The following is a 239873-nucleotide window of genomic DNA, read 5'->3' as shown; positions in this document are numbered from 1 at the left end:
TGAGTGGACGCTCGAAGGGGAGCGTTCGGCGGGGCGTGCAGCGTGGCGTCGGGCTCACAAGTGATTTGAGCAGCGTGCACTAAGGCCGCTCCTATACGCTTGCATTTGTTTAATATAGCTGGTCAACCAAATCTTGTCAGTAAAAAAAGGCGCGAAATTCAAATTTTCTATGGGACGATATCCCTTCGCGCCTACATTTTTCAAATTTGCCGCCTTTTTCTACTGTAAAGATCTGGTTGACCAAGTATATGCACGCCGCACGCCCCGCCCCGCTGCACGCCCAACTTGAGCGTCCACTCAGGCCTTACACTTAGTGTACACTTACGCGGACGTGTGGACTCCAGCGGCGCTTAACCAAATACTTTTCTGTTATTCCATTTTACAATTAATTAAATAATAAGACGCCGAGTTTACAAACACTTGGTGACATGTTAATCTTTTAAACGCCAATTCAAACAAAAAAATATTTGTATCTTAACTTCCGCTAAGAATCTACGAATACAGATTGTTATACGTTATTTGACTTGATAATTACTATTTAACGTGTGATAAAACATGTATTTTTTCTTTCCGATACCTTTAACATACGATATGAGGTTATTTTTGTATTCAGTTTCACTTTATCACGAGACATCAGTTACATCTGGAGATTAATTATCTGTGTTTGGCGTTAAAAATCTTAAATGCCAACGTATTAATCTAGTCATAAATTAGTAACACATTCAATAATACTTGCAAAACAAGTGAGGATGACCGCAAGCTGGCCGCGACGCTGCGACCGACTTCGCGGTACTAAATAAATATCTAATTTAATAACTACCTACTGCCATCATACTAATTAAATATTGATACAAGACTAAAATAGATTGTTGATATAGGTACATTATTATTGCTGTTGATATAAGTCGTTAAAACACATCAACTACAGTTTATACAATGATTTCTAAAAATATCTGTTGGTACATTTTGAACTTGGCCATCTCGTTCTACTGTTGTATTAAGCCACGCCATGACGCCATACATTTATACATATTTATGAAAAAAAAAAATCCAACCAATCAATAGACCATCCATGTTTTGAATCCACCGGCATCGGCACAACGCTCGGTTAGGTGTGGTCTACACGGTGTGGATATTTAATATGTACAGACAATGTGTATATTAACAGAAATTTCGTAAAGAAATACACTTTTATGTGCAAGTTTAATAGTGCGTGCAATGCACCACATTCACATGTCTTCAAGTCGTGATTTATTTACCAAATCTAATCTAAGTGATCTATTTGTAGGGTTCTGTAGTCAACTAGGAACTAGTGTCCGACCGAAACATGTTTTTTTGCCGAAACCGAAACCGAAACCGAATGTTCGGCTTTGGCTCTAGTTTCGGCCGAAACCGAAACCGAAACCGAAACTTTTGTAGACTTGTTAAAATCGTTGAAAAAATGTCATAAAACCGCTTTTACACACATATTATGGGGCTGTCAACACCAAATGTCCTTGAAATTGATATTACTTAAGCAGTTTTTTATGAAAATTACTAGAGTTAGACCAAGATAATTCTGCAACGATTTTGATAAGTTGATAACACACGCAGTGCAAGTGTTATTTTAAACGTCAAAACTTCTATGAAATTATGACGTATAAATAACATTTGCACTAGTTGCACTGCGTATGCTATCAAAATCATTGCAGAATTTTCTTGGTCTAACTCTATTCATTCACCAGTCAAGCTAACACGTAGAGACAGGGTCAACCAAAAACGCGAGCGCAGCGAGCGCGAAATTTTTTGTTAACAATATCGCAAGGCCGGGTACCGATCTTCACCTGGGCCAAAAAGTCCGAAGTGCCCCATTGAGGCGAACTTTCATGCGAAGTCAAAGCCGTGCTTAAGGCTTCAGGATAAGTAGTTGAGCACAGACTCCAACCAATGTCCATTGTATTCAAAAGCGAGACCGCAGGCCGAGCATGGCGCAGAGAGGCCAAAGGCTAAGCTGAAGTAGAGGACATGTGGAACACAAACCAATGGTAAATTGAGGTAAAAAGTGAGGCTAGTTTTCTTATTATAGGGCCCAGTAACATGCGACACTATCTCATTCACTTATAGGTATTGACAGCCTCTTAAGACTGCGTCAACCGTCCAGTGGCGCCCTCATTAGTGGAATTGTGTTTTATAATAAACCAATTAATGTCTGTACCTAATATACATGAATCAGTATATGTAGGTATTAATATTGTTGTCCTACTTATTCCCCAACTTTTGGTCTTTGTCCGAAGTACCATTTCGTAAGTTTCGGCCCGGCCGAAAGGTTCGGCCGTTTTTTGGCCGAAACCGAAACTACAGCCGAAACATGATTTTTTGGCCGAAACTGGCCGAAACCGAAACCGAAACCGAACCTTCGGTCGGACACTACTAGGAACCCTTATAGTTTGGCATGCCAGTCTCTCTGTCCGTCAGTCCATCCGCGGCATTGCTCCGTGATGTTTAGTGCTAGAAAGCTGCAATTTGGCATGGATATATAAATCACTCATGCCAAAAAACTTGACTTTTTGCTATTTTTGTTTACTTTTCCATATAAGTGCGACAGAGACATTAAGCGTTTCGTTCGCTACAGCGCAAACGATTGGCATCTTGGCTAGGCCCCCTGCACGGTTTGTAATAGCGACAGCATTCATTTACAGCTGAGTTTGGCCTTATCACGACAGTTATTAATATTTTGCTCGGAAGACGATTTACACAACACAAAAAAAATGTGGAAAACTGCACATTTAATAAAGGACTTCATTCTTATGCAAAAAGTTATTCAATATTAATATAACCTTGTATTCAACAACATGGATTAGGTAATTACAGGGTTAATTTAGTACCGTCAACCGGGTTGAATATGGATACCGAGATTACGGAATAAAAACCGGGAATGAAATTTACCTGATAACTTCTTTAAAACATCCCACCCAAATTGTATCATGTAATATGTACCTAGATATTATTTGCAATCGCATGATACAATTTGCACGAATATGTCACATTGGCTTCCTTTACTTCGTTTATCGATATTTTTTAACACATTCAGCCAACGTTTTCGTAGCGCTACGCTCCTAGCCGGTCTCAACGTTTTCCCGCTTTGTAGAGGAAAGAAATATATAATTTCGCCCGGATCTCTTCTCATTCGTGCATAGTCAGAGAGAATCATACTGTCTTTATCTTAGGCTATTTTTCTTTACCCAAAAAGGGATAGATATAGTTATTTTTCTATATCGGGCGCTAGTCACTGGAGAGAAGCATGTTGTCTTTATATTACACTAGTATTTTTATCCCAGGCCCAGTAGGCGCTTTTGGCTACAAATGGGTTTTCCCGTGTTATCGGCTACGAACGTAGCGCGTCGCTCGCGCTGGCAGTGGAAGCGTTAATTCTACTCAGCTTTCTAACTGGTTCAAATATATATAAAACTTAAGTATAGGTTTGTATTTGGCTTCAGTAAGTAGTGTGAACTGAAATTAATGAACTACATAAACAACTTCTCCGATTGTATCACACGCACACAATACGAACATTCTAACAAATAGTTATGTCTTTGAATGTAGGTAAATAATATAACCTAATTGACGTTAGTTTTCTTACATTTAAATTCAATATAAAGAAATTAAAGTTTATATTTATACATTTAGTGAACTTCATATGGAAACCATTTATGACCTCCTCCTGGCCTAACAACGCTATGCAATTTCAAAATAAAGACATTCGTAGATCCCTACTACAGAAACCAAAAGACGTGACTGGCTAGCAGGCCGAAAAGTAGAGCAAAACATATCATCGCACTGCCCATTATTGGCATCTAAAACTAACGAATTTATTTTGTCAAAATGTAAACGTGTAAGCGTACAAAACTCAGTTTGATTTCGAAGAGATTATTTGAACAAACTTTATACCTACAACATTGAAATGTTATTGTCATGCAACATGTACAAAGTGCTATAGTAGTGTCGCGCGAGCACTCTCCCGACAGCCAGCGCTGGAGGCGATAAAGCCAACTGAACAACATTAAAACTAAAGAAAAAGGAGACACACCAGCTGTGCCATCTAAGCAGAAATGAAATGGAATATACATAAATACCACCCTACGTACTAAAAATAAAATCTAACAAAAAATATAATATGCAGCTACAAAATATGTATATCTATTCAAAAAGAGATGCGACCTGGGCCTTATTCAATAAACGTTACAATCTACAAATACTATTCACAGTTACAATTCTATAGGTGTTCTAATCAATAATCAAATATGTCGCTGCTGAAACAATATACATTAATTAATTATTGACACAGTCACGATGACTATTATCTTTTCAAAGGGAAAAAGAAAATGACTATTTTGTAAAAATGAATTAAACCTTGTAGGTACGGATTTTGTCACTGTTGTTTACAATAACGTTATGTACCTAGTGGTGCATTTAGGTTTTAACTACCTGCAAGCTACAATGCCTAAACAATATACCTCTAGGTTTTTATAAATAAGTATGCAAAGTTTTTAATATACCTGTTCGCTACATCTCTACATAGTCGTGTTTACTCATATTTTTTTGGATTGTAAAGTTGATTAAACGAGGCGCTCATTGTTAAATTTATATATTCTTCGTATACACATACATTGTTTATTAGTAAACGGTAAACCATTCGTATCAAAAAGTAATGAAGATGAGCGACGATCATAAGCAACTGTCAAATAGAAACAATCGATAATAATTTGACATCAAATCACAACCGTTTTGTAAACAGTTATCACCGCTCGACAATCGCAGCCAGAAGCGCTGCCTCTAACCGTACCAAACTTAAGCTAACTACATGAAAATAAATCACATTGGCTTTACTGATGCTGGCGTTCAATGCTGCTGGGTCCGGTGTCGCTTTCGACCGGGCCCGGGTGGCGGTCGAGGTCGGCGTCGGCGTCGGCATCGGCATCGGCGTCGGCGTCGGCGTCGGCGTCGGCGTCGGCGTCGGCGTCAGCCTCCACCTCCTCCGCTTCCACGGCTGTGTGAGTGGGCTTATTGCAGTTTGCCTCCCGACCGTTAATTTCGTCTTGTTCTTCGATAGAGTGTTCATTGCGCAGGCTAGTACCACTGCCGCCGCACTCGCCCGTCGGCCTCAGGACGAGATACATTAGCAAATCCGAAAGAGATATAATGCCAACTACTTTGTCCTCCTCATTTACGACTACTAAACGATGCACCTGAAATGAAAATATAAAAAAATCTAAATTTAATTCAATCATAACGGACAAAAAAGGCTTTTTGTTAATCATGAATTTATAAACCTCTCAACCGATGTAGTTTATTTGTGTGGTTGCGGGCGGTTTCTTAACCTAGTTTAAGATTTAAAATCAGTCTATGTCTATCATTAATAACCTTTTATTTTTTATGGGTGTTAATTATACCTACTATACTATTAGCAATACTTTCATCATCGTTGCAATGACGATAAGATTGTGATGTCATGGTATGGTTTGACCACGACATCGTGAATACATGAATGTTTTCCTTGTTTCCTGGATTAATTATTTTTTTATAGTATACATTTTATTTGAACTGTAGTCTAAATATTTGGCTTGGCTAGGTGTCCAGCGGCAGATTTCCGATTGTATGTAGATTAGCTTGGCTTGGCTTATATGGAAATTTAACACGGATGAAGTCGCAAGCAGTTCTTTACTAAATAATTTACACGTATTCCAAAACTTCGCATTAAGTACTTGACAGAGAACATACCTCGGCCCGCACTATCCTTTCCATGACCTCGTATAGCGTTTCGTCCAGCGTACATTTCTGAACACCTTCGAACCACTCGTTTCGATGTTCGTTTGCCGTCTTGAGGGACACATCTAAATTATTGTAAGTTTTTTCTGCAGCTAAATTCTGTAACAAGTAAATTAAAAGGTAAAGTTTATTTTATATGAAGAGACCTTTCTACAGACAAGCAGTTGCAATACACCCGTAATTCCATTCTTTACGCACTATTTTATATTGTTACATTAAATCAATAATTAAATGTAAGAATTTGACTCTCATTTGGTCCCATACAAACAGTTGATCGTCACAACAAACCGGATCGATTGATATCACGAATGAAAACTAGTGTATAGTCTGTGGGCTGTACTATGTAGTTTGTATACTTACAACATAGACTAGGAATCCTCTAGACTGAGCATAGTAACGCTACCCCCTCTGCCACTTATACGGTAGTTTTACTCCATCTTCAAGTCAATCCCGTGCCGTGATTGGTCCGTGTCTTTGAACGGACCAATCACGGCACGGGATTCGCTCACCTCGTCCCCCCGCACCCCCGTATTTTTGGCAGCGTCGGTTTCATAAAATAATTGCTCTAAACTCAGTCCAGAGGATTCCTAGTCTATGACTTACAATGACATCGAACTTGGCGTAGATGTCCTTGAGGCGGCCGTCGGCGTCGACGAGCGGCAGCGCGGACACGCGCCGGTTGACGAACTTGCTGAGCGCGTCGATGATGGACGTGTCCTCGGTGGCGGTCTCGATGTCGCGCAGCGTGCCGATCTGCAGCTCGCGCACCTTGCACTGCAGGTACGACGGCTTCGGCAACTCATTTATCTGCACACAATGATTTATAACTCAAGATAGGCGTTCCAAAATTGAAGCGCTTACCTTGTGACAAATTGGACAAGTTGCCTTTAGTCGCGGCTGGACAAGCGAGAAATGTGCACGTGCTAACGAGCTCCCGCACACCGAATGAGAAACAGACGAGCTTATGTTTAACAACGAGTGTGACAAAGATGGATGGAATGAGAAAATTAATCAAAAATAACAGATTTCTTCGTAGGCACAGAAATAAATATGGAAGTATTTTTTGTGCTCCTCAAGTATGAGTTTATACTCTATCTATGGTTATATAATATCATTGTCTGCACATACAATAACTAACTAAACATATTGCACCACAAAATAAAACAAATTCAACATATTTACCTACAATGTAAATAAAGGTAGCAACAGGCGGTCTTGTCGCTGTAAGCTAACCTTAGGGCGGCAGGATATAAAGAACAAAAAGCTTTAAAAACAGTACGTGCACTGATAAATTACAGGTATAAGATGTGTCACATACTTATATAGGTACAATAAGATAAGCTGCATTTTTTTTCCATGTCTACTCAAAGCATTTATGGGCCGAGTGAGGTAAAAGCGCGAGCGAAGCGTTTCTGTTTCCAGTTGGGAAAAAATGATTTCGTATACATATTTGTCTGGCTGTTCTCCTTTACAGATCGCATTTTTGTGAGCTGGTTCCATAACAATGTTTTTTTTTCTGGATTTATTTAAAAAAGCACAAATATACGAGTAGACGAGGTCTACAACAAACAGAGCCACTAGCTCTTAACGCATAAACGTAACTATCAAGATTATCTCAGCGCTGATGGTAATGGCATTAAGGTAGTGTAGGTTTTAATGAGTTTTGAGCTAAATGGACACCTCCTTTAAGACTATTTCAGGTCATCAGTTCGAAGATAACGATTGTCATCTTTATATATTTCATCATACATTCTCAAGCGCGTTTTTTTTAAATCAACCCGTTTAATTTATATGCTCGATAACGAGCTGGCGGAGCTGGATATATTTTTCACCTGTGACTAATATTCGTGATATATATTAAAATACCACTGTGTAGTTAACTCAAATAAACCCAAAAGACGTTGCTCACTCACAAAGCAATGCACCAAGATAAAAAATAGCTGACCTTTAGGAGTTCATAACATGATCCGTTATTGTGACGGTAACAATAGAAACTAAAAATACATTCGATGAACAATTATCACACTGGAAACTTATTGGTTTAGATTTTACTGTAAGCTAGACCGATGAATAAAATCTTACATTCTATTATTTTTATTTTCTAAGGCATATCCACACTTCGTGCTCGACATATTAAACGTCATAACAATTAAAATTAGTAAGATACAAAGCATGTTATGATTTAAACATAGTTGAAGTATGACGTCACCGTTTTTCATTTTCTTGATAATAGATAATTTCATGATTCCTGCGAAACAGGTTAATAATCTATGCCTACTACCTATTGCTTCAGTGCCGTGGCGTCATGTCATATTTGACTAACTTTTTTATCGCGATCTCTAACTGCTCAGTTATTTTAATTTGGGATATGGGAATAGAGTTTTTCTCAAACATGCAATGAAATGTCGTTGCTACGAGCGTTATAACAGGCTTCGAAGTAGGTATCACGTTTCGGGCGGAGCAACTCGAGAAAACTGTAAAGGAATTTCATACAAAATTGAAGGCCGGGAAGTAATTATTTTAATTTCCATTTCACAGATATTTGTGACACAGCATCGTGGCAAAAAAACTATAGGCAGTATTTGCTTTATGGTGTGATTTCTTTTTTTTTCATCTTTATAGGGCTGTATGTCCTAAACCGTGCGTCGTAGCGCAAAAATAATCAAATTTTCGTTCCCCTTTAAGGAGCCCCTGAGTTATATTTAAAAAACACGAAAAAGAAAAGAAAAAAGAAAGAAAAATATTTGTAGGGCTGTATCTCCTAAACCGTGCGTCGTAGCGCAAAAATAATAAAATGTTCGTTCCCCTTACGAACCTCACGCACTGAACAACCTATCACATTAACAACCTATCACATTAGGACATGAAACAATCATCATCATCCTCCTCCATTTTAATTATTATTTCATTGCATGTTTGAGAAAAGCACTATACATGCCTAGCCGTGAAAAGGTCTTACCGGCTTCGTATCACTATCCGGCCACCCTATGGTCGGCCGTCTATACCTACTCACCCGGCAAGCCCTTCTGTCTGCAGTAATGTACGGTCGACTACAAAGAGATGTATCCACTTTTTCACCTTATTACAAGGCAGTAAGGTGAAAAAGTGGATACATCTCTTTGTAGTCGACTGTACTATTACGGACACTGCTGTGTCGTATAGGTATCGGTATAGCTAGGTTACTTACGTAAAGGAACAGGAATCTCAATATCCTCTTATGTGTCAGGATATAGAGCACGTTTCCGGTTTCGGGGTCGATGACCGGCAGCCTGTGGATGCGGTTGGAGATGAGGATGCGGATGGCGTCGTACAGCGACGAGTCGGGCCCGATCGACACCAGAGACGAGCCTTTTAGAACCTCTGCAGACAAACAATTCACGTGACATCATTTGGGGAACTTGAACCTAAATGTGGCCGCAGGGAGTTATTCGCTGTTCTTTTATTTAGAGACAGTTAAAAAAAAAGCGACCAAGTGCGAGTCGGACTCGCCCATGAAGGGTTCCGTATTTAGGGGATTTATGACGTATTCAAACCAATTTTCGGTGGAAGTTTGCATGGTAATGTACATCATAGGGCGCCGTGGTGGAATGTCATCGGTCCCAGTGCGCCCTCACGAACGGCAGAGAAACGCCGGAGATAGTAATGTACATCATATATTTTCTTTAGTTTTATCATTCTCTTATTTTAGAAGTTACAGGGGGGGGGGACACATTTTACCACTTTGGAAGCGTCTCTCCCGCAAACTATTCAGTTTAGAAAAAAATGATATTAGAAACCTCAATATCATTTTTGAAGACCTATCCATAGATACACCACACGTATGGGTTTGATGAAAAATTTTTTTTTTTGAGTTTGGGGGTTCCTATGGGGAACCCCCAAAATTTTTTGTTTTTTTTTTCTATTTTTGTATGAAAATCTTAATGCGGTTCACAGAATACATCTACTTACCAAGTTTCAACAGTATAGTTCTTATAGTTTCGGAGAAAAGTGGCTGTGACATACGGACGGACGGACAGACAGACATGACGAATCCATCCTAAAAATCGGAAACTTCGTACTTTCGGGACGTTAAATCTTCCCTTATTTATTGTGAAAATGTAACTGAAATTTCCGTTCGCTGCTTTAATATGAATTTTTGGAACAATACTCCTCCAAGCCCTAGACATATAAAATGATGCATTCTGGATCGTTTTACTATCCCTATATAGATACTGCGATCTCATATCATACACTCGAGCTACTTTGTGTATCAAGGTTTAAAAGCGAGGTGGAATTCGTTTCCCAGAGCGTGGCGCGGGATTTAGTGACACATACCAGGATAATATTGCTGTTATTACAAACAAACACGACTTTCATAAAATGATACTTTAGCCGATGTTTTTCATCTACAAATATTATGCATAGGCTAATTATGGTCGAGTGCAGATAAGTGACGTACTTAATATGAATCATTCCATTTTTGCGGCAGTGTGATGAAAAATAACATCTCTCAGTAACCCGTATCTTTCGCACGTCCAATGTCCAATTCCACACCTTTTAGATGCATGATAATTATATTGTCAGTAGAATTAATTATTCTTGACTTATCATATGGCATCATAGACTAGGAATCCTCTAGACTGAGTTTAGAGCAATTATTTCATGAAACCGATGCTGCCAAAAAGACGGGGGTGCGGGGGGAGAGGTGAGCGAATCCCGTGCCGTGATTGGTCCGTTCAAAGTCACGGACCAATCACGGCACGGGATTCTGACACTTTGACTCGAAGATGGAGTAAAACTACCGTATATAGTGGCAGAGGGGGTAGCGTTACTATGCTCAGTCTAGAGGATGTCTTGTCTGTGTATGGCATACGCGTGTTAGAGCATGGCGCCGTAGCGCGAAGCACGCCCGCCGCAACCTACCGCACAGTTCGCATAGTTAGCACGCTGTCAAGCTTGAAACTAAGCAAGCGCGTGCAAGACTGGCGGCTGTATAGGGGTACTGCCCGCACACACCCTGGTTTAGCTTGTATAGCCATTTAATTTAAAGGTCATGAAGCACGTTTTAACGTTGCTGAGTGCCAGACAGGTGCCAGACCATTCAACCGAAGCCACTTGTGCAGCTGTTCCGTCACGTGCTGGGCCAATAGGGATTGTAATTGCTGGACGTTGGGTATTATCTGTCGCTGCAGATATTAGTGTAAAAACTTAAACTCCGCACAAGTAAGCATGCTAAATAAAATAGTTTATGGTAAAATGTGAAAGCGCTTACGTCTCCAGGTCTCGAGGCGGTGCTCCTCGAGCTCCTCCATGGCCACGTCGGGGCTGGTGTAGTACATCTGCAGGATTTTGATGAAGTCTGTGATGGTCAGCATGCCGATGAATTTCTGCTTCTGCGAGTCCCACAGCGGCGCCGCGCGGACGCCTACAATACAAACAATGTTTTATTCAAATTACTCACTAATTTATATCAATACGTCTACTAAACAATTATTGTATGAAGATAAAAAGTTGGTGCGGTACACTAAAAAACATCATTTTAGGTAGCATTGTTAATGTACGAAGATTAATTATTGTGTTATCACAAGTCATGATGTGACGAATTTTGATATCGATCATAGTTATCATAGTTAAGCCCGTCTAGTGTAGGTACAGGTAAGCAAACAACATCCCAGCCAGCGTCTATAGGATTCTGAAACCGCTTACCCAGGTGTCATGTATGCATAACGTGTATTTGCCACAGATATGGTTTATCAATGAAATCTGACTAACGCATAGCTGAACCAGGAACTCGGGTTTAAAGCATACGTCTTTACAATCTCCACTTTAATTTTATTCTGCTAAGTAATGTATACTCGTATACAAAGCCGACACAAAATAACGTTAAGACATACCACCTCAGTAAGAAACAATACGAAGGCAATTTGGAAAAGTGGAGAATGTATTTAGTACTTAAAATATTCTTATGCCTACCGATATAGGCACGTTGATAGTATACAGTTCTTAATATCAGAACAGAACCTCATTTTAAGACGTGCATATATTATGCTATGAGAAGTATCAACGTATAAAACAGCTGACGTGGAACGATAAACACCTTTATCCAAGTTAATACGTATTGTTTCTTATGGAGGTTCGCAGTCCGTGGAGGCTCAACAACTGTATCAACATAAAAGAACAACAATTACATAACTGTTATGGGTTTCGCAACCATTCGCTTTGCATTTACGCAAATGCTTCGACCTTGGGCCGATTCCTATCTAATATACCTACTTAAATGGTGATAATTGTAATATAATACTGATTGCAGTGACACTCACTTGCCAATCGAACAGGTAAACTAGCGCGGAATCGCCGAATCACATTCGCAGTAGCAGCAGGCTTATACAATTTAAAAAAATATGATATTATACTTTGTGCACCCAGCTCTTACTTAAATATACACGCTTGTAGTCAAACCGATATAAACAAATACCGGGTCTATAAAAGTGGTATGTGTCTCCGGGAGGATTCGCAAAGCATATTGAGTATGATTCAATTACCTATGTCAAACATTTCTCATAGAGTTTGTAAGGCCACGGACTGGACGCAAGCAGCGCATCCTGCCCGGAGCACAGGGCAGACACGCCATACATCTAAAATGATTTGCGTTTATATGTGTGCGCGGCACGTCTGTACACGCGTCATTGTGTATCTGACGGACTTCTGGCATGCTCTCAGTAGAGCGACTTACGCACACATTCATGTCGCGGCCAGTCGCGGGGCGAGGTAATCCGAGTCGGGGCGGGGCGGTGCGTGTCCGTTCTGTATGATAATACTATTACTTATTCTGTGCCCGGGGCCTAATACCTACGAATAGGTACTGTACGAGTATGTAGCCACGCATTTTTAGCATGACATGTTATACTTACATCGTTAAATTGTGTATAGGGCATTTATTTGTGTGTTTATCACAAACAGTTGTTCCCGAGTCGTGGATGTTTTCTATGTATATAAGTACCTATTTATGTAACTATATCTATAATTATATTAGTCTAGTCTAGTACCCACAACACAAACCTTATTGAGCTTACTGTGAGACTAGGTCGATATGTGTAAAATTGTCCTATAATATTTGTTTATTCCTGTAAGTTTGTATTCTTAGCACGTGTGTTCTACTGTGAAATTGAATCTATTGAAACCGATTTTGATAAATAACGTATGTATGTCTCAGTCTAGGGGGACCGGTACGAATAATACCCGTAGTAGTGTTAGAGTTATATTAATTATTTACTTAATAGATACCTTCATGTAAGCAAGACATTTTGTAAAGAAATATTTTCTTCAGACACGAAGTGCCTCGTGCCTGCATTATAAAATGCGTAGGCGTATGTGACAAAGTTAATGGCATGCAAGTTTATTCAGCGCAAATAATTAATGGAGTTGGTAGTTAGGTATAGGGGTTTCTTTACACTTTTTTTATAGGCCATGAATTGTTGCTAATTGTTTTATTAGACTTTTCAAGGACGTACGATAAAAACTGCTGTCTGTCTTGTAGTTAGTGTACCTATAGGTACAAGATAGAAGAGTCTTTACACGCGCAAGGAAGAATATTCGAGATGATGGTTAATAAAGCGTTAAAGGATGCAGTCATCAATAAATATAGGTACGTACCTACACAGAGACACGATTCACTACGTAGGTAGAGAACCGCGTCTAAAAATACATAAACTTAACGTATTTTTTAACCGACATCAAAATTCTAAAAGAACAAGGTTTTCAGTTCGTATGTATGTTATTATAATTATTTGTAATGTTTGTTACCCCGGAACTCCGTAGGTTCTCAACCGATTTATATATTTATTTTGTTTGAATATATAATTATACAAACAGATTGATCCCATTATTGTCGTGAATCCGTGAGAAATCCAGGGAGCTATTCTAATGTTATAGGCATACATGTAGTGATTTTCAATTTTTAGATTTTCATCATCAAATCAAGCATTTACATACAAAAAAAAAGTAACGTTTGATGTAGTGGAACAGCTGATGAAGACCATAGCGGATCATTTATTGGTAGGTACTCATGTAGTTATTAAGAGATGCACTAAGTAAGATAATTGTAATGGAATTTAAAACTATTGTATGAAGATTATTTTATTATTTGTCTTTGCCAAGATACAATAATTTTCCCTACCACCACTTTGACTCGGTGACCTAGGATTCACTACTCTGAGGTAAAGCTTAATAATAGTTAAATAGTTCAATATTATTTCCTAATTCATATATAGGAAAACTCAATTTTTTTACCCGTTTGGTCTGGTAACGAATGTTTGGTTAACACCTAAAATAAATTATAATTACTCGCAATATGACAATAAAGATTTCAATTTCAATTTCAATATTGAGCCGTTTCAGTATGCATTACGTACTAATACTAACATAATTACTTTCGCCGAATTGCAGTTTAACTGGTGAGCGGTAGGTCAATTCAAAGAGTAGGTAATTTATCATTAATAGGCAATCATTATTCCAGCGTAGTTCGAAACAGTGTAACATGCTCTTATATCAGACGCTTTTCATCTCTATAGTTTTAATTGTAACTGTGAAATATGGGACTACTTACGGGAATAACGGGATAACATTGAAATACGTGCTACTAAAACTATACGTAGGTATTTAAGGACTGAACATCGAACATATTAGACACGTGTCAACAGAAGACTTAATCATCCTGACATGCAGAATACATACAACACAGTTACCGAAATTAAGGAGGCAAATGATGTTACTCTACGATAAGTACAGTTGTCAGTAAAAATTTACAAGCGTTTAGTGTTAAAAAAATTCTGCACAACCAAAATAATAAATAAATATACAGATTATTCAGAATAGTTCTTCTGCTGACTGTAGATGCGTAAATATTTACTTAATAATGATCGTGCGCACACATACCGTTGTAGACGAGCGCAAAGAATGCCTTTTTGACAAGCAACTGAGTGTCGAAAACCACGAGCTTGGCGGATGTGGGGATGAGGTCGTAGCATTTATGAAACTTGAAGAACTTCACGAAGATCTGAGACTCGTCCTCTTCTGAAAATCACAATATAGATAGTTTAGTGAATATCTTTATTGATAAAGTGCGTCCAGATCTGGCTAAATCGCACCCTGTTCACTCGACTACACGCTCCCTTCACATAGTACCTACTTAGGTAAGTACTACCATATGCACGGAGCAGTTAACGATGCTACCGCGGCGCAGTCGCCAAATATGGACGCACCTATAAGTAAACCTTGGGGATTATATTATTTGATTGCATATGTATAGCTTGACAAGGAAAAAACTCATCTATTCAAGAATACTTATATGGGACATTTATGAATCCATTCGATCGTAAAACGTGACAGGAACATCGACACAATAATTTACAATCGATATTAAATACTATGTATGTATACTTTTGGTACTCGTACCTACAGATAACACCAAAGGCAGCAGATCTCTAGTAATTTAACAAAGAGAGATACAACAACAAAGAGAGGTAGAACAATAGATTGTGACAGATACTTTTCAACGCGAATTGTAGAGATATATTTATATTTGGATAAGTATTCCAAAATGGCAGCTACTTTTGATTGATGCTGACTGTACTACGAGTATGGTTGTATCTGTAGCGCATCAGGGATTATTGCTGAAACGCGCATAAATAGATTGCTTCTATACGACTATGCGCAAACGATGTACATCCTTGGTGGGCCTGGTGCGGGCCAGCCCCAACCCTATCCTGCATTCGATAGCCGAGAGTTCGACTGCCCTTCTGGCAGTTTTTTGCAGTCCGACCAAATTTATATAAAAAAGATGGCCAGACTGTAAAAACTGCCACGCTAAGGTGAGGCCGACCAAGACATACGTCAACGGGTTTAATTTAGCTACAATAATCCGTTTTTTGTTGTAATTATATTCTTCGATGAAGTAAATTGTAGCTAACACGTGGTACCACAAATTTGGTCGGACACAGGAACCTGCCAACATAGGATTTAGGCGACTTCTTTTTTTTTACTGCCTTATGAGATTTTTTTGATGAATTTTTGTACCACTTTTTGCCATTTGCGCGAATAAGAGCAGTTGAAGCTACTAAAAGTCAGCTACCCCTGTCCCCTACAGAGTAGGGAGTAGGTAATTTAAATTTTTATCAGGTAGGATTTCATGCAGTCGGCCACCGGACTAACTCCAGTTACCCACCAGTTTTTAGACAGAATTCTATCGTTAGTTTACATACTGAAGATATATAGGTACCTACCCTATTAAAACAGGTTCATTTACCTATACTCATAAGGCAACTAATCCCGAGAATTGGCGCGTAGGCACTAGTTTTTACGAAAGCGCCTGCCATCTAACCTTCCAACTCAGAGGCAAACTAGGCCTTGTTGGAATTAGTCCGGTTTCCTCACGATGTTTTCCTTCACCGAAAAGCGACTGGTAAATAACAAAAGATATTTCGTACATAAATTCTTGTTCTTCCGAAAACTCATTGGTACGAGCCGGGGTTAGAACCCGCGACCTCCAGATTGAAAGTTGCACGCTCTTACCGCTAGGGTACCAGCGCTATCTAGAATCATAAACTAGATTCTAATGGCATTTTTAAAGACGTCAAACGATTCCAGTGTGAGTTATAGGTAATGCAAAGGTTAGTGAAACGGGGCCATAACTCCAGCTAGCTAGGATTTATTTTCGATGTATTCATGTTTTTATAGGCATTAAGCCAAATAGGAGTGATTTGAGAATGTTGGTAATCAATAAATTAAGAAAGTGATATACACAAGTGGTCAATCAATGACGTTGCCAAAAGATAGAGTGCTATATATAGTGTAATAACCATAATAAGTTATAAACGTTTTTCTATTTTTTTACAGGTCAACCGATATTCGTTTATACACTGGAACATTTTACGAATGACGCACATGATCTAAATACATATAGGCCATTGGACACGGCGAGTTTCTTGCCTTGAGCGCGGACGCGCCGCGCCGTGATGTCAAACAAAACATAACCGCACAAACGCACTCAAATCGTCGTTGCTGCATTTAGCATATAGTGGGACATCAACATTTAAATGTAGGCAAGTGGGTAGATACTATCTCATATTATTTTAGTACAGAAAAAGTTACAATTAGCTACAAAAAGAAGCATAAGACGCAAACTAAAAATTTCATCACAACAAGATACAAACGAGGGAAATACGTCAAAATCGAGCGGAGCAACACTAGACGTGCGGCGTGGGCGCCATAAACAAGCCGGCACCTTTCAGAAGCCAATCGGCTAGGAACGCCTTCCACGCGCGGCTGACTTCTTCGAACTCCTTGATGAGATCGATAGAGTAGACGGACTCTTCGCCGTCGCCGGCGGCGAGAGCGGGGTTGTCCGAGAAGTAGTGTAGACGCAGCATGCACGGGGCCGCGCATCGCCCGGTGCGGCCCGCCGCGCCTCCCACGGCTCACTGCTAATTATAAGCACAGAGGCGCGCCATGCCGCGGGTGCCGGGAGACGCGCGACGAACTTGACACCGCTGGCGCTGCCACCGCACCGTCACTGCCTCGCCACCGCCACGCCGCCGCACCAAGGTGTACGCCTGCGGTGTACGGTGTACGACCCTCACGCGTCGCTTGATTTTACTACGCCGGTGACACGTTACATGTGGTGCAACTAATTAATATATTCACCAAAATAAGTAATAATTTAGCCTTACGACAGGCGGAGGAAATCGCAAGACACTTAGGCAACTATTAGGAGTGTGCTTAGACACCCCCCACGCCGTAGGTAGGTAGGTCGGTAAGTCATTTCCATAGGGAGATATATCAATGGTTTTGTAATTTGTTGAGAAAATACAATCAATAGTATAGTTGTAAACACGAATAATTCAAGTAAAAATAGTGTTCATCATGTTTACTTATGCCTACAGAAATAAAAGCGACTGCAAGATTGTTTAGTTAATAAATTTCCTCGCAGTAGTAGACTCGGCCGAAAGCGCAATAGATAAACTCGTATCTTCGAGGGGCTCCCCTGAGAGATGCTCAGCGCACTTTTTAGCCGCTTCAACAATATTCTATATTTATTCATTTATATATTTCCTCGGGCTAATCATCAGCTCACTAACATTTAGAGACCATCTATTCATTGAGAAGCATGTATTTCATTCCTCCCTCATTGTCATGACATAAAACAGGGCGTCCGGTAGCTGGCGTGGGCGCAAGGAGCGGACGCGCGCACGCGGGTTCCATGCCATTGTCGGTAAAATATGACACGCGTCCGCGCCAGTCAGCGGTGCCAGGGTTGCCAGATGGTCGGGATTTGGCGGGATTCTCCCGATTTTTAACATGTGTTCCCGATTCCCGACAAAGTGGAAATTGTCCCGAAAAACAACTTCACGTTATAAAACAATAATTTCAAGTTCCGTCCCGTTAGCGCGCGCGTGGCGACTTGGCGAGATTGGTCAGAGCAGCTGACGTAGTGCTAACAATGTAAAATATCGTTGTTTTTAATACAATTACTTTAATTTGAGTGATTTTTTTCCCGACTTAAGTCCCATAATCCCGAAAAATTTATATTTTGTCCCTATAATAGCGCCTTTCGATCTGGCAACCCTAAGCGGTGCCCATAAAGTAAGGACACTAAACACGTAAAATTTCGTACACTGATCCGCCTGTTCCTATCGCGTAATTATAGTGCTATCCCGCTAATGACACTTTGCGAATGGGACAGCAATATAATTATGCGCGTGCGGCAGAGATAGGAACAGGTGGCTCAATGTACAAAATTTTTGTGAGCTGCTGTCGTGTTTAGTCTCCTTAATTTACAATTTTTCATTGAACCGTTCACCCGTTCCGTGCAAACGGACAGCTGCGGACGCCCTGATTGCGAATAAGTACTTACCTAAGTCTGATAGACTGACTTTTTCCAAAAACGGATCTGCGACTGGTAACTGTAACAAAAAAAGTGTTCTTGTTAAGCAAATAAATATCAACGCGCCCAGAATTAAGGTATAGCTACTCGGCTTGATTTGTAGTTTGTATGTAGTCATGTCATGTTGTTCTGTTGTTTTAGAACCGTACGGAGAGATTCGTAACTATAAACTTACATACCAAACATTAGATCACATCCTACCTAAACATAGAGAATTATGTACCCAAATTTACAACATCATTTAAATAAGGCATCATGTTTGGCATTATGCATAATATAACATTGATATATGTTTTATAACAATAGCAACATATAACCCTGGCCCATAGCCCTGGGTTTCACGATCATTATAAATGTTAGTTTAATTACAGTTTAGTCTTGTGATCTTTTAAATATTATAATAATTTATTAGTTTCTGGTCTTTAAAAGTTGTAGTGAGCTAGTCAATTTCAGGTGGTGATTTATGCCTTGGCGGACTGTGGTGTTTGTATTTCAGTGAACTTGGTGTAATCGTGAAGCCGATTCTGATTTTACAATTTATTAAGAGTTTGATCATGTTATGGTCGGATGATAGTACATATTACAAAATCATAATTTCGTGAAACGGGACATCACTTAAACTGTGATGCTCCTTGGGGGTAAAATCCCACATTAACGTGTTGACTAATCACACAAATATACGTTTTTGTCGTCCCCGTTCGTTGTTTATCAACGCTTTTTTTATTAATTAGTGTAGTTTTATGTACATTATTCCACACATTGCATTAAATATATGCAATTCAACCCAATTAGGAATGGTCAGGTATTCAGGGTTTAGTACAAACGAATCACAATTGAAACCGGTGTGAACCTGACGCGGTGTTACACAGATAGTAATGGATATACCTAGTGCTGTGCCTAAGTGCCTAAACAATTTGACACCTTTCAACAGGGTCAAGTGGTGATTCACTTAGTCGGCGGGAGTCGAGCGGTTGAGACGACTTTCAATTCGGAAGTGGGTTCGATGGATACGAAACGAAACTTAGGTATTTATGAAATGTCATTATCTATAAAAGTTGGTTATTTGTACTATAATGTCACCCGCTTTCAGTTTCTTGATAGCATTAGCAAATCCTAACCAAGAGGGAATTGTTTCAAAATACGACCAGGAAAACTGAATGAAAATGGAATGGATGAAGGATAACCTCATGAGAAAAAATATGTCTTATAATTTTTAAACCGAAACGACGGGCTGCCGTGACTTTTGTGAGGCTGTTAGCAAGATATAAAGCGTTTATTTGAGCAATCTACTAATAAGAATGGAACATCGTAGGTATAACCCCGCGAAGTGTAAGTTAATGACATCCGTGGCGCGGTGGCGAGTGGTTACATTGCCGAGCGACGCTCTTCGCTTTTCGGCCTCCTGCGATACTACACGTCCCAATGTTGTCCTGTAGGAGAAGGAGGTAAAGACTCACCCCTCTGGAGTCTCGGAACAGTATAGCCGCGTGGTGCGGGTCGAGGAAGGCGTCCGAGGCGCGGTGGCGAGTGGTTACATTGCCGAGCGACGCTCTTCGCTTCTCGGCCTCCTGCGATGCCGCGCGTCGCAAATGTCCTGTTACAACGAAATTCATTACTTAAGTACAATGTGTCACACCTTCAGTTAGCAATCACAAGTGATGGGTATTAAATAATAAAATAACATGTTCCTTAGTTAACGGTTCTTTAAATAGTGTTATGGTCTTGGGTCATACAGAAACAAATCCTCCCGGGGGTCACACTAGATGGGCAGGGCAGGCAATATAATACGTACGTTTACTTGGGCCAGATAGCATCCTTCGGAAACGGACAATCCGCGGCAATCGATGGACGTATCGAAAACGCCTGGAAGAGCTTCTGGTCCATGAAGGCGCTTTGAACCTGACCTTCCCCGGTGTCTCAAGCGCAAATTCATCGACACGTGTATCCTGCCTATCCTAACCTATGACGCTCAAACATGGTCGTTAACTGAGGCTTTAAGTCCAATGTCCAAACTCAAAGTTTGCCAGTGAGCGATGGAGCGCGCAGAAACACGAAACTGCGCTCCAGAACTCGAATTGTATATGTAGATGTATCTACACCTATGTCAAGATCGCTGAGATAAAGTGGGGCTGGAAAAAAATAACGTATATATACCTACGTTTCAAAAACTCATAAGTACGAGCTGAGGTTTGAACCCGTGACCTCCGGGTTGAAACTAAATTTATTCACTGTTGACAAAATTTAGAATCAAGTCAAGCCGTCTCAGATTTAGCTTTGAAAAATCTACCGAAATAGTGGACGATTAATAATAATATGGACAATCAATCCTAAAAAAGAACCTTAGGTACTCTGTATGACCCATTTACATACATAATTATCTATACGAATTGGAACTCCGGTGATAATTCATATTGACGAAGTTTTTTTAGATACGGTAATTACTATGTGCTAATGTAAATGTAATATGCGTATCGTTGTAGCTCTCTCTTGACACTGGTGTGCCCTTGTCGGATTCTGGCCTGGACATTATTAGTTTGTTTTAGAACGCAATAAAACGCTGAAAGTGCAAACATCAACTTTATTCATATCTTATACTTTAAACGAGCAATTCTTGTACATATATATATTTATATATTTCGGGGATCTCGGAAACGACTCTACGGATTTCGGTGAAATTTGCTATATATATGTGGTTTTTGGGGGTCGAAAAATCGATCTAGCTAGGTCTTATCTCTCGAGTTTTTACATGTTTTTCTCCCAGATATGAAAGTTATATTTCGACAAACAGTACTTATGATTTTCTTTTTAAACCCTCGCGAAATGCTGTCGCTTCTTTAAACCTTGGGCTCCATTAAAATTAAATAGGTACCTTTGAAAAATACTATAGATGGGTTTGATATTGATAGTCGTTTACTCCAGGCTAACCAAGATAGCGCTAAAGGGACCCACTGATTAACAGTCCGCCGGACAGTATCGGCCTGTCAGTTAGAACAAAATTTTGACAGTTCCGAACAACTGACAGGCCGATTCCGTCCTGCGGACTGTTAATCAGTGGGCCCCTTAAGATTGTTTAAATGGAAGCTTAATTCACCAAATATACTGCTAGTTGTTATTGCAGTCAAAACACGAGAAACGGTAAGTACTACCAAAAACGTCACTTTTGACACTGACAAATCTGATTCATAACTAATCCAGATCTAATTCATAATACGCCTCATACGCCTGTCAGTTGCATTGTTGTTATTCGAAGGATACTAGACCACTACTAGACCGCGATGCTCAGAACTAACCCAAAACTGAGGTAAGTATTTTGTATTCTCCCTCCTCCCTGAGCTGTTGAGCTGGAGGTTCCCACAGTTAACATTAAAGCTTTGCAAAGATTTTTTGTAACAGTCGCTCACGCCATTAATACACTCATGTTCAATTTTTAATATACCTACATAGCAGTAAACAGGAACTTATCTTGCATAGCTAATCTAGTAATCTACCTACCTACCTAGTTTAGATATTTAACTTCGTAACTCGAATACCTACATAATTTCGTCTATTATTGGTTAACTAAGTAAAATAAATGTTTTTAAATATATGTCTTTTTTTTAAATAGTTGATTGCCTTCTATGGTAAGTATGATACCTACTATAAGGAAATAACATAAATCGATCTAATTTAATGGTGATATGAAATATTGGGGTAATTTTTAAGTTATGCTATCCCCGCGTTAATGACATAATCCGCGTATGCCTCACGGGTGCACGCGTATGTCAGCTCTATAGTTATGTATCGTTCCTCGACTCAAGACTCAAGGCTGTACTTGTTGTTGTGAGAATGGCCTCTTTCTACGTTGCGGGCTTGATTATATTTTCAGGTAAAGATTAAACTGCTTATCACTGATAAATAATACTAATCTACTTACTACCTCCTAGCCTAAGCGTACACTCTATAAAATAAAGACCATCAACTAAGTGCAGTTTTCTTTTAGTTGACTTTTAATGATTCTGACACTTGGAGACCTTTACATCCCTAAGTATTTATTCATTTTATTATTTTTATTTTATTGTACATACTTATATTTTTAATGATTCGGACACTTAGAGACCTTTACATCTCTAAGTCAATTTAGGCTAGTAATTATGTGAAGCTATACCGTCTTTTATGTAACATACGAGCACAAAATGCTGTGTCTCACAGCTAAGTGTTATCACTATTTTAATATTAATATAGGCCGGTAGCTTGAACATGTCATGCTCGCTTAAAAGTCTTTGCTTACGGTGGCGTCGTTGATCGGGTCGCCACTTTCCCGAATGAAGGTTGATGGAGGCGATGGCTGAGATACGCGTCGTACTCGTGAACGGGTGCTGTTTGTGGAGACGGGTCTGTTTAAGCTAACACGAATATATTTAGTAACTCTATTTTTTAATTTAATTGCAGTGAGACGCCTCATTCGGTTCTCGTATTGTTTTTTTTTTTTCTCGTAATGTGTTAATCATACAGGATTGTGACTCTTGGAGACCCTATACATCTCTAAGGATAATTTGATAAACTATGTTATTTTTTAGTTCTGACACTTAGAGACATTTACACCTCTAAATACGTTTAGATTTTGTTCCATGTATCTGTTTTGTTTTTATTTTAATATTATTATTATAGTTTTTTTATGTAATTCGACATTAAGAGACCTTATACATCTCTAAGTAATTGTATTACGTTAGTTTGATTTGGTAGTTGTAGTTGTATTTAATAATTGTTGATGTAAAAATTATTTTGCTTGTATGTAAATTCAATGTTGACGTGTAAAAGTGCCCTTGTGGCCTATTTGCTGAATAAATGTTGAAGAAGTTGACGCAAAGATAATCAGATAGTATAGAGGGTTATCGACATCGTAATCACAGTAAATTTTGTAGTCACAGTAAATTTACTGCCATCTATCGACACACGATTAAAACTAAAAATGAAAATATCAAAAAATGTATACATGGACAAATGCTTTTTTATTTTTTTTAGAACGCCGTACGACTTTGACCCATGTTATTTGACTGATATGTGTTAAAATTGTTAAATATCAAACGGTGTCGTCAACGCCATCTAGCCGAGTATAGGCCAAAGGTGTGGCGCCATCTATTCGAGAATGACTTTTTAGGGTTCCGTAGCCAAATGGCAAAAAACGGAACCCTTATAGATTCGTCATGTCTGTCTGTCTGTCTGTCCGTCTGTCCGTGTATGTCACAGTTTCTCAGTCACACTTTTCTCCGAAACTATAAGAACTATACTGTTGAAACTTGGTAAGTAGATGTATTCTGTGAACCGCATTAAGATTTTCACACAAATATAGAAAAAAAAAACAATTAATTTTTGGGGTACCCTATACTTAGAACTGAAACTCAAAATTTTTAACCTATACGTGTGGGGTATCTATGGATAGGTCTTCAAAAATGATATTGAGGTTTCTAATATCATTTTTTTCTAAACTGAATAGTTTGCGCGAGAGACACTTCCAAAGTGGTAAAATGTGTCCCCCCCCCCTGTAACTTCTAAAATAAGAGAATGATAAAACTAAAAAAAATATATGATGTACATTACCATGTAAACTTCCACGGAAAATTGGTTTGAACGAGATCTAGTAAGTAGTTTTTTTTTATACGTCATAAATCGCCTAAATACGGAACCCTTCATGGGCGAGTCCGACTCGCACTTGGCCGCTTTTTTTTTCCGAGGCACGCTTTTTCCTTTAAACTTTATTTATCTTATACGGAGTTACATATATCTTTGGTTGACGTTAATTAGAACAATTACCTACGATTATATTATTATATAAATCAAAGTAAGCTGATTACTTAAAGCAATAAGTGTATCTGTGATTGAAATAATAAAGTAGGTATTGTTATTACTTATTAATCCTAACAATTGTATACTTTGCATCTATAAGCAACTTGTTGGCATATTTATGTAACCTAGGTTGATTCAGTCATTAAAAAATTCATTAAAACAGATAAGTATGTTAATTACTCGTAGCATAATTATTTTTCATGTAAATATTGAATAAGGTCTTAATTGGCTCAGTTACATAACAATTAAGAGCAATCAGAATTACCTCATTTGATGTTATTTATTTGTATCTAGGATGCAATCAAGATATTGATAGGGCCAATCAATCTTTTTTAGATTGTAATACTTACATTATAAACTCATACCACATTCTAATATAGCGTTAATCAATGGCACCGGAATAGTCAAATCACGTGACGTGATAAGCTCGATAAGAGCGGCGTGACGTGATAAATAAAATATTGCCGTTATTATCTGGGCTATAACCGCAAAAATCGAAGTTCGTCAATTGCGGGCATTTTTCTCTGTCACTCTAATTACGTCTTAGTGAGAGTAAAAGAGAAAGATCCCCGCAATTTGCAAAAATCGGTTTTCGCGAAAGGCCCCCTGGGCTTCCTAATTCTTTATCAATAAGATAGAGAAGGAAGGATGCTTTGTCCATGAAGATATAATATTCGACAATTGAAATGCTAAATATATTTTTTGTAGATTAATATTCATGTTGCAACCTGTAACGAGGATAAATAATTAAATAATATTAAACGATATCGTCTTCATTGATCTCGATAGTTATTCGTCAAATAAAACGAATTTTACAAACTTTCCCAACAATCAAACATCTTGTCAATCAAACATGGATTCAACATGTCTCATCATGTTTTTAACGACAACGGGAAAACATAACCTGATAGAGGATTGAAAAGATCTAAAGAAGCTTACTTTATACAGTGTTGCAACAAAACAAACATTAAGAAATGTTTTCCGAATAATATCGAATCCGAATACGAACATTGGAAAAATGGCCGAAAAAGCTTAATACCGAATATTCGGCCCATGTCTACTACATACATTATTAGTGGGGCCAACCATCAATATTACATAAAAATCTTCCGACTTTAATTTAAGACCGTATCGTTAAGTATAGGGACAGATAAAACCTGGTCTAACTATTGGCATGTGTATTATTTAAATTATTTTGTATTACTATGTTGTTAGAGTATGATCTGAGGGTATTTTTAAGCCATATCTGATTTAAGAAGGTTTGACATTTTTTATTTTATTTTAGGGACTTTATGATGCCTTTAATACCGTATAGCAAATATAATCCGGGCAAGCCTATCGAGCTGAATTTGAGACTATTTCACCGACTCTTTGGTAACATTTTAGATTTAAAGTAACAAAAGGTTAATTGGCTGCCAAAACATGTTATCTAAGTGTCCTCTTCTTGACTGCTCAATTGAGCAAATGTGGAATAAATGTGGTGAATTTTTTACATATAAACGATTTTTCACCCGACGTTTTGGAATCCCTTCGATTTCTGATACATGCGAAATGACGGAGACAGCTAGAAGAATAAGCTAAAAACCAAAGCCTAACGGACATTCACGGCGTTGATCCATCGCTAGAGCGGGTCGATAGAAACGCTCCATGATAGTTATATTAGATGTCAAAGTCAGAGTTGTCGTAAGTAACATGCCATATTCTCTAAAAGGCCGCCATGCACAGATCCAAAACTATTTTTTAACGAAAATATTTTTTTTCGTGTGTTATTGTCTTGTTCGCAAACCGCAAATTTTCTTGTAGTATTTGTCCACAGTCGTTATTGTTACTCGAGAGGATTGGGTAAATTTCGTCCAAACCATATATATGCTTTACGTCGAGCTCCCAGGGCGAAATGTGTACCTTATTAAAGCACTAATTAAACACATGCGTAATTTTGAAATAAAAATATAATACCAAAAAAAAACGGCTAAGTAAAGTTGTCCCCATACTTAATTACTTTAATCAAAGAAAACTGTATAGAGATAGAACAGAGAAACAGAGAAGCAGAGGGCCTCAGGGTTATCTGGGTCATTATAAGAATAAGAACCTATACATAAATGTAAATCGGTACAGCGGGTATGTACAGTACAAGTTGGTAAGCATTCTTCATAATAATAGTACATTATTGCAGAGGCCGGGAAAGGGCAATTCGTGGATGAGTTTCGATTTTGTCGGACGACGCGTAGCGGAGTCCGACAAAGAAGACGAATCCACGAATTGCTATTCCTGCCGAGGCATATATAGTGCTTTTCTCCAAATCATGCGAGGAAATAAAGTAAAATAATAATTATTTAAGCATCGAGCATCACTCAAATCGAAACTTCACATCAAAAACGTCAAAAACAATTTCCCTCTTTAATTTATTTTTAAAAGTTAAAGGCACATACTTATTCTGCCATTCAGTACCATTCAATATTCGTTCATTGAAAATATAGTTGGTCAAACCAAATTGTCAGTAAATAAGAACAAAAAAAACTATACTCATCCTTTTCTTTCGGGTTCTAGTACTGGTGTAAGACAAAGATAGAAACTATAATTGTGCAATATAAGCTTTATGAACACGGATGAGATCCTTAAAAAAAATATAAAAATAATCTTTGATTTTATTAAGCAGTATTCGCACGATCATACACGAGCACAATGGTCTTGTAAGAACGAGACATGTAAGGTCGTTTATATTACTATCTCACTCTATCCTATAGCTTGAAATGATAGCTGATCGCGGGTCGTGTAGACGCGGCCCGTGGCTATAATACTTGGCTGTTTGCGTTTTTTATTTAAAAAAAGTAAAAAACACTACAGTAATAAGTTATTACTGTAGTGTTTTTTTACTTCCCGTCCGCTAGAACAGGACAGCGATAGTTTTATTTTTTTAAATTAGATTTTGTCAATAAAGAAGTACTTCCGGTAGGTACTATTTTTGCTACAATAAGGTGAACATTTCCGAGCATATTGGAGAAAAAGTATATTTCGACACTCTCAGGGGAATCAAAATTTATAGGGTACTTTCCGTTGACCTAGAAATATGATATTTGGTAAGTGATATCGTCCTACACTAAACATACAGGGAAAAATCTGAAAAATTAGTAAAAATTAAAAAAAAATAAGTAATTTTTTTACGGAACCCAACCTTTAGTTTTTAAGGTTCCCAACCTGCAAATTATAAACCTGCTATCGAATGTGCCCCAGAAACTTCCGAATTACGAAAACAACTGTGGCGCAAAATAAAAATCATTTTATCCATTATAACGCCCAGCTTATAGACAAGCTTCGAGAGCATAACAGGTGTAAACAAACGTTTACAAGTAATAAGTAGCAAGGCGCTTTTTTGCGCTTTACAAATAAATAGATCCAATATCTCTAAACTTAATCATTTCCCAACAGCTGAATTCATTCAATTTTATTTTATTTAAAATGTTTTCGCTAACGTTTCCGTATTATAAATAAACGAAAAATTGTTACTTCACGAAAAAGACCCTGGTGGTGATGTCTAACAGCATTTCATTTGGATAACAGCGTAATATTTTAAACGAATGGACTTCAAAGGAAATGCAGATGTTCACAAGTGTATTCATATACTTACCTACTATGCCATATACGTTAGACGTAAAGTAAATTAAAAGTCTAATCAAATACGAATTTATGAAATGTATTATTTTTCCATTCGTGCGGATAAATACGTATATCTACTACAGTCGAAGAAAGCAAGAAACCTTACCTTTATACTTCGAACGAATAGAAAGAACTAAAAAATCGTTTTAGCAAACTACCTATAGTAGCTTATGTTTTATTTATGGACTGTGAAAGATTTATCCAGTACTAGCTGTTGCCCGCGACTTCGTACGCGTGGATTTGTATATTGGTGGTTATACATTCTACATTAGTTTAGAACAGCGGTCGGCAACCTTTTAGCAGCCAAGGGCCACATAGTAGTTAACGAAGTTGACGCGGGCCGCACTTTGTTAATATTATATTTATGACTTTATCAGACATTGTCGTTTGTCAATATTACATACAAAATAGCCAGGGAGGCTCGCGGGCCGCAAGTGACAGGCTCACGGGCTGCATGCGGCCCGCGGGCCGTGGGTTGCCGACCGCTGGTTTAGAACATTATGCAGCAAAAGATAGCAGTAGGGACGGTTAATCATTTGTTAATTATTATACAACGCATGAGATTTGTCTTTCACAACCTGGCTACGAAGTTTCAAGCCCCTAACTGAATAAAATTGTTCTCGATATAATCTCTCTCAACCCCCAGAAGATTTTCAAGTCCACTATTTAATAAAACCTACTACCTTACTACCTATTTACGAAGTTTGAAGTTCCTAGCTTTAAATAAAATTTGAACCCTCTACCAACTCTCAACCCCTGTTTAAACTTTTAGGGGATGAATTTTTAAAAACTCTGAAATTACTTTTCTTGTATTGTAATAATATGCCTTTATACAACGATTCAAGTCCCGCACTCTAATAAATATTTGGGTTCCATACAAATTTTTGACCCCCTTCACCACCTTGGGGGATGAATTATCAAAGACTCTGAAATTAGTTTTCTTTACCTTTACCTTTTTACAAAGCTTCAAGTTCCTAGCTTTAAATAAAATTATAACCTATACAATCTTTCTACCCCTTTTTAACCCTGTTATGGGATGAATTGTTAAAAACGCTGAAATTAGTTTTCTTGTGTTCTAATAATATGGCTTTATACAAAGATTTAAGTCCCGCACTCTCAAAAATATTTGATCTCCATACAAACTTTCAACCCCTTTTTCACATCCTCGGGGGATGAATTTTTAAAATCGCTGAATAGGGTTTTTTGTTTTTTAATAAAATTCCTTTTTACGAAGTTTCAAGTTCCTAGCTTTAAATAAAATTTGAACCCTATACAGACTTTCAACCCCTTTTGGACCCTTATAGGGGATGAATTTTTAAAAACTTCTCTTTTAATTAAATAACTTTTTACGAAGTTACAAATCCGTTGCTTAAAAAAAATGTAAACCCTATACAATCTTTCAACCCCTTTTTAACCCTTTTAAGGGATGAATTTTTGAGAACGCTGAAATAACTTTTCTTGAGATCTAATAATATGGCTTTATACAAAGATCCAAAGTTTCATCCCCTTTTTTACCCCCGTAGGGGTTGAATTTCCTAAAACGTCGCAATTCCTTTTTTTTGCAATCGGCTATTATGCCTTTCTAAAAAGTTTCAAAGCATTTGTAATGGATTGAAACTTTCAACCCCTTTTTAACCCTGTTAGGGGATGAATTTTCAAAAACGCTGAAATTACTTTCCTGTCTTATAATAATATACCCATATACAAAGTTTCAAGTCCCACATTCACAAAAATATTTGATATCCATACAAACTTTCAACCCCTTTTTCACCACCTTGGGGGATGAATTTTCGAAAACGCTGAAATTAGTTTTCTTGTTTTTTAATATAATACATTTTCACAAAGTTTCAAATTCCTAGGTTAAACTAAAACTTGAACCCCATACAACCTTTCATCCCCTTTTTAACCCCTTAGGGGTTGAATTTTTCAAAATCGCTTCTTATCTCTTGTACACTTTACAAATGCAACCTAGTGTGCAAATTTCAACTTTCTAGCTTTTGTAGTTTCGGCTCTGCGTTGATGAATCAGTCAGTCAGTCAGTCAGTCAGGACACTTGCATTTATATATATAGATAATATTTAGTTACGTACCTTCTCTCAAAATAGTATCGTAGATATCATAAGTTGCGCCACAATCTTCTAATACTGGTTTATTAAGGATTCGGTGTAAATGGTCGGCATCAAGAGATTTGGAGCGGGAGCGAAACTTTTCAGGGTCGACCGCCGAGGCATCCTTCGTGCCAGAAGGAACCGCGCAAGAGCCCCGCCGACCCTCACCTGCAGACTCATGCCGCCAGTGCCCAACCCTTTTTCCGAACGTCCGGATTAGCTCTTGTATGGAGTGGTGCTTGTGTCGATTGCCACTAGCACTAGAGCCCGACCCTCGTCGTTCATGATGGTGCTCTTTAGAAACACTCGCACTTTCACTCAGCTTTTGCGCAAAGCTTTTATTGTCAAATTTATTTTTATAAGCGTGGATCAGTTTCGTGTTACTGATTTCTCCGTAACGCTCACATTTGCTGTACACGTTTTCCTGTATGTCGTCCATGACATCGTTATATAGCGGTGAAACATAATGCCGGTAGTCTTGACGAGGCCATTGATAAGTGTTCACACCGATTTGACACCTGTCACCGTCGCTCCGCTGCCTCGAGTATTCGCCATGGTGAGTGTGGTAATGGTTGTGCGAGTCAACTCGACCTGAAGTGCGAGATTCCATGACTTCACGAAAGTAACTAGCGAAATTAGGGTATCTGTCTCGAGGACTGGACGCGAACTCGAAAGGTGCTCCCGATGGTCCCCGCAGACTCCGTTGAGCATAGGAGCCCCTTGCGTTGATTGGGATGGATCTAGTGTGGTTGTCATTTTGTATATTAGAGCGAGAGTCTTGAGAGCTCAAACTCGAATACCAGCTTTCTGTGCTATCTTCTTTCTCTAGCGGAGGAGTAGACTCCCGAGAATGATGTTTGTGCAGAAAATGTGTAATTCCATGCATTGTAACTTCAATGTGCATTCAGTCTATAAGGGAATGTCGTACCAGATTCACCCATACATCTTTAGTAGTTTCTAAGGATAAGTTTTAATGTAACGATTTAAAACAATCGTGCGATACTAATGATTCTAACGGAGGTCAAAATCGCAAGATCGCTGGTCCACAGTATTCAACTATAAATATCCTTGGCACATCTAATTAAGGAGTTGCTCTAAAACCAGTTAACTATTAAAGCCTCAAAAGCAGATACGATCGACTTTAATCGGCGAATGATATGAGAGGTCAAAATTAATCAAACAAATCGCTTACAATGACACGAGCCTAAATAAGTTGTGAATTGTGAGTGTCATCACAAATCCAGAATCGAACGGGGCTGTCGCCGCAACGCAAGCTTAAAAATTCAAGAACATTGACCCCTCGTTACTGGACTATGTCGTCAGGCGCAGTCGGTATTGAAACTTCTTCGGCTTCAAGGTCGCGGTCGCGATGTCGGGATGCTCGATTGTATACGCTTGGATTTTATTGAATAGTACAGTCGCATTCAACAACACTAGGGTTTGAGATCCGGATATCCGGATATCCGAAATATCCGGATATCCGGATATCCGAAATATCCGGATATCCGTCAAATCTAAGATCCGGATCCAACATCTTATAGGGTCCGGATATTTCTGACCTCACGGATCCGTTAAATATTGCATTGGTCGCGTTATTGGTACGCGATAACGTCATAAAATAAATACAAATATAGCTTAAACTAAACAGTAGTAACAGTAACAGTATTAAAACGAGCTACCTGCATGCCTCCTGACTGGAATAAGGGTAATTATTTGTATGTTTTAAAGTAATTGTTATCAGGTTTTCGCTCAGACGCCTTTGGGTCGTCTACCTGGAACATCATTAGTGCTTGTGCGTGTTGTTATCAGTGACTTTTTTGTGTTATCGTGTCGGTTCCCAGTCTTCTGTTAACATAAATAACATGTATGTACTTGATGTGCTGCTAACTGAGTAAGTAATATTGAATTTTTTTTCTCGTTGTTAAGAAGCTGTAGCCCAAATTTCTTAATTTCGCGAAACTTCTGTAATAATTTTACATTATTTTGCAGTAATTAACTGGATTTATATAAGTTTTATATATACCTATAATGGAAGATTGTTGTAATGGGGACTGAATAAATGAGTTAGATACTTTTTCTAAGCCATTTTTCTCAATCTAACGACTGAAGGTATAGCTATTTTACCAAGGTAAAGTAAGTACGTTTTTTAATAGTATAATTATATCACACCACACCGGTATAAAATAATAAAAGTACATAAGTAAATGTAACTTCTTCTCCATTTTCTATTTTGTGAGCTTATAATGGCAAATTTAAGAAAAAACGCCGAAGTTAAAGCGGTGTTTTTAGGCACCTTTAGAATTAATAATTCTGAGCAGATATATAGAAATAAATTTGCTTTAATTACTTCATTTTTGGCGTTTTCGGTTACAAATCGACTACGGCCTTCTAAAAGAAAAGTGCATTAATATTATTAATAGGAATACCTAATTAAGACTACACTGAATATCTTATTATACTTATGTATATTGTTTTGAGATAATAATAATTATTGTAATTAACTAAAATATGAACATTTTACATTTTACTAGCTGTTCGTTGTATGTAAGTTGTAAATTTCGTCACCTTTCTTTACACAGATCCGTATTATCCGAATTATCCGTATATCCGGATCCGTCAAATTTTAATATCCGAAATATCCGGATCCGAAAAATTGACGGATCTTGCAAACCCTAAACAACACTAAATAGTAAAGAAAATAAAGTTCTTATGTCAATTTTTTAGGGTCACAAAACACCAGTAACAAACAATGATGTGATGGAAACTAGATACTAAATGAAAATGTTGATGGTTCACAATATCATAATCATAATAAAGCATCAAGCAATTTTGAAGTATTTTCGTAAAAGGCTAATTCGAGAGATAATACAAATTCGAGTTACTGAGATGAATATTATAAAATATAATATGTTTTTTTAATATTTAAATATATTTACTATCACATGAAAATGGCAATTGAATCCTTTTTATTATAGAAAATAGCATCGCAGCAGTGGCACACAATAGATTCACAATAAATGAAGTGTGATTGATATTACTGTAAAAACCGTATAAAAAATAGGCAGGCATGTTAATTTCTTTTTATAGGAATATATGAAGTGGCGTGTATCAAGAAAGGGCGATCGCGGGGCGCGGGTTACGTAACGTTTAAACCATCCGAAGGCCACGCCTAACCCGTAGCCCTTCTCCCAGCTGGTTCGGTTTCGAGATTCAAGGTCAGCGATTATTTGGGGAGTGCGTAATGTGGCAGACAGGGAAGTGCGGCGGAAGAGGGTCGACTTTTGTGTGAGCCGCATGCGCACGTGGGGTCACCTTGAATTCTCGAGTTGTAGCTCCCCCGATCAACGTGATCACATTGCAATTTTATGAAGAACCCGAGCATAAGTAACATTCGTAATATTAAAACTGCGTTTCGGCAATGGTTGTTTTGTTTCCCAAATCTTTATACATATATTTAGTGACATCTATTTAATTAATAGAGAACGCTATCTCTATTCAGTTTCATCCAAATATATTATTGATTTGTAATGGGATCCAGCAATACTTAGATCTAATCTGAAATCTCATCTGGCAATTTCATTGGCGAGGCCGTAAGAAAGTTTATCACGTTACTGAAGTTCACAAGAAAAACCTATCAAATTACCAAACAAATGCTGCTTCACTGTACTAGTTTTATTACAATTATTATTAACTAAGTTCAGAAGTGAACTGAAATTTAACCTCATTTTAAAGTAGGCTTACCTAGTTTAGCAACTATGAATTAAAAGTTATTGAATTCATTTTTCATATTAAATAGAGAAACTTATTACGAATGTAAAATGTCTATAGATTATTCGATGTTGTCATCCCTTGCCTTAATACGTGTTTTTAGGGTTCCGTACCCAAAGGGTAAAAACGGGACCCTATTACTAAGACTCCGCTGTCCGTCCGTCTGTCCGTCCGTCCGTCCGTCCGTCCGTCTGTCACCAGGCTGTATCTCACGAACCGTGATAGCTAGACAGTTGAAATTTTCACAGATGATGTATTTCTGTTGCCGCTATAACAACAAATACTAAAAACAGAATAAAATAAAGATTTAAGTGGGGCTCCCATACAACAAACGTGATTTTTGACCGAAGTTAAGCAACGTCGGGCAGGGTCAGTACTTGGATGGGTGACCGTTTTTTTGCATGTTTATTTTTGCTTGTTTTGCTCTATTTTTTGTTGATGGTGCGGAACCCTCCGTGCGCGAGTCCGACTCGCACTTGGCCGGTTTTTTTTTAATGAACGCGCGGATCGGCTCAAAAATACGCACCACCTTGCAAATTTTTCTGTAATAAACTATTTTTTCTCAAACTATATGCTCCTTATAATAGACTGGCGAAGTGTTTCAGGCGCATTAAATATTTTAAATAAACATTTAAAATATAGCTGGTCAACCAAATCTTGACAGTAAAAAAAGGCGCGAAATTCAAATTTTCTATGGGACGATATAGCTTCGCGCGTACATTTTTCAAATTTTCTACTGTCAAGATCTGATTGACCAAGTATATTTCATCTAAATGTTAGCCGTAAAATGTCTACTCAAACACGCGTACGTATTTTTTTTATCGTTATGGAGGCAAAGATGACCACAACAATTCGTATTTTAACCCGTTATAAAGTCGGCGCCTCCTTGTCACACAAAATACATTTTTAGAAAAGAAAAAGTTGTGTCATATAAATCAGAGCTAATTATGCTTTGTTTATCCAGGAATATAAAAAGAAGAAAAAGTATTTTTTGTAGTTTTCGTGAAATTAAGTTAATATTTCCAACCCCTATTAAATACCTTATTCTGAAACTACTTCGCCTTAAGCTTTTGTTATTGAAATTACAATTTACCAATTATACAATGATGAATAAATTATTAAAAAAATATATTTGTCACAACTATGGCAATAAAACATGTACATATTAAATAATCGCGGACAAATATACATACTTACATACAAACATACGGGTCAAACTGAGAACCTCCTTTTTTTTGAAAGCGGTTAAAAAAGAGAAAATTCTAAATATTCCGAATATTGGTGCGGGTCTTTAAATAATAATTTGGAACGACAACAGTTTACGCTATGTAGGTAACATTTAATCGTTAATTTGTCATTAGAGCGAACCCATTAAGTAAGATTGACAGGACATCTAGAATATCTTGCCTAATAATTCAAAAAGGGCTTTTCTTCCCTGCTAAGAGGGCCGGATACATACCACTTTTATTCTAAGACACTATTTTAGTTATTCATTTGCATAATGAAAAAGATTTCCTCATAGGTGATGTGAAAAGCAGTATGTGTCACATCACATGGTAGCAAAATTATATAAATCTAAAATACCCTAATAGGTTCCATTCCAACATTAACTGAGACGTCCCCGTACATCCGTGGATGTCCAAACATAATTTTTTAGTATCGGCACACACTACTAGTGCTACCAAAGTAATATGCAGGAATTAATTATATTTTACAAGCCAGAGAAAACTACGGGTCTAAAGTTAAATGTACTTCCACGGAGATATTTCATTTGATACGAACTGGATTCAGCGTTGCAAGAAAGATGTCTAGGGACTACTAATAGAGAGACGGATTTAGGAACGAAATAAAACCCTAAAATAGTCCTTGACCTGATGATAGTGATGATACAGCACATCAGATCAAGGACCAACTCCGGCCTGGACCAACCACAGGAATAGTGTTAGGGAATATTGAAATGTTACCAATGGACACGTTTCTCATAGACAGTGTCTTATAATGAAGCGTGACAGTTCCTTATGTGGACAATTTTTAGTTAATTTAGTATTTCGTGCGAGAAAGTATTTCCTATCGTCAGATAGACGGGTCTTGGATAGATAATATTGGATTACTATATGTTTTTTTTTTACTTTATTACCTACTACAGAAACTCATTGCAAATTGTATCATAGTCTGTATTACTGAACTAGGTAAGCGTATTTTTTAGGTCAGCTTAGAATAGGTACAATTTCAAATATATAATAGGCATAACGATAACTCTTTCTTACTTTATAGGCAATTAGGCTAGCAGGTATGACACGTCATGTTTACAACGAGTTCAAGATAATGGAATGGATACAGCGTGATAGTAACGATATGTTATGGCTACCACTTTGTTCTGACACGGACAAAACTTTGTTCGCTATGATCGACGTACATTTATTAGAACCAGACATTAAAAATGTATATATTAGACCTGGAAAATATATTGGTCAATTACGTATAGCAAATATTTAGTCCACAATAATAGGCAAGCCGGGGAAATAATGGCACAACTTTGAGGAAGACTTATCAAGGTTCCTATTCAAGGTTATCTAGTAGATTAGTAAATATGACATTTGGAATAAGATTCATAATACAAAGGACCAACTGGGTGTTATCATTATACTGATGTAGAAGATTCTGATGTAAAGGGTATATGGTATAGTACCGGTTGGGTTCCATGGTTTGATGGTGCCAGGCTTGCTAGGAAGAAGTAACGGTACTGTGTGCACTACGTCTGCGTTCGGGACATATTCCGTGCCTTTATACGCATAATGCTAAAAACGCAAAACGCCATTTTGTCGTTTCGCGTAATTAAAAAAAAATACGCATACGCAAATACGCTTTATGACATAAACGCAGAATGCCAAAAAACGCATAATGCCAAAAACGCAGAAAGAAAAAAACGCTTACATATAATTATATGCTAACAGGAACTATATATAGTAATTAGGGCAGTATGGGTAATGGGCTTGTATGTTGCGGTAGGTATATGAAAAAAACATTCGTTATTTATTTTTTAATCGAGGAAGGTGTGATGTACAATACCCTGATAATGTGGAAATAATAGAATAACAAAAGTACAAAGTCCTGTATTCGCCTTAGGTAGGTAAACTAGGTAACTATAGTTTGTCAAAGGACTGTCTCATTTCAAACATAGACAGAGAGAATCATACTATCTTGTACTAGCACCCAAAAGAAAAGGATGAGTATAGTTTTTTTTGTTCTTAATTACTGACAATTTTGTTTGACCAACTATAGCAGGTAATTATATAACACATTACATTTATGTATGGAAGGTTTTGGATGATATCAAATAATTTGTTGGGTGTCATTAGCTTTTGGCATTATGCGTATTTGGTTTTTATACAGCTTTGGCATTCGACGTGTTTGGCATTAACAGAATTTGGCAATACACGTCTTTGACGTTTCGCGTATGAATGGCGTTTTGCGTTTTTGGCATTATGCGTCTAAAGGATTCCGTGCAATAAATTCTATCAAACCGATACAAACCTTTGTGAGCAGTGTAACAGAATATAGTCCAAATATTTATAGAATGCACTAGAGGCAAAGTGAAGCGGAAAAACATTTTAGGAAATATTTTGGACAGTGCTTTATTCTTAGATATCTTACTTTCGCAACCGCTATCAAAAGGAGACGAGAAAATATTTACATATTTAAAAATATATCTTACACTTAGGTCTGAAGGTTAGGTTACACACGTAAACTCTCCTAAGAGGCTGTCATCGTCACAACGTGTGTACAGAAGAAAAACAGAATAAAAATCTATGAACCTACCTAGGGGCTAAATTAATATTTATAATATAACCGGTGACTTTTATTTTTGGACAAGATTTTAGTATATTTAATTAAGCTTAGTTTAACAATATTTGCAGCTTTCAATTGCTCTACTAAAGGTTGTTGACCTTTGATAGGTCTGACGTGGACCTGACCGTAAACCGTTTTAGTAGAGTTTAATTGATACATGTTGAAACAAATGAAAACTATTACTACAAAGTTTTTCCCATCTAGGCTAGGTTCATCTACACTACACGTAGCAACAGTATCTCGCGCGCGAGATAGACAATCCGTCATTTTCTAACTGTATTCGGTAATTAGAGAGGGACAGGTCATCTATCTAGCGAGCGAGATACTGTCGCGGGGCTCCTGTGCTAATCCTACAGATCACCTAGGTGGCCTACGTTGTTTGAAACAATTTGGTACTCAGTACGGTTTAATCTTTTGAACATTAGGTATTGATAAACTGAAAAAATAAAAAAACACTTTAAATTTGTCTGGGTTAGCGTTGTTCATGACTATTCTAAATTTCATATCTATGCTTAAGTACCATAAGTAGTTCTGGACGGACAGAGTCACACCATAAGGTTCCTTTTGTACCTTTTTGGTACGGAACCCTAACAATTTAAAGCTCTTTTTGATAGTAAAACTAAGCTTTTGATGTATATATCCAACTGTCAAAATATCAGAGGGTGATGAATGCCTATTATTATTTGTTCAGTTTGCAAGGCACGCAGGAGTGCCCTCGGTTAGTCATGAAAACAATAGTTGTGATGATATCATAACAATATTACCACCAAAACATTGTTATGATTGGTTACGCAACAGGAAAACAAATATTAAAATGACCTTATCGGTATTAATAATAATTTGCCAGGTAATTAGTTAAGTTACAAAATATTTTATTTTCCGTTTATCGGATGCTGCCTCCTCTCGCAAGTTGAGATAAAACTGCGTCCTAAAATAGCAACATAAATAATGGTATCGCTCAAAGTTAGAACACGGCGGTACGCGATGACCGGCGTGGCCAGTCAATGGGCTACGTGAACAACGACTAATAAAGTTTATTTACTACAAGTGACGCAGTGCGCAAGGAGGGACCAGCGGACGTGCACCGCTCACCATGTGCTATATGCTACATTGTAAACACTCCGACGATCGCTAGTATCATACGAATTTCCTTAAAACGAGGATTATCATGTCACACATCGTCACATAATTAATTAACACTTTATCGTTTCACTCGCGTAGCAGGCAAATAAACAATCACAATTCATTGTTAGTATTATCGTAGTTTACGATACGACCACGAGCGGCGCGTCTCGCACTCGCAGCTATCGTGGGAGTACTAAGTTAGTGAAATAAATAAGCAAAGCGAGTGGGAACGAGAGGGCACTAGCGAGAAGTGACGACGCGCGGCACCGCATGGCGGGCACGCGACGCGGCTCCACGTCAATCCGAACCATTTTTCATCGCAGTCTCCTAATTTATTCTATTTTTGTCATTTATAAATTATATCAAGTTGAGTCACACTGGTTAAAATAACAAAAACTAATTCAGTTTTATTTTAAGCGATAAATATTTATGCCGAATTTTGTTTTTAGATATCGTTCGGCTAAATGGCTAAACATCTTCTGATCGTTATGAGGCCTAACCTCCCAGCCAAATGCACAACGAAAATAAGACGAGGCAGTTAAAAATAGGACGCCTTTGATCCCTCTCCTCTGGTTGAGACGAACATTGGTCAGATATAGCTGGTCAACCAAATCTCGTCAGTAAAAAAAGGCGCGAAATTCAAATTTTCTATGGGACGACACCCCTTCGCGCCTACATTTTTCAAATTTGCCGCCTTTTTCTACTAACAAGATCTGCTTGACCATCTATACTTATTCAACTAGTAAGAGGTCTGAATACAACTTGGGAGTAATTATTTGTAAAACATTAGCTACGTATTAAGTGTTATAAGTTTCCGCAAACGAAAACTTACAACTCTTACAAATAAACGTTATAAGAAAATAATTATCTCGTTAGAACTAGGAAATGTTAAATGCTCATCAAGATAATTCTAACAACCCCAAACACAATTAGTTTGCGATGTTTTATCACAGAGTTCCCATGGCCACCTCCTGTCTCCATGATCAGATCAGCCCCATGTCATCATAATATTGCATTGTCATCCGATTTACATAATTATGTATGCATAATTTCAGCTCAATCGGAAATCGGGAAGTGGGTCAAATTTAGCTTCCACGATTTTACCCACCAACACACGTACATACATACATACTAACATTACTAACAGGACAAGTTAAATAAAAGCGTGTCGGATATAAATAAATTTATATTTTATTATTTATTCATATAGAATTACTAAGATTCTGAGTAAAGATCCTGTGACACACGGCAGACGGACAAACGAATATATCGAGAATATACATAATAGTCCCGTTTTTTTCCCACTTTACCTACAAAACGCTAACTACTTTTGATAGTAGAATTCATCAGGTACTTACCTTTTATTAGAGACAATTGAATGCAGGTCGAGAAGGAAACATCAATCCGGCGGATACCTATTGTGTCCCACTTCTCGATCGGGACACACTTCTTGTAACGCGGGTCATATTCAAAAACAATATAAACAGTATAAATCCAATTTCAATTCAATATAAATGTCAAAACGTAACACTCGCCCGTTAAGTGCTTATCAGTGCACATTTGAGTACCTATGCTTCCACAATAACATACATTCAGTGGCAGAAGTTGCTAATCGGGGGATATTTTGAAAATGATGTGATACGACATTTTTAAATCGAAATAGTAATGAAATTATCTGTGTGGTCTTGGACTTTTTTGCTTTTTTGGCTAATTTAAAATATCAGTTCTGAATAACATGCTGTTCTTTACGACCTCAATTAAGCAGTTTTTGCGATGTTAGAAGTGCTCTAGCGCAAATAAGTGTTCTCGCGGACTGTTTTGCGCGAAAAAAAGCAAAACAGTCCGACACAAATATCATTGCTTTTGGATCAAAAACTACGGAGGAAAGTGTCAAGTAGGTACGTTTGTATGGAAAAATGGTCACTCAGTGAAAAGTACTGACAATTTTTTTTCGAGCCCCCGCATGCGGAAGTGCAATAGAAGACGACAATATACTCGTAAATTGGACATTAATTTCTAAACATCCATTTTTTTGCAACAATAACAACTTCGTTATGCAATTTGATTATACGATCAAAATAAACTAGATTTAACGTACTAATATGGGTCCCATTGCTGACTTTCGTTTGAATCTATAGACCTCGTTTGCAAAATTTTTCACTTAACCTCCTCGTTGCACAATGTACTAAATCTTATGTAGATTGTGCAACGTACATATGAGCATGAACGAAATTCTTATGAATAAAAACTGACAGTCACAGTAGCTAAACCAAAGACGTAGTTTTGGCTCTCACTCAAGTTTAATTATAATTGCAATGTACATACCTATATAGTTGCGTACATAAACAAACTAATATGATCCAAATGTACGATGACCAACTAGTTTTATATACATATTCGGTATTAAAGTTTTTTATTTGATCTATATAGTTATTTAATTTGAATCTATGAATGTACTAGTATTTAAGTATAAATTGGATAATTATCATTGTATTGTATCAATCAAATTAGCATAAGTTTTAAATTAATAAATATTATCTTAATCCCGATTTATAGATTACGTTTAATCCTGTTATGTTATATTTGCGTCAACTCTTGAAAAAAAGATTAATAAAAATTTGTTAGTTACAATTCGTGATCTCTCCCTGCATATAGACATGACGCGTGATAAAAAGATTACAGGCGATACGATAATCGAAATCAGTGCTGCATAATGTCTGAAGTCGAAATGTCGGAATAAATTATCAATGCAACGGCAACGGGGATATCTAAAACAAACTACATTCGACAACTTGACTAACGTACAAGTTCAAATTTTCTAATTCTGGCTACTAGATCGTCCCTCGTATCCCCCAAAGAGGCGTCTCCTCCCCTTAAAGGCAAACCAATAATCAGGCTTCAATTTCGTTGTCTGTCTCCTCACTCGGCTCATTTAGACAGATCGAGAACTCGCATGCTGCTAGTTTCGTTAGATTACGATATTAGATCGATCGTTGGAATCAGGGATGTTGCGAATATCCGCATCCGCATCCGCAACCGCGGAACTTCCGCATTATTTTCAACATACCCATCTGCATCCGCATCCGCATCCGCATAAAATCGATGCGGAGTTTAATGCGGATGCGGATGTGGAACAGGTCGGTACAGGAACGTCTTAGCATCGGCGTAAGTCCTAGACTGCTAGGTAATTTAGTCATTAGTCAAAAAACCTACCTCTTAGAAATGAGCAGTCAAGCGTGAGTGGGACTTAATGTACGGAACCCTTGGAACGCGAGTCCTACTCGCACTTGGCCGGTTTTTTGAAATAATAATTACTATAATTACTAAAATATATGACGTTTTTTTATGTACCTATCTTGACATCCGCATCCGCATCCGCGGATGTGAGCCTTTAAAAATCCGTATCCGCATCCGCATCCGCTTCCGCGGATGTCAAAAAATCGGCATCCGCAACATCCCTGGTTGGAATTAGTACACGCAGTAGTCGGCAATGTAATAAAACTGTCGACATGTTTTCCAGCTTATTAAATTCGATGGTTAGAAAAGGTTAATTATTAGTTATCTAGAGCATTCTGGGCACATGTTTCAATAATGAACTCACCGGCAAAATGCTGCTGCTGTTGTAGCGTCCTCTGAAACAAAACGATAACAATTAATAAATGCAACATATTTCAAGAATTATCAAATCATACACCTTTACAAACGTTAAGTAGGTATATGTACTCGTAACATCAAGATAAATATTAATGTGTGTTTTCTCTTCTTCCTCGCGTTATCCCGGCATTTTGCCACGGCTCATGGGAGCCTGGGGTTCGCTTAACAACTAATCCCAAGAATTGACGTAGGCTCTAGTTTTTACGAAAGCAACTGCCATCTGCCTTTCCAAACCCGAGGAGAAACTAGGCCTTATTGGGATTAGTCCGGTTTCCTCACGATGTTTTCCTTCACCGAAAAGCAACTGGTAAATATGAAATGATATGTCGTACATTCGTTCCGAAAAACTAATTGATACGAGCCGGGGTTTGAGCCCGCGACCTACGGATTGAAAGTCGCACGCTCTTACCGCTAGGCCACCAGCGCTTCAGATATTAATGTGTCTACGAGTAGAAAAGTTTAACTTTAAAGTGTCATATGGAACTTGCTCACTACGTAAATAAACCGCCATATTGAAATTGTATGATTAATTTACTAGCGACTTTTGTTTACATAGTTAGCAAGTTCTATAGAATGACACTTTAAAGATGCATGAGTTATGGTTTGCGCTTTAAATATAAGTGGCAACTTGAATGCATCAACAAAATTGACAACATGTTTGAACTTCGTGGACGCTAGAAATCTGGGTGGCAGCGATTACTATGGCAGTCACATTAATCATATAATGGCAGTTATAATGGTCCTTCAATTATACTTAAAGATACATATGGTAGATTTCATGTACTTCGTCATCGTATAAGCAGGACGATAATCATAACACCATAAACAAATAAATAATTACTAATGTCAAAATTGAAATAAACAAAATTACTTCTGACCCTTTCAGAAGTACAATACTTGGTGTTTGTTTCTGTAAGCTATATTTAAATATTAATGTACACTTAGAAAAAACCCGCTAAGTTCATGTTCGACCATGCAAAGTGGAGCGTCCCGTACCTTCACCCACACAAAAGACCGAAACCCGAGTGTCCAACACCTGCTTCGCGAAAAAAAAATGTGCTCCAAAAGTTGTTTAAGTATATGTAAAAGTTAGCGGAATATTTTTTTAACTAACCATGTTAAATTATTCTGTATTAATGTTTACTTAAGTTTACTTTTCACATTTTAGGATTCCGCACCTCCTAAAAGCAAAAATGGTAACCTTGGATCAATCGTATGGCTCTATGTTAATCATTGATCGGTCCGTCAATTGTGGTTGTTGCAACTGGCCCAAAATATATAAGTCAGTGACCCAGAAACAGAAGTGTTACGTCATCACGAGGTCACTTTTGGGGCAACATAAACATGGGTATGCTCAATAATAAGGATATGCCTGGACGATTTCATCGATATAATAATTGAGATCCTATATACCTACGCAGTGCCGGCCCGAGCCCTCGGTAGAGCGAAATCGGGTTTTGGCACCCTTCGTTGAAGTTTTCAAGCGTATTCCCCCCCCCCCCCCACCCCTCGCCTAAAATTTTCTCATTTGCCATTTTAGCGCCCCCTTGCCATCCGGCGCCTAGAGCGGCCGCTCCACTCGCTCTATACCCTAGATCCGGCCCTGTACCTACGTTCTAAGTTCTGTAGAGAATCAGATTAATACAATACTTGGAAATTAGGATAAATTGAAGCTCCCGGAAATAATTTAACTTATTTATATGTCATTGGCTAATCAAGTTGTCTTGTTATAGTTTACGCAAGTTGCTGTTTTTATAATGTACCTAAGCTTAATTTATCTTTATCTTCTAAATATGTTCTTGGTTTACTGGGATAAACCAGCCAAGCCTCATGTGAATATTTAGACGGTTGTTAGCTAAATTTTACACGCCAAATGAAGCTAGCATGATAAACTGTTCTGATAGTAAACAGCAGACAGACGTTTGTGGGCTCGATTTACATTTACATGTGCTCGGGTGACAATTCGGCGACGGCCTTGAACTAAACACTTATGTATGTTGAAAGACCAACAACATGAATTATTACCGATGGTTAATGTTTTACGGGTGCATTATGTATAAGATAAGATAAATATTTACGGTTTAGTACGTAAAGGATTACAATACAATACAATCCCATCAAAAACATTAATGTAAAAAGGCGCAAGTCTCGCAACGCTTTTACTACAAAAAAGTTTTGAGATGTAATGTGAAACCAAGTCGGTTATTTTAATCAGTGCCAGGGGGTGTTAAAACCGTATCAATAAGATATCTTTAATTTGTAATACGTATAATGACTTGGCCATCGCACGGCTGCATAATGACAAAAGGATCATCGTCACCTATTAAAAATAATTCTAATTGAACATAACGCTAGCGCTAATTGCAGTTTGAGCATTACACATATTTACGAGTACGGTATGAGTAAAGCATTATGTGCGATTGCCAAGTCATTATATGTATTACAAATTAAAGATATCTTATTGATACGGTTTTAACACCCCCTGGCACTGATTAAAATAACCGACTTGGTTTCACATTACATCTCAAAACTTTTTTGTAGTAAAAGCGTTGCGAGACTTGCGCCTTTTTAGGGTTCCGTAGCCAAATGGCAAAAAACGGAACCCTTATAGATTCGTCATGTCTGTCTGTCTGTCTGTCCGTCTGTCTGTCCGTCCGTATGTCACAGCCACTTTTCCCCGAAACTATAAGAACTATACTGTTGAAACTTGGTAAGTAGATGTATTCTGTGAACCGCATTAAGATTTTCACACAAAAATAGAAAAAAAACAATAAATTTTTGGGGTTCCCCATACTTCGAACTGAAACTCAAAAAAATTTTTTTTTCATCAAACCCATACGTGTGGGGTATCTATGGATAGGTCTTCAAAAATGATATTGAGGTTTCTAATATCATTTTTTTCTAAACTGAATAGTTTGCGCGAGAGACACTTCCAAAGTGGTAAAATGTGTGTCCCCCCCCCCCCCCCCCTGTAACTTCTAAAATAAGAGAATGATAAAACTAAAAAAATATATGATGTACATTACCATGTAAACTTCCACCGAAAATTGGTTTGAACGAGATCTAGTAAGTAGTTTTTTTTTTATACGTCATAAATCGCCTAAATACGGAACCCTTCATGGGCGAGTCCGACTCGCACTTGGCCGCTTTTTACATTAATGTTTTTGATGGGATCTCATCTCTTTTTGTAGGCAGTCCTTCTTTTCGGGTACTCATACCCATACTATGTATACACATATCATAACTAAACATATCTTCATTCATACTCACATCGTACATCGTAGTGTACCTTTACTTTACCTACTATTTGTAGGAACTGCAACAGTAACTTTGTAATATCATATATTTATATGGGATTACAAACTTACTTAGGCAGTTCTTAGATCTTTAAAACGTGACTGATATTGCAATATATTTAGGTTTTCCCTTTATGTGGCCATTAAACCCTAACTCTGTACCAATTTTCAGCTCTCTGAGTTTATGGGAAGTACTAGTTCTATTCAGATGATCATGAGTGAGTGAGTGTCATAAATGCGAAACTTTGCTTTCGCTTAACTTCGGAACTAAATGACCTACAGACATGAAATTTTGGATTTTAAGTATGTGATTATAGCTTACTGGATGACGAAAATTTCTGCGTTCTGGTCTTATCCAGAGGTTCTCAAATAGGGGCCTGAAAATGCGGCGAAATGGTTCCAGTAAAGGATGGTACAGCAGTGTTTGCTTCGCGCTCGACTTGGCGGGGGCACTGCCGTGCCCCCAGATACTCTTTACTGCAGGCCTCACCATACTCGTAGTTTACAATAAATGTACAGTAACATAAACAAAGATAATAGAGGTAACAACAAGCGGTCTTATCGCTTAAGAGCAATCTCTTCCAGACAACCCGGATTCCAATGAGAACGGGACCCAACTGAACTGTTGAAATTGGAATGTTATATACCAGGGATGCTATTGTATGCAAGCGCAGTTATTGTAGGTACAAAAAACAATTGTGCAAATTGAATTTCGTTTCTCAATAATAAGTACTAATATACTAATAAGTATGTTTGAATTTAACAGTTTTATTAAATACAAACTTACATATTATTATATGGCTATCTATAATACATTTTAGTAATACTGTAGTATAAGAAATAAATAGAGAATTCGATTTTTTAAATGTTTTATAAGGCCCTGGGTTTTCTGACCACCCGTCGCCGGCGGCCGGCGACCGACGCGTGTCCGCCGCCGACGACGTTCGGATGTTTTGTTCGGGAATGTTTGAGGGTGGTTTCTCTGAAACGCCGCCGGCGGCGGGTAGGTCGACGGGCGAAGGTCACACGCTGCACGCGTCGGTCGCTATCATTTTTGTAGAATAGCGACGGACGGCGGGTGGCGTCTTGATATTGAAAATGTCTCATTTCAATAAAGACAACGATGAATTATTAATAAATCTAATACGTTGTAATCCTATATTGTTCGATACTTTTGCAAACTGTTCTCGAGTTAGTCAAAAATAAGATGTAAATTTTTCTTCATTGCACATCAAGTGTTTGAGAACCAGGTTAAAAAATGCACCTTCATTTTCCCGATTTTTAAATATATCGGTTGGCTCTCTTTTATTTTTTGATAATATTAATATTTCATCGTCTTCTTCTTCTTCTAACAATAAAAATGTTAGTATTTTTCTATTCATTTCATTTAAAGCACAGCACACCAATTCTCAAAGCGGGCACAATGCGACTGAGCTCCTTCCCCGACGACGGGTGGCCGCGGGCCAGAAAACCCACGCACCCGCGACCGACGGCGTGTGGCACAGCGTGCGACGCACGTCCAGACGCCGCCGGTCGCGTGTGACGGGCCAGAAAAACCACGGCCTAAGGTTGTAAGTAGACCCCGTTATCTTGTCGCACTGACATTGCTTTTCCGTAGAGCGTGAATGTTTTTTTTTATCGACCATTTCGATATCGATGTTTATATTAATGATTATAATGCAATAATGAAATTGAATTTTCGCATTTTAAGTCTATGCTCAATCTCAATGAAAACTTCTTGATTAAAAATAAGTGATAACCTCGTCTTACGTGAAGCGATAACCTTAGATAAATGATTTAAGTACCTTACTTGCAACTGCATGTCACATTGACAGTCGCAATCTCTTGCAAACCGAATGTAAGCCGGCGGTTTCAAATAATCAGTAACATATAACTTTAAGTTCTACGCTATCGACATTTAGATAGTCGATAAAAAAAACATTACGCTCTACAGAAAAGCAATGTCAGTGCGACAAGATAACGGGGTCTAGTTTTAAGTAACAATATTTTGTAAATGTAATATAAGGCCAAGTTATTCATATATTGCTAATGTTTGTTCAAATTAAATCCATATTTTCTTACGTCGGTATACGTATCACAAAAAATAGGTACCTAGTCAAATAGTTAATTTTAAGAAGTAGGTACATTATATTCAATGGTTTGTATTTCAAATTCGTTTTATCCCATACCTATTCACTTATTGATTTCAGCCTACATGTTATATTCTGGCGGTCCACGATTGAACGATTGATGACACTTGGAACGGAACAAAGGAATAACAACAGGTAATCTTTTTACTGAGTTTAAATACTAGTCCGCATTAGAATGGAATTTTGTATTCCGCTGTCATAATTGTGATAGAACACGTTCAGCCACTTGGGATTCAAAATGGGTAAACAATTAGTTATGAGTCGTGCCGTGATATTCACGAAGTAGATCACAACGTAGGTACTGCGCCGTATTTTTTTTTTGCCCTGATAAGGCTAACATGACACCCCGGCTGACTTACGAGTATAATGCAACATCTTGTTAAAACGAGATCGGTATTACGATGATGGATCCCCGGTGTACTACTACAATGACAACGTTGCCCTTTATATATATTACCTATATGCCCTATAAACATTTATATTAGACACCATTGACACTCATTATCTCAGAGAAAAATAAAAACCGGCCAAGTGCGAGTCGGACTCGCGCACGGAGGGTTCCGCACCATCAACAAAAAATAGAGTAAAACAAGCAAAAAAACGGTCACCTATCCAAGTACTGACCCCGCCCGACGTTGCTTAACTTCAGTCAAAAATCACGTTTGTTGTATGGGAGCCCCACTTAAATCTTTATTTTATTCTGCTTTTAGTATTTGTTGTTATAGCGGCAACAGAAATACATCATCTGTGAAAATTTCAACTGTCTCTATCACGGTTCGTGAGATACAGCCTGGTGACAGACGGACGGACGGACGGACGGACGGACGGACAGCGGAGTATTAGTAATAGGGTCCCGTTTTTACCCTTTGGGTACGGAACCCAAAAAATTAAGTGCCGTTTGTCACACATGATGTAAAGTAAAATACATCATAGATTCGTAGGGTAGGGAGGGCATAGAATTAATACAGTAGTACTGGCTCCAACTACAGATGTAGTGAATAATAATTTTCCCTTGTGTTTTTACGGAAACTTACGAACGTGTCTTGCTGGTTGATTGAAGTAGCATGACAAATACGAACGTTTCCAAGAAAATACGAAGAAAATAAGTATTTGAGCGTAATGCGATATACATATTGTAAAGGTACCTTGTACCTTGCAATTACTTATTTAGACTTCAGCTGATGGCCAGAGATCAACAAGTTAGCGACGCGATGCGAAGATGAGTTCCTATCTTATCGCCGATTCAATCGAGGCGAGGCGGATTTTATCGCTAATCGATGGTAGATGATCATAATCACTTTAACTCCATGCAAACTAAATTACACAGCGAATTAGCGAATATTCTTTGTTCGTGTACAAACAGTGAAAGCATATAACTGGAAACCGCCTTTGGGAACATTACCGTTCAAATTCTCGGGCCAAATTAGCACACACAATTACGCCTACATTTAAAAAGACGATACGTTTACAAAGCCTTTCTCTATTACACTAACGTACACAGCTAAGTGTAGATGAAATGCATATAATGTCAATAACTACCAATCAGCGACATTAATCCGCTAATAACCTTCTTGCTGTACGTACTGGCCGCTGAGAGTTAGCGGTTCATATTTGATTAGAATATGACTTGGACAGGGATAGGTTTATGCCATACATTGAAGAACCAGTCAAATAATTCACGTATAATAATTTAATGCAGATTAAAAGATAACTAGTTAAAATGTTGTTATGAAATTAAATGACAGACTAACTCAACATAATTAAATATTCATTGTTGTAGGTATAAATGTATTCCGCTATAATAAGTATGTTGTATATTTTATGATCAATCTGTATGGCAGTGCGAAGTCACGTTCAGAGCCCGTACCATGAGTCACTGACAGTGTCAAAACTGACATTTACGCTATCGAGTACGTAATTTACTTTCTATACATCTCGTTTGCACTAATATGCGAGTACGAGCGAGATGTATAGAAAGTAAATTACGTTCTCGACGGCGTTTATGTCAGTGCCAAACTGATGGTAGCCGTACTGGTATAGTCTGTCCGTTTTTTCTAAGATCAAGTACGCCATAGTAAATGTATGGCGAACTTGATCTTAGAAATCGGACAGGCTATACAGCCTGCAAAATTTACATGGGTACACGAATCGGGTCAAAAACATTTGAACAGGCGGAGTCACAATAAATCCCCACTTTCAGTTTCAATGGAAATATTTTATATGTATATAGCCGGTCAAGCACGTTTGTCAGTAGAAAAAGGCGTATAATTACAATTTTGTATGGGACCATAACCGTTCGTGCGCTTACATTTTCTAAATTCGCCGCTCTTTTCTACTGACGGAAATGGCTTGAGAGAGAACCTACATATATGTGACAGTAGAGGGTGGATTCAAATGATCAACATTTTGAGATAATGTGTGTATTTGTTAAATTAATTCAGTGAAAGCGTGATAGAAAAAAATGTATCTACATATAGGAGACCGGGTATGATTATCTCACGGGTTATCTCATGAATTGTCTGTGGCGTTTAAATTGTTTTAGTTTTTACTCTCGGTGAAAGTTGATAATTGGTATAAGGTTAATAAAACTCATCTCTCACAAAATAGTTTGATTACAATCCTTAAATTCTGCCTTTTTGTACCTAAATTGACATACGCCATTCGCTGTAGCCCTATCTGGAAATTCGGAAACATTATTTTACCTTTAGACGACCTTATCAAGTCAACCCTGGAATCCATTCTCAACATCCAGCTCAGCGACCATTCCTGGACCCAAGCATCCCTACCCATCCGTCATGGTGGTCTAGGGATCAGAAAAATTTCTAGTGTAGCCTTGCCAGCTTTTTTGTCTTCAGTCCACAGCTCCGCAAGTCTCATAGGTAAAATCCTAAAGGGTCTTCCCTCAAACTATGAGACTGCGGGCTTGGACGAAGCCAAGAAAGCTTGGTCAACTGCTTGCCCGAGCAAGGATTTCCCAACTCATCCAAATTGTCAAAGGAGCTGGGACGACATCATGTGCCAAATTTCAGTGGATTCCCTCCTAAACCGTAGTACAGGCCGTGAACGGGCTCGACTACTGGCTTCGGCGTCCAAGGAGTCCGGGGAGTGGCTCCGGGCATATCCTTCTCCAAACACCGGAACCTTCCTCACGCCGGACACCCTCCGCATCGCGACCTGTCTTCGGCTTGGAGTTCGCGTCTGTGCTCCACACAGGTGCCCCTGCGGCAGTGAGGTCGACGAATTAGGACACCACGGGTTATCCTGCCAAAAAAGTGCTGGCCGCTTTTCAAGACACGCTGCCCTGAATGACATAATCCGCCGGTCTCTTGCATCCGTCAACGTGCCAGCTCTACTGGAACCAACTGGCATAGCCAGAGACGACGGCAAGAGGCCGGACGGTATGTCCTTGGTTCCTTGGGGTTTGGGAAGGGTGCTAGTGTGGGACGCTACCTGTGTAGACACACTGGCCCCTTCCCACCTCACCGGAACCAGTAACCAAGCTGGTGCGGCGGCTAAAGCGGCCGAAAAGCTTAAAATGCATAAGTACAGGGGTCTCGGCCCCGAGTATATTTTTATGCCATTTGGGGTTGAGACCCTTGGCCCGTGGGGTCCTAGTGCCCTACAACTTTTTAAAGAGCTGGCAAAAAGATTGATCGACCTCACTGGTGACCGAAGAGCTGGCAGCTTTCTCGCGCAGCGTATTAGCCTCGCTATACAGCGGGGAAATGCTGCCAGCGTCTTCGGCACCATGCCAAAGGGGTCCAACTTTTTAGATTTATTTTAATTTTATATAGTATTAGTTTTTAGTTTTAATTTAGTTTTATTTAGTTAAGTTAGTTTATTTATTGATGAATGTACATTTACCTGTTAAAAATTAAAAAATATTAAATGTTTTGTTTGAGATTAATTTGGAAAATTATAAAATAAAAAGTTTATTAACTATGCTTTATATGACATCCGCTTAGTATGACATGTTTGTTACTTCCCTTCAATGTCATTATAAGCGGATTCTACTGTATATAGAAAATACCTAAACCAAACATAAGTTAATAAAATAGTCTACTTCATTTGGCATAAAACCATCCCTATTATCCTCGCAATTTAAAAAGTCGTATGTTGTTATGAAAGTCGTATGCAGTTGTTACGTTTTAGCTTAGCACGGTAGTATTGAAAAAATGTCGTCATGTTTATTCCAAATTTTACTGAAGTTATCCGTTTACTACAAGTGAAAAGTGATTCCACTGTCCTTGATATGAACTAAAACAACTTCTGCACCACTTCACGACACATAAAGACATTTTTAATTACAAAAAAACGTAGTTTTTATAAACCAATTTAGCCATCCGTCACTGACTGTCATCTCGGCCGCACTGAAGTTGCCAATCGAACACTCTGTAAGCACCGCCTACAATCGAATACTTTACGTTGGGTCATAATTGAGCGGACAGAATACTTCCATGGTTTATATGCGTTCACTGTGTACAAAGCTCAAAATATAAATGTAATAAAAAGTCAAGTTAACTTTAAACTTCGTCAAAATAGTCTGTTGTTAAGAAATGCATTGACATTCTAACATAGTTACTTACTGTTTAAAAAGACAAAGCATAGGCTGGTATGGTTGGTGTTATCAATATCACCCTCGGTCATTGTGTCACCTTTTTTTTGAGAACTCGGCTGACAGACTACCGTGTGTCTAGTAATCTAGTTGTTGTTTTGCTATAACGGAGTCGTTTATTTTTAGTTCACTTAATATACCTCTACCTACCTATTTGTGAAAAATTTATAATGTTTTCTTGACAAAATAAAATCTCAGAGCCTTGAAAGTCCTCTGTTAGTTTACGTGATATTTTTCCCGTCGTCAATGGTATTTCTAAATAGTACATATTTAGATACGTACTTGAAATACCAGCAGGCAGAAACATAAACATTGTTTTCATAGGTCTTCTAACGTTGACTTGTATTTTCGGATTTTATTCTTACAGATCTTGAAGATAATTCTATTAACATTCTAAAACTACTTAAATCACGCAGATCATTGTTTGATTTTTTACTAGGAGCGGTCATAACAAAACATATGGTGATTAGCTAAGGGGTCATCCACGTCACGTCACACGTTTAGAGGGAGGGAGGGGGTCAAGAAAATGTGACATGTTGTGACATGGGGGAGGGGGGAGTAACAAACATTGTGATGTTACTTTAACTTCATCAGTAACCGAAAATTAATTTATATTTTTTTATTCGCTGTACAGTTAAATAATGAGATTTTGGATGTAACTTTCGTTGTATTATAAAATTACTAATATTTATATATCAAAAATATTTTTTTATTAAAAAAATAATGCCGAGTTAATATTGTCGATTTCGTTGAAAACTAAATTGCCTAAAATGTGACGTCACACCAGGGGGGGAGGGGTTTGCAAAATGTGACCAAGTGTGACAAGGGGGGGAGGGGTAAAAAACCTAGAAATTCGTGTGGCGTAATTAATGAATGATCCCTAATTGAAATGCACGAATCCATAGTTTGTAATAGGAAGGTACTTATATTATAACATGTCCGGTTAAACAGCTAAGTAGGTATACGGTAAACGCATGATCATTTTGACATTAACTCTTCTAGTTATTATTGCCATGGCCTCGGTACTGCGCCGCGTCGCAACTTTAAACTAAACGTGTACGCGTAGGTAGTTCACAAGGAACCATATCATCATCGTATACAATGAGCTAACAAGTGCTGTACATAAACTTGTTAACTAACAACACATCAAAAATAAAATGTCATCGGTACATGTTTTATCAACTCTCGGTCATTGCATGATCACACAGGGGACCCACTCCACTACTGGAATCATTGCCGCATAGGAGATAACGATGCATTATCCGTGCGAACAACTGTTCTATGATCTTATTTTGATTCAGACCACACCACAATATTAAGTTTTTAGGGCATAACTGTCATGCATTAAGAGAATTCACTCATTGCAGAGTATTTGTATTTTTTGGTGTACCTTTTGCTCATAGTTTTGAGCCACTATTCTGATGCCGCTGAGCTCCAAAGATCGAGGATCCAGCGACCTACTGCGGGGTTTCTCCGAATAGAATTCATCTCTTTTTCCTTTCTTCCACCTGAAGTAGTTAGCCATCGCGGCACACTTTCAGTCACACCTGCCACTAGCACATGTTTACATGCCGACGACAGATCGTCGCACTAGCCGCGAGGTTATAACGCGCAGACATCTCTGTAAGTACTGAGCGATAACGTCGGTGTCACGAGACGACTATCGTTATGCAACAATACCATGCGTGTACGTACATTTCCAAACTTTGCCTGGTTCCGATACGGAACCGGGAAGTGAACGCGGGAGATGAGTTGACGGCGCCGCGGCTTTACCTACAACTACATGAACCTGTCGAAAGGTCAACTTCCTCCCGTTTCCTCTACACATTCAATATAACATCAGCCACTTAATAACTCAAACAAACAAGTAGATAACGCACCAAAACAAAAACATTTTTAAGGATCTATGCCTATAAATGACAAACTTTTATTACTTAGTTTTATTACTTGAATTAAAGGCTTATAATATTAGCTACCAAGTTATATACGCTTTCAAGGTTGGCACTTCAAATGCAAGTACCTATACGATTGTTGACGTCAGGCAGGCATAGGTAACAATTCATTTGTTTATCAAATAAATGACATACCCATTTAAGTTGAATCGAATCACATAGGCGTGATTTTATCACGCACGGCACGGTCGATATCGCAAATATTTATGGAGGCAAACTAACGTTACTAATGTTTTAGTATCATTCTTTAATTAAATTATGCCCCTAATAGACTACGTTATTAAAAGGAATTGTTTTATACTATGTATTCAACGAACCAGATAACTGTTTAAAAACAGAAAAATACGTACACATATGTACATACATCGAATAAAGACGTACTTGGTTTAACTAATTGATTTCATCGACTTCAAATAGCACCTGAGCATAAACTACGTAGGTACCGTCATCATAGATTTATTCCAGGGGTTCCCAATCTTTTTCAGTCCGCGGCGCACTTGCGCGTCCAAAATTAAATCTCGGCGCCCTAACCTAGCTAGGCTATTCGAAATACAAAAGTACAAACCAACAGTGTACAGCCAAGTAATTAAGGAAACTGAAACTGACTGGAGGAAACTGAATAAAAGATACCTAATTTGAATAAAATATGAGCTCACTACGCTCGTAACAAATAAATCCCCTCATGCTCAGTTAGGGGTTGTTTTTATTTAAAAAGATTTCCGATGAAAATATTGCTTTAAATTGCTTCGTCACCAGTTACGCTGCGTTGTCCGTCAGTATAAGTAACGGAACTGGGGGCCGATTTTTGAATTTCGATCGCTCGATTTCGTCACTCGAAAATCGGTGGAAAACGGCGAAATGATGTCTTTTGAAATACGAGTGATTGAAATTGGGAATCTAGTGGTATTGACCACTCGTTTTCAATTCTATTAGTAGAATTTACATGCCTAGTAGTGGAGATATTACTGAACGAAATAAACGAAATCGAGCGGTCGAATTTCAAAAATCGGCCCCCTGTTCTATAAATTTATATGTAAAATATAGCTTTTAACATTTCACTGACACTCAAAAGACAAGCCTAGTACAACTATAGTTTAAGAATTGATCATTTGGGGTTCATTTAATATTAACGTTATTAACTTTGATCAATCATTTCAATTGAATTTGTTATACCGATTCATTTAACACATCTCCGCTGCGATTGCGATGCAAATCACGATATATAAAGTTTACGATTTATTAAGTTAATATATCTCATTAGGGTTTTAAGAAAATCTAATCAAAACGTGATGAGAGAAATCCTTAAATAGGCTACATGACTAATTTTCATTTATGGTATCAATCGATCGTGTTTGTTTTTAGGATTAAATGTCTATATGGGACCCATTGCATTAAAGTAACACAAAAGTCAGCAATTGTAGTCAAAGGCCGACAGTCGCACTTCACTCGCGAAACGCCCTATACAAAACGGCAAGGGAACGTGACGTCAAGGTCTCTGGGAGCCCATCTTGTAGTATGGACAAAACAAGAAAATTGCGTTTTTGCCGGTGAAATATTGCGTTTATGTATATAGTTGCTATACAATATTTTTTTGGATGAAATGTAAGGAATCGAATGGTACCCTTACTTTTATCGTTTTTGGAAGTTAAAAAAAACTTACATTTTGAAACTTTCAGGTCCTGTATTTTTGTAATTTTTCAATATTTTATTTTAATATACACATTATTGTGATAAATTGCTCGTTTGCTATCTATTTTTGTTATAAAATTCAACATGTGTCATCATCCCTATTGAACACGTTTGTATAACCTAGGAGCCCGTGGAGGCAGCGACTGCCACCTCCCGATCAATACGTAGCCGACCCGAACATTTCAAACAATGCACATCATTAGCGTTCCGTACCCAAAGCGTAAAAACGGGACCCTATTACTAAGACTCCTCTGTCCGTCTGTCTGTCCGTCTGTCTGTCCAGAGCATAAATACATCATCTGTGAAAATTTTAACTGTCTAGTTATCACGGTTCATGAGATACAACCTGTTGACAGACAGACAGACGGACAGTGGAGTTTTAGTAATAGGGTCCCGTTTTTATCCTTTGGGTACGGAACCCTAACAAGAAACTGATTTGACTAGTAATCAAATAAATACTTATCCTATTTTTGCGTCAATCGTAAAACTCTAGCCCCTTTACGAGCATGGAACAATTGAAGGGATGTTTACAAAAACAACATAACTGACTACAGTGGTTGACACCTGAAACGATTAACAATGTTCTTAAAAAAGTGTCAACCGCTCTAAGCAGTTATGTTGTTTTTGTAAACATCCCTTCAATTATTCATTGATATTATTACTTAGGCAAAACTTGCTACGTAATAGTTTACCACTCTTCCTACGGACCGAAATTAAAATAAGCCAGGCTTATTATTATTATTATTGATCGATGTGCCTACCAATCGAGCGAATCGTAATGGAAACATTTGTTCAATTGATTATTAATTCGCATTTGAATTATGTTCCCATATTACATTAATGGCGGGCCTGTTTATTAAACGTATATCCATTCCTCATTGGTGCATGGGGTCATCGAAATATGTTTTATTACTAGACCAGTTTGCCTGGCAAAATCGAGTGCTTGGCAATATATGTACATACTTATTAGGATATTTTACTTAGGGTGTATTTATATCTTTTGGGGTTGCCTAATGTAAGTTTTGGTTACCAATATACAATAATAAGTAATAATAACAAAACCATGAGATATTAAAGAAAACATCGTTGTTTCCCTACTCGTACGTTTGGCCTGCAGTGTAGTGTAGGCATATTAATGGACTACCAGAATTAAGTACTTATACCAATATTAGGTCATGTATGTACATGTATGGTATACACTTCGATTAGCAAATAATGCATTTGAATCGAACACAAGTACCCGTGGTTTAACCGATTCGCTATGACCACAACTGTAAGAAATATAGTAAATAGGTTATAGCGAGTTAAGTGTAACTAGTTACGAAGCATCGAAAACAAGCCTAAATCACACTTTAACCCTTAGTGTAGCCAGGAAACGGTTGATTAAGTCAATTGAATTTGAAATTTAATACATTGAAAGAAAGTTATCGTTTCAACAATATTACTAAACTAAACAAGTCTGCGCTGTCATATTCAACGAATGTAAGATGTAATTCAAATACAACACAGAAATTCAATCCCAAATGTAAACTTTTGTACAATTTCCATACATTGACGACGTCACTCAAAATTCTTCTTCGAGTCAGATGCCCGCTGGGCTTGCATCTAAGCAGACGTGTCATCGTAGCTCGTTTTTGACATTATTATAGACATTTCATCATATACGCATACGAAAATGTATACCTGTAGATAAATTGTATTTCAAAAAATAGGGTAAAGAAATATAATTAAAATTTGATTTGTTGTTATTTACAGGTCGTAACGATCGAAAACTGCAGTAAACTATCCTAAAACAATACGATTACAATCGAATTTAAGTAACTTGTTCCTTCAAAACCCGCCTAAAATGAACCCTTAGTGTAGCCGGGAAACGGTTGATTGAGTCAATTGAATTTGAAATTTAATACATTGAAAGAAAGTTATCGTTTCAACAACTCAAAAATTACGTATGCTACCTGAAGGGTTATCGGGGAAACTATTACTAAACAAGTCTGCGCTGTCATATTCAACGAATGTAAGATGTAATTCCCAATATCACTCGACGCGGCCTCGGGACCTACGCAGTTCTCGACCCGCCAGGATGAGATCGAGTAAGTGATTTGATTAACGTAAGAAATAACTGCAGGAAGGTCTCATTTAGCATATTATCAGTGCAGAATGCAAGCCCGTCTCCCCCGTAACAGTTTAATAGTACAAACTAGTGATACAAGCTTTTATCGCCGCCTGTAGATTGGATATTAACCACCTCAAGATCGTCCTTATTCAGTTCGTTTTATAACAGAATTCATATAGGACTTCGGTCTCAGGTAAGTAAGTCATCATCATTATCATCATATCAGCCGAAAGACGACCACTACTGGACATAGGCCTCCCACCGGCATTTCGAAGAAAATTGGTTTGCAGATTTTGAAGACAACTTACACATAATATATACGAAGTAAATTACAATTTTAAGAATAAAAATACGTCATAAAAATTAAAAACGGCATATATTTAGAATTATCATTGAACGTTCCTAATAATAACAACCACGCAAAAATTCCTTCTTTTCAAACTGACGTGAAAATGTGATCGTAATTTTATTTATGCTCTGAGCGTGGACTCTAACGTGTCAGGTCTCGACACAGTCCCAACCGGAAGAAAGCACGAAAAGTGGCAGACATGTATCTCTTGTACTTAGTTAAAATTTTGTAAGAGGACGGAGGCGTACAGTTAGCAGCAGAAGTTGCTAAGCGGGCGAGGTGTTCAAAATTACCTTGACACGCTCTTATTCTCTTAACAATAAAGTCGCGTCAAGATCATTTTGATCACCTCGCCCGCTTAGTAAGTATTGCTGCTGACTGTACTTATACCGATATTTGAGCGTTTTCCGAAAAAAGAGTACATTTCATTCATGTCTTCAAAATATTGACTTCTTGGGCTCATTTTACTCAGAATCATTTGTACATTCACGCCTCATACATAAAAAAATGTGTCCAAAAAATTCCTTTCCAGATCGTCACATTCTTGTATGAAATTATTTTTTATTTGTATGAGCGTGACGCACTGGAAAAATTTTTTTTCATACAAAATTTTGGGACACATTTTTTCATGTATGAGGCATGAATGTACAAATGATTCTGAGTAAAATGAGCCCAAGAAGTCAATATTTTGAAGACATGAATGAAATGTACACTTTTTTTGGAAAACGCTCATTTACGAGTAGGTTATAAAGTTTATAGAATCCGTCGATTAGCGATGATGACATAATAAGTAAGTAAACATCGTGGACAAATGTATCTGTCCGTTGGTTTGAAATGACTGCTTGTTAATGGATTATGGCAACAAAATATGCTGCAATAAGTAAGTAATTCATTGTCAATACACAAGGGAATATTTATTTATCAGGCATGTCTTAAATATGTGACTGTTTGTTTGGGTACTAATAATAACCGCAACACACTTAATGGACCATGGGTAGAATTTATCTCATTGCAATAAAGTACAAATTGTCAGTTAACGATTACACTGGATATTTATAATTAAAAGGTCACGCCTTTAAATAGTTTTGTTTTTTAAATAATCGAGTACGAGTTTGGTGAAGTGTGCAATTAAGAGTATTGTATTGTATAAACATCAGAAACAATTCTTGAACATGCAAAATAATTCGTGTTAATAGGAAATATTACGCGAAACTCTGCGTAGGGGGCGCCACTTCCACGATCCGTCACAATCTAAGGGTCTATTGCAAAACGAGAGAGGCGAATTTGTTATCTAACCTCTCTATCGCTCTTGCATATTCGAGCGATAAAGAGGCAGATAGCCGAGTTTCGATTTCGCGTTTCCCGGTAGACTCTTTGTAAACTAACCGCCTTGATGTATCAATGTCATATTTTATTGTCTGTGAAACCTTGTCAAAAAACAGTTTAAGGCACAGTATGTATAAATTACTCTATGGTTTACGAAAGGTGCTAGGGCTTTGGAGAACATGCAGTGATACTCCCTATTGTTGGACAAGTATTTATAAACTACAAAAGCTAATTGAGTTCGCATAGTACTGTAACAACAAACACTACTATAACAACAACAAACAATCGGTGATCGAATCCGACTTGCCCGAAATATTTTAACCCTTTGACCGCCAAAGACGTCAACTGACGCCCTCGGTTACAGTGTGATATCAACTTTCGTAAGGTTTACAATGGTGCGTTTTATATATAATAGGCGCGGCGTTCAAAGGGTACTCCAGCCATCTGTAAACCTAAATCTACCATACCAAATGAAAATTTTATTTATCTGTAAATATAAAGGGTTGAAATTACTCTCTGTACCAGGCCTTTGTTAACGTAGTAAGCGCGAAGCGTCTCCGTTTCAGCTTCGGCTTGTTTGCGAGGTTTACATCTCACAATAGTTACGGCAACTGGGCGGTTAGTAGGCGGTTAAGATCGGTTTTCCTAGGATAGCGGTGCCGTTATATAGCGGCCGTCTCCATACTAAATAATATGGCTAAATATGGAGGTCGTAGTATTTATATGGAGACGGCCGCTATATGACGGCACCGCTTTCGGAGGAAACCAAACCTTTAGAGACACAATATGACTTACCGCTTTTTTCTTTTCAGCGCCATCTAGCGGCACCGACTGGCCGGGCACGGACGCTCGCCCGCGGAAGATGTCCATCATCTTGGTCATCGCGCTCGGCCGCCTCGTGGCTGACGCAGTCACGGTGTGGTAGTACTGGCAGAGAAAAAAACGGTTACAAACAGAGGTTTATGCGTCGTTTGACTAAAAGTAAATATGGCGATGTATAAAAATGTCTAGATATAAAATAAAAATTGGTCCGAGTATTAGAAAGCCAATACTTCAAAATGTTTAAGTCTTATCAAGTCGGAATATAAAAATGACTACTTTCAAAGTATACAAATGTCTAAGTCTTATCAAGTCGGAATATAAAAATGACTACTTTCAAAGTATACAAATGTCTAAGTCTTATCAAGTCGGAATATTAAAATGACTACTTTCTTTACATAGGTCCAGGATTATAATAATACATATACGGAACAAATTCATCCCCTCGTAACATCTAGTTCTTAAATTAAAACGAATAATATTCAATAAATATGAACAAGCTAATAGATAAGCGATCAACAAACAAGCTGAATTCTAAACAGACAAACTTTTATCTATATATTTGGTCTAATATACAGATGCACATTTTTATACTTCGTCGAAATTATATACGCACGAACTTATGCAAGTAGACATTTTTATACATCGCCATATTTACTTTTAGTCTAGTGCCGCAACATATTTGTATTTGGTCTAATATACAGATGCACATTTTTATACTTCGTCGAAATTATATACGCACGAACTTATGCAAGTAGACATTTTTATACATCGCCATATTTACTTTTAGTCCAACGACGCATAAACCCAAACAGATTTAGGTTATTTGAATAAGAAAACTTTTAGAAGACTGAGACATAATGAATAGTTGCATTTGCATGGCATTTGCTACGAAAATTATATGGAATGGCCTCATAAACATCATAATATTTGATTGATTCCACACGTTGATCTGTCAAAGTCGGTGCTGGTTCTAAATTGTCTGATTTCTGAGGTTCTAAATCTTCAATTATAAGATAGGATACCATCGGGGTTCCTTGATAGAAGGTACAAAAATATTTTTCTGTGTGTCCCCAACGGCCGGCGCCACCGGGCCTGCCTCCGTCTTTGCCTCCTATAATTTACTTGCGTCTGTGCTCGGGACAGTCTATGCGTACAACAGAGTTGGTAAAGTAGTGCTGTAATCAGTAATCAGTGTATAAATTGCTTTCATAGGTTATACAAAATGATTTTTTATTTGTTCAGCTATGAAAGTCCGTAGCCGTGTAGGACCCTGAAATCTAACTTAATTAATTTAAATTATTCTCAGAAAATATTTTAATTTGTTTTTATTTCAAGTAGACACACTACTACTATATAAATTATAAACTTAGCGCAGGGGGCGCCTTAAGCCTTCAGTAAGAAGTGCATATACTTGGAAAAATTCGACCTATGCCGCTGTGGCCCAGTGGCCGAATGGCACAGGCACCTGCCGCGATAGCAGAGGACGCTGGTTCGATTCCAGCCTGGGGCACTGGAGGCCTTGGTCACTTTTTCTTAGTACATATATGACATTTATTTAAAGTTTATAATTTAATTATTATGGCTACAGGCTACTATAGAAGAGTAGCTACCCTAGTATCGCTGTCGGGGTACAGGCGCGCGAGCCGAGGGGCCCGCCTTCGTCTTTGCCTCCTCAAATTTACTCGCGTCTGTACTCGGGGCAGTCTGCACTGAGGTGGTAGGGTAGGTAGGTAGGGTAGAAGAGTAGTTACTCGGGTTTATTAGCGGGGCAGTCTACTAGTAGATAAAGCCTGACCAGAAATATATGATCACGCGCCATGTTGCGGAATTTCACTGGAACTAATATTTTCATACTATACTGAACTGTCACCCTATACGTGAGAATAACAGCGCTCTCTTGACAATGATAATATATTCCTGGTCAGGCTTTACAACCGTGTGGTGGTAGTGTAGTACAGGCACAAAATAGATACAGTACAGAAATCAATCTACATACAAAGTGCGCTCGAGCAACGCACACATAGACACTGCTCACGGACACGATATCTCGGACCGGTTGGGACCAATGCGAGCGCGAGTGCCATCCGCTTGAGACACGCGTCTGTGAACTTTTTTGTGCAATAATGGAGAAACAAAAAAAAGTTATTATAACTGTTCAGTGGACGGTTGTTTGAATTCAACATAAAACGATGAATTGTCGTTTTTTAAGCTACCAGTGGTTTCAGAGAGGTAAGTAAGTATCTGCTTGTATTTCGATGGTGCGTTTTAACGTTAAACAGAACAGTTAGGCAGGTAGGTACCTATGCACCCCGCCCCGGCCACTACTAGATACGAGTGCCACTATCACGTTACTCCGATAGTTTTTTGTGCATAAATCATAGTTGACAACCCTAGAGCGACCGCCGAGCGTAGGTATGAAAAGTGAAGTACATACATGTGATTGACTTCTGTACTGTATCTATTTTGTGGTACAGGTGAGTAGTTACCCTGGTGTCGCTGCCGGGGTGCGGGTGCGCGGAGCCGTCGCGCGCCTTCACCGCGGGCGTGCCGGGCGCCGACGGGCCTGTCTCGGGCTTCGCCTCTTCGGCTTTACTCGCGTCCTTGCTCGGGGTAGTCTTCGTCATGATCTGAGAATGTTGTGTTGATTTTATGTTTGGGTATACTTAAGTTGTCAGATAATGAGAACACAATCTAATAAATAGTAGACGAATTAAAAGCCCGTTTGTAAAAGGGTAAATCAACTTTTAGAACACTGATGTCGTGTCCCTAGATGCCCTAGCAAAAAAAAACGATTTTTGAAAAACCATGTTGATTTTTATACTTTTTTGTTTACGCGGGCGTTATTAGATACGTACATATATTTAATTAACACGATAAATTAACAATTTGATCAGATAAAAGTTACATTTTGTACGGTAACGCAGTAGAAAAAGGCAAAAATGGTGTGTCCCTGATTTTTGTATAGGAGATTTTTTTTTCTCCTGCGTTACTGTACAAAATGTAACTTATCTGATCAAGTTGTTAATTTTAATGTGTTAAATACTTATGGATCTAATAACGCCCGTGTAAACAAAAAGTAAAAAATATCGACATGGTTATTGAAAAATCAATTTTTCTTTGGTATCCAGTCTAGGGACACGAAATTAAGTGTTCTAAAAGTTGACTCACCCAAAAACAAATATATAAAAACTATAAAAAACCAATAATTGATATAATCTCACCTGCACAGCAGCCTTCACCTGCTTTATGATGGAAGGCTGCTTCTTGTTGTCGCCGCGAGGCTTCGTCTTGAAGATGTCGAACAATGCCGGCCTGCGGCTCACCCCGGTTGTACCTTTGACAAAAAACAATTGAATCTTCCTAATACTGGAACTATAAAAAACATACGATATAGTTCAACTCCAAAAGAATGCACAGGTAACCCTAAAATGATAACAACTCAAATGTAGAAGTTAAATTATTAAATTCATTTCGAATACACTGTTATTTTCATCTGTAAATATTGTCTGCACAAGCCTGAATTACCCTCAAGTTCCACAAAATAAATGTTTAACTCGCAAAATTACACACCTGTGGTCCGGTCCGATTTAGTACAAATTTGGTGAGTATAGTGCTCATATACGTATCTATCTAATACCTTTAAACGAGCAATTCTTGTTTATTTATTTATTTATTTCTATATATATATATTTCGGGGATCTCGGAAACGGTTCTAACGATTTCGATGAAATTTGGTATATAGGGGTTTTCGGGGGCGAAAAATCGATCTAGCTAGGTCTTATGTCTGGGAAAACGCGCATTTCCGAGTTATTATATGTTTTCCGAGCGAAGCTCGGTCACCCAGATATTAAATACTTTAAACGCTTGAGATCTAGCCCTAAGTCGTGCGATTTCGTAACTTATGGTCGTAGGTACGAGTCCTGGCTCGTACGCGTGACATTCTTGGCATCCATATGCGAAATATCATTTTCATTTAACATTAACCAGCTGCTTTTTGGTGAAGCAAAATATGGTGCAGAAATCGGACTAATTTCGATGTGGCATAGTTTCCCCTAAGAAGGGGAGTGGCTATACAAAATAATAATAATATATGTACCTATGTAATTGGCGCTATTGAATCTATTGATGCAACAATTAAAATAATATCAATCGAAACAAGTTTCCTTTATATGTAAATACCCTTGCACTGGTTCTAAAGATGGAGCCCTTTAAACGTCGAACAAACAAAGGACCTCGTACTGAGTCGCAATATAGAGAAAAGGATTAATAAGGGAATAAAGCTGTATGAGTATGATACATGTATTTTTGACAGCTGAACTAGAACATGCGGCCTAGTACATCACTTAAGCAGTAGCTAAAGTGCTTAAGTTTGAGTGTAATTACCGCAAAACGTATAGCGCCGTATCTAATTTAGGTGTCAGCTACGCACCTACAAGTTTGTATATTCGGCGGTTTTCGGAACTTATGTAGGTATTACAGATATACCTAATTTGAACTAGTCGCTTCTCGGTGAAGGGAAAACATGATGAAAAAACCGGACAAATCCCTATAAGGCCAAGTCCAAGCGTCTTCCGTAGTTTCCCCTTTAGGTTGGAAGTTGGTTATTAGCTCAAAATAGCCGGCACAACGCTAGACAGATGATGTTACCGTGTATGGTCTGCTGGTACATGGGGTGGGGCTGGCCTTCGTCCTGGGAGCCGCGCCGCTTGCGCTCCCCCACCGACTGCGTGCTGCGCGTGATCGCCGCATCCAGCCGTTGCTCTGAAAATGGGGAAACATCTGTCAAGTACCAGTGTGACAAGAGAATACTCTCGGGAATGTTTTTGTGTGACGACTCCCGGACATTCTTGGTTTCAATACTGCATTTGTATAGAAAACCAGTACCGGGAGCACATCCTTAGTGTGACTTTTACACATCGGGGTTCTTTTTAACATATTTTTATTTACTTCTGTAACGTGAGTAACAATATAATCAATTCTAGCAATTATTTAAAACAACTATAAATAGTCGTATCGATATATTAAAACTTTGCAAGAATTCAGGTGACAATACAATAAATTTGTACTATTATCGAGCTGATTTGTTTAAACCAGGAAATACGAGTACCTAAGGTAGCGGAACTCTTCGCCGAAGAGTCTTCGGTAGCCACTAGTACACCTCGAATTTGGGCACATAGGTATTAATTCGATTTAACGAGGCGTATACTTTGGAGGCATAAAGTACAGTCGACAATAAAAACGTGTTTACATGCCAATATTGAAAAGTCATTCACAGGTTTTCTTTTCTTCTTGACTTCGGTAATGGCCAAACTAAACTGTTACGAGTATATTCCTGCACTTCTTTTCCCTAAACGAAAAGACAAGGATAAACCCGTCGACCGTAACTAATAGCAAAGCTACGGTCACACTATGTTACTCACGAAAACAATAAGCGGCATTAATTACAAGGAAAGCTACATTTTCAACGTGGAATCTGGGTCAGAATCTACATAGTGGGACGCAGCTGAGCGCCGGTGCGACATACCTTCTTGCCATAGTTGCACGAGATGCGTTACATCACGGTAAGGAATAGGTATGTTTATTCATCAGAAAAAAATAAAACATTGTAACCCTTAAGATTTCGTCGAGTAGTTAGCGTGAACACCAGTGGCGTAGCTAGAGGATATGGCGCCCGGGGCAGGTACCAAATTTGCGCCCCCCCCCCAAACGAAATGAACTAACGAAAGGGTTACTTTTTACTTATTAAAGTTTACTTTTGATTTAGACAAAAAAGTGTTTTTTTAGTCCATCGGTGGCTAACAAGCATACGACACACCTGATGGTAAGCCGTCACCGCATCCTATGGACGTCTACACTCCAGGGGCGTTACATGATGCGCGTTGCCGACCTTTTTAAAACTTATGCACTTCTTTTTTTAAGGGGTGGGGCAGAAGTAGCGGAGGCTGGGGACGTTGTAACAGGGTACGGTTGAAACAGAGTTTCTTAGCTTATGGTCAGAGACCAGGGTGGGACGACTGCCCCACCTTGCCCCACCGTGGGTACGCCTATGGATCTGTCTGCCCCAGAGTAAAGTATCGCCTCCCTTTTGAGCACACCGCGTATTGAGCACACCGAGTTTTTTGGATACGAGCGCAGCCTACCCAGAAAGGTGGCTACGAAATTATCGGACGTCACTGATGGAGATGTCAACACCGAGGCTCCCAATACTCCCTGACATGGGAAGGGTTGTGCCTTGAAAAATGAGGTTTTCTTAGCGGTAAACGCGCAAAATTGAGCCTTGGTGGGATTGAATTGGACTAAATTCTCCCGATCCCACACCGAAACTCTGGATAGAATGCTCTCAATACCTGACACAGGTTTTTCACGGCATTCTAGTATCACAGAACGAGCGATGTTGGCACGGCATGTGTTATACAGGTTGGTCCAAACCTTGCCGTCCAACATTTTTTTTTAGATTCCTCATGCTGTGGGCTATCAGAATATGTATGTTAGCCGACTTTTCGTCGTTTTCGAATTATGATTTTTATTACTTTTAACTTTTGTTCTGAAATTCCGGGGTGAAGCAATTATTTATTAAAAAAAAAACTATTGAACTTTTTTGAATATTTCTTTTTGTAACATAATACTTTACAAACGGCGCAGTTGCTAAAAAAAATCAGCATCCTCACTTGGCTGAGTTGGGAAAAAAAAGCGGCCAAGTGCGAGTCGGACTCGCCCATGAAGGGTTCCGTATTTAGGCGATTTATGACGTATAAAAAAAAACTACTTACTAGATCTCGTTCAAACCAATTTTCGGTGGAAGTTTACATGGTAATGTACCTCATATATTTTTTTTAGTTTTATCATTCTCTTATTTTAGAAGTTACAGGGGGGGGGGACACACATTTTACCACTTTGGAAGTGTCTCTCGCGCAAACTATTCAGTTTAGAAAAAAATGATATTAGAAACCTCAATATCATTTTTGAAGACCTATCCATAGATACCCCACACGTATGGGTTTGATGAAAAAAAAATTTTGAGTTTCAGTTCGAAGTATGGGGAACCCCAAAAATTTATCGTTTTTTTTCTATTTTTGTGTGAAAATCTTAATGCGGTTCACAGAATACATCTACTTACCAAGTTTCAACAGTATAGTTCTTATAGTTTCGGAGAAAAGTGGCTGTGACATACGGACGGACAGACAGACGGACAGACGGACAGACAGACAGACAGACAGACAGACAGACATGACGAATCTATAAGGGTTCCGTTTTTTGCCATTTGGCTACGGAACCCTAAAAAGACAAACTTTTACGTTCAAGCATGTCAAGCTTAGATGTTGCCCTTACCTAAATAAATAAAAAATACAAGCGATTTCAAGGACTTTTGGTTATTTTAGAAACTGCTAGACCCTACGTTTTTTTAAAAGGTCAAAAAAGTGATACTTACTAGTCATAATTTGTCAGAGTCGCCGGTTAAAGGAACTGAGGTGGAAAGCTTCCAAATTAGTAATTCATTACAAAAATCCTCTTTTGTTATTTCTACTATTATTTTATGGGGTCACTTCCCTAACGCTATTTCATGTTATCAGTGCAAATACCACGAACAATTATTAGAAGGCATAAAAGCAACGCAAAGCTTCACCCCGGAATTTCTTAACAAGAAAACTACGAAAAATCGGCTAACATACATGGGGTATATTCTGATAACCAACGACGAGGACTCTAAAAAAATTTTTTGGAGGTCAAGGTTTGGACCACACTGTATACAGGGCACAGGGTGGCTAAAAAATAACTGCATTTCCGTTGCCAGGGAGGTTTTGGGATTATACTGAGCAATTTTTACTATGAGACCAACCCCTAAGTCGCGAAAAAAAAAATTGACTGTTTCCTACATTTTGGCTGGTCCATTTTCTATGGGAGGTCTTTTGCCCATTTTGGCGCCCCCCCTTGGACGGCGCCCGGGGCACGTGCCCCCCCCAGCCCCCCCCTAGTTACGCCACTGGTGAACACTATTTGTTAAAATTTCAAGTTTGAGATTTAAAGCCTGGCATTTAAAGGGTAAAATGTGTTTGCGATCTTTTGTTTCATGTTTTTTTTTATACTTCGACTTGTACGAAACTGAGGCCAACTCGGTCAATGAAATTAAAAGGAATACCAGCAGGTGTGCATGTGATGCGTAGAAACGGTACGCGCTATGCATCAGGTACCGTTACAACGGCTCAGTTTGTGCTAAACACAACACCCACTTACAGTACAAAAGAACGCAAGCGCCGATATAGTGTTCGTTCCATTGCAGTCACGTGTGCAAGTAACTACTGCTGTCTATTATGGTGCATATTATGTGAATTACGTCCGCGCGCAAACATGGCTCTGCATTTCTCTTGCTTCTTATAGCTACTGAAGAAAGAGATGTAAAACAAATATTTGAGCAAACACAGTGAACTGAATCAACATAAATACCTAAGGGGAAGAGGATAATCTCCTTTATTTGGGAAAGAATAGTACCTACCTACATTCTGGTCTGGTTGTTTCTGCTTAGTATATTGCATTTTTGGCTGGTGGTGGGCAGCTTTAAGATTATTAGTAGGCGTGTGTCGTGTCAACCCGCATTTTACCCCACTATCTAAAAGTCCTAGCAAGTGTAGGTAGATCTAAAACGAGACAGTTAAATATATGACTAATTGATTATGATCAATTTTTGTTATTTACTATAACTATATGATTACTTCGTTTCATGCATGACGTCAGTTTACTAGTTCATGTCACCAGCCAGCACCAAGTAACCGAGCCCTGCTCATAAATGCCAAAACCCTACCACTAGTAGTAGGTATCTTAATGAACCTACTTACATACGTAATTTAGTTCTAGTCAACAACGTCAACATCAACTCGTGATGTAAAGAGTAACTAACGGAGTGTCTAAGTATGCGTAGGTATGACAATTAATTTACATGTTATCGATTAGTATATTATTACGATACATATATCTTATACTATAGTTAAATATAAATACCTACATAACTACATAAGTGCATGCATAACTGAGGAACAAATATTTATGATAAACAGGATTCGAACCCGATACAATTCAATACAATACAATACAAATCATCTTTATTGCACAACCTCAGAATAACACAAAACACACTCTGTTCTGCCTAACGGACAACGTATAGGTATGTGTTTGTGTAGATATAATTTATATTATACCAAATGTGTCATGACGTCCGTCAATGCTACTGTAAAACATATTTATCACGGTTCCAGTTTACTAAAAGCATAAAAATAGAAATGTCACTAAAACTATAATAAACCTATTAGTAGCTGGCATGACCAAGTTCGATTGTTGAACATTCGAATTGTCCTCTTAGGTAACCAAACGACTAATATTGACAAGCTGGCTGATGATGTAGTCATTTCTATAAATACAATTTCCTACCCATACGTGACGTAATGATAACACGATTTATTACGTACTAGATGGACGCTGAAACCGTTCACTAGACAACATTCGAGTTTTACCGGCATTAAGTACTCGAAGAGAGAAGTGTTAAACATATTGATTATTGTTGAAAATATTGTTTATTAAAATACCGTTAAAACAACGCTGTGTTGGAACTGCGCCAAAACATGCGGGCGGTACCGTGTGGCTTAAATGTGTAAAATAGAATCGCGTTTCTCTGCCAAACATCGGCAATCCACAACGGGTACCTCAACACAATAAATAATACATTTACCACACATTTGGGACCCTTATAGACAGTGGTAAGCCATTTTATAGGCCGGAATAGATAAGATGTTTATCTAAATTCCATTAGCATTTCTTATCTACACGAATTGTTGCCTATTTTTAGGGTTCCGTAGCCAAATGGCAAAAAACGGAACCCTTATAGATTCGTCATGTCTGTCTGTCTGTCTGTCCGTCTGTCTGTCCGTCCGTATGTCACAGCCACTTTTCTCCGAAACTATAAGAACTATACTGTTGAAACTTGGTAAGTAGATGTATTCTGTGAACCGCATTAAGATTTTCACACAAAAATAGAAAAAAAACAATAAATTTTTGGGGTTCCCCATACTTCGAACTGAAACTCAAAAAATTTTTTTTCATCAAACCCATACGTGTGGGGTATCTATGGATAGGTCTTCAAAAATGATATTGAGGTTTCTAATATCATTTTTTTCTAAACTGAATAGTTTGCGCGAGAGACACTTCCAAAGTGGTAAAATGTGTGTCCCCCCCCTGTAACTTCTAAAATAAGAGAATGATAAAACTAAAAAAAATATATGATGTACATTACCATGTAAACTTCCACCGAAAATTGGTTTGAACGAGATCTAGTAAGTAGTTTTTTTTATACGTCATAAATCGCCTAAATACGGAACCCTTCATGGGCGAGTCCGACTCGCACTTGGCCGCTTTTTTAATTAAAAGACATGTCAAGATCGCTTACCTTCTTTCTAAAAACCTCCAAAAAATTTTTTTAGAGTCCTCGTCGTTGGTTATCAGAATATACCCCATGTATGTTAGCCGATTTTTCGTAGTTTTCTTGTTAAGAAATTCCGGGGTGAAGCTTTGCGTTGCTTTTATGCCTTCTAATAATTGTTCGTGGTATTTGCACTGATAACATGAAATAGCGTTAGGGAAGTGACCCCATAAAATAATAGTAGAAATAACAAAAGAGGATTTTTGTAATGAATTACTAATTTGGAAGCTTTCCACCTCAGTTCCTTTAACCGGCGACTCTGACAAATTATGACTAGTAAGTATCACTTTTTTGACCTTTTAAAAAAACGTAGGGTCTAGCAGTTTCTAAAATAACCAAAAGTCCTTGAAATCGCTTGTATTTTTTATTTATTTAGGTAAGGGCAACATCTAAGCTTGACATGCTTGAACGTAAAAGTTTGTCTTTTTAGGGTTCCGTAGCCAAATGGCAAAAAACGGAACCCTTATAGATTCGTCATGTCTGTCTGTCTGTCTGTCTGTCTGTCTGTCCGTCTGTCCGTCTGTCTGTCCGTCCGTATGTCACAGCCACTTTTCTCCGAAACTATAAGAACTATACTGTTGAAACTTGGTAAGTAGATGTATTCTGTGAACCGTATTAAGATTTTCACACAAAAATAGAAAAAAAACGATAAATTTTTGGGGTTCCCCATACTTCGAACTGAAACTCAAAATTTTTTTTTCATCAAACCCATACGTGTGGGGTATCTATGGATAGGTCTTCAAAAATGATATTGAGGTTTCTAATATCATTTTTTTCTAAACTGAATAGTTTGCGCGAGAGACACTTCCAAAGTGGTAAAATGTGTGTCCCCCCCCCCCTGTAACTTCTAAAATAAGAGAATGATAAAACTAAAAAAAATATATGATGTACATTACCATGTAAACTTCCACCGAAAATTGGTTTGAACGAGATCTAGTAAGTAGTTTTTTTTTTATACGTCATAAATCGCCTAAATACGGAACCCTTCATGGGCGAGTCCGACTCGCACTTGGCCGCTTTTTAATGCTCTAAAGTTGGCCGATACAGCGTTGCACTTGAGATATATTATAGATTAAGCATATACAGTCATTTACAGGCTGTGAAATCTCAGCGGGCCAGTGAATTTGTTCTGAGGAAACACAAGGTCATTTCTATTTCACATAGCCAGGAAGTGCTCTGTCAAATCTATAAGATAAAATAGATTTTGTTCTATTTTAGAAACTGATAGATTAAGCTGTAACTAGTGGCTCTGTAGACCTCACGAGCATAGTTTAAAGTTGAATAAATGTATGGCTCCGCCGTTAAGAAAATTCAAATTACAAAAAAAATAGCATTTTTTTTAGGGCTTAACTAGTTAAATAAAAGCTTGTAATTTCACGAGAATCGGTAAATAGCTCACCTCGTTTTTGCCGCCTGTCGTCACTACTGCGCCGGACGTCCTTGTCTTTACGAAATTGTGTTTTCTTCGCGGGTTCTTTCTCAAATCGGGTTTCCTGGGAGCCCCACGTACCGGAGCGATCTCGTATTTGTGATTTTCTTCTGATAGAGGAAGGCGAAACGATATTGCCATCTTTCACTGATTCTCCCGTGTTACTCGTCGATTCATTCTTCTGTAAGAAACAACACTATTTTATAAACAAAACAAGCGAAACAAACAGACTAAAACTAGTACGCAAATAACATCAGAATAGACCACCTTTAACTTTGTATAATTAGAATTTCCTATTGTTTGCTTTGCTCTCGGTTAGGCTTTAGGTGTGCTGGGCTGGGATGTATTGCTTAAATCGTAATTACAAACAGAACATTCTATTATAAATCTAATGAAATCTTAAATTTCCGATGATATACTTACTTCTTTTTCTTCACTTCTCTTAACCCATATATCTTCAGAACTCGTTGGTGATTCATCTACCGTAGATCTAATTTCTATGAGACTGCTATCGAAATATTTCTTATCATGATGGAGATTCTGGCCAGCAAAGATAGAACGCACACTAGGCCTTATCTCTTCCGCTCCCTTGGTGCCAAAATGTACGGTATGCGCATTGTGGACTTGTGATCGGAGCGCTTTTTCTACGAGGGCAGAAGGCGGTGGAGGTTCCGCAGTCGTTACTAAAAATTTGTGACGAGCACCCATTACTGTCCGTTTAGGTGGACCAACTGCTTCTCCCGAGGTGTCTCGACTCTCAGATGAAATTTCAATCGAATTTACTTTATCATTGTGATGTGTATTGTCAACTAAATCTCTAGATTTGTGATTTTTTGATGTATTTCTTATACTACTATGTGAAGCGCTATCGGAGGATATTGAAGAAAGTGCTAATTCAGGTTCTTTCCTCTCATCATCTTCATCTTCCTCTCGACACTGGGATAGGCGGCGGCGTTCCGTAAAAGGGAAGGTGGAGCTAGAATTCGGATTTAAACTGGAAAGATTATTACAATGGTTCATAAAGTAATGCTGGAAAAAGCTATCAGTTTCGGGCGTGTCGTTGTTATCGCCCTGGATGATGTCCTTGAGCGCCGCCAGCGACGTGATGGTGTTGTAGTTGATGGCGTGGACGAGCTCGTCGCTGTCGGTGGAGCTGGCCGAGCTGTCCTCGTCCGCCGGCGGCGGCGCGCTCATCTCTCCACACACTACATCAGGCTTCACCTCTTTGCATTTATCAACTTTCTTTTTCTTTTCATTTTTGCGCTCTCGTTTGTTTACTTTTACGTTACTGGTTGTTGCAATTTCGGAATCCATTGGACAGCATGCGTATAAAATTCAATATCAAGTATAAAAAGTCTAAGGCACTGATTACTTTGAGGTGTGTAAACCGTCACATCACAGTAAAAGTCACATGTTAATGTCTAATCAAGTAATATCTTGTGTTAGGTAATGTCGGAACTGAGTTGGCTGCACTCGTCACCGTACACACACCATGGTTGTGATGCGGGTGTGCAAACTGATTTCAATGCACATTTTACAATCCTGAAACGAGAAATCATCATTAACTTTCTTCACCTTTATTGTACAATTGGAATTTGATTAACGAGTATATAAGCTATTTCAAGTCAAATTAAGTACCCTTTTTGGTCGAAGTGCATTAGTGCAGTGCCCATGGATCCGATTTTCGATGTATTTCCTTAATTAAAGAGGCCATAGAGAATAAACGCCCTGTACCGGTCGTATATTACACCTACTAGAAACAACTAAACGATTTAACTGGCGGCCTATGTTTTAATAGACGATGATGAATGACCATGTACGTGAATAAAACCGCTTCTCGATCGACCATGCCGGCAAACATAAGCTACAGATGTTGGACATAACACATCATTGAATTAGGTTGTTTTTATTGGACTTGACCTACCTAAACTGTGAAACATCTGTCTATGGTAAATGCCTCCCTAGCGGATTGTAACAAGTACAAACTAATTAAGATATTATTGTTGAGAGATTTTTGAAGTGAAAACTTCTTTAGCGGCGCTGGGCACTTTTTGAGGTGGGGAAAAAATGAAAACTCGAGACAGCGTAAGGCGATCACGTGACCGTAAGGGGCGTAAGGCGATCACGTGACCGTAAGCCCCGTAAGGTGGCCACTCATAATTTAAATGGCATTTAAATCAATAAAGAAAAACTCAATGTTATTTGACATTTATGTTGCGGATTCCTTTTCAAGACTCTTTACCTATGTTCAAATAATTTGACGTTTTCATGGCAGTATGTAAATAAACATGTCAATGAAAAAGTGTGATCTTATATAATAAATAAATAGAATAACTCCGCTAAACGTATGTATCGTGTTACCGGGCGTCGGTAACATAGTGAGGTGAGTTTTCACTTCTATCGGCACTCCCGGAGTGCAACCGTTGTTGCTTGTTTTAGTCTTACACTTGCAGTTAGTTATTACAAAAAAAAATACCAATATATCAACATAATTCGTGTCGTTGCCGCTTTACTAAACAACAACCAGTAAACTCCCAAACTAAGATATCATATTTCTTTTTTCTATATTATTCAGGTATACCTACATCTTACAAAAGACACGACGCGTAAAGCGGGCGAGTTGAAGGATCAGGCATACCAGTACATAAGCGCTTTTCGTTTGTTACGCGAAATTATTATAAATCTCAAGTTCGAGATGAATAATGGTTGCAAAAAGTCGACTCGCCCGCCTAATCACAAAAAGCGGCCATACGTCAGTCAACTAAGACGATATAGTTAGTAGGTATAACTGCGTACTCAAGATCCTTAATAATATTAATTATGCATAATCGAAGATCAGATTTACACTGGTTTCGCTTTAAGTTAGATGATAATAATCCAGTATGGCTTAGATGGCTGCCGACTCTTTATCATTTGTCACCATGGCTGTCACGTTCTAACAAATATGTAAGTGCGAAAGTGACGCATGGCATGACAGGTGATAAAAATGTGACCACGTTAGCTGTTCGACCGCTACCGGTTCAACCATTATAATTATAACTATAATACTTATATTCTATTAGTCATGGACGGACCAGTCGTTCAGCAGCGGTATCATGGTCGCGTATTTGTGACTTGTCATGTCATGCGTCACTTTCACACTTACATACTTGTTAGAGCGTGACAGGTATCACCATACCTGTTACAAATGATAGACAGCAGTCCATCGTAACCCTGCAGCATTTTGTAGAAATGGAAAAGAGGACTATTAATCCAATTTAAAAGATACCCTGCCTGCCATAACCGTCAAAGTCAACATTTATCTGTCCTTTTATCCATTAGCTATATTTAAGTGTAAAATTAACCGCCATCATAGCGGAGTGTCGGCCATATAGACAGCTATCACACTGTCAATATTTGAGTAGAGATAACTGCATGAGCTTATTCTTATTATTACATAATTATGTCATTTATGTCACACCTCAAATAGTACGTATTTGTACCATGAGCGGTAGAAGAGGAAACCGTTTCTTTAAACGTAGTAGGGCGTTTTCTAAAATAAATATTGAAAACCCGATTCTCCCAGATCCTGGTGTTTTTGGATTCTTTCAACTCAGAATCACTAGCATATTCAATCCTGATGATAAAAAAATTGTCCCAAAATTTTGTATGAAAATTGTACATTCCACTACGTCACGTTACATACAAGCAAATACAAGTGAAAAATTTTCTCATACTAAAAACGTGACGTAATGGAATGGACATTTTGGGACTTCTTTTTTTAATGGTAGGATGGAGAGTGCTGTCGATTCTGAGTAGAATGAGCCCAAGAAGGTCCAGATTTGAAAGAATCGGGTTTTCGATATTTATTTTAGAAAAAGCCCAGTAGGGATAGGGGGTCTAATCATTCGAAAAGTTTATTGAAAAAAAAAGGCAACAGGGTTATGTTTGCTACCTAGTGTTTGTTAAATGAAAATCATTTCATATGTCCTTGTAAGTCAAGGACATAAAAATGTACGTACAGTTAAGTGTAAAAAAAAATATGGGTAGGTACTCATACTACTTATAAATAACTCTCATAGTTCTTAATTCGCCGACATAAGAGCTATGTAACATGTTTTTGAGTAAGATGTGTCACCCATATTTTTACACTTGACTGTACCTAAGATGCCTTATTTATTTTATGACATAGGTAGAAATCAATATTTTAATTAATATAATCCTTAGATAATAAATGAGTCTCGCACTGTCCCGGCTTTTTACCACGGCTCATGCCTTGAGTCCGCTTGGCGACTAATCCCAAAAATTGGCGTAGGCACTAGCAACTGCCATCTGACCTAACTTAGAGAGGAAACTAGACCTTATTGGGATGAGTCCGGTTTCCTCGCGGTGTTTTTGGCGATAAGCCACTGGTAAATATAAAATGATACATGTCACTACACTACACCTTATAAAACAAAGTCCCTGCCGCGTCTGTTTGTATATAGGTGAAAACCGCATAAGTTTAGTAGTTTTTGAGTTTATCGCGAACATATACTTGGTCAACCAGATCTTGTCAGTAGAAAAAGGCGACAAATTTGAAAAATTTAGGCGCAAAGGGATATCGTCTCAAAGAAAATTTGAATTTCGCGCCTTTTTCTACTGACAAGATTTGGTTGACCGTCTATACATGCATTACTGCCATGACCTTTAAATCATATACCATGATTGATTTAAAGGCCATGGCAGGATATAAGCTAAGTGAATCTGCCCCCAGCGAGTTTTGGCTTGTAATTTTTTTCGATGATGTGGCTTGGCTGTATTGGTAACAAGTAGTATGCAAAGCAAAATTTGAGCCCCCAAAAGTGAATAGTTTTAAAATAAAAATAAAAAACGACATATGATCTTTTTTCAATATTTTTTTCTAGCCAGCCGATTTTGACGTGCGTCGCGTATAATGTGCATATAGTAAGGCAATTATATGACATTAATTATAGGATATATTACCATACAAAAAAAAATACAATAACTTTTCCAAAAAAAAAACATATTTCTTTTACGTCAGCGACATTCCAAATTTACAAAATGAATGTATTCCCTTAATTTTATCTGTGGTAGAACAAGGTGTTTTTAGGGTTCCGTACCCAAAGGGTAAAAACGGGACCTTATTACTAAGATTCCGCTGTCCGTCCGTCCGTCCGTCCGTCTGTCACCAGGCTGTATCTCACGAACCGTGATAGCTAGACAGTTGAAATTTTCACAGATAATGTATTTCTGTTGCCGCTATAACAACAAATACTAAAAACATAATAAAATAAAGATTTAAGTGGGGCTCCCATACAACAAACGTGATTTTTGACCGAAGTTAAGGCTCCGTTAACGATTTTAGAGCCAAAATGTAAAATCGATAGATTTAGTCGTTGAAATTGTACTCCTTTTGTTACTTAATATCTAAATAACAAGTACATATTGGTTTCTATTGACACGTCTTCTCATCTTGCCTTTTAATAATAAGGTCCCGAGCGTGCGTCACCGGCAGTACATGACGAGAAGGGGCAGTTTTAAAAATTCATCAAAAAATGATACATAGTTATAAATTATAAAAAAATATGTATAAGAACAGTTTCAGAAAATGTTGTAGATTGTTTAAGTATCAAAATTACGTTGAAATTAAGTCGATTTTCACGAAAAATGTTCACTTGTTATGAAGTAATTTCTGGTGAAAATTGATTTCGTCTAACTTTCATTTACTCTTGTTCAATATCATATAACAAAAATGTAGTCTATGCAAGTTGGAGTATAGGATATGTGTAATACATAATTACCATTTTTAGCAGTCCAAACTTTACGAAATTTACAAATAAGATCGACTAAATCAGTGCTTTACGCGCGTTTACCTAAACGTCCATCAGAAAAAAAATCATTACTAATTTAGTGAGTCAGTTTTCAAAAAAATGATCTCTGTGCCGGTTATTCACATGAACTTCGATTTTTTATAAGTGGCCAGTGTTCATCATTATAAGCATGCACGTTTCTATAAAGAATTTTTAATCGAGTAGTTTTGACGATAGGATATAGAAAATGTATAGTGATTAGTGATGTATTCAATTAAAAAAACAAACCTTGTTCTACCACAGATAAAATTAAGTAAATACATTCATTTTGTAACTTATTAAAGAGGCTACCTTTGGTGAAAAATTTGGAGGTGTCGCTGACGGAAAAGTAATAAAAAAAATTTTTTGTAAAAAGTATTTGTAGGTATTTTTTTTTCTTTTGCACGTCAAAATCGGCTGGCTAGAAAAAAAATTGAAAAAAGATCATATTTCGTTTTTAATTTTTTATTTTAAAACTATAAACTTTTGTGGGCTCAAATTTTGCATACTTGTTACCAATGCAAAGCCACATCATCGAAAAAAATTACAAGCCAAAACTCGCTGGGGCAGATTCACTTAGCTTATCCTGCCATGGCCTTTATCAATAGCATGGAGTTAATGGAATCTACGAAAAACTCTTATACCCATATAAGTTTTTGTTATTACTTCTAGTTAAGTACCTCGTACGTCCTTATAGATATAAATGAAGTACTTACAGTCACATACGGTCCTACGCACACAGCTGATATTGAATTGCAGAAGGCGGTTCACACTGAAAACTATTTGAAAGTTTATTTGTGTTCTGTTTTAATTTAACACAGGCATCCCATTAGACGAAGAGACACTAACACTCGTAAAGCAATGCAAAATTGTGTAGCTTACAGTTACAATCAAAATATATATTTAGTACTTAGATTAGCTGTAAATGTGCACAAACAGACGGGCAGAGAGGCAGTTACTTTCGCATTTCTCATTACCTATATGGAGTTTCATTATACCAGGATTAAGGATATCGAGTTAATACTTAAACGCGGTTGGTTCACCAGACTGAGCCATAAATTAAAACAACAGTCCTAACTTACTACTAAAGCTCATATTATTACCTATACAAATATTCCCCATTGAATGCACGTAACGGCCTTGAGTCTTACGAGGAAGCCGTTATCTGTCAGAAAAGTTATATCACTGTCCCTCTTTACCAGATCTGATATCTAATTGCATCCTTCTCAGCCCGCCATACCGATTGGCAATTAATGGTGCCCATTACGCACGCCTGCGCACCGTTGTCACGCGGTCTGCGTGACAACGGCGATCTGCGATGATATTAACATGCTATCTGAATATATCAACGTCACACACCAGTGTGCGTACATATTACTAGTTGTTGTGGACGATTTTAGAGTGACGCATATCAATTACTGTTTGTACACATTTCTATTAACCTACTGGACGTGCGACATACTTAGACGAGGAGATACGCTGATGGAGGAAATAGTGTGTCTCACTTATGATTAATATTGTAATGATAATTCTTGTCGCAGATTATACTTACAACACGCATTAGTAGCTGTATAATATGATAAAATGTTTACAATATTTCCCCAATTCTTAAAATAACTACTATTGTAACCATGTGTTAGGGCTAGGTACTACTATTTCTAAAAGCTAGCTTAAAATAAGAATCCCTGCCTATAATAAAATATTTCTTTATCCTAATTCCTAAACTGTAAAAAATCCTAAAGCTAAAAATACACTAAGTTATTAGATAACCTAAAAGTGTAAAATTATGTTGATCATCATATCTGCCCTATATCGCGCACCAAAAATATGAAAGTTAAGTTTTGTCCTGGACTCGAGGCTGCTGCGCATTCCGCTAGTCATCAAGCCATAAGCCTTTATAACAAATTGGCTACTGAACTGAAAATCATTACGGATCACTCGCTGTTTCATAGACAATTGAAAAGATTTTTATCGAGAGGTTGCTTTTACACCGTGGATGAAATTTTTGATAATCTTTAAGAATTAGGAAAATTATAGCCTACCTAATATTACCTACATTTTATTAAGTTTTTAATAATTTTAGTTTTAAGGCATGTATTTCAAACACAATACCTGTATGATTATTAATTAATAATTATTGAATAAATATATGGCTATGACTATGACTATTATCGCCCACTGCTGAGCATAGGCCTTATAATTAAGACTTTTTTTCTCTTTATTAAGGGGCTTTTTCGAGTGAATAAATATGTTGCCCCATAAAAACAGACTTAATTAACAAAGTTAAAAGAAAGTCATGAATCTATGTATAAGTATAGCTGGAGAAGTCAGAAAAATGGTGTGCAACACCCCTGACACAACACCACAATGCTCAGGCCATTGCAACACACAGTTTGGAAACCTTTGGTTTAGTCTAATTTAAATCAATTTGTTTTAGGATCCTATCAAATGATTGCTATATAGTTAAACATTTGATCCAGTTCAACACAATGTTGCAAACTGCCAGCTGATTTGAAATAAGAAATTCTTAAGATTGCATGATATGAATGTAGTATAAGTATTGTTGTCAACCAAAATGGGTACTTATGATTTGTTGGTCAACACTTAACTGTCAGTAGCAGACATAGGATTCTATGGGGCAGAATATTGTGGCAGGCTGGGAGTTCCTGTATTGATCAACTCAATTATCGATGTTTCACTCATATACTAGTCATCACTCCAAGTTTTGTTTGTAAAAATAAAATTTTATTGAAAGTATTTACATGAAACATAATAATAACTAAATTCCCTTCTTCTTTGTTATAAAGGGGCTTTTTAAACTTTATTTATCGATATTTTTTTTAACCTTTAAAATACTTTGAGTAAAGTTTAATATCAACCTCAAAATAATACTTTCAAAAATTATATGTGACGTCCCACGGGTAAAGGTACCTTATGGCCGTTGGCGCTTACGCTATTATTAACGCCGCTCCGCCGCCGCGCGCTATTATTATTGCGGCGCTATGCGACGTAAGCGCCAAGTGCCATAAGGTACCTTTTGCCGTGGAACGTCACATATGTAGTTACAAACTAAACTAGGGCCAATCACTAGTATTAGGGCTCATTTAGACGGTGCGAGAACTCACATGTGAGTTTCATTACATTGAGTGATTTCATCGGTTGGCTGAATTTTTGTAACCTCAATGGTTTGCAATGTAACTAAAATTGTATACGAGTTTGCACACCGTCCAAACGTGCCCTTAGGGAAAAGTATTGATAGTTTAATTTATCAATATAGGAACTCCCTACTTGTCAATAAATTCCTTCCCATAGAATCCGATGTCTGGTCATAAGGATTCAATTGTCAACAATTGACAATCAAATTGTGTACAAATATTATCTATTGTGAATTGGAGAAGCACCGACTGTCCTTTTAAGCTTCAATAAAAGACTGTCTAAGCCACCAGTAAAGAATACATTTGCCTGCTCTGCTATATATATGATATATATTTATATATATAACAACTAAATATCTGAAGTTATCCATGTTGTATCAACTAAATACAAGTTATAGTTATACATATGGATTCACTGTATGTTATTATTTTAAGATTGCCTATAGACTATCATGATGTGCACTTTTAAATGGCATTATGTCTTATAAAAAAACTGTGAATTTAAGCTTAAGAGAGCTAATAAGGAACTTTCACAGAATCACTTACCAGTCATCTCAATAGAAATTGATGTGGTAACATAAACTTACAAAACTTTAGGTAATACAACTAAGCAAACTTAGTAGTGTCAGTTGAACAAATTTGCCGTTCTTGATTGATTAGAGCATTGTAATACAAGTACAAACTTTGAATGTTTCATGTAGTGTGCAGTAATAGGCTTTATAGAAGAAGGGCGTGACGACGAATAGATATTATATAAGATATTATTTTCAAACTACCTGAACAGAGCTGATACTACGCGGGCTTATAACTATTCGGGAGACGTAACGAATTAATTATTACAATACGTACCGTAAACACATCAATGTCAACCACTGTATTTAATGATAGCAAAGGATCCGATCCATCACATACTAAATAACCACAGTAATTTAAAATACTATTTTTCACACGTTCTAATTAGTATATACTATACGTATAATTGATAAAAAATATAAAATTTTGTAATCACTCATACGAAACACTTCGTTGACAACTGATCATGTCACTTAGCTAAAAAAGCTAATACAGATAACAGTATACCATAGACAACGTAGGCCAATCTTAAGCTATTAATAGACTATCGGACCGGACCGCGACCTAGAAAGAGATATATGTTTCTCGCTCTCACTTATGGGTGCGACGCTCAAGGTCGCGGTCCGGTTCGATAGTTAGTTATTACTATTAATGTGATCTACAGACATATCGACATGTACTCGTATATGGTCTGTGCGGAAAGAGAAGAGTCGTGAAATGTTTGAAATGTATGGGGCCGCCCAATACATTCCACAACTCTTCTCTTTCCGAACAGACTATATTATACTACTATTTTAAGTGCCTATTGTATATTTAATTATTTAAGTACTGCGGAATGGAGTATCGAGACAAACCACTGTGGTTTAACGATGCTTTTGGATCTAAATATTATGTAATTGTGATTTATCTCTAATGAATAAATAAAAATAATAACTCTTTGCGTATCGACCTCGCTGTAAAACGATCTTATACTGAAAAACTTCGAACGATCTTTTACTGACAAGATTTGGTTGACCAGCTATACTTTTCTTTTGGGTGCTAGTACTAGTTTAGATAGAATAGTAGGATGATGTGCTATACACGTGCGTCCGTGAGGGACAAAACATATGCAATGCGACACTATGATTGGTCGAATTTATTTGTTGTCCACATAGAAGGTAGGATCCTATAGAACTGGTATACGCGTGCCTCCGTGAGGGACAAAAGTGACAAAACATAGGCAATGCGACACTATGATTGGTCGAATTTATTTGTTGCCCACCATAATACATACTAAATTTGCGATGGGGAATAAAAAAATCTGCGACTGTGACATGGACAAACAATAATAGCGCTTTCGCTGCTACTCCTACTGAAAGATACATAAGACTCCCGTTCGGTCATTCCCCCCACCCCTCAGGGGCAAAATTTGTTTAACCCTCGTGGCTTGAAACCATTGCAGCGCTCAAGGTTCCACTTTTCGAACCACTCGCTACGCTCGTGGTTGAATTTTGGCCAATATATGCCAAACAAATCGCCAACTGATATTATTATTATTTTAAGAAAAAAATATTTTAGCATAAACGGATAAGTAAGTACTTTATTGTTACATCAATCAACATTTTTCTAGACACTAATAAATTGTTTTTGTTCACAATGATAGTATGATATACTAAAACTATAGTTCGTTTTTTTGAGCATTAAGCCCTTGCTACACGGTCGCCGACAAGCCTTCTAACCGTCTGACCTTGGTCAGTTTTGGTCAAATTTTGTTGGAAACAACTGTCTACACGGTCCGTCCAGACCAAGGCCACGCGGTCTGAGGGGCTTGTCGACGACCGTGTAGCAAGGGCTTTAGAAAGAAGGTAAGCGATCTTGACATGTCTTTTAATTAAAAAACGCTTGTTGTAAATCAGTAACTATTGTTTATGAAAGCTGAAGAATATAAATGATCGTATTAGATTAATAATTGTTACATATTTGCCGTGACTTATTTTTAAAACGTGTTTTTCAATTAAAAGACACATCAAGATTGTTTACCTTTTTTCTAATGCAAATAAAAAAATCATAGTGCGCGACAGTATCTCGCTGTGAGATAGACTACCCGTCCCTCTTTAATATATTAACATAGAAAGCGCAGAAGTAAGCTTGTGTTCGAATCGGCAATTTTTGCGGTAAAATTTTGAAGTAAATTATAAGTAGTATTGACCATGCTACATTAGATAATTACGTTATTATCAACAATTAAAGGGTCTGATAAAACTTGCATGCTTACTTCTGTTCAGTTCTTTCTAATGCTAAAAAACGAAGTACATATAATTGATTCCATTCTCATTCAGGATTTAAATTTGGATTTGACGACTGGTCTGGCCTAGTGGGTAGTGACCCAGCCTGTGAAGCCGCGGTCCTGGGTTCGAATCCCAGTAAGGGCATTTATTTGTGTGATGAGCACAGATATTTGATCCTGAGTCATGGTTGTTTTCTATGTATTTGTGTATTATATATATCGTTGTCTGAGTACCCACAACACAAGCTTTATTGAGCTTACCGTGGGGCTTAGTCAATTTGTGTAAAAATGTCCTATAATATTTATTTATTTAAATATGTAGTTGCTTTTAGTTACACAGTTTTTGACCTTATATATTTAGTGCCTTTTGGCAATTAGGTAGGTATATTAGCTATCTAGGCCTCAATAATCTTCTGGCACTTGTTATCAGCACTCACGTTTGAATACCCGAAATGCCTCCTGAAACAAAAACACACTTTATTTTTATGATAACATTAGCACACTCTATACACATTCTTATTAAATTAGAAGATTGTAAGAGTAGGGCTTTATTTTTACCACAATAGATTACAGCTTAGTTTTTAATTTTAGTTTGTAATTTTTATTTTAAGGCTTTTTATTATTTGTTACATACTACTTGTTTGAAGCGCTGGTGGCCTAGCGGTAAGAGCGTGCGACTTGCAATCCGGAGGTCGCGGGTTCGAACCCCGGCTCGTACCAATGAGTTTTTCGGAACTTATGTACGAAATATCATTTGATATTTACCAGTCGCTTTTCGGTGAAGGAAAACATCGTGAGGAAACCGGACTAATCCCAATACGGGCCTAGTTTACCCTCTGGGTTGGAAGGTCAGATGGCAGTCGCTTTCGTAAAAACTAGTGCCCACGTCAATTACTGGGATTAGTTGCCAAGCGGACCCCAGGCTCCCATGAGCCGTGGCAAAATGCCGGGACAACGCGAGGAAGATGATGATACTACTTGTTTTAATTGTTAACATGTTTACAGCAACAATCGTCTTAAATGACTTAAATTTATAAACACAGCCATGTCCATTTCTTTGGCACACCCAACAGCCCAAACGGCTGGAAGGTTTTTGACATACGAGGCGCCATTGAATTCTTCAGAATTATGGTCTCTTAGCCCACCTACCCTTATACAAATAATAACATACTAACGTACAAGAGATACTGTTTACTTTTTTAAATATTCAATGCCTCAGGCTAATTTAGGGCTAGGTTTATGATTTTTTTTTTGTTATTTAATCTCTGTTTTATTAATAAATTATTATTCAATAAACATTGTATTATATGTGTTAACAATTTAAATTAGCTTTATAATTATTAAAGTACTTACTTAAACTTAGGCTGGGCGAGAATTGTGTGCGTCAAAAGCAACGCCGCTAGGCATCCGAAGCTGAACATTACGGTTATGCCGATCACGGGGCTAAACTGAAACCCAATAAACAATTATTAGCATCAAATCAATCATAATAATATTCAGTATTTATTATAACAGTATAACTAATGTATCCAGTGATGGGCCGCGATAAAAATCGACATCTAAGATCAGCTCAATGTTGGGGGCAGAGACTGCAGTTAGATTCCATTGGACTTTATTAACATATAACTATAATTAACATATAGCCAACTTGCCACTTCCGTACCCATATTTATTAGTATAATATTATACTATCTCATTAACCTACGCGATCGACTACATTTTAAGCGACTACAAAAGCAACGTGGCACTACCTAATCTGTTTTTTATATCACAGATACTACATTATTTGTAAGATAATAGGGCAGCTTGGGTAGTAAATTGTCCAATAGTTGGCGTGATATTGGCGTGTCATTTTAGAATCTGGGATACCAAAGGAGGCCTTTGTCATGTGACATGTCACATGACTCATGTCGACTACTATAGTAGTTTGTGTTACAAGGGATCAAAATGATATATTTCCGTCAAGGGTGTACATTGAATCCTGAATGAAGCGATGGATTCTAAAGTAGAATCCTGAGCGTAATGAGGGATTCAAGTGTTAACGCCCAAGACGAATTAATAATTTTGATACCGTGTGACACATACTGCTTTTCACATCAACTATGAGGAAAATAAAAAAATCTTAGTGTTGACACAATCTGATGCTTAAACAGATTATTTAAGCTAAAAAATAATGTGCAAAAAATTTATAGTGTGCTTGAACAGAAGTTACTTTGATCCCTCCTAGCAGGTAGGAAAAGTGCCACTTTGATCCCTCCTAGCAGGGAAGAAAAAGCTCTTTTCCGAATAGGTGGTGTGAAAAATCTATTTCTATCTAAGGAATGACCTAAAAAACAAAGGAACCCCGGGCTCACGTGATTAAATTCGCTGAGACTTTGTAGGGGTGAATAATTGAATATCGTTAGTGGCATTCAAATACGAAGGATTTTTAAAGTTACTGAAAAAGTCACGAACTTTAATTGCTGTTGAAATGAAGTAACATAATGGGTAGCTTTTAGTTTTTAATAATATCCATTAACGGTTGTGTTTTCCTTGTCTTGATATGCTATAGGGAATCAATTGGTATAGGTTTATTGAATACAAATAAAAAATAGTCATTCTTCCTTGTCCGGGATTAGAAACCCACGTATTGGAATTTGGTCCAGTGTTAAAACGAATTAAGTTTCGGTTTCGGAACTCCATCTAACCTGCATCTAACTAATAGTAGGTAGGTAGTTAAAAGAAACTACCGCCTGTATGATGTGTGTTACATGCGTTTATAAAATGACACCCACGTCCCTGCTACTTAGGTATTACTTAACAAGGACTGACATATTTATTTTAACCGAATATTATGTCGGCAAGTTTTCGCAAAATTTCCATATGAAAAAATTAAGCTTTTTAAATATTTTTGTTGAAGATGAAATTTTTAAACATTGATGTTGCCTTCGTTTCCTGTAATTTCCGTCATCTTTTAATAGTTTTTGGTATACTTCCCGCAATTTCCACATAAGTAAACAAAATACTTCACACCTAACTGTGGGATTGCTTTATTCACTTGAGGAAAATTATCCCGACACGGGTGTCGTCAGCGACACCGTATACGACACCAGTTAGGTATGTGCATATTTATAACGTTGACCGCACAAAAACAATACTAAATTAGTTTAACTATTGTATACCTATTTACCCATTGACGTATATCTCAGGACGGGCTTTACTGGCACTAAAAATGGTATTAGTTCAGCGGTGTCACTCACGAATTCGTGCCAATCGTGCAGTCTAAAGATCGGTTTTCCTAGGATAGCGGTGCCGTCATATAGCGGCCGTCTCCATACTAAATAATACGGCTAAATATGGATGTCGTAGTATTTGTATGGAGACGGCCGCTATATGACGGCACCGCTTTCGGAGGAAACCAAAGCTTTACTAACGCAACTAGTTGCGACCAATCGCGCGCGTGATTCGAACTCATCAACCAATCGCGTTGTAACGCTGTCACACCGCTGTACTGGCCTCATTCATGCCCCATTCTTATTGCCCGTAAGCCTGTCCTGAGATATACGTCAATGTATTTACCGAAATGGTAGCCCAAAACAAAGTATTACAATTAACAGCGAGAATTGGTTAAATGCCTCAAATTTTAGATACAACTATATACTATTTTTCGTAAACCCGCTCCGTGCAACCGCGCCAGATAGCGGACACCCTGAGGCATTACATACTGCCGTTTTGTTTTACACTACAATGCTAACAATAGGTCTAAATGGAGGATAATTATAATTACAATATCACATTTACCTGGTTAGCACACTCGAAGTCCCAATTAATATTTAGTAATTTTTCGTAGAGAGTTACAAATCTGCTAAAACTGCAAACTTCTCCACAGTATGGTATTTTCAGTACGTGCGGTTCTCGGATATCAGTGAAATTCCTGTATGAGATTCTGATGAAATGTTGGTTTGTGTTATTAGCTGCAAAGAAAAAGAATATGCAGTTAGAAAAAAATATGATGAATGTGTGGCGGCATGGGCATACGTTTTCAGTTTTCACAATAGATTTGACTTACTTTCGCAGGCCCAATTTTTATAATAAGGTTAGTCGCACGCCATAATCACACCGCGTACCGCTCGGAACGAACGTTACTTTGTTACTTACAATATAAAAGCTCCATGAGAATAGTTGACGTGTACACGGGGCAGTTATCATCGAACATGCCCAGAGCATTGAGAAGACTCCCAACGGTGATATCGTGTCCACTGTATATTGCCAGTTTTACTGTCTTAGAGTAGCCCTTGGGATAGGTCAGAGAAGTGTTAGCCATGTTCATCACAATCTCCTGGATCAGCGGACCGACCTTCAGACGCGCTAACAGTGGAGTCATCGTCGGAATCCGGAAACTGAACAATAAAATAACTAGCAAATAATATATACTTATAAATTCGATTTGCACGTGACACGTCTTCGTTTACAATTCAACAAGTAAGAAAATGTCAAGGGATATTTCATACCTATAACAGGCCGGCTCTCGCATTTCGTCAGGGTATACGTTATGAGTCCAGTTTGGTAGAGTAAAGTTATACAATCTCTCAATATTCAAATTACTGTAGACAGTTAAGATATCGTAATAATCCTTAATCTTCTTGCCCGTATATGCTGTCATATAACTGAAAAAAAAAAACATTTTAACACATTCAGTGCCAGCGCAAGCTACGCGCTACGAGCGTAGCCGGCAACAGGAAAAACGCCTAACATGTCGCTGGCAGTAAAAGTGTTAATGATAACAAAACTTAGGGACAAAAGGTGATGATGATGTTTGGTAGCCGAAAATCGCTTTTGGCTAAGGATAAGAAAGACACACCTCTATTGTCGCATTTTGCCACAGCTTGACCACAGACGCGTGTTTAATGATCACCCTTCATACTTGATTATAATAATTTTTAAGAAAAAAAAACCGACTTCTATGCGGCCCGGTGAAAGATTATTGTAGATGGTGCGCTATGTAGAAAAGGAAGCATTTCGTTTCTGTAAGGCTCGCAGTTCTAACCTAACCTAACCCACTTTTGTTCGGTTCTGTGAGGATAGCAGTTCAAACCTAACCTAACCCACTTAACGGCGCATGCGGTGCGGTGTACGGGGGTTTGAGCGGGAGGGGTTTGGCCTCATCATACTTTATACCTACATTTTATGGTAGGTAATCATAGTGGTTTATTTAGTTTAGGTATCATGGTGGTTTTCCAGGTCAAGGTCCGGGTTTTGTCCGAGTCCGGGTCCGAGTCTGGGTCTAGTCCAGGTCCGAGTCCGAATCCGAGTCCAGGTCCGGGTCCGGGTCCGAACCGGATCCGGGTACGAGTCCGGATCTGGATCCGAGACCGGGTCCCAGTCCAAGTCAGTCGAAATTTGAAATCACCAAACATGTACTATGCGTCGTTGAAGAGTTCTGTTCTGATCATCATCAGCAGTTCCAGTTCATCAAATGCGACGGTTTTTAATGTTAATGCTTTATTTTATGATGAAAATACAGAAAATTCTATACGTGTGCCTTTAAGATTTGAGGATATCCCTCGATTTCTCATGGATCCCATGTTCAGAACTTGAGCTTGACATAAATATGGCTTAAAAACCTAACTTGCTTAACAAACATAACGAAAAGAAAAAATCGCCAAACGCGAGCTATGCGTCGTTAAAGAGTTTCGTTCTGGTCATCATCAGCAGTTACACTTCCTCAAATGTTACTTTTTAAATGTATATGCTTGATTTGTTGATTAAAACACAACAATCACTATATGTATGCCTTTAAGATTTGAGGAGTTCCCTCGATTCCTTATGGATCTCATCATCAGAACTCGAGCTTGACAGAAATGTGGCTTAAAAACTAAACTTGCTTAACAAACATAACGAAGAGGACAAATCGCCAAACGTGAACTATGGGTCGTTGAAGAGTTCTGTTCTGATCATCATCAGCAGTTCCACTTCATCAAATGCGACAGTTTTTAATAAAAATGCTTGGTTTTCTGATGAAAATACAAAAATCTCTATACGCACACCTTTAAGATTTGAGGAGTTCCCTCGATTCCTCATGGATCCCATCATCAGAACTCGAGCTTGACAAAAATGTGGCTTAAAAACTTAACTTGCTTAACAAACATAACGAAGAGGACAAATCGCCAAACGTGAACTATGCGTCATTGAAGAGTTCTGTTCTGATCATCATCAGCAGTTCCACTTCATCAAATGTCACGTTTCTGAATGTATATGCTTGATTTGTTGATAAAAACACAAAAATCACTATATGTATGCCTTTAAGATTTGAGGAGTTCCCTCGATTCCTCATGGATCCCATCATCAGAACTGGGTTTTGACAAAAACGGGACCAATCTGTATGAATATACATACAATCAAAAAAAGAATTTTCAAAATCGGTCCAGTAATGACGGAGATATGGAGTAACAAACATAAAAAAAAAAAAAAAATAAATAAAAAAAAAACATACAACCGAATTGATAACCTCCTCCTTTTAGATTTGGAAGTCGGTTAAAAACTGAGCACCTTGTGAATCAAACTCTTGCAGACTGTTGCCCCACGACATTTCCCTTTTGGCCCTGAGGTTAATAAGCATCTGGCTTGCACACACAATATGTTTTTTTATTATTATTCTTGAAATTACCAATATGAAAAGATTAACTTTGTGCCAACTGCATAATTTAATGATAGATTAAAATGTCAGCTCTACCTCTGTCACATATTAGGAAAAAATCAATTTAACATGCATGTCCAGACAAAAAACTCACTCCATCAGGTCTTGATATTTAGCAAGTCTTTCTTTATGTTCCTTAGAATCTTTGTATTCTTCAAGAGCCTTGTCGTATGCAGCACATTTTCTTTCCATAGCTAGAACTTCATCCAACTTATCAGGAATGGTATGGACCGGTATTGGCTGCCACATTAATTGATTATCCCAAATGGAATTTCCAACAGGAGGGTACATTCCTGAACATTTAAATATAGTGTTGGAATTAAATAAGCTAAGGAAATACTTGTTAAGTTTAGCACTTGCAATATTAAGTCACTTGCTACATATAGATATTAATTGCTATTTAAAATTACCATTTATCAATAAGTAAATTCTAGGTAAACATTATGCTACCTGCTAAATTAGCTTCTACAGACATCAATGTGCGATCAACATCAGTAGACCTCACTCTAACTTGAGTTGGATCAAATGTCGGAGACACCATTTTCTGTAACAAAATTACAAAAAATATAAATATTACTTCGCTCAGTGCAGAAGCATGGCCAAAACTATAAAATAAAAGATGAAATACAAAAGTGATAATATATTGATAATATATGACACCTGATATGTTCTACTGGCTGGGTAGCCGGAATGTCAACTTATAATAGTTAGAATATTATTTACAATGTATACATAATATAATATATGCCATATAATTAAATACCTACTATATATATTTTGTTTGACATGTATTGCGTTATTTATTTATTCTGAAATTTCTGAACTTATCTTATAAATTGTTGGTGTTAATAGTTCGTATTGTTTTTTGATTATCATTGTTGACATTTTATAATTATGTTTGCATGCTACATTATTGACGACCATAATGTAAATTCATATAGATTAGCGCAAGAATAATTTATACTGTAATTTATCATTATGAAATAAATAAACTAAACTAAATTAAATAATAAGTGTTTTAAACTCCAAAATAATTTTGTCACATAGAAGGATACTTGGTTAAACCAATAACATTGAGAATTCAGGAACTTGTCAAGTTCATTATTATAATCAAGTGAGCATGAGTAAACTAATTTTAACCATCAATTATGAAATAAAACATGAACAAGAAAGAGTGAGTCAATTATCTACATGCAGTTTAGCAAAATAGTAATGGCCTTCAAACCTGAAATCTGATTTAGAAAGCATTTAGCGTTACTTTTAGTTGTTAGGAAAATGAGGTATAAAGCATATCTAGGAGGATGATGCATATCTAAATCATAGAGAAAAAAATACCTAGATTGCTCACTCCATACATCAGTTTTAGTACCAAAAAGACTATTAGCATCTAGCATCGAGTAGTGGAACTATCAGTACTGCTACTTGACAATAGATGTAGCACCGACCGGAAAGTCTTATGCTGTTGCTGCTACATCTATTGTCAAGTAGCAGTACTGATAGTTCCACTACTCGATGCTAGATGTAAACACTGAAATTAATAGTCGAACTGTTGTATGGAGTGAGCACTTTTTGTCTTATTATATTTCTCTATGTCTAAATCAAATCACATTTGTGAGTTTTTAAGGCAGGTTGACTATGTAGCAGCTTATTTTTAAGATGTACAAATTGTAGAAACAAGTATGTTGTCACGATTACTTACCCCATACCTTTCCCTGAACCACTTGCCTAGAGCGTAATGTTGCCTCTTGCCGGTGTTCGTCAGCTGGCCAAACTTGACCGGCCACAAGGATTCGTTCCTGTATGGATCGGTAGGATACATGCCTACGGGGGTTCTGTCGCCATGTCGAAATATTACTGCCGCGTACTGCACAATCAAATCTTCCTGCGGGTCTTCGCACAGTGAAACGCTCAGTAAGGTTAGAATAATTACGAATCTGATCATTTTAAATACACATACATTAACCCTCGAAAGCAAAGTTATTACAATAGCTTGTAATTAATAACTAAATAAAACGGTTAAAGGAACTGTTCACCATAGCAATAAATCAATATGTATGTAAAAATTAAATTAAATTTAAACGTAGGTAACGGTGGTTAAGTATCGAAGCCACATTTAAGGTTTTATATAAATTTATTCCCATTCGGCGCTATGTGCTGATATTTTTCCAGCATCCGAACATTAAATGCCATGAAATGACCGACTAGGCACTAAAATTAAACGCTGCTTCATGCCACTTTGCACCCAGCTGCAGCTACAATGCAATGTAAAAATGGTAAAAATAACACGATAATGATAGACAAGACAAGAAAAGTCAACAGTCAACACAAATGTCGTTTGTCAAACTACTTTACCACAGACAAATTAATCCTCATATCCTTCTACACTTCTACAATCCACAACGTGTCTACATCCATTAAAGTCATAACACACTATCGCACCGCACCGCGACCTTGGTACGTCGCACCCAAAGAGTTTTGTAATATATGGTCACACCCATAAGTGAGCGCGAGAAAGAGAAAGGAAAAGGCGCGAAGTTCAAATTTTGTATGGGACGATAGAGTCTGGCTCAAAGGTCTGGCCAGTCTGGCTAGCCAAATTATTGTTGACAGAGTTGACAGATATTTCCTTGTTGTATCACCAATTGTCTGTGATTAAAAAAAAGCTAAAAGTCTGTTGTTAATTTATGTCATTCATTCAATTTGTTTGCGGTTTATTTTAAATAATATTAATAATGTCTATACCGAGTGAGGTCCGCAAACTATTATTTAAGCTCGTAGATAACTACGACAATGTGCGAAGTCGACGTATAGCGTTGTATAACGAAAAACTGCTATGTTTACAAGTCGTAAACAAATTGGGAGGTTGGTGCTCTATAAATATAGCTGGTCAAGCAGATCTTGTCAGTAGAAAAAAGGCTGCATATCTGAAAAATGTAGGCGCGAAGGGATACCGTCCCGTAGAAAATTCACAGACATACAATTCGCGCTCGCGCTTGACAGACAGCTTAAGTATGCGAAAGGGAAGCCATCACGTATATGAACATCCCATTAGTGCGAAAAAGTCAGACTACCAATGAGAAAACGTAACCACTTTTAAGTTTGACGACGGCCGCGGACGGCCAAGAGCGTATCACGGTAATTTTCAAATTGAAAAATATACACGGATTAGGACGAAAAGTATTAAATAAAGTAATTCAGTGAAGATGGTGTCTTGTAGTGTGCCGGATTTCAGTGTTACAGTGCCAAATAATACAAGCAAATACTCATTTCAGAGGATTTATGATATTCCGAGCGAAATTTTCATAACGATATTTTGTCAAATTAACAGCGTAAAAAGTGTAAGAAGCCGGTTTATAATAGTAGTTTATGCAACAGTGATATAATAAGGGTTCTTAAAATTCAAGGGTCGAAGTTACAAAACGAGACGTAGTCGAGTTTTGTAAAAAAAGACCCGAGAATTTTAAGAACCAATTATGAGCTGTTGCATACATTACTTTTTCTATGACAGCTGCAGCAAAAAAAAAAAAAAAAAAAAAAAAAAAAAAAAAAAAAAGTTATTATTAAAAAAAAAGAGAGTTATTATTTAAAAAAAAAAAGAGTTATTATTGTAAATGAAAACATACCTCTTTCAATCAAGATGATCGGAACTTGTATCTTTAAAAAAAATAAAGCAGTTGTATTATACTCATAAGATGACTGCTAGCAGTCATCTTATGAGCCTATAGACAAAGCATTCAAATGACATTGCTTTAGATATCACTGTCAGTCATTTAATTGCCACATTTAAGTGCTGGAGTAGAAAAAGTTCATTATAAGTTTTTCTTCCTTCGTGTGCTAATATTTTATCATATTAGTCTATAATTTAAAATATTTTGTGTAAAACATAACCTGTTACTTTACGCTAGGGCTTGACAAAATGTTCATATGACAGTATCGATAACTTGTCGGTATATTAATAGCTATGTAATTATTTCTTCACAAGACATCATTAAAGCTTTTATAACCGATTTCAAATAATAACGATTGTTATACCTTTTTGAAGGTGCTCATGTTTAGCGGTAAATTTAAACTTCACTTTCCAACACAGTAAGAGTTACATTAAGATAAGTCTGCAATGATTTTGATAACACACGCAGTGCAAGTGTTATTTATACGTCATAATGTCGTAGAGTTTTAACGTTTAAAATAACACATTTGAAAAAGTAGTCGATAAAGCAATCAAACATCGACAGATTATTAATATGTTGTAACATGACATCACTATTTTTGATCTCACATAGACAATTTACGCACACACTTGCATTTCATTTTTGGTCGCACTTTTGAAGATTGACAGTTGTTCTAGTCATATTAATTCTATGAGAAAATTTGAATTTCGCGTCTTTTGTTACTGACAAGATTTGCTTGACCAGCTGTATTTTGATACTTAGCATTTAGCATATTTGGCATAGTACTTATGTAAATTTTTTGGTAATGGATTGATTAATATTACGGTATCATCGAGCTAGGTCTTATTTAGACTACATTTAATTTTTCGACTTGTTACCACGGTATATGGTGAGAAAGTGTAAACATAATTATGTGTTTATCGTTGACTGTACTTTACATAGTGGTAGAAATTATGTGAGCTGACTTTGAGTGCACGTCAACGTATATTTTAACTTATTTCCTTAGGTACCTTACGTGTGCACAGAAAATTAAAAAATAATTTTCTAGTATCAAAACTATAATTCCTACTACACAAAGTGTGACCAGCCCAAGATTTTTTAAATTTCCCGCCAAAAATTTGTGTAATACGTATTTCAGTGACCAACCCTACATTTTTAAATCCTTAATTGGTTAGTGTCTGTGCGGAAAGAGAAGAGTCGTGGAATGTATTTGGCCCCGTACATTCCACGACTCTTCATTTCCGCACAGAGTCTAGTGTAGAGTCCCCTCCAGGAGGTCTACCGCGAAAACCGAAATTCGCAAATTGCGGGGATCTTTCTCTTTTACTCTCATTAAGGCGTAATTAGAGTGAAAGGGGAAAATGCCCGCAATTGACGCACTTAGATTTTCGCGGTTAAAGCCCAGACTACGTGCGTGAATCGCGACGCTATTTCACGACTTTTCTCTTTCCACACAGACTCTACCTATACTCTTGCTCGAACACGCATTGCACGCAGCCAACTTGTCAATAGAAAAACGCGCGAAATGCAACTTCCATGAATCTAGTATTTTTACTGGAATGGGCATGAGGGGTGGGGGGAAATGACCGAACGGGATTAGTCTTATGTATCTTTCAGTAGGAGTAGCAGGGGCACTAAGACTGGTGCTAGTTCAGCGGTGTCACTCACGAATTCGAGCCAATCGTGCAGTGTGACAGAAAAATAGTATGTCATACCGAGCTGAGATTCACAGTCAACGTGCTTTGGTTAGATATTCTCCTGTCCCCCTGGATCATCAGTTTTTCAATTAATACAGTTGTTAAGTAGCCAGTCATTTTTGAAGTGAAAACTTCTTTAGCGGCGCTGTGCACTTTCTGCGGTGAGGAAAAAATGTTAAACTCGAAACAGAGTAAGGCGTAAGGCGTAACCCTCTCTTTCTACCGCGCGGCGAGAATGTGTGCCTGAGCCTGCTGTTTCGTTTTTATTCACCAAAGAACTTTAGTCATAACGTATCATAATCAGGTCAATTATTTAAAACTGGACTTTTATATTAAGCAATAAAGCTCAATTTTCTAATCTTGTACGGGCTGAAATACGAGGATCTCACAGTTACCTACATTCTAACTTTATATCACTCCAATATAATTCAATAATCAACAAATCTATATACATAAACGTGAAAGACCTGACTGACTGACTTAAATCAACGCACAGCCCAAACCTCTGGGACTAGAAAGTCCAAATTTGGCAAGTACTTAGGTTCCTTATAAGGTCTAGGGGTCCACTAAGAAAGGAATTTTCAAAATTCATCCCCTAAAGGGGTGAAATGAAATGGGGGTTGATACAAAAATAAAAAAACCTCCTGTGCGTGCGAAGCCGCGGGCAAAAGCTAGTCGCTAATAAAAGTGAACTCTAGTACTGGTGAATAAAACTCAAAATATCATGACCAAATATATTTAGATGCGAGGTCTGCAAGATAACTTTACAATTTATATTCGAATTTTAAACAATTAACGCTATTAAAAGGAGTTACTTTTCTACTGATTTTTCAATGAAACAACAATGTGACAGTCATTATTAAGTATTGCAAGTCTGTGATGATACGATCGGTATGTAGGTATGTATTTATCCGCTGTGAGAACAACTCACAGGTCGTTTAATATATTATACTCACATACCGATTGCTAACACTGAGCAAATCGCTTTAATGGAAATACCTATAGTGTTACTTGTATTGCCGATTGCACATAGTTTTTGCGGATCTCCCTTTTACTACAACTATACTGGCTCTCTGAGATTAATCTTTTGTGAATCGATAGGAATTAGGCCCGGGGCGCGGGCGCTGGTGGCGTCAACGGCGCGGCGGCACCGCACGGCAGGCGGAGTGCACTTGCCGGGGCTAGGCTCGGCGGGACCCGCACAACAAGCGCGGCCGTCGTCCACTGTGGACCTACTCAGAGCCGCTTCGCGCACCCACAACCGGTATCACACTCGCTTGCGAAACCCGTGACCAATATACTGGAAACATGAGGTTTATACCCCTGTAAGTACTTATTTTACTATTATTTCTGAAGTCTGAAGCGTACTTTTAGGTATACAAAACCCTAAAAACTCGATTGCTTCATCTCTAAAAGTCTATTATTTCGACTTGGATTGCATGGTTAGTGCATAAATTCTTTATGATTAAATCTGTTCTATGATATCGACATGGCAGATATATTATGTACTTAACTAACTTTCATATCCAACGTGTAGGTAGTATCACGCTGGGCGATTGTATTTGCGATATTGTGTTCCTATGTGCATACCTAATTCTTGAACTTTCAGAAAAACATCGACGTAATTCTTGCCTAATTATACACTCGGTAAACAAGTGCCACGTTTAAAAACTATGTTTATGTTTAGGCTTCACCTCCCAAAATTTTAGCACAGCGAACAGCGAGCATCTTTCCTAATTCCTAATACGTTTATTTTAATACATATATGGACAAACAATAAAAGTTAGGTCGTGAATTTCGTAACTCAAAATGTCCCGGTATAAAATGTAAAGCTAAATGTAAAACTTAAATACCTACCTAATTAAAATATTGTAAACATTATCAGTGATGGAAATTAATAGTGAGTAGTGAGCGAACCGTTGAGAATGTGTTAGTTTGAAAACTCGAGTAGTTAGGTACCTTGTAGAGGCGTAAAACCATTTTTATAGGTACAATTATGAATATTACACAGTATATAAATTGAGATTAATAATAAATTAGGTAGCGTTTGCAGCAAAGCAAAGTGTGTAAATATGTAGAAAAGGGTAGGAATAGGAATTCAGAACCGGTAGCTTACGAGCTCAACGCTTTACGTCACGACTAGTTGGTTTAATGCCGTATTTATACAACACCGTAAATACGTACCTACCTACCTAATCAACTTCCTAAAGACATAAATGAAAAGTCTTTGTTACAGAAAAAACTATATTTATAAATTAATAAAAAAAAGATTAAGTACTTAATTTTTCCCTCAGTAACTATATGGTATCGTATCTAAATTATTTTGTTTCAGTGCTTAATTTGGTTAAGCTTTCAAATGTTACACCAGTAAACGGCAGACTTAATGTCAATAAATATTTATTTCACCTGAGAAACGTTGAGGATTATCTGTGATACAGCATTTAAAACGAATAAAGTAGTTTTAAATGACATGAATGATGATGAATTAATAACGCTTATATAACCGAATATGAACTTTAAAAAAACTCGGCTGCGTTACCTACTTTAGCCCCCTAGTTGGTGGATAACTTCAGATGGACTAAATTTGGTGTTTTTAAGTTTGTATAAAATTGTTATTTCCAGGAGGCTATGTTTACCTTCTCGGGCTAAAGTACCATATATCAATGTTACTTTCGTTATACGGTATTGGATTAATAAATAATTATACAATTGCAAAAGGTGTTTGGAATATCGTCATGAATATAAACTTTTGATAATCATTGAACAGTCTGTCCGGTCGGTCTGGCTTTCCGCCGTGAACTGATCTTATTTTATCGTGTCGTTGTCATGTCTAATTTTGAATTTAAATGTCCGTAGTTCCAAATATGTATGTCAGTCAGCCTGTCAGTCAGTTGGTCTATGTCAGGTCGCCACGGAGGTTGGAAGCCACGACAATCATGCTGAAATAACTAAAGTCAACGCTACAAAGTTATTTGACTATAAGCGAGTTCAAATCGTAACACATAAATGTAGAACCCACAAAAGACTAGATACAGCTAGCCAATTAATTATCCAATCAATTGAGCGAAACTAAAACCGGTTAGATTAATGTACCTGTCCCATGTTGAAAGTTTAGTTCGCGACCTACGATTAAGTAATAATATTGTTATCCACCTGAGCTGCTGGGATTTTCATTACTTAGTAGATAAACTAAACTAAAATCCATGAGTCCAACGAAGGGAGCATTACTTACCTCAAAAAATTTTACTAATTATTATGATAATTATTAATATTAAAGCTAATCATTCAATTATAACAAACCAACATACGGGTTTGTACCATTTATTACCAAGCTTTTATTTAGTTTCACCCACAGACAAGACATCCCCTAGACAGCATAGTAACGCTACCACCTCTGCCACTTATACGGTAGTTTTACTCCATCTTCGAGTCAATCCCGTGTCGTGATTGGTCCGTGTCTTTGAACGGACCAATCACGGCACGGGATTCGCTCACCTCGTCCTCCCGCACCCCCGTATTTTTGGCAGCATCGGTTTCATGAAATAATTGCTGTAAACTCAGTCTAGCTAGAGGATTTTCAGTTTCACCTGTCCCGTTGTCTGTGTATTAGTCTGTAATCAAATCTTGCAAGTTAAATTTGACCCACTTCCCGGTTTCCGATGAAGCTGAAAATATGCATAGGTACATATTTAGATCAGGTGCCACTCTGACAATGCAATATGATGGTATCATCGAGCTGATCTGATGATGGAGACAGGAAGTGGCCTTTGATAAAAGAGCTGTGTGATAAAAGAACGCAACCTTATTGTGTTTGGGGTCCTTAGAATTGTCTCAAGGAGTAATAGTTGCCTGTGGAGAGAAAAGTACGGTCTGCTATAAAAGCTTGTACCAAAAATGGATTCTTTGCTAAAACCTTATTTCACAGTCTATTAAGCAGATTTCAACTCATACTCTCCTTTTTCAAGATTATGTAACTTTGGATGACATGATATTCTAATATCACTTTACCTCTCAAGTGCATAAATAATTTATTAATTCTTAGGTAACATTCATACATTATTAAGGAATTAAGTAGATAATATTAATGTATACTTGAATATTCTGTGATGACCTGGCCCTGGCTGGCACCATGATAATATTATAACATGATCAACTAATCCGGCTCCTTTCCCCTAAAAACTTTCAAAAGTATAGTCCTTATGGAAGAAAGATGGAGCTTGTTGTTCTTACCTACACAAGCTAGGTACAACCTTTGTATTTAAAGCTATGTTTTGATATGATTTTTCTAACATGTACTTAGTAAGAACTATACTTACTACTCATATGGTTTTTGGAATACGGCAGGTCTATAATCATTCGAGAAGTCAGCCAAGTACCTACCCGTAGGTACTTAATACTTTATGTCAAAATGTTTTTCAAATAGCCCGGTGCATCGCTAATTAATCCTAAATATAAACCGTTATTTATTCGTTTAGATAAAGTAATGTTGCAAATTTTAATTCAACGTTGAGGAAGACAAAAATACACAACCGGTAATCGATTTCGAGGAAATTATGACAAGGTTTAATATCGGTTTGTAGAATTTTTAGTGCACCGTGGCGAACAAGTTGGTATAAATGAATGCAGTCAACTCTACCGGCTGACCTCAATTAACAAATATTGTGGATTAAATTTGTCTTGAGATTTTACACGACTCAATATTAAATTCCTATTATCATTCTCAAATAAGATCACACTTTTCCATTGACATGTTTATTTACATACTGACATGACAACGTCAAATTATTTGATCATAGGTAGTCTTGAAAAGGAGTCCGCAACATAAATGTCAAATAACATTGAGTTTTTCTTTATTGATTTAAATGCCATTTAAATTAGGAGTGGCCACCTTACGGGGCTTACGGTCACGTGATCGCCTTACGCCCCTTACGGTCACGTGATCGCCTTACGCTGTCTCGATTTTATCATTTTTTCCCCACCTCAAAAAGGGTCCAGCGCCGCTAAAGAAGTTTTCACTTCAAAAATATAAAAAATGTTTTCCTAACTTCTAGAAGTTAGGAAAATTTTCTTATAAATTTTTAAATACCTTTTTCTCAAATACCTAGGTATTTAAAGTTAATTGTTTTAATGTAAAGTACCACCTCTTAAAATATCTGCAACGAATGTTTAGCACCTTTGTATGTACAGTCGACGTCAAAGAGAAATTTACAGCCAAAGTAACAAAAAAATGTTTACACGACCTAAATGCTATGACAATAAAGTCGTGTAAATAATTTTTTGTAACGTTAGTCGTAAAGATCTTTTTGACGTCGACTGTACATATAAACAAAGGTGAAGATTTGATCAAAAATACCACTTTATGCAAGCCCGCAGAGTCGCAGACGGCTGACTAGAAACTATAAAGGCAATGAAACCAATTTCTTAACATTTGACATTTGCCTACAACGTGACGTCACGAGCTTTGTTATTCTAGACCGCGGGCCAGGCGCGTTTTATCACTACCTATCACTACACCTTATAAAACAAAGTCCCCCGCCCTGCCCCCGCCGCATCCGTCTGTGTATATGTTCGCAATAAACTCGAAAACTACTGAACGGATTTTGCTGCAGGATTTATGTATCCATGCCAAATTGCAGCTTTCTAGCACTAACGCACACGGAACAAAGCCGCGGAGGCGCGGACGGACAGACAGACGGACATGGCGAAACTATTTATTTTATTTTAGGTATGGCATTACTTAAATATACAGATACAGAGAAATCATAAATGTAACTCCAGAGAATTAAGGCGAAACTGTAAGAGTCCCTAGTTGACTACGGAACCCTAAAAAGTGAGAGTAGGCACTTAACTTCGCTTCTCATCCGGGTTACGAATAATATGTATATGTTAGGTAGGTATGCAGTTGATTCCAATAGGGTAGTAATGCCGGAGTAGAATTTAGAAGAGTTGTATTGTATATATATATACTTTTTATGCAAGGTTGTTTTGACTTCCTGCTAGATATGCGTAATAGTGTAACGGTTAGTGGGCGCCATAGACGCAAGCGCACGCGCCGCGCCACATTGCACCGCGAGGTCACTTTTTACCACTTCTGGGTCTGGCTCGCATGACCTTGAAGTGATTTGAGGTTACAATTATACATTCGGAGCACCTACACGTACGTGACAGTAAATGCCACTAACGAGAAAGCCGCACTTTTTCCGACGTGATGCGAAAGGCAATAGTTAGTTTTCTACTGTATACCGTTCTGCAAACGCGCGAGTAGAATGTAACAACGACTGTATCGATCGCAGATGACAATATTTAAAAGGTTACCGCGCAATCAATGCAATCACTAAAATACATCACGAATCAATCATTAATTAATAAAATCGTGCTCAAGCATGTGGTCGGGTCAATTTGGATGTAGGTGGCTAACACGTTCCTTTCAAGTCATTAACGAGTAGGTATCACATGAATTACATAAAATAGAGAAAGCTCAAAGGGAAGCCGCCGTGATGAAGTCGGAAGCGGACACGGAGGCTGTCCACCTGACCTGACCCTGGCTGTGGGACCTGCTGTTGCTCAACTATCTATACCGACAGGTTGACCTTTTACCGCGTAACTCACCTTACACTCGTTCTAGACAGAATTCATGTATGAGCATGCTAACATTCGAATATTATTATAACACTTTTTAGAACCGGTATTTGGCGAATCGGAGGTACTAAAAGTGAAGCACAAGTGCTGGCTGGCACTATAATAATAATAAAAAAGTGCGATGCAACTAAGTAGGAGAATCTTCCCACAAAAGTAAATTCACTGCGATCGATGACAAAAGAGATAAAGAGTTGCATTGTTACATCACGAAATTGTGAAGGCATACGCTTGCACAAATGTGAATGTGTGTACACATAGTAATCTTTAGGCTCTATCCAACATCCTGCAGCGGATCTCGACATTCGCTCAGCTACACTCTGACATTTAACGTCATTGAACTATTCGGCGCGTAGGATTTCGCTATGACATGCCCCTTGAACTTACAATACTTGGAACTAAGAAGCTTTCTATTTTGCAACGTTATAAAATGATTGATAAATTACGCCACCTTGCAACCAAATTAAGACTCATTAGTATTGTGTTTCTGCACAGTACCTACTTAAAACATTCGGGTAGGTAGAAATAGTTGTATTCGTTTAGTATTGTAAATGTAAAGCCGTATTCTCGTAAAATAATACCTATTATACCTATGCATGCACCAAGGATCATAATATCTAACTAAGACTAGGAATAGGGGTTTAACTACCATTTCTAAAGCTAGTTTTCAAAACCTATTAAAAATAGTGCGATTTATTGATTTTCCATAAAATTTAGTTATGTACATATGTACCTATTTATGGGGACGCACCCATATGTATACCTACCTAACAAGTACAAGACAATTAGCAAAGCTCAATAGAATAATGCATTATTATTGTTAAAAAAAAGCAACAACGATTGCACTCCGGGAGTGCCGATAGAAGTGAAAACTCACCTCACTATGTTACCGACGCCCGGTAACACGATACATATACGTTTAGCGGAGGTATTCTATTTATTTATTATATATTATTATCATTCTCAAATAAGATCACACTTTTTCATTGACATGTTTATTTACATATTGCCATGACAACGTAAAATTATTTGAACATAGGTAAAGAGTCTTAAAAGGAGTCCGCAACATAACTGTCAAATAACATTGAGTTTTTCTTTATTGATTTAAATGCCATTTAAATTATGAGTGGCCATCTAAACCTTACGCCCCTTACGGTCACGTGATCGCCTTACGCTGTCTCGAGTTTATCATTTTTTCCCCACCTCAAGAAGTGCCCAGCGCCGCTAAAGAAGTTTTCACTTCAAAAATATGCACATAATGCACATATAAAACAAAATTTATGCATCGTAGTAACTGCTTAATCGAGAAAACTTCGATTTCTCGCCAGTGCCGTTTGTTACTCAATATGACCAGTTGCTCTGTGATCTGTAGACCTCACAAACCCCTAAGTCTCCGCAATTTAGAAAAGTTTTAAAAATTTGCATTAAAATATATTATGTATGTAGTATGTAGGTAACTACACACAAAATTTCATGAGACTGTTCCCTCTCACTGGGTCAATTAATTGTTTGCGTTTTCGAATTCATACCTATATGGACTTTTTCATCGATTTATTTATATTTATGTTTTTGTTTCAGAGTGATTCTTATTGCTTGCGTAGCGTGCGAAGTGAGCGCGCGTGCGCGGCCGCAGGACGAGGGCGAAGCGCGCGCCGCGCCCTCCCGCGGGCTGCTCAAGCGCGGCCTGCTGGCCAAGGGGAAGCCCACCAGCACTTCCACCACCACACCCGCCCCACAGGTACACATACATGCACCCGCAATAACATACGTACCTAGGTACTTTACGTAGATTACGAAAATGTGCTTCTCTCTCCGCGGGTTGCTCAAATACCTACTCGCTACTGGCCAAGAGGAAACCTACTCGTACCATCGCAACTTCCCCATGTATGCAACCTTTACGCGCCTTTACTGGCTACGGTGCTAATTGCTTTACGGTGATTCTGGAAATGGGGTTGTTTTGGAAAAATCGATGAAATTACTTATAAAATCGACTAACGTCTGACAGCAAATATGGATGGATGTTCCTTCTTGTAAGGATGTTTATGTTTCACATAGCTTGGGTACGGTGACAGGAGTCTTTTCGATACATAAGTATTTTGCATATTTTGTGTTTTAACCCTTGATAAGGCAGAAGAATGTCAGAAACAGAAATTAATCAAAATTGAACTCCACCATTTTTAATTAAAGTCCAAATTTGGTAAATATATGCCTCCTGCCCTATTAAGGGTTAAAGTTATACGGAGATGACAGCTGTCACCGTACCCATGCTATGTGCAAAATACTATAATCGTATCATAAACGAGATAATGTCATCAATCTTTTGGCAACGCTGTGTCAAGTTCAATCTGATTGTGATGTTAGGTATCCAAGGGAGATACGAGGGTGGGATATGATATGACAGTTGAACCTTCAATCAGACCGTAACTTCGTTGTGGTGGTGGATCAATTGTCTATAAGCGCACTTTATGTAATTGTTGAACTACATGTTGCTCTATGTTGCTAGTTTCAGTCACTGTTTTGGTAGTGACATTGCTGTGTATCAACACCAAAGCTGTGGAAAGTATAAGTACTCGACTTATCATCGTTGAGCCACGTCACTTCTACTTACGTTAAATTAATTTAAACGCAAGTTGCAAACATTGTTATTGAAATACATATTACATCAAATAGTTCATGCTATTATTGTAACGTAACCTATTTATTCTTTTTCCCGCCAACTAGTGTGACCTCAAAGATGACTCACCATATAGTGTTGTAATCGAACATACTTAAATATTACGTATTGGCAATGTACCTTATGTACCGCGTCACATAATGCGACAATTTGGCATGGTTGTCGGATGCCAATTCAAGCGGATGGATATTTGCACGTAACGTTTTCTTACTCAATTGAATTACATACATGCCGACTACGTGAAATTAGAGATTAGAAAGCGTATAAAGCTTGTGTATATGTTGTAAACGGCCCTAGCAGAAATGGCTACTGAGCTATAGACTAAGAAAGGAAATTTAATATACTCAAAATCCATAACGTTAAAAGTATTTAATAATAAAAGTTCGATATAACATTTTTCTAGAACAGTTGCTGCTTCGATGAATTGAAGAGGGTACTTGTCTGCTAGTCAAATCAATTTCTAATAGCCCATAGCCATAAAGTGTTTTTGTCATATTTCGATACAATTTAATAGTTATATGAAGTTCCCTATACTGTACAATATACGTTTCAAGCACAATTTCACCATGTGTCCTAAAAAAGCTTCCTCTGAGTTACGAAAACATAGTTATGGTATTTATGTAACTTTGTGATTGTGACAATTTGTGATTTTGTATTTTTTCCGCCCAGAATGAGGAGCTTCTTTAAACCAGACAAGGTTTACATGCGTGTAAGCAAATAAAATTAATTAATTAAAAATATATGTGCAAAAATAGTTGTCTCGGGTTGTCAAACGTGTGTAACGAAACGTCAGTTCCGTCGGGAAAGTATGCAACCTACAGGAACACGTATACGGTCTCCAAGTTGGCTGTCTGGTGCGAATCGAAGTGTAGACGCCCCACTGATAGATTGCGTAAATGAGATGAGTCGGGCGGATCCATGTGGCTCAAGGCGAGTGGGCTGGTCCGGTGATGCGGTCACCTTCACCTTCGACCTCTACGGAATACCTTTCCTCGCCAGAATTTCTACGTACGATATTCGATACATTGAAATGTTATACCTAGTATAGGCACTGATTGCACATACGATATAGGAGTACATACCTACCCTACTTGGATCTGTTTAGTATGAAAAGAGCTCTGAGTTATCTAGGTAAGTACTTAAATTGGCAACGATTTTGATAGCACAAACTATAGACTCTGCAAAATAAGATTTACACAGTCTATGCTATCAAAATCGCTGCCAAGTTAGCTTTGTCTAACTCTGGGTAGGTGAAAGATTCAATTATTTGCAACACTTGGATAACATGATTGCTTATCAAACCATAAAATCGCTAAACTATTTAATTAAGAAATTAAACCTACATAGGGTATATTTTTGTTATATGTTAATTATTCGTCACGCTAAATTTCGTATTTAATTTGCAAACTAAAACTATTAAAATATTGTGACACAAATTTTGATTCGAAAACTGGTTTTGACGCAAAAAACGCTCTCTCAATTAGAACTACCTATTGGTCGAATTCCGCTTGAATGATGTCACAATTTAATACCTAGAGACAATTAATAAATATTACTTTAGTTATCATGCCGCTATATTGGTCTGTTTACAGTGTTTACACAAGAAATAAGGTGCTAAAGGGGCCCACTGATTAACAGTCCGCCGGACGATATCGGCCTGTCAGTTAGGACAAAAAGTGTTCCGAACAACTGACAGGCTGATATCGTCCGGCGGACTGTTAATCAGTGGGCCCCTTAGGTAAGCTCGTTGCGGCAATAAGTGGAGTAATTCGTACCTACTTAAGCATATTCTGCAGCAGGTCTTTCGGCCCAGGGCTGCAGTGAGCCTGAGAAATCGGACGGTTTTTCTACAAGGTTCCTCTAAGTTTGAACTTTTATGCTCGGAACATGTTGTCGTACTATCCGCTTGGTAGCGGGTTGGTGCCGCAAAGTTCCTGACGAGCACGAAAAGTGACATTAAGCGCACAAGGCGTCGATAAGGTCGATAAGTTTCTCTTTTGATCATTAAACACAATTAAATAAACAAATGACGTATCGAGTATTTTTCAATCCAACACCGGATTTGTTGCAAATCGAAATTGGTGTAGGTAAATAAAGCTGGTCAAGCAAATCTTGTCAGTAAAAAAAGGCGCGAAATTCAACTATTCTATGGGACGATATCCCTTCGCGCCTAAGGTCAAGTGAGGTAAATGCAACTATGGGATTATTGCGTCTCTCCGTTCTTTCTCCCGTCGTCTAGTAATAAAGCCTGAGCTACTTAGAAATGAAACGTTGCATAGTAGAGCGCGTTTCGACCAATCGTATTCGAGAAAGAACGGAGAGACGCAATAACCCCATAGTTGCATTAACCTCACTTGACCTTACATTTTTCAAATTTGCCGCCTTTTTCTACTGACAAGATCTGCTCGACCAGCTTTAGGTAGTTATCTGCGCGTCGGTTGCAGGAAGAAGCCGAGTACGAGGACGAGGAGTACGCGGAGGGCGAGCAGCAGGAGCCGTCGACCGAGGCGCCGCCCTCGTCCACCGAGGGCAAAAAGCTGGTGGCGGGCGGCGTGCGCCCCTTCCGCAGCAACACCGACCTGCTCGCCGCGCTTAAGCGCCGCCGCGCACAAGCCGCCGAAGGTTGCTACACTTGTTACACTGTTATACGTGTCTTGATGTTAACTTAACACTGACTCTAGTCAACCTGCCTAAGCTGACATGTAGCAAATTAGAATAATTAGTATTTGATGTCGTGGGTCTAAAGGGTATATACGAAACTATACAATTGGAACTATTGTAGGGACATGGCGCTATGTAATCGCATTCTTGAAGTTCAAGTATATGAAGATGATGAAATCTCTCATTACAGCTAAGCTAAACGGGGGACAGTCAACGGTGGCCGCTGCGCCCGTCCAGGACAGCGCCACCGAGGCTCCGGTCAAGGCCAATTTCAGTAAGAACCTGACTCGACTCTAAACTATAGTAATACTCGTAGTAAAGTCTAAAACTGGTAAGCAGTCATTACCTTACTAGTTTATTCAGCGCGTATTCGACCTTGAAGCTTTAAATGCCAGGATCGTTTCCAAATTGCATCAACTTTAAAGAATAATTTTAATATTAAAGTGACTAATTTATGGACAAGCAGTTGTAGGTACCTACTTAAAAATCAAAAAGACGAGCGGTATTATCTTACCATAACAGGATTTTTTTACCTTTACTTTCAATAAATGTTGTAGTGGCCGAAATTACGGAGTACGGGTCCTAATCTTATGTGAATAATTGATTTGGCCACGTAATAGCTTACGAAACTTTGAGAAGAGGCTAATAAATTAAGCGCATAAGTTTACCGCACAGCGCATTCCAATGCACAGTCCAGTACGCGCGCTAATTGAGTTTTCGTAAAATATCTGAAATTACAATAACTGAGCCGGCTGTAAATACTTCAAGAGGCAGTATTCGGCCTCCGATTGACGAGGAAAATAAGTTTGTCAGTTAATCAGCTATGTTCTCTCGGCGGTAGTACGGAACGTTTTGTCAAGGCTTGTCGGTCCTCGGTGAAAGGAGCGCGACGCCCGTTCGCCCTTTAAATACTGTATCAGATGCAAATATAGATTTAACTCTACGAAATGGAAGAATTTACATTAGTCCTTGTGTCAAATACGGTAACGGTAAAGTGTTTTCCTGATCTGAATTCTGAATCGAGCATCCATTATTACAACAAACGATTTACTTGATTTTTTATGGACATTATTCTATCTTGTTTTCTTGTGATTCATTGCCAATATGAGACCAACAGAACAGTTTAAAAACCAATTCTCACTCTAACTAGCTAGAGCAGTGCAGGTGAGAGATTTTCTTAGGCAAATGTTAAAGTACCGTAAAATGGGGTGAGTAGGCGCAAAACTGACATTCAAACCTCGATAACATTTTATTTTTACATATGCAAACTGAATGGTGTATATAATAAGTGTTCCGGACGTTTGTATTTTAGTTTTTATTTTATTTTGGGTAGTTCCATTTCATAACTTTGACGATAAACAGGAAAACCCACCTCACCCCGTAGTCCCTCGTATTTGGGGTGAGTTGGGTTTTCATACAAAGGTGATTTTGGAAGATTGTTTGATCGATTTTTTTTATTATGAGTATTACTACAGCTCCATTTTAAATTGGAATACATATTTTTTGTAGCAGTAGCCTTAAAAATCCATCTCACCCCCCTTTCAACCCTTCTCTCCCCATTCATAACCCAACTCTCCCCGCGAATCCTACTCACCCCATTTTACGGTAATAATTATTTACAGACAAGAAGAGGTTCAACACTGCGACGCGGGAGACCAACAGTGAGGACGCGCCGCCGGCGCCTGCCAAGCCCGTCAGGGGCCGATTCGGGAAACGTAAGAAGTTACCTTATTTAAAACTAAACACATATGTAGGTATGTTGGATAGAAGACAGCAGCAGGTTTTTTATAGAATGGACCGAGTAAACAAGCAGGTATTTTGTCCGAGAGGTGGTAGTAGGTTTTTATCACTCGGACCTCGTATTATGGGTAAGTTCTAAAAGATGCTTACCATGACCGAAACATGTTTTTTTGCCGAAACCGAAACAGAAACTATTATAAACTTCTTAAAATCGTTAAAAAAATGTCATTAAACTGCTTTTATATACATATTAAGACTGCGTCGACCGTCCAGTGGCGAGCTCATTAGGGGAATTGTGTTTACTAATAAACCAATTAATTTCTGTATACATAAATATTGTTGTCCTACTTGCTCCCCAACCTTTGTCACATAGTTTAGTTTCATAGTACGAAGTTCCATTTCGTAAGTTTCGGCCCGGCCGTTTTAAGGCCAAAACCGAAACTACGGCCGAAACATGATTTTATGGCCGAAACCGAAACCGAATCTTCGGTCGGACACTACTTAAGACATGGCTCAAATTTGCTAGGCGAATGAAAAAGTCTAAATTAAATTAGATTAATTAACGTTATTAACTACTATGTTATACGAGTACTTAGTATATGCATGAAATGACATTTCCGATTACTATTGTGAGTTATCAAACTGGTGGACTACGCATGCCAGTGGGTGCATGCGCACAAAGAAACATTTAGTGCCGCAATATCCGAAACTGGGACAAAATTCTAACATGTTTTTTTTTAATTGACAGCAGCTGCGAGGTCCATCCCAGAAGCAGAGGAAGAGCAGGCAGAGCCCGCCGCGCCCGTACGGAGCGGCCGGGCCTTCTCCCGGCGAGGAGGAAACTAACCCCCCCCCCCCCACCTCCCCTCCCGACTCCCCCAACCCACCTTCTCACCTCAATACTGTATAACCCTTTGCCATTTCAGTTCATTTGCTGTTTCAAAAGTATTACTCAGTCTTTACATTTAAATACTTATGGAGCGGCATTTCCCTGTGCGGTGTAGCGCTTCCATTCAGTTCCCCGTAATTTCTATAAATTAGCGACGAACGGTATACCTATTTTTATAATAATTGTAAATTATGTATGTCTAAGTATTTTTTAAAGTAAACATAAAAAATTGTGTTCTGTGTTTTAATTTTCTTGGCTAGAACGAACCCCTCCGTTACGCGGTCATCAGTGTCATCACACCGGTGCACGCCGCGCCGCCCCGGTGCATGAGCGGACAGACAATATTGTGCTATAGGTATTATATATTGAAAGCGTTTTATTATGAAGTGAAACGTTATAACCCATGTCAAAGCTAATAAGAGTGCCAGAGCATCAGAGGGCCTACCGCAACCACGTTCGTCGTGTTGCCTCTCTGGCGCACATGTGAATTCGTACTTAAGTGTGACAGGGTGGTAACACGTCTAACGTGGTTCGCGGTAGGCCCTCAGGCTTTAGTTTGAACATGGTACCAACACAAAAAATTAGTCTGTAACTCTGCATGATAAAGAAGCGTGCGTAAACTGCAAACACACAGTCCAGCTATTTAGGTATAGCAACAAGGTATTAAATCTAATTATTATCTAATACCTTTAAACGAGCAATTCTTGTTTATTTATTTAAATATATATTTCGGGGATCTCGGAATCGGCTCTAACGATTTCGATGAAATTTACTATATGGAGGTTTTAGGGGCGAAAAATCGATCTACTAGGTCTTATCCCTGGGGAAACGCGCATTTTTGAGTTCTTATATGTTATTCATAATAAAATATATTCAATTTAGGTCACAAGGTGGGAGATCCACTACGCACACGGTTCCTATAGCTACACTTTGACAGATCAATAAAAACTCAGTAGCTAAATTACTGTCATGTCATTATCATTAGGAAGGGTGAGAATACTTTACTTACCTAGGTAAATAGGTACCTATTAGCTACATGAGAAATATGTTTCTCAACTATTCACATACGTACTTTTACATTTTAGTCACGCAGATAGATCAGATTGGACACAATGTGAAAGCGCCTTTAAAAATGGTTAATAGCTGATCGACTTTAGTAGCTGAGTGGTAAGGAAATAACCGGGGTAGAAATAAGATAACAACTGTACAAAAATATGTTTATTAACGATATAATTTTCTATTGAGTAAATTTAATACTATATTACAATAATGTTATACGTACATGGAATATTTGCTAGAAAGTAGAAATGTACCAAGCTTAGTTGCGAAATATCTGTAAGTTTCTTATTTTCACTTTTGATAATAGGACAATCAGATCTGTGTAGATAAGATAGTCCGAAACTTACTGAAAATTACTCATAGGTACCTACTGTTTATGCAACTTTCCGTTTAATCATTCTTTTAAATGCAAGTATATCGTCTATTCTAATATCCCCCAACGACCAACGTACAATTCGTTAAAACAATATACGAATATCGTTCGACAGCTGACGGGGTTCCGACGATATCAAAAGTCGGTTGGTCCAAGGACAAAAGCAACTGCAAGGAGTTCCCTATGACACCTTTTTCCGTTAAAACTTATTTAACAGAACAGCGTCTACGTTTCAGCTCAAGGAAAAAAAATTGCTAATGGAAAAAATGCGGCCAAAGACAATTGAAAGTTCCACAACAGGTACATTGCTACTCGTAGTCGTAACTAGCAGGGTAAGATATAAGTTATCTACTGTTTGAACACGCGCGTGACTTCGGCGAGCGGCGTGGAGTAGGTGCCCGGCTTCACCAGGTTCACGAGCTGCTCGGCGATCTCCTGGCCCACGCGCACCTGTGCCTCCTTGGTCGACGCACCTGCACACCAAATTTGTTATACTACCTGTTACATTACATACTACCTATGATTTCCGTTGAATTAATATGTCGACGGTTATGACACAGTGCATATAATGAAATTCGCATGTATGAACAAAATATCCATAGGTCCTTACCTAATATCCTTATATTCGGCAATTAAAAAGTCACAATATAATATCACACTTTATTGGCTTGCGTGTCTGTATTTTGACGGACGGTGCGTACTTAAATCTATTTACGTCAGGATCGAAGTTAGGTAGGTCTACGTAACAGTGTAGAAGTTTCTAAGCGTGCTAACTATTCAAAATGAACTGAACAAAACATTATTGTAAAGAGAATAAAACCGTCGGTAATAGGTCATTTTAAAACAGCTTGTCAAATATCAGTGCATGAGTTTGAATTGAGTACCTATTCATAACAGATATTTGGCGTTTGGCAAAATGGCGCCAATGCGTGCTAAATACCATCGGTCGGACTCGGACAGATGTACCAACCTCGACGTAGAAGAATGTGGAGTGCCATTTTCTTAGACACTACCACAGTTTGTCAATGCGAAGTCTAATAAATAGTAAACATATCACTGAGATACCTAAATGAGGGGTTGCGATGACTGCCGGGTGCTGGATGATCTCCAGCGTGAGGGGGTCGGTGGGGGGCTCCTCCTCGAACACGTCTAATGCGGCGGCGCCAACCTGGATACAAACATGATAACAATGATATCTAAGTACATACAGCATACAGTCACGGTATTTCATTGAGGAACCGATTATGGTTTAAGCTAATTTGGTTGTTCAATACTTATGGTATGAAATGAAAAAAAAAAACTCAAGGTAAAGCAAACCTTAAATTAATAAGTTTTTTGTCAAAAACTTTAATACAAGGCTTTATCGCTGACTGTACTTTTCTTTCAACAGGCAACTACTATTATTATACGGACAACCAGAAATGTGTGCTCAATTATAATCCGTGAGTTTTCAGCGTCATATTGCAATTGCATGGGAAGTTGATGGGAAGGCAAAAATATTTCAACAGTACCTGGGCGTTTTTTTTTGTTGTCCCCCACACTTTTTTTTCAAATTTGGGATTTTTTATGTTATTTCTACTCAGAATCACGAGCTCTTTCTATCCTAATAGGAGAAAAAAAGTGTCCTAAGGTTTTTATTTCCATTACGTCAGCATTTTTCATAGACTTTGTATGGTCGGTATGGAAATTTTGGGACACTTTTTTTCTCTTATTAGGATAGAAAGAGCTCGTGATTCTGAGTAGAAATAACATAAAAAATCCCAAATTTGAAAAAAAGTGTAGGGGACAACAAAAAAAAACGCCCACCTACGTTAACCGGAGACCTTAATTCTTATTCTTGAATGAATTAGGGCTCATTTAGATGGGACGAGAACTCGCATGCGATTTTGATTACATTGTGTCGTTTGTTCGGTCGGCTGAATTGATGTAACCTCAATGGTCCGCAATGTAACTAAAATCGTATACGAGTTCGCGCGTCGTCTAATTGAGCCCTTATTCTGTTAAAACGCATTCATTTTTCAATATGTTTCACCTTAATTTACTTATACACATAAATTACAAATTCCAACAGCAGTATTGTAAGGCGTACCTGGCCAGCGTTGAGAGCATCAAGTAAGTCCCGCTCGTGTATTAGGCCTCCACGACCCACGTTCACGATCTTGATGCCTTTCTTGCACTTCTTCAGCACAGCGGCGTTAATGAAATCTGTAAAATCATTATTTTAAATACAAGTATACCTATAGCTGGTCAACCAAATCTTGTCAGTAAAAAAGGCGCGAAATTCAAATTTTCTATGGGACGATAGGTATCCCTTTGCGCCTACATTTTTCAAATTTGCCGCCTTTTTCTACTGTCAAGATCTGGTTGACCAAGTATATGTAGTTTATTCGTCGTTCGTTTTCCAGCGATTGTTCGACAGCTGACGGGGTTCCGGCGATATCGAAAGTCGGCTGGCCCAAGGACAAAAGCAACTGCAAGAATTGAGAAGAGCGTTTCCGTCTCAAGGCAAAAATGTTGTCCGGCTGTTTTCCTCTACAGTTCGCATTTCTCAACCGGCTCTCGTAAAATTTTGTGAGCATGATCGATAATTGTTTACACGGATTTTATTTGTCAATTCAGTTTTTTTTTAATTGATAGAACTACGTGGGTTCAGGAGGTCTACAGCTCACAGAGAATCTCTGAGTAATCCATCCAATCTATAACTAGTAAAATATAAACAAGCTCACATTTCGTATATTTTACGTCCCCGCCTTCGTATCAGATATTTGATCATGCAGTGTGAAAACGCTCTTACACATAATTATTTTTATCTAATAGGTTAGGTAGGTACCTAGATATTGATAAGCTGACCCATATCAGAGGCAAGTAAATTTAGAAGACTGATAATCTCCATACAAGTCCTGTGCCTCATAATTTGTCGATTATTACTACTTAGGTAATATCGTTAGCATTTTATATGTATAGTTTATCAAAACTATAATTTTATGACGCAACGTACAATTGAGTTTGTTCGATCGCTGTAACAGGCGCAAGACTACTTGAATCATAAAAGGATAAAAAGGTATATTTTGGTGTACTTTAATACATAGGTACCTATACCAAAAATACACAGAGGTGTACTCTTTATATTTACTTGCCTCTGCCCATAGCAACATGTTGGTACCTACTGATAGAAACTCTTATATGTAAGTACCTGAGCTAACACAAGTTGATTGCCAACGATAACTATACAATAACAATTTTAAATAAGTAGGTACATTTAGTAAACACGGTGTCTCTTTGATCTTAATAGGTACCTACGAAATTTTGGTTGAAAAAGCGCCGTTTAAAAAATAAGTTAAATCTAATGTGGTTACCAAAGTACCGGGTGTCGAAGTTTATAAAGAATTAAATATTAATACTTAAGTAAATAAATAAAACCGACCAAGAACATGTCGGGCCATGCTCGTGTAAGGTACCCACCCACCATATAAAAATATTTTTTCAAGTTTTTATTCTACAACTTTGTCCGCGATTTATTATTGATATTTATTCATGTCAAATTGTAGGTAACTTTCTAGCACTAACGATCACGGAGCCAAGCCTCGGACGGTCGGACAAACGGAAATTGCAAAACTGTAGGTGAGGGTTCCTAGTTGTCAACGGAACCCTAAAATAGTTAGTATGTTACGTACTTCTGGTGGAGTCAATGAGAGGCGTGTGGAGGGTTATGTAGTCGGCCACAGGCCAGATTTGCTCCAACTCCATCTTGGTTGTGTGGAACTCCTTGCACTGCTCGGCTGCCACGAAGGGATCGAATCCTACGATCTGTGTACAATTAAAAACACATGGTGTATTAATCGCTACGTTAAAGTTAAGAGGAAAGGGGATGACCGCTTCTCCATATAAATGCACACTCCATTCTTTTCCCTGGATATTGACATTATGAAAAATATTTTTACACAATTTGTTGGCCCCATCATGAGCGAAAAACAAATTACATGCAAATATTTAGTATTATACCTATTTATACATAGTACGGTTCACTATGGCGCTCTTTGGATAACTTGTGGTATTAATTAGTGAGTTTTGCTTGGAGCCTGACGATAGACACCTACACATTGCACAAAACCTGCCTATTACAGTGAATATTGTCATTTATCATCATTAAAACCGCTGATACAATGTGTAAAATAAAGTAAATTAAATTCTTACCGTCATCCCGAAGGCGTGCATTCTGACAGCGACCTCGCGACCTACGCGGCCCAGGCCGAGCACGGCCAGTGTCTTGCCCTGGAGCTCGGTGCCCGTGTACTGCGCGCGCTCCCAGCGGCCCGCGCGCAGCGCAGACGCCGCCGGCACCACATGCCGCGCCAGCGCCAGCATCAGCCCGCACGTTAGCTCGCAGGCGCTCATCGCGTTGGCCCCGGGAGCGCTGGAAGTTTTTATCAAAAATTTACCAACTGGGCCGAATAATAAAAATTCTTTGGCTCTGGAAAGTTTACAGCACTTGGATGCCTAATAGGTATATCCTTCTTAGATTAGGTTTCAGTAATGTGTTTTGAACCAAAATTCGACGAATAATAACACTAATCATAATAAATTTTAAACAACTACTGTTTTAAACTGAAATAAATGTAATAGGTATACTAAGAAAAAGTGACCCAGGCCTCCAGTGCCCCACACTGTTTTACTCATTTTAGTATTTCATCTTTATCACACAGCTAGGCTATTCCCATAGGTTACCAACATGAAATTGACGACCTATTTCAATACTTCTATTTGTCTGTAAATGAGTAAGCTATACAGGCAATCTTGAAGTTACATATTTAGTTGTGATTTTGGTAAATAGGTAAAAAGTCACCATTAATCTTTATTTGACATTTACCTAAATGTTCAACGTTCAACATTTTCATCCAAAAGGACCTGTTACTAATTGCGTCTAGCTCTCCCTATTCCTCTCTCCCGACCTTAAGTGCCATGTAAGGCATACGAAGCTTCTTATGGTATTATCATATCCTAGCGCACGCAAACTTACTTGATGAGTGCCGTGTGGTGCCGGCATCAGAAAAGAATAGCACCACCCCATCTCGTCCCGTGGGTGTCGTATAAGGCGACTAAGGGAAAACTGGCGACAGATATGCATATGAGCAAGGCTCGCCCGTATCCTTAGCGGGGTCCTTGCTCACAAGAGCTGTGCGCGCGCCACATCGAAAAGAAAAACTTACTTGATGACGCCGATTCCCTTGGCCCCCGCTGCGGCGACGTCGATGTTGTCGACGCCGGCGCCGGCGCGACCCACCACCTTCAGTTTCTTGCCCGCATCCAGCACTTCTTTGGTCACCTGTGAGGCTGATCGCACCACCAAACCTTCATGTTTCTGTTGCAAAACAAAAATACCTATAACATATGTAATTAACGACACTCATAATAATGAAATCATAGTTCATTAGATTGGAGTAATGATTCTTTTAAAATCGATTTAAGTATTTCTGAAATTAACAATAATGCAATACTTACAGGAATTTCTTCAAGAAGTTCTTGTTTGGATATTTTTGGCCGGTTGACGACATGGATTCCATGTGAGTTGAGGATTTCTTGACAGTTAGATCCGACTCCATCGGCCACTAACACAGATTTAATGTCTAAACCCATTTTTATCTGCAAAAAATAATACATGTTACAAGTAGATCTTTAAATTAAATATTTATCAACAATATATTAGGTAGGTACCTACTTTCTAACTTAGTATGCCGGTAACCTACACATAAATGTCAGCTAAATAACTATATAGCCCCCTACTAACTATCTTTAATTCTCATGTCGAAAAGTCAGTACATAATTGTTATGCACATAGTACCTAATTGAAATGTAGGAAGAGACCGACTCATTGGATAAACAAGTCGGTCTCATTAGAATTAATGAGTTAATGAGTAACATGTAATAGGCATTTTAGATAATTTTATTCTAATTATTATTGTCAATGTCGCACATAAATTCGCTTTGCAATATTCAATTCAACCTGTGACAAAATGGTTTACGAGACTGGGATCTTTCTGTCATGCAATTCATAGGATGTACTTAATGTGATACCACTGACCGATACTAATATCCTACTATACGTGTAGGACGGTCGTCAGGAGGATAAAGTTGTTAACGAATTGTAAGAAGTATTTAACTGTAAAAGTAGGTACTCACTCGTGTAAATATGTTGATTGGTTGAATGAGTTCGCGATGGGCCCCGGGAGGAGGTTCGGAGACGACTGACGCCGAATAGTCGCCGGCGCAAGAGACTACGTTACAAACATATAGTGCCGTCGGCACGCTCGTTTATTATCGGCCAAGACATACGAAACTCGACTCTATGGGTATGCGAGTCGTTTCAACACGTCTTACTAACGGCCGCAATATAAAGTTGGCGTTTTAGTTATTATCGTCAGACGCTCGCTCGTTGTGTTGTCAGACCACTTTTATCATGACCGTGTGCAATTGAATTACGCGGTGTCAATGTTTGTTGCTATCAATGTTTCTTTTTTATCAAAAGAAGTCAATATATGTTGCTTAGTATTTAAAAGATAAGAGAAGATAAACTGTCTAAACTAGAAAAATCCAATTCATCTAAAGTAAGATGGCACATGTTGTATACCTAAACAATTGTACCTATTCCCTACGTCTAAAATATATATATGTAGAAACTACAGCGATGGAAAGAATTTAATTATGAAAAGAATGTAAAAGTCCTCCTACTTTTTTCAAATAGGTAATTAGGGATTGCCTAATTTAGTATTAAGGATAACTCACGGTAGTGACGGTAGACCGGGTCGTGGCCGGGCCGGAGCTTCCGGAGTTTCGTTTTCTATGGAAAGCATCATGTGATCACCGGGGCGCGGGAGTGGCACGGTGCGGGCCCGGGCCGGTCACGTCCCGGAGCCTCCTGACAACTCAATTTTAATGGGTGACCTACCTTACTCGCTCTTAGGAAACGAATTGCGTGCGGCTCTAAACTACATTGTTATCACCAAACGCGGTCAAGTTACTTTACTGCATGATCATTGATCAGATGATGCAATTTGTCGTGGGACAGCAGTGTTTACACCGCACCGGCCAGGGAACGCGGAGTGGGCTTATCTTGTTTGTTGCGAGTTGCGACCTTATTAAGTATGATTCTTTCCATTCTGTTATTACGTTACTAAATAAAAACAGGAGCACCGACTGCTACTTGTTTGTAACTAATTGTGCATAAGTACATGTCCTTATCATTAATTAAGTGATAAAAAAAACAACGGGTTGCACTCCGGGAGTCCCGACAGAAGTGAAAACTCAATGACATCTTACGTCTTACGTCTTACGCGCTCTGGCGAGTTTTTTCCCCATCACAAAAAGTGCACAGCGCCGCTAAAGAAGTTTTCACTTCAAAAAAGTTAACTGTTTCTGGGTTTTGTTCCAACATGGAACTAAACAACATTCTAATGAAATAAAGCCAAAAACTGAAAGAAGAAAAGAAACCACTCACTAGGTTTGCCTACGAAAATAAAGTGCCTGTCGAGACAGGCAAAGTCAGTACCTAACTGCCCACAAACTGCCCCTTGAATGTGTCCACCATAGGTTGTTGGTTGGCTTATTTTAACCAAAGTTAAGCTTACGGTTAATAGTATAAGTATCATCCTGAATTGGAAACCACTTAGCTGGGTATTATGACTTAGGTAGGTAGGTACGTAGTTAATAGCACAACTGGCAAGAAATTATAACGCCATTAATTTACCTTTCTCTTTAAGTACAGGAACAGATAACTGAGTGCACCAACTAGCCCTATAAACAAATTATGCGTATAGTATTATGGACCACACCCAGTGTTGCAATTGCTTTGTAACTAACTGCTTTATGTATGTAAGTACCTACCATGGTACCAACTAATTCTGTCGTTGCCAGTATGTAACACATTTTATAAAACTTTATATGACAAGGGACGAGCTAACTGTAACATTTCTCCGAGGTTGAATCATGAGCGAAGCGAAGTATTTCAGGATCTAAGGTAAGGTCGCCTAATATCGGACGCTTTTTAGGGTTCCGTAGCCAAATGGCAAAAAACGGAACCCTTATGGATTCGTCATGTCTGTCTGTCTGTCTGTCTGTCCGTCTGTCCGTCCGTATGTCACAGCCACTTTTTTCAGAAACTATAAGAACTATACTGTTGAAACTTGGTAAGTAGATGTATTCTGTGAACCGCATTAAGATTTTCATACAAAAATAAAAAAAAACAATAAATTTTTGGGGTTCCCCATACTTAAAACTAAAACTCAAATTTTTTTTTTCATCAAACCCATACGTGTGGGATATCTATGGATAGGTCTTCAAAAATGATATTGAGGTTTCTAATATCATTTTTTTCTAAACTGAATAGTTTGCGCGAGAGACACTTCCAAAGTGGTAAAATGTGTGTCCCCCCCCTGTAACTTCTAAAATAAGAGAATGATAAAACTAAAAAAAATATATGATGTACATTACCATGTAAACTTCCACCGAAAATTGGTTTGAACGAGATCTAGTAAGTAGTTTTTTTTATACGTCATAAATCGCCTAAATACGGAACCCTTCATGGGCGAGTCCGACTCGCACTTGGCCGCTTTTTTTTAATACGTCATAAATCCCCTAAATACGGAACCCTTCATGGGCGAGTCCGACTCGCACTTGGCCGCTTTTTAAATTTTTGACAGGGTTGCAGTTTTTTTTTTCATACCGTATAATGGGGTGAGTAGGGTTCGCGGGGAGAGTTGGGTTATGAATGGGAAGAAAAGGGATGAAAGGGGTGTGAGATGGGATTTTAAGGCTATTGCTACAAAAATAATGTACCTATTCCAATTTAAAATGGAGCTACAGTAATACTCATAATAAAAAGATCGATCCAACAATCTTTCAAAATCACCTATGTATGAAATCCCATCTCACCCCAATTACGAGGGACTACTGGGTGAGGTGGGATTTCCTGTTTATCGTCAAAGTTATGAAATGGAACTACCCAAAATAAAATAAACCCTAAAATACAAACGTCCGGAACACTATTATATACAGCCAGCGGTCGGCAACCTTTTAGCAGCCAAGGGCCACATAGTAATTTACGAAGTTGACGCGGGCCGCACTTTGAAAATATTTATGACTTTATCAGACATGGTCGTTTGCCTATATTACATACAAAACAGCCAGGGAGGCTCGCGGGCCGCAGGTTGCCGACCGCTGATATAGGTACACCATTCAGTTTGCATATGTAAAAATAAAATGTTATCGAGGTTTGAATGTCAGTTTTGCCCCCACTCACCCCATTTTACGGTAAGTGTATTATGTAAGTTAAGTACAAATACAATTGTTATTAGTCCGATAATAAAGCTTATTTTAAAGACTATGAGCTCTAAATATTAGAATAAAGAAGAATGTTACAAATGCTGTAATTTTGTAATGCTACATGCTAAAGACGGACCAAACATTTTAGGTGAATCTACTAAATGGTTAAATCTTAGGTTATTATTAATTGGCGTTATTTACCTGCATTATAATGATGCCGGCATTCATACAACGAAGTAGGTAGGTACGTATACTTGACGGGGGGGCTCAAGCTCACCCGTCCAGGGTGTCACTATTAGCAGATTCAATAAAATGCAAGTATTCTATTATATTAAGTTTATTATCACACTTACGAAATATACAAAACATATCACGATGGCACTCGCTATCAGTGCTTCAGACGCTTTACTTACACCGACGTCGTTCGATGCTTGCTGGTGATTCATTATCAACGATTATTACAAAACTTTCTTAATTATACCTATAAATAAAGACTATGAGTATAATTTTTAAGAGTCAATTATTTAAATTCATGTTTATCTTCGCACCTATAATTGTTTCACTTCCCAAACATTATTATTGTCTTCTTAAGTACCTAATTATTCTCGAATTATAGTTGTAATTCTTACTGTGACATTTTGAATCTGTTTACGATATTAGATACAATGGATGTGTGCTGCTCAAATGAAGGAAGTTCTGGTAAAATATTTTTCTAAACCTTCTTTCATACTTTAGGCTACAGGTGTGCAGGTCCTAGAAGTAGTCCTAACCATCAATATAACCTGGGCTCCCTTATAAACTTTTTTGTATTGCGGCAATATGAACTACCCAGTGCAATTTAGTCAAATTAGAAGACGGCGTAGAAAATAAAGTGCTATAAAATGATACGTCTATTGGGGCCCTAAGAGAGATAAAGCTGATCAACATGGTTGAGCCTATTACTACTTATTACTAGGATGAAATAGTCGATACACAGGCTTCTTGGGACACCCTAGGATGGTGTGAAGCAGACTTTTGAACCCGCTTATTTTTCGTAACAAAATTAACTCTAATATGTACATAACACGTATAAATAGGGTTATGGAAAAAAGAGTCCCGGTATTGCTCCATTTCTCTGGAACATAGGTTCCATCTATTACAGTTGAAGATATTAGTCGGCTAAGAATTTTTAAACTCTAATATATGCTAGAAATGAGATTTAAAGTACCTACTTAGTACGTTTACGTGGAAACATCACTACCATTTGGGTATGAAATTGACTAAAAGTAATGACAATTCGCACCGAGTGTAATATAATAGGTACAACCTGCACATACAATGACCCAAACAGGCGAACTATGAAAAATCTCAAAAGGCAATATTTGTGCGTTGTTTTGGTGACCCCAGCATTCACAAGTCACACACGGACTCTTGACATATCGCTTACGTAAAATTACGCCGCTGAAACACATGTAGGTTTTGTGCGTGGTATCGGATTTGTACGACTAGTAACTCGTGAACGCGTGTATTTTAGGGCCACCCCACATCTAGCGTCTTTCGAGCGTCGGCGTCTGGTCAGCGCTATGGAAAATGACGTCGCTGCGCAGTTGCGTCGACGTTGCGTCGACGTTGCGTCGAGCAGCGGCCATAGGCCCTTCTCTCACGAGACTATTTAAAAGCGACGCGACTGAGATGCAAACCATGATCGCCTACTGGTATGCTACTCGTTTCCGCACACGGTGCTACGCAAATGAGACTAGGTATTTTGTATCATTTGCGGAACAACATTCGTGCGCCGATGTCTAGTGAGTCCAGCGATGAAGACAATCTTCTTCTCCATTTACCTATATCCAATTATTGTGTATAAATTTAATTGAAATAAAAATATAATTCCTGACCTGTCAAATTGATTTTTTTTTCCAATCTCAATCCACGCCTTTTCTGTTACATCTTTTCTGACATAATCTGGCAGCTTATAATTATACAAACATGGATAATTTTCCACCTCCTAAAGTTTGTTCCGCCGTCGTTTTGTGTACGAAGCGTATACGACTCGAGTCGCGTGCGATCAGCAAGACAGTAGCGTGCGATTGATATCAAACGCGTCGTCGACGCGTCTCGTCGTGTGCGAAACGAAGTGAATAAATATGGCGGCTACTCACAAGCGACGCGTAGGAAACGCGTACGAAACACAAATCGCTTAAGAGTAGCCTCGTGAGAGAAGGGCCATAGAGTTGTAAACGCCGACGCTCGAAAGACGCTAGATGTGGGGTGGCCCTTAGAGTTTTCGTCATTGTATGTGAAGTGAACTAGTGGGGGCATGTGATTGGCACTAGGCTGTGCGCCTGGCGTCGCGCGCGGGCCGGGCGGGGCGCGCGCCGATGCCGCCGGCGGCGCGGCGGCGCGCGAACAGCGCGTCGAGGCCGCGCAGCGGCGGCGCCGGCGTGGTCTCGGCGGGCGCGGCCTCCGTCTCGGCCTCGCTCTTCTCGCCGCTGACGTTAGTTTCCTCTGTTACTTCCTCTTCTACTTTCTTCGCCGCTTCCGTGGTTGCCTGTTGATAATTGCCAGATTTTATAGAGATGATTAATGAATAGGGATGACACATGTTGAATTTTATAACACAATCTAGTCAAATAGCAAATGAGCAATTTATCACGATAATGTGGATATTAAAATAAAATACGGAAATTTTACAAAAATACGGGACATGAAAGCATCACAATTTTTTTTTAATTCCAAAAACGATAAAAGTATGGACACCATATGATTCCTTACATTTTATCCAAAAAAAAAATTGTATAGCAACTATATACATAAACGCAATATTTCACGGACAAAACGCAATTTTCTTGTTTTGTCCATACTACAAGATGGGATCTCAGTGACCTTGACATCACGTTCACTTATCCTTTTGTGAGGGGCGTTTCAGGAGTGAAGTGCGACTGTCGGACTTTGACTATAATTACTGACTTTTGTGTTGCTTTAATGCAATGGGTCCCATATAGACATTTGATCCTAAAAACAAACCAGATCCATTGATACCATAAATGAAAATTAGTCATGTAGCCTATTGTTCCGGATTATTCGTACCTACTTTACATAAAACCGGCCAAGAGCATGTCAGGCCATGCTCAGTTTAGGGTTTCGTAGTAAGTATCATGGACAGTCAGCAGCAGAACTTGCTAAGCGGGCGAGGTGTTCAAAATTACCTTGACGCGTTCTTATTCTCGTAACAATAAAGTCGCGTCAAGATCATTTTGAACACTTCGCCCGCTTAGCAACTATTGCTGCTGACTGGACATCTCAAGCAAAAGGGAGTATATTTACGGCGTTAGTAATTTTTGTTACTGACGGATTAACTGATCGTGTTCGCTATACCTTTCATAGAATGTCTAGGTATACTATATTAAGTTCTATTTCCACGATTTTTATATATATTTTTTGGAGCCATGGTTCAAAAGTTAGAGGGGGTGACACAATATTTTTTTCTCTCAGAGCGACTATTTCCGAAAATACCTGTTTACTTTATCCAAAAATTTTCGTTTAAGACCCCTGAGACCCCAAAAAATTTTCATTCCCACTTTACGTGTAGAGGAGGTACCCTAATATTTTTTTTCTAGATTTTAGCAAAATTAAAATATAGTATTAAAATATTGAAATTAATACTGTGATTGCTAGTTGGGTCGGTATTGGTTTCTGAGGGACGACCTGATGAGATCATTTAATTATGTAATTACATTGCACTGGCGCTCCTGCCTACCGTGCAGGCGGTCGTATTTTTAACTCTGATGACTACAAGCGAGCCAGACATAGATAAGTAACTCGAGAAACTAATAGATTTTTTTCGAAATTATCTTTACAGTACATATGGTGCTACTTTCCCGCACTAGTGCGTAAATAAGCACTTTTCGTTATTATGTCAAATGTTTAAAGGGGCATATGTACTCGTGTCGATTTAAAACACTCCCTTCGGTCGTGTTTTAATTTATCGCCACTCGTTTCGAATTTTCCGCACTTGTATCGTAAATAACTATTTCATCATCATCAGCATCATTTTCTTCTAGTTGTAAATAATATCGTTGCAACAATATTTGAGTAGGTAAATTTATTTACGAACGGTTTGCAACCCAAAGTCCGGAAATGTTTCCGCTTACGGAAATTGATTATGAATGCTCCAGTACTGATTAAAACAATTAGGATATTGGTTGATTGGTAACAACCTCAGTAGACGGTAGCTTCCTCTTGAGCAGCGGGTTGGGCCGGCGCGGCAGCGGCGTGGGCGCCACGCGCGGCTTGGGCGACGGCTGTACCGTCAGCCGGTTGCGCACGCGCAGGCCGCCGCGCGGCGCCTCGGGAGCGGGCGTCGGCGACGAACCCTGCTATCAAAATCCTCCTTATTTAAGGGTTCATAAGCGCACATTTTGATCGGTGAAGGTATGAAGAAGAACAAGTACCTTAAAATGTTCACCATGAAACTGTTACATTCATCGTAACCATTAGAATTGATCCATGAACGCAAGTGGTAAGTCTACTTTGCAAAATTTGTTTTGTGTGTATAATTTGCTTGTACCTTCGAATTAAATCCACCTCGGTATTGGATATCGTTATCAAGTTGCCATGCGCGGCACTGTATTCAGCACAAAAACAAAAGCATGACGTCGCTATATAAGACTGAATTAGCAGACTTAAATCACATCGAGGGCGCCTTACATGGAAAACCCACATAAAACACAAACGTAATGAAATGATCCTGAAGTACAAACATCTTCATTGGCTAATGGGACGCAACTCGGCCCTCTCAGTGAACAATAAATTACTCCTATACAACGCAATCATTAAACCCATTTGGACCTATGGGATCCAACTATGGGGAACTGCTAGCGACAGTAACATTATGTGTCTTCAAAGAGCACAGAACGCTATCCTTCGTGTGATTGCCAGTGCACCCTGGTTCACTCGAAACGATGAAGTACACGACTATCTCAATAATATGCCCACCATAAAGGAAGAGATCAAAAGATTCACTAAAAATTACATTGAGCGCCTTGAAAGGCATCCTAATCCACTGGCATCAAAATTACTGGACAAGATAGAAACAGTAAAAAGACTTAAAAGGAAGAACATTGTGCCATATGAAAGTAGTGGTTAAGAGAGACAATGGTCTCCAAAACCCAAATTTTAATAACTACCTATATACAGCAAAACTGATTATAGTCGTTATCGACTGATGGCAGTTCAAACCAGAAAAAAAAGAAATCACATCGAAATCGAGTGAGCGTTTAGGCCGTGACTGAAAGGTTGCGCGCATGTGATAGGTAGATAGTGAGTAATCTCATAAACGCTGTAGGTATCCCGACAGTTTTGTGTAGTTTCGTGAGTTCCGCGGCTGCCGTGAACCTAGACACAGAACACCGAAATATACCTAGACGTCGCAATATTCCCACGTTGTTGCATCGCCTGTGTGCCTCGATTTTAATAGTTATTAATTGTGTATAAGGTACATAATCACGTTATTTATGTTAGTCTATAGGTAGCTAGGTATCTAATGTTTCTTCCATCGTATTGCGATGAGATAAGTCACTTATCATAAGTGTGCTGCTGTTAGAACCTAAGAACCTAATATCTTTACAGTGCAGTCTTTAGTGTTGGATAGTATCAAACCTCAGCATCGGAGTCAGTGGGCGGTGCATCAGGCGCGGAGGTCTCCGTGGGTGCATCAACGGGTGCCTCGGTAGCCGCGCCAGGCCGCGGGCGCGGGTTGGCGCGCAAGTTCAGTCTCGGTCCGGGGCGCAGGGACGCGGGCCGCAATCCAGGGCGGCCGCGACTGCAAAGTATCAAAACAAATTTACATTCCCCTTCTCACATGGTACACCGAGTCGTCAAATTACCTACATAGCCACTTTATAAATGGATCTCAGTCATGCAGCTTGCCGTACATCAGCTAAAGACTCACTTAGCCAGAGTCAGTTGCACCAAACCTGCCTGTTTGAATGTTTTGCTTGGTGAGACATCGCCTACTTATACAGGGTGTTTCATGTAACAGGTGCAATAAATTAAACAGTAGGCTATACTCCTCAAACTGACCAATATTTGTTCAGCAACTTTTAAAAATTATGAATTCTTTCGACTTCCTCTTTTTCATATAAAATAAATATTGCCTTCAATGTACATCAGTGTGTTTGACGTTGCTTGTCACGCTTTAAACACTGTTTAAACATAACAAAATGTTCAATACATTGCGGCTTAGAATAAACTTTAAAGTGTAATAAAAAAAAAGAGTTATTTTCAAAAGTTGCTGAACAAATGTTGGTCAGTTTGAGGAGTAGGTATAACCTACATTTTAATTTATTGCTCCTGTTACAGGAAACACCCTGTATAGCCGCGGTCGAGATACATACAGTAGGTATTCGGTGATGTGCACATTACGCATTTCCGCTTTCTCAGCTTCAGGCGGAGACCTCTCTGGCACTTATCTGGCACTTACCCAATGGTTCTGCTCGGAGCAACGGTGGTCTCCGCCGACTCGCTGCCGGCAGGAGCCGTGCTGTCTTCTGCGGGGGCCGCGCTGCTGGTAGTAGAGCCGATGGGCCGCCTCAAGTTAGGGCGAAGACGGGGTCTACGAAATTATGAAACAAGTTAAATTATGTCCATTTGGTAGACTTAGACGTAGATTAGAAATTTGTTAGAGATTTATCCATAATAAGTAGGTACCTAATTAAAAGAGAAGAAATGAAATCAGACAGACAAGAACCGAATGAAGTGTCTCACGTTAATAAAAAGTAAATTTACATAGGTACTTATAATATAACTTGTATAATACATATACTTTTGCTAGAATATTGCCAGAGGGATCTTCGAACAATGACGAATTTCGACGTTCGTTGCAATTATAGTTCAGCCAACAAGTAACAAAAAGAACACAGCGTGCATGTTTACATATAATAAGTAGCTGTGGCGCTATTATATCTGCATCCAGATTTGAATTATTAATAGTGATGTACCGACTATTGATTTGGCCGACTAGCCGACTAATCGGCGCTCGGATGGCCGATTAGTCGGTCGACTAGTCGGCTAGTCGGCCAGATCATTAGTTTGGTCTAAGTTCGGTTCAAATGCACTAAAAAACAATCCTTTTACCCTTTCGTCGCGCTATTTATCATATAGTAACGCTAAAAAATTTAATAAATAAATCCTAAGGTTATATTCCATACGGCGACCGCACAATCGGACATAAAAAAGCGACCACAGGGTCAATCATTTCGAACAAAAGTTTTCGTTAGCACCATAAATAAAAAAATGTGTAAAATAGGTAAAAAGCTTATGAGAATATGTGCTGTTTATTTCTTTTTGCCCTGTTTTTCTGTCACTTATGAAGTGCCGACTAATCGGCTATTTTTGCCGACTAGTCGCCGACTAATCGCCGACTACAAATGAGGCCGAATAGTTGGCTTTCCCGACTAGTCGGTACATCCCTAATTATTAATTAGTAATAGGGATGTACCTCGGCGCAGGAGTGTCGCTGGCGGGCGAGCTGGCGCCATCCTCGGAGGCGGGCGCAGGCGCAGCGGTCGTGGAGCTCGGCCGGTTGCGACCCGCGAACAAACCGCCGCGTCGGCCAAACGCCTGCAACAATTCATACACATTCTTCACTCATATGTTATTGGATAATTGCCGCCTTGGTGAATTTGGGTCATCTTTAAGACAGGCATGTTGATTTTGGAATGTGTTGCCATAAAATACGATGGACATTAAAATTTATTGAGTTCTGAGAGTTCTTTTGAGTGCGGAAATGACTTTGTGAATTATAACTTTGTTATTGTAGAATTGTTACCCAACTATGAATTAAAAATAGGTAGATAGCTCCAAATGTACTTAGAAATGTTAAAATAGTTTCTGTTTTTACAGTTTCTACCATTTTTTTTTGACTAGTGTAAAACATTCCCGCGCCCAAAAATCCAGGGTGTTGGTTACGAGATAGGAGTAGACCGTCAGTAAAATCCTGTATGTAAATATTGGTAAAGAACTAAAGAATATAATAGCGACTTATATACGACGTTTCTTATAGTATCAGTGGGTAATAATGTAACTTAGTGTTCAAATATGTCTCCACTAGGCTTATACAATTACCTATACGTAATACCTACTCAATAAATTTACTTAGATAGGTAATAATGTTAAGAGCACGTGAGCAGCGCCTCTGTTCCAAAATATAAAGTATAACTTTATAGGTTTAGAAAAACTAAGTACCTACGACTTACTGAACACCATACACATATGTAAACAATAGGTACTTACAACTTACAACCTAAATAACTGACAGATGATAAAAAATTGGTTGCGATTAAAAGGGCTCATTTAGACGGCGCGCGAACTCGTATACCATTTTAGTTACATTGCGGACCATTGAGGTTACATCAATTCAGCCGATAGATCAAATGACGCAATGTAATGAAACTCGCATGCGAGTTCTCGCTCCGTCTAAATGAGCCTAGTAAGTATGCATAAAGCGCTTATTACCCCTTAGAGCATTTAACAACTGGAGACGCCGTATATGTAATTTTCTGTACAAAACTACTAATTTTTGCGGAGGAGGCGCACGTCAAATGTATAATAGGCGCATGTCCGATAAACGTCAGTCCATACAATGAGTAGGTATGACCATTGGGCGAGGTTTTCGACAGAGGGTTAAGCTCTTAAAGGCGACTCAGGCCCCGTAGACAACATGCCAATCGCTAACGCTCCGTAGCGAACGATAAGCAACTGTCAATTCACACTAATATGGAAGAGTGATAGAGAGACAAACCGATTCGATAGCGAAACGATAGCGTTTGTCACCTTGGCTAGGCCGCCAGGTTGTTAAATTCTCTATGTATTACCCCTCTCACAATCACACGTCGGTTAGAACTTTCAGATACAGATACAGGTTTTCCAGTAGACTCAAAACCTGTCACGGCTGGCCGTTTCATTAGATATGGGCATGATGCAAACTAAATCAGCCAGCGTTAGTGATTGGGTTTCGCTAAGAACTGTCTAATGATAAACAAATATGAAAATCAACATAATTCCATTCGCTGCGTATTGTTCGCTCAGGCAATTAGTAATGCGAGTAAAACACATACAATGTACGTTACAATGACGAGAATTTCTAGAATAAATTAGTTATTAATGTAATAATATTTTTGTATACCGTACCTTGGGCTGCGACACAGGTTTCTCTAGAGGGGCAGGGGCGGGCGTAGACGCTTCGAGTGCTGCCGCGGTAGTCTTGCGCACGCCGCCTGGCTTGCTGAACCGACCTGGTGACAATTCACATGCCCTGTTACTTTACAATGTTACTACTTCCGACAGTATTTAGAAAAATAACCAAAATATTATTTTAAGCATTAGAAATATGTTACTAAATACATAACAAACAAGCTTTCTGTTTGCATTTGACTTGACTTCCCATCATATGAGATCATATTATCCCATCATATTTATCATTACCAAACGGTAAAGTCAATAACCCTTTTAGCCTTTCACCTATGCTTAGTATTACTCATTCAACCCACTGATTACATTCACACTACTTTTACACTAGCCTATATGCTAGTTTAAAACAATATGCATAGGTACTCGTAATAAATAATATCTGGGAGACCCAGCTTTGCTCGGAAAACATATAAAAACTGAAAAATGAGTGTTTCCCAGAGATAAGACCTATATATATACCATTTCATCGAAATCGTTAGAGCCGTTCCGAGATCCCCGAAATATATAGTATATATAAAAATAAATAAATAAATAAATAAACAAGAATTGCTCGTTTAAAGGTATAAGATTTAGTATGCGCTTAAAACATTAGCGTGGCAAATCAAACAGTCGCATAGCAAAAACAAAATGACATCGCAACAGCACTAATAATCATAATAAGATAATACTTATACGCCCTTATACAAATATATACGCCCCACTGATGCTGCTTGTGTTAGACGGTTTGCTATTGAGCTATAATAGCAGTCCCAACGCACGTGAGCTTAATCTGCAGTAGAGATTTAACACACCACCTTTGAATTTATTTCCTACCTACAATGCAGCGCAGGTTTCCTCATAATGTTTTCTTTCTCCGAAAAGCAACTGGTAATATTTACCTACTTAAATATGAAAATGTTATTTCGTACATAAGTCACGAGAAACTCATTGGAAGGCGCTAGGCTTTGAACTTTGGAAGCTGCACTTGTTCACTTGTCATTAGTGAACTTTCTCTAAGGAAACATATATCGAAGAGACTAATCTTCTACCACATCGACTAAGTACCTATAAATATGTATATAGTTGTCATTACGTGTAATTACCTCTAGCTCTTGTAGAAGATTCTTGGGGAGGTTCGGTGGGTGCGCTGGATGTAGTGGAGAGGCGCGCGCGGGCACCGGGCCGGCCCTTGAAACGGGAAGGCCGTGTGGGCGCGGCCGTGGTGGTGGGGGCCGGTGTGGTCGTGGTGGTCGTCGTGGTTGTGGACGTGGTGGTCGTGCTTGTTGTGGGCGTCGTCGCCTCTTCAGTTGTGCTGAGAGCCTCTGTTGTGGATGACTCCTCGTCAGCGGCGGTGGTACCCTCAAAACCGAGATCGTCGACAGTTGGGTTGACATCGTTGTTCAAGTTTTCACCTGCTAAATAAGCATATAGGTCGAGAGCGACCTTCTCCATTGCAGTCATCGTTGTATATTCCGTGGTGTCCTGTTCATATGGGGTCGTTTGTTTGTAGTCCGAGGGAAGTTTGGAGTCGTCGATTATTTCTTGGAATCTAATTCCGCTTGACAAGCTGTGCCCTTCCCGTACTGAATCTTTGGCATGCGAGGGGTCTTTGGTAGGTACACCTTCAGGTATCTCAGTAGATGTTTTACTTTCGGAGGAATATCTTGTAGGTGGCTCTTTGTATTGGGAAGGAATGTCTCCAGAGTTTGTCTTAAAGCTGTCTAAATCGACAAGTTCTGAGCTAGGCCGCCTGAAAGAAAAAAAAAACATTTTACATGTACACATATTATAATGTAGAATACATATTTTTGAAACAAAACGCATACCTTATATGCGCTCGGGTCCTGCTCCTAGTTTGGCCAATAGACTCGTCAGCAACGTTGTCGATCTGCGGTCGACCTCGCTGCCTGCTTGTTTCTGAGGAAACCTCTGGGACGTAAGTGGTTGAACTGGCAGGCGTCAAGTTGCGTCCGCGAGGTGGGAAACGTGTGCTCGATGGTAATCTACAATTTTAAAGAACAATGCGTCAGTCAAATAATAATAAAATATTCGTAATACTAATACGATCTGGTTTTAATAAATTGTTTATTACCTATCTCCTTCAATTTCCTCTTCAACTGCCGCAGGTGCAATCGTGCGTCCTCGCTGTCGGCCTCTTCCGGATGCTGGCAGAACCTCATTTTGGTTGTCAGATGTAGCTACAGTTGTTGCACCAGACCTGTCTATAGAACTGTACTTATTCTTGGCCTTGGTTTCTTTGCCTATTTGGTTATCAGCTTCTGCTTTTTGAGGGCCGTCGTGAGAATTGTGGACAGGTGCGGCAGTACTTGAAGAGGTTTTATTTTCATCATCTTCGTCATAATAGTAGTAAATGTATTCATATTCATAATCCTGCCCATTTGGTCCCTTTTTGATTTGTATGCGAGAGTGTTGTTTCTGCTCTGAGCCCGCCGGTTCTAATTTTACATTTGATGACAACAAGCCACTGTTTATATCATCTATGGTATCGAAATTGATAGGAATATAGTCGTAAGTCTTCTTTACAGCAGGAGGTGCAGTAGTTAATATAGGTTTTTGTGTTGTCGTATGGTATTTGTCACTTAATTTTCCCGATTCGGACATGGCTTCTAATTCTATTTTCATTTTTGGGTTAATATCTTCATTTTTTACATTCTCTTTAATTTTAATATCTTCTATTTTAGATACCGGGATATCGATCTCTATTGATTCAGCTATTTTACCTTTCTGCACTTTCTTAAGTATTACTCTTTTATCTTCTTCGATTGATACAATACCTTCTGAGGTGTGTTTACCGCCAACTTTACCATTGACTATTTTTTTATTACTCTTATCATCTTCTGGTCTAAAATTTCGATGTGATGGATGTTTTTCGGGAATCTTATGCGAGCTTTCAAAATGTCTTATTGGGCCTTGCTGACCCGCGCTGACTAAAACATATTCTTCACCTTGTCGAGGCTCGGTAATAATCTGTACCTCAGCCATGGCTTGGTAGACTGTGCAGACTAGCAAACATCTGTAACAACAAACGGAAACATTTTAAAATAGATAGATAAATACCATGGGAAAGTAATGTTCTAGCGATAAGATCCAACAATTTATGAGTCAGCAAGATGACATCTCTGGCTGTTGCGCCTTAACAGCCGCGCAGCCCCGCGCCTCGAAACAAAGAATGAGTCATCCACATTTCATCACTCCGGTCCCGGCGCTTGGCGCGATTTCGCTAGCATTCCAACAGATATGTCAAGTGCGCTGGAGTCGACGGTGTAATTTATGCACTGCTTACATACGTACGCGCGAAACAACTATTTAAATGTCTAAGTTCTTTCGTAACGTTTCGGCACATTTGCGTATACATACGTAGGTATCAATAAAATATCTGACATGCAGTTGCAGTAAAGTGCGCAAAGAAATACTGAGAAATCTTATGATTCTGGGTGACTAAAGTCGAACATTGCAATACACTGTTGGAAATAAGTGATGTGGTCGTGAGAAATGTTAGCGAAAATCGGAGCGTGGGTGTTTATTACGAATACTAATTTCACACAAGTGCAAATCGATGAGGTAATGTGACATCGCTAACACTTTCGCCTATAGAGATTCTCACGCGATGTATGGAATTACACATTGCGGCGTTTTTGCGAATAGTTATTTGTCTATTAACCTCGAGTTGTAAAAATAAAATACTTACAAGTTTCGTTAGCACTGCCGCCTCCGAGAATTAAAAAAAAATTGATTTCGACAGGTGAGCATTATTCAATTTTTGATGCGACCCAGTAAATAAACAAGTAGATTTTAACTTCCAGAGGAGACATTGTAAAAATGTTAACACATTTTTATTTTAAGTAGTTAGGCACCCAAAATGTTCTATAATAATATTATAAATCGTGCAGTTAGAAGTACCTAATAAATACTATAAGTAGGTATATGTAAATACCTATATAATATGTAGACTTACTCCTATTTTTATAAAGTAAAATTTAAACAGCGATGATCCATATCGCGCTCACTAGGATTATAAATCCAATTATTGAAGTCGGAAGAAATTGCTTCCGCGTAATTTTGCTACAGTCATGCAGCGGCACGCGGAACTGAGGGTGGGATACGATACGGCATACGTATACACCAGCGATGGGCGCGATATTGACACCATTATTACCACCATTATACTTAAATATATTCTGATTATTTATTAAATGCGAAATATATTTTATTTACTATACTTAACCGTAAATGTAAACGAACGTGTTTTGTGGATTTGGATATAACTCATTTTTCATTTAATCGTTATTCTATAAAATAGGTAGGTATTAAAATAAGCTCGATAGTCGATAATAATTATTCCGCCGGTGCAACCGGACCGGTATATGCGATACCGGTTCCAAGAGTTTCAATTTCACTGGATGTAAGGTCGCACCGATCGCAAGGCTATGTGATCGTACTTATACTGACACAGGTACGAGTATCAATTCATCGCGAACGAGTTACGAAGTTCTTTCTATACACCGCACTTTTGTGAAGCTAAACATACATCAGATCCGACATTCAGCTTAGTATGGGTCCCAACTTTAGTACCCACGTCACCATATCGCCGCTATACTTACTCAACCTCGTATCTGCAACACTCATTTGATGACAAAAACACCCGTATTCCGAATGAAAGAAAAGCGACATTTCCATCAAATGATTGTTGCAGATATGAGGTTGAGTAAGTATAGCGACGATATGTACTAACTGTATAGAAAAGTGGATACGATACCTATACCTACGTAAGGGCATCGACTGTACTATACTAAGTATAAGTCTTAGTTCTTTACAAGTCCAACAACAAACAATATGTATGTGTGTCTCAGTTCACAGGCATTAGAATCACGACATCTTGTTTTTACGCCGTACAGCCGTACGCTCAAGCCAGAAGCACTTAATAGTCATCGGTGTAAGTAGGTAATTACATATAATTAAATGTTACCTAAATCCATTACATGTTTTTTTTTTCATTAGCTACCCATCTACGTCATTTAATGGCGTCTAATGCAATTGAAATAAGTAAGGTGCAGAGGGGGCATTTAGACTACGGAGTAATTTAAACTAATCGAAATATTTTCCATGTTTTACATTATTAACTTGTACGCGTCAAGGTTCTTCTAAGTAGGTACCTTCCTACCTAAGTTAGATGTAAATAAACAATTCTAAATTAGAGATTGGTCAATGCTCTGACTGCTAGTAAATGCAAGGCTAAGCTCGTTATGCTTTTTAATTAAGTTACCAACTCGGCTAATTGTCCTTTTAGTGTAGGCAATAGGCATTCTCGTTCACTTGACTTCAAATCGTTGCTACTTATCTTATATCATTACATTGTAAATAACAGCTAACAGTTTAAACATATCTGAATTTGTTTAATAATATAATCTTTAGTTATAATAATGCAATATAGTCTTTTCTGGGTAGAAATAAAGCGAACATTATGAACGTTATTACTGGGACGCGTAAGGGTGGAATCACATCTGTCAGCATCGAGCCGCATTTTATATATGAGAAATCGCTCGTTAGTATGAAGATGCGTACGCATCGGAAAGCTGAAAGCATGCGATGCTGCGATGCGATGCTGACAGATGTGATTCCACCCTAACCGACCTATTTAAATGTTGAACAACCTATTTGAATTTATTTGCCTCTACGAACTCGTAGCGTCGCCGTAGCGTTCCCTAACGCTTGTAGCCCCTGTAAGGATGCTTATCCAGAAACCTACAATAATATTCAATACCGATTATATTATATTAATATTTATGATCAAACGCACATTATATTATAATATTTATCTGATGTTACATAACACACAACAGTGCAAATAGTATTCCATTTCATTCACACTGTGTAGACCGGTATGTGATTTTGGTACGACGTATAAACAATTTGTCAACTGTCAGATCTTTAAAAAAAAACTTTCAACCGTATCCGTATTGGCTAAATATTTAAGTTAAAAAAATACATACATCTTTTATTCTTAGAGGTGATATAATGAAGTCGAAACCGTAACAGGTTTCAAATATCAAAATATTTGAACCGGCGCGAGTCGGGCCCAGCATCACCGTAATCGAACGTATTTGAGCAGAAACATCGATTGTTATCCGTGGGAGCTATTTTACAGGCGGCAGTAGATCAAGGACCAAACACGTTTCTCACACGATAGCTTGCGAGTGGATAGGTACCTACTTGCTTCCGCAGCTAATGTATAAGTAGCTACGGATTTTGCAAGTTTTGCAGACAAACCTAAAATGGCCAATATAAAAATATGTTCCGATTCTACCTACCATTTTAAAACGCAATAATATGTACTTATATAACATTTTGGCCAAATAGGTCAGGTACATATAAGGAAAGGCAGATCTTGGTTCAGTAATATAGGTACACCTAACATACGCCATAGGTAATATTTGACACCTAAAATAAAGATACTAAAATAAAGTCTACGTTTTGTTCTTTTGCTCGTAAGAAGATAGTCCACACAAAATGTATACTCGGATATATATAGTAGATAAAATATAGGAAAAAGTCTAATATTTAGTAGCATTTTAAAAACCTATCGGAAACGTAAGAACTCGCGTATTAAGTATTTTTAAAAGGTTTATTGGTTTATTATTCGTAATATATTTATAATATAATTCCCATTCTATACGAGTACAATAAACATAAACTAGTAAGAATAAGGATGTAGAAATTGTAGAAGATTGTCGGTTTATTTAAAATTGTTATATTTCAAGGTAAAAATTAAGTTAGTTTCACTTTAATCTTAATTAAGTAATCACCGATTACTGATCTGGAAACGATTAACAGTGATTATCCATTATATGTAATATTATTAGCGCTGTACGGAGAAACCCGGATCTGAATAATTTCTCTATCCGGGTGTTAACATTAACACCCATTATACAATCAACCAGTTATCATTAAAATATTTGTCAAGTCGCGGTAAGTAGCCACTATACCACACAAGCATGTCAAAGATTAATGAAGTTTTATAAATTATCACGGTCAGCTACTTAAATTTCTGGCATTCAATTCTCGTTTAATTGAGTTGCAACACCAACAGTTAACGATTAAGTATTATAGAAATAGTTGTGCATGAAATATTATTGTCTGATTATGCCGATTAGCAAAGTGTTCAAGGTTCGAAAAAGGCAAAAAAATAGATTGAGAAAGGTTTCATAATAAAGTGACTTTCGTAAGTATAGATACGATTGTAAAGTAACTAAAGTTGAACTAAAGTATTTATTGGGCTCAGTCACGAAAGTTCGGTGTCATTGTAAGCACCAGCTCCAAACTTTGGCACCTGCAGTTAACGATTAGGTATTCGCTAAATGTGGCCGGTTTGATTCACTGCCGGTTAATTCCAACCGCCGCAAAGGTCACGTCGTCTACTTACAGAAAAGGCAGGTCGAGATTCTATATACGTGACCGCAAAGTTATATTTCCTGCTTCTATCTTTCTATCAAGGCGATATTGGTTGGAGACAATAACTGTACAGTGTCCTGCCACAAGGTCCGCTCGGGGGAGCCGGCGCGAGGTCGCGGGTGAACGTGCGCCGGCGTCGGGCCACCACCAGCACACGCCGCTATTCTTACAGATTATACATATTTGCCTCATTAAACCGCTTATTATGGCAAAACAATGTAAATCTTGCTCTGACGTCATCCGCATAATACGTAAAATGAAATTAATTTCCTTTAAATTGCCAACTTAATACTACTGAGGCTACATCAGGCAACTATTACTGGATCCATATAGGCCGATGCAAACTGACAACAAAAGGACTTAGGTGATTGCATAAAACTTCACATGTTTTCATGAATTTCGTCTATTCCTCATTCTAACTTGACACCGTAATAATGAGAGAAAATAACTGCAATTGTGTGGTGTAATACAATGTATGTACGTAATATAAACGTGATAGGGAGGAGTGTGCACATTAACGTAACTGGTCATTACGCAGACGCTGTGAGAAAATTATTAATTGCTGCCAGCGTTAAAGATGCGTCGATCGACTGGGGACATATGTAATAATACAATTTATACGTATTATATTAAAATTTGCGGCACTAGAGGTAAATAATGCCGAACATTTACAATTAGATAATGTGTGGTCACAGAAAGTTGTTCAACGCGCTTGGTGCGTTGCATTGTTTTTACTTTCGAATAAAAAGTAAGAATGACCTATGAATCAGAGGATGTAATAAAAATTCTCTTGCAGTGCGGTGTGTAGTGGCTATATTTCGTGTTGGCACGGCACGTGCGCCGCATACCGTGCGGCGACGGCGGGATGCTAGCGGAATATCTACACAGCAAGCGGACATCAAGTCCTTCGTTCGAATTCGAATCATAATCTCGTCGTTAGAGGCTATTGAACGCTAACATAATTATTTAGTATAAATATAAGTTTTATTAATATTCATTTAAAAACGATTTCTAAAATGAGACATAAATATCGTTAAAACTATATTGTAACATTGGCTACGTCTCACTGCGTAATTGTGCGTAAAATTTAGTAAGAGCCGCAACTTCATTTGTTTCGGCAATCTTAGCACTATTATGAGACTGTAATGAGTAACTTTGTATACAGCCGCCTAATTTGGTATGCAATTGAATGCAATCTGCAGTTCATGACATGAAACAAAACCTTCGCTTGGCACAGATTAAAAACCACCTGAAAACGAATCGTCACAATGTAAAATTATAGGAAATCCCCAAAATTATCTAATTAATTTAATTTACGTTTTATGATTTACCCTAATTTTATGTGCAATTTCGAAACATAAGAATGGGTAAACAAAAACTGTCCGGCATTTGACAAAATAACTAGAAACAAAAAATTTACATTTATAAATATGTTAATGTCTATTTGAAGGTTAATTTAGTAACTCAATTGAGTATTTATAAATGTTATAAAGGTTGTTAAATTCTTTTCGGTATTTGGCTGTTCCAATCCGCATATTATAAAGGTTAACCAGCGTTACAACTATCCTATTATAGTTCTAATCACGCCGCGAGTGTTAATTGTTACGTGACCGTAATACAGTAGATTACTAACTGTAAGGTTGACGAACTGTAGTACCGTTTAACATTACGAATTGCATTGTTGTTCACTTAAGGATAACTTGTAAGTACCAATACCAAACGTAACCCAGCAAGGCCATATCTTATCTTATAACTTTAAACGAGCAATTCTTGTATAATTGTTTATTTATATGTATATATATGTATTTCGGGGATCTCGGGAACGGCTCTAGCGAAAAATCGATCCAGCTAGGTTTTATCTCTGGGAAAACGCGCATTTTCGAGTTTTTACATGTTTTCCGAGCAAAGCTCGGTCTCCCAGATATTGATTTTTATGACAGAACTATAGGTAACAAATCGAACACAACTAAATAAGTACCTATAGATAAACAAATTAATCTGCCAATTGTTGCTGTACCTACTTATTTCTTTAAATGTGTGATATAATGCATATAAATTAAATAAATAAATAGGTACGTACAAGAATAGGGGTTGGTAGTCATGGACGTGATGGATAGACACCTTGATACTTGCTGAATGGGTATGCTTCCTCAAGCGGAAAATCAACTTTTACCACAATGCCGGGTGAACACGTTTCGTAAACAGGAACTGTGTGTGCGTAGGTTAGGGCTTGCAATTCGAATATTCGAATATTCGAATTTGTCGAATATTCGACCTGTTTTGATATTCGAATATTCGGCCGCTCAGGTTTCGAACATTCGAATATTTTTTATTACTATAAAAAAATCTATGTCATCCGCTGTAGTTACAGTTTCTGTGTTTTACGGGTATTTACAGTGAATGAGGAACGGTAGGTACCCAAATACGAAGGAAATAATATTTTTACTGTATTCCTCTCGATAGACTTCGTGAATACAGTGAAATCTAACTCAATTTAAAAGAAAACGAAATCAAAAAGTATGTTATTTTTACGGTGCGTAAGTTTTAAGTTAAAGGGTCATTCTGTTTATTCAGTACATACGTTAACGCGCTACGTCGCGCAAAAATACGCTACGTTAAGCGAATTTTTGAAGTCTAAACCTTGCCACTTATCGCAATTCTCAAATTTAATCATACCAAACCTGCCCAACTTGGTAATCTAACCATGCACCTTTAGCTGACGAATAATCCACCCAGTACTCAACTAACTTTTTCCCTTAAATATTCCAATATTATATAATTAGCCGACCATTAGGAATAATAACTTGCCAAAACAAATAAAGTCAATAAAGATTCAAAATACAATGAAATTAAAGGCCTTTTTACAGGCCTCTGAGTGATTACAGGTTAATTTAAATCGGAAAATAATTACCCACTAAAAAAAATATCTTACATACCTAGGTGCTTGGATGGTTAAAGTTATATTATTTCACGCAACGACGCATTTATAATAAGTTTTATCTAGAAATATTAAATACGTCTAATTTTGGCGTTTTACTTGTTTTTATAAATGTGGGCATCTTATAAATAGTAGGATGATAAAATCTAGTCAATTAAGTGGATTTCTGCCAAATATCATTAGTTTTAGCAATATGTGTAAAAAGCTTTTGAATAAAACGATAATAAACCGATTTGTCGTTCCTTTTCTTATTTTTTATAATATTCGAATAATTATTCGAATATTCGAATACGTCGTCAGAAAAAGTCGAATATTCGAATATCTGAAAGTTTCGAATATTTGCAAGCCCTAGCGTAGGTAAGGCAAGCCGGCTGAACGATCACGACTCCTGAGTTGGCCAGATACCACACCCTTTTGATTTTAGTGCTAACTTAAAAAGCATGACATCTAACACTAGAATATTCACAACGATTTTTATTGCGTTCTAAAACCTAGAAACAAAGAAACTCTAATTTAACCAGACTTTAAGGAAAATTGTTTAGAACCGCGCTGAAAAAAAAAGGGAATATGATTGTAGATACTTAGATAGGTAATTGGTTTAAGTTGTGATAAGTAGATAATGTATATGTATGAAATATTAGTGTTGTTTTCAATATTTAAACCTACAATTCGGCCCGAGGAGCTATTTTCTTATAATAAATTAAAAACAAACGACTTAAAAAGGAATAATATTATTTCATTTCATCCTTTTTGCGGTCTCGTTTTCTTTTTTTTAGTTTTTACTAGCGACCCGCCCCGGCTTCGCACGGGTTAACTAATTATACATAAACTCTTGAATCACTCTATCTATTAAAAAAACCGCATCAAAGTCCGTTGCGTAGTTTTAAAAATCTAAGCATACATAGGGACAGACAGACAGCGGGAAGCGACTTCGTTTTATACTATGTAGTGATTTTACAAATTTTAGTTTTGTGATTTTGTTAGGAGTGACATAGCCTGGGAGTGACGCAGTATTCTGAGGAATTCGTGCCTCTCTGGCCAAACGTTTTAAATTTCAAATGTTGATGTATGTATTTCTTATTTTTTGTACGTAGGTATCAAGTTTTCAATCCAAATACATTAAGATATGATATGAGGAGGTTCCTCAATTCCTCATGGAATCCATCATTAGAAGTGGACCTTGACAAAAACGTAAGTACTTTAAAAAAAACCGGCCAAGTGCGAGTCGGACTCGCGCACGGAGGGTTCCGCACCATCAACAAAAAATAGAGCAAAACAAGCAAAAAAACGGTCATCCATCCAAGTACTGACCCCGCCCGACGTTGCTTAACTTCGGTCAAAAATCACGTTTGTTGTATGGGAGCCCCACTTAAATCTTTATTTTATTCTGTTTATAGTATTTGTTGTTATAGCGGCAACAGAAATACATCATCTGTGAAAATTTCAACTGTCTAGCTATCACGGTTCGTGAGATACAGCCTGGTGACAGACGGACGGACGGACGGACCGACAGCGGAGTCTTAGTAATAGGGTCCCGTTTTTACCCTTTGGGTACGGAACCCTAAAAAATTATTCAAGTTTAACGAAAAGACCGACACCAAACATGAAATACGCGTCGTTGAAGAGTTCCGTTCTGATCTTCATCAGCAACTCCGCTTTATTAAATTGCACTTTATTGAATGCAAATGCTTGGTTTGTTAGTAAACATTTAAAAATCGATTTATTTTAAATGCCTATATGATTTAAAAAGCGACGGTGGCCGAGTGGATATGACGTCCGACTTTCAATCCGGAGGTCGCGGGTTCAAATCCTGGCTCGTACCAATCAGTTTTTCGGAACTTATGTACGAAATATCATATGATATTTACCACTAGCTTTCCGGTGAAGGGAAACATCGTGAGGAAACCTGCATATATCTGCGAAGAAATTCAAAAGGTGTATGTGAAGTCCCCAATCGGCATTGGGCTAGCGTGGGGACTATAGCCCAATCCCTCTCGCGCATGAGAGGAGGCCTGTGCCCAGCAGTGGGACGTATATAGGCTCAAATATTATTATTATTCTCTTTATTTAGTTGAACTCTTAGGCTAGGTGATTTATAATATGAATATAAAAGTAAAATATAAAAACACTTACAAAACAATAAAAAATACATATAAACACATTATAAAAAACCTAACCTAGATTGCCGCCGGCAGCGGGGCTTATTATTATTATTATTATATGTTTTCAGGAGTCTCCTCAATTACTCAGGGATCGGTTCGTCAGAACTGGATTTTGACAAAAATGGTCCGATCTGAACTATACATTTTACATTTAAACATAAAAATGCATATAAAATAATACGATCAAACTCCTCCTTTTTTCCTCCTCCTCCTTTTTTTGAAGTCGGTTAGAAAGGTAAATATTGAGATACAAGTCTATGCCTAAAATGGAACCTAAGGCCTAATTGAAATTATTTAAAGCGCAGCATATAATCATTTATGTCAGAAAGTGCAGTACAGTGATAGCACGAATCGAAGAAAGCCAGCTAAACTTGTCCCAGCGGACGTGGGAAGAGCGAATGGGAAATGCGTTCCGATCCAGTGAGCCTGCCGTCGAGACACGTGTGTACATCAGCCAAACCCGGCAGGCCATGAGAGCCTGCGGTCGGGTTCCACTTTGACACGTGCAGTCGTGTAACGTCGTACATCTCCAATCACACCTCAAAAACATGTTCTTAATAAAGTTCATATATTTATATCTGAGATTTTTGTCTTGCTCTTTAATATTTTTTGGTAATTTACCTAATTATTACGTAAGGTGAACATATATAAAAAAATATCCATTAATTTGGTAATCCAAGCAAGCAAGAACTTTTATGGAGACGAGTAAATGATGCGAACCGAAAAACGTGAGAATATTTGTAACGGTGCCTATAATTATTGTGATTGATCAATGATCAAAGTTCATGTTGGTTTCATGAAATACTTTGATAAGAAGTCATTAATTTTACAAATATTTTAATAACTTACGCAGACACTTTATTATTCGTAATATAATATATAAGATTGTACTAGTATCGAAAGAAATTTGTTTGGTTACGATAATTTTGCTTTAACCAGCCGCACCAATCTACAAGGTTTTCCCAAACAATCCAAACAATAAAAATTTGAATCAAGCCACATTTCTCAAAAGTGCCATCAACTCTTGAGTCAATTTAACAGACCTTCGATGTCTGGAAAGGAGTCATGGGATGCTTTAAGTATCTTCTGTGATTTTGAAAGCACGGCTACCACAAGCTTCACTGACTGTCTGCGTAACTTACTTTCTTTACATCTCGCTCGCACTAATATTATAGTACGAGCAAGATGAGAGACTAGGCCGTGACAACCTCGTGGTAAAGCTACTTGAAACTGTACTACTATGAAGTTGAAGATCGGCACTTAATTTAAGTAATTAAGTCCTACTTGCACGGTTGAATACATACAAAGGATCGATGTGAATGGGCAGCGGTCACCGGAGTCATTGATCTCGATGGGTGTACTGCAGGAATGAATATTGGGGCCTTTCCTGTTCCTTATCTACATTAATGACCTGCTATACCTTGTAAAACCCCACCATGATATTAATATAGTATTGTTTGCAGGCAATAACTCACTTATTTTCAAAGTCAAACGACAGCAACAAGCTGACAGTGACGTAAACAATTCTATTTATAAAGTACCTAGTAAATTGGTTCAATGTTAATAATTTGTTGTTAAATGAGAAAATGACGGATTCAGTTTGTCACGAGTAACGTAAGGAATTAGCAATATCTCTATTCTCTCGAATATAACAATAATAGTAGGGCTGTATGAACTTAAGTATATAGTATGTATCTTTCGAAGAAGAACGTCATACATTTATATTATCAGCATCATACTTATACATCTGTATCGCAGATGATGTTGTACAAGTTCCAGACCGTCCCTCGTTGACTTAACAGTGGTTTTATTTTAGTAATCTGTTACATAGCTTTGCATTCCTTGAAAGGTCATCGGCAGGAAAGTGAAACTGTTGAGACCGAAAGTGACGCTTACAAAATATGAAGACGCACATAAATATACGATTACGTTGATGTAAAGCGTCGCCGGATATTGTCACCAACTTGTCACTGACGCAACGAGCTTAATTCAATTGTCAGTTTTCTGACTAAGACTTACGATATTTTAAGCCATGAAAATGAATTATGATGGGTCTTAGTTATACATAAGTATAAGGTTAGATATAACACTGTTTCTCTGACTCAGCATGGCCTTAGTATATTGGAATAATAGGAAATAGGCATACGTTTCATTGGATACTTCAACAACCCTCATTAACTAATAATAGGTAACATTTGTGTCATAAATTATATTAAGACAGCCTTCAAAAAAGAGTTTCAGTAATTCTGATCTGATTGCATTTTGTTTATTTATATAGTTAATTTAGTACATCAAAATATCTACTTATTAATTATTTTCATACATAAGTATGTGCCATTGACAACTACCTATTAAAGATAATTTGGTGTGTAATTATACTAAAAGTCGTCTTCCTCGTGACTGATTTGACTCTGCTCTGGTTCAACAACAATCGATTGTTCTGGTGGAACAATCGATTTCACCAAAAGAGTGTTTTTATTTTTGTTTCAACTCGTTAGATACAAAACATATTAAAAATATAGGTTGGCAAAACTTTTAATTCCTTTATAGTTGTTAAAAAACGATGATCCATAGAGATGCACCCTTTGCTTTCGCCACATCTATCTGTTCATTATTTAATTGCTCACCGGCTCATGGGCTGTCAGTGTAGTCACGATATGAAGATGTTACATTAGAGTAGGTATGCGTGACATGCACACGTTTGTGAACGTTTTTTATGCATCTACTTTCTTCGATATACTTTAACGACCAGTAGATAATAGTAGCCAACCTTCGTTTAACTTGACCAATGCCAAACTATACAAATTTAAAATTTCCCAGCACAATTGATATTTCTGAAAGGAAGATGGATCGTTTGGATACATAACTTGATAGAAACAATATTATGTAACGGCTTTCTCAACATTCCAATAGATATTGTTTACCTTCTACGAGTTGAGCTCTCAAGCTATAAAGCGGAATTTTGCTCGACTTGACGGAACACTGCCAAAATACCAATTCAAAGCCTAGACGGTAGTAGATAAATATTTATTACATAGGTAGGCGACGATATTTTAGAGCCGATTGATCTCAATTGTATAATTTTACAGGTTTTAATTTGAACAAATTTAATCTATTATAACCGACTTGAAAAGCAGGTCGTACTCGTATCAAAACTCGTCAACAAAATTGAAACCTGAAAAGGACCATGTATGACGTGCAATTATATGGACAAGAATAGGTTTTAATTATACTTGATAGTTGATAGATTATGAAGTACATACGCGAAGATCTCGGATGGATAATACCAAAGTGTGCATAGCTGGTTTATTTAGGGTACGACCTGACCGCATTCCAGGCGCGCTACGATGAAGTTGCGTGCCGTTGCAACACTGAATTGATTTTATCATTGGGCTACTGCAACTATTAAAGTGGGCACAAGCCGACAAAAAAATAATTTTTACCAATTTATCCGACTTGATTTTAAAATTATCTAATCAAAGTTAGTTTTGAAAGAAGCCTAAAAGAAGAAGAAGCCTGAGCAAACAAGGTTTTATATTTTACAAAAAGTGTAACTGAAACATGAGTTTGCAAATTGCTAAAATAATAATACTTACTTCAGTCAAGTTGCTCCTGTAATTTGCCGCTACGAGCTCGACCGCTCTGAAACTATTAAAAACATTTCTTTCGTAATGTTTGCCTGTTATACAAACAAGTACGTTTCTAACCCTAATACGATTTATTTTAGAACGCAGTCGCTTATATAAACGGATGGGACTCCCAACTCTACTAGTCTCTACTAATATTATAAATGCGAAATTAACTTTATGTGCCTGTTACCTTTTCAGTATTAAACAGCTGAAACGATTAGATGAAATTTCCTGTGAAGATATGTAGCTTGGTTATTTTTATCACAGATAATAATGAGCTTTGCAGTCGTAGTCGCGAGTAGAAGCTAATAGTATCTAAATAATGTATCAAAACATCCGTAGCCATTAACGATTTCTCAACTTAAAATTCCTCGAGTGATAAGTACTATATTAACAGTTGTTAGTTATGCTAATTAAGCATAGGTCGCTCGTCTCCCCGGAGCGCCGCGCCGTGTGTCATTTGGACAACGAGTTTGGCTCGTTACGTAACCGCAGCGATTAGCGAGTGTTGGGTCAACGCGTGACCCGCTGCTGCGCACCGGCTGCCCTTGACATATCGGTTTACTGTAGAAAGTGCAAAGCATCAAACTCGACCACTCTAACAAACATACCACCCGCAGCTACAAATCTACTACTTATAAATACCACCACACTGCTCAAAAGGTTAATCAGCTGATTAAAATTTAATGGGTCATCGTCGTAATGCATTCTGATCCGGAACTGTAACGAATATTTATAGTGAAACCTGGTTAATTGACACCTGGATAAATGCAAAACCTCAATAATTGCAACCAAAGGTCCGGTCCCGGTCCCTTGAGACCAAAAGGCCTCTATAATTGAAATTTTTGAACCTCTATAATTGAAATTTAGATTTTAGTGCTTTTCGTAATTTTACCTCTGTAATTAACTACATCGCAACTAAGACCTCTATAATTGACACTGTGCAAAAAAAAACCGTTATTTTAGCTGTTCTTATTACTTCTATAATTGAAACGAATGTAAGACCTCTGTTATTGAAATAATGTAGACTTGTAGAGAGCAGAAACAATATTTTAATAGCAGTGATAATTTTATTTTAAATCTTCACCCAGAATTCAATTTATTAATTGGGTATCTATCAGAGACTGTAGTATGTGAAATAGTTTTGATTAAATCAAAAACATAATATGCTTTTTACATTCCAATAAAACTTCATGGTTTAAGACATTTATTCTCATAAGAATATACATCATTCACTTAAATGAGAATTAAAATTTAACTTAATGCTATAGGTACAATAACTTGGTGTAGGTATTATTAAGTTTTTGCTTTAACTTTCTTCTACAATTCAAGGGATTATTTAAAAAAACCAAATCATTATAAGCAGTAACTAATGTAGTTAAGTGTAAAAGTGCAAGTTATATAATATACAGACCAGAAACCCAGAATCTACTTTCAATGGTTATTTGAACCTCCATAAAAGCAATTTCTCAGAACGCAACCTCTATTAATGAGAACCTCTATAATTGACACAACGATTTTTTGAACCTCGTTAATTGGCACGACTTGCTTTAATGAAAAACCTGGTTAATTGACAAAAAACTGCCGGTCCCTTGAGGTTGCAATTATCTAGGTTTCACTGTATATCCTTGTTACTAGCAAAGAATTTGATAAACCAAAATGGCAAGTCAACGTAAAGTTTAGCCCGATAGCCTTGAGCGGCGGTCAGCCAAGGGCCGGTAGATAACGCGTAACCCTTTCCCCGTGTGCGTGACGCGGCAATGTCACTCCCACGCAGTCAACACAGTCCATTGTTCGCGGTGCTGGTTAGGTATTGTATCAATTATGTACAAAAAGCAATCTTTGTTTAAAAAAAAATAGTCTTTAACTATTTTGACTACTTATGTACATACATCAACATTTGTTCGCCCTAACCTTATATGGTAAGGAATTAGGAGAAAACTCAGACGTTCAAATAAATTTAAGTGTTCATTTCTGGTTCTTTATTACTGTACATTTTCAGATATATAGGTACACGTATATAAGTAGATATTTCAGGAATTATTTCTAGGAAAAAATAATTAAATAGCGAAATGTTTGCTATTACAAATTTACCAACTGTAAATAAGTAAGTTCCTAATGGGCTCAAAAAGTTTTAGATTTAGGTACCTATTTAATGTTAATGGTTCCCATGAATGATGGCGCAGATGATTCGTGATTATTGAAGGCATGAGAGCGAAAGCTGCGCGCGCGCCGGCCGTACCGTCACGACGCGGCGCGGCTGCCAGCTGACGCCCGAGGCAGACTCTTCGATATGAACAAATCATTGCGTAACTTGCCTACTCATTATTAAAAGCAGTTATTTTTTTCTGTCAATAGGAGGAGATAACAATTTCTCCGAAACTAAATTTTTTTGCTGATGTAGTCAACGTCACTTAGACTTAGGGTTGCCAACCGTACTATATTATATAGTATTGTACTATATTTTGGCTCTCTGTACCAGGGATGTTGCGAACATCCGCATCCGCATCCGCAACCGCGGAACTTCCGCATTATTTTCAACATCCGCATCTGCATCCGCATCCGCATAAAATCGATGCGGAGCTTATGCGGATGCGGATGTCGAACAAGTCGGTACAGGAACGTCTTAGCGGCGGCGTAAGTGCTAGCTAATTTCGTCATTACCAAATCGTCTAGATCCAGAAAAGTCGGCCAAGTTACTGTTTATTAAATATAACGCACTATATTCTTGCTCAAATACTAAACGTTTCGTTTTTAGGGTTCCAAATGGCAAAAAACGGAACCCTTATAGATTCGTCATGTCTGTCTGTCTGTCTGTCCGTCTGTCTGTCCGTCCGTATGTCACAGCCACTTTTCTCCGAAACTATAAGAACTATACTGTTGAAACTTGGTAAGTAGATGTATTCTGTGAACCGCATTAAGATTTTCACACAAAAATAGAAAAAAAAACAATAAATTTTTGGGGTTCCCCATACTTCGAACTGAAACTCAAAATTTTTTTTTTCATCAAACAAAAATTTTTTTCACGTATGGGACGTGTGGGGTATCTATGGAGGTCTTCAAAAATGATATTGAGGTTTCTAATATCATTTTTTTCTAAACTGAATAGTTTGCGCGAGAGACACTTCCAAAGTGGTAAAATGTGTGTCCCCCCCCCCGCCTGTAACTTCTAAAATAAGAGAATGATAAAACTAAAAAAAATATATGATGTACATTACCATGTAAACTTTCACCGAAAATTGGTTTGAACGAGATCTAGTAGGTAAGTAGTTTTTTTTTATACGTCATAAATCGCCTAAATACGGAACCCTTCATGGGCGAGTCCGACTCGCACTTGGCCGCTTTTTTTTAATAAAAAAATATTAAAAATGTAATATTTGACGTTTTCTAAGTACCTAATCTTGACATCCGCATCCGCATCCGCATCCGCGGATGTGAGCCTTTAAATATCCGCATCCGCATCCGCATCCGCGGATGTCAAAAAATCGGCATCCGCAACATCCCTGCTCTGTACTATATACTTTTGGAAAAATATATAGTACGCTATAATACTATATTTCCGATTAAACGTATGTTACACTTATGTTTAGTATTTTATCTAAAAGTACCATATTTTTTTTGAAATGTACTATATTTTTGATGCCCTATTCTGGAAAATACTATATTCTACCAAAAAATAGTTGGCAACCCTACTTAGACTCTCTAGAACCCGCTTCGTTTACTATGTGTATAGCGTAGGTATGTAAATTTGTTGCTTTTCTCTTTAATCCGACATAATCGTAATAAGTTTAGTGTTCATGTGAATTGCAAAAATATATGATAACACTGATAAGTAACTAAAACTCATACCCATTATAAAAAACTAGCAGGCAAACTGGGATCAACTTCCGTTTTTGGTTTCTGTTTGAAAATAAGTATAGGTAGTGTCTACGAATTCTACGAGTACGTTAAAAGCGCAACCTAAAGTGAAACTAAAGATTATACCTCTCTGGTGGATGTTGATGATGGCTGCTCTCATTTTAGGCCAAAGTCAAGAAGGCATATTATTTCCGAAAAAAATAAGAACTCAGTCTTTGCAATATGTTTCTCTGAGCTGATAATATAACTGATAAATGAGTAAAGCTTTTGACGCCGGTTTCGGAGCTTACGCCTAAAAGCGAAAGTAAAGGTCGTGCGAAGACGCGCCTCGTGAAAAAGGCGTGCTTCGTCGGCACGGGACAAGCCACTTAAATAAGTATACCGTGGCGGCCCGTGCCACCTCGGCCCTTACCTGACTCGCTACTGCAGGATTTTCCTACACATGCATGCATAATCAACAGCTGAACGTGAACACTTATGTGGCGAAACTGTACAAAAAAAGGTATAAAATGCAACGTGTCAGCTTGTTGCAGGGGAAGGGGACGGACTTATGCAAGGAGGACGAACAATACACCGCAGCGGTCGAATACACAGCACAATAAGTTTGGATTTGGACAGCAAATTAACCACTCTCAAAGATAAGATCGCTTGTGTGAAATAAGATTCTAACCACCTTAGTCGCTTTTCATTTGATTTGTAAAAAAGATGGCAAGTAACAGAAAACGGGTGTGTCGAAAAATCGACCACTATGATTAATTCACTTTCTATTTTATGTGTGAAGCAATTCGCATCACTTCTGTATTGAAAATCTGTATCACGGTGAAATTTCTCACTGATTTGTATTCGTAAACAAACGCCTTCCAGAATGATACATTAGCTTCGACAAAACGTAGTGAGCCTGTTTCTGTTGTAAAGCAGCGAAAGTGAAACAATTCTGTAATGGAGACGTGGTTGCTTAAATTGCCTAATTAGGAAGTGTCATGAAACAATAATAACTCGAGCAATTGTTATTCTTACGTACAAACACGTAACTTATGATTGAACTCTAGATAGGTACTAGAACACACTAAGTGTAGCTGCACATACTTAATTCTTCGCGATATGTAATTTGTTAAATTGAAGCGCACAATTGATGCATTGTCTTTAATGTATAATGTAAAACTCATTTTTATACGTAATGTACACATAGGGTTATATACAGTGTGGAAAGATAAGTCGGGCCCTGGAGGGAAACTACCTTAAATCCTTAAGCTGGCTCATTTTACTTAATGGAGACATTCCTTTATTTTTAGAAACAAAACTGCATTCAAAGTATTTTTATTTTTTTCTTCGATTTGGCTTGTCTAAAAAAATCTTGAGTACTGGACGATTCTCAGAGATGACGTTCGGTGCCTGACTTCGGTGCCGAATTTTATTTTTTACTTATTTGATACACAACTTTATTTCCTAAAATCTATAGCCTTAATATAAAGATATTGGTAGTGGAGGCCTCCATTAGAACCTTATAGTTTCTTTGATATTTGAGATTTAAAAAAACACCGAGATCATGTGCAGGCACTGAAATCAATTTGCATCACCGAATTCAAAAATGCTTACACAAAAATCACACTTCAATTTTATATCTAAAATAATTATAATTTATTAATATTTTTTATTCTTATTTGATGATAAGCGATGTAGCGAGGCTAATGATATAGCATAGATTACATAAATTTAGTAAATAGTACCTTTGTTTACTCAAGATTTAAAAATAACCAAGTTGCGGCTTATGAAACAACATCTCTAGAAGATATCCCACACTAATTGACTATCCTCATACAATAGGGCGATGTATGGTCCTGAAACGAGTTTCAGACATGTCGACCATAAATTCGCACATAAGTGCTATGAAGAAGAAAATGTTTCTTTCACACAATCTAACGGCACACTCATCAAAAAGAAACTTATGTTACCTACACCCGATAAACAAGATACTTTTGAGTGGTGTTCAATGCTCAAAAATATTTAATGCACTTATAAAACAATGTAAACAATACGGAAAACGAGTATTTTGCTAGACTTATAAATAGGTATGTAGTATTGTTGAATGACAAGGGGTTTAAAGCGTGAACTCCCTCAATTTAAAACTATTTGAAGTTGTTGACTAATGCTTAAAGTTCAAATCACCTATTAGTTATGATCTCCTGCACCCTCACACACTTAACCTAAATTGTAACTCCGATATTTAAACATAAATACATTAGACATTGATTGTTAAAACATTGGCTATGTTGAATTTGTGTTCATGGCTATGCTTTAGAAATATTGATCAGTAGGTACGTTCAGTGCCTTTGAAGCGATCTCGACAATAGAAGGCCACTTTATTTTTAATTCCTTGTTTTGTGGGTGCACCTTGCATAGTATGTAAAAAGTTAAAAACACAAGTTACTTATTTTAAACGAAGTGGGATCTAATTAACTGCATTTATTTAATATGGCTGACACGTTTAAAGGTAGCGTGGTGTAGGGTCTCAAGTGATACAGCGGACAAATTCAAATAATATACTCCATTGGTTTGAAGATAAATCAAGACAACAGCGAAAAGAGAGAATGTAACATTGGGTCTACGATTTTCAACATACGTCTCGTGAAAAAAAAACACTACTCATTGTAAACTAATGATTTTGTTCACTTATACTATGACTTAATTTACGTACAAGCATAGTTTTACGTTTATAAAGCGTATCTTGAACTTTTTAGGTGTGATAAGTTAGAAAATAAAGTACAACAAACTAGTTTACAAAGCAGGATTTGAATTCGGTGGTCACTTTCTTGATATCGGTGGTCAAAAAATCCACCGAAACCAAGGAAATCAACACCAGTGATGTCAAAATTAATCGCTTTTTAGCAATTACAGAAATAGTATGAATGATACAGAGGAGATGTAATAATGATGGGTTTTGGTACTTTCGAGGATTTCTTAATCACTTGCATAGCGATAAATGCACTAAAACTGTGGGAGAAAATTGCACCACCGATCTCAAAAAAACATAGAACCAAATCCACCGAATGACATAGAAACATTTAAAAAACTACCTTAGTATACTGTGACTGCACCTCTACTTTATTCAACGGTTAAGGCACAACTAAAGCATGCTTTGTTTGAGCCACTGAGTTCCTGGTCTACAACTTTGTAAGAGTACCGACATGGTTTGTAAATTACACCGAAATCAGTCAATAGCCCGGGACACATCGTAAATTTGGTTTTATTCAATGTGTTGAGCAAATACATTATTTTGATATAAAGAATATGATCAGTTAACTAATACCTTATGCGTGAACACCGATAATAACTCCGATATAATGCCCCATCTTGAGTAATAATTTTGTTTCAAAAAATCTGGGCGCGGGACACGCCCACCGAACATCATTTATCGCATTTGGACATTTTTTAAATGTATTATATAAATAATAAATAAATAGTTTGATAGTGTCCCAGACAGAATATATGCTGAGAATCATGCCTGAATTAATTCAGATTTATTGAACAGCAAATTCAATAACTTTTTGCCCCGGACACGTAAAAATGGCCCTCCTGAGAAATGCCCTACTAAATATTACATTTTATGGATATTTTGTTCGACAGACGAGTTTAAGACCTAATGTTTCTTGGAGAAATGTTATCATTAACATTAGCTGTATCGACTAGTAGAATAAAATTGCGAGTTTTTATTTTTTGGAATTTTAGTCGGTTCGAGTCCCGGGCGAGGCAAGCGAGTTTTAGAAAATCTTTGAATGCAGTTTTGTTTCTTTTTAAAAATAAAGGAATGTCTCAAAAACGGCCGTTATTGTTTTGAGTTTATAGATTGACGAATCCAGCAACATACAAGCTAGTTTGATGTATTCAAAAGGTCCTTTAATGCAAGATACAGTACGTAGAGGGCCCCTTTTTTAGGGTTCCGTACCCAAAGGGTAAAAACGGGACCCTATTATTAAAACTCCGCTGTCCGTCCGTCCGTCCGTCCGTCCGTCCGTCTGTCAACAGGCTGTATCTCACGAACCGTGATAGCTAGACAGTTGAAATTTTCACAGATGATGTATTTCTATTGCCGCTATAACAACAAATACTAAAAACAGAATAAAATAAAGATTTAAGTGGGGCTCCCATACAACAAACGTGATTTTTGACCGAAGTTAAGCAACGTCGGGCGGGGTCAGTACTTGGATGGGTGACCGTTTTTTTACTTGTTTTTTTTTGCTTGTTTTGCTCTATTTTTTGTTGATGGTGCGGAACCCTCCGTGCGCGAGTCCGACTCGCACTTGGCCGGTTTTTTTAAATATCTTTCGTTAAATTGAAATAATCACGATTATTTAGCAGTGGCGCTAGTGTGCACGTTGATGGGCTCTTAACATATATTATCAATATAATATTATCAATTTAAGAGTAAACATCAAATTCAGTAAATTTGTAAGTATAGTATACAGCATGTAAACTAACGAAAAACATTTACTCAAACCCGTTAATGTGTAGGTCACACTGAGCAACTTTTACTATGGCACCAACCCCGAAAACGCGAAAAAAAAAACTGACTCTCCCATAGAAAATTTCAATGTTAGACCAGCAAAAAGTTAAGAAACAACCAAATTTTTTTTCGCGCTTTCGGGGTTGGTGCCATATGTAGTAAAAGTTGCTCAGTGTGACCCATTCATTAACGGGCTTGAGTAAATGTTTTTCGTTAATTTACATACTGTACATCTGAAGATATTCAGTAACGACTGCAAGAGGGGTCGACGTACATCGCGGATCACACGAACTTAACCTTAAATACGTAACTATTAATACAATACATATAAATACATATGTATGGAGTACCTAAAAGAATGCTTGGTAAGTGAAGAAGTGGTAAAAATATTTATGGGCTGATTATATAAATTCTTACACACACGCTCAAACGGATTTGTACTGGTTATAAAATAAAATGAAACTTTTCGTCTTTTACCGAAATTAATTATTGTATCTAACTAATATCTTAGACGATAACGCTTGGGAAAACGTATGTATAAAGCCTATCTAGTTGTGTTTATCATTGTAAGCACTGAAAGCATATTGTACGTTTCAGAGAACTAATTATACAAAACCTGAAATTTAAAAGTAGGTATTGATAGGAATTAGGATATCCGGCGCTTAAATTTGTTAGCACCGTTTTTATCAAAAAATTCTTGGTATTTTTAGTGACAGGGCAAGGTAGTGTTCGAGGATTGAGGAAAACATGACCAGTGCAGATGCCGGGAACTATTTAAAACGAAGGTCAGTCTGGGTCATAAAAAGTCGTTGTCACTTTCAATACCTACCTACGGGGTATAACGTAATGACGTCTGCAGTCACGATTTATCGACGAATTTTATAAAAACGTGTTTGCCCGAGACACGAATAAATGACGCCAAGGTGCGAATGCATTTCGATATTTGATTGATGAATGTTCAACTACTTGACAACATCTTTTTCCGAAATACATGGGTAATTAATTAAGCAATTGAATGGTCTAAATTTCGCTTCGCTTTATCCATTATCCGTGTCACAATAGAGTAGTCCCTACTATGTACTTATTTAGGGGGCATACGAAATTTAAAGATACATATACACAACAGTTTTGAACTCAGTGCCTATCCAAATATTATGTATTAATAAATATGAACATCACTTTATTGCTTGAAAAATTTACACGTTTATATCAGTAGGTACAATTCACTATATTCATAACAAATTCTTATAATTTATAAATATACATTTATAAACTATGCTTAGAGATGACCTTATGATACCATGTTTTATCATATGTAATAATCATACCAAAACCAATCGTTGGATTAGTAAATATTAAGTGTCAAATTATGCACTATAAATAATGAATGTTGATATTTATCAGAGATCCAGACGTGCCGCATTCAGTTCCTACCTAAACATATTTATTTCAACAAAATATAAACAATTAAAACATTTGCACGTATCGGGTGTTATTTGGAGAAAGGTACCAAAAATATCGTAATAAGTAGATCGGATGGTTATCAATTTTTTTTTACTATATCCGATAAAATACAATCTCGGCAACATACTAGTTATTTACCAGCTCAGGGATTCGCGTAGATATCGTTAAATAATTTCAACATTTTCAACCCATTAGAGTTTTAAGAAATCTTTTTTGGTACAACTCTACAACGTTTGAAAACTATGCCGTTCAAATTTTAAGCCTTCAACGATATAGGCTTAGAGTAATGTTAACAACTTAACAGTTTATTATTCTGTTTTAATTTTATCTTGATTTACTAAGCAAACATATTTTTTTTATTTGTATAGAGTCAATTTTGCTTGTTTTTGATGATTCTATTATAAGTAACTATATTGTAAAAGTAAATAAAAAGGCAGTATAATTACAAAAATACATAAATTATGAATTTGACCGACGTCATCCAATTAAACCCCATGCCAACGGATCGTTTTGACATTTCAATAAAAGTATCTCATTCTTTCACTCCTATTGATGAATCCTGTTTGTTGTTGTCGATAAACCCTTAAATGCATGATGAAAAAATTATAAATAAAATTAGAACATCGATTTTCACTGCTAAAGCAGTGTTAGAAGTTACAAAGGGTAAAAAATAATTTTGTAAAACCTATACAATTATTGGTAAAAAATATATTTAATGAAAAATCATACCACCATCCGAAACTTACAGAATTTGTGCGAAAAAAACCGCCTAAATCACATACCTGCTAAAAATCATCAACTTTTGGCTTTTCAAAATTATCCGCAATGATTTTTTTTTACCAAAATACAGCGCTGCATAGAAATTATACAGGAACTGTCAGGAACAAATCGATTTTATCTAATTATACATAAAATTATATGTTTTTGTTGCGTTGGCTGCATTCATCACTATGCATTTAAGGGTTAAATCTCCATAGTTTTCAGTTTACGGTTCGGTCCAGACTCTACAGTCTCTACACAGACAAATTGTATACCTATTAAATGAATTTCAAGCCTCCTAACAAAAATTAACAAAATCGCGCTTCTAACTATATTTTTTACAGTATGTGTTTTAAGTACCTAATTAACATTTATTTTGGCTTATAAATGTGTGTCGAAAATGTGACGAAAACAATGTTCGTGTTCGTGCGAGCAATGTGCCAACGTTGTAACACGGGCGACTTTATTATAAACTAATTAATTATTGTAAACTCAAGTCATAAAAACCCTCCATTGGTGAAGTTTTTATTTCCAATCCCCCAAATAGAAACATTGTTAATTTTTGTCTCATCGCCTTGATAATGATGACACAATGTTAATTTCTAATTTCAGTGCTCATCACATGCGCACATCACTAGCATGTGGTTGATTTTTCATCACATTCCAACGCGGCCTTATTACATGACTCTAAACGTTGAGATGCATATAACTTTCTGTCATTGTGTTACAACGATACCGCACGTCATGCACTTAACACCTCGTGTTGCAAGCACTGGTTAGACACATCTTTAACAATGGGATCCGTTAGATCGTCCTGACCGTAGATGTTTTATCAACTCTTGTGTCATAACAGCAAATACCACGGACACACCCTCTTACGAAATAGGACAAGTTTACCACTTGGTTGCAGCTATATCAATAAACAAGTCACATTTACATCGCGAGGGAAACTGCCGGCGGAGCTTCTTCGTGCTAACAGAAAGTTTCATGGTGGTTAACTTTGACCCGGACTTTGCGGTAGTTTTCCTCTTCTATTATCGTTTCTATAGTTTGTGAAAACAAAAAGGAATTTACAAGGTTATATTTTTAAGGTTTATTTATTTGTATGGTCTGCAAATACAAATAAATAGAGCTTTCGTCAAACAAACATAATGAATATGTAAATGGTATGAGTTAGTTAGGAACGAACACGGTTAAGTCCAATAGTTTATGCGATTTTGGCAACCGTGTCATCGAGTTAGTATCTACATCTGTACGGATTTTCAAAAAATGTAAAATATGTATAAATAAACTACTTTAAACATGACTACAGCATTAGGCATGTGTGGTATAAGTAAAAGTTCGATTAAAAGTGGAGTTTAAGCTGATACTGTTTAGGGCGAAGACGGAGGGCGGCGGCGGTAGGCGGCGGAGGGCGTCGAAGGGCGGCGAGGTGTTACGTCGTAGACAATGTACCTACTCACTAAGTCGTGCATATTTAAAGGCAAATGTTTCGCAGCCTTCATTGAGAAACTCGTGCCCTCATTCGTGATGCCAGCCAGCTGCCGTTGAGCAACGGAAACTTGATTTCCTTGTAAGAAATTAGATCATATTTTCACGGTATCAAATGTGATGCGACATCTCTATCCCGGAAACTGTTGTGCAACCGGAGCCGCGACATGTTACCGCACGATCTAAGCAAACATCCGATGAAAGTGACATCGCAATGACAGCTCTTTTATGCTAAGTGCTTGCCGGGTTTCTGATGATGCATTAAATTAGATAAGCCTACTATTAGAAAGTGATCGCGTTAATTATCATTGTACTTGTAAACACCTCGGCGTAGTATTACTATTGCGACATCGTCGGTTGTCTAAATTTACTTTGTTTGAAGGTTTATTGACAGGGTTGGAGTACTTATATATGTATATGACTTACAGCGTAATCCTGACGATCATGTTGACGGCGTTGCGTTGCGTGGCGTAGCAAGTTATGGGGCGCGCGCCTGCCCGGCTCGGTCGGGCTGGGGCTGCAACAGAAACTCACATCAGCACACGCACCTTTCCCAAACACTGTTGCGACAGTATGCGAGAGACAGTCAGAGCTCGAAGAGGAAGCTACATCGCACATTTAAATGCAACATTAATGTCAGAGAGCGTTTAAATGCCAATAGCGGCGACCTTTCGGGGGTTGCGCAAGCGAGGATCGCCGGTCGTGTGAGAAAGGCGAGTGTGTGGGGTCGCACCGGAGGGGAGAGTGACACCGTTTGCGACGCGCTGCCGATCGGCGACTAACCTCGCGACCGCGCGCGCCGCTCATACTTATAGCCGCGCGCCCACTCGCGCCGCCGCCGCCCGGGCTGTTCCCGAATGCACTCCCGGCGGCGCCGATGCAGCCTGCAAGTAGTGCAAGTGCTACATACAGGGGGTCGATTTTTTAATTTCTACCGCTCAATTTCGTGTATTTCGTGCAATAATATCTCCACTACTAGACATTTAAATTCTACTAAAAAAAATTAAAATGAGTGGTCAATACCACTAGATTCCCGGATTAAATCGCTCGTTTTTCAAAAATTAGACTTTCCCCGTTTTCTACCCATTTTCGAGTGACGAAATCGAGCGATGGAAATTTAAAAATCGGCCCCCTGGAGTACGTTCTTCAGAATGCGGGAGGGCCGAAACTGACACCCTAAAACGCGGCAGTTAGCATAGGTATACATCAGCGTCAAAACTTCAACTCGTAATAATAGCATCTAATCACGCCTATAGGAAAATTATATTTAGAGAAAAACTTAACACCTAATCATGACTAAAAGAAAATCATATTTAGGGGATCTTCACTTCACTGCACTTATTCTACCAATGGTCCATAATAAAAGTCTTTCAACAAACAGCAACACGTTTCGTGTAGGTACCTACTATTTACAAATATGTTAATAGGTATATAACAAAAATAACATAATAAATAGCATTTATAGGAAAATTTTAAAGAAAAATTGTGCAGCCCGATACTCCTACTAGTCGCTGGTATTTAGAACGAGGTTGACAGTGTGATTACAATTTTATGCATATCAAAAGAATAAAGTGAATACGAAATAGTTCGATACCTAGTCGATATTTCGTACTAAAAAGCTACTTCGCTTAAGAAAAATCATAGAAAACGCTTTGTTATGTTCAAATTTGTGTGTTGTAATTTCGCGGAGTCCATTTTTAACTTTGTCCTGCCTACCATACTCAGTTTAAACCATTGAAATTGAAACAAAAATAATTAGAAAAAAAATGGAGTTGATTTTCTTTTGTTTTACATTTTTCACTTTCTATATGCTTTCTATAGATTGATATTAAACGTAGCAAGTAAAGTTTATTTTAGATATTAACAATAACAACACACAAGGCTTTGACCTTTTTATTTCTACCCATAATCTGGAACATTCTCTTTACAAAGATACCTACGCAAAATTTCATGATTGTTAAATTAAGCACGTATTAAAATAATAGTCGTCCTTCAGATCTAACCCAGTAGGTACCCATTCAACACGCAATGTGAAATTATTCCAGAAACTGCGTTTCTAAAAATCTAGAGACAATAACGCAGAACAGAAATGATGGTCACCAGACGCCATTTTCAAATATATCTAGGTACAATACCTAGATCTACCTATTGACTGTACCTTAACACTATAGCAAGAGATCTAAGGTCCACCACCTTGCATTTTGGAGACAAAGCAAACCGCTTGGAACAGGTGTTCCTGGGGGTGATCTGAGCTGATTTACCCCGGTTGCCGAGAGGTCCCCCCCAGCAGGTGGGCAGGGGAGGGGGGGCAAAAGTGCCTCCGGCGCGCATCACTCTAAATTTTATATCTGCATACATCTAGCAACTATATCAAGTTTGGTATCTTTTTCGTATAATTCGAGGATGGAGAATTCATTTCTGTGACTAAACTTTCACTCACCCATACAAAAAAATCGAGAAATTCAAAATTCAAAAAAAAATCTTTACACTTTTTTTTTTGAAAATCCTCTACAAAATTAAAACTACGAGGATTTGCTCTACAAAAAAAAATACCTGTCAATAGCCTAGTTATCCTTATATATAGAATAGTAAACTTCTCAATCATTTTTCTTTTATAACTCTGTAAAAAAAAATATTTATGTCGCGCGGCGTACCTGCATTGTAAGAGCAGTATGCAGCTTTTAGGATTTTTAAGTATGTTTTGATGGTTTCTTATAAGTAATTATGCTTCTTTTTGTAGATTACATTAATATATTACTTCTGGACGTGATATATATGCAAATATAAATGAAATATATAAATAATAATAATAAGTGGCAGCACAATTCCAACAAGCCCTCGAGCTTGGTTCTCTCCCACCTTCCTTAACAACTGGTGTCACCTTCCTGCTCTTCAAGTCCGGTAGTACCACGGAAGCAAAAAACTACAGACCCATCACATGCTTGCCTACACTCTACAAGCTCCTTACATCCATTTTGAGAGCAAAAATCAATGCGCACATTGTCGCAAACAATATTTTGGCTTCCGCTCAAAATGGATGTAGGGTTGGGTCCCGTGGTACTAAAGAGCTCCTCCTCATAGACATGACCATATGCCAACAAATCCGGCGGAACAAGGGGGCCCTCTCAGCCGCTTGGATTGACTATAAGAAGGCCTATGATTCGGTGCCTCATTCATGGCTGGGGACTTAGAGCTGTATAAAGTTGATGCAGCTTTGAGAGCCTTCCTAAGCGCGTGTATGAGGCAGTGGACCACAGTCCTTCGTCAACCAGGAGGCGGGGATGACCGCTCTGGCCCGCAGGATTTTATAAGGATTGAGCGAGGAATCTTTCAGGGTGATAGTCTGAGTCCCCTGTGGTTCTGCCTAGCTCTGAATCTCCTCATGAACCTCACCCTGCTGAAAGATTTGGGACTAGGTTGCCGGCTTCGGTGAGGGAATGAATGAAGGGTGAAGTCATTTCTCACCTTTTGTACATGGATGACCTCAAATTATTTGCACAAAATAGCCAAGACTTGTTGGACCTACTGAAAACTACCGAAGTCTTCAGTAGTGCCATCAACATGGAGTTTGGTGTCGATAAATGTGCGGTTATACATGTAGAGCGGGGTAGGGTTGTAAATTCAACAAATTTACAACTCTCTGAGACAATGGCTTTCAGATCTATCTCTGAATCAGAAACCTATAAATACCTTGGTATGTCACAGTTTCTGGGTATTGAGGACGAGGGTATTAGACGGTCGGTGAAGGAGCGCTTTTTCAGTCGGCTCACAAAAGTCCTTAACAGTCTTTTGTCAGGAGGCAACAAAGTGCGTGCCTTCAACGCCTGGGTAATGCCCCTACTCACATACTCCTTTGGCATACTAAGGTGGACTCAGACCGAACTGGACGCCCTAGATCGGAGGGTCCGATCACTGCTCACCATGCATCGCATGCTACACCCACGCTCGTCAGTTATGAGATTGTACATCCCACGGAAGTGTGGAGGCCGAGGCTTCCTAAACGCTAAGGATCTCCACAACCGCCAGGTGTACAATCTCAGGAATTATTTCCTTAACAACGAGTGTGGGATGCATCGTGTTGTGGTGGCAGTAGACAGGAACCTCACGCCGCTCTCCTTGGCAAACGAGAACTGGCGCAAACCTGTGGTACTAAGTACTGCGGATCGCAAGGCGGCATGGGAGAGTAAGGTGCTACACGGGCGGTTCTACAAGGCCCTCACGGGACCCGATGTGGACCTGCTCGGGTCGGTGAACTGGTTACGATTCGGGGATCTCTTCGGAGAAACCGAGGGTTTTGCCTGTGCAATTGCGGACGAAGTAATGATGACGAACAACTATCGGAAATATATCCTGAAGGACGGTACGGTCGACATTTGTGGGGCATGCCGCCGTCCCGGAGAGTCACTCAGGCATATCATTTCCGGTTGTTCTCATCTTGCTAACGGGGAGTACTTGCACAGACATAATCTGTGCAAGCTCGTAGCCAGGATTATTCACCAGCAACTTGCTCTTCTATATGGTCTTGTGGACCGCGAAGTACCGTACTACAAGTATTTACCTGCGCCTGTTGTCGAGAATGGTCGTGCCACGCTCTATTGGGATCGATCTATCATCACTGACAGGACTATTGTAGCCAATAAGCCTGACATTGTGATAATAGATCGATCGCAATGTCGGGCCGTGCTCGTTGACATCACCATCCCCCATGATGAGAATCTCGTGAAGGCCGAGAAGGATAAGTCCAGTAAGTACTTGGCTCACGAGATAACCGCCATGTGTGATGTTGATTCGACGATCATTGTCCCGATAGTCGTTTCAGTGAACGGTCTAATAGCGAAGAGTCTCGACCAACATCTTGAGAGACTCTCGCTAGGTGGTTGGATCAAGGGCCAGAAGGCGCCAGATGCAGAAGGCGGTGATCTTGGAAACGGCGCGGATAGTCCGCCAGTTCCTCTCTCTGCGGCCCTGACCACCGGCAGCTTGGGCCTTGCCCCGCTGCTGGCGGCACCCTAGGTTAGGTTTTTTATAATGTGTTTATATGTATTTTTTATTGTTTTGTAAGTGTTTTTATATTTTACTTTTATATTCATATTATAAAAAACCTAACTTAAGATGAAAGATAAATAAAGTGAATAATAATAAAATGCTTTATTGCACACTACAAAAGAAATGTTACAAAAGTATGAACAGGTACAAAAATGTAAATAGCGATCTCTTCCAGACAACCTTCAGATAGTGAGACGGCGGAAAAGATTCAAGTTAACGGAAGTTAAATAAAGATGTTGGGAACTAATACCAACGTTCCCTGAGCGCAAGCGCCGCTGCACTGCACCGCATTCACCTCCGTTTAGATACCTACACTACACGCAAATTTAGTATAATTTTTATGTATACATAGATAAGTATCTCAAAAGACGTAGAAGATAAAAGGTCACAATAACTAAATAAAAAATTGATCTGTCGTGAAACTATCCAGTAGGTAGACAACTCATTCTGCATAGGATAATCCAATATTCAGTTATATCGTACTTATTGTAAATTCCTTTATTGTTTTAAATATTTACTTTCTGTACCTACTTGCGTTATGCTGAATAATGTTTTGAAGTAAATGCGTGTCTAAACTAAATGCGTGTAGGTATACCTACTTCAGCACGGTCCGCCGTGCGACACAAAACATTTTTTTAAATACAATTATTAGTTAAAAATGGTTGATAAGTTTATTATTCTATATAGTAGAATAACTGGGCTATTCACATGTATTTTTTTTTAGAGCAGATCCTCATAGTTTTAATTATGTAGAGGATTTTCAAAAAAAAAAAGTGTAAAGATTTTTTTTGAATTTTGAATTTCTCGATTTTTTTTGTATGGGTGAGTGAAAGTTTAGTCACAGAAATGAATTCTCCATCCTCAAATTATACGAAAAAGACACCAAACTTGATATAGTTGCTAGATGTATGCAGATATAAAATTTAGAGTGAGGCGCGCCGGAGGCACTTTTCCCCCCCCTCCCCTGCCCACCTGCTGGGGGGGACCTCTCGGCAACCGGGCGAAATTAGCTCAGATCACCCCCAGGAACACCTGTTCCAAGCGGTTTGCTTTGTCTCCAAAATGCAAGGTCCCCTTAGAAAACGGGATCTTAGATCTAGTACTACTAGTTTAATTGCTTACAATGTCGATACATTCTACTACAAACTATGAATGTGACTTGTTTTCTTTTTAAAGTGCTTCCCTCATTTACATATCTTAGGTACTATCCAATGCCTGGAGAAGGATCTGGTCAGGGGGCCGATTTTTGAAATTCGACCGCTCGATTTCGTGTATTTCGTTGTAATCGCATGTAAATTCTACTAATACAATTGAAATCGGGTGTTCAATACCACTAAAGTCTATTTTTTTATTCGGTAGACTAAAATGACATTTCATGGTATGAAATGACATTTTATGTTCATACTATGAACTGTCATTTCAGTCTACCGAATAAAAAAATAGACTTTAGATCCCAAATTTCTATCGCTCGTATTTCAAAAATCAGCATTTCGCCGTTATCCACCGATTTTCGAGTGACGAAATCGAGCAATCGAAATTCAAAAATTGGCTCCCTGGTCGTAACAAATGCAATTTCTGTTTATTTCTTTACGGTCTAAGAGTTGGAGCCACGTTCCGATAGCTCTCGAGATATCAGCTGCGAAAGACATCAACGCGCGGAGTCACGAATTTGCGCATTCGTCGTATGTACTAATGTTTGCTATTAAATTGTGTTGTACTGTTTTTACCTTGCCTAAATACTAGCCCAGACAAAATAATTTAGTAATAATTTAACGGAAAAAATGTGTTCGTACTTAATTATGTTCCTCCTTAGCTTTATACAGATGTGATGGATGTTTGGCAATACTAAAAACAAACACATCAGCAACGTCAGACAGGTATCTTTTTTGATAGTTGGGTCACATACACCGATATTAATAAGTATAATAACAAATCCCACTGATTTTTATAGTGATAGAAACTCAGTAGCAAATTCCTTTTTATTATATATGTATAGAACTCCGTGCCATCATGCCATGCAACTAAATATTATCATTATCAACTTAACGAATCGTCTACAGGAGGTACCCTAGAGTTTCCTTGCTTGTGTTCGATTGTTTCGATTAAGCTTACTCTCAGCCGTCTGATTAAAGTTTTAAATTATGTAATATAACAATAAGCGACTAGGTCAGCGTAAACACAACAAGCATGCGCGAGGCCTCTGTCCATGTCAAGAATGATTTTGAGACTTGCAAACATATGCCGATTCTTTTTATACCCAATGAGTTAAGATGAATAAATAGAGAATTTTACAGTTAGTCACACACGAGCCAAGTAGCCTTACCACGACTGCCTTAGCAGTGTCAAACTAACATAAGGCGCCGAGGGGCAAATTAGACTGCGGGGTAATTTAAACGAACCGAAATATCTTCCGTGTTGTACATCATTGAATAGAGTACCTACCATATATATATATATGATAGTGAAAAAGATGTGTTGTGTGACTCTAGTTATTAATGTAAATCATGGAAGATATTTCGATCAGTTTAAATTGTCCTGCAGTCTAAATGACCCCCCTGCGCTGTATTCGATAATGTCTGCATACCTTACCTACTTTCTATACATCTCGCTCGCACTAATATGCGAGTACGAGCGAGATGCATAGAAAGTATGTTACGCACACGCTAGTGTATATGTCAGTATCAAACTGGTGGTAGCCGTAGGTACATTGTAACGTAAATCCTCGGCAATCACAGTAACAAGTGAGTTATAATTCCTTAAATTATTCAATGAATTGTCACATACACCTAGATTTTTTTCTGGAATTTTAGTCCGTTCACAGTGCGGCTTTACAAGCAGGTAAAGTAAACCTACGGGGAACGCCTAACAAATAAAGAAAAAAACTGTAATTTTCTTAGATTTTTCCTCAACATCAAAGTATTTTTTTACTAAAATTTAAAGAGCCCGAAGTATGTTAGTGACCCCTAGTATGCAGGCTCATCACAGGATGCATCTTACAGTAAATCCCCGATTGGGCAACGAGGAAGTGCGACCACGGCCCGCCACCGCCCCGCCCAGCGCACTAGGGTTGCCAGATCGAAAGGCGCTATTATCGGGAAACAATATCAATATTTCGGGATTTTGGGAATTAAGTCGGGAAAAAACATTCAAATTAAAGTAATTGTATTAAAAACAACGATATTTTACAATTTACATTATTAGCATTACGTCAGCTGCTCTGCCTAATCTCGCCACGCGCGCCCCGCGCGCGCGCTGACGGGCTCGACGCGGGTCACGCGGGTCACTCGCTCGCTCGATGACAGTTCGGAACTTGAAATTATTCTTTTATAACGTACTTAAGCTGTTTTTCGGGACAGTATTCACTTTGTCGGGAATCGGGAACACATGCTAAAAATCGGGAGATTCCCGCCCAATCCCGACCATCTGGCAACCCTACAGCGCACCCGAGTGCGCGCGGGCCTGAACTTTGTCACCGTTGTCGCATAACATTACTATTTTGACCTGTGCTGGTATTGGTAAACTGCAAGTGTAAGTTTTCATGCAAGTATTTAAGGATGCTCCCAGTATTTTTTATTTTTATTTTACTTATAAACAACATATTTAATTTAATTCAGTTTTCTTTACGTGCATAAAGACATTATGAGCCAATCAACGTGCACAATAGCGCCACTGCTAAATAATCGTGATTAATTCAATTTAAGGAAAGACATTTAAAAAAATGGGGCCGCTACGTACTGTATCTTGTATTAAAGTACCTTTTGAATACATCAAACTAGTTTCTATGTCGCTGGATTCATCAATCTATGAACTCAAAACAAAAACTTTGGACGCATAGATTGACAAATCTAGCAACATAGAAACTAGTTTAATGTATTCAAAAGGTACTTTAATACAAGATACAGTACGTACGTAGCGACCCCCTTCTTTAAATATATTTCGTTAAATTTAAATAATCACGATTATACAGCAGTGGCGCTAGTGTGCACGTTGATGGGTCTAAATTCATGTCACAAGTTCAACGGGAAGTAGGCATCCTCCATAATGGCTCCTCTACACGATGGGCCAGCGCCGGCCACTCCAAGGGACGCAGCCATACGGCAGAATGAGATAGCAATATCACTTGCTCCCTCTAACGCATAAATGCGTCCCTTGGAGTGGCCGGTGCTGGCCCATCGTGTAGAGGAACCATAAGGCGTTTGAGTTCTAGAACAGCAAAATGATATAGGTAAGTACAGTCAAGTTATAAAATATCGACACGGACGAAGTAGGTAGGTATCAAAAATATGTGTAGGTACACGACCTTATGCATTAAGGTAGGTACCTTATTGACCATACATTAAGGCAGTGTGTACATATTTTTGCCCTTTGTCAGTATCGATGTTTAATACCTTGACTGTACGTACATAGGTAGTTATACAGTCATGATATGAACGCTCATAAAAATTGTACAACCATTTTACCACATCCTTAATTGTTTCTAGTTATACGTCGAATCACATCAGTTGATTAATTTTATTATGAAATACTATTATATGCCGAAACTAATGTCTGTTCTAAAACAATTAAAACATGATCAATTTCGAGTTATACCTGGTCACTACAGCAAACCGGCATTGAACTTCATTACTTAGCTATTTTATATTTATTGATGTTGGCATAGCATTAATGGACGTATCCATTTATACAATGTTTGGGCCCGATTCGGATTTTGTAATAGACATCTATTAGATATCTTGTAGACATCGCCAAAATATGATAACGATATGTTTAAGATCTAACCTGTCAAATTTGACATTTCCGCGATTCTGGAGATACTCTTGAACGATTTCCACAAGATATTACTTAGAGATCTAATTCACATCTAATAGATATCTAACACGATCTATCGTAAAAGTGACATTGGTTGCCCGAATTGCGCTGCAAAAGAGAACTAGTTGAAATCTAAACTATAACGTATCTAGAATGGATCTAGTACGTGTCGTCTCTTGTGAATATTTTGAAGTTCGAATACGGCAGTTTTTATTAGGTACTACTCACCAAGGCTTCCAATTCGATGAACGGACTGATTCAGTCCGTCGAGCCGACCGTGCATCTCACACATTTGCTTCTGTGACTTGTGTGAAAATTTGTCGAATGTCTTTACTTCTTGTGATGCCTGGGAAAACAAAGAACAGACATATAATGCGTAGTAGTAGAATTGTAAAAGTCCGACAAGCAAAATAAAAAGAGGCCAAGTTTCGTAGGTATCAAATCGGCAAAAGATTCTAAACCGAGAGAAGTATGTACCTACCTAATCAAGAGTATCAACCTCCATACAAAGCGACGTGTCTAATCTTTTAGGGATTCAACACAACTAAGCATTAAGTTTACAACTTAACACTACAAGTTACAAAAGTATGTCATATACACTCATGGAAAATTTTCGAGAAACGCAAAAAAAAGTTTAATTAGGTTACCTACCCACTAATTTTGAAATTATTTTATTAGGTGCTGTAATCCAGTAATTAACCCTTTTTGCGCTCCTCTAAATAAGTATGTCCATGAGTAAATTTAATATCTGTTAATTTTAAGATTGTGTTGTTTCAAATATATTTTTTTGTTTTCCTTACTCGGCCCAATTCGAACAATGCTTATAAGATTTCACAGCGATACGATAAAGATCTGTCAGTGTCAAAAGTGACATTTCTTCAACCAAAAACGTCCCTACGTAAGTATCGACAGTTTTTAGTTTTCATAGAACCTTTGCCCTTATACATACGCCAACAAAAAAAACTACTCACGGTGAACAAGTGACATCTGATGGGAACGTGTGAGAACTGCAGGAGGAAGCCCAGGAGAACGAAGTATGTTACCGTGAATAGGGTAGTCAAATCAGTTTCTTTTTTTGAAACTGTCAAAACGATTTGTTAAATAGGTAATTTATATTAAAGCCTGACCAGTAATACATTTTACGTCACCCTAGGCCCGTAAGTGGGATTTTCTTCCCGCTACGCGAGAAGAAAATCTCACTTCCTGGCCAAGGCAAGACGTAAAACTTTATACAAACCACGGGCGGTAAAGCCCCAGATCGCATATTTATGGCCCTCACCTTCGGTTCGGGGCGCTTGAAAACTTCAACGAAGGGCGCCAAAACCCGACTTCGCTCTACCCTGATCAAGGGCTCGGGCCGGCACTGTATATAACAATATGTAGGTAATGATGATTTAATGATTAGTCCAATTTCAAGGGTTGTAACTCACAGAAAGATTATATTTCTTTAAAAACATTTTATTTACAATGCATATAATATTCATCGTAGCAAAGATCGTAAGTATCATAAACAATGTACACAGCAACTCTCTTAACTCCATCGGTGGACCTTATGCCTTTTGTAATAAGGTTTACGAACGGTCAGTTAACAGTGTGCGCGATGGTACAGTCGGCCAAAAATGTGGTCTACCACCCTACGGTTGAGGTTCGTTTGAACGTCATGAGACAACAAGGTCGATTTCCCCTTGCAATAATATTATGTCAGTGACAATTGTCAACCTTAGCGATCGTTAGATCTCGCAGAAACTTTTGTCAAAACTGGTAGACCACTTTCTTGGCCCACTGTACGAGTAGACAAACTTAGTTACAATTTAGATTAGGATGATCACAATTACAATTCGATTCATGATAAATTAATGAACGTAGCAAAAATGCCAGTGAAACGTAATTATTTATATTATTATTAACCATAAATGTGACCTAAATATAGCAGAGGGAGTTAACAATTTCCTGTCGACTGTATTGTGCGCATACAACAGAGGTGAAGACAGAGCAGGGTCATGAGCTGATACTATTGTAATGCTTCATAGTTGTAAACTTGAGAATGGGAAGCCATGTACACTAAACAGTAGCCAAATATTACATTACAATTATATTTTATACAGTGCCATTGTACAGATAGTGTTCACATTAATAGAGCTCTGGGGGTAGCCAAAATGACGATCGTTTGCAGAATAAGAAAAGAAGCGCTAAGATAAACCGTAAACGAAAATAATGAATGGAAATGATAGCGTTTCGTTTCGTTTACTGCAAACTATTGTCATCTTGGCCAGGCCCCCTGTCCCATCGACTTACCAATTTGAGCACCCCTTGTCTACGGTAACGACAGACCAAATTAATTAAGCGACTTGCAAAGCGGTTATGCATAACTCTTCTGCATTGATAGTTTTTTTTCATTCGTCACCACACCTAGTACAAACAAGTTGTTCGGGAAGACTGCGATATGTACGACAGACATACAGATTACAGAATAAATAGGTACAGTCGTTCATAAACTCATTCAAGTCATAATAAGAAAATAGGATGATATGTATAATGATTCTCCCCTGTTCCCAGATGTTAAGGACACGTAAATCTACTTTTAGATTCTGGAATAAGAACGATTGAACTGTGGATACCCCATCTGAAGTATTTAGGTACCTATGTATTTTCCTAACTGAAGCGACGACGCGACGACACGACACGACACGACACGCGACAGCAACTTTCACTAGACATGGCTAAGTATTAAGCACAAGAATTTATCTTTTATGTGGTCACTTAGGCCGCCGAGTCCTCGCTTTTGACGTAACTGTTAGGATATTTCAAGAGCTTTTTTATTGAAAGTTGAGACGATCAGCAAAAGTATTTAATATATCCTTACAGTACTTAGTAAAATAAAAATGACAAGATGAAGACATTTCAAAATAATTATATCACAATATTAATATTATACTTATTAAAATAAATCACTAAATAATAAATTAAACTAAATATATACAATTCAAAACAACCAGTAGCGAGTGGGCGGTGTGCAACAGTGGGTGGATACCCGCTGCTTTCTTTATACCTCCGATGTCAGGACATTCGACATGTGGTATAGCTACATATAGTGTGTCAAAGGACTGTCCCATTTCAAACATAGACAGAGAGAGTCATACTATCTTTGTCTTACACTAGTACTAGCACCCAAAAGAAAAGGATGAGTATAGTTTTTTTTGTTCCTATTTACTGACAAATTGGTTTGACCATCTATCTATATTAATAATATGGGTCACTTAAGGCGTTTCGTACCTATACAGGCGAAATAAAAAAAATGTCTCTTCTGTTCCTGAAAGTTAAGGACACAAAAGCCTAGATTTCAGTTGAAAGAACCTTCAAAACCTTCTCTTTTGAACTGGACTAAAATTGTATGCGTTTGTTTCATCAATGTCCTTAACCTTTTGGACGCCAATGACCGATATATACGCACCGCGGGTCCAACGCCAAAGACGTATTAATCGGTCATAGACCACAGAGCAACATAGACCTAGGTGCATATGCATAAAATTCAATTTCAGTTTGGACACTTCGGTGACGTGGCGTCTGAGAGACAGCTTTTGTGTTTGACACGGCGTCGAAAAGGTTCACTATTGGGAACAGAAAAGGCAAATTAAAAGCTCTAATGAACCACGTGCCTTGAGCATCTGACATGGGGACGCAATGCCACGTAAAGTGCAGTGACCGGAATCGACCTCTTTACTATATGGCTAGCTTCCGCCAGGGGTGTCATCCGTGTAATAGCCGTCATAACTTTTCATCAACATTTCACCCCGTTAGGAGTTGCATAATAAAATCCTTCTATCGCGGATTTTTTTTTCAAATGTCAAGGTCCTTTGACGGTTTAGGTACGCTGAGCTGTCATTTGGAGCTGTCTATCAATATCTATATAACGAAACTAGTTTATATAAGTAGTTAGGTTAAGACGGTTGCGGGTACCGCCCATTGTCAACACGAATAGTTTGATGTTTTATTTACGAAGATACACGAATGCTTGGTACTTGTTTAAGTTTGCTACTTCTATATGACACCTAAGAACACTGTCAGAAAAACGTTGTTTTAGATTGTTTTTTGTTTAATATTCTAGTATCACCGTTCGGCGGCGGGGTGGGCTTTGCACATTATAAAAAAAATATTTAACCTAACCGAAAAGCTCAATGAAAACAATGAACAATGAACATTATCTGTCCAGCACTAGTAGCACGGTCGCATTTTTATCGTTTATCACCATGCCTGTCACGTTCTGACAAGTATGTAAGTACGAAAGTGACGGGCATAGTGATAGTCGATAAAAATGGAACCGTGCTGAGCCCGGACAATTAAATATTATGGGGACAATCTTATGCAGATCAACCCTAGCCCCAAACTAAACAAAGCTTGTACTTGCCTAGCATTCCAATAAAAAATGTTTTCAAATGAGTCGTTTACATGGCCGGTACTTACATTTTATTTGACTATACATGACGTACGCACATTATTACCAAATATAAGCTGCTTGTAGCGACATTATCTCAGGGTCAAATAGAATCTGGCCAGGCTTTATCTGGTTTGTCACAGTCATTATGTTAAAATATCATGCATATCTAAGGCTGGTTTTAGTGTCACGCGGACCGTCCGTGCGGATCGCTCCGCACCGTCAAATTGTATGAGAAAGCTGTCCACGCGGACGGTCGTCCGCGCGGACCCGTCAGCTTTACTCTAAAACCCTCCCTGAACTTAATACATATTGGTCCGGTGCGGAGTGATCCGCACGGACGGTCCGCGTGATACTAAAACCAGCCTAATAGGTAACTAGTATTCATGAATGGCGCTAGTAGTCATTTTGCGCAAGTTTACATTATTTTCCACATTAAAGATCAGAACGGTTTGAATATTAAAATGTAAATTTGATCACAAATGTAATATATATGACTAGTGATAATAATCCTTCTTCTCTAGTTGTCAATCTATCAAAATAACAATAATTTGATATTTATAAAAATAAAAATAATATACATACTTAGCTAAATATTTTAAGAAGACCCCTGCTTATATGTACAGTCAGCGGCAGAAGTTGCTACGCGCTCTTATTCTCTTAATAATAAAGTCGAGTCAAGATCATTTTGAACACTTCGCCTGCTTAGCAACTATTGCTGCTGACTGTAGTACAAATAATGCCACAGTATAGAAATTCAATTTTCGACATAAGAATCAGAACAGCTCTAGTAACAACTATGTAATAGCCCCTTCTTAGGTATTATTTTACTTTGTTGACAATACAAATTAAATGATCGACACAAATAAAAATAAACAATAAAACACCATAGACAATGAACTAGTACAGACTTGGGGAGGACTGAGGACACATCATCGGCGACAAATCTATATTTTAAAATCACAAAATGTATCTGATAATAATAATTTCTTTATCTAAAATATGTACAGTAAATTTGATAAGCGTCTAACCTAATTCACAGAGAGATAATTGAATACACTTGATTGAACACATGTTGGGACTAGGGGTCCTATCATAAAGGTACTGACTGTGAGGACATAGCAACTAATAGGAACACGGTTTTTTGACCGATTCCGTATCAATTTAGTACCTTTATGAGAGCACTCCAGCATACAAAGGTAAATAATAGTTACATTTGTAACGTCAGAATCGATTTCTAATCCTCAGAGGGCAATTATAAACATATTAAACAATCAATAAGTTATTCAAAATAACTAAAGACTCAATTACATAATTTGGGTCGCCGCATGTCGTGACCATGCTTTGTACAGTCGGTTTCAGATTTATTGAAACGGTCAAGTCTTCAAAAATATGTGAACCTTTGGTTTTTGTGAGCACCGTGGCCGATTCGATAAATCTGATGACGACTCTGTGTGTCCATGCGCACGTAAGGTCGGACAAACGTTCTATTCCGTTCATACACGTTGCCTAAAGGCGAACACAATCGGGCCGTATGAAAAACAATGATGGTACAATCCTTGACAGATCGTACCTGACAAGATAAAGGGCACTGCCTGCCTTTTCTCGAAGCGTTTCGTCACATTTCTAAACCGTCATAGTTTTGGTTTTGATAACACCTGAAAGCTTAATCCTTCAGGATATCAATTATCAGCATCATATAGTTATTTAATTTTATTTCGTTATCTTAATACAATAAATAATATGTTTAATGTGTATTTGAAACGTTAAATATTTTAAATACATTCATATTATAAGGAATTTTTAATGGGGCTCAAATGTACTTACTGGATTTACTACTTAATTCATAACTAGGACAAATCACATACTTGCAATATCAGGGGCACATTAAGCGTTAGTTCTCACTTTACAGTACCTAGGCAATTTGAAGCACTACACTTTTTTTAAATCTTTATCAATTTCTGATTTAATATATAAAATAGTGAAAATGTTAACTATGCACTTTCTTTTGCGACGATGCGATAATTTTTTGCATTTTTTAAAGACATACGTTTGAGGAGCGAAATAAAGTCATGATATCTACTCATGACTCATGATTTATTCGTTTACAAGGCGACGTTTCAAATGGAGCATTAGGTGTAATGAATGTTTTATGCGCAAATTATATAATGTGATTTTAAAAACAAAGCAAAGCTCTCACTCACAACGCGGTGGCACAGTAATTAGATGTTAAAGTTCGGCGAAAGAGCGGTAAAGCATGTATCACTCAGCAATGAGAATGTCGGAGATAACGATCGCTCTTGAGGACGGCCATGACATGCCGCCGTTTAGGAAGATCGAAACATTGATACTACACAAACACTAAATCATTGTATACCTATGTCGCAGTCAAAGTGTAAACTGGTCAAAAGAACTTTTAACCGATAAAAACAGGCAAAACTGCTTTTGACTGAGCATGTTGGTCAAAAGTAGTTTTACCTGAAAATCATTGGTTAATAGTAATTGTGACTGTTACTATCGGTCAAAAGTACTCGCACTTGACAATTTTTACATAGAAATTTGTTTTTATGTAATTTTGGGCCAGTTTTTAGGATTTGTATGGTAATATTTGGTACATTGGGGTAAAATTCTCTGCTCCCAGAAATAGGTAGGTTAGGGTTATTTTTTTTTGCTACGCCCTAACGAAACTGTTCCCAGAGATAGGTAGGTTAGGGTTTTTTTTTTTGCTACGCCCTAAAAACGAAACTGCTGCCAGAAATAGGTATGATTTTCAAGTAAAACTACTTTTGTCCAACATGCTCAGTCAAAAGCAGTTTTGCCTGTTTTTGTCGGTTAAAAGTTCTTTTGACCAGTTCACATTTTTGACTGCAACATATACAATTGATTGCTTAGATTAATTATTGCACTGCTATGTCTACGCTAGAAATGATAAGTGTAAACATATAATGTTATAAAGTTCCCCGCATATGCCGTTGCCCGGTTACACAAACTATGATTTAGCTAGCTTACCAGTGCCATCTAAAGTATTACATGTAGGTAAAATGATCAACACAGTTAACTGGCCATTCGTAAACCTTATTGCGACGAGACAAGGTTTACTCGTATCCAGCTAAGTTTGTTGCAGTCTCAGTAGTATCAGATGGCACGAGACATGGCAACGCTGAACGTCTATCGTACATATGTACTAAATCCATTATTGATATAATTATTATTAAAATTAATGAATTGAGTATTCAAATAGTGCTAATGAGTGAAAAATGTAGATGGATATCAATTCCTTCAAATATAATTGCATTGCAGCAACCATATTGTTATTGGCTATTTCGTTAACAATTAGAAATGTGAATTAGATCGCCAAGAGAACTTGGTATTTTAAGTAAAAAAATGTGAACCAATCAATATTTGCAAATATGTAAAGAATGCTAAGTTATGACTTATCTGATGCCAACACTATTCAACCGACTATAATAGTGGCTAATGTAATTTATATTGTTATGTTAGTGGGACCACCACCCATTCCATTTTAATTTCTTCCGCCGGCAACCTTGTGTTGATGGCACAGACTTCACTGGCGATAGTAAGTTTCTATGTTATTGTATGGTGGTGATAATTTATTCAATTCGCTTACTTAATAGACTAGAGACTGCAAGAACTTTTATATGCTATCCCCACATTTGCCTGTCTTGTTCTTCTGCGTTGAAAAACCCTGAGTGACGACTGTTTTCATTTATATATTTTTTTTACATAAGATTCTATTATCAAATTTAGTTAAAAGTAAGTTCAAGATTTGACGTTCTTACGTTCAAGTAAGTTTGACGACCGGTCTGGCCTAGTGGGTAGTGACCCTGCCTGTGAAGCCGCGGTCCTGGGTTCGAATCCCAGTAAGGGCATTTATTTGTGTGATGAGCACAGATATTTGTTCCTGAGTCATGGTTGTTTTCTATGTATTTAAGTATTTGTATATAATATCTATCGTTGTCTGAGTACCCACAACACAAGCCTTCTTGAGCTTACTGTGGGGCTTAGTCAATTTGTGTAAAAATGTCCTATAATATTTATTATTATTATTTTATTTATAAGATGCTATGATAAAAGTGTTAAATAAAACATTCCAGTAACTGAAAAAACTAACTATTAAAATAAATTCAGATATGTAACAAAATTCATTTGTCAAGTTTATTATTTCATAAAAACGTTACCTACGTACTATACTACTATTATACTTTTTAGGGTTCCGTAGCCAAATGGCAAAAAACGGAACCCTTATAGATTCGTCATGTCTGTCTGTCTGTCCGTCTGTCCGTCTGTCTGTCCGTCCGTATGTCACAGCCACTTTTCTCCGAAACTATAAGAACTATACTGTTGAAACTTGGTAAGTAGATGTATTCTGTGAACCGCATTAAGATTTTCACACAAAAATAGAAAAAAAACAATAAATTTTTGGGGTTCCCCATACTTCGAACTGAAACTCAAAAATTTTTTTTTCATCAAACCCATACGTGTATGGTATCTATGGATAGGTCTTCAAAAATGATATTGAGGTTTCTAATATCATTTTTTTCTAAACTGAATAGTTTGCGCGAGAGACACTTCCAAAGTGGTAAAATGTGTGTCCCCCCCCTGTAACTTCTAAAATAAGAGAATGATAAAACTAAAAAAAATATATGATGTACATTACCATGTAAACTTCCACCGAAAATTGGTTTGAACGAGATCTAGTAAGTAGTTTTTTTTATACGTCATAAATCGCCTAAATACGGAACCCTTCATGGGCGAGTCCGACTCGCACTTGGCCGCTTTTTTTATATTGTCGTTAATGTGTCCCACTTTAAAATCTGTGCTCTAAATCAAAATACAAGCAAGTGAATTTATTAATGGTTTAAGTTTTCTAAATAGGGCACAGTATTGCGTGTAGAGTCCATCCACGATAATTTTGCTCCAACTTCGAAGAGACAATGTATGGGACCATGAAAACTTAGTGTTCGATGGACTCTGGTCCTGCCTACAAAACTTAGTTACCTAAGTGTTACTAAGTTATAAAAAAAAAGTATAACTAGTATCGTGATTAAAGGTTTTACTCGCCTTTCGATCAATGTAAAGTATAATATATATAAGTTATATTGTCCTAAATAAAATTTGAATGTACTATATTTACCCGTACGAAGCGTCTAGGTCAGTGTATGAGATGATGTTATCACATGTCAGTATAAAAAACGTAACACCATTTAATGTTCATAAAAAGGTAACCAATTACCTTAATTATTTTGTCCTATATGTTGCAGACTCCACTACCGATTACTTAATGTCAAAGATGTATTATTTATTTGTGTTTTAAATCAATGAACTACAGTTTAACCCCTAAAGGTATAATTAAGAGCGGAACTGTTTACATGGTATCCCCGATTCCGATTATTATTACAAGAATAATAAAGCCACAAAATGTAGTTCCATGCAGCTATTCCCTTAAAAAGTGAAGCAAAAATGCAACTATCGCCACCTCTGTCACCTTTGATAATGGACTGAAAAAACAATAGTCACAGCTGTGTACTGAAACATTAAATTAAATGTCTAAACATTGTAAGTAGGTATTTGTAATTTATCAATATCAATGAATTGTTTGATTTTATAGACTTGGATGTGTTTCGTAACCACAATAAAATAAAGTAAATAAAATAATTGTATTGTACAGTCAGCAGCAGAAGTTGCTAAGCGGGCGAGGTGTTCAAAATTGCCTTGACACGCTATTATTCTCTTAACAATAAAGTCGCGTCAAATCATTTTGAACACCTCGCCCGCTTAGCAACTTCTGCTGGTGACTGTATCATTCAATATTATTAATTTGGTTCCTCCAGTACAGGTGCTAAGGTTATTTGTTAAGAGAGTAAGAGCGTACCAGTATTAAAACTGTCTAAAGGTCATTCATAAAATAATTACAAAATAATTTATATATATTTATGTACTTATTGTACCATATAATACATTAGACTGACATTTATAATTATATTTTGGTATTGTAATAACTATTTTGTCGAATATTGCATGTCCCTATATTACAACAAAAAAGGTCAAGGATTTATAGATAATTTTGGCAATTTCTCTATTAGAAACATTGCTTAATTGTATGGGTAATACATATCTAGGTTAGTAAAAATTTCACGGCGATAATTGAGGTATGGCGAAAGACATATGCAAAAAAATATTGCGTACAACCAAAATTTGCCACGTCGGTCGAGGATCAGTTTTTAATTAGCCGGCCTCCTCAAATTTACTTATGTAACGTAAAACGTTACTAAAATTATTTGCTTGCATCTAAATCGCAAGGTACGTTTCGAGTTTTATACAATTATAATATAATATAGGTACCTAATTAAATGTATATATTTACACGGTTTCTAAAGTCCTGAATAGTTAACGACGGCAGACGTTCACATCCGAGTTTACGGAAGGGTGCTCACAGACTGCGCAGCACAATTATATTTTTTTATTGGTGATAATTAATAATTATAATATTATTTAATAATGAAACAATCGTCAATGTGTTTTGCATCGTCAATGAAATACGATTTCAAGTTTCATTATTATTGATTCGCTAGGTAGTGTGAGCGCCGGTCCCGTGTCGAAGTACGGTACGGTACCCTGTCTATACCCAGACCGGGGCGGGGCGGGGCAGCGGCGGCGACCGGCGTTATGGGTGGTGCAGCAGCGGCGTGTGCTCGCCCTGCTCCCAGCGGCCCTGCCGGTCCGAGCAGTTGTTCACGCAACACGCGGCCACCGACGGCGATGCCTACAAAACACACCACATACTTTTAACACATGCATAGCACATTTGCCTCATTTACATTACATCAATGAGTAATAAAAGTAAGAGCGTTATTAATTAGAAACTTAATAACAACCTAAGTCGGATTCTAATCACTATTAATGATATTAACTAAGTAATAGAGTGAAACAACCCGTCTTCAGAATTAAGCCCGCCGTTGGTGAGTTCGGCTAAGCATGGAATGACGCTCCCGACTTTAAAAATTAACTCCAGGCATGTCATAATGTCACCGACATGACAGTGTTTGTACTCACGTGCGAGATGTGCAGGTCGTAAAGGTGTAGCGTGCTGACGGACATGTCGCGCGTCTCGTCGGCGGGCGCGTCGGCGGGCGCGAGGCCGAGCGCGCTGGCGCCGAGGCCGCTGCTCGCGCCGAGGCCGCTGCTGGCGCGCGCGAGGCCGAACGAGCGCGAGCTCACGCGCGCGCTGTTCGCCGCCGACCCCGGCCCCTCCTCCTCCTCGTCGCTCGTCTCGTCCATATCCTTGTACAAAAAATACATCGATTAAACACAGATCTCTGTATAAACAAGTGTGTAATTATACAGTCATCAAGACAATTTTATTGCTGTACTTATCTAATTTTGGTATCCATCATCATCAGAAAGAGAACAGTTTTTTAGTTCCATTATTTAACAAAAGTAGGACACTATTGATACTTACAGGTAATCTATATGGCTGCCGCTGTTGGTAGTAGGAGAGCACGGCAGGCAAGGGCGTGTTGGTGCCAAATATGCTCTGCTGTATATACGACCCGAGCATCGTTTTGTTCTGAAATATAGAGCACCAGTATAGTGTCTTTCTAAAATCTATTTATACCAATTAGAAAATAAGTTTAAACTTCGCTTCGTTTTGCTTTCCTTGAGGAAAAATACGACAAATAACTTATAAATCATTGATCCAGTAGCATATATGCACAACAACGGAGATACCATCAATCGACTTACACCAATGCTATCCCCATGGATAGCATTGGTGTAATTGATTGGTGCATGAGAAATTACAATTTTAGACGACGCATTTACTATTTTTCTCGTATCTACCTGTCTATTATCAGTATTGATAAATTCACCAAACGATCACGTGATGGCAATAATAATAAGATAAAATAAGCAATCAACACTGAGTTCATAAAGTCTTTGGTTTATCAGGTTGCACAAATGATGTAAAATATAAATTTAATATCTAGACGCTTTATCTGGAGGTCGATTGAGGTCACCGCGCGGCTCGTCGGTCATTCATAAGCATTTCATATACGAGTATGTCACTTCTTGCATGATTTCGTTTTTAAGACAAATATTATTTTTAAACCTATGTAACAAGCATCGCTGGTGTATTGGACAACCGCAACCGTACTGGAACTAAGGGCCGGTTGTACCAAACTGTCTGTCACCGTTAAGTTCAAGTAAAGTGTCCGCTAAATGTTACTGCATGGGAAGTTTCATAGTTCACCGCCGAGTGATGCTGATGTTGATCAGTCCGTCAAGTGTGGTTGGTACAACTGGCCCTAAGTCGGTAGATCTGTTTTGAAGATGTTTGGGGAACATTAAGTCGAATAACAACCATCCTGTCAGAGTAAACACGTAAGACTTATTTGTGATCATTCGTTCTCAAAGTTCGATTTTCTAAGACAGTTAATTTCTGTCGGTATTACTTCTAGTAGCTCAGTGATCTGTAGACCTTAGAACCCTCATATTGAAATATTTCCAAAAAAATATTGGACAAAACAGAAACATTTAACTACGACCTCGATAGCTAAATTTTACGGCAGTCGGTTAAGAAATGCGACCAGCACAAGATAATAGCCGGACATATAAAACCATTTTTGTGCAAACTTCTTTAGTGGAAGTTTTCTAAGATCGCAATATAAATAAGATCTATCGTTTAACTGATAGCCTTCAGACCAGCTATCATGGTCGCATTTTTGTCACCTGTCATGCTATGCGTCACTTTCGCACTTAAATATTTTTTAGAACGTGACAACCATGGTGACAAATGATAAACAGCCGGCCATCTTAGCCCTTCAGGTCATATATATGTATAAGAATAAAGTCATAACTGTCAAACATGTGATCTTAGGTAGCGCCATAGACTAGCAATCCTCTAGACGGAGTTTAGAGCAATTATTTCATGAAACCGATGCTGCCAAAAATACTGGGGTGCGGGGGGACGAGGTGAGCGCGTCCCGTGCCGTGATTGGTCCGTTCAAAGACACGGACGTCACACAAAAAGACATCTTGACTCGAAAATGGAGTAAAACTACCGTATATTTGTGGCAGAGGGGGTAGCGTTACTATGCTCAGTCTGGAGGATGTCTTGTCTGTGGGTAGCGCCTACAATAGGGATGATGACACATGTTGAATTTTATAAGAAAATATATTAAAATAGATAGCAAACGAGCAATTTATCACAATAATGTGGATATTAAAATAAAATATTGAAAAATTACAAAAATACAGGACCTGAAAGTTTCAAAATTTAAGTTTTTTTTTTAACTTCCAAAAATCATAAAAGTAAGGGTACCATTCGATTCCTTAAATTTCAACCAAAAAAATATTGTATAGCAACTATATACATAAACGCAATATTTCACCCACAAAAACGTAATTTTCTTGTTTTGTCCATACTACAGGATGGGCTCCCAGAGACCTTGACGTCACGTTCCCTTCTCGTTTTGTTTAGGGCGTTTCGCGAGTGAAGTGCGACTGTCGGCCTTTGACTACAATTTCTGACTTTTGTGTTACTTTAATGCAATGGGTCCTATATAGACATTTGATCCTAAAAACAAACCCGATCGATTGATACCATGAAAATTAGTCATATACCCTATAGTTCGGTCACGTATAGTATAGTTTGTAGCTTTCTAGTAGACCCCGAAGGCTTATCCTATTGTCTATTGTTCAGTAAAACCGCACGTGCTACTTACCTGCAAAAAAGGGTCTTCATTATTCTATTTGGCACCTGAGCGCGGGCTAGTCCAACGCTCAAAAAACCAGTGTAGGTGCGCTCTTCGATAACGCGCCTTTGTTACGCATCTCGATGACACATTTTAGACTGGTTCTGTAGCGTTCGACTCGCCGGCACTCAGTAACCGAAGTCTGACCGCACACATCGTTACAAAATATTTATCCATTAGTTCATTTCAGTTGTAATTCAATTACCTGGGTAAAGTGAACGAGCAATTTTTTATGCAGGTGGTTGTGGCACGTGGCACGAGCGGTTTTGCTTAACAATAGACAATAGGATTAGCCATCGGGCTCTATTAGAAAGCTACAAACTAAAGTCTATTTTTTTATTCGGTAGACTGAAATGACAGTTAATAGTATGAAATGACATTTCATGTTCATACTATTAACTGTCATTTCAGTCTACGGAATAAAAAAATAGACTTTATATGTGCACTGACCAGTGCGTTGTTGGCGGGCACTGCGTGGTGCATGCTCTGGCGCAGCGAGCGCAGGAACTGGCGCTGCGCGGGCTCGGCGGGCTGCCAGCCGGGGTGCCGGCACGAGAACGCCACCAGCGACAGCTCCGTCTTACCGCCCTCGCCTTGGCTGTACTGCGTGTTGCCTGGAACACGATCAATACGATGCGCAAACGAGCCACATCCCTGGTGCGCAGAGTACGGGCCAGCTCCAACAACATCCTGACCATGATTGCGGACAGAGTTGATGGGCTGTATATAAACTAGTAGGTAGTTCGCCCCGAACTGAGAACTCGCGGTTCGCCAAAATGTTAGATCATTATTTTAAAATTGTAAATTTAAAAACTATATTATAAATGTATAAGCCGAGCACTTTCATTTGATACCAAACTCGACCATACTTTCTTGCAAAAAAATGACCAGAATAGCAAGACCCCTCACAAATAGCGTTTTAGCCTTCTAAACTCTTCTAGCTCAATAACCCCTTGATCGAGCCTGCTCATAATTGAATGACTAAAATATAATGCCCTCAACTACACGTTTACCCAATTTCATTTAAATTAGAACAAATTTACTTAAGTTATTGTGTATCAAACTATCCTCTGATAGTTCAGCTTAAAAACATCGAAATGCCGGGACGTGCCCCTAGCCAGCCGTGTGCTCCAAGTTGAATGTAAGAACTTCGCTTCGCTTCGCTCGCTCGTTCGATTAACTGCGAAACTCGAGAAATAGGTGTAACAAATCCTTCTTGGAAAGCATTGTGATTACCTTTCGCTTTTTCAGCGTGTTTGCCAGGGGCCTGCCAATCGGGGTGTCCGTGGCGCCGGATGTCCAACTGAAGAAAAAGACACGAAAAATAATATTATATTTTAATTTTCTGCTTGAACCTGACGCAGAAGCCAATTAGTCCGACTCGTAAGCTAAAAGTACAGTCCCAAACGGAAGAAAGCATGAAACTTGACATGCATGAAGCTTATCGGTAAGAAAAAAAATAGAAGGGGAAGATACTTAACAAGTGGATGCTTCCATAAATAATATGTGATTGCGTAATTTATTCGCTTTTATGAAAATAAAAGCGCGGCGTTCAATGTGTTAAGTGGGTCAATCAATTATTTCTTGTTGTTATTCTGTCTCATCAGCGAGGAGACAATAGTAGCATAGATTGTTAGAAGAACTGCTGTACCATGTTCTACTAACATGCTCAGTAGATGTCGCATTATGGAAAGGTCTTATAACTACCATAAAATGCAAGTTTGGTTCATTTAAATACGAAAAACCTAGAATTTTAAAAGTGACTCAGGAGACCGTAACCATAGCAACGTGTGACAAGAAAAAGTTGATTAACCCAAGTACGTATTTATGCGGCCGCTATGTAGCTCAAAAGTAGCCACGTTTATTCATTTGTAGGCTGCCTCTTTCGCGCTCATGTTATGTGCAGTGACACCACTTTCCATGGCGCTGACTAGACGCCGCCGCTCAAAACACGCTAGAGGGGGGTGTCTCTTAGTGTAAGGCCTGAGTGGACGCTCGAAGCGAAGCGTTCGGCGGGGCGTGCAGCGTGGCGTCGGGGTCACGAGTGATTTGAGCAGCGTGCACTAAGGCCGCTCCTATACTCTTTCATTTATTTAACATGCACGCCGCACGTCCCGCCCCGCTGCACGCCCAACCCGAGCGTCCACTCAGGCCTTACACTTAAGCGTCGTTAACAGGCTAGAGGAGAGGGGGGGGGGACTTTTAAGTGTCGTTCTGAAAATGAAAAATGAAAATGAAAATATTTATTTACATTAATAAATGTTACATAGCAAGGTAAAAGGTTGGGACTCCCTATTAAGTATATTATACCTGTATCAGGAAGCCCCGCTCCTCCGTAGCAACAAGTTGTAGATTTAAGAAATATTTAACTAGCATACAGAAAGAAAACTTAAGCTAATAGTACAATTTATTCTAACTTTGTGTGTGTGTGTGTGTGTGTGTGTACGTGTGTGTGTGTGTGTCTAGGTATATGACTGTGTGTGAGATCGTGTGAGTGCAAGTGAATATGTTGAACTTTTCGGAACTTCTTCTAGTTCTAGATCTGTGAACATACCTGCGCGAAGGAGCACACGTCGCCGATGCCCAGCACGCTGACGGTGAAGTTGCGGTAGAAGTCGACGATGTCGAGCGCGCGCGAGCGCAGCCGGTACAGCACGAGCGGGCTGAGCAGCGGGCTCAGCACCTCAAACAGGATGTACACCTGCGTTAACAACAAAATACATACACTAGGAATCCTCTAGACTGAGTTTAGAGCAATTATTTCATGAAACCGATGCTGCCAAAAATACGGGGGTGCGGGGGGACGAGGTGAGCGAATCCCGTGCCGTGATTGGTCCGTTCAAAGACACGGACCAATCACGGCACGGGATTGACTCGAAGATGGAGTAAAACTACCGTATAAGTGGCAGAGGGGGTAGCGTTACTATGCTCAGTCTAGAGGATGTCTTGTCTGTGACAAAATATTATGGCTTCTATTCACGATGTTGTACTTTGTAGGACTTTTTTAACTCATTTACTGCCAACGCGAGCTACATGCTACAAATGTAACCCATAACACGGTTTTTTCTGTTTGTAGCGAAGAGCGCATACCAACAGAGAACCCGCGCCTAGCGGGTCGCTGGCAGTGAATGTGGTAATAGGCACCATTTGGCGCCTATGTATCATCATCATCCTGCTAGTCCTTGTTCCCATTTACTTGGGGTCGGCCTTCCCTGTTCTTTTCCTCCATTCTGAGTGCAAGGTCGGCGTCTATATTGAGGTCTTTCAGGTCTCGCTGAACCGTCGTCAGCCAGGTGGCAGGTGGCCACCTATGTATGTTTAGCGAAAATTAAGTTTTCTGTAAAACATAGTTTAAAGAGTGACAAACGCTTCAATTTTTTAGGTGGTCCAACGACTCCAACTATTAGCCGAGAGTTTCCTCATTTTGGATTGATAAACGACTAAACGGTTTATGTAGTGTATAGGGATGATGACACATGTTGAATTTTATAACAAAATCTAGTAAAATATATTTATTTTACTAATTGCGTTGCTATTGCAAACGAGCAATTTATCACAATAATGTGGATATTAAAATAAAATATTGAAAAATTACAAAAATACAGGACCCGAAAGTTTAAATTTTTTTTTTTTTTTAACTTCCAAAAACGATAAAAGTAAGGGTACCATTCGATTCCTTACATTACATCCATAAAAATATTGTATAGCAACTATATACATAAACGCAATATTTCACCGACAAAAACGCAATTTTCTTGTTTTGTCCATACTACAAGATGGGCTCCCAGAGACCTTGACGTGACGTTCCCTTGTCGTTTTATTTAGGGCGTTTCGCGAGTGAAGTGCGACTGTCGGATTTTGACTTCAATTTCTGACTTTTGTGTTACTTCAATGCAATGGGTCCCATATAGACATTTAATCCTAAAAACAAACCCGATCGATTCATATAGTTTGTAGCTTTCTAATAGACCCCGAAGGCTAATCCTATTGTCTATTGTTAAGAAAAACCGCTCGTGCCACGTGCCACAACCACCTGCATAAAAAATCGGTACTTCGGTTACCGAGTGCCGGCGAGTCGGACGCTACAGAGCCAGTCTAAAATGTGTCATCGAGATGCGTAACAAAGGCACGTTATCGGAGAGCGCACCTACACTGGTTTTTTGAGCGTTGGACTAGCCCGCGCTCAGGTGCCAAATAGAATAATGAAGACCCTTTTTTGCAGGTAAGTAGCACGTGCGGTTTTACTGAACAATACAGACAATAGGATAAGCCTTCGGGCTCTACTAGAAAGCTACAAACTATACCATACTTAAATAAAAATGAGTCATGTAGCCTATTGGGCAGACTGACCGCGCGGAACTGGAACAGCTGCTGGAAGTGCGCGGCCACGTCCTTGGTGTGCGCGCGGCCGCGCCACGCCGCGGGCAGGTAGTGCACGTGCCCCAGCACCTGCACGAGCAGCTCCTCGCCGCGCGCCGGGCCCGCGCACCAGCCTGACAACCGCTCCTCCTCACCGATCAACGCCCTGAACATTACTTATTTTATTTTATTTTATTTTAATACATGGATAACCAACAGCGCTACATATATCCAGAAATTACAAAAGAATCACAGAGCCAATTATAGGTTCTCACTTATAGAAATACAATAAATTATAAAAAGTACATTACGTACATTACGTATTAAGGTAGGTACATTAGGTATTAAAATCACCCTTTTTAGGGTTCCGTAGCCAAATGGCAAAAAACGGAACGCTTATAGATTCGTCATGTCTGTCTGTCTGTCCGCCCGTATGTCACAGCCACTTTTCTCCGAAACTATAAGAACTATACTGTTGAAACTTGGTAAGTAGATGTATTCTGTGAACCGCATTAAGATTTTCACACAAAAATAGAAAAAAAAAAAACAATAAATTTTTGGGGTTCCCCATACTTTGAACTGAAACTCAAATTTTTTTTTTTTATCAAACCCATACGTGTGGGGTGTCTATGGATAGGTCTTCAAAAATGATATTGAGGTTTCTAATATCATTTTTTTCTAAACTGAATAGTTTGCGCGAGAGACACTTCCAAAGTGGTAAAATGTGTGTCCCCCCCCCCCCTGTAACTTCTAAAATAAGAGAATGATAAAACTAAAAAAAAATATATGATGTACAATTACCATGTAAACTTCCACCGAAAATTGGTTTGAACGAGATCTAGTAAGTAGTTTTTTTTTATACGTCATAAATCGCCTAAATACGGAACCCTACATGGGCGAGTCCGACTCGCACTTGGCCGCTTTTTAAGGCGTACTGTCAGTCATTTTACACTTGCAGCCTATGGATCAACTTTACTCAAAAAACGCACAGCGCCCTACGCGTCCAATATAATAACGCTTTTAGGATACTGTTGGGGCTACCGCGCTATTGCAGCGCTAGCGGTATGTTAGCGGAGGCGCGCACCGACGGTTTGCACGTCATCATGCACAAGCGAGTGGCGTCGCTGGTGCGGCGCGTACTCGGCAGCGCCAACAGTCTACTAGCCACAGTCGCAGACAGGATGGATGGCGCTTTCTGGGAGTACTGGAGTAGCCTTCATGCTTGTAATAGTTAAAGTACCTACAGAACATACATAGATTACATATATAGATACTGTCACTAACATAGGTTAAGAGTTATAATAATAAGTTACTAGTCAGCGGCGAGTCACCATCTGCCTCGATAACGTGTGTTAGCATTGTTATGGCAGGTGTCCGGACTTCTTTACAATAGCCCAGTATCATTGTCCACCCAAATGTCCCAAAATACAATAGTCCCAATGCCTGCTGCGACCGGTTCATGAGTGTCTATTGTTGCACCTGTGAACGGGTTCCAGCAGGCGTTCTACATGACATCAAAGCTCTCCAAGGGGCCTCTACGTGTTGGATCTATATCCCCACGCAAGTCTATCAAAAGACCGGGATTTATAGGCCCGTGATCCCAAAAAAAGGAGTTACTAATATAATATTATGGAAAAGTATTCTGAAATAAATAATTATTTAAATTAATTTTTTAATATAATTTAAATATTCTATAGTAATTAGTGACTTTTGCTTGTCACCTTACGATATTGCGTACGCTGTCAAATGTCTAAGTAAGATACATGTTTATAAGCGAGGTTTATATTTGCTAGCTTGTACTGATGATAGCATATGTATGTGACATTTTAAGATATGACAAATGACTGTCAAAAAATGTCTATATTTTTTTAACTGAAGTATAATGTTAATTACCTGGCGCCGGCCAGCACGCAGCCCAGGATGGTGATGATGGTCAGCACGTGCTCCACCGTCAGCACGTCCTCGTCGTACACAGACAGCATCACCAGCACGGTCAAAAAAGCGGCCAAGTGCGAGTCGGACTCGCCCATGAAGGGTTCCGTATTTAGGCGATTTATGACGTATTAAAAAAAAACTACTTGCTAGATCTCGTTCAAACCAATTTTCGGTGGAAGTTTACATGGTAATGTACATCATATATTTTTTTTAGTTTTATCATTCTCTTATTTTAGAAGTTAGGGGGGGGGGACACACATTTTACCACTTTGGAAGTGTCTCTCGCGCAAACTATTCAGTTTAAAAAAAAAATGATATTAGAAACCTCAATATCATTTTTGAAGACCTATCCATAGATACCATACACGTATGGGTTTGATGAAAAAAAAATTTTTGAGTTTCAGTTCGAAGTATGGGGAACCCCAAAAATTTATTGTTTTTTTTCTATTTTTGTGTGAAAATCTTAATGCGGTTCACAGAATACATCTACTTACCAAGTTTCAACAGTATAGTTCTTATAGTTTCGGAGAAAAGTGGCTGTGACATACGGACGGACAGACAGACGGACAGACGGACAGACAGACAGACATGACGAATCTATAAGGGTTCCGTTTTTTGCCATTTGGCTACGGAACCCTAAAAATGTCTATATTTTTTAACTGAGGTATAATGTTAATTACCTGGCGCCGGCCAGCACGCAGCCCAGGATGGTGATGATGGTCAGCACGTGCTCCACCGTCAGCACGTCCTCGTCGTACACAGACAGCATCACTAGCACGCCCAGCACGCTCGCAGAGAAGAACATCACATTCCTGCGTCAGCAAATTTTTATTGACCGACTGAACCCGAAGCATCTCCATTTCAACTTGAAGGACGTAATATGTCCAGCTGTTTCCCTCTACGGACCAACTTGCTCACCCGATTCTCGTGATATTTAGTGAGCAGGTTCGATAATCATATGGATTTTTTGTCGAATCGCTTTTTAGTTTTCTTTTTCAAAATGGCGGAGCAAGAGTGGTTCGCGAGATGTGCAGCTCACAGAGACACTACTTCAAGAGGCTTGTTAACCCGGGTATGGGTATAGGCAGAAGACTTGAGGTGAAAGACGCCGCTATCGAAGCCAGTAATTTTTACACACAAAACTAAATTTTAGAAAAGTAACATAGTAGAAATAATATAGCGTGTACGTAAAAACTAGACAAGTCAAATCCTGAACTTTAATTACACCCCAAGGAAACTAGAACTTGGCACTAAGGAATGCAAATCGGTTATTTTTTGTATAGAAATAACCGCGGTTTCGGTTAATAACCGATTATTTCCATACAAAAAATAACCGAAAATAACCGATTTGCATTCCCTACTTGGCACCCATATAGATCTCAATTCTTTTTCCGGCGAAGTCAACATCAACGAATATTCTTAATATTGAACTTGGCTCTCATTTCACATTTATGTTTTTGATGGGATATGTGCTTACGTAAGTAGTAAACAGGAAAGCGTGCTTACTTAGCGATAACCGTGGTGATGGGCGAGGAGAAGCTTGCCAGGTACTTGGTGGCGGGCTTGTGCGCGCGGTTGAGCCGGTCGCGCAGCTCGTGCTCCAGCTCGTTGAAGTGCCGCAGCGTCACGCGCGCGTACAGCGACCACGTGCGCAGCCCCAGCGACCCCGGCGACCGCTTTATTAGCTGTAAACGAACAGTGGCGCCGTAGCGTTCATAGCCAAGACACATAATAAGTAGTCATATATAATCATACAGAACGGCCACGCACCGCCCCGCCCCGACTCGCATTACCTCGCCGCGCGACATGAATCTGGCGGACTTCTGTAAAGCGACTTACCTACAGATACACAATGACGCGTGTACAGACGTGCCGTGCACACATATAAACGCAAATGATTTTTGATGTATGGCGTGTCCGCCTTGTGGCCAAGCTTCGTACGGTTCCTAATGTTCGACTGAAAGATTTTTGCAGTTATTGTACAAAAGGTTCAAATTGCTTTGGACTCTAAAGTAATTAAGATTTAGTGAAGTTGGTGATATTCTGAGTATATTTATGGCAGTACGCTTATCAAGTGTCCAACAGAGTATTGTATGTATGTATATGTATAAACATACGCTTACAGAAACCTTATATAGACACATTGACCTACCGTTTGACGCCTATCAATTAAAAGCTGCTTAATTATTAGCCCCCTACACTTTTGATAGTAAAGCTTATCAATTATCATGTCCCCAATTTAAGTATAGTTCCCACATCACCCGCCTGTATCAGACATCTTTCTGACAGACAATGCACACAATAAGCACTTGAAATTATAAAAATAAAATATATTCTACATTGTACAACTTAAAACTTTACAATAGAAGGAAATTTTTTTTTAATTCTTAGGGGTAACATTTCAAAAAATTCCCAAAGGGGTTCCCCTCATCTGGCATAATATTGTTTGTCAGAAATACATTTCGCATAACATGTATCGCAGAAACACTTTTAGTCGAATAATAATTTCGCATAACTATTACTTGGCATTACTATTTACTACGAATACAATACATTTTGCAGCATATCATTAAGCAGAAGATTACTGTTGCCGACTTTCATTTAGCATAATTTTATGTACCATAACGTCCATAACCATCCTGCAGCATACTCTTATTATGGCATAATGATTTTTTCTGCTAGCAGAAAAGTGGGTTAAGTAAGAACTGTGACCCCAACAAAATTGGACGTGTGCCAGAAAAGAAGGTTAGGTTATGTTAGAATTGCGACCTCCTACAAAAACGAATGGCTGTCAGAAAAATAGGTTAGGTTAGGTTAGAGCTGCGACCTCCTACAAAAATGAATGGCTGTCAGAAAAATAGGTTAGGTTAGGTTAGAGCTGCAACCACCTACTAAAACGAACGGCTACCAGAAAAGTAAGATCAACTGCCATAAAAACTGTTAAATTTGGGAATGGTGTCTAAAGGAAACGCCCGTTTGGTTGACAGATTTATTCCAACTGACCATCGCAAGATTATGCATCTACCTACATATAAGTAACCATACAGAACACCTCCACCTTTAATTTATACCAATGAACACTTATAACTATTAATGCGTATAGCTACACTTAGGGCGCATTACATAATCGCCGTTTACTAAAACTTGCACGACCCTATAAACGAGTATAACAATACCTTAACGGTATTGATAAGGAAAACTTTTTAATAATTAAATATAACCTATCTTATTACATAAGCGATAGCTACTGTTACATATACATACATTAGTTACTAAGATAAGTATTATTTTAAATTCAATCTCAGTGGCTTACTAGGTATATCATATACCCAAGAGGTATTTATATAGGTACTAATACAAAATTGTGATCTTAAACACTAAACCCTTATCTAATTAAGTATTACTGATAACAAAGAGATCTTCAAACCCGAATCTAAACGGGGGCTTGCGGGGTCTAGGTACCCTGGGCGCATTGACAGCACTGCCAGAAGGCAATTGGGCCCCAGACCTAGATGATTGTTCAGGTGACTTGTTGGGCGTTCTATCGGTACATGGAGCCGCTGTGTGCGCGGTTGGGGACGCAGCCGAAACCGCCGCCGCTACCGGCTCACGCTCGTGCTCATCGCCACTGCCGGGCCGGCTCATCTCATCACTTGGCTCCTCAACGTCCGGCCGGGCAACCAACTCGTCATTACCAGGAAACACCAGCGAATTGCGCTTAGCTACACTACCTCCCCCGTTATTTAGCGTTACCCTCCTGCTCTTCAATTGATCGATATGCCTATGAATCCCGGTTCCATTGTCAGTGTCTACAATATAATCAGTATCTCCGCGCCTATCTCGTACAGTGCCGGGCATCCACTTATCGTCACCGCGGTACTGTCGTACCCAGACGGGATCGCCGGCGCGCAGCTCGCGCTCGACGCCGCCCGCCGCGCGCCTTTGCCGCTCCTGTGCCGCTCGGACATGATCCCCACGATCCGGTCTTAAGCAATCTAACCTAGTTCGCAGCGAACGTCCCTGCAACAGTTTCGCAGGACTCTCTCCTGTCGTGGTATGTTCGGTATTTCGATATTGCAAAAGAAATCTACACAGTGCGGTCTCCGCGTCTAAATGTTCTTTAAAAGATTTTATAATTACCGCTTTGCATATTTTTACTGCGCTCTCGGCGGCTCCGTTGGAAGCCGGGTGGTACGGCGCCGAGAGTACTTGATCTACGCCATTCGATGATAGGAAATTTTTAAATTCTGTACTCGAATACGGAGGCCCATTGTCACTAACTACTTGTTTCGGAATGCCGAATCTAGACCATAATTCCCTAAGCACACGTATTACCGCAGCCGCTGAAGTGCCATTCATCCCTATAGCTTCGATCCACTTTGAGTAGGCATCTACAACGATTAGATATGTTTTCCCCCGGATCGGACCGAGGAAATCGAGATGTATCCTAGTCCACGGCCTGTCCGGCCACGCCCACAAGCGCGGCGCGTGCGCCGGCGGCGCGCTAGACGCGGCGGCGCACACGCCGCACTCGCGGCATTGCGCCTCGATGGCCTCGTCAAGTCCGGGCCACCATACGTAGCCCCGCGCTAAGCTTTTTGTCTTCACAATGCCCATGTGAGCTTCATGAAGTTCCTGTAATACTTTGTCCCTACATGTTATTGGGATGACCACTCGGTGACCCCATAAGATACAACCTAATTCCGTATATAATTCATTTTTCCTATTAAAGTAAGGACTTAACTCTCTAATTTCGCATTCTGCCGGCCAACCGTCTTTAATGTAACCTAAAACTCTGCTTAAAATCGGATCCGAGGCCGTTGAGGTTTTCAATTTATTATAATCTAACAATAAAGCGTCCGCGGCAAAATGCAGATAGGTCTGTTCAGGTATCTGGCCCGCCTCCTCCACCGCTTCATCTTTGTATGATTTAATTAACCTAGAAAGAGCGTCCGCCGTATTTTTCTCGGTCGAAATGTACTCGATATCGAAATCGTAAGCTGAAAGCACTATCGCCCAACGCTGTAGTCGGCTCGCGGCGGTAACCGGCACTCCGCTGTTTGGGCCAAAAATACTCACCAGGGGCATGTGGTCCGTACGCAGTGTAAACCTACGACCATAAAGGTACTGGTGAAACTTACTCACGGCAAACACGATTGCTAGTGCCTCCTTATGTATTTGACTGTAATGCAACTCGTGTGCAGTTAGCGACCGCGAGGCATAGGCCACGACGCGTTCGGTGCCGTCGGGCGCGCGCCGGGCTAGCACGGCCCCGAGGCCGTGCGAACTCGCGTCACAGGTAACAACCGATTGTTGTGAAATATCAAAATGCACTAGCACGTCCGTGCTGACCAGTAACCTCTTAACCTGTCTAAAAGCTGCCTCCTGCTCCTTACCCCAACGCCAATGTACCCCTTTTTTTACTAGCTGGTACAGTGGATGCAAATATGAACTCAAGTTGCGAACGAATTTACCATAAAAATTTACCATTCCTAAAAACGAACGCAATTCGGCCACGTTTTTGGGAGCACTCATTTCTACTATGGGTTTTATTTTCTCCGGGTCTACACTCACGCCCTGCTTATCGACCTTGAATCCCAGGAAGGTAACTTTATCGGCCAGGAATACGCATTTACTCTTTTTTAATTTTAACCCACAATTTTCTAATCGACTAAATACCTCATTTATTGTTTTTAAATGCGCGTCTAAGTCCGACCCTGTAATTAAGATATCATCTAAAAAATTAAGTACGTTCGGAATTCCCTGTAGAACAGATTGCATCATTTTTTGGAAAATCCCTGGGCTGGACGAGAGCCCGTACACTAATCGATTATATTTAAATAATCCGCGGTGAGTATTTATCACCGTATAACACTTTGACGCCTCGTCTAGTTCATACTGATTATAGGCATGCGATAAATCTAACTTCGTAAAATATGAGTTGTTGCTTAAATTTGTAAACAAATCCTCAATTTTTGGAACCGGGTACCTATCGATCAATAACGCTTTATTCAAGGTAATCTTATAATCAGCGCATACCCTTATACCGCCGTCTGCTTTCCTGGCAATGACAAGAGGAGTGGCCCAGTCGGAGTGGTCGACTGGCTCGATGACGCCAGCCGCCAGCATCGCGTCCAGCTCGGCGTCGAGGCGCGCGCGCAGCGCGTACGGCAGGGGCCGCGCGCGGCAGAATATCGGCTGAGCTCCCTCGCGCACACACAGCGACGCCCTGCCTCCGGTGTACCGGCCCAACGTCTCCTCGAATAACGGCTTATGCCTGGAAAGTACATCCGAAATTATAGCCTCCTTATCCATCGACTTGACGACAGACCCGTCGTTTATATTAAAATTGTACACCTTAAAAGGTGGTATATTTATGCCTAGCTCGGCGAGCCATTGACGGCCTAACAAACTAGTACAACCATTATTAATTACATACAAATCCAAGTTTTTCTTCTTATTCTCGTAAACTACGTCTACTTCAAGATAACCTAGAGGCCGGATACCCGAACCATCATAAAACTTAAGTAAAAGTTGACACGGGTGCAAAGTACAGTTAGCAAAATATTTATAGTAGGTTGTACTACTTATACATGATATTGCTGATCCCGTGTCCACCTCCATCGTCAAAACCTGATCATTTACAAGGATAGGAATACACACCGGCTTGTACTGGTTCAACGACATCAAATTCATAACTGCTTCGCCGTCCCTTCCACGCTCGCCTTCCATGAAGTCTTCCTGGTCTGCCTCCGCGTCCCGACCTTGCACCCAATGCAAGCCGGACCTGGCACCACCACCTCGGCCGCTCCAGCCCCCGCGCCATGACCGCCCGCGATAGGCCGGTCCGCGGCCTCCATTGCCACGCCGATTAGGCCCAAAAGGGCTTCCGAAACTGCTGCCACGCATGACTTGCGGGCACATCCTACGCAAATGCCCCTTAATTTTGCACACGTCACACACGTATTGACTAAACTTGCACTCCGTTTGTCGATGATGAGGGTCGCCGCACGACTCGCATAAACCACGACCTGCGCTGACCGGTTGAATCTTATGCACTGTTTTTACATCGTTCCGCTCGCTATTATTATCCTTATCTCCGATTGCATGTGAATCCCGCTCGGCCGCCTCCAGCGTAGTAGCAATCGTAACCGCCTTATTATAAGTCAGTTTTTCCTCTGCAAATAATCGCTGTCTAACAAAATCACTACTTACGCCACAAACAAATTGGTCTCTCATATTATCGTCCAGATTAGTACCAAAATCACAATACTTGGATGCTTTCTTCAATTCTGCCATAAAATTAGCCACTGATTGTCCGTTACTTTGCCGACATTGACGGAATTTAAATCTTTCGGCGACTACCGACGGTTTCGGTTGTAAATAATTAGCCATTACTTTAACCACTTCGTCGTACTTGCAATCACACGGTTTTTTCGGGCTGCATAAGTTGACCATCAGCTCGTACGCGGAGTCCCCTATACAGCTGATCAGCGTCGGCAGCTTCTTGGTGTCTTCCACATTGTTCACCAAAAAGTACATATCCAACCGATCACAATAAGTTTGCCAATTTCCACCATCCATCTCGAAGCACGCGACTTTTCCCACAGTTTTAGCCATCTTCCTCGCAAAAACACTTTTTATTTCCCTCGTCAGCCAATGTTAAATTTGGGAATGGTGTCTAAAGGAAACGCCCGTTTGGTTGACAGATTTATTCCAACTGACCATCGCAAGATTATGCATCTACCTACATATAAGTAACCATACAGAACACAGATTATGTTAGAGCATACTAGGTACTGCAGCACATTGGTAAGTCAATTAAAACAATTTATAACATCACCTTTAATTAAACATGATAGCTTTATGCCACCAAAATCATACCAAAATAGAATATGCAATACATTTATCTGCGAAATCAATATTCGTTTAAAATACTATTATGATCATCAACAATATGCCAAAATATGGTTCTGGATTATAAAACTCTGCGAAGTGATTGTATGCTAAATGATACTATGCGAAAGGTAATTCTGCCAAATGACATTTCTGCCAAGTAACATTATGCAATACAAATATATGTCAAAAAACTTTCTGCAACACATTACTAACTCTCCCAAAGGCTGAAAATGGGGTTCAAATATTATTTACAAACCTCTGCATAGTTGAAGAAGAAATATAGAATCTGCCAAGCCTGTATAAGCGGTGTCAGTAGTAGATTAATAAGTGCCAGGAACAAGATCTGCCTCTCCAGCTGACGAGCCAGTATCATCCGTTTCGAATGGTCTTTGTAGCACTCCCGCAACTGCCAGCAGTTCTCCCAGGGACTCCACGGACTAGCTATTCACAAACACAACATATATTAATATTATGTTCTGCAATCGTCATTTACGATGTTACAGTGCGGAAATTAGGAAATTCGCGAGAAGTGGTGATAAATCGACATGATTTGCGAATTACCTATTCGAACGTGTATCATACGTTTTACTGTACATAATATGGTCTTCTTAATTTTCGCCATGCACATAGGCACAGAAAGTGGTTAATAAGTAACACCATATGAACTTTTACACAATACTTTTATTTTAATTAAGTACCTACTTAAAATTCATTATCTAAAAGGTTAACGGATTAGTGTACCTGGGTCATTATTTGATTTGGTGTAAATTGGCATGTCCACGGTAAAAATTTGAAAAATCTTTAATTTAGGTATTTGTTTGGCCATAATCAAATGTTTAGGATGCAAGGATTTTGAAAAACGTTATGGTCCCTTTCTGTGAAACTTATCTCCGAAGATATGGACCTCGAAATTTTAATGTGCCATGGTGATGACATTTTATGTGATTAGTATGACGTTTGTACATGGTAATGACAAATTATTATTTTTACCTAATAAATAATAATACATATTTTCTCACTTTAAGTAAAATATTATAGTATATGAATAAAATACAAGCAAATAAAAATAACTCTCCTTCGGCAGATTCTCTTAAAAGAGAAGATAAACAATAAAAAAGCGTTTCATATCATTACCGTGGAGAAATAGTCATTACCGTGGTCGAAATATCCACGGTATTCCATGGTAATGACTACCACGGTGATGACAAAAGCTAACATTTTGTCTCATAACCCTAAACATACTTAATGTTCCAGAACATTCTTCCAATTACGTCATAACAGTTCGAATAAGTCATCGTATCAAATAGGATTCATATTAAAATAATTTCCACTTACGGAGAAATAAGACACACAGAACCTGACAATTTTTTTAAACGGCTCCACGGTAATCGACTTATTATTTGAAAATAAAATATATGCGGGCACAAATGTTGAAGTGTGTTCCCACTGTCGATTACTAGGCGACGAAGGGCGCGCGGGGGCAGTGGCAGGATCTCAACACTGCTTTCTATTGGACAGCTATATGATGTGCAAGTAGCATCCACGGAATGATGGTACCGCGAGGGCCGCTAATGTTCGATGTTGCCATTTAGTTCTGGACGACACAATTTAATTTGTGCAATCAATAATGAATGTACTAACTAATATAGTTTTAGGCACTTAGTAAATACAAGCCATAAATTGACATTTAAGTTGACTTTTAGCTCATGTTTTGATGAAATCTGATCAGGCGACACGCGTTGGCAGTGACATTTTGACCCTTTGGAGCCTTAAAAAACATAGATCTTCTAAAGATGGAAATGGAACACGGCATGTATAAATATTTTTTTATTTACTACTTATAAGTATAAGACACGGTAAAGATCCAGCTTCGTTTTGTGCCGAAAAACGCCGGCGACATGCGATTTACACCAAATCAAATAATGACACACCTCCTAAAATAATACTTACAGAATAAAAGAAATTCCAAATTCCACTTTAAACCTTTAGACAAGTAGTGGAAATCACCCACAAAAGGCACATGTATCTGTAGCGGCAGTAAACTTTTGTTCACCATGGCTACCATGTAGTTGTTAAACCTGAAATAATCCATCATTATTACTAGTTTCGTCATAAGCATTCATTCTGAGCATGTAGTCCTTAGACAAGAGGGAATACAAAAAGTAAATTCCTAATAGCAAATGTTAAACATAAGCGCATAAAGTGCAGTGTGCTTAATGAAGTATTTGTATATTGCCACTATACTTACTCAACCTCGTATCTGCAACACTCATTTGATGACAAAAACACCCGTATTCCGAATGAAAGAAAAGCGACATTTCCATCAAATGATTGTTGCAGATATGAGGTTGAGTAAGTATAGCGACGATATGCCCCCTTAAAAGTATTACTCATTAAAGATAATGAAAAGTGTAAGGTGAAATCTACTTTTAGGGATAATATTTTGTTACCTCAGGATTCGATGATAGATGTCTAACTCATTAATTTCCTGTTTGTGGACACACATGTGATGTTCGGGTTGAGCTTCCCGGACTCTGTCCTGCACTGTTGACCAGCTTACCCATACTAGGTCATTCTATAATAAACAAACTCATTAACATTTCATATTTAATATTACAATTAAATTATAATAAGTATAAGCTATTTATTCTACTTACATCTTTTATTTTAAGTGCATTATTATAAAATAATTTTGTATCATATGCATAATATAAATGATATATTGATAAGACTAGTCTCATTATCCAAATGATAGAACATAACATGATGAGGCACCACCTAAAAATAACATGTGTTTAAAATAGCAATCAGAACAATAGAAAACATTGTTATGATAAGTAAAATTAAAAAAAAATAAAAACACTAGCATTAAATGGGTTTATTCGGTCTAGTACCCAGCATTAGGTGCAATCACATAAAAATTATAGGTCTATAGGTTTAATGTTAACAATTATTGTCATATAAAAATTTGCTAAGCGGTTATTTTACAAAAGCTTTGTTAAAACTATTACAAACCGGGACATGCACAATATGAACTTTAAAATATCATATATTTTGACAAGACAGTTGATATTTAATAAGGGAAAAGGGTCAGATGGAAAAAGTATAAACATAACATGTAACATTCTACAGGAACATGAAATGAAAATTTAGTAAATACCGTTGCAACAATTGTCATTGAATAGAGGTGAGTATGCTTACCAGTGCCAAGAAATAAATCCAACACATTCTGAACTTGAATATATAACATCATTTAAACTAAGTTTTTCACTCCTGTTTGCATTCGGGTCATTTCTGAATAGAACAGGATATTTGACACAGTGCACCAAAAATGTTGAAAACCATATGATGAAAACAAATTGTAATAAGTAAAAAAAATCTGACATAATCATTGGGTAAAATCCTCCTCTTATGTAGTAATGATACATTCTTGTGAAGAAAGAGTCTAGATCTTCTATATGAGTCCATCCTCCTAAAAGCAGAACACAAAGAAAATATATTTAAGGTATATTATTATCCTTCGCATAAAAAGATCCCAGGAACAGAAGTTACAAGGACCAGCTCTACCAATCAGCGTATTACCTTTGTTTTTTGGTACTTTATGGATGATAACATTAGTAGCGTCTTCATGTTCATGGTCCAGGGTTAGCATCATAGGCGCAGCATTTTTAGAATCTGCCAAATGAGCCAAAGGCGGAGACGTTTCATTGTCTAGGGCGCTATACGTAGTATCGCGACGACTGAAGTGAGCCATTTTAAACTTGTTTCTGCTTATCACTTTTACATTTACTGCGATTGATTTCGAGTTAGAAACTTGTATACTACGCTTAATTTATTATCATCTACATATTCTCGACTTTGCTGCAAATGCGTAAAAATAACTTTTACAAGAACAAAGCGCGAAATTCATACAAAGGATTTTCATCGATCGAAAACGTTTTATCGTAAATTAAAAACTAACACGTTTTTGCATTTGGATTTGAAACCAATCTATTAAGTTCAAGGATACAAAGAATTTCGTAAGTCTTCAACTGTATATTTTAATACACTTCACAAAACGAATGAAATGACGAAAATAAACCAAATCAATTGACAGCACTGTATGTTTTCTTTCAATTCGATTCGATCCATTGTACGCAAGTTTTTTGATAACTCTGCTTATGTTTAATCGTTCCAGCAAAGAACAAAAGCAGTAAATAAAATTGTAAATCAATGATTATATGACTAATATTTTCCCATATATCGAAGTAATAAAACAAAATATTTTTAAATCTCGTACTCAAATTATACTTCTATCCTTGATCAAACTTTTGCTTACCGATGTCCTCTCAGCATGGCAACACAAGATTAAATGTCACTGATAGTAATTTGTCAAACCCAAAGAAATGTTATTTCTTATTTTCTCAATTCAATAATTCAATACAATACGATGTGTTAAATTATAAATATATTATATGAATAACGGTCATAACTCATAATTTGTTTTCCTATTCCTCTTGAAAAATAATGTTCTTTAAAATCTGAATTTATTTCTCACAACACAAACATTGCCTATTATCATTATTGTTTGTAGCATTTATAACTGAGTGAGGTCAATACAATTATTTTAAGATGTTTATTGTGGGTCTAACTGGAGGGCTCGCAACAGGGAAAAGTACAGTACTGTCAATATTTCGTGAGAATGGTATAGCAGTAATAGATGCCGATGACATTGCCAGAAAAGGTATAATTTAATAATACTTATCCACAAATATAATATTTAACTGAAGATGCTATTACATTGACGTTTGTTTTGCAGTTCTGGAACCAGAAACGAAAGCTTGGAAGGAATTAAAGGAATATTTTGGTGAGGAAGTGTTACTAGCTGATGGAAAAGTGAACAGAGGAAAATTAGGAGAGCTTGTATTTGATGACATTGAAAAGAGACGTAAACTAAATGCCATCACACACCCAAGGATCCAAAGTGCAATGATGAAGATGGCAATATCATACTTCTTCTCAGGACACAATTACATTGTAATGGAGGTTCCATTGCTGTTTGAAACTGGAAAAATGTTAACTTTCATGCACAAAATCATTACTGTTGTATGGTAAGAGTAGTTTATATTGTGCCTATACTGTCTTATCCATGTTATATAAAATTTTATTTGATCTGATGTGCCTTTACACAGTGCCGTGCTGAAAACCCGACTATCGGGTATTTTACGATTTTGTTCCCAGGCTGGTCAACCCGATAGTCGGGATCGTGGTACTAAATCTTTACATGAAGAAATTTTTATGGCCTGGCACGGATGTCTTGCTTGGCTGGTTGGCAACGACTGTGTTGACTAGGGAATGCAATCTCGCACCAAGATTGGCGATTCGAGATCTCGCACGAAAAATCCGAATCAAGATAAGGGTGTTTCGAGATCTCGACCGTCAGACTTTCGTGATCAACGAGATCGAGATTATACAAAGTAATTAAAAATGTCCTAACCTGGTCAAAAAACTCTAAGAATTTTGTAAACACTACCTACTTATTTAGTGTACACCATGTTATGTATTGAAAATAAAAATAACAAATTGAATCAACATTTAACAAAAAAAATACTTTTATTTAAACAAGATAATTCTTATTTTGCTCTTAACATGTTAGTAAGAAAAAGTGGTAATTATTATTTTTAATTATACATAATTGTAACGTGTTTGACTTAGAAAATCAGCATTTTAATTCACTATGCATTTTGAAAATGATTTCGTAAAAAACATAGGGTGCTCAAGGTATTGTCGGCCAAGCGTTTGTTGCAAAAAGGCCAACAGCAGAAAACGCTTGCTCATTATTCCGCATATATTCCGCACATAGTGCGCCACAGTACTATTATCGTCGGCTAAAGCTGGCCACACACAATAGTACTGCCTGAACAACATGAATCTAAGGTAAAAAGATTACTCAAAATAAAGTAATTCACAGAGACTCGCGAATTTTGTGAATAGTTTTTGTTCTGTTAGTTGCTAGTTTAGGTTAAGACATTTGTATTGTAATGTATTGTAAATTTCTAAAATAAAATTAATTATTCACATAGATCAATCTTTCAATCTCGTTCGAGATCTCGACCAAGATTACATAAATCGAGATTCCCTATCAACGAGATTGAATCTCACAAATTCGTGCGAGATCTCGCGAGATCTCGAAATTGCGAGATCGAGATTGCATTCCCTACGTACTTGGTACTGAGCACCCACATTTTTCCTTTTTTGTAGAGTTTTACCTACATACTTTATGTTTATACTGAACACATTTTTTGCTACATGGGGTAATTCAACCCACAAGTATTCTTAATTATAGATTAAACTCAAAATTAATTATTGCACCAATATTAACCCCTCGATATCAGTGTCAAAAATTTGCTACTGATTTAATAACCTTTCAACTGTTAATTAAAGTCCAAATTGTCTGGGACGGATACGGGACAAGGCAGTTGAGGGGTTAAGTCATTGGCCAAACAACTGAGACATGTGATATTATTGCTTAATATATATGAAATTCTATATGATGTAAATAAAATACATTCCTGTTTTATACAGTTCATATGAAGTACAGAGGGTCATATTATAGAGTAATAACAAATTTACAATGTGCCTGTACTGTACACGGTAATTACTAGAGATGCCACGAATATTCGGCAACTATTCGGTATTCAGCCTATTCGGCCACTTTGCCGAATATTCGGTATTCGGACGAATGTTGCCTACTATTCGGCCGAATACCGAATATCGGTTGCACCTACTTAAAAAGAAAAATTGCACAATAAAAATAACCAAAAACTATGTAGGTATATTTAGAATGTGTTCTTGGAAAGTTGTTAAATACGGAGACCATTTTTTTTGAGCATTTGTTGGTTAAAAAATATTTTATTTTTATCAGGAGTCTGATTTGTTTGACTCTATTCATTAATTCTGTTCAACATAAATATATATTAGCTAACGTCATCTAACGTTGAGCTTTGTTGGCGACCAGTTTGCATAATAATTGTGACTCAAAATGTTCGCTTGTCATGCCGAATATTCGGTATTCGGCCAAAACCACTATTCGGGGCATCTCTAGTAATTACTCTCCACATATGATTGATGTTCACTTTCTCGTTATTCTTTTCAGTGAAGACCACCAGCAACTAAAGCGGTTGTGCAAACGAAATGACTTCTCTTTAGTTGTAGCCAAGAAAAGAATAGACTGTCAAATGCCACTGGAACACAAAGTGGCCAACTCACATTTTGTTGTTGACAATTCTGGTGAAATTTCTAACACAAGACATCAAACGGAATGCATCATAAGAACATTAAAAAGATCAAAGTTTACCTGGTAAGTAAAAACAAAACAATAAGAACTTTGACATCTCAGAGGTCATCTTAGGTATTACCTACTGATGATGATAGTTAAACTATCATCTATATGCAAGCTATGCAAGCATCCATAAATGTTTAACATAATTTATTACATTTTTCAATAGTAGAATGTATCATATAATATCACATAATACTTGGCTACAATCTATTCTTTACACTGGCCTCTTTTTTCCAGGTACTTTAGATCAATAATATTAATAACATTAATGTCATTGATTTTTGGAATCACACATCTCATGGGTGTTATTAATAATAATTACTCAAACTGGCAGTAGTTCATTGACACAGGAAACAGTAAATATCATATTTTGTTTCTGTTGCAATTATGACACTACATTTTTTCTATATCATATTTCAAATATGGATAATCTTTTAACTACTATGTATCTTACACAAATGTGACAATATGAATAAATGTAAATATATATGATAACAAATTTCGGGTTTAGGTTTAGAATTTAGCCATCATTCTCTCTTTTATGAACTAATTGTGAATTTAATGAATTAAAATTCATGTCAGTCTAAGTGTAAGCTTGTAGTGTGCCATTATGGTGCCACATGTAAATATTTAGTCTTATAATTTGATAAATATTCATACCCAGCGCACTTTCATTGTTAAACGGATAAGTAGGTATACATATATTGACTGTTGCTACGCAACGTTGTTTCCTGTGTGTCTTTATGGAAAAAGACGTAGGAAGTACTTGGTCCCCAAATTGTATAATGAAATACCGTGTGATATAACTTATATAAATAAGAAAATGTAAATCACTTAGGATGTTTAAATTTAAAATGAAAATGTTTGTAGTAAACAAAATTAAATTGAAGTTACCACCATAAGCTGTACTTAACAATGGGTTTGCCGGTCGAAGTTTTTAGCAGATGGCGCCAGCATGGCTTGCCCTTTCAATCCCTAGCATTGTGACTAATCCTTATTTTTTAATGGAATTTTATGCCCTGGATGGTTGCCCTTTAAGCCAAATCTCGTAGAACTCAACTAGAGAAAGGCGCAAGCTATGATGGTGCCATCTATGCAAACCTTTGATAGTTGCCAACCCCATTAACTAGGCAATTAGCTTAGTTATTGTGGTCATATCATTACTTATTGTTTATAGTACATAATATCAAATTCGGAATAATCATTCTTTAACGCTGTAAACTTCCGGAATAAACTTTCTTTCTATACATTATATTTTTAATATTGTATGGTAACTTATTATAGAGTGTCCTCAACCTTTATCTACATAGTTGGTTGGTATTACGTATATCCAGAGATCGTTTGGTGTGGCAGGATTACATGGTGATCGTACCTTATACTGCTTGATGTTTTTTCTTACATACATTGATATAGAATAAAGAACTGGATACCCAATCAGCCGCAAAAAATGGCCCCACAAAAGTAACGTTGCAACAGATCACGCGTTACTTTTTCGTTTATTCTTGTTGGAAACGCTCAAATGTGAAGTTGTCAACAATTACGAAATGTGCCGTTGAAATATGTAAAAATAACAATGATAAAACAAGGAAAAAGGATGGAATGTATTTCTTTCGGTTAGTTCTTTGGGTAGCATTACATAATTTATGTAATCTGGTGGTAATTTTATGGTTTTGAATAAATTAATTTGTTAGTACCAAAGAAGGGATGTCAAGGAACAAAAATCTAATGAGTCGATGTGAGGTCAATATTTTTTTATATTTTTATATGGAATTCGTAAGGAATAATATTATGTTTAAATTCAAGATTTCCAAGAAAACCTATGCGACGTGCAAAGTGGACTGCTATTTAATTACCTATAGCAAGAGATAGGGGTGATGCAGTTTTAAACAAGGCAAAACGGCACTTGTGTCACTTGTGTGTTCGGCCTATTTCCCTGTTTCCGACATATACACCACCAATAAGGGCTTATATCGACTAAATGTAAATGCTAAACCTGTCTGAACATAGTGACAACCACAGGATTTTTTTTATAAAATATGGACTTTATAAAAAAAATCCAATCAGTACCTAAAATGTCTCCGTGCACCCGTGCGATGAGTAAATGTAGATCTAAAATACACAGTTATTTTATTTAATAAGTTGAATTTATTTCAAGGAAATTTAGTATTTAAAGACGTATACTTACTTATTAAAAATTAAATTTGTTTGAATTTGAACCACGAATTAAATTTTATTTGAGCTCCCTCTTTTTAAAGGAGTGGCCAGACATAACACTGGACAGAGATTTGTGGACAAATTGGGGGGAGGCCTTTGCCCAGCAGTGGGACACAACACACAACAGGCTCCAAATAATAATGTATATATACAGAGCTAGATTGAAGTTAGAATATTTAATTTTTAGGGTTCCGTACCCAAAGGGTAAACTCCGCTGTTTGTCTGTCTGTCACCAGGCTGTATCTCATGAACCGTGATAGCTAGGCAGTTGACATTTTCACAGATTATGTATATCTGTTGCCGCTATAACAACAAATACTAAAAACAGAATAAAATAAATATTTAAGTGGGGCTCCCATACCGGTCCGACTCGCACTTGGCCGGTTTTTGATTCTTGACTATAAGAGATCTATTTCAGTTTGTAATCAAATCTTATTATGGCCATAAACCACAAGTAATAAGTGTAAGTTTCTAAAGTTTAGAATTATTCAAAAAGAAAACAAGGCAATACTATTAATATCGATTTACTCTGTTAATTCAATGAACTGTTATTGAACTACTTATTACTATTGTGATACAGCATTCATATTTCTTCTACCATTCTTCTTTTCTTTTGTAAGATTTTTGTGTTTTTCTTCGGTGTTAGTGTGTTGGGGCTCATCGGCATGTTTGGTCTGTTCCTCAACCGCCCTCATCATTAGTATGTCAGACCTCTCTGTGGCAACGTCACCGGCCGGTGGTGAGACGGTACTCGGCAGTACAAAATCTCCTAGCAACGGGTCATACTTGTAAGCGCCGAATATCGGTCTGAAAATGAAAATTCATATATACAGTGTGTGGCCTACAACACGGGCGAAAAATTAAAACGTAGTTTCTACTCCTCAAACTAGACAATGTTTGTTCAGCGACTTTTAAAAATAACTTGTGGTTTGTATTTTAAAACACTTTAAAATTTATTCGAACACGCAATGTATTACGAAATTGATTATGCCTGTACGGTGACAAGAAGGTGACAAGACTGACGGGCAATGTCAATTAGACGGAATTTAAAGTACATTGAAAATATTATTTAGTTTGTTTGAAAAAGGGGCAATTTTAAGACTACATAATTTCAAAAAGTTGTTGAACAAAAGTTTTATTGTATGAGGAGTAGAATCTACGTTTTAATTATTCGCCCGTGTTGTAGGCCACACACTTTCGCGCACGATAGGTTCCGTACCATTACGCAAAAACGGCAATAAAAATCACGTTTCTTGTATGGGACCCCCCCCCCACTTATTTAAGTGGGGCTCCCATATACAACAATATAAATATTTATTTATATTATTCTGTTTTTAGTATTTGTTGTTATAGCATCATCTTCCTCGCGTTGTCCCGGCATTTTTGCCACGGCTCATGGTAGCCTGGGGTCCGCTTGGCAACTAATCCCAGTAATTGGCGTGGGCACTAGTTTTTACGAAAGCGACTGCCATCTGACCTTCCAACCCAGAGGGTAAACTAGACCCGTATTGGGATTAGTCCGGTTTCCTCACGATGTTTTCCTTCACCGAAAAGCGACTGGTAAATATCAAATGATATTTCGTACATAAGTTCCGAAAAACTCATTGGTACGAGCCGGGGTTCGAACCCGCGACCTCCGGATTGCAAGTCGCACGCTCTTACCGCTAGGCCACCAGCGCTTTTTTAGTATTTGTTGTTATAGCGGCAACAGAAATACATCTGTGAAAATGCCAACTGTCTAGCTATCACGGTTCATTAGATACAGCCTGGTGACAGACAGACGGACAGTGGAGTCTTAGTAATAGGGTCCCGTTGGGTACGGAACCCTAAAAACGAAAAGCACATTCATGACAGGTACAAGTTAAAAGTATAACTAGACTAAAAACATTTCAAATTAAAATTTAACCCTTAAATGCATGACTTTTTCTTTTTACCCGAAATTAATATATGTATCACATAATTGTTTGCCGATTCTAGGAAAAATAGTTAAAAAAAATATAACTTCGATTTTCACTGCGAAATCAGTGTTAGAAGTTGAATTGGCTAAATCATATTTATGTAAATATGTAATTTTCAGTAATAGATATATGAAATTTTTTACTACTATTAGAAAGGTACACTATTTGTGATATACCTATGATAAAGTTTTTAAATATAAAATAATTACAAACCCCGAAAAATCTGCCCAAAATGACATACTAAAAATCATCAACTTCCAGGTTTTTCCAAGTTTTCCGACATTCCGTCTATAAACAAATGTAATTTTTATAAATTAAAATACTGCGTAAATTTATGTAATGATTCGGAAAATTTATTAGTTTTACTATTGAAATAATATACAAGAACAAATAGAATTTGTTTAATAATGCATAACATTTGATGTTTATGTTGTGTGTATAAATGCATCACTATGCATTTAAGGGTTAAAAACAATTTGTAGTTTGCACCTAAAATCTAGGCAACCATAGACTGGACAACTTTTTAATAAGGCAACCTAAGTATATCGCACCACTGTTACCTTTTAAAGTCCTTCAATATTATATAGCGTTTTGGCGTTGCGTTTATTACAGTTGTGGATTCAGATGCACTGAAAAGTTACACAAAAATTATGGTAGAGATTTTATAGTACGAGTATCTACCTACCTACCTACATACTTTAAATTATGTATGTAGTTATGTTAATACTTTACTCTTTCTTTTCTTTTTCTTATGCTAATCCCAATAATACTTATTAGTTTTCCCTCTGGGTTGGAAGGTCAGATGGCAGTCGCTATCGTAAAAACTAGTGCCTACGTCAATTATTGGGATTAGTTGTCAAGCTGACCCCAGGCTCCCATGAGCCGTGGCAAAATGCCGGGATAAAGCGAGGAAGAAGAAGACTTACTTTACTCTTTGGGTTTCACAAAAGAATATATTCGGTTATGTATTGTGTACGAATTCGGAAATACATAGGTACATACTTAGTTAAACTACTACTTTAAAAAAAACTTTACATTATAATAATGAATATAATTATTGATGTACATATTTTCTATGTGTCTTTCCATCTGAGAAGGGTCTTTATCCTTCATGTGCAATAATGGAACCATTCATTCATCCTTTTTAAATTAAATTGATTTCATCATACCAGCGTTTTATCGCCCACTGCTGAGCATAGGCCTCTTCGAGTACGCCACCTATCCAGGTTCTGAGCCAACCTCATCCAGAAATATGAGTACATATTTGCTGATTTCAAAACCTGGGTAACGCACGGCAGTGTTGGCCGAGCGTTAATTGCAATTGACCATTAACCAGTACAAATTGAACCGTAATCCATAACAGACGGTTACACTTTACGGTTCAATTTATAATGGTTAATGGTCAATTGCATTAACGTTTCGGCCAACACTGGCGCACGGAATAGCAAATTAGCAAGCAGGGGGAAGGGGGGCGGTTACATTAACTCCCTTTGCTCACTTAGCTGCTTCCGGCCCCTATTTCACCACGGCGACAGGTGCGACTATTCGACAAATGTCACTGTTCCTGACGTCACAGGCATCCATGGGCTACGGTTACCGCTTACCACCGAGCGGGCCGTATTCCTGTTTGCCACCATCATTGTATTATTTAAAAAAACTTTATTATATCGGCAAAAAACAGGTATTTCTCTTTCGAAGTTTATGATGATGATGATGACAATTGTCACACGATTTAATAGAACTTTCGGTAATTCTTGACACGAAATGAGTTCTGTGTCGGAATTTCGTGACAATTGTCGTGTTTCTTGTGACAATTGTCATTAGCTTCGCAAAATAAGTACTTATTTATTGGCGATATAATGGAGTTTTTTATTTATTAATATGTTGGTGGCAAACAAGCACACCGCCCGTCCGATGGTAAGCGGTTACCGTAGTCTATGGAGGCCTGTGACGTCAGTAACAGTGATGTCGACAATTTTCGCACCTGTCACCGTGGTGAAATAGGGGCCTGGCTTTCCCGCATTTTCACTCCGTGCTCAGTAGCACTGTGCGACTTGGCCATTTTTTTGTACTTACTTGTCAGGATTGTCAGTGAAAGGATTGACACAATCGGAGCGGCCGTAACAAGGTGGACCCTCATCAAAACGGGTGCTGTGCTTAGCGTCAGTTCTATAAAATGAAAAGTTACACTGCTTAGTGAACTTCATCATTTTCATCAACGTGCCTACCTAAGGACTAAGTAAGTAAAAGTACTACTAATAGAAAAAATACTTTGTCTGTGAGTATAAATATTAATAACAATAAAGAAGACGTACGAAAGCAAAATATATGGCATAACATAAAATACAAAAAACATTTTAAATATAAATAATTCACAATACTGAATTTGGCAATACAGCAAAGATTTTTATAACTGCAATAAAATTGTTTTATGATAAAAACAATATTGTTTCCAATTTAGTGGGATTGATAGTATTGGTACTTAATGCAAAGAGATAAGGTCTACAAGTCTAACGGTATCTAAGTGCGTTGCTGTAGGTACAGTTGACATCAAAAATTGAGACCTTTTGGAAAATTAACTGATGCTGACTATACAATATACATTACCAACCGAATTCCAAATGAGGAAAATAAAAGCCCCTGAAATACGGTTTTATTATATTTTATATTACAGCTTTACACCCCGAATGACTACGTAGTAATACTTATAGTAGACCTTAACTTTACAGTTAACCTCGTAAGTCCCCGCGTACTTGTACAAGTACAAATTAAGGATAGCACTGCAGACCTGACATTTTAACTACATAGATGGCGTAACTGCCTAATGTACTTACTATAGTACAAATTTTTCATTCCCCATTTACCGGGTAGTTTTTTTACAACGGCAACACTGACACGGTCATTCTCATTCTATATTCTATGGTCAATTTCGCCATGTTAGACAGGTAAAGTCAACTGTCAGTGTCAGTGTCACTTTTTCGCAAAATGGCCACACAGTCAGGTCGCTGGCCAGCATGAGGTAAGATAATCGGTTTATATTCAAGTAATCACTTGTTTTTTCTGTTGTCATACGAATGTATTAGTATGTTTAAATTATAAATATTGTAAAATAAACAATATTTCAAAGAAACCTGTATATTTAAGGAGGTTTGTGATTGGTCAAAATAATTTGTACTTACGGTAGTACGTTCGGTCTAACTTACAAGTATTTTTTTTTCTTATTCTAGCGTTTGATGAAAAGCAAATATCACAACTTTTCAATAACTATGACTTCAAGGACTCGGATAATGAAGATATGTTTATATCTGAACCCGACCAGGAATCAAATAGGGACTTTTCTTCGTTTTCGGAATATGAAGATGGAGAAATAGAAGTTGCAGTACGCGGACGTGTATCTAGTCATCGATTTCAAAGTGCTCGTGGTCAATGAGGTGGGCGTAACCGTGGTAGAAGCACAAGTGTACAAGGGCGCGACGTGGGCAAAGTACAAGGGATAGGTATGGAGATCCAGTCCAGGTTTTGAACACCCAAATCCAACCTCCGTGGATGTAGTATGGTATTAAAATAATGAAATGATTCACCTTTTTATAAGAAGAAGATTAGTTATGTTGTAATAAAGTAAAATTTTCACTTTAGTGATGTTTAGAGAAAATATTTGATTTAATTTTAAATTTAAATAAATCCTTTAACTTTTTTTATTATACTGTGTAAAAACCCAATGTACTCACACAAGTACAAAATATTTTCAATAATTTCCTTCTTAAAGAGGTGCTATACATAATAAACATACCATAAAAAATACTGAAAATAAAACCTCACTTCAAAAAATCTCTAATATCGACATCTTTCTGTTTCGGTCTGAAGCACTATTCTTGGTTTGTACTTGGTATAGTACAGCCGGCAGATATGACTACTGCTGTCGGAAAAACACAGGACTTACGAGGTTAAGGTCTATGGTGATATGTGATTATAGTCCACTTACAATTTGGCATACTTATTTCTATCTTACAGGCATGTATCGAAGCAAATCAATGCGAGTAGGTACCTATACGTTCCATAAGTTTTTGAAAACTTAGGACCTGGAGGTAAACTCAATGAAAATAAAGTCTTAAGATAAAATTCGTAGAATAATAAGACATTCTCAGGTATATAAGTCTACACTGTACATATCATAAAACGTAGGACCTGGAGGTAAACTCAATGAAAATAAAGTCTTAAGATAAAATTCGTAGAATAATAAGACATTCTCAGGTATATAAGACTACACTGTACATATCATATTTAATACACAGTACTAACATTCTGAACGACTACCCTTTATTCTGAAAACGGTTTCCTATCACGCTCTATTTCTTATAAAACAGTGAACAAAGGGAGAGGACATACGGTAAATACCGTTTCTACTAGGGGGGTAGAACGAAATGTGGGCGTCAGGAAACAAATGGGCGGGGCCCACCCTCTCGGAGTAGCTTTAGGCCCTCCCTTCAAAAGCACTCCGGCCTCACTGCGGCTCGTATGTCCACAGTCCGCTGTTAGCATTCCATTAATTGACAAACGGAAGTAAAAAATATTTGTTAACAGAAATAACACTAATTTAGTCTTCAGAACTGTTAGGGACTTTCATAGTTGTTTGTGATGGTACGAGTATTGAGGTGAAAAACTGAGTGAGAGTGCAGTGGCCGGTGTAGAGAGCGATGTTTAACATGGACGGTATAAGCGGCAACCACCGCTGCCTACCTGTGGAGAGCAGCAGTGTTGTCCCCGTGAGTCTGGACGGGTCACCCACTTCCGCGAATGGCTCAGATTTGTTCCTATACGATGATTCGTCAATGTCGGATGGCAGTCTATACGCGAGCGACCAAGAGAACCTCTCAATACCAAGAAAACGGTAAGTCCGACCATATTCATTAAATTTTTTACATTTCTTTGTTATGTACATATTGACGTTTTGCACTTAGTTATAAAGTTATAAATCTTGTTATAATAATTTGTCACAAGCTTTGGCTTGTTGTTGTTTAGGCTTTGCCCTAGCGATTTGTCTATCTAATAAACTGTGTATCCCTTATGCATTTGACAAACGTACCTAGGTACCTACTATTGTTTTCAACACATCACTGCTATTTGCGCCCCATGTTTTTTTTGCACAAGCCTGAAAAGTAAGAAGTTTCTGGTTGATGACGTGGGCAAGAGGCCCTTTTTAGGGTGCCATTGCCATGTGTTCCTATAATTTAATTGTAACAACTATGTACCATGGTTCGCAATCATGATTTAATTAAGAGATCAAGTCAAACAATCATACCTAATTGGAGATGACTTTAAGATGATTAGCGTACCTAAATAAAAAAAAAAATAAGCACATTCGAATCGATATTTCCCTTTGTCATAGAAAAACACTGCTGACGAACTTTGCTTACTTGTTAAAAATTATCTAGGCTCTGTTTATTACATTACTAACATTACATTTAACCTGTACATATAGTAACAGCACCAGTCATGGGACATTTAAGAGGAAATTTGGAGTATTTGTGATATTTCCCTGATACCGGCAAAAGTTCTACCGCTTAGCGTGTTTAAAGATGAAAATCCTATCCATCTTTTATGTTTCAGGCGTGTTATATCAAAGATACTGCAATTAGTTTCCACATAATTTACAAATTAAAACTATGCCTTTTTTCTCCAGTCATGGACACCAAAGCTCCAGTAATGGTACCCCGGTAATGGACGTGGATCCAGTAATGGGCCCCCTATAATGGACATACCCTATCAGTATAAGATATTGGAACAGGGAATAAATTTTTGGCAAAAAACTAGTTATTAGTCATATTTGGTATAAGCTTTTATGTAAGAATGTATTTTTCTTTTCACAGCCAACTAATACTCATCAAGACAATTCTAACAAACCCAAACACAATAAGGTTGCGTTTATTACAGAGTTCCCATGGCCACCTCCTGTCTCCATCATGAGATCAGGTCCATGTTATCATAATATTGCATTGTCATCCGATTTGCTTACGTATCCAAAATTTCAACTCAATCGGAAATCCGAAAGTGGCTCAAATTCAACTTCCAAGATTTGAACCACACTAACTAACAGGCATGTTAAATAAAATTTTGTAAAAACGATATTAATTTTTTCTACTCCCGTACTTTTATTTGTCATTTAAAGGGTCGTGCACACACCTTTAAACCCCTCTCTTATAGTTGTCAAGACAAGTCTTTAGTCTATTCCCCAAAAAAGTATTTGTGCATACTAGATATGAGCGCCGATAGGCATTTAGCCGGCGGCGGCGCGCCGGTCAAAATTGGTCGGCGGCGGCGGCGAATCGGCGGCGTGGCCTTGAAACACCTTCGATTAATGAAAAAAAGAATTCAAACCAAAATTTTACCGAAAAAACGTGTTTTTGCTGTAAGGAAGTTATAAAATACATGCATTTTTTTTCAAGGATAATTTATTGAATAATGGTAGGTACGAAAAAAGTTTTATATCGTATAAACTGTGGATATTCAAGCGGTATCGCGCGGCATCAGAGGCGGTCTTAATCTTGGCGAGGTTCTGGCCGGAAGATCTTAGCGAGGCCCTTATCTTTTGTGCTAAGTTAAAAATTGCGGATTGACTGTATCAGGGAAACGTCTTGTCGACAGTCCAAAGAAAATCGAGCTCCGTCATTAACCAACATCGACCCAACAAAACCGATTTATGTCAAAAAGTGACGCCCAAGGCCGAGCTCCATGTAACAACGAAGACTTGATTTCGACGCCTCCCAATGCGAGGCCAGAGGATGAGCTGCAGGTAAGCATACAGCTAAGAATCGAACGCCAAGTGTAAGCTTGGCTGACGGCCGAACGCCTGGAGCGCCGATTGCGGCGCGCTTCTGTGCGAGGCCGAGCTGCAAGAGAGTAGAGCGAGGGTGCAGGCCGATAAAGACTGAAGCCAGGATAGTGATAACGATCTGGAGCTTTCCTGCGGGCGCATTCGTGCGACGCTAAAGGCCGTGCTGCAATGGAGCTAAGATCGGATAAGGACCGATGCTCAAGCGTTTTAAAACAGGCCGAAAGTTGAGCTCCAAACAGGGCCAAAAACATGCAGGTTCAGATAGCGGTTTAATTCCATGCGAAGCGAGCAAAGCTTGAAATTTGAACAGTGGCCAAGTTTAATAGAGACCCGATTCCGACGCCCTTCCGTGCGAAGCCAACGGCCGGACATTTGGACGTGGAAACGCTTAATATCTCAAAATTAACCCCATTTTATACCTCTTAAAGACGTTTAACCATGCTTGCAATGGTTAAATTCGCGGTAAATGACGGATGGTTAGCTAGCAAAATTAGTTATGAATTGGATCGGTAAATCAAAGATGTGGATTCGAGTCTCACATTAGCCAGAGTTGATCACAGTTAATTTTTTCATTGTGATTGACATACCTATGTAATTGTAATGTGGAACGTCCCACAATAAAAATGGAAGGAAATCAGTATGTTTATTACAAGCATATTGATGTTAAAATTGATATTAAATAATTTCGTTTCCCCAAGACTAGTAGCGCGGTTACTAGACAGATAAGTTTGCATTTGCCTTCGATATTTTTGAATGATATGAAATATCTTTTGAATGCCTATAAACTATTCGAAGTGGCGCCGTTAATGATCTAAACTCGATTAAAAATATATTATCTGATTCTTAAAGTAGTAGTAACTACCAAGGTCACGCCGATGCCACGCCGATAGCGCAGCGTCGGCGGCGGCGGCGCGAAAATTTTGTCGGCGGCGGCGGCGCGCCGGCGCGGCGCTCATATCTAGTGCATACACGCAGTATCTTTTTGGCACTTTTACGATACTTCGTGTAATCACCACTTAAAAAATATTGTATGGAATACATTGTTGCCAACCTAATTTTAATTGTCATTTCTGCCAGATGAGTGAACCATAGACATGTTTTGGTCACATCATCATCATCATTATCAGTTTTCATCTTTATAGGGCTGTATCTCCTAAACCGTGCGTCGTAGCGCAAAAATAATCAAATTTTCGTTCCCCTTTGAATCCCGTAAGTAATATTTAAAAAACACCAAAAACAAAAAAAAAATTATAAAAAAGAAAGAAAAATGTTTATGGGTTGTATCTCCTAAACCGTGCGTAGTAGCGCAAAAATATTAAAATGTTCATTCCTCTGTAAGAAGCCCCTAATTAATATAAAAAAAACACAAAAGAGAAATAATAAAAAAAAACAAAAAAAATAATTATAATGCTGTATCTCCTAAACCGTGCGTCGTAGCGCAAAAATAATAAAATGTTCATTCCTCTGTAAGAAACTCCTAATTAATATTAAAAAAAAAACACAAAAGAGAAATAAATAAAAAACAAAAAAAAAAACTTTATAATGCTGTATCTCCTAAACCGTGCGTCGTAGCGCAAAAATAATAAAATGTTCATTCCTCTGTAAGAAACCCCTAATTAATATTATAAAAAAAATAAAAAAAAACAAAACAAAACTTTATAATACTGTATCTCCTAAACCGTGCGTCGTAGCGCAAAAATAATCAAATTTTCGTTTCCCTTTGAAACCCCAAAGTAATATTTAAAAAAACACGAAAAACAAAACAAAATAAAAAAAAAGAAAGAAAAATGTTTATGGGTTACATCTCCTAAACCGTGCGTCGTAGCGCAATAGTAGTTTATGCAACAGTGATATAATAAGGGTTCTTAAAATTCAAGGGTCGAAGTTACAAAATCGAGTTTTGTAAAAAAAGACCCGAGAATTTTAAGAACCAATTATGAGCTGTTGCATACATTACTTTTTCTATGACAGCTGCAGCAAAAAAAAAAAAAAAAGTTATTATTAAAAAAAAAGAGTTATTATTAAAAAAAAGAGTTATTATTTAAAAAAAATTGAGTTATTATTTAAAAAAAAAAGAATTATTATTGTAAATGAAAACATACCTCTTTCAATCAAGATGATCGGAACTTGTATCTTTTTCTACTCCAGCACTTAAATGTGTCAATTAAATGACTGACAGTGATATCTAAAGCAATGTCATTTGAATGCTTTGTCTATAGGCTCATAAGATGATCTTTTTTTTTTAAATAATAACTCTCTTTTTTTTAATTATAAACTCTCTTTTTTTTTTTTTTTTTTTTTTTTTTTTTTTTTTTTTTTTTTTTTTTTTGCTGCAGCTGTCATAGAAAAAGTAATGTATGCAACAGCTCATAATTGGTTCTTAAAATTCTCGGGTCTTTTTTTACAAAACTCGACTACGTCTCGTTTTGTAACTTCGACCCTTGAATTTTAAGAACCCTTATTATATCACTGTTGCATAAACTACTATTAAAAAAAATAAAGCAGTTGTATTATACTCATAAGATGACTGCTAGCAGTCATCTTATGAGCCTATAGACAAATCATTCAAATGACATTGCTTTAGATATCACTGTCAGTCATTTAATTGACACATTTAAGTGCTGGAGTAGAAAATAGTATTTTATGCAACCGTTGTTTAAGAGGGGTCAAAAAAGGCGAGTGGCGTGAAGCCGAAAATTGTTAATAAAGACGCCACGAGTATTTTTTGACTCAGTTAAACAACGTTGCATACAACAACGTTTCCTTCCAACGTGTTTTCCTTTTTCTACGACCAAGCACTTACTTTGAAATGCAATGAAATAATAATAAGAATAGATGATGATGATTGTTTAATGTCCTAATGTGATAGGTTGTTCAGTGCGTGGGATTCTTAAGGGGAACGAAAATTTTATTATTTTTGCGCCACGACGCACGGTTTAGGAGATACAGCCTTATAAATATACCTATATATATTTTTTTTGTTTTTTTAATATTAATTAGGGGTTTCTTACAGAGGAATGAACATTTTATTATTAATTATTTTAAAAGTATTGTATGCAACGTTGTTTAACTGAGTCAAAAAATACTCGTGGCGTCTTTATTAACAATTTTCGGCTTCACGCCACTCGCCTTTTTTGACCCCTCTTAAACAACGGTTGCATAAAATACTATATCCGAAGTCCGAGAAGACTTCCTGACATAGTTCGTAACTACATTATACCTACTTCTGTATTATTTAAACATGAAATTACGCCATGGCAAGCATCATTATGTAAATTGTAAGTTATCCCATCATAGGAGGTATGCAGTTTTAGAGCTCCTATAATGGGATTGGGCAAAATACCATTATTTTTTATACATCTCTAGAGACACAAAATAGTGTGTTGTATACCTTATTTCATGGTAAATGCAATTAACAAAACACATTCTAGTTTACACCAAGTTATAATTAATTACAATTTAATATATGAACTCACCTCTCTTAGCGAAGTTGTTAAGAATTCTTACTAGTTATATTTTTCGGTGACACGACAACTTTTGGGTTGACGCCAATTTCTTAAAAAGTAACCGAAATTAATAAAAATTCAAACTTAAACAGCTCTATGACTCTTATTTATGGTAAAATATTGCCAGTGTTCATAAACTACTTTTAGATACTTATTTTAGAGGATTTGTGGTTTTATGTCCCATTACCGGTTCCACGTCCATTATAGGGTCCATTACATTATCTTGTAACCAGTACTTATTGCAACTCCATGGAGATGATACCCATTCTGACGTAATAACGGATCAGTTAATCTGTGCGGAAAGAGAAGAGTCGTAGAATGCTGGAATGTATGGGGCCCAATACATTCCACGACTCTTCTCTTTCCGGACAGACACTATATACAGGTAAGATTTTTTTTAACAGAGTCAGAGGTGATAGAAATTAGAAATAACCTACATGATATCGGACTCAACTACACCAAAACACACATTCAAATGTTTTAATCACGTATAATGTCGATATCACATTCAACTTCTTAAATTCATTAATTAATTGCCTCAAGCTCAATAAGAAGTTTAAAAACAAAATATGATTCTTATAATGCTGATACAAGAAATCCATACCTTCTTCCCCGCTATATAGGAGGGATCAAAGTGGCACTTTTCTGTTCTAAGACGTTTTTTTTTTTCTTTTTGCATACAATTTTTTTGTTGGTTAAATATTATTTTGGAACATAATAATTTCCTCACAGGTGATGTGAAAAGCAGTACGTATCACATGATAGCAAAATTATTTCTACCTTGGGCGTTAACACTTGATTGAATCCCTCACTATGCTGAATATCCTATTTTAGAATCCCTCACTACGCTCATGATTCAATTATAAAATCCTTCGCTTCGTTCAGGATCTATCAATTAATTCAAAAATAAGAAGAGTATCGCCTCTTTTATTTAGTGTAGCATTTACTAATGACGTGGCACATCATCAGAAAAAAAATCAGGCTAAAAAGCTATTAAGGCACAAACACAAGACGATCCCTTAATCCTGCCGCGGCCTAGGCGGTGGCGTAAGGTTAAAGTAATGTAATAAATCGATGTTTCATGCATTTCCTAATCACAACCAATAAAAGAAACTATTTTCTTAAAATCATGTAAATAATAACAGCTACGTGATTGATGGCTGATGCTTACCACTGCTATTTTTGTTCTGGAGCTGGGATATCTATATAAGTAAATGTGACATTGGTATAATTAGGTAGGTACGAGCGAGCGGTCCTTTGTAAATTCGGCACCAGCTTTTAGTTTAGTGTTTTCCGATATTATAATTGGCATCTAGTAGGTAACACGGAGCGAGTGTTGCAGGTCGGAATACCGGCGGCACCACAAGCGGCGCTCGCGCTGCCCGCAGCAGCAGATCCAGCAGCGCCAGGCGGCCAACCTGCGCGAGCGCCGGCGTATGCAGTCCATCAACGACGCCTTCGAGGGCCTGCGCGCCCACATCCCCACCTTGCCGTACGAGAAGAGGCTCTCTAAAGTAGACACTCTAAAACTGGCTATAGGATACATCAGCTTCTTAGGCGAATTAGTAAGTAATGAAATGAAATTAATAACTTTACTTTCAGGCAACTATTGCCCCATAGATAAATACCTTAAAACGCAGTGTCAGGGAGCCGGCCGCGGAACCGCCGGAACTTGAGACTCTTCGGCCAAAACTCCTCCTTGGTGAAGGTCGCTATGAAAATCTAATGTTATGAAATGCTGTCCTTACGATACCATTCAATTCATCTAAGTGCATCGGCTCTTTCTGTAACATCAAGGTTCCCACTAACGATCGCATTATGTGTATTAATAGAAATAATATCTATGCGGAGGACATTATTTCATTGAAAATCGTGCAATTTTGTTAAATTCACTATTCTCTAGACTGTGTTTGTGCGGATACTTACAAGTTGAAATAGCTTTTGACTTGAAGATAACTTGCTGATGATAATTGCCGCTGCTGCCTGCCGCAAGTGCGAACAAATATGATCTTTCATAAAATCAGAACATAAATATAATGAAACGTAATAATAATTCCCTTTATCTACATGTATGCACTTACAATCTGGATGATTCTTATAGTTAAGCCTGGCTTATGAAGTAGGTGCTAGGGATTGCAGAACCGGTACTGTTTAAAAGAACCGGGATTTTCGGTACCGGGCAAAAATGGAACCGGGATTTCCCGGTATTTTCGGTACTTTCGGGACTGCCTTAAAAATCAGTTTTCACATCAATTTTCAGTAAAAAAAAGCGTAAAACGACCACGAATCTTTCTTAAAACAATAAAAAAGTAGCTCAGTGAAGGTACACACTTCTTTTTACACGACTGCCCAAAAAAAGGAGTGTATTGTTTTCAGCGTTCATGTTTGTGGGTATGTAAGTTTCTTTGTTCCACTCTAGCAGCTAAATGCCTGAACCGATTTAGATGTATGATGTATCATTAGAATCCTTACGTCATCCCGAGTGACATAGGCTATATGACGTCATTATAAAAACAATATGGCGGACTAAATACGCCATATTGCGCAACATTTAGAAAAAAATATCTTGCAAACCCATCGAGTAGGGCATCAAAATGAAGCGCTTTGAAAGACGATCAATAATATATATACAATATGAGGGTTTAAGTCTAATTTCGAGAAAGTAAGAATTCACAAAATATGTTAAGAAAAGCTAATCTTAAAAAACCAAATATTATCCTATTGTTGGGATATTCAAAGGAAGTGGCTTGACCGCTGATCATTAAAAAAATTATACATAGGTAGGTATTATATTAATCATATTTTACTTGTTTTGAAACCAAGCCAATGTGTTCTAAATTGCGCTAAAGGAATAGAAAAGTGTAAAAGTTCTTTGTAGAGAGTGAGATTGTAGAGTCCGTCTTCAGATATTAACTCTGCACCCACTTTGACGGAACAAGGTGTAAAAGTGTCAGACCGAAGGCCGAGCTCTACGTAGGGATGACGGCCCGGAGCGTACGGCAGATGGGCTCTTCCTGCAACTTCCCCGAGTATTCAAATTGCAAAGGTCGAAAGCCGAGCTCCGCGTAGGGTTGAAGGCCCGGAGCATAAGACAGGCTCGGTGCGCGCTTCCAAATTTCCCAAGAATATTAATTACGAAGGCCGAGCTCCGCGTAGGGGGCAAAAACTGGGAGCTTGAGATAGTTGGGCTCTTCCTGCAACTTACCCGAGTATTTTAATTACGAAGGCCGAAGGCCGAACTCCGCATATGGCCGACGGTCCGAAGCGTAAGGCAGGTGCGTGATTCCTGTAACTTCCCCAAGTATCTTAATTGAGAAGGCCGAAGGCCGAGCTTCGCGTAGGGCCGAAGGCCCGGAGCGTAAGAAAGGTGCACGGTTTTTGCAGCTTCCCCAATAACTCAATTGCGAAGGCCGAGCTTCGCGTAGGGCCGAAGGCCCAGAGCTTAAGCAAGGTGCACACTCTCTGTAGCTTCCCCAAGATTCCCAATCGCGAAGGCCGAAGACCCAGCTTCGCGTAGGGTCAAAGGCCCGGAGCGTAAGAAAGGTGCACGCTCTCTGTAGCTTCCCCAAGTATCTTAATTGCGAAGGCCGAAGGCCGAGTTTCGCGTAGGGCCGAAGACCCGGAGCGTAAGAAAGGTACATGCTTTATGTAACTTCCCCAAGTTTCTCAATCGCGAAGGTCGAAGGCCGAGCTTCGCGTAGGGCCGAAGGCCCGGAGCGTAAGGTGCATGCTTTCTGCAGCTTCCCCAAGTATCTTAATTGCGAATACCGAAGGCCGAGCTTCGCGTAGGGCCGAGGGCTCGGAGCGTAAGAAAGGTGCATGGTTTTTGCAGCATCCCCAAGTTCCTTAATTGCGAAGGCCGAAGGCCAAGCTTCGCGTAGGGTCAAAGGCCCGGAGAGTAAGAAAGGTGCACGCTTTATGTAACTTCCCCAAGTTTCTCAATCGCGAAGGCCGAAGGCCGAGCTTCGCGTAGGGCCGAAGGCCCGGACCGTAAGAAAGGTGCATGCTTTCTGCAGCTTCCCCAAGTATCTTAATTGCGAAGGCCGAAGGCCGAGCTTCGCGTAGGGCCGAAGACCCGGAGCGTAAGAAAGGTGCACCCTTTATGTAACTTCCCCAAGTTTCTCAATCGCGAAGGCCGAAGGCCGAGCTTCGCGTAGGGTCGAAGGCCCGGAGCGTAAGAAAGGTGCATGCTTTCTACAGCTTCCCCAAGTATCTTAATTGCGAAGGCCGAAGGCCGAGCTTCGCGTAGGGCCGAAGGCCCGGAGCGTAAGAAAGGTGCACGCATTCTGCAGCTTCCCCAAGTATCTTAATTGCGAAGGCCGAAAGCCAACTAATAGGAAATAATTATGTAGTTACAGAGATATTAAGCCATAGCACTTTTAAATAAGTCTGGTTTTTGGGTCCGACCTATTTAGGTTTTTAAGCACGTTTTATGCTAACATATCAAAGATCAACATGATGGAAGCTCCTTCAAGCAACTAAATTTCCTTAAATCATAAAAAATGTGGTTGGTTTGTATGGTCACTAAAATGTATAAAATAAAATAAATTAATTAAAAATTAAAAAACACGACTGCAGTTTAAAATCGAACTGAAAAGCTAAAAATAATTTTTAGTTATGTTAGGTACTCAACTTAATGAATGTAAAATAGAATATAAGTGTTCAGTCCGGGTCATAAACAGCAAACGGAAAAGTTTAGGCTCATTTAGGATCGTGACTGTACCTGTATATTTTATTTCGATTGCAGTCGGGGACCTGTGAATGGGAAAATTTCAATATGTCAAGGTCCCCGACTGCAATAGAAATAAAATATGCAGGTACAGTCACGATCCTAAATGAGCCTAAACTTTTCCGTTTGCTGTTTATGACCCGGACTGAACACTTATATTCTATTTTACATTCATTAAGTTGAGTACCTAACATAACTAAAAATTATTTTTAGCTTTTCAGTTCGATTTTAAACTGCAGTCGTGTTTTTTAATTTTTAATTAATTTATTTTGTACCATAATATGTGTCTTTATGTCACTCTTTAAGTCAATTTGTTTTTTTTTCCCTAAACTACATGATGTTTTTACTATCTTTGTTGACTGGCAAAAACTGAATTGTGGCTCAGTAATATCATCATTTTTTTAAATATGTAAGACGTTTTGTGAAAAAGGATAAAAAAATTGATAATTTTCGCATGCGTTCAAAATGGGCTGTGGACCTTCGAACATATAATAACAGAACTATCAATACGACAAATCAAGAAATTATTCAGCCAGAATTATTAATTCATTTAAAATATCATTATCATATGTGAGTTTCTTATACCGTGTTTGAATTTGAATTAAAAGTAGTATTTTATTAATTAAAAAATTGTCACTATTTATGCTTCTAGTTAGTATACAAATATGATATAACTAATGGTTCGTATAAAATTATTTATCGTACAAACATTTATGCCCTTAAAGTATCAAATTACGCAATTTTATATTGTCGTTATTGTCAAACCCATTGACTTTTTTTTTATTTATTTTAATGTAGTGGTCAGCCGTAAAAGTATTACCCATAATCAGCCTTAGATTGATAAAATATATTTATTTTCTTTATAAAACATGATATTTCATGCTAAGTAACAGAAAGCAGTAAAATATTGTACCGGAAATTTTAGTCCCGAAAATCCCGGGAGTACCGGGATTTTAATTTTAAAATCCCGGTTCTTTGCTTGGCTCTAAATCCCGGGAATTCCCGGTACTTTCGGTACCGGTATTTCCCGGGAGCAAACCCTAGTAGGTGCCTTACATCATACTATCTAATTACAGTAGGTAAGCCAAGCTAACGTGGAAAGCGTTTATTAGGTTGTTTACCAATGTATAATAATATAGTGTTTCGTATAAATTCCATATAGTGGCTAACCGTTTTCACAGTTCGAAAAAAGAGATTTGACTAGTAAGAAAGTAGGAAAAGTAGGTAAGTACCCTATTGCTATGCTATGCACGGCCCGAATCCTAACGATACATTTCTTTTGCAGGTACGCGCAGATCGCAACTCTCCTAGTCACATGTTAACTGGCTCGGGCAAGAAACATGATAATGAAGAACGGAAAAAAGTGGTAATACGAGGTAAGTACTATTCTACATACTTTCTCCTTCCCTTCTCGAATTCGCAGCTACAAGCACTCAGTTACAAGTTACTCAGATAGACCGTAAGAAATTTGCAGGAAGTGTTTATAAACTCGAGCGGTAAAAATGGTTATCTCGGTACTCTATATGTACTTTCAAATTACAAAATAGGCGCATTAGGAATGTTTCCTGTATTTAAAATAAATTATTTATTTAATTAATTATTACGCCAAATCTTTTTGACAGTTCTAAAAATAATTTTTAAGAAAAAAAAACCGACTTCTATGCGGCCTGGTGAAAGATTATTGTAGACGGTGCGCCAAAGAGTAGTACCAACCACCAAGTAACCACCCACTTTTCTAGTAGCGTTTCGTTTCTGTAAGGCTCGCAGTTCTAACCTAACCTAACCCACTTTTGTTCAGTTCTGTGAGGATAGCAGTTCAAACCTAACCTAACCCACTTAACGGCGCATGCGGTGCGGTGTACGGGGGTTTGAGCGGGAGGGGTTTGGCCTCATCATACTTTATACCTACATTTCATGGTAGGTAATCGTAGTGGTTTATTTAGTTTAAGTATCATAGTGGTTTTCCGGGTCCAGTTCCGGGTCCGAGTCCGGATCTGAATCCGAGACCGGGTCCCAGTCCAAGTCAAAGTCGAAATTCGAAATCACCAAACGTCAGATCCCATCATCAGAACTCGAGCTTGACAAAAATGTGGCTTAAAAAGGTACTTAACAAACATAACGAAGAGGACAAATCGCCAAACGTGAACTATGCGTCGTTGAAGAGTTCCATTCTGATCATCATCAGCAGTTCCACTTCATCAAATGTCAAGTTTATGAATGTATATGCTTGATTTGTTGATAAAAACACAAAAATCACTATATGTATGCCTTTAAGATTTGAGGAGTTCTCTCGATTCCTCATGGATCCCATGATCAGAACTGGGTTTTGACAAAAACGGGACCAATCTATGCATATACATACAATCAAAAAAAGAATTTTCAAAATCGGTCCAGTAATGACGGAGATATGGAGTAACAAACATAAAAAAAAATATAAAAAAAAAAACAACCGAATTGATAACCTCCTTCTTTGAGATTTGGAAGTCGGTTAAAAAAGACATTTGACAAGTAGGAAAGTAGGTACCCTATTAGATTCTCTCATATTTTTCTTATACAGTATTTACAATAGTAGATTGTGTCACAAGGGAGCAAAATCATATAACTATTAACGGCGTGGGCGTACATTAAATCCTAAACGGAGCGAAGGATTCTAAAGTAGAATCCCGAGCCGAGGATTCAATTAAGTGTTAACGCCCAAAGTGGAAATAATGTTGTACCATTTGACACATACCTACTGCTCTTCACAACGCCTATGAGGAAATAATCATCATGATCATGTTCCTGTTCATCTTCATTTTCATTATGCAATAAAAAATTGTGTCCTAGATCAGAAGAGAGGCACTTTGATTCCTCCTAGCAAATAAAAAGCCACTTTTCGAATAGGTGGATGTGAAAATCAATATTGCATTTTGTCATGACATGTTTTGACGTATGGGTGTGTAACATATTATACTTACTTATGTTAAGTTTAGTTTGATGTCCATTGTGAATCCATAATGAAGCGTGCACTCATGTGGCAAGTGGTGAGTTTTCGGGACGACCGTGCCAGGCGACCCCTGCACTTTGCCCCTCAATTTGACCGTGCACCTTTCCAAGATCGATATCCCGCTTTGGAGCTAAGTATAAATGAATGGTTTATGTTACCTCTGCTTTTCTAGGTAGGTAGACTAGGTAGTTAGGTATAATATGATGTGTCCTATGATTTAAAGAAATTTATTTAAAAATGTATTTATTTTACATTTAAATACCAGACGTTTAAATGTTTCACCATAATTTAACCTTTCAATCGAACATGGCATGACAAAAATGTCTTTCATTATCCTTGAATATTCTCACAATTTTTGAACTACAGTTCAAAGGTCTAAGACGGAGGGGGTAGGTTGATATTTTTTACATGTAGAGGACAGTCAGCAGCAGAAGTAGTCAATACTCTAGTGTTCAAAATTACTTTCACACACTCTTATTCTCTTAACAATGAAGTTTTCTTAAAAAAATGAACACCTCGCGTGTTTTATTACTTTTGCTGCTGACTGTAGGTACCTATATTAAATAAAACATTCAACGCTCTGACAGATGGACTCAGCAATGGTAAAGTCAGAAGTTTAACATGTTTGATACCTACCTGATACCTATGTATGCAGTTTATAAAGTATAGCAAGGTTATATGTTACGTGAAAATGATATGACAGTACCTACCTAACTCTTGTAAAGCCATGATGAGATCAAAATGTGAACATTCTGAATAATACATGTAGGTACGGACGATACGTTATAGGTACGGACACGGAAACGCGTTTCAAATTCAAATTATATAGGTACCTATTCTGAATAAGTACATAGTTCCCTACTTAGCCGCGTGTTAAAGATATTAATGACGAGCAACGCGTTCTCCTCTATTAGGTATCGGATGTCGCCATGATGTCGCAGTCGCCGTATAGGTAGGTACCTGAAGTAGGTATTTGGAGAGTTTCGTCGATTTTATCTGCTAAAATGAAACCTAATTTTTAGGGAGCCGGTAAAAAGTAAAGATGAACTGGCAGGCCAATTCGGACGTACACTGACATCAAAATGATATTTAATCATGTTATTTAGTTATCGTGTTTCTCGCGCGCCAAATACACGTACGGACAAGGACGAGCGAAATTATAATGTCAGTGTACAGGTGAGTATTATATTCTTTGGTGTATGTACGTTCGAATTGGCTTATGAGACTCGAAAGTAATTGCGTGTGCATTATCACGTTATCATCGCGATCGATTGGTCCAGGTGGTGGCGCCGCGCGGTTCCCACGGCCACGCAAGCGCATCCCGCCCGTCGCGTGATGTACCTACACTCACTCCCGCCCGCCTGATGATCCATGCTCTCACGCGATGTCATCCAATTCGTTGCAGATTCTTTGTTGGGGGGAATATGGGAGTTTTAAAATGTCAGGAAATTCAATTTAATAAATCGTACCACTACATATTCAAACGAAAAGAATCTTGTGTACCTACTTAGTACAGATATTTCCAAGTGGTTTGCGATAAAGACCCAAATTGTTTATATCAACACCATGACCATTTTATTGGTATTTAAATCATCTAGTGTAGGTACCTACCTAGAAAATTTACATAAGCAATTTAATTTATTATGCTTAAGTATGTGTTTTTTTGCAAACTGTAACACAACTATGCGCAAGTAGGGGTTTACCAAAATTTTTTACAATAATTACGAGTAGCTTTCTAAAAATGGATGTAAGTTGTAACAATATCAAATATGAATACCTACAAGTACACTAAATTATTAAATTTATTCGTTATTTGAAAATGGTTTACAGAGAATGTTTTTCGCCTCTGCCTAACACTTTTTTAGTTACAATCGGTCCATGTGCACTTTAAGCTCCTAAAAGTGTAAACAAGGGAGACGTGTTTGACGACAATCACTGGAGCAAATTGAAAGACCCTTCATAAACTGTTAGGCGGGGTGTATTAGAAAACTATTAAGCACTCAAGCCCCCTTTTGCTATTATTATCTACGTATACGCTTATCACTATCAGTAGGTACCTACTCCTGCATTCATTTTTGGGCACGACGCTCTCACTGAGAGGCAAATTCACTAATTTATATCGCTTTGTTAACACATTGAACTGAACAGCACATAACATCTAGCACATTTTGCCGAAATTAGCGCGCCTTCGAAATTAAAAAGAAAATGTAGCCCCCATTTTCCATTCTGGATATCGACGTATGACGTACGATTTAATGTATATTACTTAATCATAGTAATGCCCCTTTATTTCACTTTTTTGGTTGTATTTATTCATGTTATAAAAGTTACGAATGGCTCTTCTTTTTCGCTTGTAAATCTTGTAACAAAATATCAGTGAACCAAAATATAGGTACCTACCTACTTGTAAATGGTATAATGTAGGTATGTAACCTATTTTAACACGATTTTATCATTTTGAATAAGAATTAGAAAGCATCACGTAATCTTTTTTTCAATTAGAGGTAGTAAAACGCTATCAAAACAGAGGAGATTATCATGCACGCTTGCACGTGCGTCTCGCAGCCCCGTCGGGTGCCGCGGCCGGCGTCCCCGCGCCGCCCGCCGGCTGGCTAGTCACCGCTAGTGCGACAAGTGCTAGAAAAGTACCCTAGCACGCGGATGCGATATGTTTTTTAATCATTATTTATTTAAATGTTTTACGTGTGAATATCGTGTTAAGCGTCAGTTGATACGTACCTATTTAGAATCGGTAGCCTTATGGTTTATGGTCATCTCAGTCCGTTCATTGGCTCTCATTTGTACCTACTTACGAAGTTACGACGTACGCCTACCTACTATACCTACTAACTGATGTTTGTATGGCGTTAATACAAACTTTCGAAACTGTATCTTAGAAAAATCTGATTTTTTTGTTCCCATTGTTATGGAAAAAGTACCTACTTTAGGTCACTAAATAAGTAGAAATAATATTTATATATCTATTTATTTATACAAGTTATGACACAGTGGACAATAGGTATATAGTTCAAATATAGTTTGTCAAAGGAATGTCTCATTTCAAACATAGACGGAGATAATCATACTAAGTATCTTATACTAGTACCTACTAGCACCCAAAGGATGAGTACCTATTGTTTTTTTTTGTTCTTATTAACGGACAATTTGGTTTGACCAACTATTAGAGTCTGTGCGGAAAGAGAAGAGTCCTGGAATTTTTGGGCCCCATACATTCCACGACTCTTCTCTTTCCGCACAGAGTCTAGTAACATTAAAAAAAATGCTCATTTGCTCATTTCAAACCTGTTTGGTATTTTCTTTTACTACTGGCATTACTTTTTATTAATACCTAAAAGTAAAGAACAAAATTGACATTTTGACACACGCGAAATTTAATTCGGATGATTTTACTTAAGTACCATAAAATCCTTTTTTAAATTTATATTGAAAATGCCTATTAAATTATTGTTAGCCCGTCAAATATTTGATTCTACTGGTATCCCGACGGTGGAGGTGGACTTGGTGACCGAACTCGGACTGTTTCGTATCGGAGTGCCAAACACTGACTCTAAGAAAGTCGCCGAAGCAGTTCAGCTCCGTGATAACAATCCTGCCGAGTATCGAGGAATGGGTGTCAAGGCTGCAGTTAAAAATATAAATAACATTATTGCTCCTGAACTCATAAAGCAAAATCTTGAAGTCATAAATCAAAAGGAAATCGATGATTTTATGATTTCTCTGGATGGATCGGAAAACAGATCACGATTAGGTGCTAACGCCATCATGGCCGTATCATTAGTGGTGGCGAGAGCCGGGGCGGCCAAGAAAGGTATTCCTATTTACAGACACATCTCGGATTTGGCTGGCACAAACACCATAATACTTCCGGTACCACACCTAACCATTCTGACAGGGGGGATCCTCTCTACTAATGGACTACCATTTCAAGAGTATTGCGTGATGCCTACCGGTGCCACAAACTTTTCGGATGCAATGAGAATGGGAACAGAAATATATCACTACGTCAAGCAGGTTGTGAAAGAAAAGTATGGCGTCTTAGCTACTTATGCCGCTGATAACGGAGGCATGTCGATTCCTATAGAAGGGCACCGCGATGCTCTCGTCTTCCTCACTGACGTCATAAAGCAGTGCGGTTTTACGGGTAAAGTAGAAATCGCCATCAATGCGGCAGCCACTGACTTTTACAAAGATGGTTCGTACGATTTAGAGTTTAAAAATCCCCATTCCAACCCACAAGGGTATATGTCATCAGACAAACTTGGGGAGGTATATTTAGACAACATAAAAGAGTTTCCCGTATGCTCCGTCGAAGATCCATTTGAATACGACGACTGGGCCGCTTTTTCCAATATGACTAGTCGGACGCAAGCGCAAGTTTGTGGAAACGATTTGACCCAAACAAGCTTAAGGAGAATCGGATTAGCAGGGGAAAAAAAAGCTGGCAACTCTGTAGCTTTACGTCTAAATCAGGCGGGAACAGTGACGGAGGTCATAGAAGCTTTTAAGCTAGCAAAAGCGAATGGGATGGGGTGTTGTGTGATGGACCGCGCGGGCGATACCGAAGACTTGTTCCTAGCCGACTTGGTGGTCGGCCTATCCTGCGGCCAAATCAAGTGCGGGGGACCATCGCGCGGCGAGCGTGTCAGCAAATACAACCAAATATTGAGGATTGAGGAAGAACTTGGGGCATTGGCTAAATATGCTGGCAAAAATTTTAGAGGCCAACCACAATGAAATTTTTTACAATTATATCATGTAATATTTATTCTCAAACTAACTAAATTGATGTATTCTCATGAATAAAGTCTACGTACCGAATCATTAGTTATTGAAAATTACACCAAATTTAAGAAAGAGGATAGTATAGGAGGATAATAGTAAGTAGGTAGGGGAAACTGGGGAGGGTTGATCACCCCTTTTGTTTTTAGCATACATTTTCTTAACTATTTGTAGTATTGAAAAACTTTATAGACCATACGATTCAGAATTTATCTCTTCATTAATAGTTTGAATTAGAACAGATTTGTGCAATAAATTAGACCATTATTTAATGAAAACCCATACTGTTGACTTTTACCATGTGTCCCCTATGTAAGGGAGACTTGTTTACCCCTAGTCGGGAGCCTTGATCCTAGGGGGATCAAGTGACCCTAGTTCTTGGGACACATGGTAAACAGATTTTTACCATGTCTCCCCATACCAGATTCTCATTGATTATATAACTCGGATCGCTATTAGCAATGCATCTATAATTTGTAAAATACACAGCAAACATATATATATATAGCATCTTCCATGCTTTGAAGTTGTACTTCCGGTAATCAGATGTCTAAGCCGAAGGGATCAAGTCTTCCAGATTTGGGGACACTTGGTAAAAAGATTTTAAGCGGCAATGTCATATTTCGAGGGTAGTATCTACATTAATTTATTCACTTTATCTACAGAAAATTAATATATGAAGATATCAAACACATATTAGTCCATAATCTTATACTTTTAAAAAACAATGTAATCGTATTATCCATAAAACAATATAAAATAGGGAATCAATTTTTGAACCAAAAAAAAAGTTAAAAAAATTTTAGCGTCAGATACAGCAATTTTAAATTTTTTACCCATCTCTGGTCGTTATTGTTTACTATAATAAATAAGTTTAGAAATTTACTGCTCACGTTTCGAGGACGGTGTTTGAGCTGCATAATCCTAAAATCCTTTCTATGGACCGTCGGTTCTATAGTACATAAGGTCGGAAAGCCATTGAAATAGCATTTCATCCATAAAAACAAATATCGCCGGTTGAAAACCAAATATCGTTATAAGTGTTGTTTGTCGACCGAGTAACATCCCCTGTGTGTAAAACGTTTAACTTGATAAACAAGACCAAGTGCGGGTAGTTCGTAAAATGTTGATGTCAACTTTAGTTAGTCTTTTCAAAGGCCACGGGGATAATTCCGTTTTCGGAGTTCGGAGTCGGTTGTATAATTAAAAACTGAATTATACGCCATTAAATCCCGTTTTAATAAACAATAATGAGTCAAAAACCTTGAAAGTTTAAATCAGTGTTTCTCTGGTCGTACTTTTGCGGCATGATTTACTAAAGAAAAGAAAATATTTATGATAGCTCTATGAATCATTTTGTAAGTAAATTTATTACAATGTATACTTGATCGCTTTGGGGGTGACATGATCCCGGAATCATATCTCCCCTGAAGAAAAAGACAAAGTCTCCCCATACATAGTAAGATTATAAAACGTGCCGTACTCGAAACGTGTGTTCGCGTATATCAATGTAATCCAAGTTAATTATCACTTCAATAAACAACAAATAAAATAAGCACACTCACTAACATCATTTCCATCTCATATTATAAAATAAATCCAGTTAAAGCTTACCGAAAATTGAATATAGTACGCAGAAAATCTTTCACCGTCCGCCATTTTTGAACCACTGACTTTTCCGATACAGTGCCATGACAGAACGTGAAGTTAGGAACGAATGAATGAGTGTTACCAGTGCAAAAAAATGTATCTCGTTTGGTTTGATTAAAAATGAAGTTTACCAAGTGTCCCCTAGGGATCGACCCTCCCCACCCTCACCTACCTTAAAAATAAAATAAATTAATTAAAAATTAAAAAACACGACTGCAGTTTAAAATCGAACTGAAAAGCTAAAAATAATTTTTAGTTATGTTAGGTACTCAACTTAATGAATGTAAAATAGAATATAAGTGTTCAGTCCGGGTCATAAACAGCAAACGGAAAAGTTTAGGCTCATTTAGGATCGTGACTGTACCTGCATATTTTATTTCTATTGCAGTCGGGGACCTTGACATATTGAAATTTTCCCATTCACAGGTCCCCGACTGCAATCGAAATAAAATATACAGGTACAGTCACGATCCTAAATGAGCCTAAACTTTTCCGTTTGCTGTTTATGACCCGGACTGAACACTTATATTCTATTTTACATTCATTAAGTTGAGTACCTAACATAACTAAAAATTATTTTTAGCTTTTCAGTTCGATTTTAAACTGCAGTCGTGTTTTTTAATTTTTAATTAATTTATTTTATTTTATACATTTTAGTGACCATACAAACCAACCACATTTTTTATGATTTAAGGAAATTTAGTTGCTTGAAGGAGCTTCCATCATGTTGATCTTTGATATGTTAGCATAAAACGTGCTTAAAAACCTAAATAGGTCGGACCCAAAAACCAGACTTATTTAAAAGTGCTATGGCTTAATATCTCTGTAACTACATAATTATTTCCTATTAGTTGGCTTTCGGCCTTCGCAATTAAGATACTTGGGGAAGCTGCAGAATGCGTGCACCTTTCTTACGCTCCGGGCCTTCGGCCCTACGCGAAGCTCGGCCTTCGGCCTTCGCAATTAAGATACTTGGGGAAGCTGTAGAAAGCATGCACCTTTCTTACGCTCCGGGCCTTCGACCCTACGCGAAGCTCGGCCTTCGGCCTTCGCGATTGAGAAACTTGGGGAAGTTACATAAAGGGTGCACCTTTCTTACGCTCCGGGTCTTCGGCCCTACGCGAAGCTCGGCCTTCGGCCTTCGCAATTAAGATACTTGGGGAAGCTGCAGAAAGCATGCACCTTTCTTACGGTCCGGGCCTTCGGCCCTACGCGAAGCTCGGCCTTCGGCCTTCGCGATTGAGAAACTTGGGGAAGTTACATAAAGCGTGCACCTTTCTTACTCTCCGGGCCTTTGACCCTACGCGAAGCTTGGCCTTCGGCCTTCGCAATTAAGGAACTTGGGGATGCTGCAAAAACCATGCACCTTTCTTACGCTCCGAGCCCTCGGCCCTACGCGAAGCTCGGCCTTCGGTATTCGCAATTAAGATACTTGGGGAAGCTGCAGAAAGCATGCACCTTACGCTCCGGGCCTTCGGCCCTACGCGAAGCTCGGCCTTCGACCTTCGCGATTGAGAAACTTGGGGAAGTTACATAAAGCATGTACCTTTCTTACGCTCCGGGTCTTCGGCCCTACGCGAAACTCGGCCTTCGGCCTTCGCAATTAAGATACTTGGGGAAGCTACAGAGAGCGTGCACCTTTCTTACGCTCCGGGCCTTTGACCCTACGCGAAGCTGGGTCTTCGGCCTTCGCGATTGGGAATCTTGGGGAAGCTACAGAGAGTGTGCACCTTGCTTAAGCTCTGGGCCTTCGGCCCTACGCGAAGCTCGGCCTTCGCAATTGAGTTATTGGGGAAGCTGCAAAAACCGTGCACCTTTCTTACGCTCCGGGCCTTCGGCCCTACGCGAAGCTCGGCCTTCGGCCTTCGCAATTAAGATGCTTGGGGAAGTTACAGGAATCACGCACCTGCCTTACGCTTCGGACCGTCGGCCATATGCGGAGTTCGGCCTTCGGCCTTCGTAATTAAAATACTCGGGTAAGTTGCAGGAAGAGCCCAACTATCTCAAGCTCCCAGTTTTTGCCCCCTACGCGGAGCTCGGCCTTCGTAATTAATATTCTTGGGAAATTTGGAAGCGCGCACCGAGCCTGTCTTATGCTCCGGGCCTTCAACCCTACGCGGAGCTCGGCTTTCGACCTTTGCAATTTGAATACTCGGGGAAGTTGCAGGAAGAGCCCATCTGCCGTACGCTCCGGGCCGTCATCCCTACGTAGAGCTCGGCCTTCGGTCTGACACTTTTACACCTTGTTCCGTCAAAGTGGGTGCAGAGTTAATATCTGAAGACGGACTCTACAATCTCACTCTCTACAAAGAACTTTTACACTTTTCTATTCCTTTAGCGCAATTTAGAACACATTGGCTTGGTTTCAAAACAAGTAAAATATGATTAATATAATACCTACCTATGTATAATTTTTTTAATGATCAGCGGTCAAGCCACTTCCTTTGAATATCCCAACAATAGGATAATATTTGGTTTTTTAAGATTAGCTTTTCTTAACATATTTTGTGGATTCTTACTTTCTCGAAATTAGACTTAAACCCTCATATTGTATATATATTATTGATCGTCTTTCAAAGCGCTTCATTTTGATGCCCTACTCGATGGGTTTGCAAGATATTTTTTTCTAAATGTTGCGCAATATGGCGTATTTAGTCCGCCATATTGTTTTTATAATGACGTCATATAGCCTATGTCACTCGGGATGACGTAAGGATTCTAATGATACATCATACATCTAAATCGGTTCAGGCATTTAGCTGCTAGAGTGGAACAAAGAAACTTACATACCCACAAACATGAACGCTGAAAACAATACACTCCTTTTTTTGGGCAGTCGTGTAAAAACTAGTCTTTAATCATTATTAATACTTTTGGCATTTGTACCTACTTAATACCTAATCTCACAGAACAAGCTAGGTACTTAATTCCTGCCTGCTAGGAAGTCAATCTTCTTCTGTGCTCATTCCCACAGTAGGTGAGGTTAGCTCTCCTAATCTTTCTGCGCCATGACATTCTGTCTAGGTTTGTCGGATCTGGAAGCTTCTTCTTTAAGAGGGTGGTCATACCGGTCCACCACTTCGTTGGCGGGCGGCCTCTACCTCTTTCTTTTTCCGGCAGGTTATATCCCTCCCACATCGTGATCACTCGTGATCTCTGCGCATGACATGTCCGTACCACCGCAAACGACTGCTAGACTATTTATTAATCTGTGCTGCTAGGAAGTTAATGAACGCTTAAATCTTAAAGCGCACTTTGATGTTTCACGCATAAGTCAGGTAGATGATGTCTTCATTAAATTAGATACTGCGTTCGTTCGTTATCGCATTGTTTCTTGGCTCACGCTTCTGCATTTTTTCACAGATAAAACACGCATCAATAGTATTTTTCACTATCGTTATCTTTGCCAAAATACTTATTCGGTTGTAGGTATTTCTTGAAAATGTGGTTTGCTCAAATATGCATAAATAAATCACCCGAGTAGCATACGCGACAACCGGACTAATAGCCGGAAACACTCATTATGTCCATTGTGAGATCGCCTAAACTGTTATTAATGCACTTGTCCAACATTTCAAATAGGGTGAAGAGATGTTCATAAATATAAATATATCGATACCGGTACCGTAACCTATCGTCGACAATGTCGTAGGTAAGTAATTCACGTAATTTACGAGACTAGTAGAAATAGCATAAAAGATAATTTTCAAATGTGCCAACCAGCGGTTCCTAGCGGAAAAATATAAAGGGAAATAAAATATAAATATATACCTACATATATAAATCGTGTGCTCACGTCAAAAGGTTTCACGTCACCGGTTTGTGCTGTGGGTTCCACTTCGACCACACTTTTGAGCATTCATTAAAATACAATTTCAAGACGGTAAGGGTGACATTAGTCATTATCAGCATTGTTCAAATATTAATTGTTGTAACAATCGACACAGGTCAAACCCTATCAGCGATATCGTCGAGGGGGCTAAGTTAGAAACATAACAGCGCGCACGTGCGCGACCCTCACATTACACCCCACGAATAAAAGAATAACACTACGGTATTATACCACATTCGCGAATAAGTACTTAGTTTGGATTGTCCTCGGGGGCCACTCTGCGCTCTCGCCTAAATAATTGTGGATAAATAAACCTTAAATATACTTACTCACGTTAGGGACACCCCAATTCGATTAAAAATACAATGAAAGAAAGGAGATTGGAGATAAGTTTTTTTACGGTTTCATTCATAGAGCTTTGTTTTGTTAATGAAAAGTTTGAGTTGGCTAAGGTTTATTGTTTTATATGTGATTACGATCGATAATATTAGGAATTAGAATACGATCCTAAGGATTTCAGTAAGAAGGTAAGGAATAATTAAGGTTATTGGACTGGATAGGTACCTACTACTGATACTGATAATGAAATTCGATAAATCCATGCGTTTGTTTTATTTCTTCCGATTAAAACAAAACTGGTCAAGTGCGAGTCGTACTCGGTTCCTAAATAATTATATTTCGATGCTCTACACTGTACAGAATACAGTACCGAGGGATAAACTAGGTATAGGTAACATTGCCGTTGGAAAACTGTCCTTATACACCAACAAATAGGTACGTAAATTTATACCTACCTACCTAATTGCAAGAAAGTAGGTAGGTAATTACTTTGTGATGTAACTAGAAATGTAGTTTTCGGACCGTAAGAAACCTTTACTTACTACAAGGCATAAACGGCCTTATCTTTAGATTAGATAGAGATCTTTATTTGCATTCCATAGTATAGATGTTACATACATGGACCCTGGAAAGGGTGTAGCAAAAAATAGGTAGTTCACAATATCACAGTTTGCTTATTATTACTACTTACTAATTATTATCATACTTATACATTTTCTAAATTGCACTTTTCTCTGATTATTATTATTATTACGTGGACTCAAACGTTTAATTTTTTTGACTGATCCAAGTAAATATATCTAATCTAATAGGTACGTTAAAACGAGCAATTCTTGTATATTTATTTATTTATATGTATATACATATATTGGGGATCTCGGAAACGGCTCTAACGATTTCGATGAAATTTGCTATATGGGGTCTTTCGGGGGCGAAAAATCATTCCTTGAGAAAACGCGCATTTTTGAGTTTTTATATGTTTTCCGAGCAAAGCTCTGTTTCCCAGATATTGATATTAATTTCAGCTTGACACCTTTACGCGTTCCTGATTCAAAGAGTCTAGACAAACGGACAACAAACAAATACGATCTAACTTCCATACAAATTACAATGTGTAATCAAAATGCGCTTGTTTCAGGTAACAACTTCCAGTCGCACTCCCTGTCATGGTCGCGGAGGGGCGAGCGCCCGCCCGGCGGCCTGCTGCACGCCAAGATTTGGATCCCGGAGGACCCAAGGACTCTAACCAAAACCAGTGACAAAGAAGAACTAAGATAGATCTCTATGCGATCAATAAGTACCTACCTATTACCTAACTAAATATCTAGAGTTTAGTAGCGATAGATATCTGCATTGATCTCATTATTAAATGTACGACTAAGTACTAGTAATAGGAAGCAACAGCAACAGATGCAATGTGCGCACAGTTCTGCAAATTGCAGGTATGACTGTATGTACCTATACCGTACGTTACGTACAGTCAGTAGTAGAAGTAGCGGGTATGGTGGTCAAAGAAATTCGATTTAATGACACTTAAGCTGGAAACAAATTATCGGACGCGGCTGACGGACGCGGCTGACGCGCGCGACATAAAAGTGTGCACAGTCAGGAACATCCAGCGCGCTAGATTTCTGTCGGATGTCCGAAGGCTCAAGGTTAGGTCCACGGCTTACCTCCGATAGTTTGCACAGTTCAGTGTATATTCATTATCTACATACCTATAAGTCGCGGCTGTGAGCCGCGTCCGATAATTTGTTTCCAGCTTTAGACAAACTGTATTTATATTGTGATTCTCGTCAATTGTATACACTTGTACGTACTTAATTTAGGTAAGTAATATATACGTT

General features: G+C 38.1%; 8 protein-coding genes across 13 annotated transcripts; 3 read left to right on the top strand and 5 right to left on the bottom strand.

The window, feature by feature from the left end:
- Positions 1-4862: 4862 nt before the first annotated feature.
- On the bottom strand, positions 4863-82930 carry LOC134661820 (uncharacterized). Its single transcript, XM_063518014.1, has 16 exons — positions 82747-82930; positions 73335-74453; positions 72882-73092; positions 65665-65778; positions 64239-64351; positions 63504-63644; positions 60991-61122; positions 42653-42683; positions 20182-20318; positions 18695-18743; positions 14719-14856; positions 11057-11209; positions 8993-9165; positions 6409-6612; positions 5758-5904; positions 4863-5225 (listed from the first exon to the last, which is right to left on the bottom strand). Exons 2-16 carry the CDS (start codon positions 74223-74225, stop codon positions 4863-4865), a joined length of 2997 nt encoding a protein of 998 aa, XP_063374084.1. The 5' UTR covers positions 74226-74453; positions 82747-82930.
- A 2162-nt stretch (positions 82931-85092) lies between these two features.
- Positions 85093-93401, bottom strand: LOC134661177 (prostatic acid phosphatase-like). Of its 2 annotated transcripts, none has more exons than XM_063517140.1 (8): positions 93112-93401; positions 91863-91956; positions 91507-91705; positions 89227-89382; positions 88874-89115; positions 88517-88689; positions 86090-86184; positions 85093-85195 (listed from the first exon to the last, which is right to left on the bottom strand). In XM_063517140.1, the coding sequence occupies exons 1-8, from the start codon at positions 93352-93354 to the stop codon at positions 85132-85134; spliced, it is 1266 nt and encodes a 421-aa protein (XP_063373210.1). In that variant the 5' UTR covers positions 93355-93401; the 3' UTR covers positions 85093-85131. The 2 variants fall into 2 exon arrangements, with proteins under 2 accessions (XP_063373210.1, XP_063373211.1); XM_063517141.1 differs by having other exon boundaries at positions 85123-85195; positions 88595-88689.
- A 4542-nt stretch (positions 93402-97943) lies between these two features.
- On the top strand, positions 97944-111600 carry LOC134661187 (treacle protein). Of its 3 annotated transcripts, none has more exons than XM_063517154.1 (6): positions 97944-98102; positions 104992-105151; positions 108532-108709; positions 108939-109022; positions 110371-110463; positions 111240-111600. In XM_063517154.1, the coding sequence occupies exons 1-6, from the start codon at positions 98086-98088 to the stop codon at positions 111332-111334; spliced, it is 627 nt and encodes a 208-aa protein (XP_063373224.1). In that variant the 5' UTR covers positions 97944-98085; the 3' UTR covers positions 111335-111600. The 3 variants fall into 3 exon arrangements, with proteins under 3 accessions (XP_063373224.1, XP_063373223.1, XP_063373225.1); XM_063517153.1 differs by having other exon boundaries at positions 97957-98102; positions 111237-111590; XM_063517155.1 differs by lacking the exon at positions 108939-109022 and having other exon boundaries at positions 97957-98102; positions 111237-111591.
- Positions 111601-113120: 1520 nt separating this feature from the next.
- Positions 113121-119040, bottom strand: LOC134660742 (D-3-phosphoglycerate dehydrogenase). Its single transcript, XM_063516528.1, has 8 exons — positions 118987-119040; positions 118309-118449; positions 118017-118168; positions 117004-117223; positions 116484-116616; positions 114899-115014; positions 113875-113977; positions 113121-113282 (listed from the first exon to the last, which is right to left on the bottom strand). The coding sequence occupies exons 2-8, from the start codon at positions 118441-118443 to the stop codon at positions 113158-113160; spliced, it is 984 nt and encodes a 327-aa protein (XP_063372598.1). The 5' UTR covers positions 118444-118449; positions 118987-119040; the 3' UTR covers positions 113121-113157.
- A 5357-nt stretch (positions 119041-124397) lies between these two features.
- On the bottom strand, positions 124398-160490 carry LOC134661162 (mucin-5AC-like). Of its 2 annotated transcripts, none has more exons than XM_063517117.1 (11): positions 160275-160490; positions 160033-160123; positions 133427-134368; positions 133161-133337; positions 132438-133084; positions 131296-131399; positions 129605-129726; positions 128588-128719; positions 127765-127927; positions 126324-126479; positions 124398-124654 (listed from the first exon to the last, which is right to left on the bottom strand). In XM_063517117.1, the coding sequence occupies exons 1-11, from the start codon at positions 160411-160413 to the stop codon at positions 124436-124438; spliced, it is 2892 nt and encodes a 963-aa protein (XP_063373187.1). In that variant the 5' UTR covers positions 160414-160490; the 3' UTR covers positions 124398-124435. The 2 variants fall into 2 exon arrangements, with proteins under 2 accessions (XP_063373187.1, XP_063373188.1); XM_063517118.1 differs by having other exon boundaries at positions 160340-160400.
- Positions 160491-180400: 19910 nt separating this feature from the next.
- LOC134661199 (autophagy-related protein 9A) lies at positions 180401-201952 on the bottom strand. The gene is made up of 15 exons (XM_063517167.1): positions 201442-201952; positions 201061-201331; positions 200517-200637; positions 200310-200434; positions 199810-199937; positions 198116-198300; positions 191467-191645; positions 190641-190772; positions 188017-188191; positions 186221-186367; positions 184903-184969; positions 184117-184280; positions 181374-181481; positions 180968-181195; positions 180401-180677 (listed from the first exon to the last, which is right to left on the bottom strand). The coding sequence occupies exons 1-15, from the start codon at positions 201611-201613 to the stop codon at positions 180579-180581; spliced, it is 2301 nt and encodes a 766-aa protein (XP_063373237.1). The 5' UTR covers positions 201614-201952; the 3' UTR covers positions 180401-180578.
- A 433-nt stretch (positions 201953-202385) lies between these two features.
- LOC134660613 (dephospho-CoA kinase domain-containing protein) lies at positions 202386-205555 on the top strand. Its single transcript, XM_063516383.1, has 4 exons — positions 202386-202582; positions 202658-202949; positions 204995-205198; positions 205418-205555. Exons 1-4 carry the CDS (start codon positions 202471-202473, stop codon positions 205515-205517), a joined length of 708 nt encoding a protein of 235 aa, XP_063372453.1. The 5' UTR covers positions 202386-202470; the 3' UTR covers positions 205518-205555.
- An 8395-nt stretch (positions 205556-213950) lies between these two features.
- Positions 213951-239324, top strand: LOC134660612 (enolase-like). Of its 2 annotated transcripts, none has more exons than XM_063516380.1 (4): positions 213951-214240; positions 221033-221255; positions 225705-225795; positions 239165-239324. In XM_063516380.1, exons 1-4 carry the CDS (start codon positions 214047-214049, stop codon positions 239302-239304), a joined length of 648 nt encoding a protein of 215 aa, XP_063372450.1. In that variant the 5' UTR covers positions 213951-214046; the 3' UTR covers positions 239305-239324. The 2 variants fall into 2 exon arrangements, with proteins under 2 accessions (XP_063372450.1, XP_063372451.1); XM_063516381.1 differs by lacking the exon at positions 239165-239324 and adding an exon at positions 230878-232215.
- The last annotated feature ends 549 nt before the right edge of the window (positions 239325-239873 follow it).

This window comes from Cydia amplana, chromosome Z, assembly GCF_948474715.1.
Source record: "Cydia amplana chromosome Z, ilCydAmpl1.1, whole genome shotgun sequence".
In the NCBI taxonomy this organism is placed as follows: Eukaryota; Metazoa; Arthropoda; class Insecta; order Lepidoptera; family Tortricidae; genus Cydia; species Cydia amplana.
The sequence above is the reverse complement of the archived record's forward strand: the minus strand, read 5'-3'. Positions and strand labels throughout refer to the sequence as shown.

Coding starts and splice junctions, on each gene's coding strand:
- LOC134661820 (XM_063518014.1), bottom strand. CDS start 74,225: ATGGATTCCGAAATTGCAACAACCAGTAACGTAAAAGTAAACAAACGA. Junction 64,352..65,664: donor GTACCAGCAGACCATACACG/GTAACATCATCT, acceptor TTTTTGTCAAAG/GTACAACCGGGGTGAGCCGC. Junction 5,905..6,408: donor ACGCCAAGTTCGATGTCATT/GTAAGTCATAGA, acceptor TACTTGTTACAG/AATTTAGCTGCAGAAAAAAC.
- LOC134661177 (XM_063517140.1), bottom strand. CDS start 93,354: ATGATCAGATTCGTAATTATTCTAACCTTACTGAGCGTTTCACTGTGC. Junction 91,706..91,862: donor TGTAGAAGCTAATTTAGCAG/GTAGCATAATGT, acceptor TTAAATGTTCAG/GAATGTACCCTCCTGTTGGA. Junction 89,383..91,506: donor AAATATCAAGACCTGATGGA/GTGAGTTTTTTG, acceptor TTTTTTTTTCAG/TTATATGACAGCATATACGG.
- LOC134661187 (XM_063517153.1), top strand. Junction 108,710..108,938: donor CCGCGCACAAGCCGCCGAAG/GTTGCTACACTT, acceptor CTCTCATTACAG/CTAAGCTAAACGGGGGACAG. Junction 109,023..110,370: donor TCCGGTCAAGGCCAATTTCA/GTAAGAACCTGA, acceptor AATTATTTACAG/ACAAGAAGAGGTTCAACACT.
- LOC134660742 (XM_063516528.1), bottom strand. CDS start 118,443: ATGGGTTTAGACATTAAATCTGTGTTAGTGGCCGATGGAGTCGGATCT. Junction 117,224..118,016: donor AAGGGAATCGGCGTCATCAA/GTAAGTTTTTCT, acceptor AAAAACTTCCAG/CGCTCCCGGGGCCAACGCGA. Junction 115,015..116,483: donor TCTCATTGACTCCACCAGAA/GTACGTAACATA, acceptor ATGATTTTACAG/ATTTCATTAACGCCGCTGTG.
- LOC134661162 (XM_063517117.1), bottom strand. CDS start 160,413: ATGAGCGGCGCGCGCGGTCGCGAGGTTAGTCGCCGATCGGCAGCGCGT. Junction 133,085..133,160: donor AGGACCCGAGCGCATATAAG/GTATGCGTTTTG, acceptor TTTTTCTTTCAG/GCGGCCTAGCTCAGAACTTG. Junction 126,480..127,764: donor CCACTGACTCCGATGCTGAG/GTTTGATACTAT, acceptor TTTTGATAGCAG/GGTTCGTCGCCGACGCCCGC.
- LOC134661199 (XM_063517167.1), bottom strand. CDS start 201,613: ATGGCTCACTTCAGTCGTCGCGATACTACGTATAGCGCCCTAGACAAT. Junction 190,773..191,466: donor ATCACCACGGTTATCGCTAA/GTAAGCACGCTT, acceptor TTGCTGACGCAG/GAATGTGATGTTCTTCTCTG. Junction 181,196..181,373: donor GGCAGCCATATAGATTACCT/GTAAGTATCAAT, acceptor TTTTTGTACAAG/GATATGGACGAGACGAGCGA.
- LOC134660613 (XM_063516383.1), top strand. CDS start 202,471: ATGTTTATTGTGGGTCTAACTGGAGGGCTCGCAACAGGGAAAAGTACA. Junction 202,583..202,657: donor CGATGACATTGCCAGAAAAG/GTATAATTTAAT, acceptor TTTGTTTTGCAG/TTCTGGAACCAGAAACGAAA. Junction 202,950..204,994: donor AAAATCATTACTGTTGTATG/GTAAGAGTAGTT, acceptor TATTCTTTTCAG/TGAAGACCACCAGCAACTAA.
- LOC134660612 (XM_063516381.1), top strand. CDS start 214,047: ATGTTTAACATGGACGGTATAAGCGGCAACCACCGCTGCCTACCTGTG. Junction 214,241..221,032: donor CTCTCAATACCAAGAAAACG/GTAAGTCCGACC, acceptor CGAGTGTTGCAG/GTCGGAATACCGGCGGCACC. Junction 221,256..225,704: donor TCAGCTTCTTAGGCGAATTA/GTAAGTAATGAA, acceptor TTTCTTTTGCAG/GTACGCGCAGATCGCAACTC.